At 37.0% G+C, this 265,319-nt stretch overlaps 3 protein-coding genes and 9 long non-coding RNA genes across 38 annotated transcripts; 5 read left to right on the plus strand and 7 right to left on the minus strand.

The window, feature by feature from the left end:
* Positions 1-21,652: 21,652 nt before the first annotated feature.
* On the minus strand, positions 21,653-25,827 carry LOC136258357 (E3 SUMO-protein ligase ZBED1-like). Its single transcript, XM_066051675.1, has 4 exons — positions 25,441-25,827; positions 24,315-24,413; positions 23,442-23,699; positions 21,653-23,393 (listed from the first exon to the last, which is right to left on the minus strand). Exons 1-4 carry the CDS (start codon positions 25,825-25,827, stop codon positions 21,672-21,674), a joined length of 2,466 nt encoding a protein of 821 aa, XP_065907747.1. The 3' UTR covers positions 21,653-21,671.
* An 11,035-nt stretch (positions 25,828-36,862) lies between these two features.
* Positions 36,863-49,339, plus strand: LOC136257958 (uncharacterized). Of its 2 annotated transcripts, XR_010702461.1 has the most exons (4): positions 36,863-37,099; positions 38,835-38,985; positions 39,394-39,744; positions 49,044-49,331. It is a non-coding gene; the product is annotated as an uncharacterized lncRNA (long non-coding RNA). The 2 variants fall into 2 exon arrangements; XR_010702460.1 differs by having other exon boundaries at positions 38,835-39,744; positions 49,044-49,339.
* On the minus strand, positions 39,616-61,027 carry LOC136257935 (uncharacterized). Of its 11 annotated transcripts, XR_010702324.1 has the most exons (15): positions 60,902-61,027; positions 60,649-60,711; positions 60,316-60,422; positions 58,747-58,804; positions 54,491-54,658; positions 52,393-52,545; positions 51,815-52,334; positions 48,791-48,970; positions 48,536-48,647; positions 47,923-47,991; positions 47,693-47,785; positions 46,096-46,153; positions 42,561-42,811; positions 40,137-40,938; positions 39,616-39,757 (listed from the first exon to the last, which is right to left on the minus strand). It is a non-coding gene; the product is annotated as an uncharacterized lncRNA (long non-coding RNA). The 11 variants fall into 11 exon arrangements; XR_010702322.1 differs by having other exon boundaries at positions 51,815-52,545; XR_010702323.1 differs by having other exon boundaries at positions 51,808-52,545.
* Positions 61,028-74,287: 13,260 nt separating this feature from the next.
* On the minus strand, positions 74,288-86,830 carry LOC136257921 (uncharacterized). Of its 2 annotated transcripts, none has more exons than XM_066051246.1 (5): positions 84,662-86,830; positions 83,697-84,020; positions 81,693-81,779; positions 81,207-81,545; positions 74,288-74,533 (listed from the first exon to the last, which is right to left on the minus strand). In XM_066051246.1, exons 1-4 carry the CDS (start codon positions 86,667-86,669, stop codon positions 81,220-81,222), a joined length of 2,745 nt encoding a protein of 914 aa, XP_065907318.1. In that variant the 5' UTR covers positions 86,670-86,830; the 3' UTR covers positions 74,288-74,533; positions 81,207-81,219. The 2 variants fall into 2 exon arrangements, with proteins under 2 accessions (XP_065907318.1, XP_065907317.1); XM_066051245.1 differs by having other exon boundaries at positions 83,697-84,032.
* A 20,787-nt stretch (positions 86,831-107,617) lies between these two features.
* Positions 107,618-111,713, plus strand: LOC136257961 (uncharacterized). Its single transcript, XR_010702463.1, has 3 exons — positions 107,618-109,875; positions 109,924-110,024; positions 110,073-111,713. It is a non-coding gene; the product is annotated as an uncharacterized lncRNA (long non-coding RNA).
* An 11,694-nt stretch (positions 111,714-123,407) lies between these two features.
* Positions 123,408-135,882, plus strand: LOC136257956 (uncharacterized). 2 transcript variants are annotated; one of them, XR_010702456.1, is made up of 3 exons: positions 123,408-123,644; positions 125,380-126,289; positions 135,587-135,882. It is a non-coding gene; the product is annotated as an uncharacterized lncRNA (long non-coding RNA). The 2 variants fall into 2 exon arrangements; XR_010702457.1 differs by lacking the exon at positions 135,587-135,882 and having other exon boundaries at positions 125,380-125,530; positions 125,939-126,337.
* On the minus strand, positions 126,160-241,519 carry LOC136257936 (uncharacterized). Of its 12 annotated transcripts, XR_010702335.1 has the most exons (15): positions 147,017-147,098; positions 146,763-146,826; positions 146,430-146,536; positions 145,247-145,304; positions 141,034-141,201; positions 138,936-139,088; positions 138,358-138,877; positions 135,334-135,513; positions 135,079-135,190; positions 134,466-134,534; positions 134,236-134,328; positions 132,639-132,696; positions 129,106-129,356; positions 126,682-127,483; positions 126,160-126,302 (listed from the first exon to the last, which is right to left on the minus strand). It is a non-coding gene; the product is annotated as an uncharacterized lncRNA (long non-coding RNA). The 12 variants fall into 12 exon arrangements; XR_010702333.1 differs by having other exon boundaries at positions 138,358-139,088; XR_010702334.1 differs by having other exon boundaries at positions 138,351-139,088.
* Positions 160,353-164,862, minus strand: LOC136257930 (probable serine/threonine-protein kinase DDB_G0271682). Its single transcript, XM_066051259.1, has 2 exons — positions 163,826-164,862; positions 160,353-161,714 (listed from the first exon to the last, which is right to left on the minus strand). Exons 1-2 carry the CDS (start codon positions 163,826-163,828, stop codon positions 160,668-160,670), a joined length of 1,050 nt encoding a protein of 349 aa, XP_065907331.1. The 5' UTR covers positions 163,829-164,862; the 3' UTR covers positions 160,353-160,667.
* On the plus strand, positions 184,666-186,644 carry LOC136258750 (uncharacterized). 2 transcript variants are annotated; one of them, XR_010702975.1, is made up of 5 exons: positions 184,666-185,320; positions 185,365-185,478; positions 185,527-185,627; positions 185,676-185,894; positions 185,948-186,644. It is a non-coding gene; the product is annotated as an uncharacterized lncRNA (long non-coding RNA). The 2 variants fall into 2 exon arrangements; XR_010702974.1 differs by having other exon boundaries at positions 184,666-185,478.
* LOC136257962 (uncharacterized) lies at positions 200,318-206,871 on the plus strand. Its single transcript, XR_010702464.1, has 3 exons — positions 200,318-200,406; positions 205,622-205,760; positions 206,716-206,871. It is a non-coding gene; the product is annotated as an uncharacterized lncRNA (long non-coding RNA).
* On the minus strand, positions 215,029-227,209 carry LOC136257953 (uncharacterized). The gene is made up of 9 exons (XR_010702449.1): positions 226,789-227,209; positions 226,073-226,219; positions 224,846-224,899; positions 224,634-224,710; positions 219,054-219,216; positions 218,899-219,000; positions 218,088-218,170; positions 215,274-215,378; positions 215,029-215,219 (listed from the first exon to the last, which is right to left on the minus strand). It is a non-coding gene; the product is annotated as an uncharacterized lncRNA (long non-coding RNA).
* On the minus strand, positions 228,684-236,719 carry LOC136257955 (uncharacterized). 2 transcript variants are annotated; one of them, XR_010702453.1, is made up of 5 exons: positions 236,270-236,719; positions 235,089-235,179; positions 234,884-234,946; positions 234,083-234,137; positions 228,684-229,190 (listed from the first exon to the last, which is right to left on the minus strand). It is a non-coding gene; the product is annotated as an uncharacterized lncRNA (long non-coding RNA). The 2 variants fall into 2 exon arrangements; XR_010702455.1 differs by lacking the exon at positions 236,270-236,719 and adding an exon at positions 235,264-236,224.
* Positions 241,520-265,319: the final 23,800 nt, after the last annotated feature.

A 265,319-nucleotide genomic window follows, 5' to 3' on the forward strand; every position in this document is an offset into this window, starting at 1 on the left:
TAGAGTACCTCAATCTTTTACAAATTAAAGTAGCTAAAAAGTGGTCTGGCCAATCCAGGACTACCAGTTACAATCCAGAACTTAAATTCTCCTGACAGAATATACATATAATATCCCTATTAAAAATAATTAGTTTATTGTCTTTGAATGATGTATTATATTTAATATGCACAAGTACAGGGACCACAGACCTGTTGGCAAGTGTGTATTGAAACAAATTTGAATGACAGTGCATGTGGGTCAAATTCATTTGCCAATGTGACAAATAATTATATCTATCCATTATTATTGATTAATATCAGAAGGAGGTTAATGTCTGTCACAAATCATTATAAGTTACTCAGATGGGAACTGTGGTGATGAAGTAGAGAAAAATACTGGTGCATGAATATTATATTAATTAGAACGTGCTGTTTGCATGAAGTGAAATATACATGTACAGTACAGAAAGTACTGTGCACAATATTAAGAAGCTAACCCAAGTACATGTGAAATGTGTACCATTACTGATATATACAAAACAAAACAAAGCTTTTTGAACTGTCAATGAACTGGTAAATAAGATGGTGTACTGTACATGTTATTCTGGGAAACAATGGCTCAAACATGGTTAGAGCCATGAAAGATACTAACTACGCTACCTGATTAAATTTGCACATGCATTGCAGCTTGTTGTGTGTGATGGTGTGTTGTCTGACTCAAAGAGCTGTAATTGATGTCCTTACTATATGTAGAAGCACTGCTGGCCAATTAAAACATTAGGCTTGAGCCAATAATACTTTGAAAATATCATTCTTTTAACAGTGCTGACATGCCCTATCACAGCCACCTTCAGATGAGATAGATGGAAATAAACTATGGCTCTTAGCTATAAGTGATGGTGTTGGTAGTAAGTCATCAGTATGAATACTGGTGGGTGTCCATGAATACATTAAATTTGTCCAACAATACAGGACTTTGAGCAGCGACTTTAATTTGATCCGGTCTAGTACAACAGCCAAATAAGAAATAAGAATTAAGGCAAAATCTTGGAAGATTAGTTGGGTTTTACACAAAGTATTTCTACACCAATTTTCACATGGTTCCACTCTACAGTTTATGAGAATGAGTGTCAGAGTATGCATGATGTCCAAGAATGGATAAATAGCTTACTTTACTAGTGAACTAGTGAATAAATTTAAGCTATGCATGATGTACTCAGATATGACATGTGCAAAGTGTGTTGTCTCTTGTATACTGTTACCTATATGTTTTGCTGTTTTCTTGTATGTACACTAGCTTCAGGGACAGATCCAGGAGCCGACAAGGGGAGGGGCACAAACAGGCCATGTTTTACAGCACATAGGTACTGAAAGCCAATGGCAAGTTCTGCCAAAGACTAAATTACACTAACATAAAATTAATTAACTACAAAACTTAAAATACACTAGAAGATAAAATTAGATAATTAATTAGTTACAGAACTGATTGGTTTCTTATAGGAAAAGTGGGGAGGTAAAGTTATGGTAAGTTGTTGTAAAGTGGAGGTTTTGTCATTCTAACACACTGGCTACAGGGACAGAGGTAGTGGAAGGTATGTACATCGTTGTCATTAAACTCTTGTATGAAGTGATTCCACATATAGATGTACAATTTGTACTTGATAGATGTTATTTGAGCTGTTAAATCCACTGTAGGTAGAGAGTTCCACAGGCGGGGTATACGGTGAAGGTAGAAATGATGAGTTAAGTTTGTGGAGCACCTGTGGTGAACCAACTTTGCAGATGAACCAAATCTAGTGTTTGATGAGCTAAATTGTAGATAGTTATTAATATTGAAATGAGAAGTTGGTGACTTGTACGACTTCATGAAAAATAAGATGTCGTTGATTTCATATTATATATATTAAAGGTAGCATCTTTAGGGTCACCAAGCGAGACTTATATGTTGAATGAAAGTCATTAAGAATAAATTTAGTTGCTCTCCTCTGTATTCTTTCAAGAATGTTTATGTGTTTGATTAATGAGGGCCTCCAAATTTGGGAACAGTATAGGAGCTGAGATCTCACAAGATTGATGTATAACTTTCTTCTAGCTGAAATTGGGCAACTAACTGAGAAGCTTCTTCTTATGAGACCCAACATCTTGTACGCTTTGCCAGATATTAATTTATAATGACTATCCCAGGATAGATCCTGTGCCACTAGTACTCCGAGATCTTTAACACACTCAGCAGTAGCGATGGGTTTGCTATCCATTGTGAAGGTGGTGTTGGATGTGTCAAGTGTGGTTCTGGACCAAAACTGAATGTGGACAAATTTTGCAAAGTTATCATTATTTATAGACCAATGAAAAGCGTTGTTTAGATCATCTTCTTGAAGGAGATCTACTTCAGATATGTCTGGATTAATTGTGTGTTTAAGGCACTTGGTGTCATCTGCAAAAATAAATTGCAGAGAAGACTTTAGGTAGTTAGGAAGATCATTGATGAAAGTTGTAGATGGTTGGGAAGAGCCATATTCTCTAGTTCAGTGCTGCATTTTTGAGGTAGCAAAATTATCACCTCTTATAGTAGTGTCTTACTGTTTTTTTTTGCCATTTTGGCCTTTTCAGATGGTTGTGAAGTCTTAAAAAGCTGTATAGAGGCTCTGAATGTCTTAAACAACAGTAAAACGATAATTATTTTTTTAGAGGCGCTTAGTACTCACGAAGGTGCTGGGTAACAATTTCAGAGTTATTGCAACTTTGGTTTGCTTTGGTTTCAAGTGGATTTGTAATAAATACTATTAAAATGTGCATATTTTCATGAGTTTATAAACTGATCTTGGCCTGACATAAAATTTAGTAGCTAGCTATTTTAATCAGAAGTATGGCTGGCTCCTCTCCACAAGGTTAAGGGGGGGGGGGGGGGGGGGGGGGGCATTTACCCCAAATGCCCTATCCTGGATCCGCCACTGAGCTTGTTATATTACTGACCACACTCAGCCATTATTTTTCTACACAAGGCTGGCACTTCCATATAATAGCCATTCTGTATTGTGATCATCCTCTTCTAGGACAAAATGGTTAAAGTACAAAAAAATTGACTGAGCCCCTGAAATTAAACAGGGCATAAAGCCATAAAATTCTTCTACTTTTCCAAACTTTCATGATGCACAACTTTATAGCTGTATATGCCATCTTGCTATGTTACCTCAGTTTTTCACACACAAATTTTTGCACATTTTTTGAACTTTAACTTGGAAGTGTCATAACTTCGATCATTGAATATATTTGCCTGAACTTTCCAATGAGTGTAGCTACACTATTTGGCTGTATTTTGACACTAAGTCCAAGTTAATCAGTATAAGGAGTCAAGCGATACATCATTTTGTTTGCTGGTATGTAAAATGTGTGGAAAGGTACCTTTTTGGCAATCTGGTCACAATTATATAGTGTGTGATAACCCAGCAGCATAATGCAAGCATAATGGGAACACTGAAGAGCATAACAGGTGAAAACTTTGGAAATCCCTTAAAGCAATTTGGGAAAAATGTTGAGCATATTTGACTCATGCAGGCCTATATAGTTGCATCATAATAGCTAATTTTGGGATTGTGCTCAGCAACCTATACAAGTTTAATTTGCTTTTATATAAAATGATTCCAGCATTTTATACACATGTTTATCATCATTCATCAACTTGTGATCATGCATCTGATTAGTAAGGGTAAAACTACGTACAGACTGAATCCAGCCAGTTAATTGTAAGAGGAAAGAGATAGATACAAAACCAAAAATGGTGATTATTATACTGTGATGATGAATTAGATGTTCGGTTGCATTGTTTGAGATTGAGTTGGAAGCTTTACCTAAATCACTGAATTACTAAAATTTTTATGTATCATTGCCTCTTAAGTTGATAATTCTTTTTTCAGTGCCACACCTTGAATAAATTTATGTCTTGCTTAAAAAAAAAAAAAAAAACAGATTGGATAGTTTTATTGACATGACAGGCTTTTTGATATAAACTGAAGATGGTAAGAAACTCTTGTTTTGTCAATACCAAAAAAATAATTTTAATGCCCTCAACAATTTTATCAAACTGGGACAGCTACGCAGGCCGGTTTTGAATTACTAAGTACATGTAGAACTTTTCCCAGCCTACAAGTATAATAATTATTATAGTATGTTAGAAATAATTATATTTCCTGACAAAACAAGCATGACTACCTGGCAGACTCCCGTAAGTGCTCAAGTGTTAATCGGATGGCTGCACCTTTTCAAACACATTTTATTTATCAACTTTAAACAGACTGTAGAACCAGGTGTCTTACAGACCTTCAGCACTTGTGCTGTGAAGCCTTAATAGGTAAATAAAAGTACAAAGAGTAATACACTACAGAAGTTAGATATGTGACTGAATTTGACAAAAACCCGGCTTCAACGCACAAAGTTTCGTTAGGAGATATGGCAATTTTAAGTAATCATTGTGTAATGACTTCCCAGTGCCTATAGCTGTGCAAAAAAATCTGCACCAATTATTCATCTATATAGCTATCACTGTGTGGGTGTATAAATTTCTGATACCCAAAATTTGCCCTGTTTGGGCAGCTTTTTTCGAGCGGGTAATAATATCACAGTTGGTATAGTATGTTCACGTTGAGCTGAATCCTCAAAACCATTTAATAACTCATGGATGCAATTGCACGCGATCTTGAAATTTGGCTCATTTGTAGTACTGCTTGACCCACTAAAAATATTTCAAAATCTTTTGTTCAAACGTCTGACATTATATTTACAAAACATTTCCTGTGGGGAAGCCATATAAGTACAGTGTCCATTACAGCCCTTTCCCAAACTTGTAATGGAGCCAAACCATACATGTCTGTTGTTGACACCTTTGCTGTTACCAATAATCATCTGGTTGGCTGAAACGTTAACGCTGTTGAAAAAAAAATCCACTTTTAATTTTTAGCTGTTTTTTCTCAACGTGAACATACTATAGTAAGGCCCCTATTCGGTGATTATTAGTTTCTCATCCAGCCTTTCTAATTGTTATGATGCGGGGGGGAGGGTATTACCACTATACCATTATTTTATAATATTAACACACTGATGTACAGACCTTGTCCAAATTGTCTTTCTTTCTTACTACAAACATTTCCTTCACCAGCTGATTCTACTTTTCGTGATCGCCAACTGTTTTTCGACAGTCAACTGAAAGCCTGCTTTGATGAAGTCGATAGAACACGATTGCAACTGGAACTGCAGCAATTTGCTAAGGAAAACAACAGTTCTCTTGACGATATATAGCGCATTGTAGCGTTCATCAACAAAAATTATAACAGTTTGGTATCACGTGTTCTTCTGAGCATGCACAGAGTAAATAATGGCTTACCATGCGGTAGCTTAAGGAGGATGCGGGCGGTGGATGAGAAACTAATAATCACCAAATAGGAGCCTAATAGGGGCGGAGGGTGGTGTAATATGGAGTATAAAATGAAGCAAGGAGACGAATGGAATCCAGAGGCCAAGTTTGGACTTTCCATCGCCCTCAAATCACTCCAAATTGACTGAGAACACTATTGGCGAGCTCTCTGTGAAGTCCCAGCTCACTCATGAGTACACACCATTAGGCCACTCCAAATAAATTTTCTGTTTCCCGTCCACCGCCCGCATCTGGTTACTGCCAGCCCTAAATATTCCATTATTCCGTATTCTTCCATTATTTTCCGGTTATTCTTACATTCTGTAAAGGCTCAGTAAAAATCCATCTTGCAACAGTGTCAGTTCACGTGTCAGCAATGCTATCAAGTCGGCAAAATTCACGCTTGTGTTATTTTTTCAACTTAAAAGGAAGGTACAAGCATTAAGCATGCTTTTATTCAGCTTTTTATGGTAGTGCCAGGCAAATAATGGCTTGAATGGCTGCCAGTCTTATAATGAAATAATGGAAATGGATAGAGACCCGCCGATTATGCTCATAATTTTACCTATTATGCTATGCTGCACTGCTCAAAAATTTATCTAATATGCTTAAATTTATGCTCAATACTTACCCATTATGCTCAAATTATGCCCAATTATTTATGCCCCAGTTCTCATGCTCTGCTAATAAATTCCAATTTATGGATAAATAATAAGTGGCTGAAGCACAAACTTACTTGTCAAAATGCATATCTCAGAAAGATCGATATACTCTAATAGAACAGTCAGCTATATGATTGTTCTATTAGAGTTACTGACTGTTCTATTAGAGTAGCTATATCGATCTTTCTGTGATAGCTATTTTCACTGTTTGAAGTATCTTAGTTTACTACAGTGGTATATCCCCAGTACATGGAACAGTTAATTGTTTGTTATTTTAGTAGTTTTTCAGTAAACCCGCATTCACTGATGTTTCACTGAGAGTTTAAAACTTAGTAAAATAATTATGTTCCATATACTTAAGTCTACTGACACTTTACTATCAATATAACTACAGTAAGGCATCTTAACAAATTAGTAAACTAAGAACCTTCAAGCAGTGTTTGATAAGCAAGAATTCATACTATTACACAAATATTCTACGTATTATGCTAGCATTATGCTCAATGCTTTCAGACACCTATTATGCTCATAATTATGCCAGCATAATCGGCGGGTCCCTAGAAATGGACCGCCCGCCCGCATGCAAATATATATGCCTGAGTCCAGGAGAATTTATTTGGAGTGGCCTTACCACAAAGCCATGGCCATTTAATGGCGCCAATCTCCCATTCGTGGCTTTGACAGGCCTAGGGTCAGAAGAAAGCTGCTACAGAACCAGACTTGCCAGTCCTGAAGGAAGTACAGTGTGAAATATGATAGTGTATTAGACCAGCAATCCATTTCTGGTAAAAATGTAAGTTTGATTTTGTGTGTGAGGAAGCCGGGTTATATGAAATCCGGTCATGCTAATTTAATGTATTAGCTATGCTTTCTAAATAATAATTTATTTTAAAAAATTCAAAATGCCTAATTGACAGCTACTCAAAAATATACTCTTTTTTTTGCAAAAAAAAACAATTACAAAACTTAGCCTAATAGTTATATATAAAATAGCATCAATATAATGATAATTTCAAAAAAATAAGTGTTGCAGGTTACTGGCTTAAATAGCCACATCGCTATAACTTCTTACATATTACTGTTCAGTTGTGCGATCACTCTATCCATATTAGGACGTCTCTGGATCATTTGATCAGCACAAGCAGTAATGAGGGGTATCATATTACTCTCTGGTACTCTCCAGTTAACTCGTTGCAACATTGAAACACTAAACACACCTGTTGGTAGTCTCCGAGAACACATCTCATACAGCAACACTCCAAGGCTGAAAGTGTCCATAGCTGGTGTATGGGGACCTTTGCTTGGATCAAGAGCTTCTGGGGCAGCATACACTGGATTTCCTGCATTCACTGTTTGACTTTCCCTCATAAAATTAAAAGAACCAAAGTCAGACAACTTTGGAAGCCACTGCTTATCTGGTAATGGGTTGAGAAGAACATTAGCACTGCTAACATCTCGATGGAGTATGGGGGATGGGGTGGTCTTGTGAAGGTAGTTTAGTCCAAATGCTATTCCAGCAGCAATAGGAATAATCTGGTCACTGGAGAGTTGACCACGCTCCAATACTTTTCTGAGACTGGTGTGCATCATTTCTGTAACAATAAGAGGAACTCCCTCATTTGTGGCTCCTATGAACTGCAAAAGGTTAGGATGACGACATCGTGCTGCCATTGTCATCTCCCTATCAAACACATGTAAATTGTAGTCAGAGATCAACTCATTATGAAGACATTTCACAGCCACTTTACAGCCACGGAAAGTTGCTTCTTTCACCCAACCATATGCTCCTCTCCCTAGCTCTTTCTCCTTTAGGTTTATTTCATTTCTGTTTACAAGCCATGTCTGTTGTTGTTGTTGTTGCATTGTATTAGAATGCTGCTGTTGTTGTAGACGTTGAATCTCTTGTCTCTGCTGTTGTTGCAGACGTTGAATCTCTTGTCTCTGCTGTTGTTGCAGATGTTGAATCTCTTGTCTCTGCTGCTGCAGTAGTCTTTGATTTTCTTGCTTTTCTTGTCTAAGATTCTGTAATTCTGCTTCTTGTCCATGTATTCGTTGCTGGAGATTCTGGTTATCTTCTAATAGCTGTTGTTTTTGTGTAACAATGAGATTTTTTTCTTCCCTCAAACTTTGTAATTGTCTCTCTAATTCCTGCACACGTTGATGCAAAGATTGATCTTGCTGCTGCACTGAGGTTTCCTACACAAAAAATATACAAGAAGCAAAATTTTTCATTTTAGTTTATACATCATTTTTAGTTCTATGCTTATTTTTCTACATTTATAAATTAAAGTTTTCCCTTTTATTGCATGATCTTTATCACTGGTTAGGGGGTTTCCCTCTTTAATAAACAGTGCTGCCAAAATGCTGTTATTATAAAAGCCGTCAAATATCATACAATATGGAAAACACATCATGGAAGAGTGAAAAACAAGAAAACATTATCAAAGCATGTAGTGACCATGCTTTAAGCGAACAGAGCATAGTGACCATAACCCTTATAGTAATCTAACTGCAATGAGCTGAATTTGAAGTTCTGCTGCAGAAAACAAGGCATGGTAACACACATGATATCAGCAGCATTTAGCAAGATTGAAATACTCAAATAAAGCAGTCTCATCTATGAGCAATCACATGTGTAAATGATAGCTAATCTTGTTCCACTATATTCTATCACTTGAGCCCTATTCATTTTTAAGATCATAAATTTTAATTCCAATTTTTTTTTACCTTATAGTAACAACATACATAGTTATAGCTACATTACCTTGTTTCAATACATTTTATCACCAGAATCATTCTTAAATTACTAATTTTTAATGGCACTATTGGATATATTACACTTGCAATTAAAGTATTGTTATTACATGTACACTCTGTATAGCTGAAGTTAGTTGCAAACAGTAAACTTGAGTTATCAAACAATCACTCTAATATAACTGGCAATAAAATTTGTTGCTATAGAGTTGAAATAGTACCTACACACTACAATAAATTTTAAGAAAAGCACTTTCAAAAATATTAGAAGCATGCCCTAATAGAAAAAGACACACAATTAATCATAGCTAAAAATTAAAACTAATTGCAAGCTATAGCTAAGCACAATTAAGCAAAGCAGAGCTAATCACTGCAGCATTAAATGAGGGGAATCATCAACTGAAGTACAAACTTCATTATTATTGTAGGCCATATATATATAGCAATCCTCAGAAATTTCCAAAACTAAAAAATACAAGCTACATATTGTATGTTAAAGTGTATTGCTACCATTTAGTGCTATGTAATTTAGTAACTAGTGTAAACTTTTCTACGAAACATTCATAGCTATGAACCCCTCTGAGTTGTAAAGTTTACTATCACCACACCAAGCAACGAAATGGTAGTTATTATCAGTAAAATAAATAGGATAAAACACCATTTAGGCTGTGGGTTGGTATAGACAGTGGACTTGGGACCAAGGATCTGGGAGCCCAGGGATTAACTCAGGGGTGGATGCAGAGTGTGGAAGGGGTACACTTTGCTGAAAGTTAAAGAGCAAAAAAAGGTCACAGCATTAATGGCTGTACTTTACCAAATGTATCTATATATAAAGCTGTCTGTCTGTCTGCATTCTTTCCTCGTAACACTGCAAACTTGACAACCAAAGCATGTATCCACACAGCTAGGACTTTAACTTAAGCGCTGATCATTTGGCAACACCAAGTTTGTTGTTACATATCGCTATGTGTTTCCATTTGTTCTCGAAGGCAATGATGTAGAGGAAAACTTGAGTTACATTCCTGTCAAAACCACAAACAAACAGCCAAAGTGTTAGCACGTAGAGCTGTTAACCCAAAGGTCCGGGGTTCTATTCCTGCCCATGATAACTTTTCCTTTCATGACACACTTTTTCATATGTCAGCTACTAACGACAGTTACTTGGCAGTCTGTGCATATATCGACACAATTCACACACAAAATGAAATGCTCACCATCTGGCTACATTGCAAAGTTTATTGCAAACTTCTTTACGCATCCCTTTGTCTGCTACAGCACGTTGAAGGCCATTATGTAGAGAAAACTTCAGTTGCATTCCATTGCTAACCACACAATTAACAGCTCAGCTAGTAAAGCACCTCCCAGAAGTTGTTGTGGTTACTGCTGTGTATAGGGTGTGGGTTTGATTCCCACCTGTGACAAAACTTTTTTTTTCGTTATATATACCTTTTTGGTGCATACTTTTCTAACTCAACCTTCTTTTCTCATAGTAAGTTTATAATCCTGGTATTGCATCACAGTATATGAACTGTCGGAAAAGTATACCGTAGCACATTTGATAGGTATAGGGTAGGCATGGGCAGGCCAATTGGGTGAATGTTCGTTTTTCTGTGTGTTTTATTAGAGTAAGTGCCTTCTCTTTGTAACTCCAATTCTTTGTGATGCTATAATAACTACTTGCCTAAATTATAGCCAGTAAATGTGCAACTGTTAATTTTGCTCAAACCTTTGCTTGCAGTATAGCTACAAGAAAATTATTAGTACTACTTTAAATACTCAACATGTTATTACAATGCCTGCCTGATAGGACAGCACCACATAATTGGGATAATTATTGGTTTAGCTTACATGCAAATCTGCTGTTCAGTGTTTAAATTAATAAGCTTACATGATGGTGGTTAATGTGAAAGTGTCCTGCACGTAGGGCAGGTACCAATGCTAGTATACTATATAAAGAACCTTATTCAGATCCTTGTTCATAGCTAAGTAAGTTACACTGCCTTGTGAACACTGTGACTGCTTTATTAGAGTGATTGACTGCTCTATTAGAGTATCTCGATCTTATATGCAATTTTTTTGAAAGGAATTGGGAGGGTGGGGGGGGGGAGCATGTGCCCTCTGGATGCGCCACTGTAACTGGGATCCAACGTCTCATGGAATTATGTACTTTATGATGTTTGTACATACTATACTTGAACTGGACATCTCTGCATGTTACAGCAACTAGTCCTGCAAAGATTTCTCCATCATGGTGTGCCTTACATGATGTTTCTATTAATTAGAATTATAAACTCCTCTATAAAATTGTCTACAACTAACTGTATTACATGCGTTAGGCCACTTGTGCTGTACAATGATCACACTAGTCTAATATAAGTGGCCTAGCTACTAAAGTTCAGAGACTTTGTGCAAGCAAGTATTCTAGGGAAATAGTTTTAGTGAAGTAATTTATGCATGTTACACCAGTAGCTTGACAAACAGACTACATGCCTCACTTCATGCATCATGTCAAGCCATGCCCTTGATTAATACCACCAGCTGCAGAATGAGTGACCTATGCTAAGCAGTACATGAAGTTCTTTTTCAGAGTAGTTTCTAATTCAGGCATCATGCAAGCCACCATGATAGAATAAGAGTGATTTGGCTATCTACTGTGAATTATAAAGTACAAGCATAGAAAAATTTATTACATAAATGCAATTAAGGTGGGTTTAGTGTTTGTATGTCTACTAACTTTTACTCCAATATTCATACTCGGTTAAAGCCAAAAGTCAAGAAAATAATTTTCAACATGAATGGTACTTTAGAATTATTAGTGTTGCACTGATAATTGGTTCAGTAATCGGTGTATCTGTGTATCTGTGTATCGGTGTATCTGCGTATCTGCCGATATTGGCTACTAGCTGATTAATCAGTTTTGCTTAAATCAAAGATGATGTTAATTTCCACTGCACTGTGTAGTATAATGATGTGGGGGGAGGCTAGACATAAGTTATTTGACATTTTAATTAAATTATGTGTTGATGGTTTAGTGGTGACTACAAGCCATGCATGCCCATAATAAACTGTCAGGATTTAGGCCATGCTCAACAGTAAACTGAGGTTTTAGTACCAGCCACTTGTCTCAGCTGTATAGCAGTAGTAAAATGTATTTAAACCCTGTTTACCATGAGTAACGTTTACTTGTGGTATACATCTAACTTTACATTTTAGCCTAGAATGAGCTGTATATCAATACTTATGTCACTAATATGAGTCATTTAATAATGATGAGGATGAGTGTTAGTGTATATTGGATCGGTTATTGGTATCAGCTAATTCTGTTGCTTAATACTGGTTATTGGAATAATCGACTAATTTGGATATCGGTGAAACACAAGAATTATACTCGAGTTTTACTGAACTTTTTTATAGTTTGGTCAATAGACAAGTGCAGTTTCTTGTGGAAGGAAAGAGTCAATGCTTGTTTATGATTAGAACTACAAAAACAGGATACAAGAGTACAAACTACACGTGCACACTGTCACACAACAGGTCATATCACAGTGTTGGATTAGAGTATTTGTATCCTGTAGTTTGTATTGTGAGGCTTATTAAGAGTTAGATAAGGGTTGAAATAAATTACCATAGCAAGATGGCATATGTAGCTATAAAGTTATGAGTCATGAAAGTTTGGAAAAGAAGAAGAATTTTATGTCCTGTTTAATTTTGGGGCTCAATCAATTTTTTTTACTTCTCTCTTTAACCATTTTTTCCTAGGAAAATGATCACAATACAGAACAGCTATTATTGAAGTGCCGTGGAAAAATAATGGCTGAGTGTGGTCAGTAACACGCTAGTGTACATACAAGAAACAGCAAAACACAGGTAACAGTATACACGAGATAACACACTTTGCACATGCCATATCTGAGTACATCATGCATAGCTTAAATGTATTCACTAGTTCACTAGTAAAGTAAACTATCCATTCTTTGACATCATGCATACTCGGACACTCATTCTCATAAACTTCTAAGTGGAATCATGTGAAAATTGGTGTAGAAATATCTGGCATAAAGCCCAACTAATCTCTCAAGTTTGTGCCTTAATGGCTGTTGTACTAGACCAGATCAAAGTCGCTGCTTGAAGTCCTGTATTCTTGGACAAATTTCATGATTCGTGGACACCTACCAGTAATTATACTGATGATTTACTACCAACACCATCACTTAGAGCTAAAAGCCATAGTTTATTTCCTTCTATCTTATCTGAAGGTGGCTGTGATAGGGTATGTCAGCACTGCTAAAAGAATGATATTTTTGATGTGTAATTGGCTCAAGCCTAAATTCTTTAATAATTGGCCAGCAGTGCTTCTACATATGTGACTGGGCCTGCAATAATAGGGCATGTGGGAACATGATTTGTGCCTATTTTGCAAGCTTCCATTACTCAGAACTTTTTATATCATTATGCTATGGCAATGCAATTTTTAGGTCTTAATAAGCATTTAATTGGCATTATGATGCAAGTTACAGAATGCAAATATTCTTCTCCAGTACTGAGATATGACCTGGTATATGACAGGATATAGTTTGTGCCCACATGCCCTGTTTTTGCAGGCCCGGTCACATATGGTAAGGACATCAATTACAGTTCTTTGAGACAACACACCATCACACACAACAAGCTGCAATGCATGTGCAAAATATCCCAAATTGGGTAGGTTGGCATCTTTCCATGTTTGAGCAATTATTTCCCAGAATAACATGTACAGTACACCATCTTATTTACCTGCTCATTGACAGCTCAAAACGCTTTGTTTTAAATTGTTTTGTATATAGCAGTACTGATATACATTTCACATGCATTTGGATAAAGATAACAGATTGTCACGTATTTCTTCAAAGAAAAGCCCTCATAATGTATATGCACCAGTGACTATGTAGAGGCTAAAACTAAGCTTTTTTTTGTCTGCCAATCCATCCCAATGCTGTAGACTAGAAGTTACAGCTATGAATGTAAGTGCCTGTAGGTTATTTTAAGTATAGTCACAGTACAAATTGATTTTGTTGCTCTTCCTACTGTCTAGCACTATAATTCAAAACCACTAACAGTGTATCACAACAAGTTGAAACTTTAGTGATCTATTCTTTGGACACAATAGATAAAATATGTAAAGAAATTCAGAAGTGGTGTAAACTTTTGCCTAGATAGACACATAATATATGAACATGGTTTAAACAAATACATAATTATTACAACATCAAGTGTCAGACACACAGCACAAGGATCACATGTATATAGTGGAACATCTCTCATTGTTGTAGTCTACACCTCAAAAATGTCCATAACTAAGACATACATGCTAAATACTGCACACTATAGTCAGTACGCGTTCACCTGTCACCTGTGCCCGCCAAATATAGTAATATCAAAGAGGTGAACATGTGTTGACTCCCAATAGTTTTGTACTGGAACAAGCATGTTTCCATGTTGTAAACATGTTTGTGTGCCTGAATAGTCCATACTAAATTATGGGATATTTTTAAAGCCTCATAACTCACTTGTTCTCAAACCACTTTTTTGATTAACAGTTCCAGTAGCTTCACAACACTACTAAATGTTTGGGAAGCTGGCTAATGTAATAAGAGTTATTAACAAGAAACAAGGGCTCAGGTGAATGTGAACAGACTATAAGTATATCTCTCTCAGTTAGTGCTATGCACTTTACTAGGCAGTATGAAAGTCACTACAAAATATTTGTTGTCACACTCCTTTGAGCTGTAAAGTGTACTGTGTCATCACCCAGCAATCAAATGTTAGTTATTAAATAAACAAGCCACCTAACAGGTAAACAGAGGTGTCCAAATGAAAAGATCAGAGGTTCAGTTGTATACAATATATGATTATGCTGTACAAACCTTTTGTGAATATGACTCCAACAACTGTACCACCTTATAATGTCCTCTGCTTTTAGCAATGCCAAGTGGTGTTTTGTTGTTCTACATTATGAAATAGAGATGGACATTTATTGCACATCAACAGATACTTATATACACTATTTCTGGTTCAGAATCATGGCTACATATTGAGACATTCCTAAATAAATTACATTGTGATACATTCATCTTCATATTTACACACTTAGTATAGTGACACATTGACTGTCATTCAATGATGTTCTCCAGAAGCCCAATTGAAATGATGTAGTTACACATAAGTTATGACTAGGTGATATGCATGCTCATGGTATACCTCACGTGTATTACAAATATGCATAGATTGTTTTGAAAATAATATTTAGATATAGAGAAGGTGTTTATTTTTCAGGTAAATTGACTGTGGTGAAGGGAGATATATCTAGTAGGGCTGCACTGATTCCACTTTTTACCAATACTTCAAATACCAAGTACTCAGCTGGGAAGTATCTGCAAGTACAAGTACAGATACCAAGTACCTTAAAGTAGTTACTTCATAGTGCATATATTTATTATCTATTCAGGGCCACCCACAGGGGAGGCAACTGGGGCATTTTGCCCTGGGCCCCAGCTTGAAAGGGGCCCCAGGAGGCCCTATGAAAGGCCCCTTGAATACCTGTTTAAAAGATCGAAATAGTCTAATAGAGCAGTCAGATCTAAATACTCAAATAGAGCAGTCAGATCTAAATACTCTAATAGAGCAGTCACAGTATTCTTCAGAGGAGCAGTGTAGCAAGTTTATAGATAAGGAGATATGGTTGGTGATGGGTAGTTATTGGCATTGTCAGCAGGTTGTGACCTTTTTTTTTTTTTCCCTTGGTCTTCAACTTACAGCTTGGGTGAAGTTGTGATTCAGAATGGAAACTTCCTTGCCTCTGGGGCCCCACTTTAACTCTTTGCCCTGGGCCCCTTAATTTCTCTGGGCGGCCCTGTATATATTGCATTTCATGGTATTCTTGTACACGTTTTCAGTATGGTTCATGTTTATAATGAAGTGGCCAATCAGATTCACAAAAAAGGAAGTCACTGAAATGCAAACCAGTGGATATTCCAGTATTCTTTGGGAGAAGTGTAGATAATAATATCATAATGGTGCTTACAAAAAAAAATACTGAAAGTCACTTTTACCTGATTGCTCTATTAGAGTTATTGACTGTTCTATTAGAGTATATCGATCCTTTTCTCAGTAAAGCATTTTCACACGTAGGCTTCAGCACAGATCAGTGATTTTGCCGGTAGTTAGCTATTAGTGTTATACTTGATGCTTTTAGGCGTCCACTGTGCTAGTAAAATAAGCAAGTACAAACAAACGTTATTTTATTCTCGCACGTGATAAGAATCGGTATTTGCAACAATATAATGGCCGATTCCGATACTTCATGAAAACAGCAGCATCGGCCCAATACCGATACCGATACTAGAATTGGTGCAGCCCTAATATCTAGATCATGATGTGTAGGCCATTGCAACTGGATATCGCCCATGACAACAGATTTGTTTTTTTCACCAAGAGAACACAAAGTCACATGATTAAATTATGAAATTTCATTATTACAATCAGCTAAACATGAATGGTCTGCTTATTCCAAGCATAGTAGTAATCCTGCATGTGGTCTGGGGCCATAATGGAGCTCTCGTCAGTGGTTGTATGTGACCACACAGCTCAACGGTGTTGTCGTGTTGAATAAAGACCTGTGCTGTGGATTTCCTTTTATTTTAGCTAGTCTTGAGGCCTGAATAGAACTTGGGCCTAACTCATCCTTTTACCTTACTCATTAATTTTTTAAAGTTCACATTGTATTGTGTACTCAGATGCTTCACTATTCTTATCACAATTGTAACTGATCAGATTTTTTTAGTTTGAACCATACACCAGGGTAATGCGTGAACACAAAAGAAGGTTACAATGTCATAATACAATGTAGACATTGTTTCTACTCAAGTATGTACATACAGCAGTAAAACAGATGCTTTAAGCTATTAATAAAGCTTCATGCATCCCTCACGTCAAATATAATACTGGCAAAACATGGTTATAAATACATTTTGCACTTTCATAACTGACAAGCACATGTAGGCTAGTGCTAAAGTTTGCTTGTATGGCCACCACAAACCATCCTTGATTAAAATTGTAATACTAAATTCCACTGCTTTTGTAAGGCTACTAAACAACAATAATGTTCACCAGATCAAACAACTCCTCACATGTAGTGGATTGTACAACAGCTACATAGCTTTTGCTGCATTACATCATCCAACTAATTGCACAACGCCTTGTATCATGTATTTCCATTACAAACAAATACAGAAAAATAAAGAGATAAATAAATAAAATACGGAAGTTCAGTACTACAGCAGCTACTAGACTACATATCTCATGCTAAGCCTCTCAACAATAACAAACTGACAAGACTTCCAAGTTAACAAATTTACTAGAAACATGTATATTACCTCTTCAATGGCTTCAAACATGGTATATCTCCTTTTATGATTAGTGAGATACATGCTAAACATGCAACCCTAAATTATTTTAATATTGTTTTGTTCAATAATGACACTGTTATCAGTACTGAGTGCAGGTAAGCACATTATTTAAAAATTAATTTCAACACATTAATTAATTGGAAGAAACTGATGACGTCATAAATAAGGTCACAGAGATATATGTAACAAACCAACACATTAATTACTTTGTTCTTCATTTCCACACTGGCACCATGTTGTAGCAGTACTAAACACACATCATACTTATTATTGTAGGCAGCCAAGTGTAGTGGAGTATACCCATCCTATAAAAATAAACAATTATCACATGTACCACTAACTACCACACTTGATACTGTATACTGGTATAGAGTACATAATCATAACCACCTAATGTTGTACACTGATATGTAACTATACCAGATACCTTATGACATGTGGTGAAATATTCAATTAATGCTTTAACTACAACAGTATACAAAATAGTTGTTACACTACTAGGACTGTGTATTGTACAGTTATTGAGCAGGTGAAACATATTATCAGAGAGCTATATAACAATAATATGAACAGTTATTACATTCATTTAGGGGTGTCAGAGTAAAAGTGAAAGTAGTAAATAAGGCTTAGTCTAGGACAGCGTCAATTATTACTGCCTGACATAGGCCATTTGTCAGGCAAATATCATGCATGGCTGACCATAATGGAACCTGCCTGACAAAATGTCAGACCAAAATAGAAGAAAGTTATAGAATTTTTATAGTGAAGCATTGTCAATAATAGCAAATGCAATTTGACAACAGTGATTGTATAGGATGAGTCACTCTATTCTATCAATGTATCATAAGGATTTCCCTATTATGACAAATTGCATAAAACAGTAGTATATCAATGTCAGGTAATGCTTTAGGTTGTCTGACTTTTTCACTGGGATTTGAAAAAAATTATAATTGTCTCTGGTCTAGGAGGATCAGAGGGTATACATCAAGGAAATTTTGAGAATTACTTTGAGATACTAATTTTGGGCTGTGTAAAGTACTAGCTACTGTTAGCTAGTTAGCTAGGTACTTAATAATAAAACTGGACACTGATCAAAAAAGTGGTGAAGTGCTGGCCTCATTGGTCATGCCTACTCTGATGTCCTTGCATTCAGAGTACTACATTTACTGTCAGTCACCAATGTTACTGGATCTGGGAAAACTTGTCTTATCGCCCATGTCAGCAGATTCAATTTTTCACCTAGAACACAAAGTTACATGAATAAACTAACTAATTTCACAATCAAAATCAGCTAGACTTGAGTGGTCTGGTTTTGCCGGTTACTTTTCCCAAGCCAGTGGTGATCTGTACATGGAATGTCGGGCCTTAGCCTGAAAATGGTTGTATTCATTTCACTTGTAATCCTCAGTTTTTCATCCTTTGTCTTCAGTATTGCCTGCACAATTGAACGCTTTTGCTAATTCTCTAGATGTCTACTTGGGGTGATATTTTAGTACGTAGTCTAAGTACATTCATGTCCTTCAATGACAAAGTGTTTCTACTCTTAGCTGTAAAGTAGATGAGTCTACCATCTCATTATTAGCAGCTGTATTTCTCGTGACTGGACAATATGGATTGTCAGTACGAGCAAATCATTCATTTTAGTTCAGTTTTTTGTGGTTACCATGCAAATCAACATCTATGGATACCTAGCATTGGTGAAGTGTTGGTTGTTAAACAGGAGTAGAATAATTGTCATGACAAACATGTAGTTGATATCATCAAGATGGCTGCACTGCTGGTCATGTACCAAACAATATCTTCAAGAATGGCTTTTAATTTCTTGAACCACGAAGAAGATGTAACATATTGTGAAATATTATAACAGAAGAACATTACAATAATGGTGCAGGAATTGTACTAGAAATTCCTTAAAGATTTGGACATTGAATGCATGTTTTAAAACTAAAAAGAGCTCTTCTCTGCAGATACTGTAGCTAGTTATGTATATTCTGACCACTGTATGAGACTCAATTCTAATGCATTGATGCTCTTGTTGTACCAGTCAGTGTTGAAACAGGGTCGGGTCATTCGGGTCACATTTTCTCAGGGTCATCTGGGCCTGACCCGGATTGGATAACGTGAGAAACGAAATTATTCATTTCACGATGTGGAAATGTGTCCGTTGCTGTCTGCAAGCTTACGTGGAGCCACGCCCACTAATCGATTGTTGTATGAGTTGCATATAGCCTAGTCTTACAGCAGGATAAGTACTTTTTCGAGCCACACCCATTTTAATATATTGGGAAATTGTAATACTAGGTATGCATGAAGCCACACCCAATTACTGTCTGTAAACTCACAGTAGCTACGTGGAACCAAACCCACTGACTGATTTTAAATTATATTAAAACTTATACTGGTTTAGTTATCACATAACTGTTCGTTTACTCAACAGGAACATAGATCTTATCACACGCCTCAGCTATAATTATCATCTGGGTCAGTGGGTCATCCGGGTCAGCAGTAGTGACCCAGTTTCAACACTGGTACTAGTTGTTGCTGGCCATTACACATGTTAGACTTAACACACATGCATACATTTGTGTATGGCTAAATATTTGAGACCTTGTAACCATGGCTGACTGCTTAATTCAGGTGACCGTTAATACAGGTTCTACTGTAGTTTCTTTTCCTGAGTAGCACATTCAAGTAATTGACCCTGGCTATGGTTTAATATGTAACCATGAGCTATAAGACTGAAACATAATGATGGGCATGCAGAGAATTACTAATTCCCTGGTCAGTTTGTATAATATACTTTCCTTAGTGTGCACCATGAGCACAAACTCCCAATGCACCTCACAATGTGAAGTAATGTGAAGCAATTTATACTACTGAGAGTCACACGCATTACAGCAATCGAATAACCAGTATTGCATCATGTGATTAATTGTGCACATGATGCATGGTGGAAATGGTGAAGGACTGTATAGGTTGAGGTTTATTACAAGGAAGCAGCTGCGATATCCTTGAGTGGTTGTGTTATACATGTGTTGGGTTAGCACACACTGTGAATAGTTGATGCTTGAGTTGATGAATATTTATCTGATGAATGTTTAGTTTATTTGTCACATGTTGTGGGCACATGATGTCTACAATATACATATAGCCAAGTACTGACCATCAATAGGAGGACCGGTCAAGAATAATAATAATTTGGAAGAAAGTTTTGTAAACTAAAGTACTCAAGTGTGGAGACCTCCTACGTGCTAGGAAGTTGGCTGTCAATATGTTGTCTGGAACTAAAGATTACGTACAAATGTATATAAGCTTTACAGTTTCTATAAGCTGCATAAACAGCAGTGTGAAGTAGTTGGATGCACAAACAACAGCTTTTAATGTTACTGCCTAAGGGCACATTTAGTGTATGCATCATTTCTATTTAAACATGGTGTATGGGAAGCACCCAGACCTTCCACCAAATATATTCCACTTCAAATCCAAACCTTCTTCCAGAAAATTCTGACTATGCCCCTGGATATATCATATATAGAAAATCACAAACACATGCAATTCAAATTTTCAGAATGCTGATGTCATAAAAAACTACAGTACGTAAATGGTGTATTCACGAATTGTAACATTCCTTCATGACACTACGATGGTTTAAACAGGTCCAACACAACTATTATTTTTCACATGTTTTGTTTTCTGTACTTTTTCTTATCACATCTGATAAATTGATCTAACTATTTTTACACACTCAGTATTGCATTTAAGATAAATATAATGTGCAGCCATCCAAGGAGTTTTGATGGTTAGCTGTAGATCATTCATTCATTCTTGTGAGTAAAACAGGTGTCGTACCCTTTAATTAGCAAGTTTTTTTGATCACTTGAACTCTTGAAAGATGATGATGCGCTTGACGGTACCATACATAGGGCAATGTACAAAGGCTTTGCCAGCCTATAATGAACAGCTCTACTATAAGCTTTGTAAGTTGTCTGAGTAATATTGTTCTTGTCCCTATAGATGAATCAACCATACAATCTTCTGACCGGTGTAGGGCTAGCTCAGGCTCACCATAATATCTCAAGCACAATTGTTACAATTTGTAAACACAAATTAATGCCATTCTCTATTTCAACCAATGTTCTTCCTGGTGGCTTATGAAGCCAACAATATCATTTGCCATGATAAGGTATTCGCTAGCTAGCTCACTTAGTTAATAACATCTTTTCATCATACAGAATTTGGCCCTAAAAGAACTACACAGTGAACATCAAGTCAAGATCAGGCATGGGGCGAAGTACATATAAAAGTACTTAAGTAAAGTACAAGTACTTTGACACTTGTTGAAGTACAAGTACTTTTGAATGTATTTAAGTATAAGTACAAGTACACATTTACAAAGTCCATGCTTAGTGTTACAATTGCGTTATCATGCCATTATGTAGTTCTGGTTGCACCTAATAAACATAAGCTGTGAAAATCTACCATCAGTAAGGCGACATCTTTCTGGAGTAAATACCTTTCCTGCAACACTAAAAAGTCTCTCAACAGGTGCTGAGGAAGATGGTACCCCTAGAACATCTTTTGCTAACCTTGACAGTACAGGATATTTCTTTTGGTTGTCTTGCCAATACTTTGTTGGATTTTGGGTCATTGGTAGCGTGTCAGTTTCAATGTATTCATCCACCTGCTTAGTGACTGTACTTAGCTGTTGACTTTCTATTGATGGGGAATGAGAGTTATCATACATGAAGTTGAAAAGTGATTTCCTCTTCTTCTTAGGTGGCGGCTCAGAATTTTCATCAGCTTGCAGGACAGCTACAGTTGACACAGCAGGAGATAATCTTTCTAACACTGCTTTAAGCAAATCCAAAGATCTATCTCTTTCAGCATCATCAGAACACCACCTAAGCTTGAAACGGGGGTCTAGGATACAAGCTACAATGTATGTTTCATTTTCCTCGTAATATGGCATACACCTATGTAATGATTGTTTAAGTCCACGAACTAATCCAGAGTGGTATTTGGACACCATGTTTTCAATGTGATGATATAATCCTCGAATACAGGGTAAAACATAACCTGCAGATGGAACACAACCAACCTGAACAAATTCTGTTGCCTCTTCAAAAGGAGTTAGAATTTCCACTATATCTTGAAGCAGGTTTTTTTCATGAGTAGTTAACTTGGGAGCATTTTCAAGTTGTGACAACACCGAATCTGAAACAGCAAGCACTGATCGTATCATTTTAAGCTGAGAATTCCATCTAGTTGTATTATCAGCTTGTAGCCTAGTTTCATCCTTAAGGACATCAGCTGCTACTGTTGACCTGCACACAAATGATACCAAACTAGAGCACCTTTTGATGACTGTGTTGATCTGACCTGCCTTTGCCATACCATCTTTTACCACTAGCTGCAACACATGTGCAAAACAGGCATGATGTTCAAATAAGACTTGGCTCTCATCAAGGGAAACATTATCACACCTCTCAAACTCTGACTCGCCTTCAGCCTCACTATCATCACTGGCTGTATGATCTTCAACATCTTCATAACCTGGAAGAGTCAAAAACGCCTTCTTTACATTGGATGCACTGTCGGTGATTATGTGCTTCACTTTTTCCCTCACACCAAAATCAGAAATGATTTCATCATACCACATCATAATGTTATCACCAATATGTCTTCCACTGACTTGATTGCATGCAAGCATAACTGACTCAAGGTTCCAGTCATCTGAAATATAGTGCCCAGTAATGCCCAAATAAGATCGCATTTGTCGATTTGACCAGAGATCAATTGTTAGGTTGATGGTATCAGTCTTCTTCAGCTTGTCTAGTACACTACTTTTTAACTTATCATATTTCTTCTTCAACAAAACTGTGGACAATTGTTTACGGCTTGGCACCTGGTACTGAGAATCTAAGATCCTTAACAGTGATTTGAATCGCTTGCTCTCTACTACAGACAGAGGAATGAGGTCATCTGCAACGAAATCGACTACTGCATCAGTTACTAAAATCTGCTTTGGGTGTTGTGAGCTGTATTTTCTTTGGGGCTGCAGTAAATGTGTCAATGTTTGCTGTGAATTTGACTGTGATTCATCTTCATCCTGTTGTTCTTTCAAGAGAGTTGCGTGTACTCGTCTCTATTAAAAGATTTTAAAATGGACAAGTACAATAAACAGTGTTCTTACCATATGCTTCCACCAATTTGTAGTAGTCCTAACAGATCCAGTGATTTCCTTGGTGCAATACTTGCACTTAGCCTTAAAATTCTCTGCTGGCAAGACTTTAGGTACTTCATAGTGCTTGAGCACAGCTGGAACCTTCTTCTTAGCTGACATAGCTGCCATAGCTGTCTGCTTCTTAATAAAATTAACTGACAGTCCAACAGCAGTCCCACTATTTCCAAGATCATCAGAGAAATGATGGGGGAAGGCTGGATGGAAAACCTTTTAAATACTGTTTCAAAGCAAACTCAACAAGTGGCAGGTAACTTCAAGCAAAAGCTGACCATGTTAAAATCCCATATCCAGGAACATAATTATTATCTTTGAGCCAATATACAACTTATTCACTTGCATGGTTTTTATACATGTAAATGTACTTCATTGTACTTCAAAGTACTTCAAGTACTTATAAGTACTTCTAAGTACATTAAGTACTTTAAGTACATTGCTTGGAACTTAAGTATAAATACAAGTACATTACATTTGTACAAAAAGTATTTAAGTATAAGTACAAGTACTCTAAAAGGTGTGCTTAAGTACACTTAAGTACAAGTACCAAAGTACTTCGCCCCATGCTTGGTCAAGATCTCATTAATTGAGACCAAACCATAATTATGTTAGTCTCATAGACATCTCAGATAACCAGAGGCGAGCACTAGTACCTATTCTACAAGATTTACTCATTTTTCAGCTTTTCAAGTTCAATTTTCAATCTATCCAACTTGGATGATAAAAATGTAGTGTCCTCTGGTAATGTAGTGACAGTTAGCAACAAAATATGAAGTAGTAATCATGTGAGAAGTACATAATAATACTGGTAGTAACTGTACTACTTACATTAGTAGTAGCTAGTATGTTAGCTCCACTACTTAGTAGAGTGTTGACCACCTCCAGGTGTCCACAAACACTGGCATTATGTAGTGCAGTCCATCCATACTAGAAAAAATGATAACAATTACGTAGTACAATCACAACATGTCAAACATACTCTATACTAGTCTAACATCACAGTAAGGTTGAAACAATCTTTAAAATTCGATATTATAATACTCTATAAGGCCACTCCAATTGGTAATTATGTTTCTGGTCCTTTGAAAATCAGTTTTAGGTGCGGGTGGGCGGAATTCAGCAACAAAGCAACAATGAAGTGACTGCTCAATTAGAGTATTTTGTGATTTACTGACTGTTCTATTAGAGTATATCGATCCGTACCATGCACTCTGCCCATTTCTTGCAGGTTTTCACTGATAAAATGCAAATTATGATACTTAGATAGGTAGATTTAGCATACTTGTTGCTGCCCAATATTTGTTTCTGAAATCCAGGTTTTTCAAAAAGCTGATGCGGGAATTTTACCCATGTATTTCTGAAATTTCACATTCTCCAAAAAAGGATGCGGGCGGTGGACCAGAAACATAATTACCAATTGGAGTGGCCTAATAGGGCTGGGACGAAGCTTCGAATGTTTCGTGGGTTCGAAGGTTAAGTGAACTTCGAATTATAAAAGTATCCTTCGAAGCTTCGTAATGCACTCATAGTCTACGAAAGAATTACAAATATACGTCGTCTTCTTTATTGCAGCTGCTTAATCCTCTTGCGTGATCAATGTTCGTCTCTTCGCGATCGATCTTCATGTGCCACGCCCACTTTAAAAACCATCGCAGTTCAGCTTGCTACCATATTTGCAGCCTTAAAACACCTTATAAAGTGATAGATAATGCACGGAAAGCGTACTTTTAGCCATTACTCGGTGTTTACCTATGCACGATTGTAGTGTAGCGGACACGCCCATTTGCAATCGATCGATCGCGTCATTCAGTACTGCTGCTATGCACTTTCCAATGCTTATGATTATGATAATTGGAAGGCAGCAAAATGCTGATTACATCCAATAAAAAAAAGAGATATAAAAATGGTTTGGGGATATTTACAGATAACTAGCTAGAGTGTGTGCATTTATTACAAAGTCTTTGTCATAGCATAAGGAGGGTAGATTGTTCCATTCTTTAATAGTTCTGTAAAAATAATTCATTTGGTATTTGTTGGTGTTGGCTGCTGGCAGTATGAGTCTGAGTGGGTGGTATTGTCTTGTGCTGGTGGATTGTGGCAGAAAGTAATTGGGTATTTGTAATGCTGGCTCCTGCTGGTGAGTAATTCTGTGAAATAAAGATAATCTAGATGCTTCACGTCTCTGTTCCAGTGTGGTCCAATTAAGATTATCTAACATTGTTGTTACACTACTCTTAAAACTGTAATCTGACTGCACCCACCTCGCTGCTCTCCCCTGAACCATTTCAAGTTTGTAAATTACTGAAGTTCTGTTGATGTGGATCCCAGACTTGAGTGGCATATTCAAGAATTGGTCGCACAAGTGTTGTGTAAGCGTCTGATTTAACCTTACCGTTACATTTACTTAGATTTCTTTTTATAAAATTCAGCATCCTGGTGGCTTTGTTTGTAATGTTATTAATGTGAGGTGCCCATGAGAGTGAATTGTCTAGAAGTATCCCTAAATAATTATATGTGCTGCTGGATTTGATGGTCTGGTTGTTTAAAGTATAGTTATTTTATGAGAGGTAGATGACGTCTCATAAATCTCAGTAAGACACATTTGTTGATATTAAACTCCATCTGCCACCTCTGTGCCAATCTAGAAATTTCATCAATATCTTTCTGCAACAGAACCACGTCATCTTCATTACTAATCGTTTATATATAGTAAGAACATAAGAGGCCCTAATACAGTACCTTGCGGGACACCAGAAATAACTGAAACAAAATCAGATTCGTTACCATTCACCAGTACTCTTTGTGTTTGTTTTGTCAGCTATTCAGAAATCCAGCAATGTATCCTGTCGTTAATTCCATAATATTGCAATTTCTTAAGCAGGCGTTGGTGGGGTACAGTGTCGAAAGTCTTAGCAAAATCTAAGAAAAGTACATCAATTTGTTCGTGGCTATCTATAGCTAATTCTTCAATAATGGTAAGCAGCTGGGTGGTGCATGAGTGTCCTGATCTGAATCCATGTTGGAAAGAGTTAAGTATGTTATTCTTCTCTAGGTGTGACATTATAGAATTGAAAATTATGTGTTCCATCACCTTACAGCATACAGATGTCAGTGAGATGGGTCTATAATTTACTGGCATGGATCAATCCCCTTTCTTATAAACAGGTACAATATTAGCTTGGAGCCAGTTATTAGGAAGGATCACTTCGTTAAATGATTGGGTGATAGTATGTTAAGAGATCTGCACTTATTAGACTTTGTAATTTTAATACATGAGTGGTTATGATCATTAGTGGAAATTACTTGGAGGCATAAATCAAGAATTTCTAAGTTATGATTAGCTATATTATTACTGTTGCTATCTAGTCAATTGGAAGACTGGGAAGCACCATTCTTTGTTACTATTCTTCCCCTCTTGATTATTAGGTTCTTTTCGCCATTGTCCTTGTGTCGTTTTAGTTCTTCTCTAAGTGCCTTATTGGTTTCCCGCTCCTTAATTGTTAAATCTGGTGTTACATAGATGTTATTCCATCTTTCAGTTGCTCGGAGTTTAGAAGCCTGTTTCATAACTAAGCGCTTGTGGTGCTCATCACTTAGTGTTACTAAAAGTAATCTTACTTTACTACCACCTGGCTTTCCAAGCCGCAGCACATTAGTTACACTTGACTTTGGTACATTGAACTCTGTTTCAAATAGCGAATGAACACGTGATACCAAACTGTTACAATTTTTGTTGATGAACGCTACAATGCGCTATATATCACCAGGAGAACTGTTGTTTTCCTTAGCAAATTGCTGCAGTGCCAGTTGCAATCGTGCTCTATCGACTTCATCAAAGCAGGCTTTCAGTTGACTGTCGAAAAACAGTTGGCGATCACAAAAATTAGAATCAACTGGTGAAGGAAATGTTTGTAGTAAGAAAGAAAGACAATTTGGACAAGGTCTGTACATCAGTGTGTTAATAATTATTATAAAATAATGGCATAATGGTAATACCCTCCCGCCCGCATCATAATAATTAGAAAGGCTGGATGAGAAACTAATAATCACCGAATAGGGGCCTTACAAGATAGTATTATTTTTATAAAAGTTCACTACGAAATTATAAGCGCATGAGCTTAACAACCCGACTCTATGGTAACTTGTGCACTAGAGTTCCATTATTCTCATAATGGAATAAACACTGTTCTATCTTTTGCCCCTCTCATCCCTTTAGCAGTATCTCCTAGATCCGTCTATGAAAAAAGTTTATAAACTAGTATAACAAAAAAATTCTTAAATTAAAAATGAAGTAGGGTTTCAGTGATAAACAGTATTGAAACAAGAGATGTCGGTAGCTATGAGTGAAAACCTCTACATGGTGTTGTAGCAATGTGGGGCTACAATACCAAGTAGGGATTTTCCCTCATAGTTATCATTCTCTTGTTACACTACTACTTTAATAACTGGAACCCTACTTCATTATTAAATCAATAATTATATTAAATTTTGTTGTACTAAATTGTTAACTATATTTGTTAGATCATAGCTATAAAATACACTGTTGTTGTGACTGCTGTATTAGAGTATCTCAATCTCACTACTCAGTTATGCAGTGGATTAAGCTGGAGGTGTGGTACCAGAGATAATAGAGGGCTCGTAAAGTTGTTTCTAGTTTCTGATTTCATCTTTTTTGTATGTAGTCTACAATGTATCACACTGATAGTAATACTACATACACACTGTACAGATATCATGTGATCTGTACTAACAGGTTTAATACCAAATACAACAATCTCAACATAATGTGATACATACACTGGTAAAAGCATTAAGTATAGTACTAGCATCATATAGACACACTTTTTGTAGATTTGTACATTTTAAGATCATACTCTATTAGAATAGTCATGAAGTTAGTTGTTGTAACTTTGAAGTACTCTAATAGAACAATCAAAATGAGATGAATATGAAACACCTTAATAGAACAAGCTCTCATACTTGGCAATATGGACACTAACAGAGAAAACAAGTAAAGATACAGTTGTTTTGTGAAGAATCATAAAACACTGAAACATTCTTAACAGCACATAATAGTGCCATACCTAATTAACCTCAACACATTTACCCACTCAAATTATATAGTGTGACAAATCACATTTAATTGTGGGTTTGGGTTTACAATATTTGGTAATAATATGCATACTAGTTGTGTTCCTGTAAGTGGTACTGCTAACACACTGTACAATACAAAATTTTATTAATTTGTTAATGAGATATTTACATACATAAAAAATCTTTTAAAAATCTTACCTTATTAGTAAGACCACATTTGTGACTGGATTTTGGAAAAACGATTCAAATCGCACATTAGAAATTCGAGATAAATAGTTTTAAAGAATTCAAGTCAGCATAACTTGCCAAGGATAGCAAGCACACTTATGAAATTTTCATAAAAGGTACATCAATCTATTACCTTTCAGAACACTTCCAGTACTTGTAGCTGCTTGCAGAGTTTCCTGCCAAATAAGATAGAAAATCTGAGCAGTTGGACAACTGAAGTAGTATTACGAGTGCTCACAAAGGAGTGGAGGGAGGAGATGGCAGGGAGGGCTAGAGATAGACTTCAAAATGGAGGCAGAACATGATTAGAGTCAAGACATGAGATTACAGGGCTGCGCTGGCTCCTTAATGGCTGATATGTAGCAAAATCAACAGAAAAAACGTCTGGCCAACATTATCAGGCCATTTACCAGTATACCACTGATTCTTGCCAAGCCAGACCCTTCACAAGGCCAGATACTGCCATTCGAGATCTCTATACCACCCAGAAAAGTCGTCTGTTAAAACCAGTCTCATGCAAATAGTTTGAGTAGTACTGAGGGTCAAAACTAGCAGTACAATAGTGTGGCTATTTACTGGTGGTGTTAGTTTGATTTTACCTGATGTGAGATTTGGATCGGTTTTGTAAAATCTAGTCACATTTTAATAATATAGGAGACAAACATGTGCTCAATAATTAGGTCTTCAACATAACTTGACTCATATTTGTAGCACTACCACCAATTAGCACCATTACAGCAATAAACTCATCAGAGGTGGATGTGCCTTTTAACAAATATCTGCCTTCTGTGTTTCCCCATTCCTTTTATCTTCAATTAGTCATCTTATCCTTCATACCAGCTACAAAGGCATTGTTTTTCCATATCAATGCTTTCCTTAAATGAGAGAGAGCATTTATTTAGATTATACAAAATTATATTTGACACGCTTAACGGACTGTAGTATCCTTGTGATAGCATTGGGTAGCAATTATGCAGGGCTTGTAAAGTGACTGTAATGGGCCACACCCAAATCATCTACTAAAAAAAATGTTTAGATGATGCTGCCTACCAAAGTATCCTAGCCTCCGAGAAAAGATTTTGGCTAGTTGCAAATCTCTGACTGATTTATGTACAACCTTACCATACCTACACCCTTACCATACCTACACCCTTACTATACCACAATTTTATAGTTTTATGAACAAGTGTCATGATAGGAGAGAAAATACATACAAAGTCAGCCATGTGACGGTTAATAAATACAGGAAACCAATGTTATTATTAACACCCTGTACACTGTACTTCACTTATAATCAGGTTTTGTAAATCTGTAACTCCTTGGTGGCTCATTTCTTCTTAGTGGGAATAAACACTACTTATTTTCACAGGTTTTTCACAAAAAGGAGACCAAACTACTTTATTGTAAGTTCATTCACTTATTTATAACCAATCATGAAGTAGATTTTTGCCATAAACAAAGAAATGTTCACTACATGTATACACACATAGAAGTATGGATGTCTTCATCAGTACAAGTACACAAAATAATTTGGAATTTTCAACTAGAGTAGGGACCATAGCACATCGATAAAAAGTACTGAAACAAGTTGGAGTAGTCTACGACATTAAATCATAGCAAAACAAAAAGGAGTGTTTTTCCCAAATGTGCTCAAGATACCATAATGGAAATGCATAACACTTCTTATTGTTTTACTGTGATTTAATATCGTGCACTGCTCCAGCTTGTTTCAGTACTTTTTACCGATGTGATATGGTCCCTACTCCTATGATCAACCTGTCACATAGCATTTCAAATCAAGAAAAGCACCTCTGCAATCCATGCATACCGAAAGAAAGAAATAGCGCCCTGCACCCCAGTTATATCAATTATCACCTGAAAAGTGAAGTATCCATTATGCTTCATTGTCAGCTATGTATTTTCAACCCGTTACACAGCAGTACAAATCAAGAACTGTTTGAAAAGCACCTCCGTAATTAAAATAGCCGCTATAGAAAATACAGACGATTTCTATTACAAAGGGAATCCATCACGTGCTAGCTACCACCAAATTAACACTCAATGCTGTCACTAAGATGAATGGGACACAAAGGAGGGCACTGGTAAGTCCATGAAGAATACATTGTACATACTGCGGTATGCCAAAAGGCACCTCTCATGCCGAAGCAATGTCAAACTGTGAAAAAAATCAAGTCTGTATCCTTAGCCATTGTCAAGTTACGCTTTTCTGAAGGAATCAGTCAACTACTTGGTCTGTCAGTTACTCCTGTTAAATAATTACTATTTTAAATTTCTTAGCAACTTGTTGAAAGCATTTCTGGTCAATCTGAAGGCTTGTTTGGCTTAGTTTTGGCTACCTTATCGGCGTCAAGGAAAATTGAGGCTGGTTTTTGGGTAATGTTGTAGGCCATGCCTACTCCTTTGTGGTCCTATTATACAATACGTTATATGATAGGCTTGTAAATCATTGTTATTGTGAATTTGCTGACCTCTCTTATTATTAACTCTTGCCACAATGTTATGTGATTGGATTTTGGAAAACAATCCAAATCGCACATTAGAAGTTTTGAGATAAATGGTCCGGTTTTAAAGAATTCAAGTCAGTATAACTTGCCAAGGATAGCAAGCATGCCTATGAAATTTAAACAAAGATACATCAGTCTATTACCTTTCAGACCACTTCCAGTACTTGGAATAAACATGTCTCCCATGATTCATTGAAAGGGCTTCTCAAACTTTAAAATTTGTTGCATCATAACATGTACACATGTAATTCTTCAGCCAAGAGGAATGCATTCAGAGCACTTGTCCTACCAGTTTTAGATTATGCAAGTACCGTGTGGAATCCTCACACTCAGAAAAACATTTCTGAAAATCCAAAATTGTGGGGCTCGTTGGGTGTGTGGCAACAGGTACAACTGTCATAGTCACACATGGTCAAAGTCATCTAGTGAATGTTGTCATGAGCTTCACTGGCCATCTCTTTCTACTCGTTGGAAGTATCTTACAATAGTTACCATTTATGATGTTTATCACTGCCACATTTCCTTACCTTTTTCAAGCTCCTTTTCATTTACCAATTCTTGTACAAGATCTCACTCCCTTTCGTTACAGTGTAAGCAGTCATCAATAAACTCTTATAGGTTTTCTTTTTTGGTAATGGTATCTTTTATGGAATTCTGTCCCACATGATATTCTCTCTCTTCTCACTTTAGACGAGAGTTGTATAAATTTTTGTAACACTATTTTTTTCTCTTGCTACAGTATTTAGTTATTTGTTCTGCATTGTACTAATGTCCTTGTAATGTTTGTTGTTCTCTGTTTTTGTATCTTGTGTTTTTGTAGGTGTTCCTCCTATAGGCATTTACCTTTTGTAATTACCTTACCCTTATGGTTAAACAAATAAAATAAATAAATAAATAAATACTTGCAGCTGCTTGTAGAGTTTCTCACCAAATAAGCTAGAAAATCTGAGCAGTTGGACAATCAAATTAAGCAGTATCATGAGTGCTGACGAAGGAGTGGGGGGTGGAGGGTGGTAGAGTGGGTAAGGGATAGACTTCAAAGTGGAGGAAGACCTCGATTGGAGTCCAGACTCCAAACACGAAATTACAGGGCTGTGCTGGCTCTTTAGTGGCTGATATATAGCAAAATCAACAGAAAAAATGTCTGGCCAACATTTCTAGTCCATCTACCAGCTAACCACTGATTCTTGTCAAGCTAGACCCTTCACAAGGCCAGACACCGCCATTCGAGATCTCTACACCACCCAGAAAACACGTCTGTTAAAATCAGCCTTGAGTCGTTTGAGTAGTACTGAGTGTCAAAACTAGCAGTATGATAGTGTGGCTATCCACTGGTGGTGTTAGTTTGATTTTGCCTGATGTGCGATCTGGACCGATTTTGTAAAATCTGGTCACATATAAGACTTTGTACAAATCCATATAACTTTCACATGGTCATTATTCATTACACAAACAAGACAAGTGTTAACAAGCTTGACAGCTGACAATGTCACATTAGACTTATTGCAAACATATGACAGTCACTCTGTATGGCAGCTAATACTTGTTTGGTTGAGGGTGAGCACTAGTTGCATAGGACAATGTACAAAGAGTTTGCCAGCCTACAATGAACTGTATTATAAGCTTCATAAGTTGTTTGTGTAATATTGTTATTGTACGTGAATGGATTGACGTTACCATCTTTTGACTAGTGTGGGGCTCTCTCAGCTTCACCTCAATAAACATCTCAAGGATATTGCTAATTCATAAACACACATTCATGACATTCCCTAATGTTCTTTCTGATGGTTTATGAAGCCAACAATGTCATTTGCAGTGAATGCTGTTATACTTTCAGTACAATACCATTATAGAGAGTTATAGAAATGTTACAGAGACTTTTCAGTGTCAATACAGCCAACATTTTTCACATGTTCACTGAAGCATACATAAAATGTTTTATCCATGTTGGTACTAACAGTCAAGTACATTAATAGTATTATAAGTATGTACGTGTTGAGCTGAATCCTCAAAAACATTTAGTAACTCATGGATGCAATTGCACATGATCTTGAAATAAATTTGGCTCATTTGTAGTGCTACTTGACCCGCTAAAAATATTTCAAAATCTATTGTTTAAATTTCTGACATGATATTACAGCCAATCAGAATTTTAGCCATGATACATTTCCTATAGGGAAGCCATAAAATGCTTACAGCCCTTTTCCGAACTTGTAATGGAGCCAATTTGCATGTGTCTGTTATTGACACCTTGGCTGTCACCATTAATCATATAGTTGACTGAAATGTTTACTCTCTTGAGAAAAAAATCCACTTTTAATTTTTAGCTATATTTCAGAATCCAGCTCAACTTGTACATACTATAGGTACTCATCAATGTGATGTAATGTGTACACAATTGTATTACCAACAACCAGCCTGTGGTCACTAACAAGGTGTACACCTGGTTTAAATAGTACATGTAAATAGTAACATGGTACTTGGGAATTTGAAAAAAAAAGTTATGTAGTTTGTGACAATTAGCTAATTCTTTCTTCAAAATTCCAAACCTTAATTGAGAAATCATTATTTCAAATACACACAACACCAGTATACAGTGACAACTGTCAACAATGTCACTGTTGTTACTGTATTACACTATTTGTACAACCAAGAGGGGGTACAACATTACTTATACAATATTAACTCATCAACATACTACCTGGATATCATGTTGAATGGCACATTATAGTTAATTTGTGAATACTACACTAAATATAAAATACTAACCATTTAAATGATATAGCCAATTAATTTGCACTAAACATGACCATATATGGTAACATTTATGGGAACACTTTGTATACAAGTCAACACACTACACATTGTATCAACTCACCACCAACTTCCCATTCACATCCACACCATTCTGTAGGTGTTGTTGTACATCACTGAGTCTGCCATTATTAGCAGCAACACATAATCCCACAATGGTATACTATAGTGTACATATAATGTAACAAATAACATGTCATGTACTATACAGCTACACTACTGGACACAATACACAACATGGTGGGGTGAGTTAGAGGTGTAATTTTTATCCCTATAACAAGTGGATGACTACCCCACACATAATGGGAGATGATAAAATAACATAACATATTGAATACACATGACTAAGGTATCCAAATAGAAAAGTATTAACACACAACACATCCAGACTGTGGGGGAAACTGTTGTGTATTTTGTGATTTTGCTTACAACCATGAATGTTTTTACTGTGAACCTTCATAACATGTATCAACCACAAAAAGTTTTCCACCTCAAATGATTACATTGTATGGTATCAATTGTAGTATGAGTGACATTTTCAGAGGTCACTATTTGACATTTGTCCTTACTTGAAAACATTATCTTATATTTAAAGCACCACTGTATGTGTACAGAGAATACAACAGGAAGGAGTATATCAAGAGGCTAATACAGTATGTAGAGGCAGAGGAAGGTAGAAAATTTGGGAAGGGGGGCTCAAAATTATTTGAACCGACACTTGTATGAAATGAAGGCTTGTTCATGGTTGCAGGGATTGCAACATTGTGCAAAGCACACTCAACATGCAAAGCATAGTTCAGGGTCTGGGGACATGCCCCCAGAATATTTTTTGAAAAATAGGTACTACGAGATTGAAACTGGTGGCAATTTTTATAAAGTATTGTCAATTAAAATCTTTCAGGTACAACATATGTACAATGAATCCTTCTACTATAGAGCTGCTGGTTTTGAAACCACGATGGTATTTAATCACGTGATACACTCATAATGTTACACAAGGTAATTATTAGAGGAACTCTGCCTCTCTCATCTGAAAGTTGTGGGGGGTTCCAGCCTCTCTAGCCCCCACCTTCCACCGCCACTGGTATATATGAGGTGAAACCAAGTGTTGTGTTTGCCTCAAGACACTCACTGAGTGCTGTACGTTTCCTACACACAAGTCTTAATGTGTTGTAAAACACTTTCATGGACAAATATTTAATGGATACAAAATGAACACTCCAAATTAAGATGACCAGAAAGCACTTTAAACCAGTTAAAGCACCGCCACAATTGTGTTATGTATCAGTGTGGGATCAGAGTGAAGTAGCCTAGAAGTATTAGACACATGTGCACCAGTCTAGTAGTGTGGATACTGCTTATTGACAGTTCAAACGATATGAAGTAGGTACTGGTTGTTCAGTTAGCAATATTATTTTCTTTCTTGTTTGTTTGTAGGCAAAAAACTTTAGTGGCCAGTGCAGTCATCACATGATTGAACACTATAGTTAAATGCCTTGTGCTTTAATTCAAGATTCTTCCTAGTTGGATATTAAGACACATGCAGCGTTGACATAAAGTAAGTTATATTAGTCAGCAGTGTAGGCAAAGTATGTAGTGATGTATAACACATTTTTAAAATGTCCATACATGTGTATGTGTGTTGCATGACTGTCCACTCTGGCATATGGCAAAAGTCTAGCTACATCACTAGGTAGTGAGTATGTATAGAGAAGGTAAAATTAGTCCAAAATTTACTGTACTGTGTTTTTTTGGTTGAGTCAGAAACTCCACCATTCCATAGAATGATGTAATTTAATTATTTTAGTTCAGATTCTTATCAGATTCTTATCAGATTTATGGTGCTGGTTTTCTTGAACATTTAACTTAATCATTAACCTGAGGTGGACTGCATGCCCTCCTTGAAGTTAATAGACATTTAATTTAACTTCACATAGCCAATAGCAACACATGTGACATAGGCAAGTTGATCTGCAACTACAGTTAAGGTCTTGACTGGGTAAAAATCCACCTTGACTTTAAATGTTTCAGTGTTTGACTGCTTTATTCCTTATTTTCCAATGTGTACTGGCACTTGTACCATAACAAGTGTGGGCTTGCAAAAATAGGGCATGTGTAGCATAAAATTTTCCTACATTTTCAAACTTCCATTACTCAAAACGTTTAATTATATCATGCTATGCTCATGTACTCTTCTGCCGGCCCTTATTAAATGTTTAAATGGCTATTTGATACAAGTTACAGAATGCAAATATTCTATATACTAAGATATGACTGGTTGTGTGGCAGGATGTAGTTTGTGCCCACCCTATAGTATTTTCACAGGTCCGGTCAAATACCAGCTAATTTCTTGGTGTGTCTTCCCAACAGCTATGAAGAAACATCATTACAATCATAGCAACTTGTTATCTGCTGGAACTTTGAAAGATCTTATTGGAGATTCTTACTTCTTGTGAGTTGCAATATAATTCCTGCAAACTCACATATAGTTTTTGATTGTGGGTTTTGAATTTATCCGGCCCACAAGTAATGTATGTAGAATGATTTCATTGCCTTGCATGACCATTGACCTACCTAAGTACAGTCATAAGCTATAGTGACAACTCCTTACATTTGACATATGTGGAAACGTATGATCAATAGAATGATTCTGGAGGTCTTTTACCAGTGAATATATTGAGCTACACATATTTTTGTACACGCAGGCTACAAGTGGCCTTGCACAAATACTGTACAAACATTTACTATATTAGAGTTACTTAAAAATCTAACCTCTCTTTTCGCCATGTTGTATGAAGCATAAGCAGCGGAAGGAGAGTTGCTTTTAGCTACGCGCCACGTCCCGCGATGAATTTCACGTGATTTACCGAAAGGGTAGGCGATGCATCTCGAGATGGATGTGATGATGGAGGTTCCTGGGGAGGTTCTATGATATTACTTGTGCGGCGCCAGGTTAGTTACGCAAGATAGCTACATGTTCACTTGATTTAAATTACAGTTGTACCGGTAAATTTATGTATATTCGTGTATATTTTTTGCATAGCTGGCTGTTTTCAACTCTTTGTACTTATTAAATCAATGGCGGATCTAGAAATTTCAAAGGGGTTCAGGCTTAGGCGAGGGCTTAGGCGACGAGGGTAGATCTCAGCCTGCCAGCCTAGGAGACAGAAAAACCTTTAAACTTGGTCTTTACATCCACACTATCTGCACATTATTATAGGCAGACACAACAAATTGCAACAGCCCCCATGCCCATACAATAGGCAAGTAGGCCACCTTTACCATGCAATTATACACATGCCCATCTTCATATGGCAAGTGGTAGTCACTTCCATACCGCCAGTTGATACACTTGCAACCGGAATCACTGAGAATTTTGATTGCCGAAATTATTTTTGTCTTGATCACTTGATTTCACCTATAAAAGAGCCTTGATTCTTGATAGTCTACTGCAAAATACTAGTAAATTCTCGTGTATGGTAAAAGTTAGCTTTCAGAGGTGCTTTATCATCCCTTTTGCGGACATCTTGATTGGTTGATTTGCTTTTTTAGCCATTTCTTGGTTGGTTATTCACACTTCGTAAAAGTATGATCAAGATGCTCTAATAGAGCAGTCACTTACTCTAATACATCAGTCAGGAAACACTAATGTAGCTACTGTAATAAAAGTCATTTCTCGAGTATAACCTTGAGTTGAAAGCATAATAAACTTGATTCTTAGCACTGCTCAAAAACATAAATTATTTTGAGAATAATAGGCCTGGGCCTAGAGGCAACAATGGCTAGAGTTTACAGTTCACAGGTAGACATGGTTATCGCTTAGACAACTTAGTGGTTGTGATGTATATTGGTTGGTTAGCAGTTAGATGGCTTATAATATTAAATATTTTGGTATACACTTCAATTCCAAGCAAGCAACACCAATCCATCACAGCCATCCACATCATTATTATTGTGGGGCTCACCCCAATTAGCTATTACCACTGTACAAGAAGTTGTGTGTTATGGACATTTGTGCATAACTTTTCAATATTGAAATGCCACAAATGTTCAAAGTGCATACCATTACCATCACTTTGTTTACAATCTAGTATTGGTATTGGAATCTAGTATTGGTATTGGGCCAATACTACTGTTTTCATAAGAATTGGAATTGGGAATTATATTATACTACTACAAAGATTATCAAGTGTGAGTATAAAACAAATTCCTTTTATTTTACTGGTGCAGCAATAGACACTTGTAAGCATCATGCATAATGCTAATAATAGTAGGCAAAATTACTCTTCTGTGCAAATTTCCACAAAATGAGAAAAGGATTAATATACTCCAAAACCACTTCTTCTCGTATATAGACAAATCTTTGACAACTGTCTTGCACTTCAGTGTATACAAGGTTTAAGAGTTTACCACTCACAAGTGGAAGCAAATAATGAGGACTATACTGTTTATATGCATTGCATTAATCACCTCTATACTTAGGATGGTGCATTCTAAGGCTATCTGTTGTGTTAAAAGTTTGCCAGACACAGCTGGCCAGCAGTTGATATGTATGTATGTGGTAGGATTTAAAATGTGATATCAAACATGATGGCCTCATTGGCCCTGCAATTTTGCATTATTTTTAGTTCAATTTGGCCGTTGTATGTAATTAATTATATTTCACTTGCATGTGTTATGTTTGCAGACCTGTTTGCCATAACAGACTTTGCACTGTTGGTGGTATGGAGAAATGGGGACTAATCATGTACAGAAGACAGCTCTTCTATATGATCCTCCTGTGCTGACAAGTAGCTTAGTAGGTTGGTATGGTAATAGTGCTTGAGTTAGCTCATCAGGTAAACTACTATACTGTACTGTGTCATATTGTAAATCAAGAAAAAATTGTCATCAAAATTTCCATTGCTAGCTGTATCAACGAAAATTAAAACGACAAATTATTAGTTAATATGAAAAATTTGCACATACAAATAATTGACAAATTAGCTACTATCCACTGTTTATGCCACTCATCCTTTACATGTATTGCCAGAAACGACAGTGGATGCATGCACTACAATAAATATGAGTTGATAATAAATTACAGGACATTAACTTTATTCTATCAAACTTTTTTTTGTCACATATGAAAGTGACAAAAATATTTTGCAACAGAATTTTACTACGAAAAAATTTTCTATGCTGAAAATTTTCCAGATTTATGGTATAGATCTATCTGTGTGCCATACTTGATTTTGCTGTTGCAGCTATCGATAAGTGGGGACTGATTGTCTACCAAGAGTATAACATACCATAACTACAGATGGTAGAGAAGAGAATGAGAAGCTATCAGTTATATGAACACACAGTGACATGGAAACAAACTTTGTTTTTCTAAATGGGCTGATTTGTTCCATCAGCATAAGCTTCATGTATGTATAGCTGCTACATGTACTAGTAACAGTTAAGGACCCACAGAATAATTTTCCATAATAATAAGTCACTGATTATTAATTGTCACAACATGTTTGACTATTAGTAAACCACAAAATGAGCAGCCATAGTAAACCACATCCTTCACAAACCACCACAAAGAAACTTCTGTGATAACTGAAGTAGTAAGTGACATACCTGTGTAATTATACATGTGTAGATTCATGATAATACAAGCACCTCTAAATATAATTATAGTACTGTATAGCCTAATTATTTTGAGGGGCAAAATTTTTGAGGTTGTGCAATGTTGGTAATTTTTGCAATGTTGGTAATTTTCTCCCATGTATGGAGGTTTAAATATTTCAAGGATAAAAATTGTTTGTAAACCCCCCAAAAAAAATTCCCCTTGAAATATTTAGGCTATACGGTACACAGAAGTGTGGGGCAAGTCACGTTGGGTGGCTGTAAGTTACAAAGTGTTTTATAACTTTGTGTGCAAAGCACACTAGCACAATATTAGGGAGTCTGGGCCTCACAGGAAATTTTTGATATTTAAATATAATAATTGCTTTACTTTGGCAACTGGGTATTGGAAAAGTAAGGGGGGCACTGCCCCTCCCACTTTAAAAGTGGGGGAACTGCTCCACCCCCATTTCTCTGCTCGTTCCCATAGCTACGACCTGCACAAGTAAAGCAGCTCCTTAAGATCTTGAAATGGAAGTAGTCAGAAATTCCTGTAATATATAGACAGATTTTCATCTACACAGTACACCTGTAGTTGTTTTCTGAGGGAAATTTTTTTTCGCATCTTTTACACGTAGGCCCTAATTCACAATAAAGTATTTTCACCTTAAAAACTTAGTAGCTAAATTAAAATGGTATTGTTTAAGAATTACTCCCAAAGTTTCCCTGGGAACTGTGGATGGTCGAAATTCATTACCCTCTTAATAAAATCATCACCATAAGCCATAAAGGGTTGCCAATTACAACAACAGTAGATCCAAACTTGTAAAACGGTAACAAACAACAGTAGATCCAGATGGAAAGTTCTACTCTAACACATACAAGCTCTAATTTATGTATTAAGCAAGCCACGTAATTAATAATCATTACAAGATCACAATAATTACATTACACATTAATTATATACAGTCAGTCATTACATCCACTAAACCACATTATATCATACACAAAATGTCTACACACAATCACATACAGTACATAGTACGTGAGTCTCAGTGTGAGCTCGAGGGTGTGAACTCAACAGTGTCTGATGTTCTAGAAACTTGTAACTATCATCTATCATTAAGGCTGTTGCTGAAACCTTGATGATAACATTGATCCTTGATAATGTTGAGGACTGGATCAAGACTGACCTGTAATATTAACAGTCAGTTAAACATGATGTACATATCTACACACTACTATGGTTGATGTACATATATATATGGTCCATATCATCAAGAGTTCATAGTATAAAAAGAGAGGAGAGTGTCCTACTGCAGTATAGCCTGTATAAATGTGAACCTCAAAGTAATACAGTAAAACCTTGATTACTTTAGGATATCATGTCAACACATAAAGTGTTAAGGAGCATTGACAATGTCATCAGTGGACTGCTTATTGAAGTCATAACTACAACAGTCAGCGAAACTTAATGCTGAGTACATCCCTGACCAACTAGCACATTGAAAGTGACTATAGGTATTGCATCATAACTTTGAGATTTACGTTTGTACAGGCTATAGACCGTATTCCAAATGATGTCACATGAATTTTCTATTTGGGGGATTCTTATATTTTCGAGTATTATCACCAATGGCGATCGAGATTTCAAAGATTGATATAGAGGCTAACAAACTAGATATCGAGGCAAAATTACCAGGTTTGGTTATTACAGGAAAGAAACAATAGTTTTTCTTCTAGACTTTGAAAACCAGCTGAAAATTTCTAACCCGGCATTAGAGAATAGATTTTACACCCTTATAACTGTACCTGTTAGTTTTAGGTCTTCCAGGATTGAATAGCGATCTGAATCTTATTAAGCCCCATTGGAACTCTCACTCGAAAATGTTAGAATACCCCAAATAGCCGTAGCCATTTTATTTTGTGACGTCATTTAGAATACAGTCTATACTGCAGTAGGACACTCTCCTCTCATTTTATATTACGAACACTAGATATCATAATACCAAGGGTTTATAAACTCTTACTAATAATGGAACCTATAGGACACATGGTCCCATTTACGTAGCCATAGTTTCTAATAATTAACTGTTTTGTATGGCTTCACCATGAAATTCACAGGGCCTAAAACAACCAAGTTGTCACCATAAAGCACCTTGTACCAACAGAAATCTATTAAGCATTTTGTTCTCTACTGTTTACAACAAACAGGGACTCTCTTGTAGTGCAAGTTACAAATTTAGCCCTTCAGAGTGAGCTCTTTCTTCGTGCTTGGCCCTGTGGGACTGAATTTGCTGTTAGACACTATTCACCTGATTATCTACCATAGTGTGGAGCTACCTTTTCTATCAGGTATTTAGTTTACGCATTAATTCTACCCATGTCACACAAAAATTTGAAACAGTTTTTTTTCTTCTCTTTTTAATTCACCACTGCCAGGTGGAAGCAAGTATTAAAAACTGGCTTCCGCACAATTGTACTACTGCTTGTCCATCCGAAATTCGACAGTCGTATCTTGAAAAAATGAACGACTAGTCATTTTGTATCAAGACTTGTAATAATAGAGCTTGGTAATCTCATTAAATACTGAGATGATCTGTATTTATGCAACATGATTATATTCATTTGCAAATGACAGGAACTGGTGGTCAACCACAGTAATGATTATATTTAAGCCAGGCCACATATCAAGACAATATAGTACCCAGTTATTTTGGATTATGCTTATAGCAGCTGGCCAGACATAAAGAGATTCATAATATTTGTATACAATGTATATACAAATAGGAACCCTTATATGGTCATATTTTACCTTCTTATGTTGATGGTGATCTCCCTCTGACTTTTTAAATAGTTCTCTTTCATGTTGCTGTTTATCTAATAGTTTGTATTGTTCAACAAGTTGTGTCTGTTCCCTCTTAACTTCTTAACATTGCCTCTCCAGTTCAGGTGGTTGTTGCTCCCAGAGTCTTTCATCTGATCTTAATTACTATGTACTGCAAAGTTGAAGTTGTCCCTGGAATAGATCATTATTTGATTCCAACTTCTTCTTAGGTTTTGTAACTGGAAAAGTACACTCAAATAATTTTATATTTCCCTACATTCATCACAGATGTACTGCACATAGGCATAGGAAGTGGTGGGTTGGGGGGAGCATGTCCCCCAATAATTTGATTAGCTATTTAAAGGCTTCAGATCAACGATTGTGACAAGCACCTCTAAAATTAATTTCTTAGTGGTTGTGACTTACACAAGTAAGAATACACTGCTGGAATGTTTCAAACATGATTTTACTGCTAAAAATACACTGAAATTCAATCTCAGAGAGCTGGAGCTGATTTTCAAAATGTTTCCTGGAGGGACATGCTCCATATTCCAAGTTTAGCATGCCCAGCTTGTATTTTGTCTTTACCATTGTCTGGCCTCCCAACCATGAGGTGCTTGCTACACCTATGCTGCACCTATGCTGCACTATATCATACACAATGTACAAGTGTGTGTAGTGTGTAGTGCGTGTGTGTGCATCCATGTGTACGCGTTGTCACTGTTGTGATAGTGTGTGTGCTAACATGCACGTGCAGATGTATCTTGTATAATTTAGTGTAAATGTGTGTTTCCAGGAGCTTACAAGTGCCTTCGAGTGTTGTATTTGTGCCTCCGGCACTTATAAGCTCCTGGTGTTACATTGCTAATGAAGACGCAATGATAGGTAGAAACAAGACCATTACCTGGCCATTTAATGCCAACACTACACTAGGACAGGTACAAACTGACAAACAGCCGTGTGAAACTAGAGCATTAGTGAACAACAACTACTAGGAATCATACCAGCAAGGTAGTAATGGTGTAGGCAGAATATATTATGAAGGCATGAAACACTGGTGTGTGAGTGAGTGTGAAAGCATAGGAATCATATAATATAATATAATGAAGTGACAAACACACAAGGACACACAAACGCATGCATGTAAGCACATGCCACACACACACAACACACACATGCCACACACACACATAACACACACACATAACACACACACACAACACACACATGCCACACATAACACACACACACAACACACACATAACACACACACACAACACACACATAACACACACACACAACACACACATAACACACACACACATAACACACACACACAACACACACATGCCACACACACACAACACACACATGCCACACACATAACACACACACACACAACACACACATGCCACACACACACAATGCACACATGCCACACACACACATAACACACACACACACACACACTAAAACCAGCCACGTGATATCACTAACTATACCAGTGCTGCGAAATATACCGAGTTTTTAGTTAAACCATGGTATCTGTTTTCGTACCATCTAATTTCTAAACACTGCAATACCGTGGAATAAACAAAACATTCTTTAAAGCTTCACTATTTGTATGAAAAGTGTTCATATAACAATAATATCATACTGCAATCAGTTTGCAAACACAAGCATGTCTTGAGTATATAAAAAATGTTTAGAAACTGTACTGTACTTTTATATCTGGATCTAGCAGTAGAGCAGGGGTTAATCTAGGGGGGCACAGGCCCCCCTGGTTAGCTATTGCCCTTCCTAGGTTTATACCTAAAGCCTTGAGAAATGGAAAGGTTTAATTGATCCCAAAGTTGTATAATCCAATGGTCAATATTCAATGGCATCACAGTAAAATTTCACCAAAATTGTTACACCTAAATATTCAAAATTTTCCTGGGGGAGCATGTATCCAGACCCCCCTAGAATCCAAAGCGACTTACTTTGCCCCCTCTAGGTTAATAATCTGGGTTGAGTCCTGGTAGAGGTATAATGGTATATACCGGTTATACCACAATATTAGTATATGTAATAGGACGGATGGCTGTGGTATTCGGGATTAATAGTGCGAGCATTGTAAACAGGAAGGAGTAAAATAGTGCGAGGCGAAGCCGAGCACTATTTCCTTCCTGTTTACAATGCAAGAATTATTAATCTCGAATACCACAGCCATCTGTCCTATTGCAAATTAATCTGACAACCATAGCAACTGTTACTAGGCAACAGAAATTCAAAAATAACCACTGCAAAAGACCAATCACACTTAGCAACCGTTGCCTGGCAACCGTTGCTATGGTCTCAAAACGAGTTTTCGGTTACCTAGCAACCGTTGCTAAGCAACCATATTGTGTTATACCTTGGGGCATCTATCACTATGGTAACAATAGTTGTCAAGTCGGACATTTACTTCTAATAGAAACACACCACACTGCTTTGGTGGGGTAAAACAGCATCCGAATGTTATGAGACCGAACGAAGCTTCGAAGCTTCGAACTATTTGTCTCAACCCTAGTGTATGTGTCCTAGTGTATGTGTGTGTGTGTGCATGCGTTAATTGCATGCATGTGTAGTAGGTGTAGTGTGTATGTGAGTGTGTGTATATTGTGTGTGAGTGCGTGCACGTTTACATGCTTGTGAGCGTATGTGTGTGTGAGGAGTGCACACGCGTGCATGCGAGCATGTGTGTGTATGTGTCTTTGGTTGGCAGAAAATACAAACCCTGCTATTTTACTGTTTGATAGATTCATTTTGGACAGTACCTTATAAAGAATGACGATGGTTGTTGATAATTTTATTGCTTCATTATTGCCATATTTAGTAGTGTTATTCCAGTAAAGTACATCAACAATTAGACTATGGCACACATAGTATGCTTTGAAGTTTAGTCATTAATGAGGTATTTAAAATCCAATAGATACCCACAGGTAGGTGTCTAAACTGGTTAGATACACCCGTGACAATATCACATCATGTGCTGTGCTGGATTTCAGTCACAACAGCCATCAGATATCATTACTAGAGTGTAAAGACAACATTGCTTGATCATAAAGATGATCATATTCATCTAATTTCTGTTGCCTAGTAACAGTTGCTATGGTTGTCGGATTAATTTGCAATAGGACAGATGGCTGTGGTATTCGGGATTAATAGTTCTCGCATTGTAAACAGGAAGGAAATAGTGCTCGGCTTCCACTCATTGTGGAAGCTACCATTTACATATTTTTTGATGTAATTGTAGCTTAAACAATGGTTATACTGGAGCTATAGCAAAGTGTAGGAATTTGTGCTACAGTGTACACCCTAAGAACCATCAATTGTGGTCGTTAATAGTTGACATGACATTTGCAACAAAGCTTCGAAGCTTCGGTAACATTTTGAAAAGAAGCTTCGGAGGATGTATTTGTACATTCGTTCCAAACCTAACATACACGCAACAAGCGTAAAGTGTACACATTTTATGCAACACAAACACACAAATACTCACCAATAAGTAATATCCTCATTTCTTCTCTACTCTTGTACTTATGGTACATGGTGCCATCCTAGAGTAAGACATGTTGTCATGACAACAGTGACATCATAGGCTAGTGACACCACTATGGACATAAAAAGTATCGTAGTGAATCACCTAGTCAGTTGTGGTTCTGATGGTCAGTATTATTTTATTTTAAAGTTACAAGGGTAAAACTGGGACACTGATAATACTAAACTATGTAGGCTACAGTACTTGATGAGATGATCAACAAAATGGTATTTCAGTGAGGGTTATTCTGCCAATCTCAACATACCATTTGATACTGGTGGGAAATATATTCTATCACAAATAGGGATACAATCCCAAGTGTCCATTGCATCATTCATTACAGGTGGATAATCCTGGGATAATCCTGGGATAATCCTAGCAGGGATAGACGCAACCTGCCATTACAGTATTTGGAAGAAAGAAAAAAAAGAAGGAATTCAATCTATCCAGGTTACTAGGCAACTGGTATTCAAGTAGCATAATATCAACTTCTGTGAGGAAGTATTGTACAGTGGAACCTCCCTTATCCAGAGCTCTGGCTTGTAGTCTATCAAGCTTGGGTTAGATGAAAGTAGTCTGGCGTAGCTGACCCCCGCGCATAGCACGAGGGTCTGGTGACAGCCGCATTCAGTACCTGTGCCAGCCTTACGAAAACTGGTACGTCCAATCAGATCGCTTAGTGACCAATTAACATTCTATGATGTTATTCCCGATTCATGGCGAGCTTCTTATGTCTTTTCCACAACCAGCACAAATGTAAGGGTTTGCTAAGGAAATAGACGTCACATCAAGTGCAAGTACAGTAGCTGTCACGCTCTGTTACCGGAAATTGTCCACATTTTTCGTTCGTATTTTCAAATTTAATTGCATTCCACCTGCACAGGTACTGAATGTGGCTGTCACCAAACCTTCGCGCTACACGCGCGGGTCGGCTACGCCAGACTAGCACAAGGAGGAAGCCTAAAGGTTGCTGTTTAGTGTTTACCTACTAAGTGGCTTGTTTATTCTACTAATGATAACTACCATTTGGTTGCTAGGTGATAATACATTTTTATAACCCAGGGGAATGACCATGAATGGTCTATAGTGACTTCTTCTCTACCCACTAAACTGTAAAGTGCAAACTGATAGCAGTAACAACATTGCTGCCATTAAAACAGTTACTTCAGCATATTAGCCTGCATTTCTTAGTTACAGACATTTCTGAGATACGGACAGTAGTATGTACCAGACTGCCCGGATAAGAGAAGTTCCACTGTATGCATAATTGACCACTTGTTACTTACATAGCTAGGAATGTCAGGTTTGTGAAACACAACATGACATACAATTCAGTGACTTCACATTATGTTGGTAACAAATTGTCCATCTTCAGTTAAAATAAAGTTAAACATCCTAATTTGGTTCCTCCAATATAAATAGCTACACTTATCAGATCAGTTATCGTTGATATTGAAAACACTGAGGTGTTGGGTTGAACTTTTCTTGACATGTGACCAATCCACATGCAAACACTACAACATGTGTGTACACAGAAGATACTCTAATTAATACTCACCACTAAGATATTCTGATAAAACACAATTCTTTACTCTCCACCCTGTAAGTGTTTGAGGTATAATATTCCAGGCAGGTGTTATACTGAAATTACCTACAAGGAGAATTGTAACATTAGAAGCAGTAAAATACCAGACTGGAATTGGCACTGTCAAAAAATCTAACACTGCAATAAAATTATGTCATAGACTGCCAAACTAAACTTCTACACACAAACACAGAACAGCTTACCAAGGTACACATCTCCATCAAATGTTACCCTATATCATCAGGTCCCTGACTTGACCTCATCTAAGTACCCTGTGTGTTAGATAACAGTGTGGATAATAACATGTCACCACTCATGAGATATGGAATAACATTATTATATAAATAAGGATTGGATGTCCACCAGTATATCAGCAGGTGTAGATGACCTCCCTTATTTCAATACTTTTTAGCTTTTATCGATGTATGCCTATTGCATAGCTCCTTCAGTGTGTTAAGTTTGATAAATGGTTATCATTCAATAATCGGTAGTCTACACTAAAAGGCTGAACTTTGAAAACCCATTACTTGAACAGTACAAAAAGACTATACAACTGAGACATCAATAAAGCTAGACAACTGAAATTCTAATAGCATAATATTTATTATTTGTAACATTTACAGGAGGTATGCATAATTGAGCACTTCCTTCTTATAGCTAGGAATGTCATTTAGGAAGATCTGTGAGACACATACAGTATGACATGTAATTCACATGTTACAATATTTGATATTGATAATGAGGTGTTGAACTTTTCCTGACATTGACTAAACCTCAACATTTATGTGCAAAGGAAATAATCTAATGAACACTCACCAGTAAGATCTTTCTATTGTTCTGATGTTCTCTTCATAAACAATTAAGAAACCAGTGAAGTTCTACCTGGAACCAGTGACGTTCTGTCTGGCTGGTGTTATACTGAAAACAGCTACAAGGAGAATTGTAACATATGTAAGAAAGTGGTAAAATGTAGGACTGGAGATTACCGACACAGTCAAAAATTTATTGCACTTTATGTCATAAAAGTAAAACTACACCTCTTAATATACACACTAACACAGAACAGCTTACCAAGTTACAACTCCATCAAATGTTATGTAGTTCCCCACATCATCAAATTTTTTACTTAATGGTCTGGAGACATCAACTTTATAATAACACAAAATCGTTGGAAAAGACCATGGAGATGTTGGCTTGGCCGGAGTATCATAGAATATCTCTGTAGATTCCTCCAGGTCCTTGTTATTGCCACTAGTGTAATGGTATAAAATAAAAAGGTTACTCAGTTTAAAGTGATAATTGTAATGTGTGTTTATATTGGTAGACAAAAAAGAAGATGGAACTGCTATGGCTGGCAAAAAGGCACATCTCAGACTGAAGCTACATCAAACTCAAGCCTGCAGCCTTATAGGAGGTAGGACATAACGTCACGATGATTGCGTGACGTACCCATACTGTACATTTTCCCAGAGCTTAACTCTAGTAAGCCATGAAGTTTAGCACTGTGTTTATTTTGGAAATTGTACTTCACTAGTGTAGAAATCACTTTATACAGGTGTATACTAAGCCCCGAATAAGTCCTAATGATATTACGGTGAATTTTGCAATAGTGCATTATTTAGAATAAATTCTGATCATAATTTCAGGTACATGTGTTTCTTCACTGTATTCTTAGTCACTAGTAGTAAATGCAATCGACTTTGGCATCTACAGTAGCTAGTACATTAGTTTTTAATCATGATTAGAATTCAATTCAATTATGCAAAACTATACGCGTTGCGACATCATGTCAGAAACCAAGCTGCCAGCAGGCCCAGGGCAAAGAGTTAAAGTGGGGCCCCAGGGACAAGGAGGGTTCTACTCTGAATCACAACTTCAGCCTAGCTGTAAGTCGAAGACAAAAGGTCATTACATGCTGACAATGACAATCACTACCCCTCACCAACCATATCTCCTTATTTATAAGCTTGCTACACTGCTCCTCTGAAATTGTGACTGCTCTATTAGAGTATATCAATCTTTTAAAGTTATTCAGGGGCCCTTGATGGGGGCCCAGGGCAAAATGCCCCATTTTCCCTCCCCACCTATCCTGTGGGCAGCCCTGGCTGCCAGTTATGTAGGTAGTAAAAATTTCAATTAAAAATATACAACCAGCATTACATTTCAATAAAGATACTGATAATTGCCACCATATAATTTCATGTTTACTTGTACATAGTTACCCCCACACCATACTATACCCACACACACCCAGAAGGTTGGCTATTAAGAATGATTGACCATAGCATACATACATACAAATCCTTTACAACAACTAACTACTACTTAATCAGATCTTGCATTACAGAAAAAAACTGCATGAGTAATGAAGTGGGGGCTAGCAAAATAAAAATAAGCTCAACAAAAAAATTTTGAGCACCCAGCCCAAGGAAACTCGAGGAAAAACCTGCCGGCCTTTTTTTTTTGACTGTACAGGAAAAAAACAAACAAAAAGCTCCACTCTTGTGCATGTATATCTTAAAGTCAAAAGTTCTCCGTCTGTCCGCTCCGGTTATCTGATGTGAGTTAAGAAATTCACAGGGGAGGGTGGGTGGGTCAAACCTGTTTCAAGACACGTGGCCTAGAGTGAATTATAACACACCACAACACACTTTTTATACTAGGCGTCACGTGCAGACATGACGCAACACTATCAGTAATAACGTGGGAGCTTATTTTCTGTCTAATCCATTGCATTCAAATGCCAGAAAATACACCTGTGTTTGCTACTTGTGTGTTATGTTTTAGTAGATGTTGTGATTGTTGGACTAGGATACTATGTAGTGACTGTTCTATTAGAGTACCTCTATCTTTTTCATGCAAATCTGTTTTACAAACAATGCCTGTACCTGTTATGTGCTAGAGTTACATTCAACACTATTGCCAGCCTGTTATGTAGTCTCACATGGCCAGACCCTACTCTCTATGCAGAATTTATTGATCAGATACTATAAGCAACTGATAAGCACAACACAGAGACTAGGATCTGACCACACTGTTAAGCCCAGACTATGGATGACTTTGATGATGATAAGTGGCTACTAATAAGTGTAGGAGTAGCTTAATTCATAACTGATAATATATCATATAGCAGGATATTTTCGAAAGGTTAAGTTTCCGAAAAATTCAAAAATACTTGCTATAGTACATCCTGGCTATGAAGTGACAATCAAAGAAAGTTTAGCTAGGTATATATAAATGATTTTTGCAAGTGTACGCATGCATAGTTTCTACTAATATCAGTTAGCTATAGGCCTAATGTATTACAGTTAGGCACTGGGCCACACACAAGTAGCTAGCCATATAGCTATAGCTACCACATGCGTGCATATGAGCGAGCACGAGTGACACCACGAGTCTTGAAGCCTATAAGAGCTCGAGAAACCAGAAATTACTAGGAAATACTATAATTATCAGCAAACATCTATATGGGCTGAAAAACGCCATGTACTTAGCTATGGCTCAATCCAAAGCTCGATCCGCAGGCCACTGAGGCGAAGTCCACCAAACAACATGGTTCAACCTACGAAGGAAGACCCAAGGGTAGCTAGACGAAATTTTATCAAAGCCAGTTTATCTAGCTATACTGAACAATCAAAGCAGTAAATTCTAGCTATGTGTGTGATCAACACAACCACTGTTAGCTTCCTCCGTGAATTAATTATCTAGAGTGTGGCAGGATAAAGAGGCATTGTTTTGAAAATATTTTTTCGAATTTCCAATCAAGCACTCTTTTTCGAAAATTTAACCTTTTGAAAATTTCCCGCTATACGGTAACAAATATCACTTCCACTTCAATAATGACCAGATAGTTAGTGGAACACTACAACCCTATATTTTCCAAACCATGTACACAGAACCTTCCTTGTGCATTAAGTCTAAGTAATTTACATAGATAACTTCTTGTACTGACTTAGCAACTGCCTGAAACAAGCCCATTACATACACCTCCTCTAAATAGTATACCATATACAGGGTGTAACATGAACTATTAATTTAATGTATGGGACAATGTTTGTGTGGCCAGGTTTGACATATCTCTATCTCACCAGGTACCTTGTGAATTCATCTTGATGGCTTAATCCTTTACTATATTGCATTAAGTGAATGTTATCAAATCCCCAGGTCCACAGTTTTGTCTCGAAATACACTGCTACATAGCCCAGACATGACACCAATACAGTAATTTTTGTTGTGCTATAACTAAGGACCTAGATGGTCATGATTTAGTGCTGACAATTGACCAATCTTGACCACCTTAGCCTGTAGTGTGAATTACGTTGTAAATACACCTGTACCATGTAAAAAATGGGAGTTTAGATCATTGTGTTGATATTTCTCTCATAAAATCCTTGAAGTAGTAATGACCAGTAACCCACACAAGGCTGTGCCGTGTCTCACAGGTGAAGTGTGAGCACTCAAAGTCCCATCTGGACCTTCACCAACCATGCGAGACATGGACAGTTGGCATTTGCTTTCTACCCATTGATGTTGTAGCTATGTGGGCTACTTCTCCAGTTGACTCCAGGCCACCAGGTTGCCATCTAGTCCCCATTTATGTAAACAGCTGAGTATACTGGAGCAATGTGAGCTTCTTGCTCAAGGAAACAACAAATGCCAACACACACACACACCTCAACTATTAGTAGAGCCTCTCTGTCCATAACAACATCTCGGTGTGACTCTAACCTGCTGCACTGGCTGTATAGTGATGACATCATAGTAATAGATACATTGTATCTTCTTTGGCTATATTGTACACATCTTTTAGCATCATTGTGAAGAATCTGTATAATGACATGTACAGCATTTACAACAATGAAATATTAATGTTAGTATAACAGGCACACAAGATAAAGATACATGTAAGCACATATGTACAGAAACACACAGATTGTAGCATAACAAGGTTGACATCATTTAGTGATTGAACAAAAATTGCAAGTGTTATGTGGTAAGAATAAATTACTGTCACCATTATAATTATCATTTATTTCGAGGTAAAAGCATGTATTGTAGCTAGGGTACTCATACATTGTAGAGGTACACCGATATGGAAGTTTTCCATTATACCGCTAACCGATATATTGGCTGCAAAACTTACAGATCCCGATACCGATATTGATATCTGAAGGTTTTCAGCATGGACATTACAATAAACGTTTTTTTTAAATGTGGCAAAAAGCTTAATAATTATATAATTATCCCGTTGGCCCCTGAGAAAATCCTAAAAAGCATTTCCAGGTTGCTATATTGTTAGTTTTAACCATGTATTGTCTATATCGCTCACCTTTGCTACAAGTTTCTTAGATAGAATCGATCTGGCGAACCTTTTCAAAGATGGTCACCCTCGTCCAGTGACCTGAGCTTTGCCAGCAGCCTTGGAACTTTCTGCCATGCAAAACCATCTATAAGTTCGCAGCAGATGGGACTACAAAAACTAGCTGCCATCTTGCTGGCCATGATGTGGCAAATCCGTTAAACCATATTTCAAGTCCGTGCACTAAAGTTTACAGAATATATGGGCATCAATGTTTCAAAGAATTGCGCACATCAATCCTCTCAATATCAACGGCTATTACTGCCTTCCCCTGGTGGGACCAAAATATTATGCCTTTGTCCTTTAATCAGCTAGAGAGCTGTGAAGCAAAGTTTCAGTGTGGCATCTAGTCATAAGGTGAGCATGCAACCAAAACTATGTACAATTAACCATATTTCCTTTGAAATGTGGTCTGTCCACTTAGATGTCAAGCTATTTCTTCCCAGCCACTAAACCCCACTACACACGAGGCTGGAATTAATATACTAGACCACAGTTCAGGGCTACTATGTAGCAGGTTTTTATTGTGGACAAATTTACATGCACCAATGAAACCATGCAACACCTAATCTGCAACATTCAATCTCATGAAGTGACAAATTTGTATCACACAGAGTTCTCCACACAGTGGTTGGAAGTGGTCAAGAGAGACCAGTACCTCTAAAATCTGACCAGTACCTTCATAAATCCGACTAGTACAACTCTTACAAATATCACTGAAGTACATGCAATATACTCTAATGTAACACAAAGCATATCAGTTAACTTTAGGCCACAACTCAGGAATTCCTGGGCAGAATCCTGGACATTAAATTTCCAGTGCAAATTTATTGTTCACTGAAATAAGTGTTCACGTACTAGATGGAAAGTAATGAAATTTAGTTAGAAATAGATGTGTTTCCCTGTATCCATGATGAATTTATGTAGGCACTTGAAGTTGGCTGGGAACAGGGAAGCTCTTTTCGCTGCTCAGTGAAACACCTGTTGTGTAGGGGAATGAAGCTAATATATAATAATAAACAAGCTGTTGTGTACATAAACAAGAAAGTTGGCAAATGTTCCAACACAACGATGGTCTTACAAGTGCTAAAAACCTTACTACAAACCAACTATGTCCTCACAATAAAATCCTGCTATATGCTACCTTAGATAGATGTGGCTTTCTTAGAATCTACCTTTGGCTTGTTTCTCTTAAGTAATAATGTTCTCACAAATTAAACAATGCATAGGATTTTCACATCATTGTCTATGGCACCACACAGATTTTTTGAAGCTCATTTTTTCTGCACAACATGTTTACACATTGTCAACCTTAATTGAAGGTCATACATAGACACATACTACACATGTCACATCCTGTACTACACATGTCACATCCTGTACTACATACACTATACAATATACACACTTACCATCAGTGGACACTTCAAAAGCAATGCTATATGACTAAGATGATTTGTTTATTTCTTGTTGGATCTGTAGTTCAGCTTGTTGACCAAGATGATGTAACTTGTCTGCAGCAGCTGTCCTCTCCAGCCCACATCATAGTATCTGGCCTTGTAATGTCTTCTTGATCATTGCTATTAATAAACATTAAGTTATATACTACCAAAATACTAACACATGTACAAATATTCACACAGTGGATCCCAGGTAATTGATATACACTAATACTCCAGTAATGTATGAGGAGAATATAATCATACAATGGTGTGTGACATATAACATCTTGTAGGGAGAATATGTCATGGAGGCATGAGCTATCAGTGTCTGAGTCACTGTGACAGTACCTCTCTTATTTGAACAATCTGGTATATACTGCTATTGTTGAATGAGTGTAATGACGTGCTTGACTGCATGCAGTTGCAGGGAAAACCTGGAAGCCTACGATCATGCTCATGCCTCACGCCATTGTTACGGCAATTCAAACAATGATACAAAACTCAGTACATATCCCAGAGATGTCCACAACTAAGAATTACACACAAATTTAAATACATGTTGTTATTGCTATCAGTTAGTGCTAAACAATTTAGAGGAATTCACTTCAGAGTATTCATGGTCACTCTCCTGGGTTGATTATCACCTAGCAACCAAGTCAAACTGGTAGTTACTAGTAGTATAAACAAATCGCTTAATAATAACTGGTAAACAACAACCTTTAGGCTCCCTCCTTGTGTTTCATCTCACCCAAACTTCATTATTGTCAATAGACTCAAGCCACTTAATTAATTTGGGCTGAAAATAGAGGACCAGATATGAGATGTTCCACTGTAAAGACATCATCATACTTGCTGATGAAAACAATCGTTCTGATGGAACAGAAGTTGCTGGTGGACACAAGTAATGCTGTGCTAACTTTGACAGTACAGGAAGCCGTTTATTGTTTTGGCCCCACCATGTGTAAGGGTTTCCGGTCTTATAATTCAGATAAGAATTTCTCTACTTCTGTTGTGGTAGCAGGAATGTCACCAGTGGAGTCAGTAATTATTTCTGAGATTACATCAAGTAAGACTACACTTTTAAGTGGACACATTCTCTTTGGTTGGCTAGGACCAGGCTCATCACTTTCTCTTGTGGGATCACTAAATCTGCTCATTTCCTCAACAGAATCTCCTTGGCTGTAGCCTTGATGATATTACCCGAAAAAAAATTATCTTTGAACCTGGGATCCTATAAAGTAGCCAAGGCCAATTCTTTTCTTTCTTCAATCCCTGCAAACCGAGACTTTAGAGATTTCAGTAATTCCCCCTTCATTGTACGGATGCCACTGTCATTTTCATTCTTCTCAAGTGCTTTGGTCAGTATCCTTATGTATGGAATGACAATGGATATTGGAGCCAATTCAGCTGATATAGAACATGTAATTTCTTCTATGGGGCTCAAAATATTGACACATTTCTTCATCAATTCCAGCTGATAGGGTGTAAGCTGCTGGATAGTGCCACTTTCTGCACAGTAGGCTGCCAGCAACATTTTTTGTTCCAAGACAGATTGAAACATATATAAAGTGGAATTCCATCTAGTAGTGATATCTAATTTGAGCTTATGTTGAGGTATACTTCAACTTTCCTATATTCTTTTTAGATTGCGGTTGGCAACTGAAGAGCGATGAAAGTGTCCCACTATGTTTCAGCATATTGCAAGTATATCATTTATGGTCCTTTGTACAAACAGCCCATCTTTTATTACAAGTTGCAGAGAATGTGCAAAGCACCCAAAATGTGAAAAAGAGGCATCATTCATGGCTTTAACCATATTGCTTGCATTGTCACTTATAACTATATGCACTTTATCACGAGGTATCTCCCAGTTTTGAAGCATCCACTCCATTTGTGCTGCAATGTGCTCACCAGTATGAGATTCTTCCACACACTGTCTGTGCATGCAGGACTGCAGAAACCTTAACAAATGTATCATCAACCCAGTGTGCAGTTAAACTTAGTAAAGAAATTATACTAACGCTACTGCTCCATACATCTGTGGTGAAACTTATGTACTTGGCTGTACCAATCAGCTTACACACTTCTTTCATGCCAGTAGAAATCTTAGGTACAATTGTATCTGTAAAATACTTACGGCTTGGACATTTGTAGTGAGGTTCCAAAGTTTGTATGACTCTTTTGAAACCAACATCTTCAACCATCAGTAACGGCTGGCAATCTACTGCTAACTTCTCACCAATTCTCTTGTGCACACGCTGAGATCTGGTGTCATTTATGTCCCAAGGCTTCGATAGTTCTTGCACTTCCTGTAGGGAGAGTTGGTGCTCGATTTTTCTTTTACTTGTTTCTTTCCGAGGTGGAGTTTCTTTGGCAGCTTTACCTTCACTATTTTGTGTATTTACGTCCGGGTGTTTAGTGAGATGGCTCACTAAGTTTGTAGTTGTATACAACTTTGTACTGCTCCCTCCCTTTGAAACCTTCGCCTGGAAAGTATTACAAACTGCATATTTTGTGTCTTCATCCACCACAAAAAACTCCCAAATGACGGAGCGTTTCTTCACCATTTTCTTTTGTTTGTTTCAAGAACAATCGAAATAACACGCATGCACAAATATCACGTGATTATATCATATCGGCCAACTTTAAAACTTTGATCCGATCCGATTCCGATATACAAAAAATCTTACCAATATATGGTTAAACCGATACCCGACCAGATTATCGATACAACACTAAAACACAGAGAGAGCACATGTGAAGGCTTTGGTTGCTGTATACACACCCACAGAAACACTGAGACACTTGTGCATTACTGAGGTGATAAGAGTCAGTACAGGTAACTCCTTCAGGGTAGAGACCATTATCCCACATATTCTACACTATATACAATCAGCCACATGACATGTGGACATCACTAACTACACTTCATCACATAGCAGGTCATATTTCAGTACCCAATGGAATATCTGTAACTTGTAATGCATAGCCAATTGGTAGGCTAATTGGGGCGAGCCTGAGCGAGCCCCACACTAGGGAGTCAGCGGTGTAATGGACACGTTTACAATAAATTACGATATAAAGCGGATACCTTACACGTGCTTCCAGACCATTCTCCATATACGGTGTGCGTAGTCCATACAAGTGCGTGTAGTCGACTTAACGCATAGATTACTGCTTAGCCATATATGGCATGTGTAATGGTTCATTTCACGGAGGAGTTAATGGCATAGATTACTGCTTAGCCATATTTGGTATGTGTAATGGTTAGATTATTTATTTGGTATGTGTAATGGTTCATTTCACGGAAGTTAATGGCGTAGACTACTGCTTAGCCATATTTGGTATGTGTAATGGTTCATATCACGAGAGTTATTGGTGTAGATTACTGTTATGCCATGTGAGTGAGCCACGTGTAACTATTGAATGGATACGGAGGAATGTCTTCGACATAGGAGGGAGCAGTACAGGCTCAGAAAGGATGCAGAAACTCCTGAAGAGGCAGAAAGGAGAAGGCATAGAAACCGTGAATTTATGCGGCGTCGAAGAGCCGCAATGACGTGAAAAATGGTAGTTAAGTAGAATACTCTCAGATCAAAGACTTGACCTTTATATCAACAACTATCATACCATCAATGAAAGCTTTGCAGATGTGTCATAGTGATTTTGCACGGGCTATATTGATTCTTAGACACTCTCCTCCATAAAATATTATGAACTCTGCAATTCCAGAATTCCTTACATTGTTTCTGCCATCAATGCTTCAAATATATACACTCAGGCTCGCCCCACGATGCTGTTAGCATTTGTCTAGTAAGAGCATAGCAACGTATAGTGTAATGGTATGAGAACAAATGGTCTTAGCTCAGAGGAGACGGTCCTAATGAACAGGGTCTCTTATGAGACTAACATGTACACAAGTAATCTGATTGGCTAATTTCTGTACATGACTGGAATAACACTACTAAATATGGCAACAATGAAGCCATAATACCATCAATAACCACATCCTGTGTCATTCCTTATAAGGTAATGTCCTATACAAAACAGTAAAATTTAGGTTTGCATTTTCTGCCAAAAGTACATGCCACCAAAGACTAACTATCCTTCACACTACACATAGACATACACAAACACGTACGCATGCACAATGCAAATACACAACACACACAGCGTACACATGTATGCAATACAAACACAACACAAACAGACATTTAGATACTCACCAAATAGTGATATCCTTATTTCTTCTCTATTGTTGTACTTCTGGTATATCACACCATCCTAAAGAAAGACATGTTGTCATGACAACACTGACATCATAGAGTCCTAACTATTATGTATGAATGCTAACAAGTCTAACATCTGGGCCAAGCACCAACTCGTGATTGTGTGCACCAAATAGTGATTGTGTGCACCAAATAACAGTGAACAGTAACAAGTGATGCGTACCACTTGTTTGTTAAGCAGTTCAACATATTTGATGATAAAGTTGAAGCTACTGACAGCACTGAAGCAGTGTAGCCAGTCAATAAATGTGATCAGTACAAGTTTCTACTGGAATTTTCCAAAGTGTCAATACAGTGAACTCTACCAAAGTACACATACAGCTACCTTGTAGAAAATACTCTATAGTATAAAGACTATGCACGAACATACGCACGCACGCACACACACACACACACACACACACACACACACACACACACACACACACACACACACACACACACACACACACACACACACACACACACACACACACACACACACACACACACACACACACACACACACACACACACACACACACACACACACACACACACGTTTCAACCAAACATTATATAATTGCATGTCTTATGGATCATTAATTTTATCTTGAATGTTCAAACTACTTCATTTTCAGTGATCAGGCCATTGGTAAGTGCTCATATAGTCTATTTCTGGTTGTAAAACAACCAACAGGATTAGTTTAGTTAGTTAAGGGTTTTTCCTATACATAACAGTTGGGTTGTTTGAGAGGAACTTTCATAAATAAATTAACATTCTTTTCATAACTCTACTGTACACCAGCATGTTACATAATTCAATCGAATTCCAATAATAACTAAGATTTATTCTAAACAATGCTCTATTGTTACAGTGCAGTTCACTGCAGTATTGTCAGCTAAATAGAGCTCAACATATCTGACAATACAACATGGTTTACTAAAACCAAAACACTGTGGAAAAATGTATAACATGTACACGTCACACAATTACCATAATGTCATGTCCTACTGTACTCCCCCTTGGTACACTAGTATTATACTAGATGCCTGAACAATCGTAACTCAACATTGAGGATATAGAATGCTGTACCATGCCTCACAGGTGAAGACACACACACACACACACACACGCACACGAGGCAAAGCAAATCCTTTGACTACTGTGTCTACCCAGTGAACCAGCAGTGGGACACAAGTGAGCACAGGAAAATTCCCCTGGGGCTCAACCATCAGGAGGCTATACCATGTCTCAGGTGAGGAGAGATCCCACCTGAACCTTCACCCACTGAGTGAGATGTGAACAGATGGCTGGCATTTGTATCCCTGGAAACCCATGTTACAGCTACACATGTACACTAGTGCACACATGTGCACACACACACACACACACACACACACACACACACACACACACACACACACACACACACACACACACACACACACACACACACACACACACACACACACACACACACACACACACACACACACACACACACACACACACACACACACAACCTTGACTATTAGTAGAAGCTTCTCCAGCTATAACATCTTGCAAGTACATCAGCTACTGGCCTAGCTAATGTCTGCTGCATTATTGGTCTGACTTCTCATGAAAATATCTATAAAGTATTAAACATACATACTAAGCAAAGACATTTAATTCACAAGATACAGACAAACGTAGGCACACATGTACAGTTACACACAGATTGTACATAACAACTTGTGAACATAAGAGCCAAATAAATTTGACAGCATTAAACAAATAAGCAACTACTTGATCCTCCAGCAACATTGCTAGAAACTATGGATAGACAAACAACTTCTTATGTTACTGAGACTTACTATGTCAATGAGAGTAATCCACTAGTTGACGAACGGCTTTGCACTCATGCAGCGTGGTAGGTACTATATGGAATATATCAAGAAAATGTCACAACACTGCTAACAATGAAATCTCGTGAGTTATCACTAGCTCGTGCGAGTTATAAACATTACCAGACCCTTAAAAATATCGCGAAGATTGATCAGCACCAATACGCAAAACAAACACCAGCAATATAGCGACATATAGCTACAAGCACACAAGTGATCTTACCTGATACGAAGCACATATTCCACAAGAAAATGCAACGCGACAGGCCACAGTTCGCTTTGGATCCGAGTTTGAATCAATCAGAAGATTGATGCGCACGTACCAGCACGTGCCAGCACGTGACACCATTGGAGCTGACTTAAACCATATGCTTGAACCAATGAACAACCTTTGGAAGTTCTGTTGCTAGCTTTATGAAAATGCAGTGATTAATAATAATCATGAAACTCATGCAATGAAAATAGGTATGGCAAGGCTATTTTGAAAATTATAGCCGGTTAGTCTATCAAAAAAAAAAAAAAAATCATTACTTTTTCATTGGTTTTGATTGATAGCTAATTTTCAAACGAATTTTCAGTTATCATAATCAGCGGCGGAGCAAGTAGTTGATATGAGGGGGGACTGGGCTGACCCAGACTTATTTCTATACTTTGGTACGGTGAGACCGAAAAAAAAAAAAAAAAAAAAAAAGGTCACAACCAACTGACAAGAGCTTTCCACCTCACCAGCAACCATTTCTAGCTGATAAACTACATAAAAATCCTTACATAGCTCGTACACACTGACTACTTTATTAGAGTGACTGCTCTATTAGAGTATCTCGATCTTTATCACGGTTTTCAGCCCCACTCCAAGAAAGATAATTTCGGTGTGATATCATTCTGAGGAGGGGCTTTAGCCCCCTAGCCCCCCCCCTTTCCGCCGCCTATGAATTCATAATGAATACCCTGTGAAAATATGATTTCACTGCATTTTCATAGCCTCTGATAAAAGCTATACTATACCATACTAGCTATGAACTATAGCTATCAGACCAGCGACCGAGTGACTCAAAACTCCACTTTTCAGTAATAGCTATCATGAATGCAAAGTATTTCAGCGAAGTTTTTCTTTAGTTTAGCTCCACAATATGTGACTTGTCAATACGATTAAACTCCTGTGATTCTTCCAGTGCTTAAGATGGTGTTGAGTACATTTTGTATATTGCACATCAAGAGTAAAATTGTGGCATAGCTAATGATTCAGAGTCAATGAAGAGGTTGCTATAGCTACCCTTGTATAGCTAAAATTATTAGCTATAATGGTAACTCCAACATGCATGAGGCATTCAGGGGGGGGCTTTGGGGGCTGAAGCCCCCCCCCCCCCTTCATATTTAGGCCGTACTTGATCAATATGCTTAGTATTATAATGAAATTTTGTCTTAGCATAATTATATGATCACTAATAATACAAATACTCATAAAACCACCTTATAAACATCTTTCCAAGGTATTATCAGTGGATTTATGCTAAAGTTTATGCAACAAGGACTCGGATCAGCATTGGAGGTGTACAAGATCGAGATACTCTAATAGAGCAGTCAGCTAACTACTCTAATAGAACATTCACTGGAAACATGTAGTTAGTTCTATTATGGAATTTTTCCAAATCTACCTGCACCTGTGCATACAATGAAGTGCATTGGTCTGTTTAAAGTGCTTCATTCATCTACTTGTGCAGTTTGTATGTATGGCAATACTTAATTCAGGTACACAATTTCCATTGAAAATGCTCTCAGATTCAATCTTGTATTGTTCAAGTTTCAAAATTTTCCACTTTCAATATTGTTATTCTAACATGCACCTATTCAGTGTTGTACAATTGTGAGAGGGGTGCATCATGTACTTGGTTGTCGGTAACCTACCCAAACTTTTCCATTAGCAAAATGCTTCAGAGAGCCATACCTACAATCCAAAGGCAGTATATAAAATATTTACAGGCAGAAAATATTATGAATTTTATGTGGAAATGTCTCCAAATTACAGTATTTTAGCATCTATTTTCAAAATTTTTCCTTGGGGGGGCATGCCCCCAGACCCCCCTAGTTCCAGCATGCTTTGCATGCTGGGAGGTGTGCTTCACACATCTCTACCCAAGAGATTAGTACCTTGAGTTAGCCCCCCCCCTTTTATAAATCCTAGATCCGCCCCTGGCATTCGGGATAATTACCCTTCCTGAATTTATCATTTTATGTTAGCTACCAGCTTTCTTAACCTAACATCTGTGCATGTGACATTTGCAAAGCATCCATGTATGTAGGATTTAAAGCTGTCAATTCATTTTAGCTATATACATGCAGGGCATATAGCCATAGTAGCAAATTCACATGTAACTAAATATTCATTATGTAGGTATTATGAACAATCAAGATTCTCTAAATAATATTGTAGCTAACTATAACTATACGATAGTTACGCCGGTAGTACCAAGATAATCTAAAGTCAACATTAATTTTCATGTTGTGATGGTCCTGTTTATGTATTACACCTCAGGTGTATATAGCTATGGATCAGTGCTAAAGTTTATTTTAAAGATCTTTATTTAGGTCACTTTGCCGTGATAATGAAGTTCATCACTATACAGTGACAACTGTCCTTTTGTCCCTTCCTCTAATTGCCAGCTATTATATAGATCTGCCCCTGTGTATGCTGTACTTGCATGTATGTGGTGGCCACTGCACAGATTCATGTTTCAACAGAAGCTGCAAGCTTGTTGTATACTTTCCATGTTTAATCCTTGATCATGAGAGGGCTAGAACACACAACTGGTAGATATAGCTAATATTATACACTGTTCATCTGTCTACTGAGTATAAATATGTATATATAAATATGTATAAATATGAGTATAAAGATCTATATCCCCAGGAGCATGCTGCTACTAATGTGTTTATACACGCAGTAAAAATAGTGTTCCAATTGCAATATATACTACCTAACTAACTCCATCTTTATTGGTCAATATTGGAACAACTATTTCAAAAAAACTCCTATAATGAGACAAAATAGACCTCAAAATATAAATGACTCCAATGTTATTCACTGTGGTCTGTTTTTGTCAGCTTAGGTAAAATTTTTGATCTATTAGTTTCGTTTGAAAACATAGTTGAATCAGTATTTGTGCATAAATTGTGAACAGGCCTGCAATGGCTACAAAAAAACAGGGCAGTGGGGACAAACTATACCCCATCACATAAGAGGTCATATCTCAGTGCTGGAATAAAATATTTGTATATTTGTATTATGTAACTTTAGTATAAAGTCAATTAAATGTTTAAGATATGATCTGTTATGGCTATAATAAGATATCTTACTCAAGGTATGGCTCTATTTCACTTATACTATATATTTTAGAGTAAATTATATGGTGCATGACCATAGCACAGTGGCATAAAAAGTTATGGGCAATGAAAGTTTGAAAAAGTACACAAATTTTAGGTGCCCACATGCCCTGTTTTTGCAGGCCTGTCGTAATTATGCTGTGACAGCAGTTAACAAGACTGCACTTTCATCACAAGTCCTCTCCTTAGTCTCTAGAATAAATAGGACACAGTTATCATGATGTAATAATACCACACGAGTCATAATAAGTTTTGCTGAAGTACTAATAAAGCAGTCAACTAAACTAAACTACTCTAATAGAACATACAGTTAGTAGTATGTGTGTAGTATTTTATGTAACTTCTACTGTTGTGACTAGTGTATCAGCATAATATCATTCATAGTAACTGGATCAGTTATCCTTACTAGCTAAAGCACACTCATATGTACTGTAGCTATACACATAAAAGCATCTATCCCATCAGTGCATTTTTTTGGGGGGGGGGGGGGCATTTCTTTTATAAAAGCATAATTTCCTAAATCTTTTTAAAAACAAATCCTCATAATCAAAAACAAAATTCACCTTTACATAATCCATGGCCAGTATTTTGATGTGGAGTACAATTATCGTTCTCTCATGCACATGTTCTCAAGCTTAGCTGCAGTAGTTATTTAATAGTTAAGTAAGTTAACTAGGATAGCCAATCACCAGTTAACTGTACTTCTAATCCAGAAGAGCTGTTTAATATTTATCTTATAGCCTTTTACTTTGAATCTTAACTGTTTTGATATTCTCTCCTTATTTTGTTACCAGATTTGCGAAAAGGGGTCTTCCAGACTTCCAGACTTCCACACACATCCAATTCCGTAAACTTGGGAGACCACAACTTATAGTGTTCAAATACCACATTATCCTGTACTTTTCACCACATATTCAACTATGTTAAGTTGGTGCACACTATTGACCAAATTTCAAGTCAATATAATAATAGCTCTTTCTGATCTGACATTATAAATTGTCAAATTTGGTAACTGGATGTGTGTGAAGGCCTTTTCGCAAATCCGCTCACATTTATATGTCCTATTTATACCTGTGAAAACCCTTTCTGCCAAACTTTTGGCTTCGAAATCAATCAGCTATACGAAGCACATATTCTTGACAAATACAGCACATAATTATGAGGTATACAGTATAGATATTAGACCCTTTGGGGATTATGCTGGTATAATTTTAGCACAATAGTCAGAAAATGATGTTGTACTATGAGTCCTACAATGTTAAAATGAGAGCAGTCAGTAATTCTATAGCAATCAGAATAATGGCTAATATATTAGTGCCAAAATTAAAAAAAATTGTCTATATCAATGGCAGATCCAGGATGGGGCATTTGGGCAAATGCCCTCCCCCCTCCACTGTTTGGAGGAATCATACTTCTGATTAAAATACTAAACTTTATTTCAGGGCTAGATCTGTTAACTCATGAAAACAATAATTTTATGCACATTTTAGTAACATTTTATTACAAATTCACCTGAAACCAAAGTCAAACTACAGGTAGCTATGAAATTTCCCCCAGCACCTTCCTGCGTACTAAGCGCCTCTAAAATAATTATCATGTTGCTGTTGTTTAAGAGATTCATAGCCTTTTACACAGCAATTAAGACTCCACAACCATCTGCAAAAGCCAAAATGTCAAAAATCAACGGTGAGACACTACTTAGTGGTGATCATTAATTTTGCAGCTTCAAAAAATTAATGCAGCAACTAACAAGAGAATCTGGCTTTCCCCAACCGCCTACAACTTAGTCTGTTTGTGCCCCTCCCCTTGCCAGCTCCTGGCTCTGCTCCTGTATATTTAATACAAACAGTTGCTCACTTATTATCCTTTAAAGACAAGCTTTATAGCAAAATTGTAAACTGAGGCAATAATATCAAGCATTATTATATGCACAGTAGCAGGGCCGCCCACAGGGGGGGGGAACTGGGGCATTTTCCCCCGGGCCCCAGCCTGAAAGGGGCCCCAGGAGGCCCCATGAAGGGCCCCCTGAATACCTGTTTAAAAGATCGATATACTCTAATAGAGCAGTCAGATCTAAATACTCTAATAGAGCAGTCACAGTATTCTTCAGAGGAGCAGTATAGCAAGCTTATAGATAAGGAGATATGGTTGGTGATGGGTAGTTATTGTCATTGCCAGCAGGTTGTGACCTTTTTTTTTTTTTTTTTTTTCGTCTTCACCTTACAACTTGGGTCAAGGGCCCCACTTTAATTCTTTGCTCTGGGCCCCTTAATTTCTCTGGGCGGCCCTGCACAGTAGGGATAGTACTATTGAGCACAGCTGCAAAGTATAATTGGCTGGTAGTGGTATCCAACACAAACCTTAGAGAAATACACTTCAACACATACAGATTCTGAGATTCAGACAGCAAGCTAGCTAAGAAAGAACTTTATGATCTGAGTACATACACCCACGCATGAGTTGGACATGAACTAAGTTGTAGCTACAAAACATGGCTAGCTATAAATACTTAGCTACTATATAGCTCCAGCATCCCTTATAATTGGCGGATCCAACAATTATTTTCCTCAGGGTGATAGACAGAATTCTGGAGAAAAATAACCACATAAAGGAGACAGATTTCTGAGCAAAAGTGGTCATACTTATAAAGGTCACCAAAGGTCAAATCTGTGATGGCACCACTTATACATTGAGACAGTTACATTATAGTACTACTAACAGCCGCGGTTTGAAGACTTCTTGAATCAACATTTTGATGCTAGTTCTGGTACATGATCATACCTATATAGAAGCAGTCAAGGGTAACATTTACTGGCTGTACTAACTTGTTGAATGATTATAGTATTATTGATACAATAATGATCAACTTACACACTTTGACATGTATATGAATATGTAATATTAACTGTATGGTCTGTTTAGTAGAAATGAGGAAAGAGGCAGAAGTTCTGCATCCCTACTATTATTGTGCAATGCTTGTATTACTGAACTTAAGAAAGATTAAGAGAATGAATCACTCTATTAGAACAGTCACAGTATAATATATATATATATATAAATATATAGTTCATTTGCATTGTCTTGCAATTGTAGGTTTGAATGATATATATATATATATAATATACACAAGTAAAAGGCCTTGGAACACAGGCTTGATGGTGAGTGTATGCTGGCTACAAATTCAATTGGTTCTGGCACAATCATTAACAAGAAATATTAAATTTGTACACTCTACTGTGAATATTTCATTGTCAAAAATGGCCCCTCTCTGTTTGGCCTGGTCCGCTATAGCTAGCTATTGTTCATGGTCTGTTGTGGAGCCAGCATACAATAGATGATACCATCACAAAGTATACTATATTAATCAGGGAAGTTACTCAGAAGGGAACCATGGTAATAAAGTAGAGAGGAAGTACTGTTTAATGTATTATAGGGTGTGTTTCTGAAACGTACATGTGCAGTCGCATGTACACACTTAGGCCACTTATTGTTTAATTTATGTTTCAGATTCCCCTGCTGTCTGCATTGTTAAGTCTCACATCATTATTATGATATTATGAAAATAATTAATAGTTTCATCATAATTTCATCATCTCCTGCTAAACTGCAGATCTGTAGTATCATGTGCAAGAATCATGCTGATGTGTATATTATTGTGTCTTTCTTGAGGTGCATGTGTATAGCAAAAGTTATTGAATGATGAAATTTTAATTGATTACAGGTTATAGGTGTATGTAAAATCATTGGAATATCAGTGTATATACCAAAACCTTGAAAGTAATTAAAATGCTAACTTGCTTGCATAGCTAGGCATAAAGAAAGGTAGGCTGAAGATCCATCTTGAAGTCAGTTTTAACCCTTTCACCAAAAGAGATACTTTGTATAAATACTGAGCATTTAACTGATTTTAATAAAAGTTACGACTTTGTTTTTTGGATATTCCAATGATTTTATGTCCACCTGTAATCTGTAATCAATTAAAATTTCATCATTTAATAACTTTGCACCTCACGAAAGACACAATAATATACACATCAGTATTAGCAAGAGTACATAATATATTATGTACTCTTGGTATTAGGGGTGCAGTAATTATGCTGGAATGATTTTCAACATAATGCCGGAAAGCATTTTTGAAAGAATTGAGAGCTGATGAGTTTTGGTTAGAGCCTGGAGGCGTTTCTTGTTGCCAGCAGTGCAAAGAATTTGCAGGCCATGAAAATAGATCAGCTGGCTTCATATATACATTGGGTATGGGACCTTGACTCTGAATGGGCAATTCATGCTCATCATAATGTTATTTTGATGGCTAAAATGATGGACTCAGCATAGTCATGGGGATCATTGATGAAGATAATGGTGGTAATACTGGTATGCTGCAGCTGCGCCAGAATCACAGACCCTATTTTGTTGGTGTAGTCACCCCAAGTGTATGGAGACCCATCATTCTTGACCTGTAGGTGATACCAGGTGCTACATCATGCCCACTAATGCTGTGTAGGAATTGACATCAAGGGGCTGTAATTAGGGACCCGCCGATTATGCTCATAATTTTACGTATTATGCTATGCTGCACTGCTCAAAAATTCACCTATTATGCTTAAATTAATGCTCAATATTTACCTATTATGCTCGATTATGCTCGATTATGCTCAGTGTTCATGCCTTAGTTCATATGCTACGCTACTAGTTTAACACTGTATAGAAAGAAAAAAATTAGTGGCTGGAACACAAATAATGAATTCTTGCTGCATGTAAGAGAAAAGATCGGTATACTCTAATAGAACAGTCAGTTGTATGATTGTACTATTAGAGTCACTGACTGCTCTATTAGAGTATATCGATCTTATTTTGCAATTGTCATTTTCCAGCAAGAATTTATACTATCGTACAATTGAATATTTAACCTATTATGCTGGCAATATGCTCAATGCTTTTAGGTACCTATAATATGGGGTGCCGTTTGTACCAAAATTGTACAAAAATGCCTTATTTATAAACTATAACCATACTTTATAAATCAATGCACTACTTTATAAATCATGAACATATACTTTATAAATCATATGCATGATTTATAAACCATATACCTGATTTATAAACCATATACCTGATTTATAAATCATTGACATACTTTATAAACTATAACATTGATTTATATAAATTATACATGTGATTTGTAAACTATAACTTATTTGTAAAGTATAAACACTGATTTATAAATTATAATATTAATTTATATATCAATATACTACTTTATAAATCATGTGTATAGTTTATAAATCATACACATGATTTATAAATCAATAACATACTTTATGAACCATACATGCATAATTTATAAATCATCATTATGATTTATAAATTGTACATGTCAGATTAATAAATCATAAGTATATTTTACAAATCATCATCACAAGTGACTTAGTTTGGTTATTGTTGTATTTTATAAATCATTGTCGTGCTTTATAAATTTAACACATACTTTACAAATCACATGTACAATTTACTTTTGTAAACTAATACTATGATATATAAATCAATAGTGTAATTTAGTAGCCATATGTTGTTGTTTAGTATCAATAGTTAGAATTCATATCAATATTACTTAGATGTGCATCAAATGGAAAGCATTTGTGGCATGTGATCCAACACAGGATTCAGCACACTTAGTACAAGCTTTGGCAGCTGTTGTGAACACTTGCACTAATGAGAGCAACCTGGCAAAGTGGAGTATCACCATTACCAATGCACCTGCCAGTGGTCCCACCAACTATGCCACTGTTGTCACCAATTATGCCACTGTTGTCACTGACTGGCTTGAGCCCAAATCCTACACCGTGTAAGAGTAGCCAGCAAGAGTAGCATAATTAGTGGAATTACTGGCAGGGGAGTTACCCATGACGATGACAGGGGCATTGGTAATGGTGATACTCCACTTTGCTGGGTTGCTCTCATTAGTGCAAGTGTTCACAACAGCTGCCAAAGCTTGTACTAAGTTTGCTGAATCCTGTGCTGGATCACATGCCACAAATGCTTTCCATTTGATGCACATCTAAGCAATATTGATATGAATTCTATAACTATTGATACTAAACAACAACATATGGCTACTAAATTACACTATTGATTTATATATCATAGTATTAGTTTACAAAAGTAAATTGTAAATGTGATTTGTAAAGTATGTGTTAAATTTATAAAGTACGACAATGATTTATAAAATACAACAATAACCAAACTAAGTCACTCGTGATGATGGTTTGTAAAATATACTTATGATTTATTAATCTGACATGTGCAATTTATAAATCATAATGATGATTTATAAATTATGCATGTATGGTTCATAAAGTATGTTATTGATTTATAAATCATGTGTATGATTTATAAACTATACACATGATTTATAAAGTAGTATATTGATATATAAATTAATATTATAATTTATAAATCAGTGCTTATACTTTACAAATAAGTGTTATAGTTTACAAATCACATGTATAATTTATATAAATCAATGTTATAGTTTATAAAGTATGTCAATGATTTATAAATCAGGTATATGGTTTATAAATCAAGTATATGGTTTATAAATCATGCATATGATTTATAAAGTATATGTTCATGATTTATAAAGTAGTGCATTGATTTATAAAGTATGGTTATAGTTTATAAATAAGGCATTTTTGTACAATTTTGGTACAAACGGCACCCCATACTATGATGCTCAAAATTATGCCAGCATAATCGGCGGGTCCCTAGCTGTAATGCTAACGTCTGCAGAAGTTTGCTCTTTTGAGTCTTTCTGAAAGAACCATTGGGATTAAACAGTGTTATGTATTCTTCAGATATACGATGTTTCATGAGCTCAGTAGACCACTGACATCAACACGGATGCTAGTGTCCTGCTATCCATTTCTCCTTGTTTTATTCTAAGTGTCTTTTCAGAGACTTTTCTTGATGGAATTCCTGCAAAGGTGAGATGTGAATTATATTTTATGGATTTTTTTTAGAACAAATGTGCTCATCCATAAAAATTTTATCAGCTCAGTCTCCCCATCTTGCCTGACCTTCTTGAAGTATCAAATGAGCTCAGGCATAGCTGGAATAGCTAATTGCAAGGTTCTTAGAGCAGGTGACACTGGATCAAATGGAAAGCAATGTTGAAGCATGATGTTAGATCTTGTACAGCTTGCCCATCTCTCTCAAATAATCACGTGATACTACTGCAAACAAGGACCTAGTACTAGCTAGTCAATTTTTTTTTACAAAGATCGAGATACTCTAATAGAACAGTCAGCTAGGATCGAGATACCTTAATAAAGCAGTCAGCTACTCTAATATAGCAGTCATCTTTAATAACCGCGATAAATAGTAATATCGTGATATATTTCTGCACGATATATCGTGAAGCGAAACTCCAATACCGCCCAGCCCTACTGCGCATTCGTGCTAGAGTATATTCTCGTACTTTTGAGAGAGTTGCTTTCTATTCACCTGAGCAGCTTGAATTTGACCAATGTTGTTGACAATTTTTGGTATCAGCCATTTATTGCTTTTCATTGCAGAGAATTGACAGTCAGCTAGTTTTAGTCAGCTAACTCTGTCAAGGGGGTTGTGCACTGTCAAGAAAGGCACTACTGACTGTGGAGCTGAAAGAACAAGGCTTAATCACTGTAAACAGCTAGCTAGTTGTTTGTTCCAGTAGCTACCAAACTTAAACTTCTTTAATTTGCTATAGGAATATCCAATCACAAAAATAACATCAGAAATGGATTCCTATACCCCAAATTAGTCTAAAAAGAACCTTTATTTGAATTTTTTATCATTGATTTATTTTTGCGCATGCTAGCTAGTAGCCATTTTAGACTTTTGACTCTACTGAACTTTCCCCAGACTTTAAAAAGTGGTGTGGGAGCTCATTTTGTTTAAAATATGCTAAAGTACCATATTAAACTATCAAACTTTGTTAGCCAGAGGTTGGTCACGAAATCACAAATTTTTACCTTACTACTGTATATGAGGTCATGAAGTATATACTTTAGCTATGTTTTGAGACCAGTAACAGTGTTTACAACTACAGCTGCTATAGTGCATATTATAAAGCACTATACAAAACTTATTAATGTATGCATTTAATAGGTACATAGTTAATGCATGTATTGTATGTATTAATCACTGGCATGTTTAATGGAGAATTTTTTTTCTAGCAATATTCATATGCACTGATTAATATCTGCAAGAACATGTTCATGCAAAATGCATGAAATTTTTATTTAGATATCATGTATTGAATCAAAGTATTCAAACACTGTAACTTCACAGGATAAAGCTATAACCATAGTTTCTTGCTTTTTAAGCAGCATAATGCAAGCATAATGGGAACATGAAGAGCATAATAGGTGAAAATTATGGGAAATTCCTGAAAGCAACTACAATTTGGGCAAACTTTTGAGCATATTTGACTCAGGTCTAGTTGCATCATAATAGCTAATTCTGAGATTGTGCTCAGAAATTTGAACACTTATAACAATAAAGTTTATGCCACTAATAATGTCAACATTTCATGCACATGTTTATCATCATTCATCAAGTTGTGATCATGTATCTGATTAGTGAAGCTAGAATCCAGCCAGTTAAGAGGAAAGAGATAGATACAAAAACAAAAATGGTGACTATTATACTGTGACAAATTGGATGTTCAGTTGCACTGTTTGAGATTGAGTTGGAAGATGACATTAGAAGCTTTACCTACGTAAATCACTGAATTAATAAAATTATTAATTTATCATTGCCTCTTAAATTGATCATTCTTTTCTCAATGCCATGCCACCTTGAATAAATTTATGTCTTGCTTCAAAAAACAACAAACAAATTGGATAGTTTTATTAACATGTCAGGCTTTTTGATCTGAACTGAAGATGATAAGAAATTCTCTGTTTTGTCAATACCAAAAATGTTAATGCCCTCAACAATATTAATTTTATCAAAATGGGACAGCTATGCAGGACCAGTTTTGAATTACTAAGTACATACATGTAGAAATTTTCCCAGCCTACAAGTATATGTTAGAAATATCATTTTCATAAAGGTGACTGAATTTGACAAACAAAGTAGGCTTCCACACATGTCCACTTTTATGACTAAAGCACCATAACTCAATGTAGGAAGAAACAATAGAAGTGTGCTTACTGATCGTGAGTAGTCAAGTTAAGTTGGAAAATCAGAAAATTGGATGTGTGTGGACTGTGGAAGCCTTGTTTTGTCATCAAAATTCAGTCAATTAATTTTAAAGATGATGTGATGATGTTTATACAAGACGTCACTGCTTTTATGTTCCTATTCTTTCACACTATCCTTTACATGACAACAACTTCCCATCATAACATAATCATCATACAATATTCTTTTCTTTTCCAATTTTATTAGCTTGTAGCAGAATGTTAATAAAATACTATTAATAAGCTTGGTGGAAAGTCAGACGTGAAAAGACTGCAAAGAGTATACAGTTTCAAGCCTAGTTATTGCAGTGACAAATTAAATTCAATGCCTTTCATAGCAACAAGACAGTGCAAGCATGGATATAGTCTGTACATTTAGTATACAGTTCAGTTGACTACTAGTCACATACTGCATTGTAATATTGCACACATAGTTATGACAGTGCAAGTGCAATTATTTGACTGATTTATTATGTTCCTCACACTAATCAAAATGTCATTGGATTGGAGATGCCCATCCTGACCAATGGCTCACTTGATCTTGAATGGTGATCAAGGTAATTAGTTTACAGATTCTCATGCAATCAACCATTTTATTGAGCCAGCAAATGCCATGAATCAAGACAGTAACTTTGTGTGTCATTTCAAAACTTTATAGTTATGGAGCATGTGACTGCATGTCATTCTTATTATACATGTATGCACTTTATAAACATACATAGGTGTAGCAAGATATTTTTAGATAGGGGGCTCTAGTTTGGTGTTGAAGAGCACAAAAAAAAAGAAAAGGTCAACACCTACTACCCTTCACTAAATAATATAGACTGTATCACTGATAAAGCACATAAAAATCCTTATTCACAACTTCATAGTTTGCTACACTGCTTCTCTGAATACTGTGACTGCTTTATTAGAGTAACTGACTGACCTATTAGAGTATCTCGATATTACAATCAGAAAATCACAAGCTCCTACCCCCACCCTCTGGTTGTTACGCCCATGATTATATTAACATCTCTAACATAATGACATATATATGTAACAGTGTTCTATATGCATAAGTGTAACAGTTCAGCAATGCATCATGTCAAACTTCAGTTCACAACTACATGTAGCTACTACATTCTAATTGAAAGTGTAGTACAATTAATGTGACTACATGCATATACAGCTAGTGTAATTAATAGACCTAATGTGTGTATAACTGAAACTAAGAAATAAACAGTCAAACTCTACTTGTATATAGGCACCTGTAATAGATAAACGTATATCATACAATATGGTATTACTGTATAGTAGGGTCCATGGAGGTTTGGGATTTCTTGCCCAGGAATATAACCCCAAAAATCACCCTCATCTTCCCGTTTGGCAATATTGGCATAACCAAGCCTATAAATGTCATCATAGTGACCCCAAACCGTTCCAACAAGTTTCTATGAAATAAACAAATTAACTGAATTTTCTACTAACTGACTGACTGACTGACTGACTGACTGACTGACTGACTGATACCTCCAGTCAATCGACTATGGATAAGAGTATGTGCTTAATTTCTTCGCTTAACAATGTGTTTTAGCCCATGCATAATGTGCCTTTTCACCAACTGCAGTGGCAGCTATACAATATATACATCATGGACCTTCTTTGCATCCCATTTCTTTCTCCACTATCATATAGGCATTGACCTGTGTAACACATGACATAGCTTAGGCAGTTAGTGTGACTGGATTGATCGCAGAAGTGCTTCTTGTACTGTTAATCATTTGTATAAGACTGTATGATGAGTAGAACATAGCTGGAACTGAAGTTAAACAGCTACTTTGCAGTTGATAGTGGAGGCTAGGTACTGATTTCCGAAAGCAGTCAGCTTAATAAAAAATCACCAACAATTATGTATTGCACAATGAAAAGTGATTTCTAGTGAATTACTCATCTTCATCACAAAATTACACAAAATATCTTCTCCAACATTTTCAATTGTGTAAGCACCTCTAACAATATTATTGTAGGGTTTTGGAGTATTGTGATTGCATTTTTACAAATACCTGGAATGGTGAAATTAAATGGTAAAACAATATTGTGGGGTGATATTTACCAATTGCTAGCTTGTTTTTGACATGCTACGTTTGTCAAAGTGGAACCAACTGCCTACTGTGTCAGTAAGGTTCTATGACTTTGGTTTCTGTATGGTAATCTTTACTTTGGAGTGGAAACCAGTCATCAAATTTTCTAGAAATGCCCTTGGTTGAGGCACATGTTCTCATAATGACTGGATTGATTGCAGAGGCACTTCTCATACTGTCCTTCATTTGTAATGCTGTGTAATGGACAGAACATATATAGCCGATAAAGAAGAGGAATGGCAACTTCTCATTTAGTCTTTGATAATTTGGGCACACATCCAGACACATGATTAACGTGTATGCTGCTATTCTTTCCTTTGATGCGGTCAGTACATGTATGTTACTACAAAATAGTAAACAAACTATAGTGGAAGTGAAAGAAAAAATACATTTCACAGGTTAAAGAAAGCCAATGAAACAAGCGAGGTCATCCTCACCTGCAGTTTTACTAGTTGACATTTGTCCCTACTTAAGTTGATACGTACATTACATGCTGCAGTTTTAATATTTGTAGCCATGATAAGGACACATAAACTTAATTTCTCATCAGTGGCAGATCCAGGATGGGGCATTTGGGATAAATGCCCCGGCCCCCTCACTTTGTGGACGAGCCATAGTTCTGATTAAAATACTTAACTTTATGCCAGGCCAAGATCACTTTATAAAACTCACGAAAATATGCACATTTTACTAGCATTTATTATGAATTCACCTGAAACTAAAGCGAATCAAAGTTAAACTAGCTATGACATTGTCACCCAGCACCTTAGTGTGTACTAAGCACCTCTAAAATAATTATTGAGTTGCTGTTGTTTAAGACATTCAGAGCTTTAAAGCAGACTTCGCAGTCATCTGCAAAGGCCAAAATGGTAAAAATCAACAGTTAGATACTGCTAAGAGGTGTATTATTTGCTGCTTCAAAATGTAGCAACTAACAAGAGGATCTGGCTCTCTGTAACACCTAAAACTTGCCCCCCCCTTGCCAGGTTCTGGATCTACCCCTGTTAATCCTCACCGACATCACCATTTCTCCTACCACATCAAGAATCTTTTGTAATATGAGAAAAATACTTGTTCACATAATTGTGACCCAGTCTGGGAAAACCGGTCTTATCGCTTATTTAAAAGTATCGAGAAATGCCGGCTTTAAGTATTTAGTGTGTTGTAGCTCTCCAATGGTTAAAGCTTTTTGTACCAAATTTTCACATGTTTTACACCAATTCCTTACCTTCCAGAGCATTTATTGTGCAAGTAGCCAACAGCTAAATTTCCCACCATTTTATATAGTTTTTAAACTGTGTTGACTGTATCAGACGAGCTTCAAAAGGAGAGGGATGTGGGGGCCTGGAAGGTGGGTAAGAAGCTGTTTTAAAAATTAAAAAGGAAGGTGTAGGGATAAATTAGGCCAAGTTATGGGCCATTCAGGTATCAAAACTAGCTAAAATGAAAGGAAATTTACAGCAGAGGTCTTTATTCAACACCACGGATCTGTACAGCCACATACAGCCATTCACAGGCTGACCAGAGCTCCATTAAGGCCCCACACCATACGTATGGATCGCCACTAGACTTGGGAAAAGCAGCCAGAAAAAGCAGACCACTCAAATCTAGCTGATTTTGATTGTGAAATTAGATGGTTTATTCATGTAGCTTTATGCTCCAGTAAAAAATTGAATCTGCTGACATGAGTGATAAGACCGATTTTCCACATCCAGTCACAATTCTGTTTTTTTGTTAGATAAATGCCACTGAAATATATTGGCTATAAAATGCATGCTACCAAGAATTCATAAATAATTATATATATTATGAACTCTTGATGCTACATAAATAATTTTACACTGTATGTACGTATGAATCCCTTTAGCAAACAGCGAAGGAATACATGAACTGAAATATCTAATATACCAATGTTCATGGAGAGTAAGAATATCTCTCTGTACAGTGAAGTAATCATGATTTACAGGTATGCTTGCCTAATACATGTAGGTGAAGGAAGACAAACCTGCATTCACCACATCATTTTTATACAGATGTCTGCAAACATCGATTGTGGGTTTAAATTGTGGGCACAAAATGAAATGATTGTAGGTTTCACTGGTTGTAGTGATACTATTTTTAACCAAATAACCACTTTGTGGATGCCTATAGTAAGCTAAGGTGCCAAAATAAATACTTAAGTATATAGGTTGGGAAAGTCTGAGGCATCTTTTCATGCAGTTGATATGTACTGGGTAGAAAAACAATCCCCACATTGCAATCATCATTTTAGTGATGCCTAGTAACTGAACTATGACTCACTCATTTCTGTTTCCTTCAAAACAATTCCTAGCCTAACTAAACCAACATGTTAAACTCAAAACCACAATGCAAAACTTTAAGCAGTTCTATATAAATATATAAATAATAAAAGGTCTCCGATGCTTTGTAACTGCCTCAGCATAAAAGGCAGTTGTGGTCAGGGCTATATCATGCTATTGTCCTAACCACAGGGTGGTATCATGATATCGCTCTGTGGTCAGGGCAATACATGAAATATAGCCTTGTGGTTTCCTTTGATATGAGGTGTCAAAGTGGTTTTTAATGTGTTAAATGACTCCCATTTCTTAGTTCTGCAGTTGCAAGGTGTAAATCTAACGGCTTTACACCAAGGATTAAAAAATGAAAGTCCGTGTAAACAAGTTGCCATGGACTACAAAATGTATGCATACTGATGCTGCATGATAATTATCTTTAGAGTCGCTTAACAAATCATGTAACACTTTCACACTTCAGACAAAGGAATTCCAGGGAATACAATTGTCATGTATACCTACACTGGTGTACATTAAGATGTATCCTGGTAAAGTGGTTGCACTTTTAAAGAGCAAGCCACTTTCATCAAAGCAAGCACAGTCTTGATGTGGAAGAAAAATAGTGAAACCGTTCTGTTTATTCTATAAAGGCTCAGACTGAGAACAATTATGGGAATAAATTAATTAATGTTCATGTGACTATATTATCATGAATCAGAGTCTTGCCAGTCAGAAGAAGACGTTTTAGTATCCTTGCAAGTTGGAAATTGTTAGGTAAAGGTGAAAACTAGTTTTATGGCATATTTTGGCTTGTTTTGAATGAGGACCACACCCACATTACAGACAATCTGATTAAACCTCTCTATAATAAAGTTTACTCCTTTAGCTCTTGATATACATTGTAAACAATACATTAAACACTCCTGAAATTCTTTCTGTGATAACCCTAGGACTTGTCTTCTCATTATAACAAATATAGCTACAAAGTTACGTGTGACTAGCCATAATCAAATATTTTAGACATGTATATAAATTAGACCACAGAAAGGCAAAATACTCGAATTTCATACAGGTATCTAATTCCTGTAGATACTTATTTATTAGTCAATAGACCCCTGTCTCTGGGGCAATACAAAACATGGCAATTATGTGCCTGTAAAATTGGCAATGCATGGGCGCTTAATTGGGGATAGCTTAGTAAGAAATGTCTATGTACAGTGTAGTTAAATTGAACTTGTACTGTAAATCCACTGCAATTTTAGCTTACTGAGGTACGTCAGAAATTGGAACCTGACCATTCTACAGTAGGTAGACATACAATGGCTAAATTGTGTGCTTATGCATAATAAGTTTATTACACTTCAGCAAATTTTAATCTTTGCAAATTTGTTATTGTGAAAATTCCTCAGGGGCATCCCGCAGCATCTGAGATCTATTTCCTATGTACAACTGGAAAGTCTCTAAAGCTACCGCAATCACCTTACACAGCATTGGTAAATTCCAAAAATATTACATACTGTAGTTTATCAATAATTTTAATTAAACAGTGTTGCCTCATGATTAACTCAGTTATCAATTTTATTTTGACAAAGTCATAGTTGTTATGCCCCGCATTTGTCCACATTTTACTTTGTGTGGAAAGTGTTTCCATAACTGCATTTTCCACACAGTATCAAGTAGCTAGCTAATTGAGTCATACAATACAGTTATGCAATTGGACAAATACAGTACAGTTAGCTATGTGGATTATAGGGTAAATACAGGACACTTGGGAAATACATCATACAGTACAGTTATGCAGAACATTTATGTAAGGAATGTTACAACACAATTGATCACATGCGTGAAATTGTAAAGCTGCTGAAACTATTGCCCGAGTATAATTCTGCCAGTTGGTTCTACAACCAGAAATGGATTATATACATGGACACTTACTGATAGTCTGATCACCAAAAATTGAAACAGTTCTGGCACTCAGAGGTGATTACTCCATGCAAAATGACCAGGAAGTACAATATAGCACTGAAAGCACCATTTATGCTTGTGTGTACAAACAAAAAATACTGCATTCAGGGGAGTCTCAAGGTACATGCAGCACTCAGCTTAGTCATGTGCAGTATTTTCCTTTCAACATATCCCCTTGTGCTGTATTTTCTATGTGGCAGTGCTTTATTACAACCTATAAAGCCAGGCTCAAATAAATGCTTGGTCCTAAATGGCCAGTAAGGACAGCTACAAAATTACAATGGCTTAATCTGTAGAACAAGACTTACTGCAACTAATGAAACCCATGCCTTGTCAAAAGGATGCAGCAGCTGCTACAAAGAGCAATAAGGTGTTTCTAGTGGTTTACAAGTAATAAGTGCCAGGTGTCTATATACAACTTATAGATTAATGTGATATGTACCACTCTGCGTGGGCAGTTCAAAGGCACCACCGGTGCCATAATTTGTATATTGCACTGCTGCAGACCGCAGCGAGTGCATTATAACTTATAACGCACTGGTTGCGGTTTTGTAGACCACAACAAGTGCATTATAAGTTATAATGCACCGACCGCAGTGCAATATACAGATATTGCACTGGCTGCGGTTTTGTGCAGCATAGCACAAGTGCCGGTGGCAAAGACCACTACGACACCTCACCTAATAGGTGGAAAGACACTTCACAGATCACTCGAATTCTTTTATAGCCTGACATGTAAAGGTCGATTGTGGGCCATAACGTCACCAATACGTATAATGTTTACAAGCAGCCAATGGCGATCGAAAAAGCCAACGCGGGTAGCCACAACTCTAGTCTACATATATGTAAACGTACTCATACACCTTACTAGTCTGGTGCCATCTTGGCCCAGATTAAACTGTAGTCCACTTCGACAATGACTCAATAAAACAAATATATTCTAAATAATACTAACCTTTACGTTCGATTGTGGTAACCAGTTTTGTCATGCCACCAGATTCGAGTTTAGCCAGTGTGAACAGTAAGAATTAGACTAGTATCGTTTAGTAGTTAGATTTTGTTTACTTAAACCATCTATTTAGCTGCTTTTTTCGCTCGAGAGAATCACTATGACGATTAGTCTGATGCTTAGTCTATATGGCACGCTGGCATGCTGAGCACTACATGATGAGAGTCGAACAGCGAATGCAGGTTAGTGATATAACCCATAGCGTACTAGCTTTCAATATCTCAGGTGGCTGCAGTACTGCAGGGGGAACGTCATCGCAATGTCCGGCTTGGTTACCCACAATCGATGTTAGAAACTTGGCCTTTATAAGTGTTACAGCTGTCTTCTGAAACTTTACCCACCTATTTGGTGAGTGGTACATAACAGTTATACAACGTGCACTCATGCTCTGCCTGTATAAACGCACTTGCCTTTGGGCCTGACGGCCCTCAGGCTCGTGCGTTTATATCAGGCAGAGCACTCGTGGCCGTTGTATAACTATATAATACACTCAACACAAGCATGCACATATAACATATGTTTCAATATATACCTTCTTTTGGACTTTAATTCAATTTCATTTTTACAAGCCTTTCCTCAATATCATCACATAACTGGACAGTGTCAGCATTTCCATGTTGCTTAGCGATATCCAAAAATTTATAAAAACTAACAGAGCAATTTTTGAAACCCGCTTTCAATGGAGCTGATATTTTAGTAAGTAAAAATTCAGCAGCTTGTTTTCTTGAAGCAATTGTTCCTACATTTTCCCCATCTTGTGGTATAAAAACATGTCCTTCTATCAAATATGGTGCAAGAGACTTCACTTGCAATACATCAACTAATTTGCTGTAGAATTCAAGTATAACAGTGTACTCTGCTGATTGGCAACCTAACAGTGACATAACATTAGATTAGTAAATGTTTAACACAACAGCAAATGAATCACATTGCTTTTCTATGCATACTGTATAACCCAGAAATTATGTAGGTGTTCCGCAATATGTAAACTAAAGGGTAGTGCATCCTATCAACTTACTGATGCTTTCTGGCTCTGATGTCTTCACCAAATTGATTGGTAGAGCTGGTTCTGATGTAGCAGGGTATAGTGCATCTCCAGTGAATTCTTAGGAAAACAGAGACAGAGTATAATCGTGGCAATATTAAACATATTATAGCAAGTATAAGGAAAATTTAAGAATTTAAAGTTCAATTAGGGTCATAGAAAAGTATATAGGGAAACAATGGAGGTCACCCACAGATATACTAGTGGACATTTAATACCCTGATTCAGTCTATACCCATAGGGATCAAATGTCCACTAGTACATAAGCAGGTGTAGGCAACCTCCCTTGTTTTACTACTTTTCTATGATCCCTAATTGACCATAAAATTCTTAATTTTTCTTTATACTTGTTTGTCGACTTTTGTAAAATTATTATGACTGGTGAACCCACTCATACTGCATCAAAAGAAAAGATTGTTCCAGAGGTAACGTTTTTGACTTAATGCATGCAGCAACTATCAATTACTGACTCAAAATTGAAGTGTCCATGATGCATGTATTGTACGTGCTGTGGTATGCACCTGTTGGGATGAAGCAATGTCGAACAGTGAAAAAATCAAGCCCGTGACCTTAACTGTTATCGAGTTATGCTTGTCAAAAAGCATCGGGTATCAGGAAGGCAGGCAGTTAGTCAGTCAATAGAAAACTTGATAAAATTTAAATTTAATAGCAATCTATTGGAAGCATTAAGGATCATACTGAAGGCACTTTTGGACTTGGTTGTACCAAACCAACACTGCCAAGGCATCAGAATAGTATCGTGAAGCTGGTTTTAGGGTAATTTTTTGTGCCAGAAAAACCCAAATCTTCATGATCCCTTTTATGTAGCACTACCATACTCTACGATACAAGTTTAACCCATTCACGGGTATGATGCTATAAGACCAGCGCTAAGTATCATTCTAACACTCTAACATTTCAATTGTACATTTGATAGTATGATGCTTCGACTATCCTGAAATGGGCATGTTTACAGAGATTCTGTTTCTGGGATAATTGGATCATTTGCGCATTATTGCAGGTTTATTGCATAACCCAGTAAAAGGTTTCTTTACAATGGGGAAGTAGGCATGTTTCTTAATAATGGACTTAAAAGTTATATTTTGAACAACATCATCTAGGTACGTTAAGACAACCGACAACGACTGCTGGTGGCTTTTCAGACATGTGGCATCATTCACTCATGTACATGCATGATACAGGAATTATGACAAAATTTGAAGAAACCAGCTGTGACAATGATCGCTCAGTAAGGAGTCATTATGAATTAGCTTCATGCAGGGTAACACTTGTTTATTATAGACTATTTGTAGCTGACTACTCATTAGTTTTTAGCCTATTTTGTAGTTTTTTGTCTTATAATTACATTGTGGCAGAGGCGGAGGAAGTAGTTAGGGGGGCTGGGCTGACCCAGACTTAGTCTCTGGTTTGGTATGGTGAGACCAAAAAAAAAAAAAAAAAGGTCGCAACCAACTGACAATAGCTGCCCACCTACCAGCTACGCATTCATAGCTGATAAACAATGTAGAAATCCTTACATTGCTTGCTACACACTGCTCTAATACTGTGACTGCCTTATTAGAGTGACTGCTCTATTAGAGTATTTCGATCCGCTTTATCGCAGTTTTCAGTCCTACCAAGAAGGATAACTTCGGCGTAGTATCATTCTGAAGGGGGGCTTTAGCCCCCTAGCCCCCCCCCCCCCCCTTCCGCTGCCTATGCATTGTGGTTTCATTTACGTAAACAGAAACAATGTAGTCAAGATGGTTAGTCCATAGCTTTTATTTTTAGAAGCTTAGTAACTAAGTGGTTTAGTGTTCAGTGAGGCTTATAATGCATGACTCAGTGTGTTGGGAAATTCAGCCATGAAAATGTTAAATGTGCTAAAATACTGTAGCACTAGCACAAACATGCAGTTACGCTTATGTATGCATGCACACACACATCAAACATTTGACCAAAGAGTTTGGTTCTTACCATTGTGTTTGTTCAGTAGTCTTTGAATTTCACTTGATAAACTAACAATGGCATCATTACCATGTTTCTGCATGACATCTAGTAGCATCTGAAATGGTACTACATTGTCTTCTTGCAACAAGGTAGAAACTCTACTTAGAAGCAACTCTGCTGCTCTATGACGTGAAGTAGTGGGACATGTGATATCTTCATTGTCCATCAGAGTGATTACGCCTTGAGACACCAAATAGTGTGACAACTCTTTGGCAGGTAAACAATCCACCAACTTGCTGTAATATTGTTTGAACACTCTGAGCTCTGATGGATTTTTACTTTTACCTACAGCTGAATGCAAAACTATTCAATGTAGCAAACTGCATTATACAGGCATTAATGTAATACCAATTATGTGTGGCTGGTCACAGAATTGGAACATCTGGTTGTTCATGAAATAAATATTTGTTTGTGCTACTGTTTAAAGCAGAACTTTTTTTTGTGTATGGTGATTGTATGGTCTGATACACAAAATTAGGTAAACCCATCAAAATTACATTTGTACCGTATTTATGAAATTAAATATTTGATGTGTCAGCTAATGCACTACCTAATATTCCAATGCTTGCATATAATTACTTTCTATTATCATGGGCACAATATGCATTCGTGTTATTTCATATTTCAATATTCTTTTCAAAGAAACTGATAATAGCACAATTTAAAAATCGTGATTTTTTTTATTGTTGTGCATGTTACACATTCCAAACAACGTGTTGTAGAAAGATGCTAAAACACATGAATTGGCACAGATCATAATAAACACTAATAACAAAGATAGTGCATGAGCTTTAGATGTTATGGTGTCCTATATATCACAATACAAAAGCCTGAACCACATAATAGTTATGGTTAACATTCTAAATATCATACAGTAAATACAGTAAGTCAAAGATATACTGCATATCACGCAGTGCAAACATAAATCTTACCAACTGTAGTAAATGGTTCATCTTTCTTGAACCACACAAGGTGAGAAGATGTAAGTTTCATCAGCTTTACACTATTACTGCTACACCTTCCGTAAAGAACTGAAGAAGTTATTTCCGGTAAAACAGCAAGATGGGGCTCAGAATTTTCACCACAGTTGCAATAAAATCCAACTTGCAATCTTTGGGGGCTAAAAGTTAACTGCTTGCAAACTAATTCTAAGGAATGAAGGATCTCTTGGAAAATGGTGCAATGTGTTTTAGAAGAAACATCTGTGAGGTCTGGGTGTCTTATTTGTACTTCCAAGTGAGTGACACTGTCAAAAAGCAACAAAGAAAAACCATTGGGTAGGCTATAAGTAATCAAATTGCTGAAAGTGTGGTGAACAGCACTATCAATATCACTTGTAGTAAAATGAGGGTGCCAGTTTAATGGTGGATTCTGCAAAAGGTAAACAACTAAACAACAGAATAAGCCTCTTGGCAGGAGGCCAGACTGAAATTGTATCAACAGCGGTTCCCCTTGAAGGTACCCATATCTGTGAATAATCTCATCTTTTTGTTGAGCAGAACATGTTGGCAAAATATATGGTATAAAATATTCGTCTATGCTCTTTCCTTTACTCAACAATGGTGCAATAATTTTAAGATGAACCAATAGTGACAAGAAATACTCTTCTTTAATGTTGCTGTCCCATTCAACCTTTTGAAGTACCTCCCTACATAGTATGCCTTTGTGCTTCAACTTGAGGACTTCACTGAGACAAAGGGAGTCATCCTGAAATGTGAAACTGATGATGTTGCTAAGTTTATCAAACCACCACTGGTGGTCAACAATGACATACTCTTTCAAACCAGGGATGTCATCGAAGAAAAGTAGAACACCTAACAGGTGGTGGTATATTAGAGCATTCTTGACTTCTTCTGGATTAGACATTAACCGGCTTGCCTTAGCTAGGGCAACACACTCCTTGAAAGAGATGTAATAGCTCATATTTTTAGTACAAACTTGTCTGATTTCGAGTTCTAGGAGCATCCATGTAATGGGTAATTCATAAACATTTTTATTTTCAGCTAATTTTTCAATTTTATTTCTGATGACGTCTGCAATAGGATCCTCAGTCTTTTCATTTCCTGCAGTGGTGTTGTTAACTGGAAAAAGCACATTTCCTTCATGTTGTAAAACTGATGCTTTACTACTGGCTTTGTTTACTAAAGCTGTTAGTGTATTGTCAGTTTTTTGAACAGTTTCTTTGCTAACTTTATCTACATGAGTTCCAACAAAACACAAATAAGAATTTTTATCTGTACCGGGATGGGTTAGTAGATTTGGGGCTAGAGATGGCCTTTCCAAACAATCATTATTGCTAGACATTAGTAGCTTAATCATGTCAAGATTTGTGTAACTGAGATGATAAGGTTGAAACGTGTGCTTGCCATGTTGACTATGTTCCACTAGCACTTGATCATTGAGATCCTTGGATAAGTCATGGATCACAAAGTTGATAGTGGGATAGATATTGACAGTGGGCAACAAGTGTATGTACTGTGGCTGTCCTCCAGTATCCAACAATGTGACAATGTTCAGGACATCGCCCGGATGGTGCATAGTTGGTGAATCATTGGAAGATTCCACACTGTCTGTCAAGATTGGCTGGAAAACAGACAGGTTTTTTACATTGATAGATTTAGTAAATAGTCCAGAAAACCAGTGTTTAGCTACTGTAGTCAGGGAGGTTTGCTTCTGTATGGGTTCAGCAGTAAAGAGCTGTTGCGGTTTATAATCTTTAGCTTTTGGCTGAGTGTCATGTGGTAAGTTTCCATCAGATTTCTCATCAGTTTGTTTGTGATGCTCAGGTGTCGATCTTTTGGATTCAGAAAGTAACACAGTATGCAAGTGTTTTATTTCAAGGTTAGAATCCATTTCTACCCAAACTACTTTACGTTTGTCAGATGCATCTTTATGAAAAGCAGCTTTTTTTAGTGACACAGCATGACTAGTATGTACCATGTTAGTACTGTGATGTTCTTGGTTTATTTTTCTGTTAAGTAGGAGTTGACCAAAACTTGTTTTTCCAGCAGCTCCTGATCCAGTAAACAATATTTTTATAAAACGTACTGCAATTGTTCCATGTTTTTTCTTTGCCTCATTTATTTTTTGCAGCAGTGATTTTCTCTAAAACAAGAGGGGATTTTGTAACACAAATATCTGAAAAATTAACTGAGATAGTATTTGTATTGAATTTGTAGCCTTAACTCACAGTAGCCAAATTCAAATATGTGTTTCAAAAACTGGCCAACATATAAAAATTACGCCACGTAACCATACAGCTACAAAATAGAACCAGTAATTTTTGTTTACTTAAGTAAAGGGACAATGCAACTCAGTTGAAGCCATTTAAGAATTTATTGATTTCACAGTCTGTGAAATCATAACGTACTGTAATTTTAGTTTATTCGTGTCTGCATACTTATATATGAAGTGTATCACCATGCATACCGACAGGCCTCATGAGCAACAGGGCACAGGGGATAGTGTAAAAGCAAAAAAATATATTTGTCCACAGAAACTCTTGTACTATGGCGAAGACTGCGGAGTGAGTGCAAATTTACAAATGACAATGTAATTGCTGTCTTCTACTCGAGCACAACAAAACTCTTATAGAGTTACAAATTGCCCAGGAAAACAGGTAAGCATATGGCATGCGGTTGTTGTATTAACAATGCATGGTTTTGTAAGTAGAATAAACTCCTCCATCTTTTTGGGACACTTTTCAGCCTTTAGCAGCTAGAATACATACTATCGCTAATACATCATGACAATTGCTTTTGTTTATTGTGAAGGCCTATGCCAATGTACAAAGATAGTATTCAACTGTCCCCTGTGGCACTGAGAGACGCTGTCTGCACATCTGCACCATCCTTTCACCAAAGTTGTACCAGACTGAAAGTTATAGCTGTGGAGGGGCATGAAAATCACAGCCCAGTGTGTATTATAACACTACAAGTGCAATGAAAAATTAGGAATTTCAAGTTTGATTAGGGATCATAGAAATAAAAAGTAAAGAAACAAGGGAGGTTGCAGGTATACCAAGGGCAGATCTAGAAATTTTCAGAGGAGGTTTAAGGTTCTCTGGAATTGTAACTTCAGCCTAGCTGCAAGTTGAAGAGCAAAAAAAAAAAAGTTCACTAAGTGGTTTTGAATGCAGTGAAGGTGATTTCAAAGGCAAAGGTATGAAGTTTTGCCAATAGAAAAGGCCATAATATAATTCAGTATGTGTAACTCTTTGTAATTTTTATCACCCAGACGAATCATAGGGGTGAGCACTATTTCAGAGGGGGTTTCTGTAAACCCCAGAAACTCCTCTAAAGCTGCCTCTGTATACAAGTGGACATTTACTCCCTAATTCACCCTGTATACCCATAACTGAATTAGGGATTAAATATCCAATTGCATACCTGCAGGTATAGGCAACCTCCCTTGTTTCCTTACTTCTTATTTCTATGATCCCTAATCAAACTTGCAATTCCTAATTTTTCATTGTACTTGTTTGTAAACTTTTTTGTAACATAATTATGACTGGCTCACCTGCGCATACCGTATCAAAAGAATGAATGGTACCTGACATTATTAATAATGTCTAGACGCATGCCCCTACTATCAGCATTATTAAGGAAAAGTAAAGTAGCTGTTACGCTTTGTGTCAAGCGATGTTCAGCACGGTACACAGCATTTTGAATGAAGAAGAGTATGACAACTGCCTCTACAAGCACGATCACTCACTAAGAAAAATTGATGCATGCCCCAACTATCAATTAATGAAAAGTGAAGTAGCTGTTATGTTGTGTTTCAAGCTATGTTGAGCACATTACACAGCATTCCTAGTAGAACAGTACGACAACTGCCTCTACGAGTAATCCACTCGCTACGGAAAATACAGACAATTTTTTGCATAGCAAACTATTGAGAAGCCATAGTGTGCTATTGTGAATTGACACCTTGTGGTGTCAGTGAAAAGAATTAGGACACAAAGGAGGATAAAGGTTAGTCCATGATGCACTCATTGTAGCTACAGTGGTTAGTGAAAAGGCACATCTTGGGAAGAAGCAATATCGAATAGTGAAGAAATGAAGCTCGTAGCTCTAAGCAAAGTCGAGTTATGCTTGGCTGAAGGCATTGGCAGTTAGTCAGTTAGTAGAAAATTCTGTTAAATACAATATTTTAAAATTTTTGTAGAACTATGCTAGAAGGGTTTAGAGTGTGTCTGAAAACATTTTTGGGCTTGCTACATCTAACCAATACTGCCAAGCTGTTATGAACGTTAAGTGAGGCTGGTTTTGGGTTGAAATAATTGGGCAAAAACACCTATTCTCCATGATCCCTATTATACAGTACTATCATACTGTATGATACACATACATTTATAGCATGCCTGCATCAGAAATGTATAGAAATATTACTTGTTCACAAGGTTTATTGGATGGGAAAGAAACATGTACCAACAATAAAGTGCAAACAATAATTACATACAGTGTTTATTACTTAGATTATCTGTCAGCTCTACTACTGACATACTATCAACTAGACACAGTAGATATTTGTAAGGTTTCTACATTCTAATCAATTGTTTTGAACTTATTTTCAGCCTTCAGATGAACCCCAGGGACCTCACAGAAGGAGATTGGTATGACATTCATCAATTACCTTTGCATTTTATAACTGTATTGTGAAGAAGAAAATATATTTATGCAACTGTATGCAAAAGAGATGGGTATTCCATTAGATTCAGGATCAAGGTGTGGTATGCTGTAGTTCTTTGCAACTGGGTAATTCTATATGAACTGTCGGAAAAGTATACCGTAGCACATTTGATAGATATAGGGTAGGCATTAGCAGGCCAATTGGGTGAATGTTCGTTTCTCTGTGTGTTTTATTAGAGTAAGTGCCTTCTCTTTGTAACTCCAATTCTTTGTGATGCTATAATAACTACTTGCCAAAATTATAGCCAGTAAATGTGCAACTGTTAATTTTGCTCAAACCTTTGCTTGCAGTATAGCTACAAGAAAATTATTAGTACTACTTTAAATACTCAACATGTTATTACAATGCCTGCCTGATAGGATAGCACCACATAATTGGGATAATTATTGGTTTAGCTTACATGCAAATCTGCTATTCAGTGTTTAAATTAATAAGCTTACATGATGGTGGTTAATGTGAAAGTGTCCTGCACGTAGGGCAGGTACCAATGCTAGTATACTATAAAGTATATAAAGAACCTTATTCAGATCCTCGTTCATAGCTAAGTAAGTTACACTGCCTTGTGAACACTGTGACTGCTTTATTAGAGTGATTGACTGCTCTATTAGAGTATCTCGATCTTATATGCAATTTTTTGGAAAGGGATTGGGAGGGTGGGGGGGAGCATGTGCCCTCTGGATGCACCACTGTAACTGGGATCCAACGTCTCATGGAATTATGTACTTTATGATGTTTGTACATACTATACTTGAACTGAACATCTCTGCATGTTACAGCAACTAGTCCTGCAAAGATTTCTCCATCATGGTGTGCCTTACATGATGTTTCTATTAATTAGAATTATAAACTCCTCTATAAAATTGTCTACAACTAACTGCATTACATGCATTAGGCCACTTGTGCTGTACAATGATCACACTAGTCTAATATAAGTGGCCTAGCTACTAAAGTTCAGAGACTTTGTGCAAGCAAGTATTCTAGGGAAATAGTTTTAGTGAAGTAATTTATGCACGTTACACCAGTAGCTTGACAAACAGACTACATGCCTCACTTCATGCATCATGTCAAGCCATGCCCTTGATTAATACTACCAGCTGCAGAATGAGTGACCTATGCTAAGCAGTACATGAAGTTCTTTTTCAGAGTAGTTTCTAATTCAGGGGCACCATGATAGAATAAGAGTGATTTGGCTATCTACTGTGAATTATAAAGTACAAGCATAGAAAAATGTATTACATAAATGCAATTAAGGTGGGTTTTGTATGTCTACTAACTTTTACTCCAATATTCATACTCGGTTAAAGCCAAAAGTCAAGAAAATAATTTTCAACATGAATGGTACTTTAGAATTATTAGTGTTGCACTGATAATTGGTTCAGTAATCGGTGTATCTGTGTATCTGTGTATCTAGTATCTGCATATCTGCTGATATTGGCTACTAGCTGATTAATCAGTTTTGATTAAATCAAAGCTGATGTTAATTTCCACTGCACTGTGTAGTATAATGATGTGGGGGAGGCTAGACATAAGTTATTTGACATTTTAATTAAGTTATGTGTTGATGGTTTAGTGGTGACTACAAGCCATGCCCATAATAAACTGTCAGGGTTTAGGCCATGCTCAACAGTAAACTGAGGTTTTAGTACCAGCCACTTGTCTCAGCTGTATAGCAGTAGTAAAATGTATTTATACCCTGTTTACCATGAGTAATGTTTACTTGTGGTATACATCTAACTTTACATTTTAGCCTAGAATGAGCTGTATATCAATACTTATGTCACTAATATGAGTCATTTAATAATGATGAGGATGAGTGTTAGTGTATATTGGATCGGTTATTGGTATCAGCTAATTCTGTTGCTTAATACTGGTTATTGGAATAATCGACTAATTTGGATATCGGTGCAACACAAGAATTATACTCGAGTTTTACTGAACTTTTTTATAGTTTGGTCAATAGACAAGTGCAGTTTCTTGTGGAAGGAAAGAGTCAATGCTTGTTTATAATTAGAGCTACAAAAACAGGATACATGAGTACAAACTACACGTGCACACTGTCACACAACAGGTCATATCACAGTGTTGGATTAGAGTATTTGTATCCTGTAGTTTGTATTGTGAGGCTTATTAAGAGTTAGATAAGGGCTGAAATAAATTACCATAGCAAGATGGCATATGTAGCTATAAAGTTATGAGTCATGAAAGTTTGGGAAAAGAAGAAGAATTTTATGTCCTGTTTAATTTCGGGGCTCAGTCAATTTTTTTTTACTTCTCTCTTTAACCATTTTTCCTAGGAAAATGATCACAATACAGAACAGCTATTATTGAAGTGCCGTGGAATAATAATGGCTGAGTGTGGTCAGTAACAAGCTAGTGTACATACAAGAAAACAGCAAAACACAGGTGACAGTATACACGAGATAACATACTTTGCACATGTCATATCTGAGTACATCATGCATAGCTTAAATTTATTCACTAGTTCACTAGTAAAGTAAACTATCCATTCTTTGACATCATGCATACTCGGACACTCATTCTCATAAACTTCTAAGTGGAATCATGTGAAAATTGGTGTAGAAATACCTGGCATAAAGCCCAACTAATCTCCCAAGTTTGTACCTTAATGGTTGTTGTACTAGACCGGATCAAAGTCGCTGCTTGAAGTCCTGTATTCTTGGACAAATTTCATGATTCGTGAACACCTACCAGTAATCATACTGATGACTTACTACCAACACCATCACTTAGAGCTAAAAGCCATAGTTTATTTCCTTCTATCTCATCTGCAGGTGGCTGTGATAGGGTATGTCAGCACTGCTAAAAGAATGATAATTTCGATGTGTAAATAATTGGCCAGCAGTGCTTTGCCTATTTTGCAAGCTTTCATTACTCAGAACTTTTTATATCATTATGCTATGGCAATGCAATTTTTAGGTCTTAGTAAGCATTTAATTGGCTTTATGATGCAAGTTACAGAATGCAAATATTCTTCCCCAGTACTGAGATATGACCTGATATGTGACAGGATATAGTTTGTGCCCACATGCCCTGTTTTTGCAGGTCCGGTCACATATGGTAAGGACATCAATTACAGTTCTTTGAGACAACACACCATCACACACAACAAGCTGCAATGCATGTGCAAAATATCCCAAATTGGGTAGGTTGGCATCTTTCCATGTTTGAGCAATTATTTCCCAGAATAACATGTACAGTACACCATCTTATTTACCTGCTCATTGACAGCTCAAAAAGCTTTGTTTTAAATTGTTTTGTATATAGTAGTAATGATATACATTTCACATGCATTTGGATAAACATAAACAGATTGTCACGTATTTCTTCAAAGAAAAGCCCTCATAATGTATATGCACCAGTGACTACGTAGAGGCTAAAACTAAGCTTTTTTTGTCTGCCAATCCATCCCAATGCTGTAGACTAGAAGTTATAGCTATGAATGTAACTGCCAGTAGGTTATTTTAAGTATAGCCACAGTACAAATTGATTTTGTTGTTCTTCCTACTGTCTAGCACTATAATTCAAAACCACTAACAGTGTATCACAACAAGTTGAAACTTTAGTGATCTATTCTTTGGACACAATAGATAAAATATGTAAAGAAATTCAGAAGTGGTGTAAACTTTTGCCAAGATAGACACATAATATATGAACATGGTTTAAACAAATACATAATTATTACAACATCAAGTGTCAGACACACAGCACAAGGATCACATGTATATAGTGGAACCTCTCTCATTGTTGTAATCTACACCTCAAAAATGTCCATAACTAAGACATACATGCTAAATACTGTACACTATAGTCAGTATGGGTTCACCTGTCACCTGTGCCCGCCAAATATAGTAATATCAAAGAGGTGAACATGTGTTCACTCCCAATAGTTTTGTACTGGAACAAGCATGTTTCCATGTTGTAAACATGTTTGTGTGCCTGAATCGTCCATACTAAATTATGGGATATTTTTAAAGCCTCATAACTCACTTGTTCTCAAACCACATTTTTGATTAACAGTTCCAGTAGCTTCACAACACTACTAAAGGTTTAGGCAGCTGGCTAATGTAATAAGAGTTATTAACAAGAAACAAGGGCTCAAGTGAACGTGAACAGACTATAAGTATATATCTCTCAGTTAGTGCTATGCACTTTACTAGGCAGTGTGAAAGTTACTACAAAATAATTGTTGTCGCACTCCTTTGAGCTGTAAAGTGTACTGTGTCATCACCCAGCAATCAAATGTTAGTTATTAAATAAACAAGCCACCTAACAGGTAAACAGCATCCTTTAGGCTTCCTCCTTGTGCTTTGATCTCATTCAAACTTTATTACTGTCAGGGTCAGCCAATTATTAATTTGAGCTGACTGGACAACAGAGGTGTCCAAATGAAAAGATCAGAGGTTCAGTTGTATACAATATATGATTATGCTGTACAAACCTTTTGTGAATATGACTCCAACAACTGTACCACCTTATGATGTCCTCTCCTTTTAGCATCATCAAGTGGTGTTTCGTTTCTCTACATTATGAAATAGAGATGGACATTTATTACACATCAACAGATACATATACACACTATTTCTGGTTCAGAATCATGGCTACATATTGAGACATTCCTAAATAAATACATTATGATACATTCATCTTCATATTTACACACTTAGTACAGTGACACATTCACTGTCATTCAATGATGTTCTCCAGAAGCCCAATTGAAACTGATGTAGTTACACATAAGTTATGACTAGGTGATATGCATGCTCATGGTATACCTCACGTGTATTACAAATATGCATAGATTGTTTTGAAAATAATATTTAGATATAGAGAAGGTGTTTATTTTTCAGGTAAATTGGCTGTGGTGAAGGGAGATATATCTAGTAGGGCTGCACTGATTCCACTTTTTACCGATACTTCAAATACCAAGTACTCAGCTGGGAAGTATCTGCAAGTACAAGTACCGATACCAAGTACCTTAAAGTAGTTACTTTATAGTGCACATATTTATTATATATTCAGGGCCACCCACAGGGGGGCAACTGGGGCATTTTGCCCTGGGTCCCAGCCTGAAAGGGACCCCAGGAGGCTCCATGAAAGCCCCCCTAAATACCTGTTTAAAAGATCGAAATACTCTAATAGAGCAGTCACAGTATTCTTCAGAGGAACAGTGTAGCAAGTTTATAGATAAGGAGATATGGTTGGTGATGGGTAGTTATTGGCATTGTCAGCAGTTTGTGACCTTTTTTTTTTTCCTTGGTCTTCAACTTACAGCTTGGGTCAAGTTGTGATTCAGAATGGAAACCTCCTTGCCTCTGGGGCCCCACTTTAACTCTTTGCCCTGGGCCCCTTAATTTCTCTGGGCGGCCCTGTATATATTGCATTTCATGGTATTCTTGTACACGTTTTCAGTATGGTTCATGTTTATAATGAAGTAGCCAATCAGATTCACAAAGAAGGAAGTCACTGAAATGCAAACCAGTGGATATTCCAGTATTCTTTGGGAGAAGTGTAGATAATAATATCATAATGGTGCTTACAAAAAAATACTGAAAGTCACTTTTACCTGATTGCTCTATTAGAGTTATTCACTGTTCTATTAGAGTATATCGATCTTTTTCTCAGTAAAGCATTTTCACACGTAGGTTTCAGCACAGATCAGTGATTTTGCCAGTAGTTAGCTATTAGGAGTCCACTGTGCTAGTAAAATAAGCAAGTACAAACAAACGTTATTTTATTCTCGCACGTGATAAGAATCGGTATTTGCAACAATATAATGGCCGATTCCGATACTTCATGAAAACAGCAGTATCGGCCCAAAACCGATACCAATACTAGAATTGGTGCAGCCCTAATATCTAGATCATGATGTGTAGGCCATTGCAACTGGATATCGCCCATGACAACAGATTTGCTTTTTTTCACCAAGAGAACACAAAGTCACATGATTAAATTATGAAATTTCATTATTAAAATCAGCTAAACATGAATGGTCTGTTTTTTCCAAGCATAGTAGTAATCCATACATGTGGTCTGGGGCCATAATGGAGCTCTCGTCAGTGGCTGTATGTGACCATACAGCTCAACGGTGTTGTCGTGTTGAATAAAGACCTGTGCTGTGGATTTCCTTTTATTTTAGCTAGTCTTGAGGCCTGAATAGAACTTGGCCTAACTCATCCTTTTACCTTACTCATTAATTTTTTAAAGTTCACATTGTATTGTGTACTCAGATGCTTCACTATTCTTATCAGAATTGTAACTGATCAGATTTTTTTAGTTTGAACCATACACCAGGGTAATGCGTGAACACAAAAGAAGGTTACAATGTCATAACACAATGTAGACATTGTTTCTACTCAAGTATGTACATACAGCAGTAAAACAGATGCTTTAAGCTATTAATAAAGCTTCATGCATCCCTCACGTCAAATATAATACTGGCAAAACATGGTTATAAATACATTTTGCACTTTCATAACTGACAAGCACATGTAGGCTAGTGCTAAAGTTTGCTTGTATGGCCACCACAAACCATCCTTGATTAAAATTGTGATACTAAATTCCACTGTTTTTGTAAGGCTACTAAACAACAATATTGTTCACCAGATCAAACAACTCCTCACATGTAGTGGATTGTACAACAGCTACATAGCTTTTGCTACATTACACCATCCAACTAATTGCACAACACCTTGTATCATGTATGTCCATTACAAACAAATACAGAAAAATAAGGAGATAAATAAATAAAATACGGAAGTTCAGTACTACAGCAGCTACTAGACTACATATCTCATGCTAAGGCTCTCAACAATAACAAACCGACAAGACTTCCAAGTTAACAAATTTACTAGAAACATGTTTATTACCTCTTCATTGGCTTCAAACATGGTATATCTCCTTTTATGATTAGTGAGATACATGCTAAACATACAACCCTAAATTATTTTAATATTGTTTTGTTCAATAATGACACTGTTATCAGTACTGAGTGCAGGTAAGCACATTATTTAAAAATTAATTTCAACACATTAATTAATTGGAAGAAACTGATGATGTCATAAATAAGGTCACACAGAGATATATGTAACAAACCAACACATTAATTACTTTGTTCTTCATTTCCACACTGGCACCATGTTGTAGCAGTATTAAACACGCATCATATTTATTCCAGTTGGCAGCCAAGTGTAGTGGAGTATACCCACCCTATAACAATAAACAATTATCACATGTACCACTAACTACCACACTTGATACTGTATACTGTATATAGAGTACACAATCATAACCACCTAATGTTGTACACTGATATGTAACTATACCAGATACCTTATGACATGTGGTGAAATATTTCAATTAATGCTTAACTACAACAGTACACAAAATAGTTGTTACACTACTAGGACTGTGTATTGTACAGTTATTGAGCAGGTGAAACATATTATCATAGAGCTATATAACAATAATATGAACAGTTATTACAGTCATTTAGGGGTGTCAGAGTAAAAGTGAAAGTAGTAAATAAGGCTTAGTGTAGGAGGATCTGAGGGTATGCATCAAGGAAATTTTGAGAATTACTTTGAGATACTAATTTTGGGCTGTGCAAAGTACTAGCTACTGTTAGTTAGCTAGCTAGTTAGGTGCTTAATAATAAAACTGGACACTGATCAAAAAAGTGGTGAAGTGCTGGCCTCATTGGTCATGCCTACTCTGATGTCCTTGCATTTATTAGAGTACTACATTTACTAATGTGACTGGATCTGGGAAAACTGGTCTTATCGCTCATGTCAGCAGATTCAATTTTCACCAAGAACACAAAGTTACATGAATAAACTAACTAATTTCACAATCAAAATCAGCTAGACTTGAGTGGTCTGGTTTTGCTGGCTACTTTACCCAAGCCAGTGGTGATCTGTACGTGGAGTGTCGGGCCTTAGCCTGAGGATGGTTGTATTCATTTCACTTGTAATCCTCAGTTTTTCATCCTTTGTCTTCAGTATCGCTTGCACAATTGAATGCTTTTGCTAATTCTCTAGATGTCTACTTGGGGTGATATTTTAGTACGTAGTCTAAGTACATCCATGTCCTTCAATGACAAAGTGTTTCTACTCTTAGCTGTAAAGTAGATGAGTCTACCATCTCGTTATTAGCAGCTGTATTTCTCGTGACTGGACAATATGGATTGTCAGTACAAGCAAATCATTCATTTTAGTTCAGTTTTTTGTGGTTACCATGCAAATCAACATCTATGGATACCTAGCATTGGTGAAGTGTTGGTTGTTAAACAGGAGCAGAATAATTGTCATGACAAACATGTAGTTGATATCATCAAGATGGCTGCACTGCTGGTCATGTACCAAACAATATCTTCAAGAATGGCTTTTTACCACGATGAAGATGTAACATATTGTGAAATATTATAACAGAAGAACATTACAATAATGGTGCAGGAATTGTACTAGAAATTCCTTAAAGATTTGGACATCGAATGCATGTTTTAAAACTAAAAAGAGCTCTTCTCTGCAGATACTGTAGCTAGTTATGCATATTCTGACCACTGTATGAGACTCAATTCTAATGCATTGATGCTCCTGTTGTACCAGTCAGTGTTGAAACAGGGTCGGGTCATTCGGGTCACATTTTCTCAGGGTCATCCGGGCCTGATCCGGATTGGATAACATGAGAAACGAAATTATTCATTTCACGATGTGGAAATGTGTCTGTTGCTGTCTGCAAGCTTACGTGGAGCCACGCCCACTAATCGATTGTTGTATGAGTTGCATATAGCCTAGTCTTACAGCAGGATAAGTACTTTTTCGAGCCACACCCATTTTAATATATCGGGAAATTGTAATACTAGGTATGCATGAAGCCACACCCAATTGCTGTTTGTAAACTCACAGTAGCTACGTGGAACCAAACCCACTGACTGATTTTAAATTATATTAAAACTTATACTGGTTTAGTTATCACATAACTGTTCGTTTACTCAACAGGAACATAGATCTTATCACATGCCTCAGCTATAATTATCATCTGGGTCAATCCGGGTCAGTGGGTCATCCGGATCAGCACTAGTGACCCAGTTTCAACACTGGTACTAGTTGTTGCTGGCCATTACACACGTTAGACTTAAAACGCATGCATACATTTGTGTATGGTAAATATTTGAGACCTTGTAACCATGGCTGACTGCTTAATTCAGGTGACCGTTAATACAGGTTCTACTGTAGTTTCTTTTCCTGAGTAGCACATTCAAGTAATTGACCCTGGCTATGGTTTACTATGTAACCATGAGCTATAAGACTGAAACATAATGATGGGCATGCAGAGAATTACTAATTCCCTGGTCAGTTTGTATATAATATACTTTCCTTAGTGTGCACCATGAGCACAAGCTCCCAATGCACCTCACAATGTGAAGTAATGTGAAGCAATTTATACTACTGAGAGTCACACGCATTATAGCAATCGAATAACCAGTATTGCATCATGTGATTAATTGTGCACATGATGCATGGTGGAAATGGTGAAGGACTGTATAGGTTGAGGTTTATTACAAGGAAGCAGCTGCGATATCTTTGAGTGGTTGTGTTATACATGTGTTGGGTTAGCACACACTGTGAATAGTTGATGCTTGAGTTGATGAATATTTATCTGATGAATGTTTAGTTTATTTGTCACATGTTGTGGGCACATGATGTCTAGAATATACATATAGCCAAGTACTGACCATCAATAGGAGGACCGGTCAAGAATAATAATACTTTGGAAGAAAGTTTTGTAAACTAAAGTACTCAAGTGTGGAGACCTTCTACGTGCTAGGAAGCTGGCTGTCAATATGTTGTCTGGAACTAAAGATTACGTACAAATTTATATAAGCTTTTCAGTTTCTATAAGCTGCAGTTTCTATAAGCTGCTTTTCAGTTTCTATAAGCTCACATGTTTTGTTTTCTGTACTTTTTCTTATCACATCTGATAAATTGATCTAACTATTTTTACACACTCAGTATTGCATTTAAGATAAATATAATGTGCAGCCATCCAAGGAGTTTTGATGGTTAGCTGTAGATCATTCATTCATTCTTGTGAGTAAAACAGGTGTCGTACCCTTTAATTAGCAAGTTTTTTTGATCACTTGAACTCTTGAAAGATGATGATGCGCTTGACGGTACCATACATAGGGCAATGTACAAAGGCTTTGCCAGCCTATAATGAACAGCTCTACTATAAGCTTTGTGAGTTGTCTGAGTAATATTGTTCTTGTCCCTATAGATGAATCAACCATACAATCTTCTGACTGGTGTAAGGCTAGCTCAGGCTCACCATAATATCTCAAGTACAATTGTTACAATTTGTAAACACAAATTAATGCCATTCTCTATTTCAACCAATGTTCTTCCTGGTGGTTTATGAAGCTAACAATATTATTTGCCATGATAAGGTATTAGCTAGCTAGCTCACTTAGTTAATAACATCTTTTCATCATACAGAATTTGGCCCTAAAAGAACTATACAGTGAACATCAAGTCAAGATCAGGCATGGGGCGAAGTACATATAAAAGTACTTAAGTAAAGTACAAGTACTTTGACACTTGTTGAAGTACAAGTACTTTTGAATGTATTTAAGTATAAGTACAAGTACACATTTACAAAGTCCATGCTTAGTGTTACAATTGCGTTATCATGCCATTATGTAGTTCTGGTTGCACCTAATAAACATAAGCTGTGAAAATCTACCATCAGTAAGGCGACATCTTTCTGGAGTAAATACCTTTCCTGCAACACTAAAAAGTCTCTCAACAGGTGCTGAGGAAGATGGTACCCCTAGAACATCTTTAGCTAACCTTGAAATTACAGGATATTTCTTTTGGTTGTCTTGCCAATACTTTGCTGGATTTTGGGTCATTGGTAGCGTGTCAGTTTCAATGTATTCATCCACCTGCTTAGTGACTGTACTTAGCTGTTGACTTTCTATTGATGGGGAATGAGAGTTATCATACATGAAGTTGAAAAGTGATTTCCTCTTCTTCTTAGGTGGCGGCTCAGAATTTTCATCAGCTTGCAGGACAGCTACAGTTGACGCAGCAGGAGATAATCTTTCTAACGCTGCTTTAAGCAAATCCAAAGATCTTTCTCTATCAGCATCATCAGAACACCACCTATAAGCTTGAAACAGGGGTCTAGGATACAAGCTACAATGTATGTTTCATTTTCCTCGTAATATGGCATACGCCTATGTAATGATTGTTTAAGTCCACGAACTAATCCAGAGTGGTATTTGGACACCATGTTTTCAATGTGATGATATAATCCTCGAATACAGGGTAAAACATAACCTGCAGATGGAACACAACCAACCTGAACAAATTCTGTTGCCTCTTCAAAGGAGTTAGAATTTCCACTATATCTTGAAGCAGGTTTTTTTCATGAGTAGTTAACTTGGGAGCATTTTCAAGTTGTGACAACACCGAATCTGAAACAGCAAGCACTGATCGTATCATTTTAAGCTAAGAATTCCATCTAGTTGTATTATCAGCTTGTAGCCTAGTTTCATCCTTAAGGACATCAGCTGCTACTGTTGACCTGCGCACAAATGATACCAAACTAGAGCACCTTTTGATGACTGTGTTGATCTGCCGGACCTGCCTTTGCCATACCATCTTTTACCACTAGCTGCAACACATGTGCAAAACAGGCATGATGTTCAAATAAGACTTGGCTCTCATCAAGGGAAACATTATCACACCTCTCAAACTCTGACTCGCCTTCAGCCTCACTATCATCACTGGCTGTATGATCTTCAACATCTTCATAACCTGGAAGAGTCAAAAACGCCTTCTTTACATTGGATGCACTGTCAGTGATTATGTGCTTCACTTTTTCCTTCACACCAAAATCAGAAATGGTTTCATCATACCACATCATAATGTTATCACCGGTATGTCTTCCACTGACTTGATTGCATGCAAGCACAACTGACTTAAGGTTCCAGTTATCTGAAATATAGTGCCCAGTAATGCCCAAATAAGATCGTATTTGTCGATTTGACCAGAGATCAATTGTTAGGTTGATGGTATCAGTCTTCTTCAGCTTGTCTAGTACACTACTTTTTAACTTATCATATTTCTTCTTCAACAAAACTGTGGACAATTGTTTACAGCTTGGCACCTGGTACTGAGAATCTAAGATCCTTAACAGTGATTTGAATCGCTTGCTCTCTACTACAGATAGAGGAATGAGGTCATCTGCAACGAAATCGACTACTGCATTAGTTACTAAAATCTGCTTTGGGTGTAGTGAGCTGTATTTTCTTTAGGGCTGCAGTAAATGTGTCAATGTTTGCTGTGAATTTGACTGTGATTCATCTTCATCCTGTTGTTCTTTCAAGAGAGTTGCGTGTACTCGTCTCTATTAAAAGATTTTAAAATGGGCAAGTACAATAAACAGCATTCTTACCATATGCTTCCACCAATTTGTAGTAGTCCTAACAGATCCAGTGATTTCCTTGGTGCAATACTTGAACTTGGCCTTAAATTCTCTGCTGGCAAGACTTTAGGTACTTCATAGTGCTTGAGCACAGCTGGAACCTTCTTCTTAGCTGACATAGCTGCCATAGCTGCCTGCTTCTTAATAAAATTAACTCTGACAGTCCAACAGCAGTACCACTATTTCCAAGATCATCAGAGAAATGATGGGGGAAGGCTGGATGGAAAACCTTTTAAATACTGTTTCAAAGCAAACTCAGCAAGTGGCAGGTAACTTCAAGCAAAAGCTGACCATGTTAAAATCCCATATCCAGGAACATAATTATTATCTTTGAGCCAATATACAACTTATTCACTTGCATAGTTTGTATACATGTAAATGTACTTCATTGTACTTCAAAGTACTTCAAGTACTTATAAGTACTTCTAAGTACAATAAGTACTTCTAAGTACAATAAGTACTTTAAGTACATTGCTTGGAACTTAAGTATAAATACAAGTACATTACATTTGTACAAAAAGTATTTAAGTATAAGTACAAGTACTCTAAAAGGTGTGCTTAAGTATACATAAGTACAAGTACCAAAGTACTTCGCCCCATGCCTGGTCAAAATCTCATTAATTGAGACCAAACCATAATTATGTTAGTCTCATAGACATCTCAGATAACCAGAGGTGAGCACTAGTACCTATTCTACAAGATTTACCCAATTTCAGCTTTTTAAGTTCAATTTTCACTCTATCCAACTTGGGTGATAAGAACATAGTGTCCTCTAGTAATGTAGTGACAGTTAGCAACAAAATATGAAGTAGTGATCATGTGAGAAGTACATAATAATACTGGTGGTAACTGTACTACTTACATCACTAGTAGCTAATATGTTAGCTCCACTACTTAGTAGAGTGTTGACCACCTCCAGGTGTCCACCATAACTGGCAAGATGTAGTGCAGTCCATTCACCCTAGAAAAAATGATAACAATTACATAGTATAATCACAACATGTCATAACATACTCTATACTAGTGTAACATCACAGTAAGGTTGAAACAATCATTAAAGTTCGATATTATAGTACTCTATAATAGAGTACTCTATAATAGGGCTGGGACGAAGCTTCGAATGCTTCGTGGGTTCGAAGGTTAAGTAAACTTCGAATTATAAAAGTATCCTTTGAAGCTTCGTAATGCACTCATAGTCTACGAAAGAATTACAAATATACGTCGTCTTCTTTATTGCAGCTGCTTAATCCTCTTGCGTGATCAATGTTCGTCTCTTCGCGATCGATCTTCATGTGCCACGCCCACTTTTAAAACCATCGCAGTTCAACTTGCTACCATATTTGCAGCCTTAAAACACCTTGTAAAGTGATAGATAATGCACGGAAAGCGTACTTTTAGCCATTACTCTGTGTTTACCTATGCATGATTGCAGTGTAGCGGACACGCCCATCAATCGATCGATCGCGTCATTCAGTACTATTATTATTATTATTGTGATTTTGCTGCTGAAAGACATGGATAAAAACTGGGAGGTTGGTATAAAACTAAACTAGACTATAAAATACAGCAGCTGGTGTGCTGATAAGAGCTATCAGCACCCAATTATAAGTTAAGATTACAAGGGAGCAACTAAAAATTACAAGTAAACTAATTAATTAACAAAGGGGTAATTGGGATGGAACTACACCTATGACAAGGACATACAACATGATAAGTACAGTAATTATTGTCATCAAATTTGAAGTGAACATGGCCCAGAAGATGTTGTTTAACTGTCTCTTTAGTGTTGCTATAGATAGATCTAGATTTAAAGGTGGCAGTACATTCCATAAACGTGGTAAACGGTTAAAATAAAAGTGGCGGGAGGTGCTATATTTCGTATAATTATGAACTAGCTTGGAATGGGTTGATAATCTTGTAGAACTGTTGCTGTTAAAATGGACCCACTTGGAGATGTCAAAGTGTAAAGATGGATTCTTGATGGATTTAATAAAAAATAACAAGTCATTTAGTTCGTAAGTAAACATGAGGGGAAGCATCGACAACTTTAATAGTCTAGTTTTATAGGATGCAGTATAATCATTAAGAATGTACTTTGTGGCTCTCCGCTGAACCCTTTCCAAAAGCTGGATATCTTGAACAAGATTGGGTCGCCAGATTTGGGAGCAGTACATAAGTTGAGAACGCACCAAGGAGATGTATAATTGTTTCTTTGTCAAGGTACAGTTGGTTGTAAAACTACGACGGATTAAGCCTAGCTGTTTGTAGGCTCTGGACACAACCATATTACAATGAGCAGACCAGGAGAGGTCAGTAGATATCATGATCCCAAGGTCTTTAATCAGTTCTGTCGATTCAATATTGTTATTGTTGAGGAAGTACTGAGCTGTACTTTTATTGTACCAAAAGTGTAAAACAGCACATTTGGAGCAATTAAATGATAAATTATGCAACACGGACCAGTTGCTGGCTATGTTAAGGTCCTCTTGTATAATGTTGAAGTCTTCAGCAGTCTTAGCTGTATGTATACACTTGGTGTCATCAGCAAATAAAAAGGGCAGTAATTCTTTTAATAGCGAAGGAAAATCACTAATGTAGAGAATGAACAAAAGAGGGCCAAGGATGCTGCCTTGTGGTACTCCTGATAACACAGGTAGCACCTCTGAAATAGAATTGTTAATACGTACTCGTTGCTGTCTGTTGAGAAGATAAGCCTGAAACCAATTCCACAGGTCACCACGAATTCCCAGGGACCATAATCTGGTCAATAAGTCATTGTGGGGAACAGAGTCGAAGGCTTTTCTTATATCAAGATATATTACATCAATGGGAGTGGATAATTCATGGGCTTCAATTACAGAGTTGATAAAGAGGAGTAGTTGTTGTAATGATGACCTGCCTCTAACAAAACCAAATTGTAACGGTGAAACAAGCTTGATTACTTTGTCAACTATCTTGTTGTACACTAATCTTTCCAAAATTTTTGAAAGAATACAAAGCAGTGAAATTGGACGATAATATTTTATGTCTGTCTTCGGACCTGACTTGTGTATGGGAACTATAAGATGAGTCTGCCACTCACTAGGAAGAGAGCATGAAGTGATGGACAAGTTAATTAAATGATGGACAATAGGAGTAATTGGACCAGCACACTGTTTCAGTACCTCAAGGCTCATGGCATCAATCCCAGCTGCTCTACTAGCATCCAAGGAAGACAGATATTCAAAAACTTCCTCAGGTTGGATATCAATTGAGGACATAGCAGGTATGTCAGAAGGGTTGTCTGCAGTCTGTGGTTGGTCCATAAAACTTTTGGTAAAAACTGAGTGAAAGTATTTATTAAAACCATTGGATATACCAAGATCATCATTACAAGAATCAGAGTCAAGCGACATGGCTGCTGGAATAGACCGATTGTTTTTAAGGCTTGAGATAAATTTATAAATTCTGTTGGAGTTTGATGAGGAATATTGTTCCACTAGAGAGGATTCATAGGCTTGCCTTGAAGATGTTATGAGCTGTTGTAGGTTTTCCTCAGCTGATTTCAGAGTAGATTTATTGTGTTCTGTTGGATTACGTTTAACCTTTTTACGTATTGTGTGTAATTTGTTCAGATAGCGTTGTATTTCCGAAGTAAACCACTGGGGCCTATTGGGCGGACGTTGTTGTTTCTTTGGGATGTACTTGTCCATAGATTCATGTAATAGGTCCTTCAACCTTGCCAAAGCAATCTCAATGTTATCAGAATAGAAAATGGCATCAGCGTTATTGAATGCAATAAATTGATTCAGTACTGCTGCTATGCACTTTCCAATGTTTATGATTATGATAATTGGAAGGTAGCAAAATGCTGATTACATCCAATAAAAAAAAAAGATATAAAAATGGTTTGGGGATATTTACAGATAACTAGCTAGAGTGTGTGCATTTATTACAAAGTCTTTGTCATAGCATAAGGAGGGTAGATTGTTCCATTCTTTAATAGTTCTGTAAAAATAATTCATTTGGTATTTGTTGGTGTTGGCTGCTGGCAGTGTGAGTCTGAGTGGGTGGTCTTGTGCTGGTGGATTGTGGCAGAAGTAATTGGGTATTTGTAATGCTGGCTCCTGCTGGTGAGTAATTCTGTGAAATAAAGATAATCTAGATGTTTCACGTCTCTGTTCCAGTGTGGTCCAATTAAGATTATCTAACATTGTTGTTACACTACTCTTAAAACTGTAATCTGACTGCACCCACCTCGCTGCTCTCCCCTGAACCATTTCAAGTTTGTAAATTAAGTTCTGTTGATGTGGATCCCAGACTTGAGTGGCATATTCAAGAATTGGTCGCACAAGTGTTGTGTAAGCGTCTGATTTAACCTTACTGTTACATTTACTTAGATTTCTTTTTATAAAATTCAGCATCCTGGTGGCTTTGTTTGTAATGTTATTAATGTGAGGTGCCCATGAGAGTGAATTGTCTAGAAGTATCCCTAAATACTTATATGTGCTGCTGGATTTGATCGTCTGGTTGTTTAAAGTATAGTTATTTTATGAGAGGTAGATGACGTCTCATAAATCTCAGTAAGACACATTTGTTGATATTAAACTTCATCTGCCACCTCTGTGCCCATCTAGAAATTTCATCAATATCTTTCTGCAACAGAACCACGTCATCTTCATTACTAATCGTTCGGCAGACAACACAATCATCCACAAAAAGTCGAATAGATGACAAGATGTTACTGTTATAATATCGTTTATATATAGTAAGAACATAAGAGGCCCTAATACAGTACCTTGTGGGACACCAGAAATAACTGAAACAAAATCAGATTCGTTACCATTCACCAGTACTCTTTGTGTTTGTTTTGTCAGCTATTCAGAAATCCAGCAATGTATCCTGTCGTTAATTCCATAATATTGCAATTTCTTAAGCAGGCGTTGGTGGGGTACAGTGTCGAAAGTCTTAGCAAAATCTAAGAAAAGTACATCAACTTGTTCGTGGCTATCTATACTATTAGCTAATTCTTCAATAATGGTAAGCAGCTGGGTGGTGCATGAGTGTCCTGATCTGAATCCATGTTGGAAAGAGTTAAGTAAGTTATTCTTCTCTAAGTGTGACATTATAGAATGGAAAATTATGTGTTCCATCACCTTACAGCATACAGATGTCAGTGAGATGGGTCTATAATTTACTGGCATGGATCAATCCCCTTTCTTATAAACAGGTACGATATTAGCTTGGAGCCAGTTACTAGGAAGGATCCCTTCGTTAAATGATTGGGTGATAGTATGTTAAGTTCTTTTCGCCGTTGTCCTTGCGTCGTTTTAGTTCTTCTCTAAGTGCCTTATTGGTTTCCCGCTCCTTAATTGTTAAATCTGGTGTTACATAGATGTTATTCCATCTTTCAGTTGCTCAGAGTTTAGAAGCCTGTTTCATAACTAAGCGCTTGTGGTGCTCATCACTTAGTGTTACTAAAAGTAATCTTGCTTTACTACCACCTGGCTTTCCAAGCCGCAGCACATTAGTTACACTTGACTTTGGTACATTGAATTCTGTTTCAAATAGCGAATGAACCTTTTCGTGATCCTTAGTGGAAGACTCTTCACCCATATTATGAACAATAACTATGTTCTTGATCTATTTATTCATCAATGATTTGTGCAGGAGTGTCTTTCATTACTGAAGGTCTGGAATCACCAGACGTTTTATTCGTCTCCATTGGTGCGTCAGCTTGTGCAGGTCTTGAAGGCCCTCTTAATAGTTCAAGACTCTCAATAATTGGCTTTACTAAGTTTTCCATCATGTTCTTAAGTGGTTCTGTTATTCCATTAATTATGGTATTAGCAACCTCACATTCATTAGTAATACCTTGAGGGCCAGGTGATTTACTTTTGGAATTTGAGAGCTTAGTGAGCATTGTAGATTCACATACTGAACAAAACCAATGAAGAGATTACAAACTTATTAAATAGGTAAAACTTAAGAAGGATGTGCATAAATGCACGAAAACCTGTAACTTGAAAGCCAGCACCGAAGCTTCGAATGTTCGAACATTTTATTAGCGAATATTCGAAGGTAAATTTCAATATTCGTCCCAGCCCTACTCTATAATATTAACAGTTCAGAACTCACAAACTCTAGCTATAATTGTTATTTTGCTATAACACTTTATACATAGTACTAAACATTGTACTAGCTGCATGTCTGACCCTAGAAAAACATTCATTTTGTCGAGAGTAACATTATTCCTAATACTGTAGTGCATTGTTACTACTCATCAGGAATCACTTCACTGTCCAAAACAGGTTAGCAGGAGTTATATACATAATGTCACAGAAATTTTCCCAATTATGCTCCATTATGCTAGGTGATTAATTTATGCTTTTCATCACATATTATGCCCAAAATGATGCCGACATAATCAATACAAGCCTACTTTATTCTTATTCCAATTAATTGGTTAGCTATATATGTACAAGAAAACTAATGACACATGTAAACACAAGAAAAGTACATACAGTACTGTATGTACAATACTGTATGTTTTATAACTTGTCTTGGAGAAGTGTAAACATTGGAAATTTAAAACTGAAATTGGTCCAAACATTATCTAATCAGTACCTCCTTACATATTAAGCACTAAGTATCATTAAGTGTTACCTTAATTTACTTTTTTTCCATTGTAAAATAATTTTTGGAAGCAAAATTTGTCTGAAAATCTCTTGCACCAAAATTTTTACACAAGATCAAACAACTCTAATAGAGCAGTTGGTATTATACAAAAATATATACTTTTGCACAAAAATAAAGCAAATTGCAGTAGTTTATTTCACATGTTTAATAATGTACTGCACATAAAATGTTTTATCTACAGTATTTTGGTGCTATCAGACACGTATACATGAATAGACAGGTACTTATCAATTGATGTATGTGTGGGACATTGAAAGGACTATTTGAAGCACTAGAAATTGAAAAATGAAATTGCGGGGTCAAAGCATATAAATTACTAATAATGAGTACCTCTTTACAAGGACCACCTTTATATTAAGACCACTTCTAAGAATCATGACCACATATAAAACAATCTCAATGATTAGTCTGGATAGATAATTTAAAAAATACTTCATGGGGCTGATGTTCTTTAATTTCATGAATTGATGTGTAGTACATACATTGCAGAAACACCAATGAAAACAGCACATGGTCACAATTTACAAGACCATAAAGTGTGTTTTGGGACCATCATACTGACTCATGAGGATATCTAGTTAATTACATTAATGTACATAGCCTCACATGGCTATCTTGTTGGTTAAAGGGTCTGGTGGATTAGCTTCGTGCTAGTCATTTCTTTGCTATGATAAGATAGCTAGCTAGCTATAGTACATACGATTTGAGATGAATCCTGGGTTGTTGATTAAGAAGCCATACAAGATCATAGGCTTTAAACATGATGTTCGTGATGTATTTATTTGTAAGCTCATGTTACAGGTGCACACTTAATTGTTGAGAATATGTCATCCAGTGCAGCATCAGCGAGTGCGAATTAAACCCCCTTGGAAAGAGGTTAAACAGCCAAACGAAGCATCTACTTATGAAACTATGGGAGTACCTTAAACAAGGAGCAAAGAAGTGTAATTTTTCTGCCAACATCAAGGAGAGAATCTCAGAGGTCACCAATAATACCTTCTTTGCTGGGTTTTGGCATACATTATGCCACAAAGGGATTTCAAAGATATCCATTGTAAGAGTTAGAATGGAGTACCACAAGAAAGGCGGCTTATCTATGCCAAGTAAAGGTACAAAAAGCACTTTGCACAAGCCTGCTCAATTGAATCGACAGGTACAAATGTTCACAAGTCTGTGTTGATGCAGACAGTTTCAACCGAGATGCCATCAGATGGAAGATCCATTCATTTTAGGAAGGAAAGAAAATCTATCACTCTGAAAGATTTTGGTAAGTTAAATTTTGAACCCTGGAACTTTGTCACATACTCCGTCTTAGGCCAAACTTAAGAACGATGGTGTTTTCTCTGGGGGTAGAACATAGCTTAAAAGAGTGTTGAGTGATATGGGATTTAAGTACAAGACAATTAATGACAAGAGGTTATCATTGCAACAGTTTGTGCTTTATGTCACTACACATATACACAGGGTATACTATGAGCAGCCCTGCATAGTCCATCAGCGTCATAAATATTTAACATGAATGAAGTGCAACAGAACTGAAGGAAGACCAGTTGTGTACTTGGATGAGACTTGGGTAATGAAGAACGTCTAGAGCAATTCCTCATCCAAATCAACAGTGATAGCGATGACTCTTCTACTACCAGCAGCAGTGGGTCCAAGTCTTCTGACCTTACTTCATATGATGTAAGATTGTTTGATATTTGCAGCAATGGTGTTGCAACTTGATGATGCCTCAGGTAACTGGGATAAAACTCTGTGAAGTACATGAAAATACAGATGAAGTGTAAGTGTGTGCACTTTGATAAAAAAAATATTATTGCTTTACTATGCTAGCAGAAGTTGAACATACCATCCCTTGTATATTTGATCAGTGCAGGAGTGTTTGGAAGTCACTATTGGTACTATCAGCCCAAATTCATACAAACAGTGTTATTTCGTTTGTTGGAAACTTTTAGAGTTTTGTGGGAATGTGACTTCAAAAACAAAATGCTGGCTGGAAAAGTTGTGTACATCTGTGACGAAGTGATGAGAAAAGGATTAAAACGACAATTCACTACATGGGAGTAGAAGATGATGGGCAGCTTTGTTGTAAATGTGAAGTAAAATACATGTTGTTCGGCTCACTTGCAGGTACACCAATGCTGCATAACAGATTTTGAGCTGTTATAATTTGGAGTTTTCTTCTTGAAAGGCTGAAGAAGTTTTTTCCCTGAACATAAGTAGGCCATTTATCTTCTAAATACAATGCAACAGTGGCCCCAGCTCTTCTACTCATGCAACTCTGTTTTACACACACAAAAACTGGTTTATTTTCTTGCAAAAGTGTATTACAGCCTCTTACATAACAGATAGTGAAATCATGTGTGTTGAGTGTGGGAGTGTGACATCTGGCTTCACCACAAACATGTGTCAACATGAACACCAAAGGGCTGCACTTTAGAGGCTTCCCCATAATTTTACAGTGTCATAACTGGAGTTTCTTACAATCAAATGAAGCACCTTTAATACATTCTTAGCTGATTGAGAGGTGCTACCTAACAAGCAATACAGGAAACACATGCAATGTAACAATCGTGAGTTATTAATCAGTTTTGAGGATTCAGCTCAACACGTACATGTGTACATACTATAATTTTGTTAATAACATCACTTCATTATACAGAATTTGGCCATAAAAAGATCTAAACAGTGTACATCAAGTAAAGATCTCATTAACTGAGACCAAATCATAATTATGTTAGTCTCATAGACATCTTAATTAACCAGAGGTGAACACTAGTACCTATTCTACAAGATTTACCCGATTTCAGCTTTTCAATTTCAGTTTTTCAACTTTCGTTTTGGGTGATAAGAATGTAGGGTCTTGTGGTAATTAAGTGACAGTTGTTGACCAAACATCAAGCAGTGATTATAGTGATTACTGTACTACCTACAGGAGTAGCAGCTGATAATGTGACTGGATCTGCAAGAATCCCATATGTTCGCACAAGCATAATTTTATAGTAGAATGCAAAAAAAAATGTAGTATTTATGAAATCATAAAATAATATTTCCGTAAATTTTAAGCACTTTTTCACACTGAAGGAAAGTGATAAATGCTTAAACCTTGATAGCATAAAGCAAGAGAAGTTCCAAAATTTTGTTTTGTGTCAGTCTGCCTTGTGTTGGATGAATGGTTCACGGTCATTTCTTCTCACGTTTTTGCTTTGCCCTGGTCATGGGAAAGGCAGCAATGGATTCACCTGTTCATGGAGAACCCAATGATGAAAGTTACATTTTGGTAGAGACTGTAATTGTAAGTTATAATTGTTTACTTAAGCACCTGTAGTTTATTTTCCATATTGGCATTGTATAAATCGATTTCTGTTGTTGCCACTTTGTAGCACTGTAACTTTGAAGGTTCTTGCCTTCTAGAGATGAAACTTTGGTTGACCATCCCTTTGGCTATCTAGATAAAGAAAATGTAATAAAACGGAATTCGAAAAATGCACTAACATGGGGTTCTTGCAGATCCGGTCACGTATGTTAGCTCCACTACTTAGTAGAGTGTTGACTACCTCCAACTGACTGCCTCACTGCATAACCACATTCACAAAACTACAGACCATATGAAGCAGCTCACACCCACCACCACTTTAAGTCACAACAAAAAACTCATGGGTGGGATGCACCTTTTGTGGTGGTAACAGTGAATATCTAACTTTTGTGTACTTTGCTATTCTCAATTACGTTAATTGTCATCTACTTCTTCATGCCAGGAAACCATACAAAGGCAGTAATTTCCGTATCAACACTTTACTTGAAGGAGTGTATATAGACACAAAGTACCATAGTAGCTGATATACTGTAATAATAGCATTAGACCATGCCCCCTGAAATGATCAGAACACTTCATGACACCACTTGTTGAGGTTACACCCCTCAATGATCTAGTTCCATAGAAAAGATACCACCAAACATAGTAAACAACTTCACACACCCTTTATTATCTGTGGTACCATGCCCCAAACTTAATCTACTGTACAACTGAGTAATGACATCAAGATGCTCTAATATAGCAGTCATGGCAACAGTGTATTTTATAGCTATGCTCTAACAAAAAGGTCATAAGTGGTGGATTTGAGGGGGCCAAGGAGAGCTTTGCTCCTCTGGTCCTTCTCTTTCCCTCCTTGTACTTACAAGACTATATTGGCACTAGAAACAGGAATCATGTATTCACACCATATTCAGAAGTACAGAAAGCCAACAAGCAAATAGAAGAAAACAGTTATATAAAGCAACTTAATAGTTATAAACTGTACACTGTGAAGAAAATAAGATAAATAAATTTGATGTTTTTTTGTGCTAAAGATTGAGATACTCTAATAATAGAGCAGTCACCAATTTAATAGAACAAACACAATTCTATTGCTATTAACTGACAATTTTTGTAACAGTAGCTACTACCTTATTTTGTTTAGTACACTCTACCATCAAACAGGTTGATATAATCAATTTTGTATGCCTTGTAAAGCATGTATTATGTTAGCTAAATAGCTATCAAAAATGCTCCTGAATTCAAGCATAGGAGGGCTAATTTTAAAAGTTTTCTCAGAAGATATCCAACTGGAGTCTTAGAAAGTGTATTCCTTTCATTCATCCAGCTAGCTATACCAGACAAAGTTATGCAAATGAATATACCATAGAGTTGGATTGTTAAGCACATGTGTCTATTAAGCACATATTATTTGTTAAGCTCATACATATTTCTTGTGAATAACCATGACTGATAAGCGCACATGGCCCAATGCAAGGCTTACATGAGACAAAGCTATGCACAGGAAGAATGCTGGAAAAGTAATCTCTCCTTGAGTGCTTATGTCTCTGGCTTTGTAATCAGTCCTCTGAATTGTGATAATTCTTGTCATCATGAAGGATTTCACCTAGAAATGGAGTCAAATATTCTTATACACTAGCACAGTTACCATGAACTACAGTGTACTCTATTACATCGTAGTGATTCAGTGTTAAAAACACCATAATTATTGATTAGGTGTACATGCCTTAGGCCCCTATTTGGTGATTATTAGTTTCTCATCCACCGCCCGCATCCTTCTTAAGCTACCGCATGGTAAGCCATTATTTACTCTGCGCATGCTCAGAAGAACACGTGATACCAAACTGTTACAATTTTTGTTGATGGACGCTACAATGCGCTATATATCACCAGGAGAACTGTTGTTTTCCTTAGCAAATTGCTGCAGTGCCAGTTGCAATCGTGCTCTATCGACTTCATCAAAGCAGGCTTTCAGTTGACTGTCGAAAAACAGTTGGCGATCACAAAAATTAGAATCAACTGGTGAAGGAAATGTTTGTAGTAAGAAAGAAAGACAATTTGGACAAGGTCTGTACATCAGTGTGTTAATAATTATTATAAAATAATGGCATAATGGTAATACCCTCCCGCCCGCATCATAATTAGAAAGGCTGGATGAGAAACTAATAATCACCGAATAGGGGCCTTACAAGATAGTATTATTTTTATAAAAGTTCACTACGAAATTATAAGCGCATGAGCTTAACAACCCGACTCTATGGTAACTTGTGCACTAGAGTTCCATTATTCTCATAATGGAATAAACACTGTTCTATCTTTTGCCCCTCTCATCCCTTTAGCAGTATCTCCTAGATCCGTCTATGAAAAAAGTTTATAAACTAGTATAACAAAAAAATTCTTAAATTAAAAATGAAGTAGGGTTTCAGTGATAAACAGTATTGAAACAAGAGATGTCGGTAGCTATGAGTGAAAACCTCTACATGGTGTTGTAGCAATGTGGGGCTACAATACCAAGTAGGGATTTTCCCTCATAGTTATCATTCTCTTGTTACACTACTACTTTAATAACTGGAACCCTACTTCATTATTAAATCAATAATTATATTAAATTTTGTTGTACTAAATTGTTAACTATATTTGTTAGATCATAGCTATAAAATACACTGTTGTTGTGACTGCTGTATTAGAGTATCTCAATCTCACTACTCAGTTATGCAGTGGATTAAGCTGGAGGTGTGGTACCAGAGATAATAGAGGGCTCGTAAAGTTGTTTCTAGTTTCTGATTTCATCTTTTTTGTATGTAGTCTACAATGTATCACACTGATAGTAATACTACATACACACTGTACAGATATCATGTGATCTGTACTAACAGGTTTAATACCAAATACAACAATCTCAACATAATGTGATACATACACTGGTAAAAGCATTAAGTATAGTACTAGCATCATATAGACACACTTTTTGTAGATTTGTACATTTTAAGATCATACTCTATTAGAATAGTCATGAAGTTAGTTGTTGTAACTTTGAAGTACTCTAATAGAACAATCAAAATGAGATGAATATGAAACACCTTAATAGAACAAGCTCTCATACTTGGCAATATGGACACTAACAGAGAAAACAAGTAAAGATACAGTTGTTTTGTGAAGAATCATAAAACACTGAAACATTCTTAACAGCACATAATAGTGCCATACCTAATTAACCTCAACACATTTACCCACTCAAATTATATAGTGTGACAAATCACATTTAATTGTGGGTTTGGGTTTACAATATTTGGTAATAATATGCATACTAGTTGTGTTCCTGTAAGTGGTACTGCTAACACACTGTACAATACAAAATTTTATTAATTTGTTAATGAGATATTTACATACATAAAAAATCTTTTAAAAATCTTACCTTATTAGTAAGACCACATTTGTGACTGGATTTTGGAAAAACGATTCAAATCGCACATTAGAAATTCGAGATAAATAGTTTTAAAGAATTCAAGTCAGCATAACTTGCCAAGGATAGCAAGCACACTTATGAAATTTTCATAAAAGGTACATCAATCTATTACCTTTCAGAACACTTCCAGTACTTGTAGCTGCTTGCAGAGTTTCCTGCCAAATAAGATAGAAAATCTGAGCAGTTGGACAACTGAAGTAGTATTACGAGTGCTCACAAAGGAGTGGAGGGAGGAGATGGCAGGGAGGGCTAGAGATAGACTTCAAAATGGAGGCAGAACATGATTAGAGTCAAGACATGAGATTACAGGGCTGCGCTGGCTCCTTAATGGCTGATATGTAGCAAAATCAACAGAAAAAACGTCTGGCCAACATTATCAGGCCATTTACCAGTATACCACTGATTCTTGCCAAGCCAGACCCTTCACAAGGCCAGATACTGCCATTCGAGATCTCTATACCACCCAGAAAAGTCGTCTGTTAAAACCAGTCTCATGCAAATAGTTTGAGTAGTACTGAGGGTCAAAACTAGCAGTACAATAGTGTGGCTATTTACTGGTGGTGTTAGTTTGATTTTACCTGATGTGAGATTTGGATCGGTTTTGTAAAATCTAGTCACATTTTAATAATATAGGAGACAAACATGTGCTCAATAATTAGGTCTTCAACATAACTTGACTCATATTTGTAGCACTACCACCAATTAGCACCATTACAGCAATAAACTCATCAGAGGTGGATGTGCCTTTTAACAAATATCTGCCTTCTGTGTTTCCCCATTCCTTTTATCTTCAATTAGTCATCTTATCCTTCATACCAGCTACAAAGGCATTGTTTTTCCATATCAATGCTTTCCTTAAATGAGAGAGAGCATTTATTTAGATTATACAAAATTATATTTGACACGCTTAACGGACTGTAGTATCCTTGTGATAGCATTGGGTAGCAATTATGCAGGGCTTGTAAAGTGACTGTAATGGGCCACACCCAAATCATCTACTAAAAAAAATGTTTAGATGATGCTGCCTACCAAAGTATCCTAGCCTCCGAGAAAAGATTTTGGCTAGTTGCAAATCTCTGACTGATTTATGTACAACCTTACCATACCTACACCCTTACCATACCTACACCCTTACTATACCACAATTTTATAGTTTTATGAACAAGTGTCATGATAGGAGAGAAAATACATACAAAGTCAGCCATGTGACGGTTAATAAATACAGGAAACCAATGTTATTATTAACACCCTGTACACTGTACTTCACTTATAATCAGGTTTTGTAAATCTGTAACTCCTTGGTGGCTCATTTCTTCTTAGTGGGAATAAACACTACTTATTTTCACAGGTTTTTCACAAAAAGGAGACCAAACTACTTTATTGTAAGTTCATTCACTTATTTATAACCAATCATGAAGTAGATTTTTGCCATAAACAAAGAAATGTTCACTACATGTATACACACATAGAAGTATGGATGTCTTCATCAGTACAAGTACACAAAATAATTTGGAATTTTCAACTAGAGTAGGGACCATAGCACATCGATAAAAAGTACTGAAACAAGTTGGAGTAGTCTACGACATTAAATCATAGCAAAACAAAAAGGAGTGTTTTTCCCAAATGTGCTCAAGATACCATAATGGAAATGCATAACACTTCTTATTGTTTTACTGTGATTTAATATCGTGCACTGCTCCAGCTTGTTTCAGTACTTTTTACCGATGTGATATGGTCCCTACTCCTATGATCAACCTGTCACATAGCATTTCAAATCAAGAAAAGCACCTCTGCAATCCATGCATACCGAAAGAAAGAAATAGCGCCCTGCACCCCAGTTATATCAATTATCACCTGAAAAGTGAAGTATCCATTATGCTTCATTGTCAGCTATGTATTTTCAACCCGTTACACAGCAGTACAAATCAAGAACTGTTTGAAAAGCACCTCCGTAATTAAAATAGCCGCTATAGAAAATACAGACGATTTCTATTACAAAGGGAATCCATCACGTGCTAGCTACCACCAAATTAACACTCAATGCTGTCACTAAGATGAATGGGACACAAAGGAGGGCACTGGTAAGTCCATGAAGAATACATTGTACATACTGCGGTATGCCAAAAGGCACCTCTCATGCCGAAGCAATGTCAAACTGTGAAAAAAATCAAGTCTGTATCCTTAGCCATTGTCAAGTTACGCTTTTCTGAAGGAATCAGTCAACTACTTGGTCTGTCAGTTACTCCTGTTAAATAATTACTATTTTAAATTTCTTAGCAACTTGTTGAAAGCATTTCTGGTCAATCTGAAGGCTTGTTTGGCTTAGTTTTGGCTACCTTATCGGCGTCAAGGAAAATTGAGGCTGGTTTTTGGGTAATGTTGTAGGCCATGCCTACTCCTTTGTGATCCTATTATACAATACGTTATATGATAGGCTTGTAAATCATTGTTATTGTGAATTTGCTGACCTCTCTTATTATTAACTCTTGCCACAATGTTATGTGATTGGATTTTGGAAAACAATCCAAATCGCACATTAGAAGTTTCGAGATAAATGGTCCGGTTTTAAAGAATTCAAGTCAGTATAACTTGCCAAGGATAGCAAGCATGCCTATGAAATTTAAACAAAGATACATCAGTCTATTACCTTTCAGACCACTTCCAGTACTTGGAATAAACATGTCTCCCATGATTCATTGAAAGGGCTTCTCAAACTTTAAAATTTGTTGCATCATAACATGTACACATGTAATTCTTCAGCCAAGAGGAATGCATTCAGAGCACTTGTCCTACCAGTTTTAGATTATGCAAGTACCGTGTGGAATCCTCACACTCAGAAAAACATTTCTGAAAATCCAAAATTGTGGGGCTCGTTGGGTGTGTGGCAGCAGGTACAACTGTCATAGTCACACATGGTCAAAGTCATCTAGTGAATGTTGTCATGAGCTTCACTGGCCATCTCTTTCTACTCGTTGGAAGTATCTTACAATAGTTACCATTTATGATGTTTATCACTGCCACATTTCCTTACCTTTTTCAAGCTCCTTTTCATTTACCAATTCTTGTACAAGATCTCACTCCCTTTCGTTACAGTGTAAGCAGTCATCAATAAACTCTTATAGGTTTTCTTTTTTGGTAATGGTATCTTTTATGGAATTCTGTCCCACATGATATTCTCTCTCTTCTCACTTTAGACGAGAGTTGTATAAATTTTTGTAACACTATTTTTTTCTCTTGCTACAGTATTTAGTTATTTGTTCTGCATTGTACTAATGTCCTTGTAATGTTTGTTGTTCTCTGTTTTTGTATCTTGTGTTTTTGTAGGTGTTCCTCCTATAGGCATTTACCTTTTGTAATTACCTTACCCTTATGGTTAAACAAATAAAATAAATAAATAAATAAATACTTGCAGCTGCTTGTAGAGTTTCTCACCAAATAAGCTAGAAAATCTGAGCAGTTGGACAATCAAATTAAGCAGTATCATGAGTGCTGACGAAGGAGTGGGGGGTGGAGGGTGGTAGAGTGGGTAAGGGATAGACTTCAAAGTGGAGGAAGACCTCGATTGGAGTCCAGACTCCAAACACGAAATTACAGGGCTGTGCTGGCTCTTTAGTGGCTGATATATAGCAAAATCAACAGAAAAAATGTCTGGCCAACATTTCTAGTCCATCTACCAGCTAACCACTGATTCTTGTCAAGCTAGACCCTTCACAAGGCCAGACACCGCCATTCGAGATCTCTACACCACCCAGAAAACACGTCTGTTAAAATCAGCCTTGAGTCGTTTGAGTAGTACTGAGTGTCAAAACTAGCAGTATGATAGTGTGGCTATCCACTGGTGGTGTTAGTTTGATTTTGCCTGATGTGCGATCTGGACCGATTTTGTAAAATCTGGTCACATATAAGACTTTGTACAAATCCATATAACTTTCACATGGTCATTATTCATTACACAAACAAGACAAGTGTTAACAAGCTTGACAGCTGACAATGTCACATTAGACTTATTGCAAACATATGGCAGTCACTCTGTATGGCAGCTAATACTTGTTTGGTTGAGGGTGAGCACTAGTTGCATAGGACAATGTACAAAGAGTTTGCCAGCCTACAATGAACTGTATTACAAGCTTCATAAGTTGTTTGTGTAATATTGTTATTGTACGTGAATGGATTGACGTTACCATCTTTTGACTAGTGTGGGGCTCTCTCAGCTTCACCTCAATAAACATCTCAAGGATATTGCTAATTCATAAACACACATTCAGGACATTCCCTAATGTTCTTTCTGATGGTTTATGAAGCCAACAATGTCATTTGCAGTGAATGCTGTTATACTTTTAGTACAATACCATTATAGAGAGTTATAGAAATATTACAGAGACTTTTCAGTGTCAATACAGCCAACATTTTTCACATGTTCACTGTAGCATACATAAAATGTTTTATCCATGTTGGTACTAACAGTCAAGTACATTAATAGTATTATAAGTATGTACGTGTTGAGCTGAATCCTCAAAAACATTTAGTAACTCATGGATGCAATTGCACATGATCTTGAAATAAATTTGGCTCATTTGTAGTGCTACTTGACCCGCTAAAAATATTTCAAAATCTATTGTTTAAATTTCTGACATGATATTACAGCCAATCAGAATTTTAGCCATGATACATTTCCTATAGGGAAGCCATAAAATGCTTACAGCCCTTTTCCGAACTTGTAATGGAGCCAATTTGCATGTGTCTGTTATTGACACCTTGGCTGTCACCATTAATCATATAGTTGACTGAAATGTTTACTCTCTTGAGAAAAAAATCCACTTTTAATTTTTAGCTATATTTCAGAATCCAGCTCAACTTGTACATACTATAGGTACTCATCAATGTGATGTAATGTGTACACAATTGTATTACCAACAACCAGCCTGTGGTCACTAACAAGGTGTACACCTGGTTTAAATAGTACATGTAAATAGTAACATGGTACTTGGGAATTTGAAAAAAAAAGTTATGTAGTTTGTGACAATTAGCTAATTCTTTCTTCAAAATTCCAAACCTTAATTGAGAAATCATTATTTCAAATACACACAACACCAGTATACCGTGACAAATTGTCAACAATGTCACTGTTGTTACTGTATTACACTATTGGTACAACATTACTTGTACAATATTAACTCATCAACACACTACCTGGATCTCATGTTGAATGGTACATTATAATTAATTTGTGAATACTACACTAAATATATAATACTAGCCATTTAAATGATAGCCAATTAATATGTACTAAACATGGCCATATATGGTAACGCTTATGGGAACACTCTGTATACAAGTCAACACACTACACATTGTATCAACTCACCACCAACTTCCCATTCACATCCACACCATTCTGTAGGCATTGTTGTACATCACTGAGTCTGCCATGTATAGCAGCATCACATAATCCATCAATGGTATACTACAGTGTACATATAATGTAATAAATAACATGTCATGTACTATACAGCTACACTACTGGACACAATACACAACATGTTGGGGTGAGTTAGAGGTGTAATTTTTATCCCTATAACAAGTGGATGACTACCCCACACATAATGGGAGATGATAAAATAACATAACATATTGAATACACATGACTAAGGTATCCAAATAGAAAAGTATTAACACACAACACATCCAGACTGTGGGGGAAACTTTTGTGTATTTTGTGATTTTGCTTACAACCATGAATGTTTTTACTGTGAACCTTCATAACATGTATCAACCACAAAAAGTTATCCACCTCAAATGATTACACTGTATGGTATCAATTGTAGTATGAGTGACATTTCCAGAGGTCACTATTTGACATTTGTCCTTACTTGAAAACATTATCTTATATTTAAAGCACCACTGTATGTGTACAGAGAATACAGCAGGAAGGAGTATATCAAGAGGCTAATACAGTATGTAGAGGCAGAGGAAGGTAGAAAATTTGGGAAGGGGGGCTCAAAATTTTTTGAACCGACACTTGTATGAAATGAAGGCTTGTTCATGGTTGCAGGGATTGCAACATTGTGCAAAGCACACTCAACATGCAAAGCATAGTTCAGGGTCTGGGGACATGCCCCCCAGAATATTTTTTGAAAAATAGGTACTACGAGATTGAAACTGGTGGCAATTTTTATAAAGTATTGTCAATTAAAATCTTTCAGGTACAACATATGTACAATGAATCCTTCTACTATAGAGCTGCTGGTTTTGAAACCACGATGGTATTTAATCACGTGATACACTCATAATGTTACACAAGGTAATTATTAGAGGAACTCTGCCTCTCTCATCTGAAAGTTGTGGGGGGTTCCAGCCTCTCTAGCCCCCACCTTCCACCGCCACTGGTATATATGAGGTGAAACCAAGTGTTGTGTTTGCCTCAAGACACTCACTGAGTGCTGTACGTTTCCTACACACAAGTCTTAATGTGTTGTAAAACACTTTCATGGACAAATATTTAATGGATACAAAATGAACACTCCAAATTAAGATGACCAGAAAGCACTTTAAACCAGTTAAAGCACCGCCACAATTGTGTTATGTATCAGTGTGGGATCAGAGTGAAGTAGCCTAGAAGTATTAGACACATGTGCACCAGTCTAGTAGTGTGGATACTGCTTATTGACAGTTCAAACGATATGAAGTAGGTACTGGTTGTTCAGTTAGCAATATTATTTTCTTTCTTGTTTGTTTGTAGGCAAAAAACTTTAGTGGCCAGTGCAGTCATCACATGATTGAACACTATAGTTAAATGCCTTGTGCTTTAATTCAAGATTCTTCCTAGTTGGATATTAAGACACATGCAGCGTTGACATAAAGTAAGTTATATTAGTCAGCAGTGTAGGCAAAGTATGTAGTGATGTATAACACATTTTTAAAATGTCCATACATGTGTATGTGTGTTGCATGACTGTCCACTCTGGCATATGGCAAAAGTCTAGCTACATCACTAGGTAGTGAGTATGTATAGAGAAGGTAAAATTAGTCCAAAATTTACTGTACTGTGTTTTTTTGGTTGAGTCAGAAACTCCACCATTCCATAGAATGATGTAATTTAATTATTTTAGTTCAGATTCTTATCAGATTCTTATCAGATTTATGGTGCTGGTTTTCTTGAACATTTAACTTAATCATTAACCTGAGGTGGACTGCATGCCCTCCTTGAAGTTAATAGACATTTAATTTAACTTCACATAGCCAATAGCAACACATGTGACATAGGCAAGTTGATCTGCAACTACAGTTAAGGTCTTGACTGGGTAAAAATCCACCTTGACTTTAAATGTTTCAGTGTTTGACTGCTTTATTCCTTATTTTCCAATGTGTACTGGCACTTGTACCATAACAAGTGTGGGCTTGCAAAAATAGGGCATGTGTAGCATAAAATTTGCCTACATTTTCAAACTTCCATTACTCAAAACGTTTAATTATATCATGCTATGCTCATGTACTCTTCTGCCGGCCCTTATTAAATGTTTAAATGGCTATTTGATACAAGTTACAGAATGCAAATATTCTATATACTAAGATATGACTGGTTGTGTGGCAGGATGTAGTTTGTGCCCACCCTATAGTATTTTCACAGGTCCGGTCAAATACCAGCTAATTTCTTGGTGTGTCTTCCCAACAGCTATGAAGAAACATCATTACAATCATAGCAACTTGTTATCTGCTGGAACTTTGAAAGATCTTATTGGAGATTCTTACTTCTTGTGAGTTGCAATATAATTCCTGCAAACTCACATATAGTTTTTGATTGTGGGTTTTGAATTTATCCGGCCCACAAGTAATGTATGTAGAATGATTTCATTGCCTTGCATGACCATTGACCTACCTAAGTACAGTCATAAGCTATAGTGACAACTCCTTACATTTGACATATGTGGAAACGTATGATCAATAGAATGATTCTGGAGGTCTTTTACCAGTGAATATATTGAGCTACACATATTTTTGTACACGCAGGCTACAAGTGGCCTTGCACAAATACTGTACAAACATTTACTATATTAGAGTTACTTAAAAATCTAACCTCTCTTTTCGCCATGTTGTATGAAGCATAAGCAGCGGAAGGAGAGTTGCTTTTAGCTACGCGCCACGTCCCGCGATGAATTTCACGTGATTTACCGAAAGGGTAGGCGATGCATCTCGAGATGGATGTGATGATGGAGGTTCCTGGGGAGGTTCTATGATATTACTTGTGCGGCGCCAGGTTAGTTACGCAAGATAGCTACATGTTCACTTGATTTAAATTACAGTTGTACCGGTAAATTTATGTATATTCGTGTATATTTTTTGCATAGCTGGCTGTTTTCAACTCTTTGTACTTATTAAATCAATGGCGGATCTAGAAATTTCAAAGGGGTTCAGGCTTAGGCGAGGGCTTAGGCGACGAGGATAGATCTCAGCCTGCCAGCCTAGGAGACAGAAAAACCTTTAAACTTGGTCTTTACATCCACACTATCTGCACATTATTATAGGCAGACACAACAAATTGCAACAGCCCCCATGCCCATACAATAGGCAAGTAGGCCACCTTTACCATGCAATTATACACATGCCCATCTTCATATGGCAAGTGGTAGTCACTTCCATACCGCCAGTTGATACACTTGCAACCGGAATCACTGAGAATTTTGATTGCCGAAATTATTTTTGTCTTGATCACTTGATTTCACCTATAAAAGAGCCTTGATTCTTGATAGTCTACTGCAAAATACTAGTAAATTCTCGTGTATGGTAAAAGTTAGCTTTCAGAGGTGCTTTATCATCCCTTTTGCGGACATCTTGATTGGTTGATTTGCTTTTTTAGCCATTTCTTGGTTGGTTATTCACACTTCGTAAAAGTATGATCAAGATGCTCTAATAGAGCAGTCACTTACTCTAATACATCAGTCAGGAAACACTAATGTAGCTACTGTAATAAAAGTCATTTCTCGAGTATAACCTTGAGTTGAAAGCATAATAAACTTGATTCTTAGCACTGCTCAAAAACATAAATTATTTTGAGAATAATAGGCCTGGGCCTAGAGGCAACAATGGCTAGAGTTTACAGTTCACAGGTAGACATGGTTATCGCTTAGACAACTTAGTGGTTGTGATGTATATTGGTTGGTTAGCAGTTAGATGGCTTATAATATTAAATATTTTGGTATACACTTCAATTCCAAGCAAGCAACACCAATCCATCACAGCCATCCACATCATTATTATTGTGGGGCTCACCCCAATTAGCTATTACCACTGTACAAGAAGTTGTGTGTTATGGACATTTGTGCATAACTTTTCAATATTGAAATGCCACAAATGTTCAAAGTGCATACCATTACCATCACTTTGTTTACAATCTAGTATTGGTATTGGAATCTAGTATTGGTATTGGGCCAATACTACTGTTTTCATAAGAATTGGAATTGGGAATTATATTATACTACTACAAAGATTATCAAGTGTGAGTATAAAACAAATTCCTTTTATTTTACTGGTGCAGCAATAGACACTTGTAAGCATCATGCATAATGCTAATAATAGTAGGCAAAATTACTCTTCTGTGCAAATTTCCACAAAATGAGAAAAGGATTAATATACTCCAAAACCACTTCTTCTCGTATATAGACAAATCTTTGACAACTGTCTTGCACTTCAGTGTATACAAGGTTTAAGAGTTTACCACTCACAAGTGGAAGCAAATAATGAGGACTATACTGTTTATATGCATTGCATTAATCACCTCTATACTTAGGATGGTGCATTCTAAGGCTATCTGTTGTGTTAAAAGTTTGCCAGACACAGCTGGCCAGCAGTTGATATGTATGTATGTGGTAGGATTTAAAATGTGATATCAAACATGATGGCCTCATTGGCCCTGCAATTTTGCATTATTTTTAGTTCAATTTGGCCGTTGTATGTAATTAATTATATTTCACTTGCATGTGTTATGTTTGCAGACCTGTTTGCCATAACAGACTTTGCACTGTTGGTGGTATGGAGAAATGGGGACTAATCATGTACAGAAGACAGCTCTTCTATATGATCCTCCTGTGCTGACAAGTAGCTTAGTAGGTTGGTATGGTAATAGTGCTTGAGTTAGCTCATCAGGTAAACTACTATACTGTACTGTGTCATATTGTAAATCAAGAAAAAATTGTCATCAAAATTTCCATTGCTAGCTGTATCAACGAAAATTAAAACGACAAATTATTAGTTAATATGAAAAATTTGCACATACAAATAATTGACAAATTAGCTACTATCCACTGTTTATGCCACTCATCCTTTACATGTATTGCCAGAAACGACAGTGGATGCATGCACTACAATAAATATGAGTTGATAATAAATTACAGGACATTAACTTTATTCTATCAAACTTTTTTTTGTCACATATGAAAGTGACAAAAATATTTTGCAACAGAATTTTACTACGAAAAAATTTTCTATGCTGAAAATTTTCCAGATTTATGGTATAGATCTATCTGTGTGCCATACTTGATTTTGCTGTTGCAGCTATCGATAAGTGGGGACTGATTGTCTACCAAGAGTATAACATACCATAACTACAGATGGTAGAGAAGAGAATGAGAAGCTATCAGTTATATGAACACACAGTGACATGGAAACAAACTTTGTTTTTCTAAATGGGCTGATTTGTTCCATCAGCATAAGCTTCATGTATGTATAGCTGCTACATGTACTAGTAACAGTTAAGGACCCACAGAATAATTTTCCATAATAATAAGTCACTGATTATTAATTGTCACAACATGTTTGACTATTAGTAAACCACAAAATGAGCAGCCATAGTAAACCACATCCTTCACAAACCACCACAAAGAAACTTCTGTGATAACTGAAGTAGTAAGTGACATACCTGTGTAATTATACATGTGTAGATTCATGATAATACAAGCACCTCTAAATATAATTATAGTACTGTATAGCCTAATTATTTTGAGGGGCAAAATTTTTGAGGTTGTGCAATGTTGGTAATTTTTGCAATGTTGGTAATTTTCTCCCATGTATGGAGGTTTAAATATTTCAAGGATAAAAATTGTTTGTAAACCCCCCAAAAAAAATTCCCCTTGAAATATTTAGGCTATACGGTACACAGAAGTGTGGGGCAAGTCACGTTGGGTGGCTGTAAGTTACAAAGTGTTTTATAACTTTGTGTGCAAAGCACACTAGCACAATATTAGGGAGTCTGGGCCTCACAGGAAATTTTTGATATTTAAATATAATAATTGCTTTACTTTGGCAACTGGGTATTGGAAAAGTAAGGGGGGCACTGCCCCTCCCACTTTAAAAGTGGGGGAACTGCTCCACCCCCATTTCTCTGCTCGTTCCCATAGCTACGACCTGCACAAGTAAAGCAGCTCCTTAAGATCTTGAAATGGAAGTAGTCAGAAATTCCTGTAATATATAGACAGATTTTCATCTACACAGTACACCTGTAGTTGTTTTCTGAGGGAAATTTTTTTTCGCATCTTTTACACGTAGGCCCTAATTCACAATAAAGTATTTTCACCTTAAAAACTTAGTAGCTAAATTAAAATGGTATTGTTTAAGAATTACTCCCAAAGTTTCCCTGGGAACTGTGGATGGTCGAAATTCATTACCCTCTTAATAAAATCATCACCATAAGCCATAAAGGGTTGCCAATTACAACAACAGTAGATCCAAACTTGTAAAACGGTAACAAACAACAGTAGATCCAGATGGAAAGTTCTACTCTAACACATACAAGCTCTAATTTATGTATTAAGCAAGCCACGTAATTAATAATCATTACAAGATCACAATAATTACATTACACATTAATTATATACAGTCAGTCATTACATCCACTAAACCACATTATATCATACACAAAATGTCTACACACAATCACATACAGTACATAGTACGTGAGTCTCAGTGTGAGCTCGAGGGTGTGAACTCAACAGTGTCTGATGTTCTAGAAACTTGTAACTATCATCTATCATTAAGGCTGTTGCTGAAACCTTGATGATAACATTGATCCTTGATAATGTTGAGGACTGGATCAAGACTGACCTGTAATATTAACAGTCAGTTAAACATGATGTACATATCTACACACTACTATGGTTGATGTACATATATATATGGTCCATATCATCAAGAGTTCATAGTATAAAAAGAGAGGAGAGTGTCCTACTGCAGTATAGCCTGTATAAATGTGAACCTCAAAGTAATACAGTAAAACCTTGATTACTTTAGGATATCATGTCAACACATAAAGTGTTAAGGAGCATTGACAATGTCATTAGTGGACTGCTTATTGAAGTCATAACTACAACAGTCAGCGAAACTTAATGCTGAGTACATCCCTGACCAACTAGCACATTGAAAGTGACTATAGGTATTGCATCATAACTTTGAGATTTACGTTTGTACAGGCTATAGACCGTATTCCAAATGATGTCACATGAATTTTCTATTTGGGGGATTCTTATATTTTCGAGTATTATCACCAATGGCGATCGAGATTTCAAAGATTGATATAGAGGCTAACAAACTAGATATCGAGGCAAAATTACCAGGTTTGGTTATTACAGGAAAGAAACAATAGTTTTTCTTCTAGACTTTGAAAACCAGCTGAAAATTTCTAACCCGGCATTAGAGAATAGATTTTACACCCTTATAACTGTACCTGTTAGTTTTAGGTCTTCCAGGATTGAATAGCGATCTGAATCTTATTAAGCCCCATTGGAACTCTCACTCGAAAATGTTAGAATACCCCAAATAGCCGTAGCCATTTTATTTTGTGACGTCATTTAGAATACAGTCTATACTGCAGTAGGACACTCTCCTCTCATTTTATATTACGAACACTAGATATCATAATACCAAGGGTTTATAAACTCTTACTAATAATGGAACCTATAGGACACATGGTCCCATTTACGTAGCCATAGTTTCTAATAATTAACTGTTTTGTATGGCTTCACCATGAAATTCACAGGGCCTAAAACAACCAAGTTGTCACCATAAAGCACCTTGTACCAACAGAAATCTATTAAGCATTTTGTTCTCTACTGTTTACAACAAACAGGGACTCTCTTGTAGTGCAAGTTACAAATTTAGCCCTTCAGAGTGAGCTCTTTCTTCGTGCTTGGCCCTGTGGGACTGAATTTGCTGTTAGACACTATTCACCTGATTATCTACCATAGTGTGGAGCTACCTTTTCTATCAGGTATTTAGTTTACGCATTAATTCTACCCATGTCACACAAAAATTTGAAACAGTTTTTTTTCTTCTCTTTTTAATTCACCACTGCCAGGTGGAAGCAAGTATTAAAAACTGGCTTCCGCACAATTGTACTACTGCTTGTCCATCCGAAATTCGACAGTCGTATCTTGAAAAAATGAACGACTAGTCATTTTGTATCAAGACTTGTAATAATAGAGCTTGGTAATCTCATTAAATACTGAGATGATCTGTATTTATGCAACATGATTATATTCATTTGCAAATGACAGGAACTGGTGGTCAACCACAGTAATGATTATATTTAAGCCAGGCCACATATCAAGACAATATAGTACCCAGTTATTTTGGATTATGCTTATAGCAGCTGGCCAGACATAAAGAGATTCATAATATTTGTATACAATGTATATACAAATAGGAACCCTTATATGGTCATATTTTACCTTCTTATGTTGATGGTGATCTCCCTCTGACTTTTTAAATAGTTCTCTTTCATGTTGCTGTTTATCTAATAGTTTGTATTGTTCAACAAGTTGTGTCTGTTCCCTCTTAACTTCTTAACATTGCCTCTCCAGTTCAGGTGGTTGTTGCTCCCAGAGTCTTTCATCTGATCTTAATTACTATGTACTGCAAAGTTGAAGTTGTCCCTGGAATAGATCATTATTTGATTCCAACTTCTTCTTAGGTTTTGTAACTGGAAAAGTACACTCAAATAATTTTATATTTCCCTACATTCATCACAGATGTACTGCACATAGGCATAGGAAGTGGTGGGTTGGGGGGAGCATGTCCCCCAATAATTTGATTAGCTATTTAAAGGCTTCAGATCAACGATTGTGACAAGCACCTCTAAAATTAATTTCTTAGTGGTTGTGACTTACACAAGTAAGAATACACTGCTGGAATGTTTCAAACATGATTTTACTGCTAAAAATACACTGAAATTCAATCTCAGAGAGCTGGAGCTGATTTTCAAAATGTTTCCTGGAGGGACATGCTCCATATTCCAAGTTTAGCATGCCCAGCTTGTATTTTGTCTTTACCATTGTCTGGCCTCCCAACCATGAGGTGCTTGCTACACCTATGCTGCACCTATGCTGCACTATATCATACACAATGTACAAGTGTGTGTAGTGTGTAGTGCGTGTGTAGTGCGTGTGTGTGCATCCATGTGTACGCGTTGTCACTGTTGTGATAGTGTGTGTGCTAACATGCACGTGCAGATGTATCTTGTATAATTTAGTGTAAATGTGTGTTTCCAGGAGCTTACAAGTGCCTTCGAGTGTTGTATTTGTGCCTCCGGCACTTATAAGCTCCTGGTGTTACATTGCTAATGAAGACGCAATGATAGGTAGAAACAAGACCATTACCTGGCCATTTAATGCCAACACTACACTAGGACAGGTACAAACTGACAAACAGCCGTGTGAAACTAGAGCATTAGTGAACAACAACTACTAGGAATCATACCAGCAAGGTAGTAATGGTGTAGGCAGAATATATTATGAAGGCATGAAACACTGGTGTGTGAGTGAGTGTGAAAGCATAGGAATCATATAATATAATATAATGAAGTGACAAACACACAAGGACACACAAACGCATGCATGTAAGCACATGCCACACACACACAACACACACATGCCACACACACACATAACACACACACACAACACACACATGCCACACATAACACACACACACAACACACACATAACACACACACACAACACACACATAACACACACACACAACACACACATAACACACACACACATAACACACACACACAACACACACATGCCACACACACACAACACACACATGCCACACACATAACACACACACACACAACACACACATGCCACACACACACAATGCACACATGCCACACACACACATAACACACACACACACACACACTAAAACCAGCCACGTGATATCACTAACTATACCAGTGCTGCGAAATATACCGAGTTTTTAGTTAAACCATGGTATCTGTTTTCGTACCATCTAATTTCTAAACACTGCAATACCGTGGAATAAACAAAACATTCTTTAAAGCTTCACTATTTGTATGAAAAGTGTTCATATAACAATAATATCATACTGCAATCAGTTTGCAAACACAAGCATGTCTTGAGTATATAAAAAATGTTTAGAAACTGTACTGTACTTTTATATCTGGATCTAGCAGTAGAGCAGGGGTTAATCTAGGGGGGCACAGGCCCCCCTGGTTAGCTATTGCCCTTCCTAGGTTTATACCTAAAGCCTTGAGAAATGGAAAGGTTTAATTGATCCCAAAGTTGTATAATCCAATGGTCAATATTCAATGGCATCACAGTAAAATTTCACCAAAATTGTTACACCTAAATATTCAAAATTTTCCTGGGGGAGCATGTATCCAGACCCCCCTAGAATCCAAAGCGACTTACTTTGCCCCCTCTAGGTTAATAATCTGGGTTGAGTCCTGGTAGAGGTATAATGGTATATACCGGTTATACCACAATATTAGTATATGTAATAGGACGGATGGCTGTGGTATTCGGGATTAATAGTGCGAGCATTGTAAACAGGAAGGAGTAAAATAGTGCGAGGCGAAGCCGAGCACTATTTCCTTCCTGTTTACAATGCAAGAATTATTAATCTCGAATACCACAGCCATCTGTCCTATTGCAAATTAATCTGACAACCATAGCAACTGTTACTAGGCAACAGAAATTCAAAAATAACCACTGCAAAAGACCAATCACACTTAACAACCGTTGCCTGGCAACCGTTGCTATGGTCTCAAAACGAGTTTTCGGTTACCTAGCAACCGTTGCTAAGCAACCATATTGTGTTATACCTTGGGGCATCTATCACTATGGTAACAATAGTTGTCAAGTCGGACATTTACTTCTAATAGAAACACACCACACTGCTTTGGTGGGGTAAAACAGCATCCGAATGTTATGAGACCGAACGAAGCTTCGAAGCTTCGAACTATTTGTCTCAACCCTAGTGTATGTGTCCTAGTGTATGTGTGTGTGTGTGCATGCGTTAATTGCATGCATGTGTAGTAGGTGTAGTGTGTATGTGAGTGTGTGTATATTGTGTGTGAGTGCGTGCACGTTTACATGCTTGTGAGCGTATGTGTGTGTGAGGAGTGCACACGCGTGCATGCGAGCATGTGTGTGTATGTGTCTTTGGTTGGCAGAAAATACAAACCCTGCTATTTTACTGTTTGATAGATTCATTTTGGACAGTACCTTATAAAGAATGACGATGGTTGTTGATAATTTTATTGCTTCATTATTGCCATATTTAGTAGTGTTATTCCAGTAAAGTACATCAACAATTAGACTATGGCACACATAGTATGCTTTGAAGTTTAGTCATTAATGAGGTATTTAAAATCCAATAGATACCCACAGGTAGGTGTCTAAACTGGTTAGATACACCCGTGACAATATCACATCATGTGCTGTGCTGGATTTCAGTCACAACAGCCATCAGATATCATTACTAGAGTGTAAAGACAACATTGCTTGATCATAAAGATGATCATATTCATCTAATTTCTGTTGCCTAGTAACAGTTGCTATGGTTGTCGGATTAATTTGCAATAGGACAGATGGCTGTGGTATTCGGGATTAATAGTTCTCGCATTGTAAACAGGAAGGAAATAGTGCTCGGCTTCCACTCATTGTGGAAGCTACCATTTACATATTTTTTGATGTAATTGTAGCTTAAACAATGGTTATACTGGAGCTATAGCAAAGTGTAGGAATTTGTGCTACAGTGTACACCCTAAGAACCATCAATTGTGGTCGTTAATAGTTGACATGACATTTGCAACAAAGCTTCGAAGCTTCGGTAACATTTTGAAAAGAAGCTTCGGAGGATGTATTTGTACATTCGTTCCAAACCTAACATACACGCAACAAGCGTAAAGTGTACACATTTTATGCAACACAAACACACAAATACTCACCAATAAGTAATATCCTCATTTCTTCTCTACTCTTGTACTTATGGTACATGGTGCCATCCTAGAGTAAGACATGTTGTCATGACAACAGTGACATCATAGGCTAGTGACACCACTATGGACATAAAAAGTATCGTAGTGAATCACCTAGTCAGTTGTGGTTCTGATGGTCAGTATTATTTTATTTTAAAGTTACAAGGGTAAAACTGGGACACTGATAATACTAAACTATGTAGGCTACAGTACTTGATGAGATGATCAACAAAATGGTATTTCAGTGAGGGTTATTCTGCCAATCTCAACATACCATTTGATACTGGTGGGAAATATATTCTATCACAAATAGGGATACAATCCCAAGTGTCCATTGCATCATTCATTACAGGTGGATAATCCTGGGATAATCCTGGGATAATCCTAGCAGGGATAGACGCAACCTGCCATTACAGTATTTGGAAGAAAGAAAAAAAAGAAGGAATTCAATCTATCCAGGTTACTAGGCAACTGGTATTCAAGTAGCATAATATCAACTTCTGTGAGGAAGTATTGTACAGTGGAACCTCCCTTATCCAGAGCTCTGGCTTGTAGTCTATCAAGCTTGGGTTAGATGAAAGTAGTCTGGCGTAGCTGACCCCCGCGCATAGCACGAGGGTCTGGTGACAGCCGCATTCAGTACCTGTGCCAGCCTTACGAAAACTGGTACGTCCAATCAGATCGCTTAGTGACCAATTAACATTCTATGATGTTATTCCCGATTCATGGCGAGCTTCTTATGTCTTTTCCACAACCAGCACAAATGTAAGGGTTTGCTAAGGAAATAGACGTCACATCAAGTGCAAGTACAGTAGCTGTCACGCTCTGTTACCGGAAATTGTCCACATTTTTCGTTCGTATTTTCAAATTTAATTGCATTCCACCTGCACAGGTACTGAATGTGGCTGTCACCAAACCTTCGCGCTACACGCGCGGGTCGGCTACGCCAGACTAGCACAAGGAGGAAGCCTAAAGGTTGCTGTTTAGTGTTTACCTACTAAGTGGCTTGTTTATTCTACTAATGATAACTACCATTTGGTTGCTAGGTGATAATACATTTTTATAACCCAGGGGAATGACCATGAATGGTCTATAGTGACTTCTTCTCTACCCACTAAACTGTAAAGTGCAAACTGATAGCAGTAACAACATTGCTGCCATTAAAACAGTTACTTCAGCATATTAGCCTGCATTTCTTAGTTACAGACATTTCTGAGATACGGACAGTAGTATGTACCAGACTGCCCGGATAAGAGAAGTTCCACTGTATGCATAATTGACCACTTGTTACTTACATAGCTAGGAATGTCAGGTTTGTGAAACACAACATGACATACAATTCAGTGACTTCACATTATGTTGGTAACAAATTGTCCATCTTCAGTTAAAATAAAGTTAAACATCCTAATTTGGTTCCTCCAATATAAATAGCTACACTTATCAGATCAGTTATCGTTGATATTGAAAACACTGAGGTGTTGGGTTGAACTTTTCTTGACATGTGACCAATCCACATGCAAACACTACAACATGTGTGTACACAGAAGATACTCTAATTAATACTCACCACTAAGATATTCTGATAAAACACAATTCTTTACTCTCCACCCTGTAAGTGTTTGAGGTATAATATTCCAGGCAGGTGTTATACTGAAATTACCTACAAGGAGAATTGTAACATTAGAAGCAGTAAAATACCAGACTGGAATTGGCACTGTCAAAAAATCTAACACTGCAATAAAATTATGTCATAGACTGCCAAACTAAACTTCTACACACAAACACAGAACAGCTTACCAAGGTACACATCTCCATCAAATGTTACCCTATATCATCAGGTCCCTGACTTGACCTCATCTAAGTACCCTGTGTGTTAGATAACAGTGTGGATAATAACATGTCACCACTCATGAGATATGGAATAACATTATTATATAAATAAGGATTGGATGTCCACCAGTATATCAGCAGGTGTAGATGACCTCCCTTATTTCAATACTTTTTAGCTTTTATCGATGTATGCCTATTGCATAGCTCCTTCAGTGTGTTAAGTTTGATAAATGGTTATCATTCAATAATCGGTAGTCTACACTAAAAGGCTGAACTTTGAAAACCCATTACTTGAACAGTACAAAAAGACTATACAACTGAGACATCAATAAAGCTAGACAACTGAAATTCTAATAGCATAATATTTATTATTTGTAACATTTACAGGAGGTATGCATAATTGAGCACTTCCTTCTTATAGCTAGGAATGTCATTTAGGAAGATCTGTGAGACACATACAGTATGACATGTAATTCACATGTTACAATATTTGATATTGATAATGAGGTGTTGAACTTTTCCTGACATTGACTAAACCTCAACATTTATGTGCAAAGGAAATAATCTAATGAACACTCACCAGTAAGATCTTTCTATTGTTCTGATGTTCTCTTCATAAACAATTAAGAAACCAGTGAAGTTCTACCTGGAACCAGTGACGTTCTGTCTGGCTGGTGTTATACTGAAAACAGCTACAAGGAGAATTGTAACATATGTAAGAAAGTGGTAAAATGTAGGACTGGAGATTACCGACACAGTCAAAAATTTATTGCACTTTATGTCATAAAAGTAAAACTACACCTCTTAATATACACACTAACACAGAACAGCTTACCAAGTTACAACTCCATCAAATGTTATGTAGTTCCCCACATCATCAAATTTTTTACTTAATGGTCTGGAGACATCAACTTTATAATAACACAAAATCGTTGGAAAAGACCATGGAGATGTTGGCTTGGCCGGAGTATCATAGAATATCTCTGTAGATTCCTCCAGGTCCTTGTTATTGCCACTAGTGTAATGGTATAAAATAAAAAGGTTACTCAGTTTAAAGTGATAATTGTAATGTGTGTTTATATTGGTAGACAAAAAAGAAGATGGAACTGCTATGGCTGGCAAAAAGGCACATCTCAGACTGAAGCTACATCAAACTCAAGCCTGCAGCCTTATAGGAGGTAGGACATAACGTCACGATGATTGCGTGACGTACCCATACTGTACATTTTCCCAGAGCTTAACTCTAGTAAGCCATGAAGTTTAGCACTGTGTTTATTTTGGAAATTGTACTTCACTAGTGTAGAAATCACTTTATACAGGTGTATACTAAGCCCCGAATAAGTCCTAATGATATTACGGTGAATTTTGCAATAGTGCATTATTTAGAATAAATTCTGATCATAATTTCAGGTACATGTGTTTCTTCACTGTATTCTTAGTCACTAGTAGTAAATGCAATCGACTTTGGCATCTACAGTAGCTAGTACATTAGTTTTTAATCATGATTAGAATTCAATTCAATTATGCAAAACTATACGCGTTGCGACATCATGTCAGAAACCAAGCTGCCAGCAGGCCCAGGGCAAAGAGTTAAAGTGGGGCCCCAGGGACAAGGAGGGTTCTACTCTGAATCACAACTTCAGCCTAGCTGTAAGTCGAAGACAAAAGGTCATTACATGCTGACAATGACAATCACTACCCCTCACCAACCATATCTCCTTATTTATAAGCTTGCTACACTGCTCCTCTGAAATTGTGACTGCTCTATTAGAGTATATCAATCTTTTAAAGTTATTCAGGGGCCCTTGATGGGGGCCCAGGGCAAAATGCCCCATTTTCCCTCCCCACCTATCCTGTGGGCAGCCCTGGCTGCCAGTTATGTAGGTAGTAAAAATTTCAATTAAAAATATACAACCAGCATTACATTTCAATAAAGATACTGATAATTGCCACCATATAATTTCATGTTTACTTGTACATAGTTACCCCCACACCATACTATACCCACACACACCCAGAAGGTTGGCTATTAAGAATGATTGACCATAGCATACATACATACAAATCCTTTACAACAACTAACTACTACTTAATCAGATCTTGCATTACAGAAAAAAACTGCATGAGTAATGAAGTGGGGGCTAGCAAAATAAAAATAAGCTCAACAAAAAAATTTTGAGCACCCAGCCCAAGGAAACTCGAGGAAAAACCTGCCGGCCTTTTTTTTTTGACTGTACAGGAAAAAAACAAACAAAAAGCTCCACTCTTGTGCATGTATATCTTAAAGTCAAAAGTTCTCCGTCTGTCCGCTCCGGTTATCTGATGTGAGTTAAGAAATTCACAGGGGAGGGTGGGTGGGTCAAACCTGTTTCAAGACACGTGGCCTAGAGTGAATTATAACACACCACAACACACTTTTTATACTAGGCGTCACGTGCAGACATGACGCAACACTATCAGTAATAACGTGGGAGCTTATTTTCTGTCTAATCCATTGCATTCAAATGCCAGAAAATACACCTGTGTTTGCTACTTGTGTGTTATGTTTTAGTAGATGTTGTGATTGTTGGACTAGGATACTATGTAGTGACTGTTCTATTAGAGTACCTCTATCTTTTTCATGCAAATCTGTTTTACAAACAATGCCTGTACCTGTTATGTGCTAGAGTTACATTCAACACTATTGCCAGCCTGTTATGTAGTCTCACATGGCCAGACCCTACTCTCTATGCAGAATTTATTGATCAGATACTATAAGCAACTGATAAGCACAACACAGAGACTAGGATCTGACCACACTGTTAAGCCCAGACTATGGATGACTTTGATGATGATAAGTGGCTACTAATAAGTGTAGGAGTAGCTTAATTCATAACTGATAATATATCATATAGCAGGATATTTTCGAAAGGTTAAGTTTCCGAAAAATTCAAAAATACTTGCTATAGTACATCCTGGCTATGAAGTGACAATCAAAGAAAGTTTAGCTAGGTATATATAAATGATTTTTGCAAGTGTACGCATGCATAGTTTCTACTAATATCAGTTAGCTATAGGCCTAATGTATTACAGTTAGGCACTGGGCCACACACAAGTAGCTAGCCATATAGCTATAGCTACCACATGCGTGCATATGAGCGAGCACGAGTGACACCACGAGTCTTGAAGCCTATAAGAGCTCGAGAAACCAGAAATTACTAGGAAATACTATAATTATCAGCAAACATCTATATGGGCTGAAAAACGCCATGTACTTAGCTATGGCTCAATCCAAAGCTCGATCCGCAGGCCACTGAGGCGAAGTCCACCAAACAACATGGTTCAACCTACGAAGGAAGACCCAAGGGTAGCTAGACGAAATTTTATCAAAGCCAGTTTATCTAGCTATACTGAACAATCAAAGCAGTAAATTCTAGCTATGTGTGTGATCAACACAACCACTGTTAGCTTCCTCCGTGAATTAATTATCTACAGTGTGGCAGGATAAAGAGGCATTGTTTTGAAAATATTTTTTCGAATTTCCAATCAAGCACTCTTTTTCGAAAATTTAACCTTTTGAAAATTTCCCGCTATACGGTAACAAATATCACTTCCACTTCAATAATGACCAGATAGTTAGTGGAACACTACAACCCTATATTTTCCAAACCATGTACACAGAACCTTCCTTGTGCATTAAGTCTAAGTAATTTACATAGATAACTTCTTGTACTGACTTAGCAACTGCCTGAAACAAGCCCATTACATACACCTCCTCTAAATAGTATACCATATACAGGGTGTAACATGAACTATTAATTTAATGTATGGGACAATGTTTGTGTGGCCAGGTTTGACATATCTCTATCTCACCAGGTACCTTGTGAATTCATCTTGATGGCTTAATCCTTTACTATATTGCATTAAGTGAATGTTATCAAATCCCCAGGTCCACAGTTTTGTCTCGAAATACACTGCTACATAGCCCAGACATGACACCAATACAGTAATTTTTGTTGTGCTATAACTAAGGACCTAGATGGTCATGATTTAGTGCTGACAATTGACCAATCTTGACCACCTTAGCCTGTAGTGTGAATTACGTTGTAAATACACCTGTACCATGTAAAAAATGGGAGTTTAGATCATTGTGTTGATATTTCTCTCATAAAATCCTTGAAGTAGTAATGACCAGTAACCCACACAAGGCTGTGCCGTGTCTCACAGGTGAAGTGTGAGCACTCAAAGTCCCATCTGGACCTTCACCAACCATGCGAGACATGGACAGTTGGCATTTGCTTTCTACCCATTGATGTTGTAGCTATGTGGGCTACTTCTCCAGTTGACTCCAGGCCACCAGGTTGCCATCTAGTCCCCATTTATGTAAACAGCTGAGTATACTGGAGCAATGTGAGCTTCTTGCTCAAGGAAACAACAAATGCCAACACACACACACACCTCAACTATTAGTAGAGCCTCTCTGTCCATAACAACATCTCGGTGTGACTCTAACCTGCTGCACTGGCTGTATAGTGATGACATCATAGTAATAGATACATTGTATCTTCTTTGGCTATATTGTACACATCTTTTAGCATCATTGTGAAGAATCTGTATAATGACATGTACAGCATTTACAACAATGAAATATTAATGTTAGTATAACAGGCACACAAGATAAAGATACATGTAAGCACATATGTACAGAAACACACAGATTGTAGCATAACAAGGTTGACATCATTTAGTGATTGAACAAAAATTGCAAGTGTTATGTGGTAAGAATAAATTACTGTCACCATTATAATTATCATTTATTTCGAGGTAAAAGCATGTATTGTAGCTAGGGTACTCATACATTGTAGAGGTACACCGATATGGAAGTTTTCCATTATACCGCTAACCGATATATTGGCTGCAAAACTTACAGATCCCGATACCGATATTGATATCTGAAGGTTTTCAGCATGGACATTACAATAAACGTTTTTTTTAAATGTGGCAAAAAGCTTAATAATTATATAATTATCCCGTTGGCCCCTGAGAAAATCCTAAAAAGCATTTCCAGGTTGCTATATTGTTAGTTTTAACCATGTATTGTCTATATCGCTCACCTTTGCTACAAGTTTCTTAGATAGAATCGATCTGGCGAACCTTTTCAAAGATGGTCACCCTCGTCCAGTGACCTGAGCTTTGCCAGCAGCCTTGGAACTTTCTGCCATGCAAAACCATCTATAAGTTCGCAGCAGATGGGACTACAAAAACTAGCTGCCATCTTGCTGGCCATGATGTGGCAAATCCGTTAAACCATATTTCAAGTCCGTGCACTAAAGTTTACAGAATATATGGGCATCAATGTTTCAAAGAATTGCGCACATCAATCCTCTCAATATCAACGGCTATTACTGCCTTCCCCTGGTGGGACCAAAATATTATGCCTTTGTCCTTTAATCAGCTAGAGAGCTGTGAAGCAAAGTTTCAGTGTGGCATCTAGTCATAAGGTGAGCATGCAACCAAAACTATGTACAATTAACCATATTTCCTTTGAAATGTGGTCTGTCCACTTAGATGTCAAGCTATTTCTTCCCAGCCACTAAACCCCACTACACACGAGGCTGGAATTAATATACTAGACCACAGTTCAGGGCTACTATGTAGCAGGTTTTTATTGTGGACAAATTTACATGCACCAATGAAACCATGCAACACCTAATCTGCAACATTCAATCTCATGAAGTGACAAATTTGTATCACACAGAGTTCTCCACACAGTGGTTAGAAGTGGTCAAGAGAGACCAGTACCTCTAAAATCTGACCAGTACCTTCATAAATCCGACTAGTACAACTCTTACAAATATCACTGAAGTACATGCAATATACTCTAATGTAACACAAAGCATATCAGTTAACTTTAGGCCACAACTCAGGAATTCCTGGGCAGAATCCTGGACATTAAATTTCCAGTGCAAATTTATTGTTCACTGAAATAAGTGTTCACGTACTAGATGGAAAGTAATGAAATTTAGTTAGAAATAGATGTGTTTCCCTGTATCCATGATGAATTTATGTAGGCACTTGAAGTTGGCTGGGAACAGGGAAGCTCTTTTCGCTGCTCAGTGAAACACCTGTTGTGTAGGGGAATGAAGCTAATATATAATAATAAACAAGCTGTTGTGTACATAAACAAGAAAGTTGGCAAATGTTCCAACACAACGATGGTCTTACAAGTGCTAAAAACCTTACTACAAACCAACTATGTCCTCACAATAAAATCCTGCTATATGCTACCTTAGATAGATGTGGCTTTCTTAGAATCTACCTTTGGCTTGTTTCTCTTAAGTAATAATGTTCTCACAAATTAAACAATGCATAGGATTTTCACATCATTGTCTATGGCACCACACAGATTTTTTGAAGCTCATTTTTTCTGCACAACATGTTTACACATTGTCAACCTTAATTGAAGGTCATACATAGACACATACTACACATGTCACATCCTGTACTACACATGTCACATCCTGTACTACATACACTATACAATATACACACTTACCATCAGTGGACACTTCAAAAGCAATGCTATATGACTAAGATGATTTGTTTATTTCTTGTTGGATCTGTAGTTCAGCTTGTTGACCAAGATGATGTAACTTGTCTGCAGCAGCTGTCCTCTCCAGCCCACACCATAGTATCTGGCCTTGTAATGTCTTCTTGATCATTGCTATTAATAAACATTAAGTTATATACTACCAAAATACTAACACATGTACAAATATTCACACAGTGGATCCCAGGTAATTGATATACACAAATAATCCAGTAATGTATGAGGAGAATATAATCATACAATGGTGTGTGACATATAACATCTTGTAGGGAGAATATGTCATGGAGGCATGAGCTATCAGTGTCTGAGTCACTGTGACAGTACCTCTCTTATTTGAACAATCTGGTATATACTACTATTGTTGAATGAGTGTAATGACGTGCTTGACTGCATGCAGTTGCAGGGAAAACCCGGAAGCCTACGATCATGCTCATGCCTCACGCCATTGTTACGGCAATTCAAACAATGATACAAAACCTCAGTACATATCCCAGAGATGTCCACAACTAAGAATTACACACAAATTTAAATGCATGTTGTTATTGCTATCAGTTAGTGCTAAACAATTTAGAGGAAGTCACTTCAGAGTATTCATGGTCACTCCCCTGGGTTGATTATCACCTAGCAACCAAGTCAAACTGGTAGTTACTAGTAGTATAAACAAATCACTTATTAATAACTGGTAAACAACAACCTTTAGGCTCCCTCCTTGTGTTTCATCTCACCCAAACTTCATTATTGTGAATAGACTCAAGCCACTTAACTAATTTGGGCTGAAAATAGAGGACCAGATATGAGAGGTTCCACTGTAAAGACATCATCATGCCTGCTGATGAAAACAATCGTTCTGATGGAACAGAAGTAGCTGGTGGACACAAGTAATGCTGTGCTAACTTTGACAGTATAGGAAACCGTTTATTGTTTTGGCCCCACCATGTGTAAGGGTTTCCGGTCTTATAATTCAGATAAGAATTTCTCTACTTCTGTTGTGGTAGCAGGAGTGTCACCAGTGGAGTCAGTAATTATTTCTGAGATTACATCAAGTAAGACTACACTTTTTAAGTGGACACATTCTCTTTGGTTGGCTAGGACCAGGCTCATCACTTTCTCTTGTGGAATCACTAAATCTGCTCATTTCCTCAATCAGCATCTCCTTGGCTGTAGCCTTGATGATATTACCCGAAAAAAAAAATCTTTGAACCTGGGATCCTATAAAGTAGCCAAGGCCAATTCTTTTCTTTCTTCAATCCCTGCAAACCGAGACTTTAGAGATTTCAGTAATTCCCCCTTCATTGTACGGATGCCACTGTCATTTTCATTCTTCTCAAGTGCTTTGGCCAGTATCCTTATGTATGGAATGACAATGGATATTGGAGCCAATTCAGCTGATATAGAACGTGTAATTTCTTCTATGGGGCTCAAAATATTGACACATTTCTTCATCAATTCCAGCTGATAGGGTGTAAGCTGCTGGATAGTGCCACTTTCAGCACAGTAGGCTGCCAGCACCATTTTTTGCTCCAAGACAGATTGAAACATATATAAAGTGGAATACCATCTAGTAGTGATATCTAATTTGAGCTTATGTTGAGGTATACTTAAACTTTCCTATATTCTTTTTAGATTGTGGTTGGCAACTGAAGAGCAATGAAAGTGTTCCACTACGTTTCAGCATATTGCAAGTATATCATTTATGGTCCTTTGTACAAACAGCCCATCTTTTATTACAAGTTGCAGAGAATGTGCAAAGCACCCAAAATGTGAAAAAGAGGCATCATTCATGGCTTTAACCATATTGCTTGCATTGTCACTTATAACTATATGCACTTTATAACGAGGTATCTCCCAGTTTTGAAGCATCCACTCCATTTGTGCTGCAATGTGCTCACCAGTATGAGATTCTTCCACTGCCTGTGCATGCAGGACTGCAGAAACCTTAACAAATGTATCATCAACCCAGTGTGCAGTTAAACTTAGTAAAGAAATTATACTAACACTACTGCTCCATACATCTGTGGTGAAACTTATGTACTTGGCTGTACCAATCAGCTTACACACTTCTTTCATGCCAGTAGAAATCTTAGGTACAATTGTATCTGTAAAATACTTACGGCTTGGACATTTGTAGTGAGGTTCCAAAGTTTGTAGGACTCTTTTGAAACCAACATCTTCAACCATCAATAACGGCTGGCAATCTACTGCTAACATCTCACCAATTCTCTTGTGCACACGCTGAGATCTGGTGTCATTTATGTCCCAAGGCTTCGATAGTTCTTGTACTTCCTGTAGGGAGAGTTGGTGCTCGATTTTTCTTTTACTTGTTTCTTTCCGAGGTGGAGTTTCTTTGGCAGCTTTACGTTCACTATTTTGTGTATTTACGTCCAGGTGTTTAGTGAGATGGCTCACTAAGTTTGTAGTTGTATACGACTTTGTACTGCTCCCTCCCTTTGAAACCTTCACCTGGAAAGTATTACAAACTGCATATTTTGTGTCTTCATCCACCACAAAAAACTCCCAAATGACGGAGCGTTTCTTTGCCATTTTCTTTTGTTTGTTTCAAGAACAATCGAAATAATATGCATGCACAAATATCACGTGATTATATCATATCGGCCAACTTTAAAACTTCGATCCGATCCGATTCCGATATACAAAAAATCTTACTGATATATGGTTAAACCGATACCCGACCAGATTATCGATACAACACTAAAACACACAGAGAGCACATGTGAAGGCTTTGGTTGCTGTATACACACCCACAGAAACACTGAGACACTTGTGCACTACTGAGGTGATAAGAGTCAGTACAGGTAACTCCTTCAGGGTAGAGACCATTATCCCACATATTCTACACTATATACAACCAGCCACATGACATGTGGACATCACTAACTACACTTCATCACATAGCAGGTCATATTTCAGTACCCAATGGAATATCTGTAACTTGTAATGCATAGCCAATTGGTAGGCTAATTGGGGCGAGCCTGAGCGAGCCCCACACTAGGGAGCCAGCGGTATAATGGACACGTTTACAATAAATTACCATATAAAGCGGATACCTTACACGTGCTTCCAGACCATTCTCCATATACGGTGTGCGTAGTCCATACAAGTGCGTGTAGTCGTCCATTCCACGGAGGACTTAACGCGTAGATTACTGCTTAGCCATATTTGGTATGTGTAATGGTTAGGTTATTGTTTAGCCATATTTGGTATGTGTAATGGTTCATTTCACGGAAGTTAACGGTGTAGACTACTGCTTAGCCATATTTGGTATGTGTAATGGTTCATATCACGAGTTATTGGTGTAGATTACTGTTATGCCATGTGAGTGAGCCACGTGTAACTATTGAATGGATACGGAGGAATTTTTTCGACATAGGAGGGAGCAGTACAGGCTCAGAAAGGATGCAGAAACTCCTGAAGAGGCAGAAAGGAGAAGGCATAGAAACCGTGAATTTATGCGGCGTCAAAGAGCTGCAATGACGTGAAAAATGGTAGTTAAGTAGAATACTCTCAGATCAAAGACTTGACCTTTATATCAACAACTATCATACCATCAATGAAAGCTTTGCAGATGTGTCATAGTGATTTTGCACAGGCTATATTGATTCTTAGACACTCTCCTCCATAAAATATTATGAACTCTGCAATTCCAGAATTCCTTACATTGTTTCTGCCATCAATGCTTCAAATATATACACTCAGGCTCGCCCCACGATGCTGTTAGCATTTGTCTAGTAAGAGCATAGCAACGTATACTGTAATGGTATGAGAACAAATGGTCTTAGCTCAGAGGAGACGGTCCTAATGAACAGGGTCTCTTATGAGACTAACATGTACACAAGTAATCTGATTGGCTAATTTCTGTACATGACTGGAATAACACTACCAAATATGGCAACAATGAAGCCATAATACCATCAATAACCACATCCTGTGTCATTCCTTATAAGGTAATGTCCTATACAAAACAGTAAAATTTAGGTTTGCATTTTCTGCCAAAAGTACATGCCACCAAAGACTAACTATCCTTCACACTACACATAGACATACACAAACATGTACGCATGCACAATGCAAATACACAACACACACAGCGTACACATGTATGCAATACAAACACAACACAAACAGACAATTAGATACTCACCAAATAGTGATATCCTTATTTCTTCTCTATTGTTGTACTTCTGGTACATCACACCATCCTAAAGAAAGACATGTTGTCATGACAACACTGACATCATAGAGTCCTAACTATTATGTATGAATGCTAACAAGTCTAACATCTGGGCCAAGCACCAACTCGTGATTGTGTGCACCAAATAACAGTGAACAGTAACAAGTGATGTGTACCACTTGTTTGTTAAGCAGTTCAACATATTTGATGATAAAGTTGAAGTTACTGACAGCACTGAAGCAGTGTAGCCAGTCAATAAATGTGATCAGTACAAGTTTCTACTGGAATTTGCCAAAGTGTCAATACAGTGAACTCTACCAAAGTACACATACAGCTACCTTGTAGAAAATACTCTATAGTATAAAGACTATGCACGAAAATACGCACGCACGCGCGCGCGCGCACACACACACACACACACACACACGTTTCAACCAAACATTATATAATTGCATGTCTTATGGATCATTAATTTTATCTTGAATGTTCAAACTACTTCATTTCCAGCATGTTGCATAATTCAATTGAATTCCAACAATAACTAAGATTTATTCTCAACAATGCTCTATTGTTACAGTGCAGTTCACTGCAGTATTGTCAGCTAAATAGAGCTCAACATATCTGACAATACAACATGGTTTACTAGAACCAAAACACTGTGGAAAAATGTATAATATGTACACGTCACACAATTACCATAATGTCATGTCCTACTGTACTCCCCCTTGGTACACTAGTATTATACTAGATGCCTGAACAATCGTAACTCAACATTGAGGATATAGAACGCTGTACCATGCCTCACAGGTGAAGACACACACACACACACACACACACACACACACACACTTACACGAGGCAAAGCAAATCCTTTGACTACTGTGTCTACCCAGTGAACCAGCAGTGGGACACAAGTGAGCACAGGAAAATTCCCCTGGGGCTCAACCATCAGGAGGCTATACCATGTCTCAGGTGAGGAGAGGTCCCACCTGAACCTTCACCCACTGAGTGAGATGTGAACAGATGGCATTTGTATCCCTGGAAACCCATGTTACAGCTACACATGTACACTAGTGCACATACACACACACACACACACACACACACACACACACACACACACACACACACACACACACACATACACACACACCTTGAATATTAGTAGAAGCTTCTCCAGCTATAACATCTTGCAAGTACATCAGCTACTGGCCTAGCTAATGTCTGCTGCATTATTGGTCTGACTTCTCATGAAAATATCTATAAAATATTAAACATACATACTAAGCAGAGACATTTAATTCACAAGATACAGACACACGTAGGCACACATGTACAGTTACACACAGATTGTACATAACAACTTGTGAACATAAGAGCCAAATAAATTTGACTGCATTAAACAAATAAGCAACTACTTGATCCTCCAGCAACATTGCTAGAAACTATGGATAGAAAAACAACTTCTTATGTTACTGAGACTTACTATGTCAATGAGAGTAATCCACTAGCTTGACGAACGGCTTTGCACTCATGCAGCGTGGTAGGCACTATATGGAATATATCAAGAAAATGTCACAACACTGCTAACAATGAAATCTCGTGAGTTATCACTAGCTCGTGCGAGTTATAAACATTACCAGACCCTTAAAAATATCGCGAAGATTGATCAGCACCAATACGCAAAACAAACACCAGCAATATAGCGACATATAGCTACAAGCACACAAGTGATCTTACCTGATACGAAGCACATATTCCACAAGAAAATGCAACGCGACAGGCCACAGCTCGTCAATCCTTTGGATCCGAGTTTGAATGATTGATGCGCACGTGCCAGCACGTGACACCATTGGAGCTGACTTGGAACCATATGCTTGAACCAATGAACAACCTTTGGAAGTTCTGTTGCTAGCTTTATGAAAATGCAGTGATTAATAATAATCATGAAACTCATGCAATGAAAATAGGTATGGCAAGGCTATTTTGAAAATTATAGCCGGTTAGTCTATCAAAAAAAAAAAAAAAATCATTACTTTTTCATTGCTTTTGATTGATAACTAAATTTCAAACGAATTTTCAGTTATCATCTGTGAAAATATGATTTCACTGCATTTTCATAGCCACTGATAAAAGCTATACTATACCATACTAGCTATGAACTATAGCTACCAGACCAGCTGATCGAGTGACTCAAAACTCCATTTTTCAGTAATAGCTATCATGAATGCAAAGTCTTTCAGCAAAGTTTTTCTTTAGTTTAGCTCCACAATATGTGACTTGTCAATACGATTAAACTCCTGTGATTCTTCCAGTGCTTGAGATGGTGTTGAAGTACATTTTGTATATTGCACATCAAGAGTAAAATTGTGTCATAGCTAATGATTCAGAGTCAATGAAGAGGTTGCTATAGCTACCCTGTATAGCTACAATTATTAGCTATAATGGTAACTCCAACATGCATGAGGCATTCGGGATATTACCCTTCCTGAATTGATCATTAATTTTTATGTTACCAGCTTTCTTAACTGAACATCTATGCATGTGACATTTGCAAAACATCCGTTTATATAGAATTTAAAGCTGTCAATACTAACTGTCAATTCATTTTAGCTATATACATACACTTGGTCTTGGCACCAAATTCACCTGAATTGTTGTTATTAAAATGTAACCATTAACCTACCATCACAGCCATTTCTTGGCCGCCACCTTGGATTTCACATCTTTTTTCACCATGGCCTTTTTGGGGGCCGCACCTTTTTTTACGGCTTGGCTGTTTTTGATTAGATATATATATATACATGCAGGGCATATAGCCATAGTAGCAAATTCACATGTAACTAAATATTCATTATGTAGGTATTATGAACAATCAAGATTCTCTAAATAATATTGTAGGTAACTATAACTATATGATAGTTACGCCGGTAGTACCAAGATAATTTAAAGTCAACATTAATTTTCATGTTGCATGTGATGGTGGTGTATATGTATTACACCTCAGGTGTATATAGCTATGGATCAGTGCTAAAGTTTATTTTAAAGATCTTTATTTAGGTCACTTTGACGTGATAATGAAGTTCAGTGTATTATCACTATACAGTGACAACTGTCCTTTTGTCCCTTCCTCTAATTGCCAGCTATTATATAGATCTGCCCCTGTGTATGCTGTACTTGCATGTATGTGGTGATCACTGCATAGATTCATGTTTCAACAGAAGCTGCAAGCTTGTTGTATACTTTCCATGTTTAATCCTTGATCATGAGAGGGCTATATAGAACACACAACTGGTAGATATAGCTAATATTATACACTGTTCATCTGTCTACTGAGTATAAATATGTACAGTACCATAATAATACAGATGTTAGCTAGTGTAGCTCTGTATCAGAATCACATCATGTATAATGTACATGTATGCGATGTCATAACAAAGAGAGTAGCTATATGTTCCTAAAAATTAGTGCTAGGCCTGAGTCAAATATAAAATGATTTCAGGAATTTCCCAAAATTTCCACCTATTGTGTTGTTCACTATATTAATCAGTGAATGCTCTATTAGAGTATTTCACTACAAAATGACTGTTCTATAATTATTATAGAGAGGATTGATCTAAGTAGCTATGTACATTGCATTTGAGTGCTCTATTGCAGTTCGTAGTTTCCACTGACTGCTCTATTATAGAGAGTATCAATCTCTTTTCACGGAATTAAACTCCACAGTTTGATATCCACTTATTGTGCTAGCATAGCACGCTGGACTATTGTGCTTTTTAGTATACTGAAATATTTGATGAAGGCCTAATTTGTGGCTGATATCAGTATATGTGAGCCCTTCTGTGGCACACTGATATAGCTTAGAGGCATTTAGCTACATGTTGCTATATTATTGAGCATAATATTGCTGGAAAATTTAAATGATACTCTGCATTTTTAAATGAATCTCAGCTACTAAAACTCAATTTATTTTGTGATAACTATTTTATGATTTTAACCAATTATATAATACCATTTAGTTTGTTTCCAAATTCAATGTCATGATGACTAAATGATTTTCTGTGAGTGGCATGATCCCAGATCTATAGATCTAGCTGGAGTATGCTACTCATGTTGAGTAGTGTGTTTATACAGCAGTTAGAGTTCCCTTAAATGAGACTGCACCTTCAACACAAAATAAGCACTGTAGTTACTATGATGTAATCAATATTGCCACAAGTCACAATAAGTTTTGCAGATGCTTTAATAAAGCAGTCAACTAAACTAAACTACTCTAATAGAACATACAGTTACTATGTGTAGAATTATTTTATTATAAATGCAAGTAGCTAAAGTGTATCAGTGTATTGTAACTGGCACAGTTTTCCTTACCAGCTACAACAAACACATGTGTGCTATAGCTATACACATATAAAGCATGTATCCCATAAAGCAAATCTTTTTATTTTGTGCCATTTCTTTTTAAAATAAATTCCTAAGAACATAAATTCCCATAATCAAAAATATTTTTTCCTTTGCATGATCCAGTGATAATTGTTTACTCACATATTCTTTGAGTTTTGCTGCAGTAATATTAGTTATATTTGTGACTGGGCCTGCAAAATTTGCCTCCTTCATCACATTTTCACCACTGGTAACTTTTTATTCCATGAAACTATGAACATACAATTTCAGCCCTGCTCACAAGTTACAGAATACACATTATATCTTATTCCAGTAGATCCACTGTGCGATGGGATGTATTTTGTGTCCACATGCCTTGTTTTCATAGGCCCAGTCACATATAATGGTTAACAGGATAGCCAATTGCAGTAAACTTCTAATCCAGAATGGTTGTTCAGTATCTATCTAAGTTCTTGACTTCAAATAGCAACTGAAATTCCTTCCTCCTATTATTTGTAGATCCTATGCTTGTAAATGACTGTGAAACTCCCTTCTGTTAAACTTTTAGCTTTGACATCAACCTGCTATACCATAGCACATATTCTTGACAAATGCAGTACATTATGAGGTATACAGTATAGATATAATACACCCGGTAAATAAATTTTTAGCATTTAGCCAGCAAGAATAACGTTACACTGTGAATCCTTGCATGTTAAAATGAAACTCTAATAGAGCAGTCAGTAACTCAGAAGAATGGCTATTTTATTACAGAATGTTACTTCCAAAAAAGAAAGATATAGTCTATATACATTTTATTACAAACAGTTGCTAACTTATTATCTTGTAAAACACAAATAGTAAAGAGCTTGAAGCAGTTTAATTATGTGCACAATAGAGACCATAGAGCATACTGAAAGCATAATTGGCTGGTGCCTAGCTTACATACTTTATAGTAGTATCCAACACAAACCTTCAAGCTAGCTAAGAAAGAATTTTACGATCTGAGTGCATGCACCCAATTAAATTTATAGCGTCAGCACATGTGATTGTTCACATAGGAAACTTTCCTCTATAACCACCTGTCACAGGAATTTTGGCTTGAGTTTATGGGTATTTCCCTTGTCAGTTCCTGAATCCACTAAGTGGTGGCTTTGCACTGAAGACTACCAGACCTGCAAGATTTGTGTTACTTCCCATATTCCTATAGTATGATGGTTAGGACATGATATGAAAGGTAGCTAAAAATAGCCTAAAAATTATAAAGATTATCCCATGGTATTCAATCTGGTCAGTGTAGGATTGCCACACTACATCAAGTATTACAATAACAGCATATTTAATTAAGGGAAAATAACCAAAATAATAAGTAATTATTGCAATTGAGAAGTGTATAAACCATCATAAATCTGGTCCTTGTGTGATGAGCATATTCTAACACAGAGTATGTGCCCAAACATCTGTGACAGACAATAATATTTGTGAACTCTTCTGTGACATATTCTTGTAAAGTATTAAACATGTACTTGTAGTAGCTATTTTAAACAGCTGTTGATGATGCTGTCATAATTTTTAGCATGATAGCAAGAAAATTATGTGAATTCTTGCATGTACGTACATTTGGGACATGATCACAAGTATACAATGTCATACACCTTATAAGTTGGATATTAACATAGTGGTAATTGGATGTAATGTACAAACAGGTCAGTAGCTATAGTTATGGTACAGCATCTCTTGCAAGTTAGAACATGATTATAATGGCAAAAATAACTTTTAAAATCATTTATTTCACCAACTTGTTTGATGTTCATGCATTGCTAGCTCCAATGTAGCTACAGAAAATATTTCATGAATCTAGTTGCAAGAATGCCAAAACACAGAATATTAATGCTATGCCTATAATAGTCCAATCCAGCAATTCAACTCAGTTTAGCCTGTAGTATAGAGTACTCATGTTCCACCATGGAATACAAATGGAATGTGGCAGACAATTATTTTAAAACAGGCAATGATGTATTATATAAGATACATCAAAATTGTATATTAAATTAATATGAGGAATACTATGAACATTGTGATTTTAAACATGTTGTAACTGATTATGCTGCAAACTATGTCAAGTGAGAAATCCTTACAAACAAATGTATATGGTCTAATAAAGTAGTCAAGCAAACTATTAATTCATAAAACTGTTTTTCTTTACTAACAGTTACCAGCTACAGCCCACACATACATATAATAGCTATACATATGTACATGCACATAATAATGTAGAGAAAGTGATTAGCAATTTTAGTATGCCTTTTCTCTATAAAACTTGCCTATATATGATCTATATAACTTTTAAATTAACCATTTGTTAGTACTTTGCTTCTAGGATTTTCCAAGAGGGGTGCTAAGCAGGGGCAACTATAGTGGGGCTAAAATGTGGCAACTGGTTAATACAACCAGTAGCTAGTACAGTGTAAGAAGTGCACTCAACATAAGGATTCTGGGAGCATGCTCTCAGATGAAAATTTTGCATATCAATAACTTTTGAGGTTGAATTTGGGACTGAACCTTATCAAATAAGCATTGTGAGCCATTTGAATTTCTAGCTGTGGTAACTAACTTCATAAAAAAGGCACAGCGTATTAAGTGCTGCAGTATGGTTTGAGGTCAAAGTTAAAGTTCAATAGGTCTATGATTAATTATAGTGATGGATGTTCTATTAGAATAGCTGACTGTTTTATTAGAATATTTCAATTTTTATATAACAGTCTTACCCTTTTGATACCTCTTGTTGATTCCTATATGGAAGAGAATTGTTCTTCTCTTCTCACTCTTTCCATGTTTTCATTTCCCATGTATGCTTAAGATGTAACTGCAGCTGTATACTGTAGCTTCTACTATCTTTCTAGCTAGCATACAATAAAAGTTTGGAGTGGGGGTTCTTCACCCCCACATGCACCCTCTAAATCTTCCCTAGTATATATATATACTAGCATTGGTACCTGCCCTATGTGCAGGACAAAACATTTTAATGCCATAAACATACACCAAGCATTAAACACCATGTAGCTAAAGCTAAGTAGCATCAAGAGTACATAATATATATATTTAGGAGAGTATCCAACGCTGTATTGCCCCTTCAAAACGCACTGCGTAATAATGTTATGCAATAGTCATCATCACCAAAGATTTTAACTTGCTTCAAGGGCTATAAGAGCCTTGAAGTGCTTGCAGGTCTTCGGCTTTGGTATATCAACGCCTATCAACAAGTCTTTCATGGCAAAGCCATGTATTGGAGTTTACTGAAATTATACTAAAATATTCAGATAGCTATGTTACACAATGTTGCACAATTATTACGCAGTGCACGTGTGTTTTGAAGGGGTAATACAGGCGTTGGATACTCTCCTAAATATATATATTATGAACTCTTGGTAGCATGCATTTTTTTTAACTTTTAAAATATGAAGTTTATTTTGTCTGTGGCTCGATTATTTAATGAGATGTCCCTACCAGTGCCTTTAACATGTTGTAAAGGACAAACAAAAGCATTGGTACCTGCTTTACATGCAGGACAATTAATAATACATTGGGAATTGGGCCTAGCATAAATGTTATAGTGTGTGTATAGCATGCCTGTTAGTGCATGATCCTTATGCCTTCTTTTAACTATGTATAGTGAAATAATGAACATGCAGTGTTAGTTAAACTACATGAAAGCTACGGCAATACCTACATGACAGGAGGTGTACAGTGCCAGACAAGGTAGCAGCCGTCAGCTGTTGATAAAAAGTAGTGAAAAACATGAAGAAATGAGACCGGTTCCCAGAAGAAATGAGACCAGTTTCCACAACCTAAACGAAGGTAAATATAAATTGTATACTGGACAGTCTCAGTGTACTTACTTACAGATGTTAGCAATAAGAATCACCAAGTCTGTAATTCCTACCCCATTGAAAAGAAAATGAATAAAAACACAATCAGGCTTAATGCACTTACAGCTGTAAGTAATTAGATGACGTTGAACAACTCCGTGAAAAAAGAACAAAACTGTCCACATATGGTCACTACCAGATTCTTTAAAGGAAGCAGCTGCCATTGAAGGAAACTAACACTGCAGATATTATACACTGACAGCCTGTAGAACTAAGAGGTTCGACAAGAAACTGTACCTCTGAAGAGATAATATACAAAATCGTAAGAGCAGACCATGCATACTCTTACCGTTGATGGCTGATGAACTGTGTCCACTCGTCATCCGCCATAAGCTGAGATATAACAGGATATAAAACATGTAATACGTACACAGCAACACCAAAGTTGAATCATTTGCAGGCCATTGTCATACAATACACAATAAACAATTTAATACGGCTAAACCTATCGTACAAGCTATCATTTTAGTCTAATACTTACTCATCTAGAGCTGTTTTTGATTGCTGCCATCGAAGGAATTGTCCACTTGGCCGTGCCACTTCACCACTACAGCCAGCAGGGATGTACAGTTGTGGTCCATAACTATCATCGTGGCTCATTAGACGATGGCGCCGATCGCGTACACTCTCTCCGCGAGATACACCGTCGTATCACTCACATTTACAACCTCTGATACAACAATAGCGACAAAGATGGCGACTTAATTACATCAGTAATACGCATGCGCTCCCCTTCAATTTTAAAACAAGCATTACTACGAACTTTTGCAGCTGTGCTAACTGTACAAGAAACTCTAGATTTGTATGGCTCTTAGATTGAATAATTAATTTTACTGGTATTATATGCTTTGCTGTATGAAAATGTGTGCGTATGAAATTATCACAACAAACTGAAGCTATAGCTATAGTTAGCTAGCTATAGTGATTAACAGAAGTGTAGCTACTTATTGTAAAATCATCACGACTTTGTTTGGTACAGTAAAAAAAACCTTAAGTCACATGAGATGGTGATAATGAGATGGTGAAGCTAAAAATGAGACAATAATGAGATCTGATGGTGAAGCTAAAAAGTTATCACATTTAGTTAAGTAAACAAAGCCATACAAAGAATGTGTATTAAACTAAAGTATAATCTGTTTCCCATAATATAAGATGGGGTTTATACTAAAGTATAAGATAGTTAGTATAATGCAAGGCTATACTGAGATTATTTGTATAGTTTAAGCCATTAGATATACCATATTATATTCCTCTTTTTTCACAGTGTTTGAGTGAAAATGATGTCACTTTGTTTATGTGATACCATTATTCCCCTACAGTTTGTCAATATACATAGCTAAAGAGCACAGCCAGTAGCTAAAATTCAATCTTAGACTAACATCTTAAAGAACTAGTAGTGGAAACATATGGGTATCACTATACATGATCAATTTTAGTGTTTTGAAATATAGCATAATTTACAGTCTCAAGACTCAAACTACACTAGCTGTCCAAACAGTACAGAGGGTAAATGTGAGTGGAGAGGGCAAGTAGACTCACCAGTGTGTGGAGTGCATGTGCACTCAGCATGTATAGAACTCTCCAGCTAGAGGGCTCTGGTGGCATACTCCCCTGGAAATTTTTGGAGAATGGCTATCACGATATTGAATCTAGAAGCTATTTTTAACCAAATGTGGGTACAAGATGAATGAGTTCAGTTGGAAGTAATTTTAATTAAAAAACAGGACTATAGACTTTTAAGAAAATGTATAATAGTGGCTTGTCAAAGAGAATAAAGGGTGTATACTTAATTAAATGTGAGAATATTTAAAACACAGGATTGGATCTACTTCATTTTTAGCCACTGTTCTATGGTGCAGGTTGCTATTTTAATCTAACTTTTAAAATGATGGATCCATTCATGCATAATTGTTTTACAACCCTACAAATACAACTAATTTTTGACCACAACAAACCCTTCACAATGATCATGGCAACATAAATGCTGCAGTGTCATTTAAGTTAAAGCTTCAAGGGATTTGATAGTGCAAACTCCAGAAGCTGCTAGATTTAGGTAAATGTAGCATGGGATTTGATCAAGTATGGAAAACGAAAACAAAGAGCTCTCAGATGTTGCAGCCTTGTGAACTTTATAAATGCTATGAAATTCACTATTATATATAAGACTATTGTTTTACTTGTAAGAAAAGCATTTCAACCCAAGAATCAGGTTTGTAGTAGAACCTAACTATTTGACAGAAAAAGTTGTTTTCAGAATAGATTTTCAATAATATTAATGATGTTTAATACATTAAAGGTATAAATCTTTTACCTAAAGTGACTAGTATATGGCAGGATGTTTGGTACACTGGTGAGGGTAGCAGTGCACAGGTCTGGAAGAATAGGATTAATTTCAGCTTACACTCTGGTAACTTCTTGAAAATAATAGTTTTAATGATGGATGTTCTATTAGAGTAGTTGACTGTTCTATTAGAGTATTTTGATTCTAGCAGCTTCTAAAGTAAAACTTACTCCAAAAGTATAATTTTGAACCCTTCTTAGTAATTTTTGGATAAGATTAGCTATTCCCCTTCCTCTTTCCATCTTTTTATTGCCCATACATGTCCTTAAAATGCAACTGTATCTGTACTACAGCTTCTAGAAGCTTCCTAGCTTGCTCATTGTAACATTTTGTAGGGGGGTGCTTCAGCCCCCCCAAGCACCCCCCTAAATCCGCCCTTGTGTAAGCTTACATACAACAAATATAGCCAAAATCCAGATGCAAAATCAACTCAGAATACAACTAAAACAATAATCATAGACAATGGCCAGAAGATTTAAAGTTAAATAATTGTCATTGGACCTTTCATTGAATTATGCAATCGCATGAAATAAGTCTTTTGTTGAGGGAAATGACATTATGCTGGTGGAATAAATCTGTTGGACAATCTGACACTTATTACATGTATTGAGATTTTGCTCTGTAAACAATTATTATCTACACAGTTAAAATGAAGAGTAACTACAACTCTCAAAGAATTCCCAGTGTAGGGACAATTTAACACCCCTGGAGAGTAGGGATACGGCGATTATGCCGGCATAATTTCGGGCATAATAGGTATGTGTGGGAATCAGGAATTATGCTAGCATTTTGAGGTGCTTATAAAGCTTTAACGATAGGATAATCCGCAGATAGCACAATTCCGTTAAAGAAGATCGAGATACTCTAATAGAGCAGTCAGAAACTCTAATAGAACAGTCACTGAATATCATTTACTCTAATAAAGCAGTCACATCGAAATAAAATACTCTAATACAGCAACCAGCTAAAGATTTCAAGACTATTTAAAACTTAAACAGCAATGAAAAGGTGTGATACAGCAATAAAGTGGTATTATTAACCAATTATGGTGGCATAATTTTGGGAATAATGGGCAATTCTCAAAAGCATAATAGGTGATTTTTTAGCACTGCTCAAAAGCATAATTCTCAATATTTGGCCTCATGCCTACCGGAGAGTAACCATTACTCTAAAGGAGTAACTGGAGAGTAACACATGCTCTGAAGATGGTGTCACTTACTCTTCATGGTAATGGTTATTCTCTTCAGAGTGTAGGTTACTCTCCATGGGGTGTTAAATCCTCCCTACACTGAGAACTCTTCAGAGTGGTGGTTACTCTTTAATTTTGACAGTGTAGTCAGATGCACATGTATGAAGAACAATAATACGATACTTAACGTGCAGTGATAGAACAGGTAAACAATTCAGTTTTTGTGATGAAAATAGTCAAATCTTTATAAATCAGTGTTTGTGCACAAACTTAATCAACTAATAATATTTATATAATTAGATACTTGCATTGTTGTTTGACCTGAGATGGAGACTTAACAATTATTAAGCACCTATAGCGCTGTGATATTTAATTATGATATACATAATTATACTATGCATGTATAATATAAATACAAGGATGGCTTTACGGAGTATATGCTATAATGGTAACTCCAATAACTCCTTAGATTTCTCAAGACCGATGTATACATTGCTAGCTTAAGAAGTCTTAGAACAACCATACTCAACTGTTATATGATTTGAGAACGTGTGTTACTACTATAGACAGGTATTTTATTAATATCGTGCTATATGATTAATAATTAATATCCTCACAAGCAGCTAAAGTGAATGAAATATACTAAATATCACTGACATAACCATATTGTCATATTGCAGCATAATACACTCTTACAGTCATATGATGAATGTACACTATAATATAGTGCCTGTTGCTATTAGCTTCAACAAAATCACTTGTCTATTTAAACAACAATCATGTGATCATGATGTACGGTTTGTTAGAGATTTTTGTAGCTGGTGTATGTCAATCTCATGTAAATCATATACATGATAGGGTATAGAATTTTATTTGGGAATCATCTAGTGACAAATCCAGGAGGGTACAGGGGCTTGTGCTCCCTCTCCCAATCTCAAACATTATAACAAGATTGAGATAGCAGTCAGTCAAATACTCTTATAGAACAGTCACCACACAAATCACTATTCAGAATCCTCCATATATAGTAGCTGAATATGAAAACTAGCATCTGAAACACTATCCCATGCATGGGAACATTTAGCCTGCTAAAAGTTTGTAAATGAAATGTACGTGGCCTTGTCTATGCCATTCTTTAGGCTAATAATTATACAGTTAGGTATAGCTGAACTACTCATGACTGTGACATACTCGGTAGCTATGGAGGATTCTGAATTGTGTTTTGTGTGGTGACTGCTCTATTAGAGTATTTTACTGACTGCTCTATTAGAGTATCTCAATCTTGTTGTAATGTTTGAGATGGGGGGAGGGAGCATGAGCCCCCTGGATTTGTCACTGATCCAGCAACTCTTAGTCCACTAGCTTAGAAAGCAGTGTGATTAAGATATTTTTGTAAATAAGCCATTCTATACATTTTATTTTCAGTCTTGAAACATATGACATAACCGACTTTAGCTTCTGGAGGGGGCTGTCCCCCAGACTCCCCTGCTCCATGATCTATATATCTACTACCTTGGTGCACCCTCCTCCTTTCCAAATCCTGGACCTGCCCCTGATCTATTTGTTCTATTAGAGTAGCTAATTATGTACACTCAACCCATTGACACATTAATCGTGACCCAGTTGGGTCTTATAGCCTTTCCAAATTATCAAGTTTGACTAATCATAACTCCTCATTTTTTCAACCTAGCACCTTCATATTACACCAATCCATAGTACTATGTTACGGGTATGAGGTGACAAAATTTCAGGGTGATAGCACATTCACAAGTCAAGTTACACGCTAGGTTTCCAAGTGTATGTAATTGAAAAGGCCATTAGACCCCCAGGTCACAATTAAGACCTAATAGAGCTATCTATGATATGAACATATTATGCTTCAATATTGTAGCTATAGTAATTAGTGTAGGACCTAGCTACTAATTAAGGTCTTTAATTAAAAATTGATGACATCAATTTTCTATTGACTAGGTACCCACCTATTATGATATCTAAATGTTGAGGTTAGTAGGTGCCTATTAACAATACAGAGTTGCTCACCAGCTATATTAATATAAAAGCTATCATTTCTCATAAAAACATAACTATGAGACTATAATAGTGAGCACTGCAGCAAAGTACAAATGTAGCTGCCTACTGATGACTATTTAACAAAATAACATCTTGAGGCAAACTGCAGAGTCCATGTTGTTACCAAAATAATTATATTCTTTAGTTATTTCAGAGTATTCACACTTCACAAAAAAGCATCATGGAGTTTATATTGATTATGGTAATAATTATATGATGTGGTTATTATTAATTTGTGAAAAATTCACTGGGGAGAGTAGGAGGCTAGAAAGCCTATAGGAACACCCCAATTATACAGGCATAATAATTATACATAAAATTAAGCTTTTGAGCACTACTCTCAAAACCATCTATTGTGCTTTTGAGAAATGCCTATTATTTTTTATGTGACATAATTTTGGGAAATAATGTCAATTTATCAGACCATTTACATTGATGTTTTAGCTTCATGCAGTATTCTATTAAACTTAGTTGGTTGCTATATTACAGTATTTCATAATTATTTTATTCTATGTGGATGCTTTATTGGGATAGTATATAATACACAAAACAATAATCACGTGGTTTGCTGCATGTAGGTAGTACCAAGAGTACTTGGTAGTACTAGTGTATTAACATAAAGCCATGACCTAAATAATCACTGGATAAGAAGAGAATGTATGATGAGCGAATAAGTGAGGTGGACAGGGGAACTTCGCTTAATTGGTGTTTTCCTGCTTCGATGGGATTGTGTCAGATGTTGCTGTTGTGACAAAAGGCTCACAACACTTCTTTCTGAGAATTGTGGTTATCATTATAGTCAGACACAGTTTTGGATCAGATATAAACTTCTTATTCGTTATACTTCATTCTGCAGTGATGTGTATAAGAGGGTCCAGATCAAGCCATCACGGGTGTGATTTACAAGATCGGTATATTGATTTGGTATTAATCGAATGGCTGCAGGTTCAAGCCTTCCCAATTCCAGTCATGGATCTGGAGTTTTTCTCCTTTCTATACCTTTCCAAACACACTTTATGCAATAACTTTAACAGACTGTAGGACCAGGTGTTCTACAGACCTTGAGCACTTGTGCTGTGAAGCCTTAATAAATAAAGTACAAAAAATAACTAAACCATTAATTTATATGCATCTAGTAATACACTACAGAAGTTAGATATACTCTCAATAACTACACATTTATTATAATATAAAATTTAGAATAAACGTGTACAAGTGTATACGTAAATGTATACAATGTAATCAAAAAATAATAGGGTATCAAACTATGCTAATTAAATAATATGCTTTCTAAATAATAATTAATTTAACAATTCATAATGCCTAATTGACAGCTACTCAAAAATACACTCTTTTTGCAAAAACAATTACCAAACTTAGCCTAAAAGTTATAACACAAAAATAATAGTATCAATGTAATGATAATTTCAAAAAAATGTTGCAAGTTACTGGCTCAAATAGCCTTACAGCTATAACTCCTTACATATTACTGTTCAGTTGTGCAATCACTCTATCCATATTAGGACGTCTCTGGATCATTTGATCAACACAAGCAGCAATGAGGGGTATCATATTACTCTCTGGTACTCTCCAGTTAACTCGTTGCAACATTGAAACACTAAACACACCTGATGGTAGTCTCCGGGAACACATCTCATACAGCAACACTCCAAGGCTGAAAGTGTCCATAGCTGGGGTATGGGGACCTTTGCTTGGATCAAGAGCTTCTGGGGCAGCATACACTGGATTTCCTGCATTCACTGTTTGACTTTCCCTCATAAAATTAAAAGAGCCAAAGTCAGACAACTTTGGAAGCCACTGATTATCTGGTAGTGGGTTGAGAAGAACATTAGCACTGCTAACATCTCGATGGAGTATGGGGGATGGGGTGGTCTTATGAAGGTAGTTTAGTCCAAATGCTATTCCAGCAGCAATAGGAATAATCTGGTCACTGGAGAGTTGACCACACTCCAATACCTTTCTGAGACTGGTGTGCATCATTTCTGTAACAATAAGGGGAACTCCCTCATTTGTGGCTCCTATGAACTGCAAAAGGTTAGGATGACGACATCGTGCTGCCATTGTCATCTCTCTGTCAAACACATGTAAATTGTAGTCAGAGATCAACTCATTATGAAGACATTTCACAGCCACTTTACAGCCACGGAAAGTTGCTTCTTTCACCAAACCATATGCTCCTCTCCCTAGCTCTTTCTCCTTTAGGTTTATTTCATTTCTGTTTACAAGCCATGTCTGTTGTTGTTGCAATGTATTTGAAAGCTGTTGTTGTTGTTGTAAATGTTGAATCTCTTGCCTCTGCTGCTGCAGCAGTCTTTGATTTTCTTGCTTTTCTTGTCTAAGATTCTGTAATTCTGCTTCTTGTCCATGTATTCGTTGCTGGAGATTCTGGTTATCTTCTAATAGCTGTTGTTTTTGTGTAACAATGAGATTTTTTTCTTCCCTCAAACTTTGTAATTGTCTCTCTAATTCCTGCACACGTTGATCTTGCTGCTGCGCTGAAGTTTTCTACACAAAAAATATACAAGAAGCAAAATTTTTCATTTTAGTTTATGCATCATTTTTAGTTCTACGCTTATTTTTATACATTTATAAATTTAACTTTTCCTTTTATTGCATGATCTTTATCACTGGTTAGGGGGTTTCCCTCTATAATAAACAGTGCTGCCAAAATGCTGCTATTATAAAAGCCGTCAAATATCATACAATACGGAAAACACATCATGGAAGAGTGTAAAACAAGAAAACATGATCAAAGCATATAGTGACCATGCTTTAAGCGAACAGAGCATAGTGACCATAACCCTTATAGTAATCTAACTGCAATGAGCTGAATTTGAAGTTCTGCTGCAGAAAACAAGGCATGGTAACACACATGATATCAGCAGCATTTAGCAAGATTGAAATACTCAAATAAAGCAGTCTCATCTATGAGCAATCACATGTGTAAATGATAGCTAATCTTGTTCTACTATATTCTATCACTTGAGCCCTATTCATTTTTAAGATCACAAATTTTAATTCCAAAATTTTTTTTTACCTTATAGTATCAACATACGTAGTTATAGCTACATTACCTTGTTTCAATACATTTTATCACCAGAATCCTACTTCATTCTTAAATTACTAATTTTTAATGGCACTATTGGATATATTACACTTGCAATTAGAGTATTGTTATTACATATACACTCTGTATTGCTGAAGTTAGTTGCAAACAGTAAACTTGAGTTATCAAACAATCACTCTAATATAACTGGCAACAAAATTTGTTGCTATAGAGTTGGAATAGTACCTACACACTCAGCGGCGGAGGAAGTAGTTGATATGAGGAGGGGGCTCCGCTAAGCTGACCCAGACTTATTTCTATAGTTTGGTAAGGTGAGACCAAAAAAAGAAAAAAGAAAAAAAAAAGAAAAAAAAAAAGGTCACAACCAACTGACAAGAGCTTTCCACCTCACCAGCTACTCTCTAGCTGATAAACTACATAAAAATCCTTACATATAGCTCGCTACACACTGACTACTTAATTTGAGGGGGGGGCTAAGCCCCCCCCCCCCCCCTCAGCAGACCGAGGGGGGGCTTTAGCCCCCTAGCCCCCCCTTTCCGCCGCCTATGTACACACTACAATAAATTTTAAGAAAAGCACTTTCAAAAATATTAGAAGCATGCCCTAATAGAAAAAGACACACAATTAATCATAGTTAAAAATTAAAACTAATTGCAAGCTACAGCTAAGCACAATTAGGCAAAGCAGAGCTAATCACTGCAGCATTAAATGAAGGGAATCATCAACTGAAGTACAAACTTCATTATTATTGTAGGCCATATATATATAGCAATCCTCAGAAATTTCCAAAACTAAGAAATACAAGCTACATATTGTATGTTAAAGTGTATTGCTACCGTTTAGTGCTATGTAATTTAGTAACTAGTGTAAACTTTTCTACGAAACATTCATAGCTATGAACCCCTCTGAGTTGTAAAGTGTACTATCATCACACCTAGCAATGAAATGGTAGTTATTATCAGTAAATTAAATAGGGCAACTAACATAAAACACCATTTAGGTTGTGGGTTGGTATAAACAGTGGACTTGGGACCAAGGATCTGGGAGCCCAGGGATTAACCCCAGGGTGGATGCAGAGTGTGGAAGGGGTACACTTTGCTGAAAGTTAAAGAGCAAAAAAAGGTCACAGCATTAATGGCTATACTTTACCAAATGTATCTATATATAAAGCTGTCTGTCTGTCTGCATTCTTTCCTCGTAACACTGCAAACTTGACAACCAAAGCATGTATCCACACAGCTAGGACTTTAACTTAAGCGCTCATCATTTAGCAACACCAAGTTTGTTGTTACATATCGCTATGTGTTTCCATTTGTTCTCGAAGGCAATGATGTAGAGGAAAACTTGAGTTACATTCCTGTCAAAACCACAAACAAACAGCCAAAGTGCTAGCACGTAGAGCTGTTAACCCAAAGGTCTGGGGTTCTATTCCTGCCCATGATAACTTTTCCTTTCATGACACACTTTTTCATATGTCAGCTACTAACGGCAATTACTTGGCAGTCTGTGCATATATCGACACAATTCACACACAAAATGAAATGCTCACCATCTGGCTACATTGCAAAGTTTATTGCAAGCTTCTTTGTGCATCCCTTTGTCTGCTACAGCACGTTGAAGGCCATGAAGTAGAGAAAACTTCAGTTGCATTCCATTACTAACCACACAATTAACAGCTCAGCTAGTAAAGCACCTCCCAAAAGTTGTTGTGGTTACTGCTGTGTATAGGGTGTGGGTTTGATTCCCGCCTGTGACAAAACTTTTTTTTTCGTTATATATACCTTTTTGGTGCATACTTTTCTACCTCAACCTTCTTTTCTCATAGTAAGTTTATAATCCTGGTATTGCATCACAGTATATGAACTGTCGGAAAAGTATACCGTAGCACATTTGATAGGTATAGGGTAGGCATGGGCAGGCCAATTGGGTGAATGTTTGTCTGTGTGTTTGTCCCATGTGTCCTATTAGAGTAAGTTCCTTCTCTGTGTAACTCCAATTCTTTGTGATGTTAATTACTTGCCTAAATTATAGCCAGGAAGTGTGTACCTGTGTATTAAGTACAAACCTTTGCTTGCAGTATAGCTACAACAAAATTAATAGTACTGCTTTAAATATTCTATGTTGATCATGTTATTACAGTGCCTGCATGAAAGGACAGCACCACATAATTTGCACATGTCTTGATAATTATTGGTTTAGCTTACATGCAATTCTGCTGTTTAGTTAACCTGCATGTTCACATCACTTTAACTATTAGGCTTGCATGATGGTGGAATAAGGTACATGCATGCTACTTTAGGACATGATTTTTAATGTTTCATTCCCAATGCATTGATTCATGTTATTGTAGTTGATATGGTATGTGAAATGATCCTGCACGTAGGGCAGGTACTTTTTTCTCAAAGTACCAAAGTTCGTAGCATCCTGACATTACTTCACAGCATATGGAATATTGGAAAAAGTATACAGTAGCACATTTGATAGGTATAGGGCAGGCCAATTGGGTGAATGTTCGTTTCTCTGTGTGTTTTATTAGAGTAAGTGCCTTGTCTTTGTAATTCCAATTCTTTGTGATGCTATAATAACTACTTGCCTAAATTATAGCCAGTAAATGTGCAACTATTAATTTTGCTCAAACCTTTGCTTGCAGTATAGCTACAAGAAAATTATTAGTACTACTTTAAATACTCAACATGTTATTACAATGCCTGCAGCTGCCTGATAGGACAGCACCACATAATTGGGATAATTATTGGTTTAGCTTACATGCAAATCTGCTGTTCAGTGTTTAAATTAATAAGCTTACATGATGGTGGTTAATGTGAAAGTGTCCTGCACGTAGGGCAGGTAACAATGCTAGTATACTATAAAGTATATAAAGAACCTTATTCAGATCCTTGTTCATAGCTAAGTAAGTTACACTGCCTTGTGAACACTGTGACTGCTTTATTAGAGTGATTGACTGCTCTATTAGAGTATCTCGATCTTATATGCAATTTTTTTGAAAGGGATTGGGAGGGTGGGGGGGAGCATGTGCCCTCTGGATGCGCCACTGTAACTGGGATCCAACGTCTCATGGAATTATGTACTTTGTGATCTTTGTACATACTATACTTCAACTGGACATCTCTGCATGTTACAGCAACTAGTCCTGCAAAGATTTCTCCATCATGGTATGCCTTACATGATGTTTCTATTAATTAGAATTATAAACTCCTCTATAAAATTGTCTACAACTGACTGCATTACATGCATTAGGCCACTTGTGCTGTACAATGATCACACTAGTCTAATATAAGTGGCCTAGCTACTAAAGTTCAGAGACTTTGTGCAAGCAAGTATTCTAGGGAAATAGTTTTAGTGAAGTAATTTATGCACGTTACACCAGTAGCTTGACAAACAGACTACATGCCTCACTTCATGCATCATGTCAAGCCATGCCCTTGATTAATACCACCAGCTGCAGAATGAGTGACCTATGCTAAGCAGTACATGAAGTTCTTTTTCAGAGTAGTTTCTAATTCAGGCATCATGCAAGGCACCATGATAGAATAAGAGTGATTTGGCTATCTACTGTGAATTATAAAGTACAAGCATAGAAAAATTTATTACATAAATGCAATTAAGGTGGGTTTAGTGTTTGTATGTCTACTAACTTTTACTCCAATATTCATACTCGGTTAAAGCCAAAGTCAAGAAAATAATTTTCAACATGAATGGTACTTTAGAATTATTAGTGTTGCACTGATAATTGGTTCAGTAATCAGTGTATCTGTGTATCTGTGTATCTGTGTATCTGTGTATCTGCTGATATTGGCTACTAGCTGATTAATCAGTTTTGATTAAATCAAAGCTAATGTTAATTTCCACTGCACTGTGTAGTATAATGATGTGGGGGAGGCTAGACATAAGTTATTTGACATTTTAATTAAGTTATGTGTTGATGGTTTAGTGGTGACTACAAGCCATGCCCATAATAAACTGTCAGGGTTTAGGCCATGCTCAACAGTAAACTGAGGTTTTAGTACCAGCCACTTGTCTCAGCTGTATAGCAGTAGTAAAATGTATTCAAACCCTGTTTACCATGAGTAACGTTTACTTGTGGTATACATCTAACTTCACATTTTAGCCTAGAATGAGCTGTATATCAATACTTATGTCACTAATATGAGTCATTTAATAATGATGAGGATGAGTGTTAGTGTATATTGGATCGGTTATTGGTATCAGCTAATTCTGTTGCTTAATACTGGTTATTGGAATAATCGACTAATTTGGATATCGGTGCAACACAAGAATTATACTCGAGTTTTACTGAACTTTTTTATAGTTTGGTCAATAGACAAGTGCAGTTTCTTGTGGAAGGAAAGAGTCAATGCTTGTTTATGATTAGAGCTACAAAAACAGGATACATGAGTACAAACTACACGTGCACACTGTCACACAACAGGTCATATCACAGTGTTGGATTAGAGTATTTGTATCCTGTAGTTTGTATTGTGAGGCTTATTAAGAGTTAGATAAGGGTTGAAATAAATTACCATAGCAAGATCACATATGTAGCTATAAAGTTATGAGTCATGAAAGTTTGGAAAAGAAGAATTTTATGTCCTGTTTAATTTCGGGCTCAGTCATTTTTTTTACTTCTCTCTTTAACCATTTTTCCTAGGAAAATGATCACAATACAGAACAGCTATTATTGAAGTGCTGTGGAAAAATAATGGCTGAGTGTGGTCAGTAACAAGCTAGTGTACATACAAGAAAACAGCAAAACACAGGTAACAGTATACATGAGATAACACACTTTGCACATGTCATATCTGAGTACATCATGCATAGCTTAAATTTATTCACTAGTTCACTAGTAAAGTAAACTATCCATTCTTTGACATCATGCATACTCGGACACTCATTCTCATAAACTTCTAAGTGGAATCATGTGAAAATTGATGTAGAAATATCTGGCATAAAGCCCAACTAATCTCCCAAGTTTGTGCCTTAATGGTTGTTGTACTAGACCGGATCAAAGTTGCTGCTTGAAGTCCTGTATTCTTGGACAAATTTCATGATTCGTGGACACCTACCAGTAATTATACTGATGACTTACTACCAACACCATCACTTAGAGCTAAAAGCCATAGTTTATTTCCTTCTATCTCATCTGCAGGTGGCTGTGATAGGGTATGTCAGCACTGCTAAAAGAATGATATTTTCGATGTGTAATTGGCTCAAGCCTAAATTCTTTAATAATTGGCCAGCAGTGCTTCTACATATGTGACTGGGCCTGCAATAATAGGGCATGTGGGAACATGATTTGTGCCTATTTTGCAAGCTTCCATTACTCAGAACTTTTTATATCATTATGCTATGGCAATGCAATTTTTAGGTCTTAGTAAGCATTTAATTGGCTTTATGATGCAAGTTACAGAATGCAAATATTCTTCTCCAGTACTGAGATATGACCTGGTATGAGATATGACCTGGTATGAGACAGGGTATAGTTTGTGCCCACATGTTCTGTTTTTGCAGGCCCGGTCACATATAGTAAGGACATCAATTACAGTTCTTTGAGACAACATACCATCACACACAACAAGCTGCAATGCGTGTGCAAAATATTCCAAATTGGGTAGGTTGGTATCTTTCCATGTTTGAGCAATTATTTCCCAGAATAACATGTACAGTACACCACCTTATTTTACCTGCTCATTGACAGCTCAAAAAGCTTTGTTTTAAATTGTTTTGCATATAGCAGTAATGATATACATTTCACATGCATTTGGATAAACATAAACAGATTGTCACGTATTTCTTCAAAGAAAAGCCCTCATAATGTATATGCACCAGTGACTACGTAGAGGCTAAAACTAAGCTTTTTTTGTCTGCCAATCCATCCCAATGCTGTAGACTAGAAGTTACAGCTATGAATGTAAGTGCCTGTAGGTTATTTTAAGTATAGTCACAGTACAAATTGATTTTGTTGCTCTTCCTACTGTCTAGCACTATAATTCAAAACCACTTACAGTGTATCACAACAAGTTGAAACTTTAGTGATCTATTCTTTGGACACAATAGATAAATATGTAACTACCACTAACTACCACACTTGATACTGTATATAGAGTACATAATCATAACCACCTAATGTTGTACACTGATATGTAACTATACCAGATACCTTATGACATGTGGTGAAATATTTCAATTAATGCTTTAACTACAACAGTACACAAAATAGTTGTTACACTACTAGGACTGTGTATTGTACAGTTATTGAGCAGGTGAAACATATTATCAGAGAGCTATATAACAATAATATGAACAGTTATTACAGTCATTTAGGGGTGTCAGAGTAAAAGTGAAAGTAGTAAATAAGGCTTAGTCTAGGAGGATCTGAGGGTATGCAGCAAGGAAATTTTGAAAATTACTTTTGAGATACTACTTTTGGGCTTTGCAAAGTACTAGCTACTGTTAGCTAGCTAGCTAGCTAGGTGCTTAATAATAAAACTGGACACTGATCAAAAAAGTGGTGAAGTGCTGGCCTCATTGGTCATGCCTACTCTGATGCCCTTGCATTCATTAGAGTACTACATTTACTGTCAGTTACCAATGTGACTGGGTCTGGGAAAACTGGTCTTATCGCCCATGTCAGCAGATCAATTTTTCACCAAAAACACAAAGTTACATAAATAAACTAACTAATTTCACAATCACAATCAGCTAGACTTGAGTGGTCTGGTTTTGCTGGCTGCTTTTCCCAAGCCAGTGGTGATCTATACGTGGAGTATCGGGCCTTAATGGACCCCTGGTCAGCCTGAGGATGGTTGTATGTAGCTGTGCAGCTCCTTGGTGTTGAACAAGCACCTGCTGTCAGTCACCAATATGGGAAAACTGGTCTTATCGCTCATGTCAGCAGATTCAATTTTTCACCAAGAACACAAAGTTACATAAATAAACTAACTAATTTCACAATCACAATCAGCTAGACTTGAGTGGTCTGGTTTTGCTGGCTGCTTTTCCCAAGCCAGTGGTGATCTATACGTGGAGTATCGGGCCTTAATGGACCCCTGGTCAGCCTGAGGATGGTTGTATGTAGCTGTGCAGCTCCTTGGTGTTGAACAAGCACCTGCTGTCAGTCACCAATATGGGAAAACTGGTCTTATCGCTCATGTCAGCAGATTCAATTTTTCACCAAGAACACAAAGTTACATGAATAAACTAACTAATTTCACAATCAAAATCAGCTAGACTTGAGTGGTCTGGTTTTGCTGGCTACTTTTCCCAAGCCAGTGGTGATCTGTATGCGGAGTGTCGGGCCTTAGCCTGAGGATGGTTGTATTCATTTCACTGGTAATCCTCAGTTTTTCATCCTTTGTCTTCAGTATCGCCTGCACAATTGAACGCTTTTGTTAATTCTCTAGATGTCTACTTGGGGTGATATTTTAGTACGTAGTGTAAGTACATCCATGTCCTTCAATGACAAAGTGTTTCTACTCTTAGCTGTAAAGTAGATGAGTCTACCATCTCGTTATTAGCAGCTGTATTTCTCGTGACTGGACAATATGGACTGTCAGTACAAGCAAATCATTCATTTTAGTTCAGTTTTTTGTGGTTACCATGCAAATCAACATCTATGGATACCTAGCATTGGTGAAGTGTTGGTTGTTAAACAGGAGCAGAATAATTGTCATGACAAACATGTAGTTGATATCATCAAGATGGCTGCACTGCTGGTCATGTACCAAACAATATCTTCAAGAATGGCTTTTAATTTCTTGAACCACGATGAAGATGTAACATATTGTGAAATATTATAACAGAAGAACATTACAATAATGGTGCAGGAATTGTACTAGAAATTCCTTAAAGATTTGGACATCGAATGCATGTTTTAAAACTAAAAAGAGCTCTTCTCTGCAGATACTGTAGCTAGTTATGTATATTCTGACCACTGTATGAGACTCAATTCTAATGCATTGATGCTCCTGTTGTACCAGTCAGTGTTGAAACAGGGTCAGGTCATTCGGGTCACATTTTCTAAGGGTCATCTGGACCTGATCCGGATTGGATAACATGAGAAACGAAATTATTCATTTCACGATGTGGAAATGTGTCTGTTGCTGTCTGCAAGCTTACGTGGAGCCACGCCCACTAATCGATTGTTGTATGAGTTGCATATAGCCTAGTCTTACAGCAGGATAAGTACTTTTTCGAGCCACACCCATTTTAATATATCGGGAAATTGTAATACTAGGTATGCATGAAGCCACACCCAATTGCTGTCTGTAAACTCACAGTAGCTACGTGGAACCAAACCCACTGACTGATTTTAAATTATATTAAAACTTATACTGGTTTAGTTATCACATAACTGTTCGTTTACTCAACAGGAACATAGATCTTATCACATGCCTCAGCTATAATTATCATCCGGGTCAATCCGGGTCAGTGGGTCATCCGGATCAGCACTAGTGACCCAGTTTCAACACTGGTACTAGTTGTTGCTGGCCATTACACACGTTAGACTTAAAACACATGCATACATTTGTGTATGGTAAATATTTGAGACCTTGTAACCATGGCTGACTGCTTAATTCAGGTGACCGTTAATACAGGTTCTATTGTAGTTTCTTTTCCTGAGTAGCACATTCAAGTAATTGACCCTGGCTATGGTTTAATATGTAACCATGAGCTATAAGACTGAAACACAATGATGGGAATGCAGAGAATTACTAATTCCCTGGTCAGTTTGTATAATATACTTTCCTTAGTGTGCACCATGAGCACAAGCTCCCAATGCACCTCACAATGTGAAGTAATGTGAAGCAATTTATACTACTGAGAGTCACACGCATTATAGCAATCGAATAACCAGTATTGCATCATGTGATTAATTGTGCACATGATGCATGGTGGAAATGGTGAAGGACTGTATAGGTTGAGGTTTATTACAAGGAAGCAGCTGCGATATCTTTGAGGGGTTGTGTTATACATGTAGCACACACTGTGAATAGTTGATGCTTGAGTTGATGAATATTTATCTGATGAATGTTTAGTTTATTTGTCACATGTTGTGGGCACATGATGTCTAGAATATACATATAGCCAAGTACTGACCATCAATAGGAGGACCGGTCAAGAATAATAATACTTTGGAAGAAAGTTTTGTAAACTAAAGTACTCAAGTGTGGAGACCTTCTACGTGCTAGGAAGCTGGCTGTCAATATGTTGTCTGGAACTAAAGATTACGTACAAATTTATATAAGCTTTTCAGTTTCTATAAGCTGCAGTTTCTATAAGCTGCTTTTCAGTTTCTATAAGCTCACATGTTTTGTTTTCTGTACTTTTTCTTATCACATCTGATAAATTGATCTAACTATTTTTACACACTCAGTATTGCATTTAACATAAATATAATGTGCAGCCATCCAAGGAGTTTTGATGGTTAGCTGTAGATCATTCATTCATTCTTGTGAGTAAAACAGGTGTCGTACCCTTTAATTAGCAAGTTTTTTTGATCACTTGAACTCTTGAAAGATGATGATGCGCTTGACGGTACCATACATAGGGCAATGTACAAAGGCTTTGCCAGCCTATAATGAACAGCTCTACTATAAGCTTTGTAAGTTGTCTGAGTAATATTGTTCTTGTCCCTATAGATGAATCAACCATACAATCTTCTGACTGGTGTAGGGCTAGCTCAGGCTCACCATAATATCTCAAGCACAATTGTTACAATTTGTAAACACAAATTAATGCCATTCTCTATTTCAACCAATGTTCTTCCTGGTGGTTTATGAAGCTAACAATATTATTTGCCATGATAAGGTATTAGCTAGCTAGCTCACTTAGTTAATAACATCTTTTCATCATACAGAATTTGGCCCTAAAAGAACTATACAGTGAACATCAAGTCAAGATCAGGCATGGGGCGAAGTACATATAAAAGTACTTAAGTAAAGTACAAGTACTTTGACACTTGTTGAAGTACAAGTACTTTTGAATGTATTTAAGTATAAGTACTAGTACACATTTACAAAGTCCATGCTTAGTGTTACAATTGCGTTATCATGCCATTATGTAGTTCTGGTTGCACCTAATAAACATAAGCTGTGAAAATCTACCATCAGTAAGGCGACATCTTTCTGGAGTAAATACCTTTCCTGCAACACTAAAAAGTCTCTCAACAGGTGCTGAGGAAGATGGTACCCCTAGAACATCTTTAGCTAACCTTGAAATTACAGGATATTTCTTTTGGTTGTCTTGCCAATACTTTGCTGGATTTTGGGTCATTGGTAGCGTGTCAGTTTCAATGTACTCATCCACCTGCTTAGTGACTGTACTTAGCTGTTGACTTTCTATTGATGGGGAATGAGAGTTATCATACATGAAGTTGAAAAGTGATTTCCTCTTCTTCTTAGGTGGCGGCTCAGAATTTTCATCAGCTTGCAGGACAGCTACAGTTGACGCAGCAGGAGATAATCTTTCTAACGCTGCTTTAAGCAAATCCAAAGATCTTTCTCTATCAGCATCATCAGAACACCACCTATAAGCTTAAAACGGGGGCCTAGGATACAAGCTACAATGTATGTTTCATTTTCCTCGTAATATGGCATACGCCTATGTAATGATTGTTTAAGTCCACGAACTAATCCAGAGTGGTATTTGGACACCATGTTTTCAATGTGATGATATAATCCTCGAATACAGGGTAAAACATAACCTGCAGATGGAACACAACCAACCTGAACAAATTCTGTTGCCTCTTCAAAGGAGTTAGAATTTCCACTATATCTTGAAGCAGGTTTTTTTCATGAGTAGTTAACTTGGGAGCATTTTCAAGTTGTGACAACACCGAATCTGAAACAGCAAGCACTGATCGTATCATTTTAAGCTAAGAATTCCATCTAGTTGTATTATCAGCTTGTAGCCTAGTTTCATCCTTAAGGACATCAGCTGCTACTGTTGACCTGCGCACAAATGATACCAAACTAGAGCACCTTTTGATGACTGTGTTGATCTGCCGGACCTGCCTTTGCCATACCATCTTTTACCACTAGCTGCAACACATGTGCAAAACAGGCATGATGTTCAAATAAGACTTGGCTCTCATCAAGGGAAACATTATCACACCTCTCAAACTCTGACTCGCCTTCAGCCTCACTATCATCACTGGCTGTATGATCTTCAACATCTTCATAACCTGGAAGAGTCAAAAACTCCTTCTTTACATTGGATGCACTGTCAGTGATTATGTGCTTCACTTTTTCCTTCACACCAAAATCAGAAATGGTTTCATCATACCACATCATAATGTTATCACCGGTATGTCTTCCACTGACTTGATTGCATGCAAGCATAACTGACTTAAGGTTCCAGTCATCTGAAATATAGTGCCCAGTAATGCCCAAATAAGATCGTATTTGTCGATTTGACCAGAGATCAATTGTTAGGTTGATGGTATCAGTCTTCTTCAGCTTGTCTAGTACACTACTTTTTAACTTATCATATTTCTTCTTCAACAAAACTGTGGACAATTGTTTACAGCTTGGCACCTGGTACTGAGAATCTAAGATCCTTAACAGTGATTTGAATCGCTTGCTCTCTACTACAGACAGAGGAATGAGGTCATCTGCAACGAAATCGACTACTGCATCAGTTACTAAAATCTGCTTTAGGTGTTGAGAGCTGTATTTTCTTTAGGGCTGTAGTAAATGTGTCAATGTTTGCTGTGAATTTGACTGTGATTCATCTTCATCCTGTTGTTCTTTCAAGAGAGTTGCGTGTACTCGTCTCTATTAAAAGATTTTAAAATGGGCAAGTACAATAAACAGCATTCTTACCATATGCTTCCACCAATTTGTAGTAGTCCTAACAGATCCAGTGATTTCCTTGGTGCAATACTTGAACTTAGCCTTAAATTCTCTGCTGGCAATACTTTAGGTACTTCATAGTGCTTGAGCACAGCTGGAACCTTCTTCTTAGCTGACATAGCTGCCATAGCTGCCTGCTTCTTAATAAAATTAACTCTGACAGTCCAACAGCAGTCCCACTATTTCCAAGATCATCAGAGAAATGATGGGGAAAGGCTGGATGGAAAACCTTTTAAATACTGTTTCAAAGCAAACTCAGCAAGTGGCAGGTAACTTCAAGCAAAAGCTGACCATGTTAAAATCCCATATCCAGGAACATAATTATTATCTTTGAGCCAATATACAACTTATTCACTTGCATAGTTTGTATACATGTAAATGTACTTCATTGTACTTCAAAGTACTTCAAGTACTTATAAGTACTTCTAAGTACAATAAGTACTTTAAGTACATTGCTTGGAACTTAAGTATAAATACAAGTACATTACATTTGTACAAAAAGTATTTAAGTATAAGTACAAGTACTCTAAAAGGTGTGCTTAAGTACACATAAGTACAAGTACCAAAGTACTTCGCCCCATGCCTGGTCAAAATCTCATTAATTGAGACCAAACCATAATTATGTTAGTCTCATAGACATCTCAGATAACCAGAGGTGAGCACTAGTACCTATTCTACAAGATTTACCCCATTTCAGCTTTTCAAGTTCAATTTTCACTCTATCCAACTTGGGTGATAAGAACATAGTGTCCTCTGGTAATGTAGTGACAGTTAGCAACAAAATATGAAGTAGTGATCATGTGAGAAGTACATAATAATACTGGTGGTAACTGTACTACTTACATCATCAGTAGCTAATATGATAGCTCCACTACTTAGTAGAGTGTTGACCACCTCCAGGTGTCCACAATCACTGGCACAATGTAGTGCAGTCCATCCAGCCTAGAAAAAATGATAACAATTACATAGTACAATCACAACATGTCATAACATACTCTATACTAGTGTAACATCACAGTAAGGTTGAAACAATCACTAAAGTTCGATATTATAGTACTCTATAATAGGGCTGGGACGAAGCTTCGAATGCTTCGTGGGTTCGAAGGTTAAGTAAACTTCGAATTATAAAAGTATCCTTCGAAGCTTCGTAATGCACTCATAGTCTACGAAAGAATTACAAATATACGTCGTCTTCTTTATTGCAGCCGCTTAATCCTCTTGCGTGATCAATGTTCGTCTCTTCGCGATCGATCTTCATATGCCACGCCCACTTTTAAAACCATCGCAGTTCAACTTGCTACCATATTTGCAGCCTTAAAACACCTTGTAAAGTGATAGATAATGCACGGAAAGCGTACTTTTAGCCATTACTCTGTGTTTACCTATGCACGATTGCAGTGTAGCGGACACGTCCATTTGCAATCGATCGATCGCGTCATTCAGTACTATTATTATTATTATTGTGATTTTGCTGCTGAAAGACATGGATACAAACTGGGAGGTTGGTATTAAACTAGACTATAAAATACAGCAGCTGGTGTGCTGATAAGAGCTATCAGCACCCAATTATAAGTTAAGATTACAAGGGAGCAACTAAAAATTACAAGTAAACTAATTAATTAACAAAGGGGTAATTGGGATGGAACTACACCTATGACAAGGACATACAACATGATAAGTACAGTAATTATTGTCATCAAATTTGAAGTGAACATGGCCCAGAAGATGTTGTTTAACTGTCTCTTTAGTGTTGCTATAGATAGATCTAGATTTAAAGGTGGCAGTACATTCCATAAACGTGGTAAACGGTTAAAATAAAAGTGGCGGGAGGTGCTATATTTCATATAATTATGAACTAGCTTGGAATGGGTTGATAATCTTGTAGAACTGTTGCTGTTAAAATGGACCCACTTGGAGATGTCAAAGTGTAAAGATGGATTCTTGATGGATTTAATAAAAAATAACAAGTCATTTAGTTCGTAAGTAAACATGAGGGGAAGCATCGACAACTTTAATAGTCTAGTTTTATAGGATGAAGTATAATCATTAAGAATGTACTTTGTGGCTCTCCGCTGAACCCTTTCCAAAAGCTGGATATCTTGAACAAGATTGGGTCGCCAGATTTGGCGAGGGGTCCGTCACTGGCAGGAATATCGTCGAACATCAGAACTGAAATATGGAATATGGAATATATTCAAATCATATTTCCGTATATGTACGTGTATTTTCGTATATTGTTCTTATCACGTGATATAAGATTATCAAACTTCTTGTTATTATTATTATTATTACTAGGACCGCGTCACATACAACCAAGTACATACACCAACGTGACAGCCCCCCGGTGAGGCTATTAGGTGGTGAATGCATTATCCCCAAATCAACTCAATATGTCACAGTAGTGACAGATATAACACAATAGTGGCATCGTAACTAAAGGCCACCAGTAGCTAAGTGCCAGTACATCATTGGTGTGGTATAAATGGCACAGTGATGTGTACACAGTATATGTATACAAAACATACAGGAGAGAACTATACATTATTGCAGTATTGTATGCAGCAATACATTATAGGCAACATCACCATGCAGATAAAAATTATTAGCCAATATACAGCAATGCATATCAACATCAACTAGAGCTAAGTAAGGTTCATCAGTGATGTAGCAATGGCACAGTGATGGGTGACACACCATAGTTATGCATACACAACTTTCAGGAGATAGCTACACAATGCTGTAGGCGTATGCAAGCCAGATGAACCAGATAAAGGAAGACAGCCAAGCCACTAGAGCCTAGTAGCTACGCCAGGTGAAGGCAAAAAAGATTAAGCACGTCAGTATTGAATTGCCTGACACCAACACAAAGAAAGTTCGCCATGCCAGCTGCACAAGACAAAATTGTTTACTTGTATTTTATATGTAACTGTAAGCTTATTGTAAAGAGCATGGCATATGTCAGTTTAATGTTTTCTCGAGGGGTCACCAACTGCTTCGAAATCTCGTACACCTCCAGTAAAATCCTGCCTGAAATACGAAATCTTATGTTGTTATCGTGATTCTGATTCTATACTCGTTCTGGTACCTTAGCTTACATTCAACTGCTCCTGCACAAAAGTAAGAATGAAATCCGATGTTCCGCTCCGCTTCGGATTTGTATAATCAAGTTGTGGAAGCCACACAAAACCAGGAGCTGTGGGAAAAAAGCCGCACAAACCAGGAGAGAATGAAATCCGATGTTCCGCTCCTTTTCGGATTTATATTATTAAGCGAGTTGTGGAAGCCAAATAAAACCAGGAGTTGTGGGAAAGAAGCCACATAAACCAGGAGAGAATCCATGCAAACTGTCCAAAAGTATATCGATAAAATCCGATGTTCCACTCCGTTTCGAATTTGTATTAAGCGAGTTGTGGAAGCCAAACAAAACCAGGAGCTGTGGGAAAGAAGCCAACAAAACCAGGAGAATCCATGCAGATTTCTCCTGCACAAACGTAAGAATGAAATCTGATGTTCCGCTCCGCCTCGGATTTGTATCAAGCAAGTTGTGGAAGCTAAACAAAACCAGGAGCTGTGAGAAAGAAGCCATACAAAACCAGGAGAGGATTGAATTCAGAATGAAATCCGATGTTCCGCTCCGTTTCGGATTTGTATTAAACGAGCTGTGGAAGCCAAACAAAACCAGGAGTTGTGGGAAAGAAGCCGATTTATATTAAGCGAGTTGTGGAAGCCAAACAAAACCAGGAGCTGTGGGAAAGAAGCCAAACAAAACCTGGGGAATTTATGCAAACTGCTCCTGCACAAAAGTAAGAATGGATTTACTTAGCAAACTGCAAACTTAGCAACATAAACTTAGCAAAACTTCATAAACTTAGCAACACACCAACTACAAAAGCAACTTAAGCATACACTGAGATGCTCCTGGTTTTGTGGGGTTTCACACCAGATAGAGCTTTGACAGTTGCTCCTGGTTTTGAGGGGTTTCGCACGGGATTTCCCCTGAATGATTGGCCTTTTCCTGGTTTATAGGGCTTCAGCTGCGAGTTGCTCCTGGTTTTGTAAGGTTTCATTTAATAGTTATGCCAAGGCTTTACTCCTGGTTTTATATGGCTTCACAATTCCTCTCAATTTCGTGAGGCTTTGCTCTTACATGCCTGCTGAACTTCTGTTTCTTTCTCTCACTACTTTTTGGTGATTTCAGAACTTATCACTCTACACCAACCTGTAATTTAAAATCAGATTTTGCAGCTCTCGTTCGATTTTGCGAAATCTTTTGAAACCCGTGAAATCTTGAGAAATTTGTTCAAGATTTTGAAATCCGTACCACTTTTTCGTGAGTTGGTGACCCCTCGTGTTTTCTTGTATTGTTTATTTACGTGAATGAATCCACTGGCAGCTGGCATGGAGACTTGAGATGTTACAAACATAAAAACTTACTTGTAATCTTCTTGTTTACACAAGTGGCTTCTGGCTCTCCTGCACGGGCATCACTAATCTTCTTCGCGCAATATGTAAGTAATTAAGCAAGGGTGTGGTACTGGGCGTTATATAGAATTACACGTATGGTCAAGTCATCAGCACAAACAGGAGCGACGATTATACGTTTGTGCCTTCATTCACAGGCGAATCTATCCCCGGTTAGTTCATGTCTCTAGGCCTCGTAGTTTTCTCAAACATTAATAATTAATTATTTATTTATTTAATTATTTATTTATTTATGACGTAATTTTAACCGCGTTTCGTATTATTCTTAGTACTTGGTTGTATAATTATCAATTTTGTCAAAAGACCGGGTTGTACAAAAGGACAAGCCTGTAGGCGTACTTCCCACAAAAAGCACATACACACCAGAAATTACAAAAACAATGACATAAGCAAATACACCTTGTTCTCCTCACTTATTCTCAAGGTTATTCCACTGCTTGATGGTTCGCGGAAAGTAGCTGTAGCTCTGTTGGTAAGCAGTTGTTTTGGCTGGAGAGGTTATACTTACATTCGTCTTGGCCAGCTCAGTTACTGATTGAGTCTATATAAAATGGCCCGCTCCTCGCTGGCTCCATTGCAACATGCCGGCTAACCATCGTTGCTCGTACTGCGTAATTCTCGGCGTAATCGTCCCAACTGTGTAAAAGCACTTCATTTGATATGAACCAGTAGTCTAAATAAATAATACATGGATGGGATGTAGAGGAATATTGAGGAATCCAATTGAAATATGGAATATGCAAGAATATCGCGAATATTTGAAATATAATCTGAAATATGCAGGAATATGGAATATCATGGAATACAATGCCCATATTCCAAATATCGTCGATGATTTCGCTAGTGACGGACCCCTCGAGATTTGGGAGCAGTACATAAGTTGAGAACGCACCAAGGAGATGTATAATTGTTTCTTTGTCAAGGTACAGTTGGTTGTAAAACTACGACGGATTAAGCCTAGCTGTTTGTAGTCTCTGGACACAACCATATTACAATGAGCAGACCAGGAGAGATCAGTAGATATCATGATCCCAAGGTCTTTAATCAGTTCTGTCGATTCAATATTGTTATTGTTGAGGAAGTACTGAGCTGTACTTTTATTGTTGCACCAAAAGTGTAAAACAGCACATTTGGAGCAATTAAATGATAAATTATGCAACACGGACCAGTTGCTGGCTATGTTAAGGTCCTCTTGTATAATGTTGAAGTCTTCAGCAGTCTTAGCTGTATGTATACACTTGGTGTCATCAGCAAATAAAAAGGGCAGTAATTCTTTTAATAGCGAAGGAAAATCACTAATCTAAAGAATGAACAAAAGAGGGCCAAGGATGCTGCCTTGTGGTACTCCTGATAACACAGGTAGCACCTCTGAAATAGAATTGTTAATACGTACTCGTTGCTGTCTGTTGAGAAGATAAGCCTGAAACCAATTCCACAGGTCACCACGAATTCCCAGGGACCATAACCTGGTCAATAAGTCATTGTGGGGAACAGAGTCGAAGGCTTTTCTTATATCAAGATATATTACATCAATGGGAGTGGATAATTCATGGGCTTCAATTACAGAGTTGATAAAGAGGAGTAGTTGTTGTAATGATGACCTGCCTCTAACAAAACCAAATTGTAATGGTGAAACAAGCTTGATTACTTTGTCAACTATCTTGTTGTACACTAATCTTTCCAAAATTTTTGAAAGAATACAAAGCAGTGAAATTGGACGATAATATTTTATGTCTGTCTTCGGACCTGACTTGTGTATGGGAACTATAAGATGAGTCTGCCACTCACTAGGAAGAGAGCATGAAGTGATGGACAAGTTAATTAAATGATGGACAATAGGAGTAATTGGACCAGCACACTGTTTCAGTACCTCAGGGCTCATGGCATCAATCCCAGCTGCTTTACTAGCATCCAAGGAAGACAGACATTCAAAAACTTCCTCAGGTTGGATATCAATTGAGGACATAGCAGGTATGTCAGAAGGGTTGTCTGCAGTCTGTGGTTGGTCCATAAAACTTTTGGTAAAAACTGAGTGAAAGTATTTATTAAAACCATTGGATATACCAAGATCATCATTACAAGAATCAGAGTCAAGCGACATGGCTGCTGGAATAGACCGATTGTTTTTAAGGCTTGAGATAAATTTATAAATTCTGTTGGAGTTTGATGAGGAATATTGTTCCACTAGAGAGGATTCATAGGCTTGCCTTGAAGATGTTATGAGCTGTTGTAGGTTTTCCTCAGCTGATTTCAGAGTAGGTTTATTGTGTTCTGTTGGATTACGTTTAACCTTTTTACGTATTGTGTGTAATTTGTTCAGATAGTGTTGTATTTCCGAAGTAAACCACTGGGGCCTATTGGGTGGACGTTGTTGTTTCTTTGGGATGTACTTGTCCATAGATTCATGTAATAGGTCCTTCAACCTTGCCCAAGCAATCTCAATGTTATCAGAATAGAAAATGGCATCAGCGTTATTGAATGCAATAAATTGATTCAGTACTGCTGCTATGCACTTTCCAATGTTTATGATTATGATAATTGGAAGGCAGCAAAATGCTGATTACATCCAATAAAAAAAAGAGATATAAAAATGGTTTGGGGATATTTACAGATAACTAGCTAGAGTGTGTGTATTTATTACAAAGTCTTTGTCATAGCATAAGGAGGGTAGATTGTTCCATTCTTTAATAGTTCTGTAAAAATAATTCATTTGGTATTTGGTGGTGTTGGCTGCTAGCAGTGTGAGTCTGAGTGGGTGGTATTGTCTTGTGCTGGTGGATTGTGGCAGAAAGTAATTGGGTATTTGTAATGCTGGCTCCTGCTGGTGAGTAATTCTGTGAAATAAAGATAATCTAGATGCTTCACGTCTCTGTTCCAGTGTGGTCCAATTAAAATTGTCTAACATTGTTGTTACACTACTCTTAAAACTGTAATCTGACTGCACCCACCTCGCTGCTCGCCTCTGAACCATTTCAAGTTTGTAAATTAAGTTCTGTTGTGATGTGGATCCCAGACTTGAGTGGCATATTCAAGAATTGGTCGCACAAGTGTTGTGTAAGCGTCTGATTTAACCTTACTGTTACATTTACTTAGATTTCTTTTTTATAAAATTCAGCATCCTGGTGGCTTTGTTTGTAATGTTATTAATGTGAGGTGCCCATGAGAGTGAATTGTCTAGAAGTATCCCTAAATACTTATATGTGCTGCTGGATTTGATGGTCTGGTTGTTTAAAGTATAGTTATTTTATGAGAGGTAGATGACGTCTCGTAAATCTCAGTAAGACACATTTGTTGATATTAAACTTCATCTGCCACCTCTGTGCCCATCTAGAAATTTCATCAATATCTTTCTGCAACAGAACCACGTCATCTTCATTACTAATTGTTCGGCAGACAACACAATCATCCGCAAAAAGTCGAATAGATGACAAGATGTTACTGTTAATATCGTTTATATATAGTAAGAACAAAAGAAGCCCTAATACAGTACCTTGTGGGACACCAGAAATAACTGAAACAAAATCAGATTCGTTACCATTCACCAGTACTCTTTGTGTTTGTTTTGTCAGCTATTCAGAAATCCAGCAATGTATCCTGTCGTTAATTCCATAATATTGCAATTTCTTAAGCAGGCGTTGGTGGGGTACAGTGTCAAAAGTCTTAGCAAAATCTAAGAAAGTACATCAACTTGTTCGTGGCTATCTATACTATTAGCTAATTCTTCAATAATGGTAAGCAGCTGGGTGGTGCATGAGTGTCCTGATCTGAATCCATGTTGGAAAGTATGTTGTTCTTCTCTAGGTGTGACATTATAGAATGGAAAATTATGTGTTCCATCACCTTACAGCATACAGATGTCAGTGAGATGGGTCTATAATTTACTGGCATGGATCAATCCCCTTTCTTATAAACAGGTACAATATTAGCTTAGAGCCAGTTACTAGGAAGGATCCCTTCGTTAAATGATTGGGTGATAGTATGTTAAGAGATCTGCACTTATTAGACTTTGTAATTTTAATACATGAGTGGTTATGATCATTAGTGGAAATTACTTAGAGGCATAAATCAAGAATTTCTAAGTTATGATTAGCTATATTATTACTGTTGCTATCTAGTCAATTGGAAGACTGGGAAGCACCATTCTTTGTTACTATTCTTCCCCTCTTGATTATTAGGTTCTTTTCGCCATTGTCCTTGCGTCGTTTTAGTTCTTCTCTAAGTGCCTTATTGATTTCCCGCTCCTTAATTGTTAAATCTGGTGTTACATAGATGTTATTCCATCTTTCAGTTGCTCGGAGTTTAGAAGCCTGTTTCATAACTAAGCGCTTGTGGTGCTCATCACTTAGTGTTACTAAAAGTAATCTTGCTTTACTACCACCTGGCTTTCCAAGCCGCAGCACATTAGTTACACTTGACTTTGGTACATTGAATTCTGTTTCAAATAGCGAATGAACCTTTTCGTGATCCTTAGTGGAAGACTCTTCACCCATATTATGAACAATAACATTACATTTTCTATGTTCTCGATCTATATATTCATCAATGATTTGTGCAGGAGTGTCTGTCATTACTGAAGGTCTGGAATCACCAGACGTTGTATTCGTCTCCATTGGTGCATCAGCTTGTGCAGGTCTTGAAGGCCCTCTTAATAGTTCAAGACTCTCAATAATTGGCTTTACTAAGTTTTCCATCATGTTCTTAAGTGGTTCTGTTATTCCATTAATTATGGTATTAGCAACCTCACATTCATTAGTAATACCTTGAGGGCCAGGTGATTTACTTTTGGAATTTGAGAGCTTAGTGAGCATTGTAGATTCACATACTGAACAAAACCAATGAAGAGATTACAAACTTATTAAATAGGTAAAACTTAAGAAGGATGTGCATAAATGCAAGAAAACCTGTAACTTGAAAGCCAGCACCGAAGCTTCGAATGTTCGAACATTTTATTAGCGAATATTCGAAGGTAAATTTCAATATTCGTCCCAGCCCTACTCTATAATATTAACAGTTCAGAACTCACAAACTCTAGCTATAATTGTTATTTTGCTATAACACTTTATACATAGTACTAAACATTGTACTAGCTGCATGTCTGACCCTAGAAAAACATTCATTTTGTTGAGAGTAACATTATTCCTAATACTGTAGTGCATTGTTACTACTCATCAGGAATCACTTCACTGTCCAAAACAGGTTAGCAGGAGTTATATACATAATGTCACAGAAATTGTCCCATTATGCTCCATTATTCTACGTGATTAATTTATGCTTTTCATCACCTATTATGCCCAAAATGATGCCGACATAATCAATGCAAGCCTACTTTATTCTTATTCCAATTAATTGATTAGCTATATATGTACAAGAAAACTAATGACACATGTAGACACAAGAAAAGTACATACAGTACTGTATGTACAATACTGTATGTTTTATAAATTGTCTTGGAGAAGTGTAAACATTGGAAATTTAAAACTGAAATTGGTCCAAACATTATCTAATCAGTACCTCCCTACATATTAAGCACTAAGTATCATTAAGTGTTACCTTAATTTACTTTTTTTCCATTGTAAAATAATTTTTGGATGCAAAATTTGTCTGAAAATCTCTTGCACCAAAATTTTTACACAAGATCAAACAACTCTAATAGAGCAGTTGTTATTATACAAAAATATATACTTTTGCACAAAAATAAAGCAAATTGCAGTAGTTTATTTCACATGTTTAATAATGTACTGCACATAAAATGTTTTATCTACAGTATTTTGGTGCTATCAGACATGTATACATGAATAGACAGGTACTTATCAATTGATGTATGTGTGGGACATTGAAAGGGCTATTTGAAGAACTAGAAATTGAAAAATGAAATTGCGGGGTCAAAGCGTATAAATTACTAATAATGAGTACCTCTTTACAAGGACCACCTTTATATTAAGACCACTTCTAAGAACCATGACCACATATAAAACAATCTCAATGATTAGTCTGGATAGATAATTTAAAAAATACTTCATGGGGCTGATGTTCTTTAATTTCATGAACTGATGTGTAGTACATACATTGCAGAAACACCAATGAAAACAGCACATGGTCACAATTTACAAGACCATAAAGTGTGTTTTGGGACCATCATACTGACTCATGAGGATATCTAGTTAATTACATTAATGTACATAGCCTCACATGGCTATCGTGTTGGTTAAAGGGTCTGGTGGATTAGCTTCGTGCTAGTCATTTCTTTGCTATGATAAGGTAGCTAGCTAGCTATAGTACATATGATTTGAGATGAATCCTGAGTTGTTGATTAAGAAGCCATACAAGATCATAGGCTTTAAACATGATGTTCGTGATGTATTTATTTGTAAGCTCATGTTACAGGTGCACACTTTATTGTTGAGAATATGGCATCCAGTGCATCAGCGAGTGCGAATTAAACCCCCTTGGAAAGAGGTTAAACAGCCAAACGAAGTATCTACTTATGAAACTATGGGAGTACCTTAAACAAGGAGCAAAGAAGTGTAAATTTTCTGCCAACATCAAGGAGAGAATCTCAGAGGTCACCAATAATACCTTCTTTGCTGGGTTTTGGCATACATTATGCCACAAAGGGATTTCAAAGATATCCATTGTAAGGGTTAGAATGGAGTACCACAAGAAAGGCGGCTTATCTATGCCAAGTAAAGGTACAAAAAGCACTTTGCACAAGCCTGCTCAATTGAATCGACAGGTACAAATGTTCACAAGTCTGTGTTGATGCAGACAGTTTCAACCGAGATGCCATCAGATGGAAGATCCATTCATTTTAGGAAGGAAGGAAAATCTATCACTCTGAAAGATTTTGGTAAGTTAAATTTTGAACCCTGGAACTTTGTCACATACTCCGTCTTAGGCCAAACTTAAGAATGATGGTGTTTTCTCTGGGGGTAGAACATAACTTAAAAGAGTGTTGAGTGATATGGGATTTAAGTACAAGACGATTACTGACAAGAGGTTAGCATTGCAACAGTTTGTGCTTTATGTCACTACACATATACACAGGGTATACTATGAGCAGCCCTGCATAGTCCATCAGCGTCATAAATATTTAACATGAATGAAGTGCAACAGAACTGAAGGAAGACCAGTTGTGTACTTGGATGAGACTTGGGTAATGAAGAACTTCTAGAGCAATTCCTCATCCAAATCAACAGTGATAGCGATGACTCTTCTACTAGCAGCAGCAGTGGGTCCAAGTCTTCTGACCTTATTTCATATGATGTAAGATTGTTTGATATTTGCAGCAATGGTGTTGCAACTTGATGATGCCTCAGGTAACTGGGATAAAACTCTGTGAAGTACATGGAAATACAGATGAAGTCATAGGCGGATCTGAGGGGGGGCCAAGGGGTGCTGTGCCCCCCCTGGCCTTTCTCTTGCCCCCCTTGGGCTCACAGTTGATACCAGAAACTGGAATCATGTATTCATACTGTATTCAGAAGTATAGAAAGCAAATGGGCAAATAGAAGACAACAATTGTAAATGTACTTTACAGTTATACTGTACATTGTAAAGAAAGTGAGACATATAAGTTTGAATTTTTGTGCCAAGATCGAGATACTCTAATAGAGCAGTCACTACTCTAATAGAACAGTCACAATTGTAATGTCATTACAACAATACTAGCTATAGCTACACCTTATTTCTATTTAGCACACTTTACCATCAAATAGGCTTTATCTCAATTAGGCTAACTAATCTTTATATTATGCATTGTAAGCATACACTTTGTTAGCTAAATGCTATCAAAAATGCTCCCAGATTCAAACCTAGGAGGTCTAATTTTTAAAAAATTTTTGCCAACTACAGTCTTACAACCGTATGTCTATCATTCATCCAACTATACTGAATGAAGTTATGTAACTGAATATAACTTGTGTACTAGAATTCCTCTTAGTGGAATAAACACTTTTGTACACTAAAACTTTTTGCCCCCCCTTGGCCCCCCCTGACAATGCCTCCTAGATCCGCCTATGGATGAAGTGTAAGTATGTGCACTTTAATAAAAAAATATTATTGCTTTATTATGCTAGCAGAAGTTGAACATACCATCCCTTGTATATTTGATCAGTGCAGGAGTGTTTGGAAGTCACTATTGGTACTATCAGCCCAAATTCATACAACCAGTGTTATTTCATTTGTTAAAACTTTTAGAGTTTTTTGGGAATGTGACTTCAAAAACAAAATGCTGGCTGTATAAGTTGTGTACATGTGTGATGAAGTGATGAGAAAAGGATTAAAACGACAAATTCACTAAATGGGAGTAGAAGATGATGGGCAACTTTGTTGTAAATGTTAAGTAAAATACATGTTGTTCGGCTCACTTGCAGGTACACCAATGCTGCATAACAGATTTTGAGCTGTTATAATTTTGGGTTTTCCTCTTGAAAGGCTGAAGAAGTTTTTTCCCTGAACATAAGTAGACCATTTATCTTCTAAATACAATGTAACAGTGGCCCCAGCTCTTCTACTCATGCAGCTCTGTTTTACACAAACAAAAACTGGTTCATTTTCTTGCAAAAGTGTATTACAGCCTCTTACATAACAGATAGTGAAATCATGTGTGTTGAGTGTGGGAGTGTGACATCTGGCTTCACCACAAACATGTGTCAACATGAACACCAAAGGGCTGCACTTTAGAGGCTTCCCCATTGAAAGTGTATGGCTAAATTTTACAGTGTCATAACTGGAGTCTCTTACATTCAAATGAAGCACCTTTAATACATTCTTAGCTGATTGAGAGATGCTACCTAACGAGCAGTACAGGAAACACATGCAGTGTAACAATCGTGAGTTATTAATCGGTTTTGAGGATTCAGCTCAACACGTACATACTATAATTTGTTATTTATTATACAGAATTTGGCCATAAAAAGATCTAAACGGTGTACATCAAGTAAAGATCTCATGAACTGAGATCAAATCATAGTTATGTTAGTCTCATAGACATCTCAATTAATCAGAGGTGAACACTAGTACCGATTCTACAAAATTTACCGAATTTCAGCTTTTCAATTTCAGTTTTTCAACTTTCACTTTGGGTGATAAGAATGTAGTGTCTTGTGGTAATTAAGTGACAGTTGTTGACCAAACATCAAGCAGTGATTATAGTGGTTACTGTACTATCTATAGGAGTAGCAGCTGATAATGTGACTGGATCTGCAAGAATCCCATATGTTCGCACTAGCCTAATTTTATAGTAGAATGCAAAAAAAAAGTGGAGTATTTATGAAATCATAAAATAATATTTCCATAAATTTTAAGCACTTTTTCAAACTGAAAGAAAGTGATAAATGCATAAACTTTGATAGCATAAAGCAAGAGAAGTTCCAAAATCTTCGTTTTGTGTCAGTCTTCCTTTTGTTGGATGAATGGTTCACAATCATTTCTTCTCACGTTTTGCTTTGCCCTGGTCATAGGAAAGGCAGCAATGGATTCGCCTGTTCATGGAGAACCCAATGATGAAAGTTGCATCTTGGTAGAGACTGTAATTGTAAGTTATAATTGTTTACTTAAGCACCTATAGTTTATTTTCCATATTGGCATTGTATAAATCGATTTCTGTTGTTGCCACTTTGTAACACTGTAACTTTGAAGGTTCTTGCCTTCTAGAGCTGAAACTTTGGTTGACCATCCCTTTGGCTATCTAGATAAAGAAAATGTATTAAAATGGAATTCGAAAAATGCACTAACGTGGTTTTTGCAGACTTGGTCACATATGTTAGCTCCACTACTTAGTAGAGTGTTGACCACTTCCACCTGACTGCTTCACTGCATAACCACATTCACAAAACTAGAGGCCATATGAAGCAACTCACACCCAACACCACTTTAAGTCACAACAAAAAACTCATGGGTGGGATGCACCTTTTGTACTGGTAACAGTGAATGTCTAACATCTGTGTACTTTGCTATTCTCAATTAAATTGTCATCTACTTCTTCATGCCAGGAAACCATACAAAGGCAGTAATTTCCGTATCAACACTTTACTTGAAGGAGTGTATATAGACACAAAGTACCATAGTAGCTGATATACTGTAATAATAGCATTAGACCATGCCCCCTGAAATGATCAGAACACTTCATGACACCACTTGTTGAGGTTACGCCCCTAAATGATCTAGCTCCATAGAAAAGATACCACCAAACATAGTAAACAACTTCACACACCCTTTATTATCTGTGGTACCACGCCCCAAACTTAATCTACTGTGCAACTGAGTAATGACATCAAGATGCTCTAATATAGCAGTCATGGCAACAGTGTATTTTATAGCTATGCTTTAACAAAAATGTCATAAGTGGTGGATTTGAGGGGACCAAGGAGAGCTTTGCTCCTCTGGTCCTTCTCTTTCCCTCCTTGTACTTGCAAGACTATATTGGCACTAGAAACAAGAATCATGTATTCACACCATATTCAGAAGTACAGAAAGCCAACAAGCAAATAGAAGAAAACAGTTATATAAAGCAACTTAATAGTTATAAACTGTACACTGTGAAGAAAATAAGATAAATAAATTTGATGTTTTTTTGTGCTAAAGATTGAGATACTCTAATAATAGAGCAGTCACTAATTTAATAGAACAAACACAATTCTATTGCTATTAACTGACAATTTTTGTAACAGTAGCTACTACCTTATTTTGTTTAGTACACTCTACCACCAAACAGGTTGATATAATCAATTTTGTATGTCTTGTAAAGCATGCATTATGTTAGCTAAATAGCTATCAAAAATGCTCCTGAATTCAAGCATAGGAGGGCTAATTTTAAAAGTTTTCTCAGAAGATATCCAACTGGAGTCTTAGAAAGTGTATTCCTTTCATTCATCCAGCTAGCTATACCAGACAAAGTTATGCAAATGAATATACCATAGAGTTGGATTGTTAAGCACATTTGTCTATTAAGTGCATATTATTTGTTAAGCTCATACATATTTCTTGTGAATAACCATGACTGATAAGCGGCCCAATGCAAGGCTTACATGTGACAAAGCTATGCACAGGAAGAATGCTGGAAAAGTAATCTCTCCTTGAGTGCTTATGTCTCTGGCTTTGTATACAGCAAATCAGTCCTCTGAATTGTGATAATTCTTGTCATCATGAAGGATTTCACCTAGAAATGGAGTCAAATATTCTTATACACTAGCACAGTTACCATGAACTACAGTGTACTCTATTACATCGTAGTGATTCAGTGTTAAAAACACCATAATTATTTATTAGGCGTACATGCCTTACAAGATAGTATTATTTTTATAAAAGTTCACTACGAAATTATAAGCGCATGAGCTTAACAACCCAACTCTATGGTAACTTGTGCACTAGAGTTCCATTATTCTCATAATGGAATAAACACTGTTCTATCTTTTGCCCCCCTCATCCCTTGTAGCAGTATCTCCTAGATCCGTCTATGAAAAAATTTATAAACTAGTATAACAAAAAAATTCTTAAATTAAAAATGAAGTAGGGTTTCAGTGATAAACAGTATTGAAACAAGAGATGTCAGTAGCTATGAGTGAAAACCTCTACATGGTGTTGTAGCAATGTGGGTGGCTACAATACCAAGTAGGGATTTTCCCTCATAGTTATCATTCTCTTGTTACACTACTACTTTAATAACTGGAACCCTACTTCATTATTAAATCAATAATTATTAAATTTTGTTGTACTAAATTGTTAACTATATTTGTTAGATCATAGCTATAAAATACACTGTTGTTGTGACTGCTGTATTAGAGTATCTCAATCTCACTACTCAGTTATGCAGTGGATTAAGCTGGAGGTGTGGTACCAAAGATAATAGAGGGCTCGTAAAGTTGTTTCTAGTTTCTGGTTTCATCTTTTTTGTATGTAGTCTACAACGTATCACACTGATAGTAATAGTACATACACACTGTACAGATATCATGTGATCTGTACTAACAGGTTTAATACCAAATACAACAATCTCAACATAATGTGATACATACACTGGTAAAAGCATTAAATATAGTACCAGCATCATATAGACACACTTTTTGTAGATTTGTACATTTTAAGATCATACTCTATTAGAATAGTCATGAAGTTAGTTGTTGTAACTTTGAAGTACTCTAATAGAACAATCAAAATGAGATGAATATGAAACACCTTAATAGAACAATCTCTCATACTTGGCAATATGGATACACTAACAGAGAAAACAAGTAAAGATACAGTTGTTTTGTGAAGAATCATAAAACACTGAAACATTTCTTAACAGCACATAATAGTGCCATACCTAATTAACCTCAACACATTTACCCACTCAACTTATATAGTGTGACAAATCACATTTAATTATGGGTTTGGGTTTACAATATTTGGTAATAATATGCATACTAGTTGTGTTCCTGTAAGCGGTACTGTTAACACACTGTACAATACAAAATTTTATTAATTTGTTAATGAGATATTTACATACATAAAAAATCTTTTAAAAATCTTACCTTATTAGTAAGACCACATTTGTGACTGGATTTTGGAAAAACGATTCAAATCGCACATTAGAAATTCGAGATAAATAGTTTTAAAGAATTCAAGTCAGCATAACTTGCCAAGGATAGTAAGCACGCATATGAAATTTTCAAAAAAGGTACATCAATCTATTACCTTTCAGACCACTTCCAGTACTTGTAGCTGCTTGCAGAGTTTCCTGCCAAATAAGATAGAAAATCTGAGCAGTTGGACAACTGAAGTAGTATGACGAGTGCTCACAAAGGAGTGGAGGGAGGAGATGGCAGGGAGGGCTAGAGATAGACTTCAAAATATAGGCAGAACATGATTAGAGTCAAGACATGAGATTACAGGGCTGCGCTGGCTCCTTAATGGCTGATATGTAGCAAAATCAACAAAAAAAACATCTGGCCAACATTACCAGGCCATTTACCAGTATACCACTGATTCTTGCCAAGCCAGACCCTTCACAAGGCCAGATACTGCCATTCGAGATCTCTATACCACCCAGAAAAGTCGTCTGTTAAAACCAGTCTCATGCAAATAGTTTGAGTAGTACTGAGGGTCAAAACTAGCAGTACGATAGTGTAGCTATTTACTGGTGGTGTTAGTTTGATTTTACCTGATGTGAGATTTGGATCGGTTTTGTAAAATCTGGTCACATTTTAATAATATAGGAGACAAACATGTGCTCAATAAATATCTGCCTTCTATGTTTTCCCATTCCTTTTATCTTCAATTAAATAGTCATCTTATCCTTCATGCCAGCTACAAACGCATTATTTTTCTGTATCAATACTTTACTTAAATGAGAGAGAGCATTTATTTAGATTACACAAAATTATATTTGACACGCTTAACGGACTGTAGTATCCTTGTGATAGCATTGGGTAGCAATTACGCAGGACTTGTAAAGTGACTGTAATGGGCCACATCCAAATCATCTGCTAAAAAAAATGTTTAGATGATGCTGCCTATCAAAGTATCCTAGCCTCCGAGAAAAGATTTTGGCTAGTTGCAAATCTCTGATTGATTTATGTACAACCTTACCATACCTACACCCTTACCATACCCACACCCTTACTATACCACAATTTTATAGTTTTATGACCAAGTGTCATGATAGGAGAGAAAATACATACAAAGTCAGCCATGTGACGGTTAATAAATACAGGAAACCAATGTTATTATTAACACCCTGTACACTGTACTTCACTTATAATCAGATTTTGTAAATCTGTAACTCCTTGGTGGCTCATTTCTTCTTAGTGGGAATAAACACTACTTATTTTCACAGGTTTTTCACAAAAAGGAGACCAAACTACTTTATTGTAAGTTCATTCACTTATTTATAACCAATCATGAAGTAGATTTTTGCCATAAACAAAGAAATGTTCACTACATGTATACACACATAGAAGTATGGATGTCTTCATCAGTACAAGTACACAAAATAATTTGGAATTCTCAACTAGAGTAGGGACCATAGCACATCAATAAAAAGTACTGAAACAAGTTGGAGTAGTCTACGACATTAAATCATAGCAAAACAAAAAGGAGTGTTTTTCCCAAATGTGTTCAAGATACCATAATGGAAATGCATAACACTTCTTATTGTTTTACTGTGATTTAGTATTGCGCACTACTCCAGCTTGTTTCAGTACTTTTTACCGATGTGCTATGGTCCCTACTCCTATGATCAACCTGTCACATAGCATTTCAAATCAAGAAAAGCACCTCTGCAATCCATGCATACCGAAAGAAAGAAATAGCGCTGTGCACCCCAGTTATATCAATTATCACCTGAAAAGTGAAGTATCCATTATGCTTTATTGTCAGCTACGTATTTTCAACCCGTTACACAGCAGTACAAATCAAGAACTGTTTGAAAAGCACCTCCGTAATTAAAATAGCCGCTATGGAAAATACAGACAATTTCTATTACAAAGGGAATCCATCACGTGCTAGCTACCACCAAATTAACACTCAATGCTGTCAGCAAAGATGAATCGGACACAAAGGAGGACACTGGTAAGTCCATGAAGAATACATTGTACATACTGCGGTATGCCAAAAGGCACCTCTCATGCCGAAGCAATGTCAAACTGTGAAAAAAATCAAGCCTGTATCCTTAACCATTGTCAAGTTACGCTTTTCTGAAGGAATCAGTCAGCTACTTGGTCTGTCAGTTACTCCTGTTAAATAATTATTATTTTAAATTTCTTAGCAACTTGTTGAAAACATTTCTGGTCGATCTGAAGGCTTGTTTGGCTTAGTTTTGGCTACCTTATCGGTGTCAAGGAAAATTGAGGCTGGTTTTTGGGTAATGTTGTAGGCCATGCCTACTCCTTTGTGGTCCTATTATATAATACGTTATATGATAGGCTTGTAAATCATTATTATTGTGAATTTGCTGACCTCTCTTATTATTAACTCTTGCCACAATGTTATGTGATTGGATTTTGGAAAACAATCCAAATCGCACATTAGAAGTTTCAAGATAAATGGTCCGGTTTTAAAGAATTCAAGTCAGTATAACTTGCCAAGGATAGCAAGCATGCCTATGAAATTTAAACAAAGATACATCAGTCTATTACCTTTCAGACCACTTCCAGTACTTGGAATAAATATGTCTCCCATGATTCATTGAAAGGGCTTCTCAAACTTTAAAATTTGTTGCATCATAACATGTACACATGTAATTCTTCAGCCAAGAGGAATGCATTCAGAGCACTTGTCCTACCAGTTTTAGATTATGCAAGTACCGTGTGGAATCCTCACACTCAGAAAAACATTTCTGAAAATCCAAAATTGTGGGGCCCGTTGGGTGTGTGGCAGCAGGTACAACTGTCATAGTCACACATGGTCAAAGTCATCTAGTGAATGTTGTCATGAGCTTTACTGGCCATCTCTTTCTACTCGTCGGAAGTATCTTACAATAGTTACCATTTATGATGTTTATCACTGCCACATTTCCTTACCTTTTTCAAGCTCCTTTTCATTTACCAATTCTTGTACAAGATCTTACTCCCTTTCGTTACAGTGTAAGCGGTCATCAATAAACTCTTATCGGTTATCTTTTTTGGTAATGGTATTTTTTATGGAATTCTGTCCCACATGATATTCTCTCTCTTCCTCATTGGTCTCACTTTAGACGAGAGTTGTATAAATTTTTATAACACTTTTTTTTTCTCTTGCTACAGTATTTAGTTATTTGTTCTGCATTGTACTAATGTCCTTGTAATGTTTGTTGTTCTCTGTTTTTGTATCTTGTGTTTTTGTAGGTGTTCCTCCTATAGGCATTTGCCTTTTGTAATTACCTTACCCTTATGGTTAAACAAAATAAATAAATAAATACTTGCAGCTGCTTGTAGAGTTTCTCACCTAATAAGCTAGAAAATCTGAGCAGTTGGACAATCAAATTAAGTAGTATCACGATTGCTCACAAAGGAGTGGAGGGTGGGGGGTGGTAGAGTGGGTAAGGGATAGACTTCAGAATGGAGGAAGACCTTGATTGGAGTCCAGACTCCACACATGAGAATACAGGGCTGTACTGGCTCCTTACTAGCTGATATATATATATATAGCAGAATCAACAGAAAAAATGTCTGGCCAACATTTTTAGTCCATCCACCTGCTAACCACTGATTCTTGTCAATCTAGACCCTTAACAAAGCCAGACACCACCATTCAAGATCTCTACACCACCCAGAAAACACATCTTTTAAAACCAGCCTCGAGTTGTTTGAGTAGTACTGAGTGTCAAAACTAGCAGTATGATAGTGTGGCTATCCACTGGTGGTGTTAGTTTGATTTTGACTGATGTGCGATTTGGATCGATTTTGTAAAATCTGGTCACATAATAGACTTTGTACAAATTCATATAACTTTCATATGGTCATTATTCATTACACAAACAAGACAAGTGTTAACAAGCTTGACAGCTGACAATGTCACATTAGACTTATTGCAAACATACGACAGTCACTCTGTAGGGCAGCTAATACTTGTTTGGTTGAGGGTGAGCACTAGTTGTATAGGGCAATGTACAAAGAGTTTGCCAGCCTACAATGAACTGTATTATAAGCTTCATAAGTTGTTTGTGTAATATTGTTATTGTACGTGAATGGATTGACGTTACCATCTTTTGACTAGTGTGAGGCTCTCTCAGCTTCACCTCAATAAACATCTCAAGGATATTGCTAATTCATAAACACACATTCATGACACTCCCTATTTCAACCAATGTTCTTTCTGATGGCTTATGAAGCCAACAATGTCATTTGCAGTGAATGCTGTTATACTTTCAGTACAATACCATTACAGAGAGTTATAGAAATGTTACAGAGACTTTTCAGTGTCAATACAGCCAACATTTTTTTCACATGTTCACTGTAGCATACATAAAATGTTTTATCCATGTTGGTACTAACAGTCAAGTACATTAATAGTATTATAAGTATGTACGTGTTGAGCTGAATCCTCAAAAACATTTAGTAACTCATGGATGCAATTACACATGATCTTGAAATTTGGCTCATTTGTAGTGCTACTTGACCCGCTAAAAATATTTCAATATCTTTTGTTCAAATGTCTGACATAATATTTACAGCCAATCAAAATTTTCTCCAAGCATACATTTCCTATTGGGAAGCCATAAATGCTTACGGCCCTTTCCGAACTTGTAATGGAGCCAAACGGCATGTGTCTGTTATTGACACCTTGGCTGTCACTATTAATTATCTAGTTGACTGAAATGTTTACTCTCTTGAGAAAAAATCCACCTTTAATTTTTAGTTATTTTTTTAGGATCCATCAATGTGATGTAATGTGTACACAATTGTATTACCAACAACCAGCCTGTGGTCACTAACAAGGTGTACACCTGGTTTAAATAGTACATGTAAATAGTAACATTGTACTTGGGAAATATGGAAAAAGTTATGTAAGTTGTGACAATTATAACTAATTCCTTCTTCAAAATTCCAAAGTTTAATTGAGAAATCATTATTTCAAATACACACAACACCAGTATACAGTGACAACTGTCAACAATGTCACTGTTGTTACTGTATTACACTATTGGTACAACATTACTTGTACAATATTAACTCATCAACACACTACCTGGATCTCATGTTGAATGGTACATTGTAGTTAATTTGTGAATACTACACTAAATATATAATACTAGCCATTTAAATGATAGCCAATTAATATGTACTAAACATGACCATATATGGTAACGCTTATGGGAACACTTTGTATACAAGTCAACACACTACACATTGTATCAACTCACCAACTTCCCATTCACATCCACACCATTTTGTAGGTGTTGTTGTACATCACTGAGTCTGCCATACTTAGCAGCAAGACATAATCCCTTAATGGAATACTATAGTGTACATATAATGTAATAAATAACATGTCATGTACTATACAGCTACACTACTGGACACAATACACAACATGGTGGGGTGAGTTAGAGGTGTAATTTTTATCCCTATAACAAGTGGATGACTACCCCACACATAATGGGAGATGATAAAATAACATAACATATTGAATACACATGACTAAGGTATCCAAATAGAAAAGTATTAACACACAACACATCCAGACTGTGGGGGAAACTTTTGTGTATTTTGTGATTTTGCTTACAACCATGAATGTTTTTACTGTGAACCTTCATAACATGTATCAACCACAAAAAGTTTTCCACCTCAAATGATTACATTGTATGGTATCAATTGTAGTATGAGTGACATTTCCAGAGGTCACTATTTGACCTTTGACCTTTGTCCTTACTTGAAAAAATTGTCTTATATTTAAAGCACCACTGTATGTGTACAGAGAATACAGCAGGAAGGAGTATATCAAGAGGCTAATACAGTATGTAGAGGTAGAGTAAGGTAGAAAATTTTGGGAGGGGGAGGGGGGACTCAAAATTTTTAAACTGTTACTTGTATGAAAGCTGGAGGCTTGTTCATGGTTGCAGGGATTACAACATTGTGCAAAGCACACTCAGTATGCAAAGCACACTCAGTATGCAAAGCATAGTCCAGGGTCTGGGGACATGCCCCCCAGAATATTTTTTGAAAAATAGGTACTACGAGATTGAAACTGGTGGCAACTTTACAAAGTATTGTCAATTAAAATCTTTCAGGTACAACATATACACAATGAATCCTTCTACTATAGAGCTGCTGGTTTTGAAACCATGCCGATATTTAATCACGTGATACACTCATAATGCTACACAAGGTAATTATTAGAGGAGCTCTGCCCCTCTCATCTGAAAGTTGTGGAAAGTTCCAGCCTCTCTAGCCCCCACCTTCCACCATCACTAGTATATATGAGGTGAAACCAAGCGTCAAGACACTCACTGAGTGTTGTACTTTTCCTATACACAAGCCTTAATGTGTTGTAAAACACTTTCATGGGCAAATATTTAAAGGATACAAAATGAACACTCCAAATAAAGATGATCAGAAAGCACTTTAAACCAGTTAAAGCACCGCCAGACTTGCGTTATGTATCAGTGTGGGATCAGAGTGAAGTAGCCTAGAAGTATTAGACACATGTGCACCAGTCTAGTAGTGTGGATACTACTTAGTGACAGTTCAAGTGATATGAAGTAGGTATACTGGTTGTTCAGTTAGCAATTATTTTCTTTCTTGTTTGTTTGTAGGTGAAAAGCTTTAGTGGCCAGTGTAGTCATCATGTGATAGAACACTATAGTTAAGTGCCTTGTGCTTTAATTCAAGATTCTTCCTAGTTGGTTATTAAGACACATGCAGCATTCACATAAAGTAAGTTATATTAGTCAGCAGTGTAGGCAAAGTATGTAGTGATGTAAAAATGTCCATACATGTGTATGTGTGTGTGTTGTATGACTGTCCACTCTGGCATATGGCTAAAGTCTAGCTACGTCACTAGGTAGTGAGGATGTATAGAGAAGGTAAAATTAGTCCAAAATTCACTGTCCTGTGTTTTTAAACCAGGGTGCGCCTGGTTTACTGAAAATTAATTGTTTTCGTAAAAGTGTGTGTGTGTGTACCTATCTACCTATCTATGTTTGTCCGTATGCACCCACGTGAGTAGAATCGTTTAATAACGGTAAAAGCAGCTTTTACGTAAGAAGTAAAAGTGAAATTAAGTCCGTAGTAAACTTCTGCACAGGTGAACTGTGCTCTGAGGTAGTTTCTTTTCGGCGGACTGAAATACGGGTGTGGTGACTTTCCTCAGACTACCTTCCCCTTGAGGTTTTCAGGCATTTAGCAACTGAAAAACAACGGTGCAGGCCTCGTACACTACCAGGAATAGTCTATCACTTCGAGTTGAAAGTGGGCGTATCCCTTATGCACCTATCAATGTATTGCCCCACTACCCCCCCCCTCGGGCATATATGGGGCTATAGTGGGGATTTGACACAGCCGAATGTCAAATGCCCCATAGTAGGGCAAACCTATCGTGTCAAATCCCCACCGTTGGCCCCAGTTGCAACACGGGATTAACTCGGGATTTGACATAGCGAAGGAAGTTACAACAAAAAATATTTGGGCACTTACTGAACGATCGTCAAATGCCCCATAGTGGGGCAGCAGTTTCGTGTCAATTCCCCCTGTAAAGCCCCACTTACGCCCGAGGGGGGGGGGGGGGTGGGGCAATACATTGATAGGTGCATTACGTACGCGAACGAAAATGAAGAGCAGCTTTGAGGCTTTGTCGAGAGAATTTGTGGGAAAAAACACGTTAGTCACACTATAAAACAGTGTAGAAGATAGTTCTGTACGTAATATGTTGGTAAAAGCGGTTTGTTTAACAAACGCTTCCTTAGCAGTGCATAGCAACGTAATTGAGCGAATTACGAATATTTCATGAATTACAAAATATGAGAACTAGCTAATAATATTATTGCACAACCCAAAACTACCCTGTTTTAAAGTAGTAATATATAGTTGGTTAATTCATAGTAGCATATACTGTCTATAGTTAATTCCAGATGAGTTACCTAGCTGCATGGCGCCTGGTTTTTAGAAGTAACACAACATCAACTTGTTTTGGTTGAGCCAGAAACTCCACCATTCCATAGAATGATGCAATTTAATTATTTTAGTTCAGATTCTTATCAGATTCATGGTGCTGGTTATCTTGAATATTTAACTTTATCATTAACCTGAGGTGGATTGCATGCCCTCCTTGAAGTTAATAGACATTTAATTTAACTTCACATAGCTATATAGCCAATAGCAACACATGTGACATACACAAGTTCAAATGCAACTGCAGTCAAGGTCTTGACTGGGCAAAAATCCACCTTGACTTTGTGTGTCTTAAAATGTTTCAGTGTTTGACTGCTTTATTTCTTATTTTCCAATGTGTACTGGCACTTGTACCATAACAAGTGTGGGCTTGCAAAAATAGGGCATAAAATTTGCCTGCATTTCAAACTTCCATTACTCAAAACTTTTTTATTGTATCATACTATGGTCATGCACTCTTCTGCCGGCCCTTATTAAACGTTTAAATGGCTATTTGATACAAGTTACAGAATGCAAATATTCTATATACTAAGATATGACCAGTTGTGTGGCAGGATGTAGCTTGTGCCCACCCTATAGTATTTTCACAGGTCCGGTCACATACCAGCTAATTTCTTGGTGTGTGTTCCCAACAGCTATGAAGAAACATCATTACAATCATAGCAACTTGTTATCTGCTGGAACTTTGAAAGATCTTGTTGGAGATCCTTACTTCTTGTGAGTGGCATTATAATTCCTGTAAACTCACATATAGTTTTGATTGTGGGTTTTGAATACATCCGGCCCACAAGTAGTGCACATAGAATGATTTTGTTGCCTAGCTTGCATGACCATTGACCTACCTAAGTACAGTCAAAAGCTAGTGACAATCTCTTACATATGATATACGTGGTAACGTATGATCAATAGAATGTTTCTGGAGTGAATTAATATACTTGTTGTGCTACACATATTTTTGCACGCAGGCTACCCCTTGCACAAATACTGTACAAACATTTACTATTAGAGTTACGTAAAAGTCCTACCTCTCTTTTCGCCATGTTGTATGAAGCATAAGCAGCGGAAGGAGAGTTGCTTTTAAATACGCGCCACGCCCAGCGATGAATTTCACGTGATTTACTGAAAGGGCAGGCGGATGGATGTGATCAGGGGCTTGATGTGATGATGGAGGTTCCTCGGGAGGTTCTATGATATCACTTGTGCGCCAGGTCAGTTACGCAAGATACTTGTTCACTCGATTTAAATTACAGTTGCACAGGTAAATTTGTGTATAATTTTTGCATAGCTAGCTGTTTTCAACTTTTTGTAGTTTGTACTTATTAAATCAATGGCTGGCGGATCTAGAAATTTCAAAGTTGGTTCAGGCTTAGGCGACAAGGGTAGATCTCAGCCTGCCAGCCTAGGAGACAGAAAAACCTTTAATTTTAAACTTGGTCTTTATATCCACAGTATCTGCACATTATTATAGGCAGACACAACAAATTGCAACAGCCGCCATGCCCATACAACAGGGCCGGAGGAGGGAAAATTGAGTTGGTCAGGCCATTGACTATAATGTTGAAATTGCTACTATATACATACCAATGAGAGAGGAACTGTTGCACAGTGTGCGAAGCACAAGCATTCTGGGGGCATGCCTCGGGGCATGCCTCCACAGGAAATTTTTGAAGATTAGACACTCAGATATGCAATTTTAGTGATATTTCACTGCTAGCTATATAAATATGCTCAAGCCTATCTGTTGTTCTTCAGACTTTCTATACTATGTATAAAATTATTGTAGACCTGACATACCCAGGGGACAGAGCATGAAGCTTGCTGTATGGTTCATTTAGTTATAGCTAGCAATTAGAAGTTCAAGGGGGGTCTGGGGGTGCAACCCCCAGGAACTGCAGAATTTTTGCAATTTAAAGGCTTGAAAATGCCTTAAAATTTTAAATTGATGCTAAATTTTAAAGTAAAACTAGCTATAGCAACTTGCAACCAAATTTCACAGGGAACCCATGCAGCATGGCCCCCTTTAGCTAGGATATAATTGCTATACAGTGAATTCACACAGCTACATTAAAAAGCTACACAGCTACAAAAATACAGTATACTACTATACTGGTTTGTATGAAGTGAACGGATCATCACGTATAGTAAATTAAATATACTGGTGGACAGTCACGAGACCAATCAGTATTCGAAAATGGCGCGATGTGGGTGAGACTGAGAGTTTGCTCAGTATCTCGACAGGACGAGTGGGTAGTTGAAGAGGAGTGATTTCTACTCAACATCTCATCCAGATGGCCACCATGTAATGTATGGGTGTACAGCTTCTTGCCACGGAATGAGTCATCTGGTTTGTCACTGCCAGCCCTTCGCTGGTTTGTCACTGCCAGCCCTTCGCCCAGTAAAAGAAGCCAAGAGAGACAAGCCAAGGAAAATGCTAATGATTATTTTATGAAGATTGATATAAGTGTGCTGGTTTAGAATCAAAGAAGGCACCTGCCTTACACGTGATAAATGCCAACTGTCAGCACACGTGATACTGTACGTAGAACCCACAATCATTTCTGTACAAAACGATACGAATGCTATGCTGTACTGTAAGGTAATTGGAGGTACTATACGTGTAGTTCTGTGCTTTAGTTAGGCTGAGAAACTAGGCAACTACTCGTGGCATGCTTTTCAATTACATCTGTAAAATGTACGTAGCTGCATGTAGATGTGATCGTCCAAAGATTGCGTGAGAGTAATGTAGTTCGAGCTGGTCAGTTAGTTAGTTCAACTCCAGATTATTGGTCCGGCTCAGGCCTGACCAACCGGACCGTCTCCTCCGGCCTTGTACAATGAGCAGGTAGGCCACAATTATACACATTCCCATCTTCATATGGCAAGTGGTAGTCACTTCCGTACCGCCAGTTGATACACTTGCAACTGGAATCACTGAGAATTTTTATTGTCAAAATTTTGCCTTGATCACTTGATTTCGCCTATAAAAGAGCCTTGATTATTGATAGTCTACTGTAAAACACTAGTAAATTCTTGTGTATGCTAAAAGTTAGCTTTCAATGGTGCTTTATCATCCCTTTTAAGGACATCTTGATTGGTTGATTCACTGCACAAGACACCCTTGATCATTTGATTGAATCTTGATCCTATTTGCAAGTGTTTCAACAGACAGTATTGAAGTGACTACCCCTTGTATTAGCATTTAAAACATGTTGTGTGTCACTAATGTATGCTTGGAATAGCTACACCTGAAGTAAATGTGTGCATGTGAGTCTTATTTCACCAGCTAAATGTACTTACTCGGAAGCCATTGTGTGTTGAAACAGTTACTCTTTTAATAGACAGCACTGCTAGAATATACTATCTATGCTCTTTATGGCTGTGAAATTGTAACATGTGACTGGATATGGAACATTCTCAATATAAGCCACTAGGTGCTTATAATATCATTTGATGATTTAGAGATGCAAATATTCTGTTCCAGTACTGATAATGAGATATGACTTGTAGCATAACAAAGTGTAGCTTGTGTCTACATGCCCTGTTTTTGCAGGCCCAGTCACAATTACTAACCAAACACATAGTACCTACCATTTGTAGACTACAAACCCATGAAAGCAGGTGCTGTTGCCTCTTGTGTAATGTGCAAACCAAGCACTTCAGGGTTGGTATATTCTGATCAGAGTTCTGACTGCTTAAAATCAACTCTAGTTCTCGCTCTAAATCCTCTCCAATTAAATAGAAGACCAAAGGTGAGTTCTTGCAACAATTCCCGCCTTTATAATCATGTGATCTTGCCTCTATTATTAGTTGTGCCACAATTATATACCCAGGAAATCTTTCAATAACTGGAACGGGTTGGAAAAGTTTTATAGTGATGACCCATGAGAATTGGTAGGCTTAACTAAAAATTTGTGAGTTTAGAGTTACTGCTTGTGGGACCTTGAGCTTGGTAGTGAAGTTGTGAGTCTCACGGTAAATCCATGAGGGTTGGCAGGCCTGAGATCTAGGATATTCTTATGTGGGAACAGGTGTGTGAAGCCAGACTTTCCAATATCTGAATAGCTTTGTGTGCATGAATCTACCCTTAACTCCCTGTAGTTAGCAAAGTGTATGCAGAGTCCACATTCATGAGGGCTCAAAAACAAGTATTCATCATACACAATTAGTATTGGTTAAAGTGCATTGCCCCTAGCTAAACCTATACACTGCTGTAACTGCAACTTATTCACTACTGGATGACTTAACTACAAACATTACAGCTACGCATCTGCCATCCTGTATGATGTCCAGTTTGCATCACGTGATGTGGATACGACTGGACTTTCACCTTATCAACTCCCCTCACCAGGTAATATTCCTGTTATGCTTTTAACACAAAGTGCTTCAGAGACTCTGCGGTCACAGCTCACACCTGCACTGTCCTTTGTTAGAATTCCTCTCAGTATTAATACTCACACAAAATCACATCAAACACAGAACAGTTGAATAATCGACCAGAATATCATCATCATAAACAACTCCCATCATTGGTACTCTGTTTAACATCTTCTCATGTGGTTGCAATTTAAACCCACAATCATATATAATAGTGTCTCATCTGATGTCTACTAGTTTCAGTAGGTCCTTATGTTTTAGAAGAAGTCTTTAGTGAGTTTCTGACTGGCATGTGGGTGATAATTCAATTATGCAGGTGAGCTGGTGAAACACCCTAAATGCTGGGTCACCTGCAAAATGCAGGTGAGTTGGAAGGTCTGTTGAAGCACACTAGGCATGCTCTAACTAGGGGAGTTTGGGAAGATTTGGGGGCGTGCCCCCACAGGAAAATTTTGTGTGTTGACTTGTGTGTGAGACTTCTTTGGTGGTATTTATTATTATTGTTGTTAATCTAAACTTCATGTGACCTGTCAGACTACTACAAAAGTCTATATAGACCATGTGTACACAAAGGCTTGGCACGTTAACAAAGTAAGTTAGGCCACTTTTTCTTTTTCGGGCCAAATTCAGCCCAAGTACAGGGTCAGATAAATTATTTTTGCCAGCTGAAGAGTGATTTTGCGAGTCAAACAGTGGCTAAGGTACATCATGATTGCTGTATCACTTGTTAGTAGGTTAAGGTATTGAGTATTACTTACTTTTATGACAGCTTAAAAGTAACTTTGCAACCCCCTCATGGCATTTTCACTACTTGCAAGGTGATCACGTGATTAACATGATTTTTGTTGTTGTGAAAAATAGGATTGGTCAGGCCCAAGAAACAAAAGATTAGTTGAAGTGGCCTTACTATGTAAAAGTACATAACACTATGCATGTTCCATGGTGAGTTATTCTACATAGAGAAGGTTTTTGCAATAGAATACTTGGTACTTTTCCCTTTCCCCCGAGATTCTGGTAGATCAGCATGAAATCTGAAACCATAGCAACTTTTTACCAAATCATGTCTTAGTGTACACTAGTGATGCCACGGTATATTGTACATCACGATAATTGTTGATAATTGTGATAGAGAAGAACTTATAATTATTGTGATATATAAAAAATAATGCACAAATCATTTATTGAAAAATCACTTGCTGTTTGCAAAATATGAGGATATTTCTCTGGCAACATGTAGTGATGCATAAAAAACAAGTGTCAACTTTGTCACATCATTGTTATAGCTAAGTATTATGTAGAATGACTGGTGTTAACACATTCAATTCATTAATATTTTCACTATCATGATAAATCTCATGATATCGTGATATTTCATATCATGGCATCACTAGTGTGCACAGGGTCTATATAATAGTTGGACATCAAAACACAGAGTTCAAAGGAATTTAGAAACCCTAAAGACCCTTTGTTGAGGCACACGAGTGAAGCGAGGGTGCTACTACAGGGCCTGAGGGTTTATAAATTCTGTAGAACCCTGTGTGTTTTGTTTTGATGTCTAACTAATTTAGACCACAACTTGTTGTTGTACCTTCGCTGCTGCTTGTTGTATCCTCACAGCTGCTTGTGACATGAGAAATGTAGCTCAATACACCTCTCCCTGTACCTTAGTCTCATGTGGCCAGACCTTATCTCGTGACCATAGACCATAGAGGTCACAAAGTTTGGCCACGCGAGACTACCTGTACCTTATAATACTTGTTACGCATGTTATGGCACTTGCTATCCTGTTAAATGCCCATGTGTAGCCAATGTTACAGGCCGGTTAAGTGTTGCCAATGTTACAGGTGTTGCTAATGTTACAGGTCAGATTATATATATACTACGTACCCGGGATTGGAAACGCCACGTTTTTATCCAAACTAGCCGCGTTGGAGTGCACCCTTATGACAGCGAAGCACCTAGCCAGACGAGTAGTTGATTCTTTTCATTTTCTCATAGCTAGCTAATAGAGATATAAGGGCTACTTAACTCAACATTTGTATTTCGTAGGTTTACTAAATGAAGGAATTATTTGGAGTTACAGTAGCTGACCAGGTGAACTCAACAGGTGGGGCAGGGCGGCCAGCGGCGAGGTCACCAGTTCATTGAATTCGAGATTGAATTACTCAGATTATGCTCAGACACAATGGTACGTATATTATTGTTACAGAGCAGACAGCACAGGTGATATGGCTAGTGAAATTACAAAACAAATTAAATTTTATGTAATTACAAAATTAGAGTGCATTTCTAGATGGAAAGTAGCCCTTAGAGTAGAAACTTTGCTGGTGTGAATAGGTAGATGAGTTTGGGAGAATGAAACAATGACATTGATGGCATAGCCTGGTGGATCTTTCCATTGTAATGAAATAGTTGAACCATCCAGTTGGTGTCTAAAGTTTTTGAAGTCTTCTGGTTATTGTTGTTTTATCAAATGTAATGTAATTTAAGCACAAGGGGTCACTAATATTGCACGCTTGTGGTGTAACTTCATGACAATTGGGGATTTGAAACGGATCATTTCTCTCCCTACCCAGTGACAAAGAAAAAAAATGGTCTGGCCTAACAGTATGGGTACCAGTCCTAAAACAACTGCAGCATGTTCCATTGATAAGTTAACAGTAACTGTAGCTATGGTTGCAAGGCCTATCTTATAGTGCATTTCCTGTACAATTATATGTTATTGCTGAGGACAAGCTAAGTGTCCAGAATTACCTGACCTCACTTACCTTAAAGTGAATGTACCATAGCAGGCAAGAGTAGTGGTGATAAACGTACACGGCATCTCTGCTTAGCACAGTGCAGTATATGATTACTGTTATTTCCCTCTCTTTTTGACTGTTGCATTGTGAATGCATGACATCAATGTGTTTGATGTACAGTGGAACCTGTCCTAAGCCGGTCAACTTCAGGCCAACATTTCTTGATGTTTGCTTTATTCAATTGGGCTAGTGTATAGCTGCCTCACTAAAGGGATTAAAGCTGGCCATTTTCAGAGAGGAGACCTTTTTATACAGAACAGGTTCTACTGTACATTGTATAATGTTAATGTTACATTTGCTAAATAAATGTAGCTCAATCTTTATGTAGACTTGTTTTTGTAGGTCAACAAAACTCTTCCTGTGCTGTATCTTTCTACCACTTGTCAAGGAATACAATGACAGTGTTTTTTGCTGTGAAAACTTCATCTCACATTGAAACTGATAGATTTTTATAGCGGACAACTTGACTATAGAAAAATTATATAATTGCTATGCTGTACCAAGTTCAAGCTGTTCTTAGTAATAAAATGGAGAAAAGCTTTAGTCTACTGTACTGTTACAAATGACAAGTTACTGTTTATTGTTTCTTGAAGTCACTGTTTATTATTTCAGAAGTCAATGTTTGTTGTTCAGATTTATTTTCCAGTGCTGCCCTTTTTGAAGGTTACCTTTTGTCATAGTATAAATAGAGCAGTACTATAACACTTTTTCTCTCTGCTAAAGACTCTGTAAAGGTTGCTCCTAAACTCTACAAGAAGTTTTATTGATAGCTGAATTCTACAAGAAGTTTTGCTGAGGACTAGCTGAAGAAGAAGTTAGGCTGAACTGTTTATTGTTGTTATCTTGGAACTAGAAATAGCTGAAGAAGAAGAGAGACTTAACTGTTAATTGCTGTTGTTTTGTATGCCACAAGATTATTAAAATCATTCTTAAAATTAAGTTGTCTTGAAACCACACTTTCTGGTAACAGAGGATGGTCTCGATCCATCGACCTCTGGGTTATGGGCCCAGAAAGTGTGGTTTCAAGACAACTTAATTAAAGAATGATTTTAATAATCTTGTGGCGTACAAAATAACAGCAATAAACAGTTAAGTCTCTCTTCTTCTTCAGCTATTTCTAGTTCCAAGATAACAACAATAAAAAGTTTAGTCTCACTTCTTCTTCAGCTAGTTCTCAGCAAAACTTCTTATAGAATTCAGCTATCAATAAAACTTCTTGTAGAGATTAGGAGCAACCTTTACAGAGTCTTTAGCAGAGAGAAAAAGTGTTATAATACTGCTCTATTTATACTATGACAAAAGGTAGCCTTCAAACAGGGCAGCACTGGAAAATAAATTTGAACAACAAACATTGACTTTAAGAAACAATAAACAGTAACTTGTCATTTGTAACAGTAGACTAAACCTTTTCTCCAAAATTAACAACATGACAGTACGGCACAACAGTGTATGTTGCAACATATTGCTAGAGGGATGGTTGTACTTATCCAGCAATGGAGTCATCTATGACATTATGTCACTTATCTATAGTCTGTATAGTTGCTGTGAATAGCACTGACGTGAAATTGAGTATAGTGGTAGGAACCATATAACATACAGAATTCATTATGTACATATGTACACTCAAATGACTTTCTGTTCCAACACAGAAACATGCACAACATTGTACACTTGGAGATATATGTTCTATACCATACGCATATAGTACAAAATATGCATATGGTATCACTACTGGAGATTTTATCCAATAAAAAAAATGTTCATCCTGTGAAAAGTGAGGTTTTCATTGGGTGGTCCCAATGAAATTTTATTTTTATAGCATTTTCATAGGAAATTTAATGAAAAACCAATGAAAAATTACCAATGAAAAATAGTTTCACAGAGTTTTCAGTGGTAATTTTTCATTAAATTTTCCTATGAAAATGCTATGAAAATAAAATTTCATTGGGACCACCCAATGAAAACTTCACTTTTCACAGGGTGAACATTTTATTCATTGGATTTTCATGGACAAAATCTCCAGTAGTGCATAGAACATCTCAATCAGTGCTCCAGGTGACTCAAATGTTAAAAATGTGTAGCTATTATTAGATCTTTGGATAAAGATTTTGACTAGCTGAAGTACTATTCAAGTTTGAGAGCTGTACAGTACCACTCTATACAGAATTGCCTATCATTTTAACTTGTGAAATTGTCAGGTTTACAAATGATTGAGACCAGAAGCACTTAAGAGTTTTACCATATTCTTGTACAGGCTACAGGCCTGGGGTAGGGGGCAAAACAGCTAAGAAAGAGACATAATTACTTAGTTAGCTAGTACCACTTAGGTAACTAAACACTGATCTTGTATACATTTTTTGTGGGTTGAAAATGTTCCCACTACACTGCACACCCCCCAAAACTTTTTTGAGTCCATCGGCTAAATGGTTTTGACACAACAGAACAGCGAATTCACTAGGTATGAATTTTGGCCCCAGTAGGCGCCTAAGCAACTATTGACCTACCAGTATTAGTGGCTTTAGGCGTATCTCAACCTGGATGTTAAGCCTTCTCCTTTGTCTTATACCATACAAACACTTTGAAAAATGGGCAGTTATTTGGGGGGTGCGCTCCAACGTGGACTGATTAGAGCAAATGTACACAAGTAATAGACAAATTTCATAATAAGGTTTTGTAGCATATAGAAGTAACTGTTGCCCCTAGCAACCTGAATTTCCCATTATTTTCTAGGTGATGATGTCTAAAGTAACTTCTCCAAATTTTGAAAGGATAGCGTATTATGTCAAAAGATATGACATTTTGAAATTTGTGGTTTTCCCATACATATCTATGTGAGAGAGCTACAGTTGACCCTTCTGGGCAATCACAAAAATGAGGTATTTCAACATATGTAAAAACCAAAAATTCAAAAAGTACATATATTTCAATTTTACATAATTTGTAGGTGTGAATGTCAACAATAATCTCTCCAAGTTATATATGGATAGTGTATATAGGTCATAAGATATGACATTCTTTGAATCCCATGATTTGTGTAATTACCGAGAAGGGGCAACTGTTACCCCCTCTCATTGACAATGCATGGGAAAATTGCAACTTCAAAATGTCATCTCATGACTTATATGTGCTATCTTCTTCAAAACTTGGAGAGGTGACTTAAGACACTAACACCTACAAATAATGTAAAGTTTAGGTTGCTAGGGGCAACGGTCGATTTTTTCATTATTATGAAATTTGTCCATTGGATCACGTGTCTCCATTTCCAATCCCGGGTACATAGTATATATAATAGGTGTTGCCAATGTTACAGGTGCATAATAGCCATCTTTTATATCGCCCCCGAGACAGGGATCTAGTGAGACATAAACAAGGGATCTGAAGGATTTAGATACCTGTAAGTAGCCAATGAAATTGTAGCATTTCATCTTGCTGTGGTCTAAAACAGACTAGTGAATAGGATGCTTTTTAAAAATTTCTTTTCTCTACTTGAAAACCTTGAAATCTGGGTACCAGCAAATTGTGCATTTCATATTGTCTTGTTGTAGAGTAACTATATAGCTATCAGCCAAAGAACTCCATGTGGTATTGATAATTTCCTAATATCAGGTACTAATATACTAGAAGTGTAAGAGTATGGCCAGTCTGCTTTTTGGTGAAACTGCTTTCAAACAGGTCTACTTGTGAGCTTGTGTGGCAAGCCTATTCTACTTTTTCATACCTAGATAAGGAAACCAACACAATGGAAACTGTAAAATGGCCCGCTCTGGCTTTGTGAGCATGTCAGCATTAAGCAAACGTCTAATGTAATAATTATTGGAGAAACCAAAAAATACACAAGTTTTAAATTAAACCATTGCTCAGGGATGTCAGTCTCAAACCAGTTAAACTGTAGTTATCATAATTTATTTGCCTGCTTATCTTTCTGTAGCCCCAATGGTATGTGTGTGTGATAGACGTAAAGAAGTTTGTCATCATCTCTTCAATAAAACCACCTTCATACGTGTGTATGTGCAAGTTTCTAAGATACCTTTACTAATTTTTAGTAGAATGGTGGACATTTGTGTAAGAGTCCCATGTGTTTGTGCAAGCCTAATTTTACAGTAGAATGCAATAAATGCAATGGGTAGATTATTTACAAAATTGTAAAAATATCCATAAATTTTTAAGCCCTTGTTTTGCAACGAAGGAAAGAATGCCCAAAACTTTGGTATAGCATTACAATCCCAAAAGCAAGAGGAGTTCCAAAATCTTTGTTACGTGTTAGTACTAGGCTCACAATGAGATGGAAGATATGGGCATTAATCTGCTTTGGGTTGGACAAGCGGTTCACTATTGCTTTTTTTTCCTCACATTTTCACCTTTGCCCTGGTATAGGAAGAGCCTATATACTTACCCAGCAATGGATTTGCTTGTTCATGGAGAACCTGATGGTGTAAGTTGTATGTCACCTGTTAGCTGGTGAAGGAAAAAAGGTAATCTATTGACCTTTTGTCCTAAATTTGTCACCACTACCACAAGAAGATCACAGTGGCTTCATGATTGATTTTTCTGTTGTTGCGACTTCGTAGTGCTGTAACTTTGAGAGTTCTTGGGCTTCTAGAGCTGAAACTTTGACAAATGCGCTCCATATAGGGTTCTTGCAGATCCAGTCACATTTTAAAGATGAAAAGTCCTCTGAAATGGTAAAATACACTTTGGTCATTATCAGTCCTTGCTACTAGTGGGCAGAGTTGGGGTAGTTACTTCAGAAAAGTAACTAGTTACTAGTTACACGTTACTTTTATTCCATGTAACTTAGTTACAGTTACAGTTACTTTTCAAAAGGTAACTAAGTACTCTAGTTACTAGTTACTTTTGTAGTATAAATTATGGCTTGTAGTTTGCTTTTGTAAGATGAATTTTGCTCAAATATGGATCATTACAGGATTCAATACATATGTGCACTTGAAATAACAATTCTGTTGCTATTTCAGGTCAGTTTTAATTATTGCTACGTCTGTTACTCAAGCTGAATCATAGAGAACAGTACACAGAATCTGTCTACTTAATGTGTCTATAGCATATATATGACACAAAAATTAAAGTGCTCTTGCTTTTAAAGCATAATTAGTTGTAACTAGTTACTATTGTAACTTAGATACTTTTCAGACAATTACTCCTAGTTACAAGTTACTCGTTACAAAGCAAGTAACTAGTTATATTACTAGTTACTTTAAAAGTAATCCGTTACGTAACTTAGTTACAAAAGTAACTAGTTACCCCCAACTCTGCTAGTGGGCAGTGTTGGGAGTAACATGTTATATAAGTAGCGTGTTACATAATATTTTTACTTTTGTGGTAACTAAGTAATATAACGAAATACGCTATAAAAACAGGTAATATAACTCAAGTTACTTTACTTACAAATGTAATGTGTTACCTAAGTAATATAATTACTGTAATATTACGGAATATCACGTAATATCATTACTACATGTAACAAAGTTACTAATCTCGTTAGTAATCCACTGAGTCATGCCTAGCCACAACAAATTAATGAAGCTTATTCGTCAGCTTCTTACATATAACAAGATTTGCACATTTTCCAACAACGCAATCATGTCATGTGATAAGGTGGTAGTTTCACACATGACAGCTTAAGGCTGTGGACACAAAGTAATACATTAATATAGTTACTTTATTTTATGAGTAATATGTAACCATAACTAAATAGTTTGGTTGCAAGTGATATGTAATATGTAACTAGTTAATTTTACAAAGTAACTTGCCCAACACTGCTAGTGGGATAGGTTGGTGCATGTGATTTAGTCAGATTTTGTTTCCTATAGTGTATTGTGGTTATAGTCGACTATATTATGTCATAACACATCAGACAAAGAAACTTTAGGTTCTATTAAAAGCGACAGAAATGTGCATGTACTGGTAGATTCAATTTAGTTTCACATCATATCTACCACAACTTGAAATGCATTAAGAAATTCTGCTACATTGTACATCCAGTTACAAGCCTAAAGGAGGTAGTTAGTGAATTTACGCTGGTCTTGTGGTGAAGAACACTCAAGAATTCCTGTTAAAGGGACTATAAATCAACAGCACAGTGGTCAAACCACATCTAAGTTTATTTCTTGGATATTTTAAGCGTCCAATACAGTGAATGGAGGTAGAGAAATGCAAGAAAGAAACTATTTCAATGGCACTACTGGCAAGATATGCATGAGATATTATCCCTACCAGGTGGAGAAGTGACTCAGGAAAGTGTAACATTGATAACATTGTTTGTTTCATGGTACTGCTAACCCAGCTTTGTAAACGAACCGAACTAATCTTACTTCAGTGAAGCATAATGAAGCCAGTGAGCTTTGATATTGTGAAGCACTACAAGTTGAGCTACAAGCAACTACACAATTAGTTGTTTTCCAGCAGAACATTCAAGTAATCTTAAGCTTGGAACACTATAAAGTTGAAAAGGAGATAGAGCTTGGTATTGCCACCTGCACATTAGACTTTCACTACCTTTCCCATTGTAAAATGTCTAATACCAGTACTTCTGGTTCTTTGTCTTGTGACATATTTGTGGCTTAATATCTCAGTATAACAATGTAATTAAATTATTAAAAGGTGTTTTTGTGTAATGCATGATACAGCCCATTTTTCAAATTAAAAGTTTCATTTCAGTATTAAGCCAAATTCCAATGCTATACATCAGTGCTCCAATGGCGGATCCAGGATGGGGCATTTGGGGCAAATGCCCCCCCCCCCTTCAAGAAATTGCATACAAGATCGAGATACTTTAATAGAGCAGTCAATTACTCTAATAAAGCAGTCACAATGTTCATGAGGCAGTGTAGCTTACCTATGAAGCTATAAATAGGATTTTATTTTACATAACAGACGTGATATAGTTGGTAAGGATAACTAGCTATTATTGTCGTGACCTTTTTTTTCTTTTTTTTTTTTTTGGTCTTCAACTGGTTTTCAGCAAGTTTTTTTGGTCTTCAACTGTTTTTCAGAAAGGTGCCCCCCCCTCTTTCCAAACTCTGGATCCGCCCCTGTGCTCCCAATAAGAATTCTTAAGTGTCAGGACAAATCCAAACTTGGCAGGACACATTATACTTTGCATGGACACAGGTGGCCTATAACACTGCCTGTAGTAGGCATTCTTTGATGTAAGGCACTCTAGCCATAAACATGATGTGTTGAGACACTATTATGATTTTGTGAGGTTTCTGTACAGCAGAGAGGTTGGCATTGGTACACTAGTGGTTACTCTCCTGAATGTTTAATCTCCTAGCAACCAAGAGACAGCTACTATTAGTAAATAGTAAACCAAATATGCACACTCTGGGCTTTTTGGGCTCCTTTGATAGAACATTACCGTATATGGCAAAACTTTTGAGGGGGAAAGCATTCACGGTTTTCGCGATTATGCTGCCAACCGCGAATGTTTTCCCCTCAAATATTTTGTGTGTAAAAAACCTAAAAATTATACCCTTTTGCATTTTGTAGGTCTTCATAGCCAGAGCAGCAGTTTTGCAAGCTCACACATTTGACGTTCTTTAATTGAAGAAAAAGATAGTGTTTGTTTGGGAACGATCTGTTTTTTAACACTCAACACATTGCACTGCTTAAGTGTGTCAAGCTCAAGAAATCGACCTTGCCAGATCTGGTGGGGAGTGTATAAACAGTGGAATGGACTACTGGAATGGAATTTTTTAAGGTTCAATATCAGTTTTTACATCCAAATAAGTACAACTCTACCCCTTAAGTAAGCAAATAAATAGGATTCCCCTTGAAGTCAGCTCTTTTAGCATACTTCACCTCACCATAGACAAATGTAATGTACTGTAAAGTCAGTTATGAACATGCACAATAGCAGTTATTGGGAATACCAAGAAGACTCCTGACTTAACCCTTGTTCCCAAATGATAAAAAGTTAGCTACTGTAGCTAGCTGATTACATGTACAGCTGTACCCATTGTAAAAGTACATTTGAATTATTCATTCATATATTTTCAACTTTACCAGTTAGGCACTGGAGGGTGAAAACGAAACAGAAGGCAGAGCGGTACTACTGTCCTAGGAGCCTAAGCATAAATCTTTGGGTAAAGTGAAACGGGACTATCTTGTAAGCATTTACAATGAGCCTTTTCCATAATTGTCGAAAAACAAAATTTAATCCAAAGTTCGTTGTGGCAGTGCCACATTGCACACTGAACTGAACCTTCAGACAGTTAGTTTCAGACAAGTAGTAAAGTATTGAGTTATAAGTCATACAAGTGTTGTGGTGAGGAAAAATATACTAAATGAGCTGACTTCAATGGGGAATACTATTTATTTGCTTACTTAAGGAGAGGAGTTGTACTTATTTGGATGTAAAAACTGACAATGAACTTTAAAAAATTCCATTCCACCATTCCAGTAGTCCATTCCACTGTTTATACACTCCCAACACTAAACTGATATTGGCGCAATGTTTAAAAAAAAATGCTTTACTGGGTATGAAGTGTGTCCTGCTGACCCTTTTTCATGGTGGATCTCTGATTAACATTCCAATTACGTGTAAATTTTTTTTACATAATGAAACCACCTGGGTGTTCCCCTGTGATGATATTGTCTTGTGACATTGCTAAGCAACATATTGACTAGTTTGCAAACTCTATTTCTGAATAATAATAATACCATTGAAATAGTAAAAGTTGCGTACAATTATTTTAAAGTGAAAAAATATTCGTATCATTACAGTTTATATACCAGCAGTAGATTTTCCTCTTTACTAGAAACAACACATCTTGCTCTACAGTGTATAGTGGAACAAGTAGAGTAGAATGTGGTCTGTGTGTGACCTTCTGTAAAGTGTTATAATAGTATGAAGGAAAACATAAAAGTTAATGTACATGTACCTTTCATCTACGTACGCCTCTTCTTCTGAGCAGATAGTGACAATGTTGGTGCTGATGGAATTGAGTTGATTTTAGTGTCTTCTATTGCTAGTGATGACCATTGTACTGCGGACAACAACTAATGAACAAATACATCTGCATATATGCAAAGCACAAGTGGAAGGAAAAATATTTTGCAGTCTAGTGGGGACTGTTGCAATAAAGTGAAGAAACTATAGATACTATGAATAGTGTATAAGCAACCATTTATCGGATGGGCTCAATTACCGGAAATACATGCTTCAGTTATCGGACGGGTGTTATACTAATAAAACAGTGGAATTCCGTGGTACCAAGAAGAGACGTAGTTGACAAAGAGTGTGTTGTTTGTTAAAGGTTGTAATTCTACTGATAAAGGAATGGACAAAGATTAACTGTTCGTATAACTTCCGTGCTGTAGATTTGGGGCTGTTTTCAGAAGCGAGTTTAGCCTAGCACTTTTTCTTCGTCACTTTGAAAGCCCATGGCAGTCTACTGTTAATTTCTACTTCATTGTTAGTCACCAAACAATAAAGGAAAAAAGACAAACCATGATCAAAGCCAGCAGTCACTGGAGCTTCCACAGAAAAACATGGTACGGCTAGTGTCGAACTTTCCAGTTGAACTGGCGTAACTTATGATGACATGGCGGCTGTAATGAAGGCAGAGATTGGTGAGAATGTAGTCCAAAATAGTGTCTTGCCATCTAGCCAACTGTTGAGAAGTGTAAGAAACCTAATATTCATCTCCACGACTGAAGTTCAAGTATGCCACCATGCTTTCCCTACAGGGCATCTAGAAATCACCAAGAGATCAAGAACAGAACCAACAGAAGGATGTATAATTGATTGGGAGCTGGTTGTTCCACTATTAAATACTGTAGAGCCCTTAAAGGACCATTGTGTGTTCAATTATCAAGCAATTTATGTGTGCATTTTTACAACAACAAAAATCATAGCTCATACATTACGTGATCTGACGTGCTGAAATTTTGCATGGATGTCAGTTAGACCTTCATAAATATACAGAAATTTCTTTCAGATTTTTGTGAGGTTCCAGCACAAGACCATGACCAGCTTTGCACTATTGTTTGATAAGTGAAACACACAAGCCTATGGAGTTCTGGTGATTGAGCCATTGTTCCGATAAATGGTTACTTCAACGTTTCACATTTTCAGCTGTTACTGGTCAAGAGGAGCACCTTTTGACACCAAACTTGGTATGTACACAGGAAGATGAAATCAAGTGGAATACCTCTGCCAAGAATAATGCTCCAGGAATGTTCTAACGAGAAGGAACGTGTGGCGGGATTAAATATTCTGTTAATTGGTTGCTTACACTATCTAAATTTAATCCGTAAATGTCAGTATATCAGTGGTATGGGTAATGTAAGGATTAAATCTGTACATCATCAGGTGATGATTTGTTGTAACAACTGATCACTACTAGGTTGTAAAATTACTCAGTTTTCCCTTCCATGTATTTGTTTATCTACTGTACCTTTTTACCCAATCATTGTAATAGTACATAAAATTTAAACAAATTGTGTTTTATTTTTAAGCGCAAGTGCACAACTTAACACCTCAACCTGACTTCATTGTATTAGTGAAAATAGCTCCACCCTATGCTTAGCTGAATTATGTTTACTTGGTCACCCAGGGTAAAGCCATAGGCACTTTTGAAAAAGAAATGCTTCCAGGGATCCAAAAAAATATGAGATACGAAAGTAGCAACATTTGCACTAGTGCACTGTAATGCCACTTTTCAATTGCAAGCAACAATCTTCTCTTGGGTACGTCGTAGTTTATACTGTAGTGCTTTCTAGATGCAACAGAGAGTGTCAGTCTAGTAGAAATATCCACAATTTTGCAGACTTTTGCAACTCTCACTGGGAAAAATCCATTTCATGCATTTATAGACTGGAACAATACAGTGTACATCTGTATTATGGTGTTTAGTTTGTTATTTGTTTGTTTGGTGGGAACAAATCATCACTCTCCCTACTATACAGTACTGATACAAATAGTAGTATGTCATGTATGTACACACCAGCATTGAAACCAGGTCACTACTGCTGACCCGGATGACCCACTGACCTGGATAGCAATCCAGGTCAGACCCAGATGTGACCCGGATTAATTAAAGCCAAGGCGTGCGATAAGAGCTATGTTTTGGGTACATATAGTCTCGAGCGAGCGAGACTACATTTTGAGCGTTCGATTCGTGTTGGGTAAACGAGTAGTACTGTAATATAGAGTAAACCGGTATTAATTAAAAGTTTATAATTTTAAAATCTATCAGTGGGTTTGGTTCCACGTAGCTACTGTGAGTTTACAGACAGCAGTTGGGTGTGGCTTCATGCATACCTAGTATTACAATTTTCCAATCTATTAAAGTGGGTGTGGCTCACAAAAGTACTTACCCTGCTACAAGACCAGACTATATACAACTCGTACAATAATCGATTAGTGGGCGTGGCTCCACGTAAGCTTGCAGACAGCAACAGACACAGTTTTGTGCTACAGACTGAACTTACTAATAAATGGGTGTAGCTGAGCATATGTTTGTAATGCGATAAGCGGGTGTGGCTCACGAAAGAGCTACGTGATTAACGTTTATAAGTTTCCACGTCGTCAAACGGACAATTACGTCTCGCGTGATCCATCCGGGTCAGACCCGGATAATTTGTAAACCAGGTCAGACCTGGATGACCAGGAGAAAATGTGACCTGGTTGACCCGACCCGGTTTCAACGCTGGTACATACACACACACTACACACAATATACAGTACATACCTGTTCATTACAGTGATGTAATAACTATCTGGTGTTTCTTCTCTAGTAACTTGTCCTCCATCATCTTCAACCTCTTCTGTACACTATAACAATATAGACTGATCACATTAAAACTATGTTTGTGATTTGTGTCATGCCAATACATAACAAGCATAGTGTATTGTATATAATTGTATGTAGACATATTGGGACCACTTAGCCAGGAATTTCAAAGGATGGTTCCACTCTGACTTAGTACGTAGGTGAACTTTCAGCAAGGGTCTGGTGATGTAGCCACCTGATGCTGACAACACGTACACTTCATCACTTTTAATTGGCCTCAAATTGAGGTACACACTAACGTCTCCCATATACTGTATATGTGGACTTTATCCACAATGATGTCATGAGCACAAAATGGCCACGTTATTTTGGGGAGTAATGTACAGTTGCCTATGGAGAAATTGAGCTAGTGTTGTACTGATTCCCACTTAATTGATATCCATTATTAGTTTATCCTATAGCTAACTGATACCTGATTGTAGGTGTCTACAAGTTACACTTGTGCATACCCACTAATAGTACAGCTTGCAAAGCAGAGTTTTGCAGGTTTAGTGAGAGGGACCAGAACCTTTGAGCAAAGTATGCCACCACCTTACTAGCTTACTAGCTTGTTTAACTCCTTGAACATTACATAAAAGCTTGAAACACAAACACTTTCACTAGATAACAACTGTACGTAGTTATAAAAACAGAAACAGAACAATATAAGAACACTGAGAAAAGTTGTAACTAAGGAACAGCACTTAGACTAGGGGTGTGACTTACGTACCTAACCAATACTGCCAGGTGCTGCCAGAATGATATCATGAAGCTGGTGTTTGAGTGATTTTTGGAAAACCCAAATCTCCATGATCCCTAATTTACATGATCCCTAATAGACACATGTCACATCCTGTACATACACTACACAATATACACACTTACCATCATTAGAACACTAGAAGTGATCCAACACTGAGGTGAATTGTTTAGACAGAGTGTTGTTGTTTACTTTGTTCAGCTTGTTGGAACTATATTTCAACAGCTGTCCTCTTTAGTTCAAGTGATTGTACTTTGTCTTGTAATGTCTTCAACACCTTGATCATTGCTACAGTATTAATATCATTAAGTTACATACTTCCAAAATACATGTACTTAATATTCACACAGTGGATCCCAGGTAATTGGTATACACAAATACTCCAGCAATATATGAGGAGAATATAATCATACCATGGTGTGTGACATCTTAACATCTTGTAGGGAGAATATATCATGGAGACATGAATCATGAGTGTACAAGTCACTGTGACAGTATAGTGAAACGTACCCTAGCAACCAAGAGGTATTTAGTATAATTACTACGTAGAATAAACAAGCCACCCCTTGTGTTTTCATCTCATCCTAACTTCACTAACAAGCCACTTGACTAATTTGAACTGTATGTACATCTCAAGATGAGAGGTATAGGCATCCTAAATTTAATAAGTGATAACAACGCATGCACGCACATGTATGCATGTACGTACCACCCACCCACCCACCCACACACAAACAACCTAACACAAACAAACACAGCAATTGGTTGCAACACTTTCAACAAGTTGCTATGGAATTTTAAAAATAATTTATTTAACAGAATTTTCTAGTGACTGACTGAGTAACTGACTGACTGATTCCTTCAGACAAGCGTAACTCGACAACGGCTAAGGCTACGGGCTTGATTGTTTCACTGTTCAACATTGCTTCAGCCCGACAAGTGCCTTTTGGCATACTGCAGTATGTACAATGCATTCTTCATGGACTTACCAGTGTACTCCTTTGTGTCTCATTCATCTTTGCTGACTGCGAAAAGTGTCGATTTGACGATAGCAAGTGATGGCTTCCCTTCGTAACGGAAATCGTCCGTATTTGTCATAGTGGCTATTTTGATATATAGTAGAGGTGCTTTTCAAACAGTTCTTGATTCATACTGCTGTGTAACGGGTTGAACATAACCGACAACAAAGCGTAATGGATACTTCACTTTTCAGATGATAATTGATATAACCGGGGCGCGCGGCACCATTTCTTTCGGTATGGGTGGATTGCAGAGGTGCTTTTTGAACTCGAAATGCTGCGTAACGGGTTGAACAAAGCTGACAACGAAGTGTAATGGATACTTCACTTTTCAGACGATAATTGGGGTGCACGGTGCCATTTTAGGTGCGGTATACATGGGTTCACCAGTCATAATAATTATTTACAAAAAAAAGTTAACATACAAGTACACAGAAAAATTTGGAATTTTCAACTAGAGTAGGGACCATAACACATCGATAAAAAGTACTGAAACAAGCTGGAGTAGTGCATGATATTAGATCACAGTAAAACAATAAGAAGTGTTATATCCCTACTGTGCATTTCCATTATGGTATCATGAGCACAGTAGGGATATAACACTTCTTATTGTTTTACTGTGATTTAATATCGTGCACTACTCCAGCTTGTTTCAGTACTTTTTATTGATGTGCTATGGTCCCTATTCTAGTTGAAAATTCCACATTTTTCTGTGTACTTGTATATATTGGAGACATGAACCTCGAGTGTACGAGTCAGAGTGACAGTATACTACCTATTTGAGCAAACTGGTATATACTACTACACTGATATTTTCATCAGTGTTCAATGACGTGCATGACTTCGATGTGGTTAGCATTATGCAGTAATGGATCAAAGCTTATGATAACACTCACTCCCCATGCAATCATTACAGTTGTTTGAACACTGATGAAAAATTCAGTGTATTGTCCACAACTAAGAAATGTAAAGTTGTTATTGCTAGTGGAGGAGAGCATTCATGGTCACTCCCCTGGGCTGTAAAAATGTATTATCACTTAGCAACCAATTGCAAGTGGTAGTTAGACAGAAGAAACCTTTAGACTTCCTCCTTGTGCTTTCATCTCATCCAAACTTCAATATGTACTATAACCTACTTTTTAGGCTGTATATATGTACATATTAATATGAGAGTTTCCACTGTATAGGCACCCTACATTTAGACTCTATTTAGGCTGTTTTGGGTGGGTAATAAATCTCATATACTCCACCTTGATGTCTAATATACTCCACACCTTCAGGCACAATAATGCATATGCTCAAAATCTAGGCTTATCCAATCGCTACGCATTGTTCACGTGCAGTAATTTAACGAGCAACGAGCGCTATTATTTTGTCACGTGAGGATGCATAGTTGCCATGGCGCCAGTATTATCTCAAGGAAACCAGCCGTTTTCGCCGAGCCTACAGCATAAAACAGCCATGGATGAGGTAAGTAATCTGAGTGTAATGTGAAATAGAGTCTAAAGCAGTTATACGGGCACAATGTGGAGTCTATGAAATTTATAAACTCTCAGGCCCTTAGTAGCGCCCTCGCTTCGCTTGTGTGCTACAGCCCGGGCCTTCGGATTTATAAATTTCATAGACTCCACATTGTGCCCGTATAACTATTATTTAATAAGTGACACACAAGCATGCACGCATGCACACACAGACACAAACATACACTCATGCATGCACAGCCACAGTGAATGTGAAGGCTTTGGTTGCTGTATTCACACCACAGAAACATACATAGGGACATTTGTGCACTACCAAGGTGATAAGTATCAGGTAAATCCTGGGACAGGACTACCCCACATATTCTCCACTATATACAACCAGCCACATGACATGTGGACATCACTAACTACACTACCGATAATCGGTTGAATTATCAATAACAGCTGATATTAGCTAATTTTACAAGTATTGGTATCAGTTATGAAGTAGAAAAATTTGCCGATTAACAGAAACCCACAATCAATCATTAATGACAGCAATGAACAGATGAAAGTAAAGAAAGTAGTGAAAGCAGCAGTAAGTGGTACAACATTTATTTGCTGTAACTGTTGTATAACTTTAGGCTTGTTTGTTTGCAAACATGTGGCTGCAAGGCTATAGCAGGCTGTGTAAATTTATCGACCACCCATGCAATAAGTTGATCACTCTTCATAAATGGCCTGGAATCCCACTAAAATGTTTGATAAGCTGCTTTATAACTACTTGGCTTCCTATTGCATGAAAGGGGTTAGCGAAAACTTGCATTGTTATTTTTTCATTGTTTTTTTTTTTGCATTATTTTTGAAAACTTGCCTTTTCACTTGCATTGTTATTTTTTCATATTCCTCCTCTCCTGTTCTGAAGAATTGAAGAAATATCGGTTAATATCGACATATCGGTTACAGGAATACGCAAATAATCGGTATTGGTAAATGTGAAAAATGCATATCAGTGCAACACAAAACTACACTACATCACATAACAGGTCATATCTGAGTACCTAATGGAATATCAGTGGCGATTCTAGACCTGATCAACAGGGGGGGCCAAGTAGGGAACAGCATAACTATTGTTGTTTGGCTATAGTATAAAGTAGAATTTCAGGGGGGTCTGGGGGTGCAACCCCCAGAAGCTGCAGGATTTTTGCAATTTAAAGGCTTGAAAACAGCCTAAAATTTATTCTAAAAACATGAAAAATGCTAAAAATAACAATGCCAATCTATACTGCAACTTTTCCCCAAGATTTTTTAAAAGTTATTTTTTTAGCAGGGGAGACCATGGCCCCCCCTGGCCCCCCCCTTAGAATCGCCTATGTGGAATATCTCAGTGTAACCTGTAATTGGTAGGCTAATAAGAGCATAGCAACGTATAGTGTAATGGCATGAAAATAAAGTGGTCTTAATTCAGAGGAGATGGTCCTTAATGAACAGGGTCTCTTATGAGACTAACATGTAAACAAGTGATTTCATTGATTATTTGTTCTGGAATATTACTACTAAATATGTGACCGGATCTGCAAACCCCCCAACACAATAGCGCAATTTCAAATTCCTGTTTAATAAATGTTTGTAATCTAATTAGTCAAGTGTACCTTCTGGCAAAGTTTCAGCCTCATGTGCCAATAACTTTCAGAGTTACAGCCCTACAAAGTAGCAACAACAGAAATATCGATTTGTACAGGAGTATATAGGGAAAATGAATTATGGGCGCTTACTAAAACGGTTTTAACTTACGAATGAATTGTCGTACTGGGGTGAATTTTTCACCATCGTGTTCGCCATGGATAGGAGAATCATTTATATTTGTCCTTCTATCACCTTTCTTCACTGCATACAAAGGTGAAATTTGTGAAGAAAAATCGATCGCGTACTATTGCTTTGACGTGACATAAACAAATGCTCATAACTTGCGCATCCTTGGGTCTACTGCAACGAAACAAAGATTTTCCAACTCCTCATGAGTAGGCGAATAGGATGATATCCAGGTTTTTATTAGTCCCTTCCTTCACTAAGAAAGAAGCGTTCAAAAAATTTACAAAAATTTTTCAATAATGCGCAAATATTTCACCCATTGTTTTCAATGCTTTATACTGGAAATTTAGGCTTGCGCTAATGTGCCAGGTTTTCACAGATCCGGTTATGTATGGTAAGATTGAAGAACATAGCAACCTATAGTGTAGCGGCATGAGAACAAAGTGGTCTTAGGAGATGGTCCTTAATGAACAGGGGCTAACATGTAAACAAGTGATTTGATTGGTTAATGGTTAGTGTACATGACTGGAATAATACTACTAAATATGGTAAGATTGAAGTCATACTACTACTTAACCTTATCCTCTGTTACTCCTTATAAGGATATTGTCCTACACAAACTAATCATACAGTAACATAATAGTAGTGATGTATTTTCTGCCAAAAGCATCAACTAAAAACTTCATAACAGCTTGACAGTATTGGTTAGATGGGCAAACTGATGCCTTCACTGATGCATAAGTTAATGCATTTATTCATTGTAATTAACGTCCCAGCTGTACTATTGTCATACTCCACCTGCCTATACCAAGTACACCTTATAAAGTGAATGGAAAATGTCCATTTAGATATTAGTTGGTGTTTACCTATGCACAATTGTAGTATAGTGGACATGCCCATTTGCAATCTATCAATTGCGTCATTCAGTACTGCTGCTGTGAACTTTCCAAAACTTATTAAATAGGACTAGAAAGATAAAGCTTAAGAAGAATGAGCATAAATACAAGAAAACCTGTAATTTGAAACCTAACACCGACGCTTCGAATGTTTGAACATTTTCTTAGCGAACGTTCGAAAATAAATTTCAATATTCATCCCAGCCCTATGTGAAACAATGTTGCCTTTGTGATAAAGGCAATAAGTGATACAGTGAACTATCGACCATATTATGCTCTCTCCATATTACAAGGATTTGGAAATCTTCAGAATTATAGTACAAACCACCTTGTCAGTTATGGCTCCAAAGGTTCAAAGCTACTCAACATATGACTTATGTATATCAATTGTTTGTGACATTCACACATAAAAAATTAATGTCATTTAGGAAGGTTCGTGATAGTGAGGTGTTGGGATTAAACTTTGTGACCAAACCACAAACACTACAACATGTACATACACAAAAATTAATACTCACCAGTAAGAAGTTCCAATGAAGAATTTTTCTCCATAGCAATTGAGACATCTGTGCAGTTATTTCAGACAGGTGACATGCTGAAATCAATTGCAAGGAGAATTGTAACATTACAAAGCAGTGAAATGCCTGACTGAAAATGGATACAGTCAAAAATCTAATGCTGTCATAGACTAGCAAACTACTACACCTCTTCACATGACAGAACAGCTTACCAAGCTACACATCTCCATCAAATGTCAGGTCCCTCTTCGTGTGTCTTTTCTACCCTGTGTGTTAGATAACAGTGTGGCTATTAGTAGTGATAACAACAAGTAACCCACCCAGGATAAGGAAAAAATAATAGTCTATAACTATTGATTAAACCGCCACCAACAGGTGTACGTAGATGACCTATCTTATTTCATTGCTTTTTATTTCTATGATCCCTATTCAAATGTGATATTTTTTTATACAGTGTATACTTATCTGTTTACTATTGTACTACTGGTGGACCACAACAGAGGGAAAGAATGACACTAGACACATTATAACAACTAGTTGTTGTGTGACTGAATATGTCTCCTGATAACAATTACTAAACAGCACAAAGTGACTATTTCACTTCATTATCAGCTATCTACCACCTGTTAACACTGTTAATGGTGAAGGACAGTATGAAAAGTGTCTCTGTAATCAATCCAGTTACTATGGAAATTACACACTATTCTCATTATAAACAGTACTGAAGCCATGACATGTTACTACACATCAACACTTAAACAGTATAAGAAATGGGTCACAAAGGATGACTAAGGGAAGTCCCTGATGTATGATTACAAGGAGCACATCTCGGGCTGAAGCGACGTCAAACTTAATTCTGTAGCCGCAACCAAAGTTGAGCTACATTTGGCAGATAGTATCAGTTACCAAAAAATCAGTCAAATTAAAAATTTCATACAAACTTGTTGGAAGAGCTTTGGATCACTCTGAAGGCATTTTAGGCCTCCACTCATGGTCTATTTATTCAGCTCATGTGAAATACTTTCAGTACTTGCACAACACTATTACAAACATGAGCCTGTCCTACCCTCTGTATCAGCTCTGATTCAGTATTAATCTGATTATCAGTGGAACACTATCACTAACTCTGTGCTGTGAAGTCTAACTAATTTAGACCACTTCATGTATTACCTTACCAGTTGCTTGCAAGGTCATCTCAACTAAATTTTATGTTTCTCAGGCCAGAAACAGCAAGTACAGAGTTGGTATGTAGCTTAGTAAAATAAAATTATCATTTTTCACTGGCTGAACAATAAGCTACATGTCAAACAGCAGCTAAGTTACATCATGATTGCTGTGCCACATGTCAACAGCCTGATGTATGGTGAAAATTGTCCTTTTGATGTTTTGTGTCACCCTAGAGATTGAATTGTTGTGGTCTAATTATGCTACCAACACACCTTAGTAGCACCCAAAGTATCAACATGATGTTCTCATGTTTATAATCAGCCAAACTGGCAATCTCTATGATCCCTTAGATGACATTGAAATCTTCCACAGCTTCATCTTGATTGCTGACAGTCACCTTGACCACTCAGGGTGTTGAACTACATCGTAAATATCAATAATTACATTAAATTAATGAATTAAATAGTCTATATGGTCTATATTAGGGTTAGAACGAATGTACAAATACATCCTCCAAAGCTTCTTTTCAAAATTTTACCGAAGCTTCGAAGCTTTGTTGCAAATGTCATGTCAAATATTAATGACCACAATTGATGGTTCTTAGGGTGTACACTGTAGCACAAACTCCTACACTTTGCTATAGCTCCAGTATAACCATTGTTTAACTACAATTACATCAAAAAATATGCAAATGGCAGCTTCCACAAGGAGTGACAATACTTGTGCAACTGGTTTAACATGTTGGTATCCATGGTAACAAAGCTTTGGTGGAGTTTAACAGCATCCAAATGTTATGAGACCGAACGAAGCTTCGAACTATTTGTCTCAACCTTAGTCTATATTCACCACTAACCCAGTAGGGACAAAGGCAACAGATACCCTGTAAATACAGGAATTAAGAAAAATGTTGGAAAAATAATCTAATTAAATCCCACATTAGAAGATATGAGATAAACAGTTTTAAAGAATTCAAGTCAGTATAACTTACCAAGGATAACAATCATGTATATGAAATATACACAAAAGATGCATCAATCTATTTCCTTTCAGACCACTTCCAGTACTTGTGGTTACTTGTAGAGTTTCCTGCCAAATAAGATAGAAACTCTGAGCAGGTGGACAAGTGAAGTAGTACCGTGAGGAGTGACAGGAGATAGACTACAAAAATGGCAGGTTAAAGTCCAGATATTAATGTAAGAAAGCTGTTTTGACACATGGGGTGACACTGTTAGCATAAAAACTGTTAATGCAATCCAGCATGAAATCTTATATTTTAGTATGGGTCGATTATGCAACTAGGGGACCAGCAAGAAGGCTACAGAGTAATGTTGTTTAATTAAGAACCTAAAACTGTTGACTACATCACAGACCAGCTGGTGATGGGTAGTTAGAAAAGGCAGTCTACATACTGGGAAATTAAATGAAATTGTTTGATATTCTTTCCACTACCTGAACTAACTAACATGTTGGTATAATGTGGTCAGTCTAAACAGGACCTACTAGTGTTTTACACTTTACAGCCTCTGATATTATGGGATATCAATTGTAGAGTAAACTTAATTGGTTTATAAATTCACCACCACAACAGACAAAAGAGTAGTGATGATGTCACTAATACCTGCTACAACATGTTTGACCATTAAATTAACCACAATCAAATATGACAAAACCACATGCTTCACAAACCACTACAAAGAAATTCCTGTACAAAAAAAATTCTTATATGTTGCTTCGTTTATACTAACAATTCAGTACATATATCACAGTAGAATCTCTCAAATCCGACATCTGCATAATCCAGAATCCTATTTAGTCTGTAATGTTATTTACCAACACCTTTGTATAGAAAACAGTTTCTAAAAGTTTTAATACTTGCAAATTCTAAAATTAAAGAAATTGTGTGTTTTACCTGTAATTTACTACATAATTTGACATAATTCTAGACACTGTACAATGTCAGATTACAGAAGCGACTTCAAAATCCAACAACCTCTCCCATTGAGTATAGGATTAGAGAGGTTTGACTGTACATCAGTTATACGAGCACTATTATTTTATACTTGAATGCCAAACTATACAGTGACTGTTCTATTAGAGTAGTCTCCAACTACCAAAAAAATCTACGCATAATTACATATAACATACAATATCAATGGTAATATCCCCAACCTGTAACAGCCAAAACGTACATAAACATATTATGCGAACAGAAGAGGATCAGCTGCATGTAGTCTAGTGATGTACAGTGATATTGATAGTGTGATAATCGTATCGCAGTGGTTCATTATCGTGATATGATAATAGCTTGTGATTATCGTGAGCACCAATATTATACATTCTTACCTTGCCGGGATTACTCAAAAAATTAAAACATTCATTTGTTTATTCAATTATGTATTCTAACTGTTTTCTGAGATTGAACTTTGCTGTATTTTGGCAGGACATATATGTATCCGGGTACACAGGATGTGCCTTTACCAGTATTCATAGAAAATAGGTAAAATTAGTGCTGCATTATGCATCTTATCATTTGGATTTACTATCGTGATAACTATCGTATCGTGATGCAATTATCGTGATTAATCGATATAGTTGCAAACTTATTGTCGCACATCACTAATGTAGTCCATAGCTACACACCTCTTCAACTAACAATTCATTCATACATGATATCACAAGATCTGTTAGCACTAACTTGTACTTGCTATTCACAACAAAGTACTGCTATAGACTCTACAAGTAGTATTCTGTATACAGGATGATTTGAAATGTAATGTAATAAACTACTTCTACTAACTGTGAAAATTGTTATGGTCATAACCATTCTCCATTATGAGTGACACATGTAATGAAATGTATGATAGTTGAATCTTCTGACCATGAGCAAGGAACAAATCATGTTAATATGAAAAGACACAACATAATACTGGGAATGACTAGACAACTTCAACATTATCACACTATACTGACATAATTCCACACATCTTACAGATGATCAGATACAAAATATTTCATACATGTTGTACATGGAAGAGTTGATGGTCTAGTTCCAGCTGAGGTCATCTCGTTGTAATGTGTTCTGTAGAGATTTCATGCTGTACAAAAGTTTACAATTTTTCTTAAGAGTAGTTGGGCAGGATGACTGTTTCGGTTTAACTGTTGTTATAATTTCTACCTCTCCATCAGCAGGAATGGTGACTGAAGAGCTTCTATGATGAGTGGCAGGACGTTTGTGTTGACGACATTTAGACTGAGTGTTGATGATCTTGATGTGTTCAGCCTTACTAGTCAGTCTGGCTTCAATGTAATAATACAATTCATCTTTAGTTGTAATAGTTCTTCAGGACTCCACTTGTTTCTTGTAACATCCTTACCAACTCTTGTTGTTCACTACAGTAGAACACATGCAGTCATGTAATGTACCATCACAACTTGTATGAATATAATATTGTGGAATTGTTGTCATACCAAAAGTAGTGGGAGCTGCACTTGTAGTGATACAACAATTAAACACAAATACCTAGCACATCTGTTGCCTCAACATTCACAGATGATAATTTTACTCACAAATGTGATAAACACTTGTACTATACAGAATTCTAAAATAATTATGTATACAGGCAACCTATACTCTTTTCTAAACGTACGCCAACATTTAACAACACCGACTTAGACAATGATAATTACAGTCTCAAACTCAACTTTTAGTCTTAACAGCCTCCCTCAAATAAGTTTAACCTATCCCTACACCTAGAAATCTACTCTGAGATAATCTACTTTAGCTAACCTTCCTCATATTTATTAGTTATCCATCCCCAAACAAGTTTAATATAAACTCGAAGGGTTAAGTGTTGTGTTTAGCTCCCATCACCTTATGCAGTATGATTCTAATAAATTCGGGCAGTTACTCGTGTGTGATGGCTGGTGTAAGCAAGTGTAACAGAAAGAACTTATAGTGTTGTAGCGATTGTGTAGTAAAGTGTATTAGAAAGTAGTTAGGTTATTCTAGAGTGGTTAGTTTTGTGCTTGTTCTATTTAAAGATTGCCCTGAGGATCGCCTTAGTGTTGTCTGCCAACGTGATCACATTCTTGGTGGAATTGCTATGAGGTGAGTATTGTAGAAATGCTGTAGACAGTATAAATAATATTAAAATGTTAAGAATATAACTTTTGCTGATTCCGTTATTCCATATTCCGGGTTTTACTGCTTCCCAACACACTTGGGCAAATACAGTACAGTTATGAGGAGAATTTATTTAAGGAATGCTGCAAAAACAACACAATGTAACTTGCTAAAACAACTAAACTAATCCTACAAGTTCGTTCTACGGTTAGGAATATACTTACTGATTGTCTATCACAAACCTCTTTAAACACAACTCCACTAAGACAGCATGGTTGATCATGTGCGTGACATTGTAAATCACTAAAACTATTCAAACTAATCCAGTTAGTTCATTCTACGACTAGAAATAGATTATATGAATACTTACTGATATTCTCATCACCAAAAATCACAGCAATTTGATGACTAGAGAAAATCGCTCCGAGCCAGACGACGAGGAAGTACAATATAACACTTAAAACATTGCCTATGCTTGTGTGTACGAAAAATACAGCACTTGGGGGTGCCGCGAGGCAAACATAGCACTTGGCTTCACCTCGTGGTGTATTAGTCTCTCAGCACACTCCCTCGTGCTGTATTGTCCGTACACACAAACAGCAGTGCTTTAACTATAACATAAGCTACTTTTTAGGCTGTATGTACACTGTACATCTCAATATGACAGGTTCCACTGTTTAAACATACTACATTTAACAAAATTTAATAAGTAATACACAAGAATGCATGCACGTACACAGACACACAAACTCATACACTCACGCATGCACACCCACAGCGATTGTGAAGACTTTAGTTGCTGTATTCACACCACAGAAACATTAGGGCTGAGCAATACTACCGTTTTAGCGATATATCGCGATATTTTGAAAGTATCGATATCGCGATATTTTGTTATTAACTATCGTGATACCACGCCTGTACATTACTGTCATTAAAAATCCATTTGTTTGCAGTAGTTGGCTAAGAATCCTTGTAAATGATAAAGTCCACCCATCTGGTTACCCCCTGCAGAGAGGTGTGAACACCATAACAACCACAAAGCATGTGTTACAATAACTGTTACTGAAACAAGGATGATAGTGGCTAGTTTGCTATCACCTATAAGGACTTCCTGCAGGAATGCTGAGCAATACACTATGTGGCACCAGCTATGATTGACTTATTTATAAGTATCATTAACTATTCAGTATCGTGAATAGTGACTTTTAGTATCGATCGTGATACTAAAATGGCAGTATCGCTCAGCCCTAAGAAACATAGGGACATTTGTGCACTACCAAGGTGATAAGGTAAATCCTCCTTGGGACAGGACTAGTACCCCACATATTATCCACTATGATATAACCAGCCACGTGGACATCACTAAACTACACCTCATGTCATATCTCAGTACCTAATGGAATATCTGTAGCTTTGTACACAAAAACAATACTCACGTGCGCATGTACACACACACATTATCTGAACAGTTGATGTGACTGTTCTATTAGAGTCTTTGTTACATGTTTACAATGTTAGTGTATGTTCTATTAGAGTAATCTAATTGAGCTCGGGTCTTTATCTATCTGAACAAATTCACTAATTTGTAACTTGTAACTTGGCACATGGGTGTTCAAATGTGTCACTGTTGATGTATGTATAGTCAAGTCATAGTAATCCATATTGTATTACAGTGTAACCTCTCTGTAATGGACACAAGAATTTTTGGAATACTAGCATGATGTATACTATCAGGGATTTTCTAGGGGGGGGTGGGAGGGAGGCAAAGGGGCATTTTGCCCCTCCTGAAAATAATCCCCCCCCCCCCCCCGAACTCTGCCTCAACCAGCCTGAGTAAACAGGTGATTTAGCCTAATTTAAGTTCTCCCCCCCTCAATTTCTGAAAAACTTGGATTGCCCCCCCTCAATTTATTTTCTAGAAAAATCTCTGATACTATCCATCAATACATCCTCAGCTAGCAAAATTATTACCATCTCCTAGTAAAAACTGATTTTAGTACAGCGTATACAGTATGATCTTTACTCTACTTACTGACTTTGGTATTGCATCTGATACTGATTGATGCATGCAATGATTGCACCACTTCCACACCAATCTATAGGAGTGTTACTTTTGTTACAAGAAGTAAGACACAGGAGCTGTTTCCATGCAGCAAACATTATAGTACCCGTATAACCACTTTAGATTTACTTTTTTTATTACACTCAGATTATTTGTCTTAAGCTGATACAGTGAATAAATGTATATACCTGTGCATCGGTGAAAGCATCAGTTTGTTGGTCAGTTATACATGTTTGGGCTTGACGATGCCTAACCACACTGCCAAGCTGTTGTGAAGGATAGTTGGCCTTTGGTTAATACTTTTTGGCAGAATAAAAATCCTACAGTACTGTTGTGTTACTGTATGATTACAAAATTTACACATAATTTCCTTTGATGTCTAGAGGCTTAATGAGGGTATTAAATCCAATAGAAACCTGTAGCAGGGTTACTAAGTAACCTAAGGCCTAGCTCATGGTTGTTTACTACACTGATCAAACGAGCATTGGCAAAGCCAAATACACAATATCCTTACTGTTAGCTTACTTTCTGGACAAGACACGCATCATTTGGGCTAATGCACTAGTGCCACAAGTTGTGGTGCTGACACCATCAACTCAAAAAGTGGATCTTGATGCCAGTTTGCTAGTTTCTTTCACTCTTTCTGTACTTGCTTCACTCAGACAAAGTTTCTAAACTACTTAGAACGAGCCGACACACCGCTTCAGCACAGCTACTATACACCATGCTGCAATGTTAGTGTGCACTGACACAATTAATAAACTCAAAGGGTATCTCTCCATGCTAGCAGCCATTTTTCCACTTGTTATAGCTTACTTTCTGTACTAGACAAGTGTCATCGGTGCTCATCCAAGCATAGTAGCTACTATGGTGTGGTGCTGACACCTCAAAGGATAAATCTCGATGCTAGTATACCCACAGTGCCACTTTCTCTCAATCTTTCTTTGCCTGCTTCGCTCAATGAAACTTTCTAACTACTTAGAATGAGCTAACATCGGTTTCTAGGCTATTTAGCGCCCCTCTGATGATGTGAGTAGCGTTCACCAACATCGTCATTGGGTCACTAAATCGCGTAGAAACCTTGTCGGCTCATTCTAGAAGTTATGAATATGGCTTCTATCTTACAATAGTTAGTAGTACTATTCCAGTCAAAATGTACACCAAACAATTAACCAATCAGATCACTTGTTAACATGTTAACCACACCTCTGTAATTAAAGGACATCTCCTCTGAGCTAAGTCCATATTGTTTAAACCATTACACTATATGTTGCTATGCTCTTATTAGCCTACCATTTGGCTATACATTACAAGTTACAGATATTCCATTAGGTACTGAGATACGACCTGTTATGTGATGAGGTGTAGTTAATGATGTCCACATATTATGCGGATGATCGTATATGTGGGATACCAGTCTTGCTCACCTAAAGGATTTACCAATACTGACTCTTGTCTCCTCAGTAGTGCACAAGTGTTTCTACGAATGTGTATATGGCAACCAAAGCCTTCACATTTGCTCTGTGTGTGTGTGTGTGTGTGTGTGTGTGTGTGTGTGTGTGTGTGTGTGTGTGTGTGTGTGTGTGCGCACGCAAGCATCTGTGTGCACTAGTGTTCGTGTGTGTCATTTATTAGGATGCCTATATAGTGGAACTTCTCATACTGAGATGTACATTCAAGTTGAGTTGGTGGTATATTGAAGTTTGGGTGAGATGAAAGTACAAGGAGGGAGTCTAAAGGTTGTTGTTTACCTTTTAGGTGGCTTCTTTTCCCCTCGGTTGCTAGGTAATTAATACATTTTTACAATTTATTTTCCACTTTTCTTGTAGCATTTGAGTTGCATAATGATTGCATGGGGCGTGAGCATGATTGTGGGCTTTAAGTTCACCAGGACACTTCGGATTAATACTACAGGTATGAGAACACTAGTAATGAGTATTTAAATTACAGTACGGTACTATTCGAGGGTCTGGTACTATTAAAATTATTTTCATAAACAAGGATAAAACCCTTCAAATAGTAGTACCACACTGTGGTACTATTTAAAGGTGCACACAAAATGAGTAAATATGGTAAACAAACACAAACACTTACCCATTGGTAACAAGGTGATCTTGTCTTCTCTACTGCAACCATTTCAGGTGCCATCCTATAGCAAGACATGTTGTCATGACAACAGGCACATCACTAGGGGCATGATTCATATGTAAAGTACAGTGGAACTTTTCTTATCTGGGTGGTCTGGTATATACCCACTGTCTGCATCTCAGAAATGTCTGTAACTAACAATAACATGCTAATGTGCTAAAGTGACTACCTTAAATGTTATAATTGCTGTCAGTTAATGCTATGCAGTTTAATGGGCAGAGGAGAAAGTCACTACAGAACATTCATGGTCACTTCCCTGGGCTGTAAAAATGCAGTATCACCTAATCATTCACAGCATTGCCTTTGTGAAAAAGACAATAAGTGACAAAGTGAACTATGAATAATATTATGCTCTCTGCATGTTGCAAGGATTTGGAAATCTTCAGTATTGTAATGAGCTATGTACCCTTTCAGTTGTGGCTTCAATCTTTGGCAAAGCTACTCAACATATGACTATTGTTGTTGTTGTTTATGACAGAATTGAGCACTTGCTTCTTAACGTGGTAATGTCATTTAGGAAGGTTTGTGAGACACATACAATATGACATGTAATTCACATTATTAGACTTGATATTGATATTGAGGTCTAGTCTAGCATAGTCAGATCCTCAGCATAGCCTTACGACAAGGGAATGGTTGTGCCAGACTAACTGAGGTGTTGGGATTGAACTTATTCTGATATGTGACCAAACCACAAACACTACAACATGTATATACATATTCAGGAATTCTCTAATTAATACTCACCAGTAACAATTTTCTCTTCATTACATGTGAGACATCTGTGCTGTTATGTTATGCTGAAATCAACTACAAGGAGAATTGAAACATTAGAAAGTGGCCAGGCTGAAAATTGACACAGTCAAAAATCTAATGCTGCAATAACTTTATATGCTATACAGGGGGTAGACTACCAAACTAAACTTCTTCAAACAAACACAAAACAGCTTACCAAGATACACATCTTCCATTAAATGTTATGTACATAGCTCCATATATCACCAGGTCCCTGACTTGAACTCATCCTGTGTGTATTTTCCACCCTGTGTGTTAGATAACAGTGTGGCTATTAGTAGTAATAATAACAAGTCACCATTCAGGATAAGGAAAAATAGTCTATAACTGACCTCCCTTATTTCACTGTTGCTGATTTCTATGGTCTCAACTCAAATGCATTTTTTGCGTGCCCACAGCTGACCAAAAGGCCAGCTGTGGGCGCGCACTTAATTGGTTTACTGAAATTCTTTTCATAAAAACATGTGCGTGTACCTATCTATGTTTGTCCGTACGCACCCACATGAGCAAATCGTTTTGGTGGTAAAAGCAGTCAGCCTATGAAATTAAACACTAAATGAAGCCCATATTAAACTCGAGCATTTGCACTAGGTGGTTTCATTTTGCCGGTTTGAAATACGGGTGTAGCGACTCTCTATAAACTTCGTGAACCACCTTCCCATTGGTCTCTTCATGTATTTAACTACCGAAAAACACCATAGCAGGCCTCTTAGGCTACTAGGAAATATGCATCGCTTCGACTCGAAAGGGGTGTGTTCCTACGTATGCGAACGAAAATGAAGGGCAGCGTTGAGGTTTTGTGGAGAATTTGCAAAACACTATATAGACAAACTATAAAACTGTTGAGAAGATATTTCTGTGGTTAATAAGTTGTTGAAAGCAGTTTGTTCGAAATGCTCTTCCTTAGCAATGCATATATTGCAGACAATTATGAAATAATTCACCAATCTGAAATTACACTAACTATGCATGCATAATTGCATTAGCTACTACAAAACAGAAGCCTTAGTTAAATATATTTCCAACTATACTACTGCCTGGCTTTTAGAAGTAGCACAACATCAACTTGTTTTATTTATACACTTGTGTGCTTACATTTGTGACCGGATCTACGAAAACCCAAGCCTCTTATGCCAATAACTTTAGGAGTTACAGCCCTACAAAGTAGCAACAACAGAAAAATCGATTTATACAGCAAGTATAGGGAAAATAAATTACAGGCGCGTACAAAAACCGTTGTAACTTACCAATGGATTGAGGTACGGGGTTAATATTTTCACAATCATGTTTGCCATGAACAGGGGAATCAATTACTGGGTAAGTTGTTCCTTTACTCACCTTTCTTCACTGCATAAAAAGGCAAAATCCGTGAAGAAAAATCAATCACGTACGATCACTTTGACGTGATGTAAACAAATGCTCATAACTTCCGTATCCTTGGGTCTACTGCAACGAAACAACTCCTCTTGAGCAGGCGAACAAGATGATATCCAGGGTTTTATTGTTAGTCCCTTCCTTCACTAAGAAAGAGCGTTCAAAAATTTATGACAATAATACACAAGTATTTCACCCAATGTATTCAGTGCTTTATACTGTAAATTTAGGCATTATGTCGGATTTTTGCAGATCCGGTCACATTTTGTAACAACATGATTCATTACTGGTAACTACTAACCAGTACATACCACACCAGAAGACACCAGACACATTATAACAACTGGTTGGTGTGTGACTGAATATATCCCCTGATAACAATTACTAAACAGCACAAAGTGACTATGTCACTTCATCATCAGTTATCTACCACCTGTTATACACTGTTACTAGTGAAGGGCAGTATGACAAGTGCAATCCAGTTACTATGGAAATTACACACTATTCTCATTATAAACAGTACTGTAGCCATGACTTGTTACGACATAACAACACCTTACATGGTATAGAGTAGAGAGAAAGAATTAGGACAAAAAGGAGCTCAAAATAAAGTCCATGGTGCATGCATTGAAGCTGCCATGGTTGACAAAAAGGCACGTCTTGAACTGAAGTGACATCAAATTCCAAGTCCACAGCCTTAAGGGTGTTTGCAGCAATATGCAACTTTGTGTTACTACTTGTACTTACACAATGTGTAACTATTAAAATTGCTTAAATCAAAACTAGTCCTTCAGTTTTTACAGTAGCACACTGCAAACCACATTGAACAATCTTCAGCTTATAACTCACAACTCTACGTTTAAATAGTATTAAAACACAGTGTACATAAACTTAAGTGAGCACTACAAGTGTGTTCCACCATTTAAAACCTTGTGTTCTCATCACCCTAACTAGCAAAGCCACAAGGCAACACACAACATGTAAACATAGAGACTAATTCATCAGTAAATCTCGTCATTGTGTCAATACAGTGAAACAGTTCAACTCTACCAAAGTACACATACAGCTACCTTGTAGAAAAATACTCTATACTATAAAGCCTTATGATTATCATCATACAGTACGGTAGTACTGTTTTTATTACTTTTGAAATACCATTAATGGAAAATACCGCATGAGGATAGCAGACATGGGGCCAAGTACATTTAAATGTACTGTAGTAAGTACAAGTACTTTTGAGTTTTCAAAGTACAAGTACGTACTCCAACTGAAATCACAAGAGTACTTAAGTAAAGTACAAGTACAGTACATTTTCCTATAGCACAGTTTATGTAGCCGTCCATAATAAGTTAAGCTTGAGGTACAAACATGCAAAGTACAGTTTTTGTATTCACAGAACTAGCACACTGCACAGTAATCCTAAAATTTATAAATTAATGTTAAGTCTTAAATTCTTTTCCTACGCTGCTAAATAACCCCTTAATTGGGATAAATGATACAGGTACTGAAAGAACATCTTTTGCCACAATGGAAAGGTAAGGATATATATTGCTTTGCGATAATCTTTCCAAAAAGTTTACAGGATTGATTTTTTTTTTCCGGTACACATGGGGTTTCCAAGTAGTCATCCAGTTCAGCATGTAAAGTAATTTCAGTTACAGTAGTTGAGTTGTCTTCTTCACAAGTAGTGATGTCTGGCATAGAAGAATGCATGCACTATAAATAATACTTTCTTACCACCAATTCAACAAACTACTCCTTACAGTGGTTGCACTTAACCTTACAGACTCAAACTTTAGGAATCACAAGCTACGTATTTTAGGACAGCAGGTACTTTCAGGTTTTGGTCAACCATTCTCTTCAACTCTCAATTAAAATAACAGCATTGTTTTTATTACAACAGAATTATGGGTACAAACTACAATGTTTGCGGTACTTAAAGTATTTACAAGTACTTACAAGTATTTTAAGTACTCCAGTACATACAAGTACTTGGCAAAATACTTGAGTATAAGTACAAGTACATTGCATTAAGTATGAAAGTATTTCAAGTACTTTCAAACTTGTACTTAAGTGTACTTAAGTATAAGTACTCGTGTACTTGGCCCCATGTCTGGAGAGTACTGGAGAGTAGAGACCAATATGAATTAGTCTCAATACACCCAAGGCACTGTACAGTATTTTTCACACACACACACCCACACACACGCATGCATGCACACACACACAGAGGAGATGTTTCAACCAAACATTATATAGTTGCATGTCTTATGGATCATTTATCTTGAATACTCAAACTACTTCATTTTCAGTGGTCAGACTATTGGTCAGTGTTCATATAGTCTAAATACTAGTTAAAGTACCGCCGCACGTACAATATGGAAATAAAAGCACAAAGACGTGGGTGAAAGACTAATATAGCACGAAACCATGCCCGAGTACTTTTATTTTCATATTGTACAAGCATAGCGGTGCTTTAACTGGTTTAGAATGCTTTCTTGTCATCTTAGTTGGAGCGCTCGTTTCGTGAATTCGAACCGCATCGGTTTTCAGCCATCAGACAATCGGTAAGTGTCTATGTAGTACAGTTGTGGTAGTAATACAAGCAAATAGTATATTTTTGGCTACTTTTGGCGATTAGCACGAGATCTTGTTTTCGTATTTATTTTCCAATCAATGCGTAACTGTTCTTTATTTTCCACAACTGTACTTTATTGTGACGCAAATGGAAAATATAGCATACTTGAATACGTTACGGAAAATAGAGCACTCTTTTCGCTTTGATCTCGCCAACGCAAAGTACTTTAATTCTAGTTGTAGAACAACCAACAAGATTAGATTAGCTAGTTAAAGAGATTTACATAACAGTTGTGTGTTTGAAAGGAAATATTAACTGTACTGTACACCAGGGTAAGGCATGATGTCATAACACATACCATGTTACATAATCAATTGAATTCCAATAATAATTACTGTAAATGATAAAATAAAAACTAATGTACTGGCTGGTAGTGTTGTGAAGTTGATTGTATTTTTTAAGGTATGCAATTTTTGCGAACACTCGCTTTCATATGCACATGTATCATGCAGACTACGATGTGTGATGTGTGATCAATGACAAATATGTGACCAGGACTGTGAAAAACAGGGCACGTGGGCACAAACTACACCCTGTCACATAACAGGTCATTGGAACAGAATATTTGCATTCTGTAACTTGCATCATAAAGCCAATTAAATGCTTACTACGGGCTAAACATGCCATTGCCATAGTGTAATAGCATTAAAAGTTATGAACCAAGGATGTTTGAAAAAGGCAAAAATCATGTGCCCACTTGCCCTGTTTTCGCAGGCCCAGTCACGTATATCACAGTAACGCGGTGTACCAAGTGGGAGTAGGACATGATCAGATGATGACCTATTGCTATAGCACAATCAAACATGGAACTTTAACTTTGCACTGTTATTAAGAAGTAAATTTAAGAGTATACACATGTAGAATTTAGCTAGGAAAGTCACACAAATTGTTGGGGGCTAAAACGGTCTCTAGGAACACTGTCATCATTAAAAATTTAGTCAAAGCTATAATAGGGACTTTCATGGGCAGTGAAACAGGTGCAGTATTACATTTATAACCAAACCAAAATGTGTCTTCAGAGCATCTAAGCACTTTTACAGTTGCTGAATTTTAACTGAAACTAAATACTAATGCCTGAACAATCGCAACTCAATACAGAGGCTATAGAATGCTGTACCATGCCTCATAGGTGAGGGTTAGGGACACGCACACACTCGCGCGTGCGCAAGCACACACACACTTGCACACAAGCACACACACTTGCACACACATACACATGAGGCAAAGCAACTCCTTCAGTCACTGTGGCTTCCCAGTGAACCAGCATTGGGACAAGTCAGTACATCTCCTGGGATTCAACTATCAGGAGGCTATACCATGTCTCAGGTGAAGGGAGGTCCAACCTGAACCTTCACCCACTCAGTGAGACATGAACAGATGGCATTTGTATCCCTAGAAACCCAGTGATGTTACAGCTACACATGTACTAATACACACACACACACACACACACACACACACACACACACACACACACACACACACACACACTCACACCTTGACTATTAGTAGAAGCTTCTCCGGCTATAACATCTTGCCAGTACATTAGCTACTGGCCTAGCTAATGTCTGCCGCATTATTGGTCTGGCTTCTCATGAAAGTATCTATAAAATATTAAACATACATACTAAACAGAGATATTTAATTCACAAGATACAGACACACGTAGCACACATGTACAGTTACACATAGATTGTACATAACAACTTGTGAGCATAAGAGCCAAATAAATTTGACAGTATTAAACAAATAAACAACTACTTGATCCTCCAGCAACATTACTAAGAAACTATGGATAGAAAAACAATATCTTTGGTTACTGAGACTTACTATGTCAATCAGAGTAAGGCCAATCCAAATAAATTCTCTGTTTCCCGTTCACCGCCGGCATCTGGTTACTGTCAGCTCTAAATTATTCCATTACTCCGTATTCTTCCATTATTTTCCGGTTATTATTGCATACTGACAGACTCTATCTTGAAACATTTTCAGCTCACGTGTCAGCAGCGATATCAGTCTATCACGTCAGTACAGAATTCACGTTTGTGCTATTTTGCAACTTAAAAAGGAAAGAACAAGCTTAAGCATGCTTTTATGCAGCTTTTTAGTTTTGCCAGGCAAATAATGGCTTGAAAAGCTGCCAATATTGTAATGAAATAATGGAAACGGACCGCCCGTCTGCATGAAAATATGCCTGAGTCCAGGACGGGAAACAGAGAATTTTAATCCACTGGCTGGATGAACGGCTTTACACTCATGCAGCGTAGTAGGCACTATATAGAATATTACAAGAAAATGTCACAACACTGTAACAATGAAATCTCGTGTGAGTTATCATAAAGAAATAGCTCGTGCGAGTTATAAACACTACCAGACCCTTAAAAACATCGCGAAATTAGATCCGAAAAACAAACACGAGCGACATATACACAAGCACACAAGTGATCTTACCTGATACAAAACACATATTCCACAAGTAAACGCAACGCGACTATTGGAGGCCACAGTTCGTCAATCCTTTGGATTCGAGTCAGTTTGGATCAATCGGATTGATGCGCACGTGCCAGCACGTGACACTATTGGAGCTGACTTGATCCATATGCTTGAACCAATGAACAACCTTTGAAAGTTTTGTTGGTAGCAGTGGTCATGGATCACATTAGGACATTCATCATGAAACTCATGCAATGAATATGCTAAAGTTCATAATATAATATTTTATATGTCTAGTTCAGTGCATGTTCACTTGAAAATTATAGCTAGCTAATTTTTAAATGAGTTTTCATCAGTTTTCATGATGAATATGATGTCCTGTGAAAATATGCATTTTCATGGCCACTGATAAAAGCTACCACATACCAGGCCAGCCTGCCATACTGATTGAGTTAATCGAAACTTCACTTTTCAGTCATTTCATGTGAGGTCTGATCTTTCAGCAAATGTTTATCATTGGTTAGCTCCAGATGCATGTGAATTGTCAAGCATGCACAAGCTCCAGTATGATTAAAGCCTTGTGCTTCTTCCAGTGCTTAATATGGTGTTGAGTACATTAATTTTGTAACAGCTGTATAGCTACAATTAGTGAGGTGAGTATAGCTAGCTATATTGAGTCAGTATATTGCACAGTAATATTGTGCCATAGCTAGTGATTCAGAGTCAGGAGATTCGCAACAGCTACCCTGTATAGCTATTAGCCATAATACTTATAATGATTGTAACTCCAATATGCACGAGGAATCTGGGATAATTATCCCTCCTTTATTGATCGGTTTCATGTGTCCAGTTTTCTTGACTGAACATCTGTGCATGGGACATTTGCAAAGCGTTCATGTATATAGAATTTGAAGCTGTCAATTCATTCTAGCTATATGCAGGGCATCATATAGCAAGTTCATATACTATACATGTTAACCAAGTTCATATACTATACATGTTAACCATGCCTGTATACTATACATGTTAACCATTGTTCATGTGAATGACAAATGAGTCATGCACATGAACAATCAAGATCCTCTAAATAATATTAGCTAACTATACTAGTTAGTACCATGATGTAGTGAATAATTTTAAAGTCAACATTGCATGTTGTGATGGTGCTGTATAGATGTATTATATCCTGGGTGTAGCTATGGACCATGATCAGTGCTGATGTTGGTGATTTTAAAATTTTGTTTCAGATTTAGATTACTTATAGATGTAATAATGTTTAGTGTATTAACACTATCATTATAATTATAGTGACCTCCTACCCTTTTGTCTTTGCCAGCTCTTAGGTATGCTGTACTTGTATGCATGTGGTGACCACTGCACAGATTCATTTTTCAACAGAAGCTACAAACTTGTTGTATACTTTCCATGATCATGAGAGGGTTAGAAAACACAACTGGTTTAGATATAGCTAATAGTACACTTCTCATCTCATTTGTCTATACTTTGTGTATGTATGTGCAATGTCATATTATAATTCAAAAGTTAGCTATATAGCTCTATACCGGTGTAATACATCATTGTGACAAGTATGTGATGTCATGACAAAGAGAGTATAATATTATGTTCCTAAACATTTGTGCGATATAGGCCTGCCACCTGAGTCAAATATAAAATGCTTTTAGGAATTTCCCAAAATTTCCACCTATTGTGCTGTTCAGTACTCCCATTATGCTTACATTATGCTCCTAGGTTAATAACATTTCTTATAATAATCTTTGAACATTTTAATCAGTGAACGCTCTATTAGAGTATTTCACTACAAAGTGACTATTCTATATATTAGAGAGTATATCAATCTAAGGAGCTATGTACAATGCATTTAAGTGCTATTATTGCAGTTTGCAGTTTCCACTGACTGCTCTATTAGGTAGTAATCAATCTATTTTCATGGAATTAAGTTCCATAGCTTGAAATATCCACCTATTATGTTATATAGAATTATGCTGGCATAGCACTCCAGTTTTATTATGCTGGCATATTTAATTTGATGCATGCAGGCCTGGTATTGATATTTGTGGGTCTTTCTGTGGCACAAAAGTATAGCTCAAAGGCACTCAGCTACATGTTGGCATAGTTATTGAGCATATTAGATATTACACATAATTCTGATGACGGAACTAGTTGTAAGAGTCATGAATGTAATTATTTCCACTATGATCTTAGCTACTAGAGTTGAGAAGCAATATTTTTTGGTATGCAGATTGAAGTCCACATTATTTCCTTCCTTCCAATTCACTATTTCCATATTAAGTTGCATCCAGAACTCAATTTATTTTGTGATAACTACTTTATAGTAGTAAATCCAAATTCATTGTCATAAATAATTCTCTGTGAGTGGCATGATCCCAGATCTATATCCCCAGGAGCATGCTGCTACTAATGTGTTTATACACGCAGCAAAAATAGTGTTCCAATTGCAATATATACTACCTAACTAACTCCATCTTTAATGGTCAGTATTGGAACAACTATTTCAAAAAAAATCCTATAACGAGACAAAATAGACCTCAAAATATAAATGACTCCAATGTTATTCACTGTGGTCTGTTTTTGTTTCAGCTTAGGTAAAATTTTTGAACTATTAGTTTCATTCAAAAACATAGCTGAATCAGTATTTGTGCATAAATTGTGACCATACCTGCGATGGCTGCAAAAACAGGGCATGCGAGGACAAACTATACCCCATCACATAACAGGTCTTATCTCAGTGCTGGAATAAAATATTTGTATATTTGTATTATGTAACTTTAGTATAAAGTCAATTAAATGTTTAAGATATGATCTGTTATGGTTATAATAAGATATCTTACTCAAGGTATGGCTCTATTTCACTTATACTATATATTTTAGAGCAAATTATATTGTGCATGACCATAGCACAGTGGCATAAAAAGTTGTGTGCAATGAAAGTTTGAAAAAGTAGACTAATTTTAGGTTCCCACATGCCCTGTTTTTGCAGGCCTGTCGCAATTATGCTATGACAGCAGTTAACGAGACTGCACTTTCATCACAAGTCCTCTCCTTAGTCTCTAGAATAAATAGGACACAGTTATCATGATGTAATAATACCACACGAGTCAAAATAAGTTTTGCTGAAGTACTAATAAAGCAGTCAACTAAACTAAACTACTCTAATAGAACATACAGTTAGTAGTATGTGTGTAGTATTTTATGTAACTTCTACTGTTGTGACTAGTGTATCAGCATAATATCATTCATAGTAACTGGATCAGTTATCCTTACTAGCTAAAGCACACTCATATGTACTGTAGCTATACACACAAAAGCATCTATCCCATCATTGCATTTTTTGTAGGGTGGTGGGGACATTTTTTTTATAAAAGCATAATTTCCCAAAATCTTTTTAAAAATAAATTCTCATAATCAAAAACAAAATTCACCTTTACATAATCCATGGCCAGTATTTTGATGTGGAGTACAATTATCGTTCTCTCATGCACATGTTCTCAAGCTTAGCTGCAGTAATTATTTAATAGTTAAGTAAGTTAACTAGGATAGCCAAACACCAGTTAACTGTACTTCTAATCCAGAAGAGCTGTTTAATATTTATCTTATAGCCTTTTACTTTGAATCTTAACTGTTTTGATATTCTCTCCTTATTTTGTTACCAGATTTGTGAAAAGGGGTCTTCCAGACTTCCAGACTTCCCACACACATCCAACTCCGTAAACTTGGGAGACCACAACTTATAGTGTTCAAATACCACATTACCCTGTACTTTTCACCACATATTCAACTATGTTAAGTTGGTGCACACTACTGACCAAATTTCAAGTCAATATAATAATAGCTCTTTCTGATCTGACATTATAAATTGTCAAATTTGGTAACTGGATGTATGTGAAGGCCTTTTCGCAAATCCGCTCACATTTATATGTCCTATTTATACCTGTGAAAATCCTTTCTGCCAAACTTTTGGCTTCAAAATCAATCAGCTATACGAACCACATATTCTTGACAAATACAGCACATAATTATGAGGTATACAGTATAGATATTAGACCCTTTGTGGATTATGCTGGTATAATTTTAGCACAATAGTCAGAAAAATGATGTTGTACTATGAGTCCTACAATGTTAAAATGAGAGCAGTCAGTAACTCTATAGCAATCAGAATAATGGCTAATATATTAGTGCCAAAATGAAAGAAAAATTGTCTATATCAATGGCAGATCCAGGATGGGACATTTGGGGCAAATGCCCTCCCCCCCTCCACTTTGTGGAGGAACCATACTTCTGATTAAAATACTAAACTTTATTTCAGGGCTAGATCTGTTAACTCATGAAAACAATAATTTTATGCACATTTTATGCACATTTTATTACAAATTCACCTGAAACCAAAGTCAAACTACAGGTAGCTATGAAATTGCCCCCAGCACCTTCCTGCGTACTAAGCGCCTCTAAAATAATTATCATGTTGTTGTTTAAGAGATTCATAGCCTTTTACACAGCATTTAAGACTCCACAACCGTCTGCAATAGCCAAAATGTCAAAAATCAACAGTGAGATACTACTAAGTGGTGATCATTAATTTTGCAGCTTCAAAAAATTAATGCAGCAACTAACAAGAGAATCTGGCTTTCCCCAACCGCCTACAACTTAGTCTGTTTGTGCCCCTACCCTTGCCAGCTCCTGGATCTGCTCCTGTATATTTAATCTAATACAAAACAGCCAAGCTGTAAAAAAAGTGTGCGGCCCTCAAAAAGGCTATGGTGAAAAAAGATGTGAAATCCAAGGTGGCGGCCAAGAAATGGCTGTGATGGTAGGTTAATGGTAAAAATTTTAATAACAACAATTCAGGTGAATTTTGGTGCCGCTTGGTCAATTGGTACAAAATTCACCTGAATTGTCGTTATTAAAATTTTTACCATTAACCTACCATCACAGCCATTTCTTGGCCGCCACCTTGGATTTCACATCTTTTATCACCATAGCCTTTTTGAGGGCCGCACACTTTTTTTACAGCTTGGCTGTTATGGATTAGATTTCACTTCTTTTTGTATTTGTATACCCCAAAGCCGGCCTATGGCCTGCTTTTGGACTTTTTTAACCTATCCTTTTTTCTTTACCACAGGAAGAAGAAAAGATGAAGCAGATGCACCTTAAATATTTCTGATTTTATCAGTAAATGTACAAATTATATATATAATACATATATTTATTACAGAACTGTCCATGGTGGTTTCTGTGTAACTGAACACTCTTCAAGGCAACTTCTTCTAGCTGATCTTTCTACAGGGTGATTTGTTTGTAGCTAAACTATCAACAAGGTAACTTCTTCTAGCTGTTCTCTCTACAGGGTGATTTATTTGTAGCTGGATTCTGTACAGGTGATTTTTTTGCTGCTGAGCTCTTTACAGAATGGTTTCTTTGCAGCTGAACTCTCTACAAGGTAACTTCTTCTAACTGATCTCTCTACAGGGAGATTTGTTTGTAGCTGAACTCTCTACAGGTGATTTGTTTGCAGCTGAACTATCTAGATGATGGTTTCTTTGTAGCTGAACTCTGTACAAGGTAATTTCTTCTAGCTGAACTCTCTACATGGTGGTTTCTTTGTAGCTGAACTCTCTACAAGATAACTTCTTCTAACTGATCTTTCTACAGGGCAATTTGTTTGTGGCAGAATTTTCTACAGGGTGATTTCTTTGCAGCTGAACTCTCTACATGGTGGTTTCTTTTTACTGTAGCTGAACTCTCTACAAGGTAATTTCTTCTAGCTGATCTCTCTACAGGGTGATTTGTTTGTAGCTGAATTCTATACAGGTGATTTGTTTGCAGCTGAGCTCTTTACAGAATGGTTTCTTTGTAGCTGAACTCTCTACAAGGTAACTTATTCTAACTGAACTCTCTACAGGGAGATTTGTTTGCAACTGAGCTCTCTTCATGATGGTTTCTTTGTAGCTGAACTCTCTAAAAGGTAACTTCTTCTAGCTGAACTCCCTACATGGTGGTTTCTTTGTAGCTGAACTCTCTACAAGGTGACTTCTTCTAGCTGATCTTTCTACAAGGTGATTTGTTTGTAGCTGATTTTTCTACAAGGTGATTTGTTTACATCTGTACTCTCTATATGGTGGTTTCTTTGTAGCTGAACTCTCTACAAGGTAACTTCTTCTAACTGAACTCTCTACAGGGAGATTTGTTTGCAGCTGAACTCTTTTCATGATGGTTTCTTTGTAGCTGAACTCTCTATAAGGTAACTTCTTCTAGCTGGACTCCCTACATAGTGGTTTCTTTGTAGCTGAACTCTCTACAGGTGATTTGTTTGCAGCTGAACTCTCCACATGATGGTTTCTTTAAATTTGTAGCTGAACTCTTTACAAGCTATCATCTTCTAGCTGATCTCTCTACAGGGTGATTTGTTTGTAGCTGAATTCTGTACAGATGATTTGTTTGCAGCTGAGCTCTTTACAGAATGGTTTCTTTGTAGCTGAACTCTCTACAAGGTAACTTCTTCTAACTAAACTCTCTACAGGGAGATTTGTTTGCAGCTGAACTCTCTTCATGATGGTTTCTTTGTAGCTGAACTCTCTACAAGGTAACTTCTTCTAGCTGAACTCCCTACATGGTGGTTTCTTTGTAGCTGAACTCTCTACAAGGTGACTTCTTCTAGCTGATCTTTCTACAGGGTGATTTGTTTGTAGCTGAATTCTGTACAGGTGATTTGTTTGCAGCTGAGCTCTTTACAGAATGGTTTCTTTGTAGCTGAACTCTCTACAAGGTAGCTTCTTCTGGCTGATGTCTCCACAAGGTCACTAGTTTGTAGCTGAACTTTCTACATGGTAGTTTCTTTGTAACTGAACTCTCTACTAGGTAACTGCTTCTAGCTGATCTCTCTACAGGGAGATTGGTTTGTAGCTGAACTCTCTACAGGTGATTTGTTTGCAGCTGAACTCTCCACATGATGGTTTCCTTGTAGCTGAACTCTCTACAAGGTAACTTATTCTAGCTGATCTCTCTACAGTGCGATTTGTTTGTAGCTGAACTCTGTGGTTTCTTTGTAGCTGAACTCTACAAGGTGATTTCTTCTAGCTGAATTATCTCTTTCTATAGTTGCATGAATTCCCTACAAGGTAACTTCTTCTAGCTGATCTTTCTACAGGGTGAATTGTTTGTGGCTGATCTCTCTACAGGGTGACTTGTTTGTAGCTGATTTCTATACAGGTTACTTGTTTCTAACTGATCTCTTTAATTCCCTTCGGGTGACTGCTCTATTAGGATGATTGCTCTATTAGGATGACTGCTCTATTAGGATGACTGCTCTATTAGAGTATCTCGATCTCGCACTTGCTACACCAAGTTGGATTTCGTGTTATAACTCCGTGGCTTTAAGTCTGATTCTTCTACACCATTGAAGAGCCTTTCTAAGATGATAACTCCATATGTACAGTGATTTTCAAAGCATTACCCCAAGAGGTTTACCTGGTAGGCGTGGCAAGCAGTCGTTTTTTATTAGCTAATCTCGATTGCGTAATTGTTACACACTGTTGGTTTTTTGTATCTTCCTGGTTTTTAGCTCGATTTCTTTCAAACCACAAAAGGTTTGAGGTTCAATAGTTAACCTATTCACCCACCGATTTTCAGCTTCTTCCCATACGCGGTTTACCCTGTAGGCGTGACAACATATTGGTGTTATTTTTCGTGAATAATTGCTCATACCTCTTTGCCTGTTTATCGTATTCCAGCCAAAGTTGGTATAAAGATGCGCCTTTATACCTCCCTTCCGTGTGCCAAATTTCAAGGCGATCGGATATTGCGTTCGCGTTTTATAGCAATTTTTGTAAGTGTGCGAAAAGAGGAAGAAAAATAAGAAGAAAAAAAAACGAAGAAACTAAGCCAATTTTTGAAGTCGCATATCTCGGGAACGCTTGAAGCGATTTCGCTCAAATTTGGAATGTGGAGTGCTGCAGTTGGAGGGCATGTCCACAGCAAAACTCGTCTTGCTTCATCAAGGCAGCACAGAGCTACGGAGGTGCAAAATTGCGTTTTCTTTCTTCCTGTCAATATACTCACGGGTGTTACGCGCCGGCTTCTTGGGCGCACGACACACTACCGTGTGTCTTGATACAAACAGTTGCTCACTTATTATCCTTTAAAGACAAGCTTTATAGCAAAAATCGTAAACTGAGGCAATAATATCAAGCATTATTATATGCACAGTAGGGATAGTACTATTGAGCACAGCTGCAAAGTATAATTGGCTGGTAGTGGTATCCAACACAAACCTTAGAGAAATACACTTCAACACATACAGATTCTGAGATTCAGACAACAAGCTAACTAAGGAAGAACTTTATGATCTGAGTACATACACACAAGCATGAGTTGGACATGAACTAAGTTGTAGCTACAAAACATGGCTAGCTATAAATACTTAGTTACTATATAGCTCCAGCATCCCTTATAACTGGCGGATCCAACGATTATTTTCCTCAGGGTGATAGACAGAATTCTGGAGAAAATGACCACATAAAGGAGACAGATTTCTGAGCAAAAGTGGTCATACTTTTATAAAGGTCACCAAAGGTCAAATCTGTGATGGCACCACTTATACATTGAAACAGTTACATTATAGTATTACTAACAGCCGCGGTTTGAAGACTTCTTCAATCAACATTTTGATGCTAGTTCTGGTACATGATCATACCTATATAGAAGCAGTCATGGGTAACATTTACTGGCTGTACTAACTTGTTGAATGATCATACTATTATTGATACAATAATGATCAACTTACACACTTTGACATGTATATGAATATGTAATTAACTATATGGTCTTTTTAGTAGAAATGAGGAAAGAGGCAGAAGTTCTGCATCCCTACTATTATTGTGCAATGCTTGTATTATTGAACTTAAGAAAGATTAAGAGAATGAATCACTCTATTAGAACAGTCACAGTATAATATATATCAAGACACACGGTAGTGTGTCGTGCGGCCCAAGAAGCCGGCGCGTAACACCCGTGAGTATATTGACAGGAAGAAAGAAAACGCAATTTTCGCACCTCCGTAGCTCTGTGCTTCCTTGATGAAACAAGACGATTTTTGCTGTGGACACTTCCTCCACCTTCAGCACTCCACATTCCAAATTTGAGCGAAATCGCTTCACGCGTTCCCGAGATATGCGACTTCAAAAATTGGCTTAGTTTCTTCGTTTTTTTCTTCTTATTTTTCTTCCTCTTTTCGCACACTTACAAAAACTGCTATAAAACGCGAACGCCATATCCGATCGCCTTGAAATTTGGCACACAGAAGGGGGTATAAAGGCGCATCTCTGTACCAACTTTGGCTAGAATACGATAAACAGGCAAAGAGTTATGAGCGATTATGCACGAAAAATAACACCAATATGTTGTCACGCCTACAGGGTAAACCGCTTATGGGAAGAAGCCGAAAATCGGTGGGAGAATAGGTTAACTATTGAACCTCAAACTTTTTGTGGTTTGAAAGAAATCGAGCTAAAAACCAGGAAGATACAGCGAAAAAATCTACAGTGAGTAACAATTACGCAATCGAGATTAGCTAATAAAAAACGACAGCTTGCCACACCTACCAGATAAACCGCTTGGGGTAATGCTTTGAAAATCGCTGTACAGATGGAGTTATCATCTTAGAAAGGCTCTTCAATGGTGTAGAAGAATCAGACTTAAAGCCACGTAGTTATAACACGAAATCCAACTTGGTGTAGCAAGTGCGAGATCGAGATACTCTAATAGAGCAGTCATCCTAATAGAGCAGTCATCCTAATAGAGCAGTCACCCTGAACAGAATTCAAGAGATCAGTTAGAAATAAGTAACCTGTATAGAGATCAGCTACAAACAAATCACCCTGTAGAGAGTTCAGCTACAAACAATTCACCCTGTTCAGACATCAGTTAGAAGAAGTTTTCTTGTAGAGAGTTCAGTTACAAACAAATCACCCTGTTGAAAGATCAGCTAGAAGATGTCACCTTGTAGATAGTTCAGTTACAAAGAAACCACCATGTAGAGAATTCAGCTACAAACTAGTGACCCTGTAGATACATCAGCTAGAAGAAGTTACCTTGTAGAGAGTTCAGCTACAAAGAAACCATTCTGTAAAGAGCTCAGCTGCAAACAAATCACCTATACAGAATTCAGCTACAAACAAATCACCCTGTAGAGAGATCAGCTAGAAGAAGTTACCTTGTAGATAGTTCAACTACAAACAAATCATCCTGTAGAGAGATCAGCTAGAAGAAGTTACCTTGTAGCTAGTTCAGCTACAAACAATTCACCCTGTACAGAGCTCAGCTAGAAGAAGTTACCTTGTAGAGAGTTCAGCTACAAAGAAACCATCATGTAGAGAATTCAGCCGCAAACAAATCACGTGTAGAGAGTTCAGCTACAAACAAATCTCCCTGTAGAGAGATCAGCTAGAAGAAGTTTCCTTGTAGAGAGTTCTGCTACAAACAAATCACCCTGTAAAGAGATCAGCTAGAAGAAGTTACCTTGTAGAGAGTTCAGCTACAAAGAAACCATCATGTAGAGAATTGAGCCGCAAACAAATCACGTGTAGAGAGTTCAGCTACAAACAAATCTCCCTGTAGAGAGATCAGCTAGAAGAAGTTTCCTTGTAGAGAGTTCTGCTACAAATAAATCACCCTGTAGAAAGATCAGCTAGAAGAAATCACCTTGTAGAGAGTTCAGCTTAAAAGAAACAATCATGTTAGAGTTCAGGTACAAACAAATTGTCCTGTGGAGAGATCAGCTAGAAGAAGTTACCTTGTAGAGAGTTCAGCTACAAAGAAACCATCATGTAGATAGTTCAGGTACAAACAAATCACCCTGTAGAAAGATCAGCTATAGAACAAATCACCTTGTAGAGAGTTCAGCTACAAAGAAACCATCATGTAGAGAGTTCAGCTACAAACAAATCGGCCTATAGAGAGATCAGCTAGAAGAAATTACCTTGTAGAGAGTTCAGCTACAAAGAAACCATCATGTAGAGAGTTCAGCTGCAAACAAATCACCTGTAGAGAGTTAAGCTACAAACAAATCTCCCTGTAGAGAGATCAACTAGAAGAAGTCACCTTGCAGGGAGTTCAGTTACAAAGAAATAAACCATGTAGAGAGTTCAGCTGCAAACAAATCACCTGTAGAGAGTTCAGCTAGAAACAAGTCACCCTGTAGAGAGATCAGCTAGAAACAAGTCACCTTGTAGAGAGTTCAGCTAGAAGAAGTCACATTGTAGAGAGTTCAGCTACAAAGAAACTACCATGTAGAGAGTTCAGCTGCAAACAAATCACCCTGTAGATAACTCAGCTACAAACAAATATGCAGTGTAAAAGATCAGCTAGAAGAAGTTACCTTGTAGAGAGTTCAGCTACAACGAAACCACCATGTAGAGAGTTCAGCTGCAAACAAATCACCTGTAGAGAGTTCAGCTAGAAACAAGTCACCCTGTAGAGAGATCAGCTAGAAACAAGTCACCTTGTAGAGAGTTCATCTAGAAGAAGTCACATTGTAGAGAGTTCAGCTACAAAGAAACTACCATGTAGAGAGTTCAGCTGCAAACAAATCACCCTGTAGAAAGTTCAGCTATGAACAGATCACCCTGTAGAGAGATCAGCTGGAAACAAGTCACCCTGTAGAGAGTTCAGCTAGAAGAAATTACCTTGTAGAGAGTTCAGCTACAAAGAAACCACCATTTAGAGAGTTCAGCTGCAAACAAATCACCCAGTAGAAAGTTCAGCTATAAACAGATCACCCTGTTGAGAGTTCAGTTAGAAACAAGGAATCCTGTAGAGAGATAATGGAACCTATTTAATCCCAACAGCAAGCCAAACACGAGGTCACGATCAACGATTTTTGCAGCCACACTCCAGAATTGATTCTTACCTTTACTCTTATTACCCCTCTACAATTAAATTATGGAATAACCAATCTAGCAGTACTGTGGAATCACCTACCTTAAGCACATTTAAACAATGTATTAATTATAGCTAAGTACAACCACTACAATTTATTCTTAATTTAATCTGTTGTACTATATACTCCATATGGAGGTTTCTGTACAGTAAATAAATAATAATAATAATGAGATCACCTGGAAGTATCGCCTTGTAGAGAGTTCAGCTACAAACAAATCACCTTGTAGAGAGTTCAGCTACAAACAAATCACCCTGTAGAGAGATCAGCTAGAAGAAGTCACCTTGTAGAGAGTTCAGCTATAAAGAAACCACCATGTAGAGAATTCAGCTGCAAACAAACACCCTGTAGAGAACTCAGCTACAAACAAATCGCCCTGTAGAAAGATCAGCTAGAAGAAGTTACCTTGTAGGGATTTCAGCTACAAACAAATCACCCTGTAGAGAGTTCAGCTACAAAGAAACCATTCTGTAAAGAGCTCAGCTGCAAACAAATCACCTGTACAGAATTCAGCTACAAACAAATCACCCTGTAGAGAGATCAGCTAGAAGAAATTACCTTGTAGATAGTTCAGCTACAAACAAATCACCCTGTAGAAAGATCAGTTAGAAGAAGTTACCTTGGAGAAAGTTCAGCTACAAAGAAACCATTTTGTAAAGAGCTCAGCTGCAAACAAATCACCTGCACAGAATTCAACTACGAACAAATCACCCTGTAAAGAGATCAGCTATAAGAAGTTACCTTGTAGATAGTTCAGCTACAAACAAATCTCCCTGTAGAGAGATCAGCTAGAAGAAATTACCTTGTAGAGAGTTCAGCTTCAAACAAATCACCCTGTAGAAAGATCAGCTAGAAGAGGTCACCTTGTAGAGAGTTCAGTTACAAAGAAACCACCATGTAGAGAGCTCAGCTACAAACTAGTGACTTTGTAGAGACATCAGTTAGAAGAAGTTACCTTGTAGATAGTTCAGCTACAAACAGATCTCCCTGTAGAGAGATCAGCTAGAAGAAATTACCTTGTAGAGAGTTCAGCTACAAAGAAACCACCATGTAGAGAGTTCAGCTGCAAAGAAATCACCCTGTAGAAAATGCAGCCACAAACAAATTGCCCTGTAGAAAGATCAGTTAGAAGAAGTTACCTTTTAGAGGGTTCAGCTACAAAGAAACCACCCTGTAAAGAGATCAGCTAGAAGAAGTTACCTTGTAGATCGTTCAGCTACAAACAAATCACCCTGTAGAGAGATCAGCTAGTCTAAGAAGAAGTTATCTTGTAGAGAGTTCAACTACAAAGAAACCACCCTGTAGAGAGATCAGCTAGAAGAAGTTACCTTGTAGATCGTTCAGCTACAAACAAATCACCCTGTAGAGAGATCAGCTAGAAGAAGTTACCTTGTAGAGAGTTCAACTACAAAGAAACCACCATGTAGAGAGTTCAGCTGCAAAGAAATCACGCTGTATAAAATTCTGCCACAAACAAATTGCCCTGTAGAAAGATCAGTTAGAAGAAGTTACCTTTTAGAGAGTTCAGCTACAAAGAAACCATTCTGTAAAGAGCTCAGCTGCAAACAAATCACCTGTACAAATTCAGCTACAAACAAATCACCTGTAGAGAGTTCAGCTACAAACAAATCTCCCTGTAGAGAGATCAGCTAGAAGAAGTTACCTTGTAGAGAGTGAAGCTACAAACAAATCACCCTATTGAAAGATCAGCTAGAAGAAGTCACCTTGTAGAAAGTTCAGTTACAAAAAGAAACCACCATGTAGAGAGTTCAGCTACAAACTAGTCACCTTGTGGAGACATCAGCTAGAAAAGTTACCTTGTAGAGAGTTCAGCTACAAAGAAACCATTCTGTAAAGAGCTCAGCTGCAAACAAATCACCTGTACAGAATTCAGCTACAAACAAATCACCTGTAGAGAGTTCAGCTACAAACAAATATCCCTGTAGAGAGATCAGCTAGAAGAAGTTACCTTGTAGAGAGTGAAGCTACAAACAAATCACCCTATTGAAAGATCAGCTAGAAGAAGTCACCTTGTAGAAAGTTCAGTTACAAAAAGAAACCACCATGTAGAGAGTTCAGCTACAAACTGGTCACCTTCTAGAGACATCAGCTAGAAAGGTTACCTTGTAGAGAGTTCAGCTACAAAGAAACCATTCTGTAAAGAGCTCAGCTGCAAACAAATCACCTGTACAGAATTCAGCTACAAACAAATCACCCTGTAGAGAGATCAGCTAGAAGAAATTACCTTGTAGATAGTTCAGCTACAAACAAATCACCCTGTAGAAAGATCAGTTAGAAGAAGTTACTTTGTAGAGAGTTCAGCTACAAAGAACCATAAAGAGCTCAGCTGCAAACAAATCACCTGTACAGAATTCAGCTCCAAACAATTCACCCTGTAGAGAGATCAGCTAGAAGATATTACCATGTAGATAGTTCAGCTACAAACAAATCACCCTGTAGAAAGATCAGTTAGAAGAAGTTACCTATTAGAGAGTTCAGCTACAAAGAAACCATTCTGTAAAGAGCTCAGCTGCAAACAAATCACCTGTATAGAATTCAGCTACAAACAAATCACCCTGTAGAGAGATCAGCTAGAAGAAATTACCTTGTAGAGAGTTCAGCTACAGTAAAAAGAAACCACCATGTAGAGAGTTCAGTTGCAAAGAAATCACCCTGTAGAAAATTCTGCCACAAACAAATTGCCCTGTAGAAAGATCAGTTAGAAGAAGTTATCTTGTAGAGAGTTCAGCTACAAAGAAACCACCATGTAGAGAGTTCAGCTAGAAGAAATTACCTTGTAGGGAGTTCAGCTACAAAGAAACCATTATGCAAAGAGCTCAGCAGCAAAACAATCACCTGTACAGAATCCAGCTACAAATAAATCACCCTGTAGAGAGAACAGCTAGAAGAAGTTACCTTGAAGAGTGTTCAGTTACAAAGAAACCACCATGGACAGTTCTGTAATAAATATATATATCATACATATAATTTGCACATTTACTGATAAAATCCGAAATATTTAAGGTACATCTGCTTCATCTTTTCTTCTTCCTGTGGTAAAGAAAAAAGATAGGTTTAAAAAGTCCCAAAGCAGGCCATAGGCCGGCTTTGGGGTATACAAATACAAAAAGAAGTGAAATCTTATCCAAAACAGCCAAGCTGTAAATAATGTGTGCGGCCCTCAAAAAGGCTATGGTGAAAAAAGATGTGAAATCCAAGGTGGCGGCCAAGAAATGGCTGTGATGGTAGGTTAATGGTAAAAATTTTAATAATGACAATTCAGGTGAATTTTGTGCCAATTGACCAAGCGGCACCAAATTCACCTGAATTGTCATTATTAAAATTTTTACCATTAACCTACCATCACAGCCATTTCTTGGCCGCCACCTTGGATTTCACATCTTTTTTTTCACCATAGCCTTTTTGAGGGCCGCACACTTTTTTTACAGCTTGGCTGTTTTGGATTAGATTTAATATTACAATATGAATAAAAAGGGTCATGCAAATTTGTGTGATGAGCAATTCTAAACATATATACTTCATCTTCAAAATAAGTTTTAAAAATTGTAATTCTATGGTATGATGCACATACCTTCCAATTAGTTGCACACAAACTTTTTATTGAATTATGCACTTATCAAAGTCAAACCTGCATTAGTAGGATATCTGTTGTCAACACCCCAGCTTCAGGTTGATAACAACTATATCCTACTTGTGGTGGGGTTTAACTATAACGTATCAAGACACACGGTAGTGTGTCGTGCGGCCCAAGAACCCAAGCTTTTTTTTTTTTTTTTTTTTTGAAAATAAGATTAGAACATACAAATAAACAGTTAAACAATTCTGAGTCTCTGATTGCACCAAGGCCACGAAGCCGGCGCGTAACACCCGTTAGTATATTGACAGGAAGAAAGAAAACGCAATTTTCGCACCTCCGTAGCTCTGTGCTGCTTTGGAGCCCTTGATGAAACAATACGATTCTTGCTGTGGACACTCCCTCTACCTTCAGCACTCCACATTCCATATTTGAGCGAAATCGCTTCAAGCGTTCCCGAGATATGCGACTTCAAAAATTGGCTTAGTTTCTTCGTTTTTTCTTCTTATTTTTCTTCCTCTTTTCGCACACTTACAAAAACTGCTATAAAACGCGAACGCCATATCCGATCGCCTTAAAATTTGGCAAGCAGAAGGGGGGTATAAAGGCGCATCTCTGTACCAACTTTGGCTGGAATACGATAAACAGGCAAAGAGTTATGAGCGATTATTCACGAAAAATAACACCAATATGTTGTCACGCCTACAGGGTAAACCGCGTATGGGAAGAAGCTGAAAATCGGTGGGTGAATAGGTTAACTATTGAACCTCAAACCTTTTGTGGTTTTGAAAGAAATCGAGCTAAAAACCAGGAAGATACAAAAAACCAACAGTGTGTAACAATTACGCAATCGAGATTAGCTAATAAAAAACGACTGCTTGCCACGCCTACCAGGTAAACCTCTTGGGGTAATGCTTTGAAAATCGCTGTACATATGGAGTTATCATCTTAGAAAGGCTCTTCAATGGTGTAGAAGAATCAGACTTAAAGCCACGGAGTTATAACACGAAATCCAACTTGGTGTAGCAAGTGCGAGATCGAGATACTCTAATAGAGCAGTCATCCTAATAGAGCAGTCATCCTAATAGAGCAGTCACCCGAAGAGAATTCAAGAGATCAGCTAGAAACAAGTAACCTGTATAGAGATCAGCTAAAAACAAGCCACCCTGTAGAGAGATCAGCCACAAACAATTCACCCTGTAGAGAGATCAGCTAGAAGAAGTTACCTAGTAGGGAATCCATGCAACTATAGAAAGAGATAATTCAGCAAGAAGAAATCACCTTGTAGAGTTCAGCTACAAAGAAACCATCATGTAAAGAGTTCAGCTACAAACAAATCGCCCTGTAGAGAGATCAGCTAGAAGAAGTTACCTTGTAGAGAGTTCAGCTACAAAGAAACCGTCATGTAGAGAGTTCAGCTGCAAACAAATCACCTGTAGAGAGTTCAGCTACAAACAAATCTCCCTGTAGAGAAATCAGCTAGGAGAAGTTTCCTTGTAGAGAGTTCAGTTAAAAAGAAACCACCATGTAGAGAATTCATTTACAAAGTAGTGATCCTGTAGAGACATCAGCTAGAAGAAGTTACCTTGTAAAGGGTTCAGCTACATAGAAACTATTCTGTAAAGAGCTCAGATGCAAACAAATCACCTGTACAGAATTCAGCTACAAACCTGTAGAGAGATCAGCTAGAAGAAGTTACCTTGTTGATAGTTCAACTACAAACAAATCACCCTGTAGAGAGATCAGCTAGAAAAAGTTACCTTGTAGAGAGTTCAGCTACAAAGAAACCATCATGTGGAGAGCTGCAAACAAATCACCTGTAGAGAGTTCAGCTACAAACAAATCTCCCTGTAGAGAGATCAGCTAGGAGAAGTTTCCTTGTAGAGAGTTCAGTTACAAAGAAACCACCATGTAGAGAATTCGTTTACAAACTAGTGACCTTGTAGAGACATCAGCTAGAAGAAGTTACCTTGTAGATGGTTCAGCTGCAAAGAAACCATCATGTGGAGAGCTGCAAACAAATCACCTGTAGAGAGTTCAGCTACAAACAAATCTCCCTGTAGAGAGATCAGCTAGGAGAAGTTTCCTTGTAGAGAGTTCAGTTACAAAGAAACCACCATGTAGAGAATTCGTTTACAAACTAGTGACCTTGTAGAGACATCAGCTAGAAGAAGTTACCTTGTAAAGAGTTCAGCTACAAAGAAACCATTCTGTAAAGAGCTCAGCTGCAAAAAAATCACCTTTACAGAATTCCACTACAAACAAATCACCCTATAGAAAGATCAGCTAGAAGAAGTTACCACGTAGAGAGTTCAGTTACAAAGAAACCACCATGTAGAGAATTCATTTACAAACTAGTGACCCTGTAGAGACATCAGCTAGAAGAAGTTACCTTGTAAAGAGTTCAGCTACATAGAAACCATTCTGTAAAGAGCTCAGCTGCAAATCACCTGTACAGAATTCAGCTACAAACAAATCACCCTGTAGAAAGATCAGCTAGAAGAAGTCACCTTGTAGAGAGTTCAGCTACAAAGAAACCACCATGTAGGGAGTTCAGCTAGAAGAAGTTACCTTGTAGAGAGTTCAGCTACAAAGAAACCATCATGAAGAGAGTTCAGCTGCAAACAAATCTCCCTGTAGAGAGTTTAGTTAGAGGAAGTTACCTTGTAGAGAGTTCAGCTACAAAGAAACCATTCTGTAAAGAGCTCAGCTGCAAACGAATCATCTGTACAGAATTCAGCTGCAAACAAATCACCCTGTAGAGAGATCAGCTAGAAGAAGATAGCTTGTAAAGAGTTCAGCTACAAATTTAAAGAAACCATCATGTGGAGAGTTCAGCTGCAAACAACTCACCTGTAGAGAGTTCAGCTACAAAGAAACCACCATGTAGGGAGTTCAGCTAGAAGAAGTTACCTTGTAGAGAGATCAGCTAGAAGAAGTTACCTTGTAGAGAGTTCAGCTACAAAGAAACCACCATAATAGAGAGTTCAGATGCAAACAAATCACCCTGTAGAAAAATCAGCTACAAACAAATCACCCTGTAGAAAGATCAGCTATATAGAAGAAGTCACCTTGTAGAGAGTTCAACTACAAAGAAACCACCATGTAGGGAGTTCAGCTAGAAGAAATTACCTTGTAGAGAGTTCAGCTATAAAGAAACCATCATGAAGACAGTTCAGCTGCAAACAAATCTCCCTGTAGAGAGTTCAGTTAGAAGAAGTTACCTTGTAGAGAGTTCAGCTACAAAGAAACCATTCTGTAAAGAGCTCAGCTGCAAACAAATCACCTGTATAGAATTCAGCTACAAACAAATCACCCTGCAGAGAGATCAGCTAGAAGAAATTACCTTGTAGAGAGTTCAGCTACAGTAAAAAGAAACCACCATGTAGAGAGTTCAACTGCAAAGAAATCACCCTGTAGAAAATTCTGCCACAAACAAATTGCCCTGTAGAAAGATCAGTTAGAAGAAGTTATCTTGTAGAGAGTTCAGCTACAAAGAAACCGCCATGTAGAGAGTTCAGCTAGAAGAAATTACCTTGTAGAGAGTTCAGCTACAAAGAAACCATTATGTAAAGAGCTCAGCAGCAAAAAAAATCATATTGTACAGAATCCAGCTACAAATAAATCACCCTGTAGAGAGAACAGCTAGAAGAAGTTACCTTGAAGAGTGTTCAGTTACAAAGAAACCACCATGGACAGTTCTGTAATAAATATGTGACCTGATCTTGGAAAACCTACCTTTTTGGCACATTGGTCAATTTTCTGTTTTATAGCTTAAATGAGGTACTGGGTGCTCACCTATCTTGTGTTAAAATTTCAGCTTAATATCTTTAAGCATTCCTGAGATATGGCCAATTTTCTGTCCTGTACATTACAAACTAACTTTTATGGTAATGTTTTGAGTTCTGTGAGTGATTAAGGGTGACAAATGGTGCCAAATCACTTTGTTTACCAATAATTCCATTCTTATAATCTAAAATACTTTTAAAAGACATTTCTGATAGATTAATGAAGTATTCTTGGTACTTTTCTGCAGTTAAATGCCATGTATCATTGTCTAAGACTAAGTTTTAGCCGTTCCAGCAGCTGAACAAATCACCCAATTTGTAAGTTAATTGTTATCCCATGCATGTGAAATTACTACACGGTCTGATATAATCATCCATATCTCCTATGAAAAAGAAGCTATGGGTGTGAAACTTCACAGCAAGAAGGTTTAATAGTTGCTTTATCCAAATGTGCAAAAAAATAAATTTTAAAAAAAGTGGTGAAATTTTCATTTGAGTTTACCCAAAAAGTTTGCTTGTGCCCAAAAGGTAGGTTTTCCAAGATCCGGCCACATATAATCATTATGTATTATACATATAATTTGTACATTTACTGATAAAATCAGAAATATTTAAAGTACATCTGCTTCATCTTTTCTTCTTCCTGTGGTAAAGAAAAAAGATAGGTTAAAAAAGTCCCAAAGCAGGCCATAGGCCGGCTTTGGGGTATACAAATACAAAAAGAAGTGAAATCTAATCTAAAAGAGCCAAGCTGTAAAAAATGTGTGCGGCCCTCAAAAAGGCTATGGTGAAAAAAGATGTGAAATCCAAGGTGGCGGCCAAGAAATGGCTGTGATGGTAGGTTAATGGTAAAAATTTTAATAATGACAATTCAGGTGAATTTTGTGCCAATTGACCTGAATTGTCATTATTAAAATGACAATTCAGGTGAGTGAAATCCAAGCGGCACCAAAATTCACCTGAATTGTTGTTATTAAAATTTTTACCATTAACCTACCATCACAGCCATTTCTTGGCCGCCACCTTGGATTTCACTCTTTTTTCACCATAGCCTTTTTGAGGGCCGCACACTTTTTTTACAGCTTGGCTGTTTTGGATTAGATAGATGATACCATCACAAAGTATACTATATTAATCAGGGAAGTTACTCAGAGGGGAACCATGGTAATAAAGTAGAGAGGAAGTACTGTTTAATGTATTATAGGGTGTGTTTCTGAAATGTACATGTGCAGTTGCATGTACACACTCAGGCCACTTATTGTTTAATTTATGTTTCAGACTCCCCTGCTGTCTGCATTGTTAAGTCTCATGTCATTATTATGATATTATGAAAGTAATTAATAGTTTTCATCATAATTAATTTTATCATCTCCTGCTAACTCCTGCTCAATGTTTAGTGATTGTTTGAAAGTAATTAAAATGCTAACTTGCTTGCATAGCTAGGCATAAAGAAAGGTAGGCTGAAGATCCATCTTGAAGTCAGTTTTAACCCTTTCACCAAAAGAGATACTTTGTATAAATACTGAGCATTTAACTGATTTTAATAAAAGTTACGACTTTGTTTTTTTGGATATTTCAATGATTTTATGTCCACCTGTAATCTGTAATCAATTAAAATTTCATCATTTATAACTTTGCACCTCACGAAAAACACATACACATCAGTATTAGCAAGAGTACATAATATATTGTATTATTGAACTTAAGAAAGATTAAGAGAATGAATCACTCTATTAGAACAGTCACAGTATAACATATATATATATATATATAAATAGTTTATTTGCATTGTCTAGGTTTGAATGATATATATATATATAATATACACAAGTAAAAGGCCTTGGAACACAGGCTTGATGGTGAGTGTATATATTATGTACTCTTGGTATTAGGGGTGCGGTAATTATGCTGGAATGATTTTCAACATAATGCCAGAAAGCAGTTTTGAAAGAATTGAGATCTGATGAGTTTTGGTTAGAGCCTGGAGGCGTTTCTTGTTGCCAGCAGTGCAAAGAATTTGCAGGCCATGAAAAATAGATCAGCTGGCTTCATATATACATTGGGTATGGGACCTTGACTCTGAATGGGCAATTCATGCTCATCATAATATTATTTTGATGGCTAAAATGATGGACTCAGCATAGTCATGGGGATCATTGATGAAGATGATGGTGGTAACACTGGCATGCTGCAGCTGCGCCAGAATCACAGACCCTATTTTGTTGGTGTAGTCACCCCAAGTGTATGGAGACCCATCATTCTTGACCTGTAGGTGATGCCAGGTGCTACATCATGCCCACTAATGCTGTGTAGGAATTGACATCAAGGGGCTGCAATGCTAACATCTGCAGAAGTTTGCTCTTTTGTGTCTTTCTGAAAGAACCATTGGGATTAAACAGTGTTATGTATTCTTCAGATATACGATGTTTCATGAACTCAGTAGACCACTGACATCAACACGGATGCTAGTGTCCTGCTATCCATTTCTCCTTGTTTTATTCTAAGTGTCTTTTCAGAGACTTTTCTTGATGGAATTCCTGCAAAGGTGAGATGTGAATTATATTTTATGGATTTTTTTTAGAACAAATGCGCTCATCCATAAAAAAATTTATCAGCTCGGTCTCCCCATCTTGCCTGACCTTCTTGAAGTATCAAATGAGCTCAGGCATAGCTGGAATAGCTAATTGTAAGGTTCTTAGAGCAGGTGACACTGGATCAAATGGAAAGCAATGTTGAAGCATGATGTTAGATCTTGTACAGCTTGCCCATCTCTACGCATTCGTGCTAGTCCCGTATATTCTCGTACTTTTGAGAGAGTTGCTTTCTATTCACCTGAGCAGCTTGAATTCGACCAATGTTGTTGACAATTTTTGGTATCAGCCATTTATTGCTTTTCATTGCAAAGAATTGACAGTCAGCTAGTTTTAGTCAGCTAACTCTGTCAAGGGGGTTGTGCACTGTCAAGAAAGGTACTACTGACTGTGGAGCTGAAAGAACAAGGCTTAATCACTGTAAACAGCTAGCTAGTTGTTTGTTCCAGTAGCTACCAAACTTAAACTTCTTTAATTTGTTATAAGAATATCCAATCACAAAAATAACATCAGAAATGGATTCCTATACCCCAAATTAGTCTAAAAAGAACCTTTATTTGAATTTTTTATCATTGTTTTATTTTTGCGCATGCTAGCTAGTAGCCATTTTAGACTTTTGGCTCTACTGAACTTTCCCCAGACTTTAAAAAGTGGTGTGGGAGCTCATTTTGTTTAAAATATGCTAAAGTACCATATTAAACTATCAAACTTTGTTAGCCAGTGGTTGGTCACGAAATCACAATTTTTGACCTTACTATATGAGGTCATGAAGTATATACCTTAGCTATGTTTTGAGACCAGTAACAGTGTTTACAACTACAGCTGCTATAGTGTATTATTATAAAGCACTATACAAAACTTATTAATGTATGCATTTAATAGGTACATAGTTAATGCATGTATGTATTAATCACTGGCATGGCATGTTTAATGGAGAATTTTTTTTCTAGCAATGTTCATATGCACTGATTAATATCTGCAAGAACATGTTCATGCAAAATGTATGAAATTTTTAGATATCATGTATTGAATCAAAGTGTTCAAACACTGTAACTTCACAGGATAAAGCTATAACCAGAGTTTCTTGCTTTTTAAGCAGCATAATGCAAGCATAATGGGAACATGAAGAGCATAATAGGTGAAAATTATGGGAAATTCCGGAAAGCAACTGCAATTTGGGTGAACTTTTGAGCATATTTGACTCAGGTCTAGTTGCATCATAATAGCTAATTCTGAGATTGTGCTCAGAAATTTGAACACTTATAACAATAAAGTTTATGCCACTAATAATGTCAGCATTTCATGCACATGTTTATCATCATTCATCAAGTTGTGATCATGCATCTGATTAGTGAAGCTAGAATCCAGCCAGTTAAGAGGAAAGAGATAGATACAAAAACAAAAATGGTGACTATTATGCTGTGACAAATTGGATGTTCAGTTGCACTGTTTGAGATTGAGTTGGAAGATGACATTAGAAGCTTTACCTACGTAAATCACTGAATTAATTAATAAAATTATTAATTTATCATTGCCTCTTAAATTGATCATTCTTTTCTCAATGCCATGCCACCTTGAATAAATTTATGTCTTGCTTCAAAAAACAACAAACAAATTGGATAGTTTTATTAACATGTCAGGCTTTTTGATCTGAACTGAAGATGATAAGAAACTCTCTGTTTTGTCAATACCAAAAATGTTAATGCCCTCAACAATATTAATTTTATCAAAATGGGACAGCTATGCAGGACCAGTTTTGAATTACTAAGTACATACATGTAGAAATTTTCCCAGCCTACAAGTATATGTTAGAAATATTATTTTCATAAAGGTGACTGAATTTGACAAACAAAGTAGGCTTCCACACATGTCCACTTTTATGACTAAAGCACCATAACTCAATGTAGGAAGAAACAATAGAAGTGTGCTTACTGATCGTGAGTAGTCAAGTTAAGTTGGAAAATTAGAAAATTGGATGTGTGTGGACTGTGGAAGCCT

Source organism: Dysidea avara, chromosome 6 (assembly GCF_963678975.1).
Source record: "Dysidea avara chromosome 6, odDysAvar1.4, whole genome shotgun sequence".
In the NCBI taxonomy this organism is placed as follows: Eukaryota; Metazoa; Porifera; class Demospongiae; order Dictyoceratida; family Dysideidae; genus Dysidea; species Dysidea avara.

Coding starts and splice junctions, on each gene's coding strand:
- LOC136258357 (XM_066051675.1), bottom strand. CDS start 25,827: ATGCCACTCAAGTCTGGGATCCACATCAACAGAACTTCAGTAATTTAC. Junction 23,700..24,314: donor ACATACTAGCTACTACTAAT/GTAAGTAGTACA, acceptor AGTATTTAAAAG/GTTTTCCATCCAGCCTTCCC. Junction 23,394..23,441: donor CAAATTGGTGGAAGCATATG/GTAAGAACACTG, acceptor ATCTTTTAATAG/AGACGAGTACACGCAACTCT.
- LOC136257921 (XM_066051245.1), bottom strand. CDS start 86,669: ATGGTACATACTAGTCATGCTGTGTCACTAAAAAAAGCTGCTTTTCAT. Junction 81,780..83,696: donor ACTACTGAACAAACACAATG/GTAAGAACCAAA, acceptor TGTTTTCCTAAG/AATTCACTGGAGATGCACTA. Junction 81,546..81,692: donor ATCAGAGCCAGAAAGCATCA/GTAAGTTGATAG, acceptor TGTCACTGTTAG/GTTGCCAATCAGCAGAGTAC.